Genomic DNA, 280,923 nt, shown 5'->3' on the forward strand with positions numbered 1-280,923 from the left:
TGCGTGATCTACTGAGCTTTGTCTCTGCTCCGTGGCGGCAGCATGGAGTGCTCGTAATGCTGCTTTTAAATCGCTGCACTGCTTTAGCAATGCCTCTACCTGTTTCTCTGTCTCTTCTCTTACCAGGATTGCACGTTGTGTGTCCTGGTAGGCCTTGTCGTACTGGGTCTGGAAGCTGCTCAGATGCGCCAGACAAGACTGGTGTGCCCTCTTGGCATCATCCACCTCTCTGTCCTTCGCTGCCAACTTCCATCTTAATTCTACATTCTCTTTCTCTATCTCACTAACATCGACTTTACTCATTCGATTCCTCTCATCCATCTCTTTGCGGAGCTTCCGGATGACCTCCTCTGTGCCTCGCAATTGTGCCAGACAGGACACGATTGCCATCGGCTTGCGAGCTTTCCCTAAGCTCTTCTTATGGATTTCGCTCAGGTTCTCCCACCAAGTATATCCTATACTCCCGGGACCTGTTTCCTCATTCACACAAAAGTCACTCCAAAGGGGCCATCCCTTCCCTTTGAGGTTCCTTCTAATCTCAACTTCCCAAACGGGACATTGTCCTACTCAGCTGGTCGCTGTGACCACGAATTCCTGCGGGTTCATAAGGCATTCCATTGCCTTCATTGCCATTTTTCCTATCTGAATGCTCTTTAAATTTGGAACAAGGGGTAATAAGGCGGTTCTGCAAACACGGATACGGCTTTCGCTAATTTCCAGAATACAAACACCCAACAGATTGTGTTGCGAAAAGCTATCAGGTTTACCTTATAACCCTGTTAGTACACATGCATTAACACACTTCCGAATTCTGGAGGATTGATCAGAACTGCTTGAACACTTGTGGTAATTTCTGTTCCCAATTGGATTCTAATTCAAATTTTTGGGTTCTCTCGGAGTCAAATCCCGTCAGAGTTCGCCAATAAATGTTGCTAATTGTGCTTTTACTTAATTGCTCTGTTTTAATAACCGTTAATCTAGAGTCGGCAGGTATCTTTATGATATCACCACGAGGTTCAAAGCCAAGTGCTGATCAATAACTCAATACACCAGTTAGTAAGTTTCAAATCAAACACATTTATTATACACATAGTCAATCACTACTCATGCATAAAACTCTACTTACTAGACTATCTCTAACACTAAAAGGCCTATATTTAGCTTTGGAAATGGCCCACCAGGTCAGGGGAACAATAGCCTTTCGTTCAATTCTGAGTCTGCAGGCGTCAAGCTGGTATGGACTAGTAGCTAGGAGCGCCTATCTCGTAGCGTGCGTTGACTGGAGACTTACTTGGTTGGTGCAGCTGCTAGGCAGGTCTCTCCTTGTTGAGAGTCATGGTCAAGAGTTGTTTCGAGCTGCTGAGAGACCCTGTCAAGAAGCTGTTAGGCCCGTCTCTCCACGAGATGCTGAGAGACCCTGCCAAGAAGCTGTTAGGCCGGTCTCTCCTCGCTGAGAACCAAGTGCCAAGAAGGACGAATTGAACTTGGGGACTCTGTTTTATAGTCCCCAGGGGTTTCGCGCCCTTTTGGGCGGACCCCGGACATGGTCCCAATCAATTGGACCAAGTCCCAATCGTTTGGATCGATTTCTCCAATACAGGAGCTGTTCACTGGTCGCTGGGAGGTTCCTATGTGTCCGTTGGCCTTCCTTTGTCCTAGCTCCCGTTGGCACCGGGGAGTCTGGTTTGGTCCCGATCGTTTCAATGTATCTAATTGTTCCTGGGGATTGCTCATTAATATGTAGATGGTTGCTGATTTCGGTTCTGTCTGGGTTTCTGCAAGTCTTAATACACAGGAAACCTTGCACCTGCTTGTTGCCCTGTGCGTGGCCACTTTTCCCTGCATTTTTTGCGGGCCTCCATTTTGGAATCGGGAAGTGGCCAACCCAGGTGGCTACAGAACATGGACGGTCTCCTCCATCCTTTGCTGAAGATTATCAACTGCCTCTCGCAACTCTGTCGGTGTCATTACATCTCCAGCATCATTTTGCCGTCGGCTTGGAGAAGCACCCATCTGATGTTTTTTTTTAACAAGAATCACCATGCACTTGCTGTTCCTGAAAACCGTACCTGTCGTGTCAAATAGGGCCTTTCTTTTCAACAGGGAAAACTTCATATTGGACGTCAACAAGAGCAAAACTTCACCCAGATTTGAGAAGGAACAAATACACAAGCTTCAAAAGTTTCCCTCCAAGCCTCTCCCTGCTGGATCTTTGCAAGCTTCAAAAGTTTCCCTCCAAGCCTCTCCCTGCTGGATCTTTGCACACAGTCTTGTCAAGGAACAACTGGTATTTTCCTCCTGCTCAGTATCCATTGTCATGTGAGAGTACCTTTAAGAAATGGGTGTTTATCAATTATGTCAGAGTGTGGGTGGAGCTAGGCTGCTTGTCAGCTTTTTACTTTCGTTTTAGGCGGTTTGCTGCAGTGTGTGTTTTAGTTTCGTTTTCAGAGCTGGATAGCTGCAGTCACAGCCAGAAGGTGTATGAATCTCTTTCTGTAATCTAAAGAATGTAAATCGATCCTGGTGATTTAAAACTAATAACAGTAATGACTTTAACCTGATGTGCTTCTGGTAAAAGGTGTTTTAAGTTTTATGGATGTTAAAAGGAAAGCTTAAAGGATTACTTAGTGTTGTAATCTTTGGTGGTTGTATTTGAATTAATGGTTACTAAGATGTTCACTACATTTTTAAAAGATTAACTTGAGTTCATAAAATAAACATTGTTTTGCTTTACAAAATACTTTTCCATTTCTGCTGTTCCACACCTGTAGAGTGGACCATGTGCTCCCCATATCACAATCTATTAAAAGTTGTGGGTCAGGTGAACTCTATGATACACTTTGGGGTTCTCTAAACCCTGGCCCATAACACCATGCAAGCCCGCAATATGTGCCACCATTTTGTTGCTGCAAATGAATATAGCTTTCCCCAACTTGGCGCTCTTGCGGAATATCTGGACCTGATGGATCACAGCAAAAGCCCTGCTGTTACCATGTACGGAGAATTTATTCTGAGTTGTTTTGTGCCCCACTTGGACCTGCCATCCTCGGACGAAAGGGGACAATGTCACGAACTCCCAGGAACCTGCTGTTAAGCAATAGTCACCAGACGTGCGATGATGCTCAATCTCTGCTCCCTGGCCACTGGCCGAGGGGGCAGCAAGTGGTGAGCTGCAGGTGCAGGCTCCCAAGCGTGTGCCAGCACCATGTGGCTTTCTGTTGAAAGGTTTTGCTGCCAAGGGGCGGAATGTGTTTCGGTTATGAGGAACTGAAGGGGAGCTTGGCAGACGATAAAGATCCCATTCCGAATTGAAAGGAGGAACAAGAATACCTGGCAAACCCTTCTCCTTTTCCCCTGACATTAATCTACACAAGATGTGTAAACATTGTCACAGGGCTGACTATGAGCTCAACAGGATACCGAATAATAAACAGATAGCAGCAACAGATTCAGAAGGACAAACTCTTTATTGTAAAGAACCTGAACTGTCATATAGTTCAGTTATAGAACCAAACTGTTTCTTTCCAGAAATCATGAGTAATTTTTTTTTTAAACGTGCAGTTTACAATTATTCATTCTTGAGATTTGGCATTGTTGCCAAGACACCGGCATTTATTGTTCATATACGATTGTTCTTGCCTTGAAGGTGGTGGTGAGCTGACACGTGACTTGTTCCTCACAGGCAGGAGGCTTGAACAGACTACGTATGAAATAGGAACAAAAGTGAGCCATTCAGTCATTGAGCCTGCTCCGCCATTCAATAAGATCCTGGCTGCTCCATTTATAATTTGAATTCCACTTTGAAAAAATGACGAATGAGCTACCAGTGCTACTTACGCTGCTTATAGGCAGTTCCTCAATTTCCTCATGTGAGAAACACTGAAATCATCACTGTGGTATTAACATAACTATGAGAATTGCAAGGGTTAATAAAGTGTTTTGAGTAGCCACGAGAGGCAGCTGCAGTTGCAAGTATCTAAGGCAATGATGCTAAACCTTGTGGGGGCGAGTGTGTGCAGGAGTTAGCGAGAGAGAGTCAGAAGTAAAAATAATGTGAGTGAGAGCAGATCATAGTTTATATCAATATTAAGATTAGCTGTAGATGAGTGTAGTTTAAATGTTAATAATCAACCGTGTATTCTTTAGGAGTATGTGTCGAATCCAAATTAGTAGTGTTAATAAATTTAAAACTTTGTTTATGTTAAAGCTATTTTGTGGTCTTTGTGAACACTACGCCAACCATTCTGAATTTAGCAATACAAAGAACACTACAATCTCATAGCGGTGTACAGCATGAAAACTGGCCCTTTGGCCCAACTTGTCCATGCTGGCCAGTTTTACCACTAAGCTAGTCCCAATTGCCCGCATTTGGCCAAATCCTTCTATGCCCATCTTACCCATAACTGTCTATAGAGGCACAGAGGTTCTTTGAAAGAATCAAAGTGTGGTTTACCCCGCCCCCCCCCCCCCCCCCCCCACCTCTGCACTCACTGCCAGCTGTGTTGGAGACTGCTCACTCTTACGCCCCTTTGCTTTGGATGATTTTGTCGGGTATTCTCTGGTCAGCTCGGGCCGTGAAGGCCCTGGCATGGTTGGAGTCACCTGCTGGCTCTCCTGTTACTGTGGCACAAGGGGCTGGTTTAGCACAGTGGGCTAAACAGCTGGCTTGTAATGCAGAACAAGGCCAGCAGCGCGGGTTCAATTCCTGTACTGGCCTCCCCGAACAGGCGACGGAATGTGGCGACTAGGGGCTTTTCACAGTAACTTAATTGAAGCCTACTTGTGACAATAAATTCTGATTCTTATTCTTATTATTCCAATGGCAGAAGGGCGGAGGAGAAGCTGTCCCCATTCGGCTCATCCAGTGAGGTGCCACCACCTCCCAATGGCGGCAGCAGCTACTTATCCACCACCTAGAGGACCATTTGGCCCTCTTTCCTTCCCTGACAGGTGGCAGAACCTAGATGTAACTCCAGACAACTCCCTATCCTCTCTCTCGCTCCGAGCCCCAAAGCTCAGAGATGAGGAGATTGTGTGCGTGTGTGTTTGTGTTTGGCCCTCCATGACCGTTCACAGTCTCTCCTTGGGGAAACCATGCATTCTGAAGCGCAGGTCATTATAGCACCTGTGGCCTGGATGGACTGCTCCAATTGCCATGGCAGTGTACACAACCCCTCTACAATCTCTATCATGTGTCCACGTACCCCGTAGGGAGTAATATCACAAAGGGGCAACACAGGTGGAGACGGTAGTCAAGAAGGCATACGGAATGCTTGCCTTCATTGGCCGGGGCATTGAGTATAAAAATTGGCCAGTCATGTTGCAGCTGTATAGAACCTTAGTTAGGCCACACCTGGAGTATAGTGTTCAATTCTGGTCGCCACACTACCAGAAGGATGTGGAGGCATTAGAGAGGGTGCAGAAGAGATTTACCAGGATGTTGCCTGGTATGGAGGGCATTAGCTATGAGAAGAGGATGAATAAACTGTTTGTTCTCACTGGAACGACGGAGGTTAAGGGGCGACCTGATAGAGGTCCACAAAATTATGAGAGGCGTAGACAGAGTGGATAGTCAGAGGCTTTTCCCCAGGCTAGAGGGGTCAATAACTAGGGGGCATAGATTTAAGGTGCGAGGGGCAAGGTTTAGAGGAGATGTCGAGGCAAGCTTGTTTACTCTGGAGGGTGCCTGGAACTCGCTGCCAGAGGGGGTGGTGGAAGCAGGGACGATAGTGATAGCTTAAGGGGCATCTTGACAAATACATGAATAGGATCGGAATCGAGGGACACGGACCTCAGAAGTGTAGAAGATTTTAGTTTAGACAGGCAGCATGTTTGGGGCAGGCTTGGAGGGCCGAAGGGCCTGTTCCTGTGCCATACTTTTCTTCTTTTTTATAATGGGTTAATGTTAATGTTACTGAGGCCATGATGATGTTAATGATGTAATTGTGATGTCAGGGGTCAGATGACCAAGAAGCTCACTGAGATTTTGGTAGCTTATGTGCTGAAAAACATCTCCTTATCATTAGGATCCCAGACCAAACCCCAACAGTGACTAGGATACATGACACAATAACCCTTAACTGCTATCTTTACTTCTACTCAAACAACAAAACCATCTCTGATCCCAATCCACTTTTAGATACGGCTGGCACTCAGGAATACTCCACTTTGAGAAAGAGAATTCACTTTAAAGAAAGACCTGACCCTGTCAGAACCATGCAGAAACTCTGGTTGTATTTCTTCCGAAGCTGCTTCAGATTGTTTCCGCTCCCCTTCCAGCCACACAACCAACTGACCTGCTTGGGAAGAAACTGCTGGACTTGTCTACAGACAGATCTTCAACTGAACTGTATTAAGAGCAGATGCTTGACTTCTGTTCATATCCCAAACTAAAGCCAAGCTGCTTTTCTGCAAAATACGTGGTCCTCTAGCTCCTCCCATTAATTACATCATCTTACCAAGCTGAAACATCTGGGTGGGATTCTCCATCCCGCCTTACCCGTTTTGTGGTGCGATGCATCCCTGCAGTCAGCGGGATCCTCCATCCCGGCAGCTGGCCAATGGGATTTCCCATTGAGGGCATCCCCACACCATCGGAAAATCTGTGGGGTCTGTGTGCACTGCCGGCGAGGTGGAGGATCCCGCTGACGGAGAATCCGGCCCAATGTCTCCAACTATCTGTTCCCCAGGAAATCCTCTTAATCCAAACAAAAATCCATTAGCCTGCTGTACCTGTGCACTCACTTTCAGCAGCTGATGCACGAGGCCACCAAGGTCTTGCTGAGTAACCACCTCTCCATTTACACCCATTCAAATAATAATCTGCCTTCCTTTTTTTTGCTACTGAATCAGATAACCTCACACTTATCCACATTATACTGCAGCTGCCGTGCATATGGCCACTCATTCGGCCTGTCTAAATCCTGCTGAAACTGATCTCTGCATCCTCCTCACAGCTCACCCTCCCACCCAACTTTGTATCATCTGAAAATTTGGAGATAATGTGTTTAGTTCCCTTGCCCAAATCATGAATATATAATGTGAACAGTTGGGGTCCTAGCACAGATCACTGCGGTACCCCAGTAGTCACTGCCTGCCAATCAGAAAAAGACCTACTTATTCCAATGTTTTGCCGCCTGTCTGCTAATCAGCTTTTCTATCCATCTCCCGACACCATCCGCAATCCCATGCAGATTTTCTGTCTTTTGCCTCCCTCCCTTCTTGAATAGAAGGGTTATATTCGCTACTTTGCAGTCTGATGGAACCTTTCCAGAATCTAACGACTTCCAGAATGTGCTACTCTAATAAACTTTCTTGAAAACATTTCTATGAAATCCTCATCCAGGCTGCTACTTCCAATCTGATTTTTTTTCAGTTTATATATGTAGATTAAAATCACCTATGATTATTACCATTCCTTTATCACCAGCACCCAATATTTCTTCTTGTATACTTTGTCCTATATTGTGTTTACTGTTAGGGGGCCTGTAGATTACTCCCACCGGTGACTTCTTTCCCCAACTATTCCTCATCTCCACCCAAACCGATTGGATGTCCTGATCTCCTGAACCAAGGCCATCTCTAACTATTGCACCAATGCCATCCTTGATTAACAGCACTACCCCTCCACCCATACCAAGCTTCCTATTCTTCTTAAATGTCGTATACACCTCAATATTCAGGACCCAATCCTTGTTGTCCTGAAGCCACATCTCTCTAATGGCTATCAGATCATATTTATATACTTCAATGCGTGCAATCAATTAATTTACTTTATGACTGCCACACGCATTCAGATACAGAGCCTTTCGTTGCGGCTTTTTAAAAATCTTTGTAGCATCTAGTGGTGACCATTGGTTTAGTCCGGTATTTTTTCTCTTTCCCTTCCTCCCATATTCCTATTTTGCTCTCCTGTTTTGTAACTACCCCATGATTTGCAACATCTACCCAAGTTTGATTCCCCCACACCCCCTCTCCTCTTCTTCAGTATAAAGCCCTCTCCTTCCCTAGCTATGTAGCTCACTAGACCGCTGATCTCCACATGGTGTAGACTGTTCCAATGGTACAGCCCCCTACCTGTCCTGATGCCAGTGCCCAATGAACCAGAACCCACTTCTCCCACACCAGTCCACGCATTCATCTCTCTTTTTAATCTTTTTGTTTTATGCCAATTTACGCATGGTTCAAGTAATAATCTATTACCTATAAGATTCACCTGCTTAATTTGGTGCCTAGTTCCTCATACTGGCAATGTCGAACCTCTTTCTAGTTCTGGTGCCTTCATGGACCATGACAACCTGACCCTTCCCCCTCCCACTCCAGGTTCCTCTCCAGCCCTGAGCAATTGTCCCAAACCCTGGCACCAGGCAGGCAACACAGCCATCTGGTCTCTCACTCTTTACTGCACACTGTCCACTACTACCAGTCGGTTGAACTTTAACCTGGTGTTATAAGAATTCTTACCATTCTATTTGTTCTCCTTACTTGAATGGTTTCCTGTACCATGGTGCCATGTCTATCCTGCTCATCCAGCTTGCAGACCTCGCTCTCATCCATAAACATTACCACACCTGCAGGTGGGAGCTTGGTTTTATATGTGGATGACTATTTTGCTCGTAGTGAATCATTCAGACCCTTGCCTGGGAGGAAAAAACATTCGGGAGGTAAAAGCGTTCAAACAGAATTGACCGATTCTCCAATGAACAGCAGCAAATTCAGCCCTTTAATTCTTTGTCATAGAGTCACAGAGTTTTCCAGCACAGAAAGAGGCCCTTTGCCCCACAGGTGGAAGACGGAATGAATCAACCAGCTGGTGAGAAGCCCAGAGGCAAGAGGCCTCGTGATCCAATGAGTCTTCCTGAGAGTCCACCCCCAGGCTGCGTGCGACAGGGAGGAGGTCCTCATGTTGGCAGACATGAAAAGGAGACTTACCCAGACAAAAGCCACCTGAGACATGAAAAGGAGACCTCCTACGCAGACAAAAGTAACCTGAGTGGAGGTTGCAGCGAAGGTCAGCAGCCATGGGGTCATCCCAAGAATGTGGCTGCAGTGCGATGAAGGGCTCAAATGATCTCGAGAGCTCCCAGGGTGAGTGTGTAACCATTTTGAAAATGGGTCGAGATGGTGGAGTGTGGGGTGTAAAGTGGCTCGTAAGTGGGATTGTCTACAGCATTGCTAAATATAGAAGACAGCATGATGCATGTGTAATACTTGGTGCATTTAGGGGTGGGGCTGGGAAGGGCATTGAACTGCAGCAGTATTGTAGTCAAGGAGGAGTCTGGAGTGGTTTATTTTCAACTCTCCGTTAGGAAAGGTACAAACAAAGCAATAGTCCTAGTCCCAGCTGGGACCATTCGGAGATGCCGGCTCCTATATGGGCCAATTTTTATCTCGTCGAACTAACAAGCCCGCTGATGGGCCTCTGCCCTTAAGCAGAGGAGCTCATACTTCACGAGCCCTATGGGGATCAGTCGGGCATCCTCGTAGGTCTCGTGGGGGTTATAGCAGTTGGCAAGTAGCATTGATAAATGCTGACCACTTTTGGTATATAAGATGAGACTTTTTTCACCACCTCACCTTATTCTATGATTTATTAGACAGACCAGACTTGTATCAAAGTGGATTTTTGACCCTCACTCCCACCTTTTGAGTTAAGAGTTTAAATAAATCAATGCAAGCCCCATTCCTCACACCAAAATGCTCCCAGTCAAGTCACATCAATCCCACACAGCAACATTCAAAGTCATGGGCCAGGATTCTCCGAAATCCCGGCCAAGTGTTTACGCCGGTATCAAAACCGGTGCGAGCAACTCTGGTGCCAACGGGCCTCCAAGCCCAGTCATTCTCCCCTTCCTCGGGGACTAGAACAGCGCCGGAGTGCTGTGCGCTGCTCCAGCCGGCACGGGTTCGCGCATGCGCGCCACAGTCGTCCCCACCCCGCCCCCCGTGAAGGAGCGCGTCCGCCGATCAGTAGCCCCGATCGCGAGCCTGACCACCGGGGAGGCCCCCCCTCCAAAGTCGGAAGTCAGCCCGTTGAGCGCAGAGAATCCCTGCCGGGCCACTTTCAATGGTCCCCGACCGGCGCCGCGTCCGACGCGATTGGCGGCGATTCTCCGGTTACCCGAGAATTGACGGCCCAGCATCGGAGCGGCATGGTGGGATTCGTGCGCTCCTCAGCCGATTCTCCGATCCCGGCGCAGGCTCGGAGAATCCCGGCCATGATATATTCAGAAGAAAATAGTGGACAGAATCATCGAAAAAAATGTTGGGGACTGGCGGAAGGCGAAGGATGTGTTGTTACAACTAGAAAGATCAAACAAGCAAACTGTGGATCTAAAGCCAGGTGGACAAACATCGAACAGAAATTGGAAGAGCATGTGCTAGAAGAATGGTTTAATCAAAGCTGGGACAATCAGCAGACCAGAGAAACCCGAGACTCAGCCAGGGGAAGACTATGATATGGAGGACAAAAGGAACATCACTCCTATCCTCCCCTAATGAGCGGCGAACTTCCACTGACATGCAAGAATTTGAAAATCATTCAGCAAACTGTTGAAATTGTTCAGAGTCAGTGATTCATTAGTATACAGATTAATGTGCTAATATATGCTTGCACAGTTTTCTACAAGTTTAATTTATCAGTGTTAGTCTTGTATGATGATGAATTTTCTTTTTCATTAACAGATGTACTAATAAAAGAGATTTGAGTTGAATCCGCTTTTTTGGTCTGGCCTGGTCTTGCTAGATTACCATAATGCCTGACTCTGCTGGTCCCCCTTGCTGTGCACAGGGTCCCCAAGCAGCATGGGGAGAGAGAGAGTAGCAGCGCCAATGCCACAATAAATTAAATGAGGCAGGTGGAGCAAGATTCTTTTGTGCCCACTTTAATCTGAAGGGGCACGGTCAGGTTGTGAACCCTAATCTTTGTGCCCAAAAAAACAGACGCCCCAATTTCTAGCCCACAATCTCTTCAATCGCTTTTCGTTCCTCCAAACACCGGAAACAAATTCCATAGACTCTAGATTCTCTGGAAAGAAGCCTCTCCTGCTCTTCATTCTAAATGGGGCAGCACGGTAGCATTGTGGATAGCACAATCGCTTCACAGCTCCAGGGTCCCAGGTTCGATTCCAGCTTGGGTCACTGTCTGTGCGGAGTCTGCACATCCTCCCCGTGTGTGCGTGGGTTTCCTCCAGGTGCTCCTGTTTCCTCCCACAGTCCAAAGATGTGCAGGTTAGGTGGATTGGCCATGATAAACTGCCCTTAGTGTTGGGTGGGGTTGCTGGGTTATGGGGATAGGGTGGAAGTGTTAACCTTGGGTAGGGTGCTTGAGGCACTCTCAATTACGACACGAAAGTTAGGTCAGTAATCAAAGGCTTTAATAAGCAGTGAACAATGGCAGCCTCCATGAGAAGTGTGCTCGCAAAATGGAGTCTCATCTTAAGTACTGTTTCCCAGAGGGCGTAGCCAGAGGCGGAGTCCCCCAGGGTTCCAAGCCTTTTAAAGGGGCAATGTATTCCGATCATCACAAGCCTCTTAAAGGGGCAAGGTATTCCGATCATCACAGTGCTCTTACCAGGAGCCGGTGCAGACTCAATGGGCCGAATGGCCTCCTTCTGCACTGTAAATTCTATGTAAAAATCTATCTATGTAAATCTCTTCGATTTTTTTTTTATTTTATCTTGCATCTTGAGGGACTCGTACTGAAGCCCTCAACAAATGTAAACATTCTGCTTGATCCATCCCCAGAATTTCGAATCCTTCAATCTAAAGATGTGCAGGTTAGGAGGATTGGCTGTGCTAAATTACCCTGAGTGCCCAAAAGGGTTGGGTTGGGTTGCGGGATGGGGTGGTGGTGTGGGCTGAGTGGGGTGCTCTTTCCAAGGGCCGGTGCAGACTCGATGGGCCAAATGGCCTCCTTCTGCTCTGTAAATTCTATGATTCTATAATCATGTCACATGGTAATCTGTATTGTTAAAATGAAGAAAGCCACATTTTATTCACAAAGGGAAGTCTTGGGATTTTACCAGTAAGACCTTCTAGAATCTATATATTTATCTATTACAACTGTGAAAAGGAAAATCATTTTCAACAAGGGAAATGCATCACTCTGGGGGTTAACTCATGTAAACCAAGTTAAATAAACCGCCCACGTAACAGCTATACTCTTACCACATGTGCATGACTAGGCTGTGTGAATCAGTTGAAGCTTGAAGCTGGCTTCAAGCCAGTGCCACCTCCAGTGAGATCAGCCCTGCTTACAGCCCTCCATCTCATTTGCTGAAATTACTGGCACCAAAAATTTATTCCACAGCAGTGAATCTCTTCGATTGTTTTAACTTTGCCATTTGAATTCAGCCTAATCATTCGAATGATTCCATGGAAAGTCACGGCCAAAAACAGGGCTGCTTAACATAAAGAGAAGGCGTCACCACCTTTGCTTAAAGCAGCAGGAGAACGTGGAACAGATATTGTGCACAGTTTTTCCAGGGAAAATATGTAAGAGTAAAGAGAACAGACGCAAGTCTTAGAGCGGAAAGCCTGAAGTTATCTCCAAATCTAAATGCAGCATATGTTGTGGAACAGAGCTGTGAGCATCATATGCATTTGGTTACAAATTGATGAACTAAGCCTCCTTTTCTGGGGGTGAAATGAATACCCCCTTGTATTGGGAAGGAAGTGTGCGCATCACCCACCATATTGACCAAGGACAAAATATTGGGTGTGATCTAACAGGTACGCTGCGTCTGAAAGGCAGCTCGCCATGGCACAGCGTGGCCGACAGAAGCCAGCAGACCCTGCTCCCAGGGTCTACCCGGCTCACGACACCTCAAGATCGAACGCGATACATTGCATTGTAAATTCTGACCATTGTGGGCGGGGTCACTTTTTTAGCAAATCTGCATTTTAGAGGGAGACAACTAGTCTCACTTTAATGTGCAGAATCCCAAGGTACCTGAGGTGTGTGGCTCTATGATCTTTGCCTTAGAGACCTCGGGTGAGCACTGGCCTCCACAAATGGGGACCAGGTGGAATGGCACTCATGGGGGTCTTGCAGGGGATTGGAGGCCCCCAGGTGCATTCCCTGTGGGCAGGTTGGTCACCCTGGCAGTGCTACCTGGGTGCCAGCCTGACACTGCCAAACTGCCTGGGTGGTGCTGGCAGCTGCACTGCCAGGTTGGCACTGCCAACTTGGTCTGTGTTATGTGCTGCCAATCAGGCTGGGGTGGCCTGCACAGGTTTTGGGGTGGGTGGCTGTGGACCACCCCCCCCCCCCCCCCTTAGTGCGTTGGGGCTTGAGGGTGGTATGGTCGGAGGAGTGGAGCTCCTTGGAAAATGGGGTTATGCTGCGTATTCCCCGTTCAGTCCCCTTAGTCAATGTGAGTCGTGTTGAATGGCCTTGTGTGTCTCTGATGTGGAGATGCCGGCGTTGGACTGGGGTGAGCACAGTAAGAAGTCTTACAACACCAGGTTAAAGTCCAACAGGTTTGTTTCAAACACGAGCTTTCGGAGCACGGCTCCTTCTTCAGGTGAATGGAAAGGCTTGTTCCAGATAAACATTTCTGGAACAAGCCTTTCCATTCACCTGAAGAAGGAGCCGTGCTCCGAAAGCTCGTGTTTGAAACAAACCTGTTGGACTTTAACCTGGTGTTGTAAGACTTCTTACTTGTGTGTCTCAACACTGCAAGCACCAGGAAACACTTGGCTAAACATGCTCGCTATGGGACCCTTGTTCCTATATAGTTAAATCAGGCCCCTCGTGTCCTTTACCTTCATGTAAAACCCTTTATATGTTTTCACAGTAACGTCATTGCAATGTTAATGTCAGCCTACTTGTGACAATAAAGATTGTTATTAAATTAAGGGACCTATCGCTTGCTTTTAAGCCGTCTCTCTAATATTGATGATCCCTCAGACTGCTCTTCCCAACTCCACATTAAAGAAATTCATTGCCGTCACTCCCCACCCAATTCCAATCTTCCCTGGCCTATCCCTTGGCCCCCATCCCCAGGACTTGCTCACCTGGGAGCTGCTGCAAGGCTGGTATCAAACCAATATCTCACTTCCCTGCACTGGCTGGCTTTTCTTGGCCTCTCTGCCTTCTTTGAAATGAAGTCTGATTGATGGAGCCCCAGGCCTTGCCATTCAGTGCAGTGGGCCGTGAATTTCCAACCTTACCTTGAGCTTTTATTTACCTTTTTAATGTATCTTGAAGAGCTACAGAATTTTCAATCTTATCTGCGAAAGAAAATCAAAACCAGCTGTAACAGGAGCCCACTTAGCATCACCACCATGGCTGCAATGTAAACATGGAGTCCGGGTCTGACGTAACCTGAGGGAAAAGTGCAGTTATAGAATAAATGCGGCTGTAGAAATCTACACAACCATAGTTACAAATGAAATAAATTTAGGCAACTCAGTAAGCAAAGTGATAATGCTTGTATTCTACAGCTTGATTGGCTACTTTTGCAAATGTTGAAATCCACATTGATTCTCTGCTCATCACGTTGGAACCCTTTTTTCTCTGGACAGAGGTGAAGGCCGGTTCATTGAATGTTTTTATGGTCGAGCTAGGTAAATTCTATAATAATAATAACAATTTTTATTATTGTAAAAAGTCGGCTTTCATTATTACTGCAATGACGTTACTGTGATAATCCTCTTGTCGCTGCACTCTGACACCTGTTCTGTACACTTGAGGGAGAATTTAGAGTGTCCAATTCACCTAACAAGTACGTCTTTCGGGACTTGTGGGAGGAAAGCGGAGCACCCGGAGGAAACCCATGCAGTCACAGGGAGAACGTGCAGACTCCGCACAGACAGTGACCCAAGTCGGGAATCGAACCTGGGATCTTGGTGCCGTGAAGCAACAGTGCTAACCACTGTGCTACCGTGCCGCCTTAACCGACGAGGGAGGCCAAGGTTATCGGGCTTGGTGGAATGTGGAGCTGTGGCCACGATCAAAACAACCGTGATTCATCCTGAATGGCAGAGCAGGCTTAAAGGGCCGACGGCCTCAATTTGTATGCTCATATGATCGAGGAATAGAGGGAACTGGTGTCATTTGGACCTGTTCATATTGTGGTTCTAAAGCTCCGACATGGAGTGAAATAATATGCTCCAAAAACAAGGGTGCAATGCACATGCGCCAATTTATTATTGGACACGATGATGTGGGGTTGTGTTCCTCGGTAGTCTGGGATAATACGGATAGTGGACGAGTCTGGAATTTGGGATCCTGCCCATGCTATGCAAATTAAAGGGAATGGGCTGGTTGTGCTCATCAAAAAGGCAATCGACTGCCATAGTGCATTCAGAATGGGATGAAAAGCTTTCAGAGTGGGAGTGTTTTGTGACCACAGGAATTGTTCCAAAAAGTAAATCAATGGAAAATTGATAACAACATTTCTGATCTACAAACCTGTGACCTCCTGCAGAGTGGTATAGAACGTAGAACATAGAACAGTACAGCACAGAACAGGCCCTTCGGCCCTCGATGTTGTGCTGAGCTTTGTCCGAAACCAAGATCAAGCTATCTCACTCCCTGTCATTGTGGTGTGCTCCATGTGCCTATTCAATAACCGCTTGAAAGTTCCTAAAGTGTCCAACTCCGCTATCACAGCATGCAGTCCATTCCACATCCTAACCACTCTGAGTAAAGAACCTACCTCGGACATCCCTCCTATATCTCCCACCCCAAACCTTATAGTTATGCCCCCTTGTAAGAGCTACATCCACCTGAGGAAATAGTCTCTGAACATCCACTCTATCTATCCCCCTCATCATCTTATAAACCTCTATTAAGTCGCCTCTCATCCTCCTTCGCTCCAATGAGAATAGCCCTAGCTCCCTCAACCTTTCCTCATAAGACCTCCCCTCCAATCCAGGCAGCATCCTGGTAAATCTCCTTTGCACCCTTTCCAATGCTTCCACATCCTTCCTATAATGAGGTGACCAAAACTACACACGATACTCCAAATGTGGTCTCACCAGGGTCCTGTGCAGTTTCAGCATAACCCCACGACTCTTGTTACTGCATTGACCATGCCCTTGTGCTGCTAAAGAGGCAGCCATGGGGATAGTTGTCTCTGTGGGAGCCGCATCCTCCAGTGAGGATGAGGTGATGGAGAATCCCAACGTAGATGTTTGAATGCATTGGCTTTGATTGCATGGTTGGCTGTAACACAAGAGATGCCTTGATAAGGCATAGGTTTCTAGAGGTTCCGAGGACCTGGCCTCAAAGATTTGAGAACAGCATCTGTCCAAGTGTCAATTCATGAAGAATATGAGATTCACTTGCTTGTCCATGTAAGTCACATCTATGGATCCCAGTCTGCCTCAAGCTCTTTAATGGATGATGAGAAAGTTCCACAGCACGGTAGCCTTGTGGATAGCACAATTGCTTCACAGCTCCAGGGTCCCAGGTTCGATTCCGACTTGGGTCACTGTCTTTGTCGAGTCTGCACATCTTCCCTGTGTGTGCGTGGGTTTCCTCCGGGTGCTCCGGTTTCCTCCCACAGTCCAAAGATGTGCAGGTTAGGTGGATTGGCCATGATAAATTGCCCTTAGTGTCCAAAATTGCCCTAAGTGTTGGGTGGGGTTACTGGGTTATGGGGATAAGGTGGAGGTGTTGACCTTGGGTAGGGTGCTCTTTCCAAGAGCCGGTGCAGACATGATGGGTCGAATGGCCTCCTTCTGCACTGTAAATTCTATGATATCTGTGATATTGAGATAAGCTCTGAGGGACAATGTGGCCAGGGTTTATTTACACAATGCAGGTGAGAAATGTAATAATAATCATAATATATACACCAAGTGGTCCCACTTGGTGACTACTGTGGAGTATTCTTGTTTGAGTGCTCCGACACAGTACTCTCCCATTCACTTGCAGCAGTAAAGAGATGTAATGCACCCCTTCCTCTGGATGACCATGACAGTCCTCCTCTTCTATAGCCGATGCTTTGAGGGTTCCACCACATTAGAAGACTCCTGCTGTCTGACAGGAAGAGGTTCTGTTGCTGCGGCTCTAGGCAAGGTTGGTGCCAATGATGAATGGACGGAGGAGAATCTACCTCTGTCAGAAGTGCTCTGAGAGATGCCTCCACATACGGGGAGCTGCTGATCAACCTGCCACTAGGGCCATATGGGCCTTCCTGCGAGGTGGCGCAATGCCCTGATTCCCGGTTGCCCCTGTGAGGTGGCGCAGTGCCCTGGTTCCCTGTTGCCCTAGCTCTGGACTCAAACTCCGAGCCAGCGCTCTGGTGTACAGATCAGAGTGTGTACCAGCAATTGATCAGCAATACATTCAATTTCCTGTCAGACTGTCCATGGAAGAAGCTTGTCACCTCGAAGAGTGGGTGGTCGCAGTGCACAAGTGGACATCTCCACAGTCCTGGCCAGAGCATGCAACCTTTGGTATATCCAACAAATATCCACCTCGCGCTGGTGCGACAGCCAGAGAGAGGATGCAAAGATGCATCGCCCAAGGGCTCTTCACCATCCTCCGAGGAAAATGATAAGCCTGCCTCGAGATGTCCGCACTCCAAGGTGACTTCACCTGTGCCAAAGATAGAAATAACGGAGTTAGTGCTCTCTCCGAACCATTCGACTGAAGCACAGTCACAATGCTCAGCGACAGTCCAGATATATGAACCATGAGATATGAAATGATGAGAGTCGATGCAGAATTGCAGTTACATTAGAAGCTTCTGACTATGAGGATCCCCTGGGTTTTAGCATTGGTCAGATTTCCATGGTCCTGACATCTATCTATTCACCTCCCATTTTCCCTTTTTCCTCTTTATCCACATGTCTGACATTTACAATCTCACCAGACCCTCCCCTTTGCCAATTGGCAGTGAGGGTTCCAAAGAGGGCAGCAGGAGCTGCTCCTCAAAGGGGGTTGATTGTCATCAGGTCTGGCACATCCCTTCCAGCGCGGAGTCTCCCTGGCATTATGAGTAAACCTCCACTGAAAACTGAGGTAGTGGGTGCCTGGAACTTGCTGCCGGAGGAGGTGGTGGAAGCTGCCGGAGAATTTGGTGGAAGCAGGGACGATAGTGACGTTTTAGGGGCATCTTGACAAATACGTGAATAGGATGGGAATAGAGGGATACAGACCCCGGAAGTGCAGAAGATTTTAGTTTAGACGGGCAGCATGGTCGGCGCAGGCTTGGAGGGCCGAAGGGCCTGTTCCTGTGCTGTACTTGTCGTTGTTCTTTGTTCTTCTTTGACATTGCTATCACCATGACTGTTTTCTGGATGTCGTCCCACCCACGCATGACCTGCACATTACTTGGCAGAAAAAGTGCTGATCACCCTCTTCTCCTGCACAGGCTCTCTTCCCCCCCCCCCCCCCCCCCCCCCCCCGCCTTTACTAAGGTGAAGGGTACATACTGACATTGACACAGACAAAGGGCATCACTATCTTTGACCTCTGGTCAACCTCGCATGTCTACAGCCTTTGAGATGATAACCTGCAGCTTCCGAGCACAATAACCCACCAACTGAGAAGTTGCTCCCCTGGCCAATCTCAGGAAATGATTAAACCTGCAAGGTTGATTGCGCCACATTAGCCCAATGTTGCTGACCTCCTCTCAGGTGGCACATCTTTCTGAGGGATGCCTCCTCTTTCCATCAGCTGGAATTAGTCATTTCTGTCAACTGGACACAGCCCAGAAGAGGACACTCGGTAAGTCCCCATCAAATCGAGGGACTGCTTTGCCCCTTTTCCCCTTTTTCAGTGGCCTCCATCATCTATGGAGATAAAGATACAGCAAACAGACAACTCCTCGATGTTGAGATCTGGGACGTTTTGAAGGTTCAGTTAGACTGCCACCTTGACAAGCTTGGCACATTTCATAGTAAGAACATAGAACAGTACAGTACAGCACAATACAGGCTCTTTGGACCACTATATTATGCCAAACATTTATCCTAATCTAAGATCAACTTAACTTTCACCCCTTCAATTTACTGCTGTTCCATGTACTTGTCCACGAATCGCTTAAATGTCCCTAATGACTCTGACTCCACCACCTCCAGAGGCAGTGCATTCCACGCACCCACCACTCTGTGTAAAGAACCGACCTCTGACATCTCCCCTATCCTCCAATCACCTTAAAATTATGTCCCCTTGTGACAGCCATTTCCGCACTGGGGAAAAGTCTCTGGCTATCCACTCTATCCATGCCTCTCATCACCTTGTACACCTCTATAAAGTCATATCTCTGCCTTCTTTGCTCCAGTGAGAAAAGCCCTAGCTCCCTCAACCTTTCTTCATAAGACATGCCCTCCAGTCCAGGCAGCATCCTGGTAAATCTCCTCTGCACCCTCTCCAAAGCATCCACGTCCTTCCTATAATGAAGCGACCAGAACTGGACACAATATTCCAAGTGTGGTCTAACTAGAGTTTTATAAAGCTGCAGCAAAACCTCGCGGCTCAAACTCAATCCCCTTGTTAATGAAAGCCAACACACCATACGCCTTCTCAACAGCCCTATCAACCTGGGTGGCAGCTTTGAGGGATCTATGTAGGTGGACCCCAAGATCCCTCTGTTCCTCCACACTTCCAAGAATCCTGCCTTTAACCCTGTATTCAGCATTCAAATTCGAGCTTCCAAATTGAATCACTTCACATTTATCAAGGTTGAACTCCCATCTGCCACTTCTCAGCACAGCTCTGCATCCTGTCAATCTCCTGTTGTAACCTACAACAGCCCTTGACACTAACTGCAACTCCACTAACCTTTGTGTCATCGGCAAATTTATTAACCCACCCTTCCACTTCCAAGTCATTTTTTAAAAACCACAACGAGCAGAGGTCCCAGAACAGATCCCTGCGGGACACCACTGGTCTCCAACATCCAGGTGGAATACTTTCCATCCATTACCACTCGCTGTCTTCTTTCAGCCGGCCAATTCTGTATCCAGACAGCCAAATTTCCCTGTATCCAATGCCCCTAACTTTCTGAATTGAGCCTACAATGGGGAACCTTATCAAATGCCTTACTGAAATCCATATACACCACATCCACTGCCCAACATTCATCAATGTGTCTTGTCACATCCTCAAAGAATTCAATGAAGCTTGTGAGGCATGACAAAGCCATGCTGACTATCTTTAATCAAACTATGTTTTTCTAAATAATAATAAATCCTATCTCTCAGGATCCTTTCCAATATTTTGCTCACCACAGACGTAAGACTGACTGGTCTGTAATTCCCAGGGATTTCCCTATTCCCTTTCTTGAACAGGGGAACAACATTCGCCTCCATCCAATCATCTGGTACTACTCCAGCGGAGAGTGAGGACGCAAAGATCATCGGCAACGGCTCAGCAATGTCCTCCCTCGCTTCCCGTAGTAACCTTGGGTATATCCCGTCAGGCTCAGGGGACTTATCTATCCTGATGCTTCTCAAAATTTCCAGCACATCCTCCTTCTTAATTGCAACCTGTTCGAGCTTATTAACCTGGTTCACGCTGATCTCACAAGCAAGAAGGTCCTTGTCTCTAGTTAATACTGAAGCAAAATATTCATTTAGGGCCTCCCCTACCTCCTCAGACTCTAGGCAAAAGTTCCCTCCACTATCCCTGATCAGCCCTACTCTCACTTGGATCATCCTCTTATTTCTCACATGTAGAACGCCTTGGGGTTTTCCCGAATCTTTTCCGCAAGGGCTTTTTCATGCCCCCTTCTAGCTCTCCTATGTCCACTTTTGAGTTCCTTCCTGGCTACCTTGTAACCCTCTAGAGCCGTGCCAGATCCTTGCTTCCTCAACCTTAAGTAAGCTTCCTTCTTCCTCTTGACTAGCAGCTCCACTTCTCTTTCTTCCAAGGCTCCTTCATCTTAACATTCCTTCCTTGTCTCAGTGGGACTAAACTATCCGGCACTCTCAGCAAGTGCTCCTTAAACAACCCCCACATTACTGTTGTGCATTTCCCCGAGAACATCTGTTCCCAATTTATGCTCCTCATCTCCTGTCTAATAGCAGTATAATTTCCCCTCCCCCAATTAAATACCTTCCCATACTGTCTGTTCCTAACCCTCTCCATGACAAGATCAAGGTAAAGGTCAAGGAGTTGGGGGTCACTGTCAACAAAATATTCTCCCACTGAAAATTCTGGGCCAGGATTCTCCGTGCCGCAATTGCGCTTGGTGCGGGGCGGAGAATGGGCGTCAGATCGCGTGCGGTTGACTCGGCGCCAGTCAGGGGCCATTGAAAGAGGCCCGATTCTCCGCCGGCAACTGGCCGAATTCACACCGCCGTGGTTCACTTATGGTTCCACCCGGCAAGAGCTCGGAGTGGCGGCTGCGGACTCAGTTCGCAGCAGCCCTGTTGGGGGGCGGGGGGGGATCCATCACCGTGGGGGGCCTCTATGGGGCCACCAATCGGCGGGCATGCGCGATCTGGCAGGGGCCTATATTGTCGGTGCCGGTCCATCGAGTGGATCGGCCATGCTGATCGGGCCGCCGCCGCACACCGGCCGGAACTGCAGCCAGAGCTGCGAGGAGCACTCCGGGGCCCTGCTCGCCCCCTACAAAATGGAGAATCATTCTGGACGGTCTCCAGGAAAGTCCAGCGCGATTTGAACCCGCTTTTTCGTGGATGTGGAGACATAGACCCATAATCAGAGAATTCCGCCCCTGACACCTGGCCTGGTTCGTTGCCAAGCACCAAATCCAATATGATCTCCCCCCTAGTCAGCCTATCTACATATTTTATTCTCCGGAATTCGGCGGGTGGGCCCTACCGGCGCTAAAGAGTGGCGTGAACCATTCTGGCATCTGGCCACCCAGAAGGTGCGGGTTTGCCGCCACTCCAGCTGGCGCTGGCAGGGCTGGCGCTGCACCAATTGGCGCCGAAGGGCCTCCGCCGGCCGGCACAAGTTGACGCATGCACAGGAGCGCCAGCATGTTCTGGCATGATCCCAGCGCATGCGCAAGGTGGTTCTTCTCCACGCCGGCAATGGTGGACCGTTAAAGCGGCCGACGCGGATGGAAAGAGTGCCCCCACGGCACAGGCCCGCCCTCAGGTCAATGGGTCCCGATCGCAGGCCAGGCCACTGTGAGGACTCCGCAGGCCGCTCGCAGATCCAGGTCACGCCGGTAAGGACCTTTGTTTGATTTACGCCGGCGGGACTGGCCGAAAACAGGCGGCCACTCGGCCCATCGCAAAGCGGAGAATCGCCAGAGGGGCCACTGCCAATGGCCCCCGCCGAAAAACCGGCACTGGAGAATCCGGCAGCCAGTGGTGGGGCGGGATTCACGCCGCCCTCTGGAAAATCTCCGGCCCAGCGGGGGGGGTCGGAGAATCCCACCCATTGAATCAGGAATCCTTCCTGGACGCACCGACAAAATCTGCTCCATCCAAATCATTTGCACGAAGGACGTTGCAGTCAATATTAGGGAAGTTGGAGTCACCCATGACAACAACTCCTTGTTACTTCTGCACCTTTCCAAGATCTGCCGCCCAATGTGTTCCTCCATCTCTCTCTGCTGCTATTGGGGGATCTATAGAAAACTCCCAATAAAGTGACTGCTCCTTTCTTGTTTCTGACTTCCACCCATACTGACTCAGTAGACAAACCCTCCTCGACTACCTCCTTTTCTGCAGCTGTGATGCACTCCCTAATTAACAGTGTCACTCCCCTACCTCCCTCCCTATTCTTCTTAAAACATCTAAACCCCGGAACATATAACAACCAATCCTGCCCCTGTGAAATCTATGTCTCCGTAAAGACCACAACGTCACAGTTCCAAGTACTGACCCATGCTCTAAGTTCATCTCCCTTATTTCTGACACTGCTTGCATTGAAACAGACACACTTTAACCCATCTCACTGCGTGCAACTTTGCCCTATTAACTGTCTGTCCTTCCTCACAGACTTGCTGTATACTATTTCTGCCCGTTAAACAGCTACCCTATCCTCTGAAGGTACCATACCCAGACGATATCCCAATGATCTACATACCTGAAGCCTTCCCTCCTGCACTAGCCATGTAGTCACATGTTCAGCTGCACTCGCTCTCTGTTCCTCGCTTCACTAGCATGTGGCACCGATAGCAATCCTGAGATTACTACTCCTGCTTGTCCTGCTCTTTAGCTTCATACATAACTCCCTAAAATCACTTTTAGATCCTCATCTCTTTTCTTAGCCATACCGTTGGTGCCTATGTGCACCACGACTTCTGGTTGCTCCCCCTTAAGAATCCTGTAGAATCGATCCGAGACATCCCTGATCGTGGCATCTGGGAGGCAACATACCTTCCGGGAGTACTCTTTCATGACCACAGAATCTTCTATCCGTTCCCCTAACCATTGAGTCTCCATCACGATTGCCTTTATATTCTTCCCCTTCCCTTCTGAGCCACAGAGCCAGTCCCCATACCGGAGACCTAGTTGCAAAGGCCTTCCCCTGATAGGTCGCCCGCCCCCCAGCAGCATCCAACATGGTACAGTTGTTTTGGAGGGGAATGGCCACAGCGGATGACTGCACTGTCTGCCCATTCCCTTCCCTTCCCCTGACTGTAACCCAGCTACTCTTGTCCTGGACCTTGCATGTGGCTACCTCCCTGAAGCACTCTGTCACCCCCTCTGCTTCCCGAAGTTCATCCAGCTCCAGTTCCTGAACGCGGTCTCCGAGGAGCTGGGGTTGGGTGCACTTCCCGTAGTTATCGTCACTGGGGACACTAGTAGTGTCCCTTACCTCCCACATGCTACAGGAGCAGCATGTAATTGCCCTAACTTTCATCCCCTCTGATCTGAATTCCCAAACAGATTTCAAAGGAAAAAAACATAAAGATTAAACACCCGTTAGGCCCTTAACAAAAAATATACTGCTGCTACTCTCCCAAGTGAACCCTCTAAAATTGGTGATTCTGCTGAATGATACAAATTTAGCTTGTCCCCTGAAAAAAACAACTCTTGCCTTACAGAATGTAGCGAGATTCTGCCCTGTGAACCAGTTGGAACTCCGCCCTCTGACTCTGCTCCCAGTCAGCTATACTCTTTTTGTAAACTCCTGGATCCCCTCATGCTCTTTGAGGTGAAGTTAAAACTCACCACTATTCTTAGAATTCTCCCTATACCAAAAAAAGGTTGATATTCTAAATGGTGAACAGGGATTCTCACTCCCTGACTCCAGTGCAGGCTTCTGTGAGTGCTATTCAGGTCAAACTATCTTTTCAAGTTATCCCCCGGTATAACCCATACCTTCACCGAAGAATTCTACCTACCTACCCCTTAATAGCATCGATGTCCTGGGTCCTGCGTTATTAAGGAAGTGAAGTAAGCTAATAACCACTTTTTCAGGTTAAGTTATTTTTATTATTATATTTTTTCTTTTAAAAGCTGCAAACACTTTCTTTACAGAAAGGAAAAAAGATCTTGCTTCTGTCTGCTTCAGGCCCACCTTGGCAATCGATCTTCTTAAAATCTGATCATCTTGAGTTGTATTCGCTGGTGAACTCGGTTGCTGTGTCCTGTTCTTCCCATGCACCGAGCTGTGAGAGCTGGCTCTGCTAGCTATCTCTAAGCTGACTCTGACTTCTGTTTAAATTCTAGTCTTCCTTAGATGTATAACTGTTTAAACTCGGCTGCTTGCCTTGTCTTTCCCATGACCGAGCTCTCTCTCTCTCTCTCTCTCTCTCTCTGAGTTCTCCTCCCCTTCTCTCCTGTTGCTGTTGCTGTTTTGTTGCTGTTCTGCTTCTGCTCCCTGGGTTTATATTCTCTTTCTGAGAGTTATTAAGTTTTAACGACTTTTGTAAATGGGCTTGTTTCACTTTGATAGTTTAAAAGTATCTTTGATGTAAACATCTTACTACAACTAATTATTCATTTTGGGCATATCGTCTCCTCTCAGATCTGATTAAACAATGCTTTGGTTTCAATAGGTGTTACTTTTAATTCTGTGATTTCAAATCGTTTAATTTTCCAATTGTCCCCAGCTCATAACTTTGCCTTTGATTTTGACTTACATGATGTTTCTCGTAGACAGGTCGTCTCCAATTTTCTTTAATTGTTTGATGTTCATAGAATTTTACACTTTGAATTTGACACCAAATTTGACTGAGTATCTTCCATCCTTTCCAGCTGTTTACTAAGAGAGTTTATTTCAATTAAGGTGTGAAACTTTGCTTTTAGCGGTATGCTAAAATTTAACTTGGTTATGACTTGAAAGACTTGCCTGTTTTAAACATTCGTCACTTAATGCAATTGAAACTCTCATCCATGCTTTTTCAGATGCTTCCTGAGATAGTTACATTCCATGAAGGTGTGAGCCATTGTTTTAGCTTACCACATGAGACTGGTGTGTTTGATTAGCCTGCTTGTGAGCAAGAATCTGCATTTTACAACCCTACTCTTTGAAGCTGCTATGAAACTTTTGTGGGATCTTTCCCTGTACCCTCTCAAACCAGATATTGCCAGACTTCCATGTTTCAAATGACACATTTTTCTGTATTTTCAAGAACAGAGGAAATATAGGAAATGAAAGGAGCACCTCGCCCCCTCCTTACCAAACTCCCTCAGTCACTGAAATCCCATTTTAGCACTCTAATACACCCCAAAGTCAGCATGCCAGTGCAAAGTTAGCACTGTAAGATGGCTCACTGTTATTCTGTCTGACTCTAGCCTCTGAAAACTGGCGCATGTTGAACTCCCACTTTAGCACTCTAATGCAGCCCAAAGTGAGCACTCCGGTGAAAAACTTTACGCTTTTAAAAAGTGAACATTGGCCTTCAGGGCCTGTAGATAATACTTCCAAAATGACGTTGATTTGGCCTCTGAAAGTTGGTTCAAGGTGAACTCTCACTTTAGCACTCTAGTGCAGCCCAAAGTCAGCACTCCAGTGAAAAACTTTACGCTTTAAAAAGTGAACATTGGCCTTCAGGGCCTCTAAATATTACTTTCAAAATGACGTTGATCTGTGAACAGTTGATCCATTTGCTGGGTCACCTGACACTGCCCCATGCCAGGTGTCCCTTTTAAATTGCTGACCTTCTGGATCATGGCCAATACATTCCCATGCCAATGATCCCGCCCTCCAGCTCTGATTGATTGGGCAGGATTCCCTCGGACTGCGGCTCTTAACCCACTCGGCAATTGCAACTGGCCCAATTGATGCATTATTCGGTGTCTTTGACTTGTGGGCTCGGAAGATGAAATGCCGGTGGTGTCCGAATGTGGGACCCACCCGCCTGGGTCCAGATGTGGTGCCTGTCCACTGTGTCCGGACATGTTATTCAGCCCATTGTGCTTTGGAATCGTTGAAAGTACTTCAGATGGATGATCTGAAGCCAGATCAGAAAGTGTGAATTTAGTCAGTAATCCCTCCTCTGACAGCATGAGTTCTCTCTCAGCACACATTGTCTAATTGAAGAGGCTCTACATTGCAGTGTAACACATTCATTTGATTTGAAGTACAAAGCCGTCAGTTAATCAGCTCCTTCATTCTGGAGTTGTGTTCACTCAATTATACATCATTCATTGCACAAGAAGTTAGAATGACTCTCAAGGGTTCCATGTAAAGGACCATTAAGGATCATATGAATAGACTCTAGTGTACTTGTATTAATGGTGTCCTTAATTTTCCCTTAACATCAGCCTTTACAGTGTCATCGGGCTTCTGGTGTAAATTAATGAATACTTTTTAATTGATATTATTTTGGGCAATCATTTTATTCTTTATTTAAATCAGCATTGAATTCTAACTTTCTATTTTACCCTCCTAAAGGGCTTTGGAGCTTTATCCATCAGTACTCTTGTTTCTTTAACTTGGCTCAGTTGAGGAAGCTGCTCAATGTAAAATCGGTCAGCTGTTTATTTTAGCATTGCTCCAGCACTTGGGCACATAACTAAGTCTGTCAGCTCCGGAATGGAGAGGGTCAGAGGTGCTGTCCTATCCATGGATCAGGACCTGCCTGTCCATTCCTGTGGCTCAATTGGTTGCTTCAGATCAAAAGACAGTGCTGGAAGAGGAGTTCACCCACTATCCTGGTCAACATTGCTCCCAAAATAAAAACCATTGATAAATTTGCATTACGTTAGTTCTATTCATCACATGTAAAGTTCAACATTATTTTATTTGTGTGATTTTTCTTTAATTTTGATAGTTTATCCAATTGCAGTTTATGGCATCTTGCTATATGCACAATGACTGCTGTATTTTTCTCCAGATAAGCCACTTGTGAAGAAAGATTTGTGGCGTATGAACAATATGGACTATCTGGTGTGCGCGAAGGTATACACCGAGAATTTGGATTCAGTAGGTGTAACCGACGTCTCAGACCTGAAACATTGGCCTCGATCTTCCGAAAGGGAACAAAGTCTGCGAGTGAACGCGTTTACCGTGTGTTTCCCGCCACTCACAGCGCCGAGAAACACATGACTATTCAATACGTCTCACTTTCAATACGGAGTCTGAACAGGAACTCGCGGCCAATCTAGCACCTACCCCCATTTTTTGCAATGAAGACCTCCACGCACCGGAACTCCTCGTTGTAGTGAACCTCCCAAAACAAACCCTGACCTCCCCATCCATTGCAGCCTGTGAAGCTTGAGGCTGCTCACAGCCAAAGGGAGTTAAAATGGCCTTCATCATTGAACCAAGAGCAGGGCTCTGTCCTGGGAGTGTTTGGTAGGACAGACAGGCAGCAGCTGTAGTTGCCCCGTTATGGATCTCCGCAATATTTAAATGTGGCATGAGGACATCACAGACAAAAAGCCCCTCACCACCACCTCAACACCCCCTCTTAGCCCAAGGGCAAACCTTGGCCTGAAACGTTTCAGCCCCCCAGCCACGCCCAACCCCTCCCCTAGTGCCCTTCAACTGCATGCCAGAAAATGTAAGTAGCTGCTCACCTCAGTTCCCCTCAGCAGCCATTGTGCCAGCTTCCTATTTTAAAATAGTAACACTAAACAACGCCAGTGTGATTTCTCACTGGGGAGCCAGTCAATTCCTGGGAGATCGTTACATTCGACTTCAATCTCACCAGTGAGATAGAAATTAATGCAAATTGAAGTTCTATTTGGGCGAGATCCATAACTTGCCATCGGGAGCGATCTGGTTAGATAGCTAACTGATTGTGGATGGGCGCGAATCTCAATTTTGGCCTTTCCCGCTATTCAACCGGTGGTTAAATCTTGCCATCGTCATTTTTTGGGGGAAAATCACACCGGTTGGGCCGGATTCTTCCACCCTGCCACCCTGCCCACCGCAAGATCACCACGGGCGGGACACAGACTATGTAAAGATCCATTGACCTCGGGCGGGATTTTCCCATCGAAAGACGGGCGAGGCCGGAGAAACCCACCCGTTGTCTTTGTCTTGGTGTCAATCTATGATGACACTTCTGTGAAGTGCTCTGGATTGTTTTGCTCTGTTAACGGTGCTATATAAATGCAAGTTGTTATTGAATCAGAAGGAGGAGGTTGAAATTGAATGAACTACAGGAGAAATGATAGCCTGGGGATGTCTGCCAGCGCGTCTGTTACTTCTGTGCCGGACATTGTCTGTTGTGGCTGGAGAGGGGGATTGAAGAGTGGCTGTCTGGCACGGATAAATAGTGTTGGCCCAAGGCCAAATTATACTTTCATCTTCCAGCTGGCCCTTTTCTGCCATCTGGTCATTTCTTTTATCCTCTGCTTTTTCCACACCCTTCCTGTCTGCTTGTCCACAAGCACCCTGGTCAGCAGTGAGTGTTTCCCGTGTGTCAACTCCAATCCCAGTTAACTTGAAGTCTCACTTTGCAGTCTTCCTTGTATCGCAGAAGCGGTGACCTATTCTTCTCTTGCCAAGTCTTTGGGTATGCTGCAGTCATCAATTCAGCTCACATGACCCAGCCAATGGAGCCGCCAATGACTCCAAGGAAAATAGCACCACTGTATGCTGTCTTGCCAGAAGGTGTCCAATATTCGCCTGCGGCATTTTGGGGGGGGGGGGGGGGGGGGGGGGTGCTTTTCCTTCCTTTCATAAGTTCCCCACTTGCGTAAAGGAGGGTGCAGCGAACACAAGGCTGGCACACACAGAGCTTTGTATTTTTGGTTACTTTGCTGTTGGGCTACATATGACTTCTCAAACTTTGACATGACAGCTGCAGCCTTGGCAATCGAATTTCAGCACCAAGGGACAGGTTTCTGATAATCAGTGATCGAAGCGGTTGAAGACAACCTTATTCTGCAGGTTATTTTGATGGAAGGTGGAATCTCCGTATCCTGGCCCATGACATTGATCTTCCTGACGCTGGTGGTCATTCCAAACTCCTTACAGGCCTGCGAGAGCTGGTCTACAAGCTGTGGCAACTGAACTTTAGAATGGGATGGCAATGCAGAGTCATCAGCAAACAGCAACTCACCAACTGGGACATCACACACTTTGACCTTGTGGGGGGGGGGGGGGGGGGGGGGGGGGGAAAAGAGGGTCTTGCAAAGTTGAACCACTTGCTGTCAGTACTGGCATGCAATGGTGTGGGTCAGCCTCTCCATTTTCCTATACCGTCAGATGTACCTCTAAAAATTAGCCTCTCCATCACCACCTTTCAATGTTCAAGATATTTGAATTAGAGACCTTTAAGGAGAAAATAGAGGGGGCTGACTGGAGAGGCAAGAGACCTGAGGCCAACCTGTGATCACTATTAACCCACTTTTTCCCTACATTCCTTGATACATTTGGTTAACAAAAATTTATCAACCCCAGACTTAAAATTGACATTTGACTCAGAATTAACTGCCATTTGTGGAAGACGTTTTTTTTTTTAATTCATTTTTTACAAGATGTGGGCTTCGCTGGCTCGGACAGCGTTTGTTGCCCATCCCTAATTGCCCTTGAGAAGGTGGCGGTGAGCCACTGCCTTGAACCGCTGCAGTCCATGTGGTGTAGGTACACCCACTGTGCTGTTAGGGGAGGGAGTTCCATGATTTTGACCCAGTGACCGTGAAGGAGAGGCTATTTATATTTTCAAGTCAGGATGAATGAGTTGGGAGGGGAACTTCCAGGTGGTGGTGTTCCCAGGTATCAGTTGCTTTTGTCCCTCCTAGATGATAGCGGTTATGGGTTTGGAAGGTGCTGCCTAAGGAGTTTACCTTGTTGAGTTCCTGCAGTGCATCCTGTAGGTGGTACAAACTGCTGCTACTGGTGGTGGAGGGAATGAATGTTTTTGGAAGGGGTGCCAATCAAACGGACTGCTTTGCCCTGGATGGTGTTGAGCTTCTCGAGTGGTGTTGGAGTTGCACTCATCCAGTGAACCTTTGCTTTACCTCCTCCATAGCAAGTATATTTGTTTGGTATGGAGAGCAAAACTGCATACGTATTCCTGGTGTTTTTTTTCATTCCTTCATGGGATGTGGGCGTTGCTGAAAAGGCCAACACACTTTCCCATCCCTAATTGCCCTTGCATTTCAGAGGGCAGTTAAGAGTCAACCACTTTTCTGTGGGTCTAGGGTCATATGTAGGCTAGACCAGGTAAGGATGGCAGATTTCCTTCCCTAAGGGGCATTAGTGATGCGTTTTTATGACAATCGATCGTAGTTTCATGGTCACCATGACTGAGACCAGCTTCATATTCCTGAGTTGGTGACTGAATTCTGATTCCACCATCTGTCATCATGGAATTTGGACAAGTTCTGTATTCGGGTCACATGACCTCTCACCACCAACTGCCGTGGGCCTAAGCTCGCCTCTTTGGTTAGCCTGTCAATCATCGGGGCACTCATCAATAATGTTAGCCTCAAAACCCACGATCCTCTATTCTCCAGAAACTGCTCTCTCCACAGTGCGGGTAACCACCAGCCAGAATATGCTTGTGCCAGGCTTATATTGTGGTCCTGCTAGTTTTGAATCCATCTGGAACAAAATGATAGAAATTGCACCTATAGTTTTTCCCGTGGACTGCTTGAATGTCTGACTCTGGGAAACTCCAGAACAATCTGTGAGGTTTGGCAACTCCAGGTTTGTGCTGTGTTTGCTAATATCTACCAAACCGGCAACTGGAAACGCTAGCCTACTGCCCCAGTTGGTGTTCATAGTTAATTGATCAGTATTCCTTCTCCCTCATTTGCTATTCAATGATCTTTGATGCAAAATGTAACTTGTATGAGTGATTAGATAATGTAGTGGAGTGGGTAACCTCCCTGTCTCTGAGCCAGAATCTCTCAGTTCGAGTCCCACCCCAAGGCTTGATGGGCAAAGAAGGTGCGTTTATCATGCAGCAAAACAGGTTGCATGTCTCAACCTGCAAATCCTTCCAAACGCACCAACATCTGGCAGTAAGCGTGGGAGAGACCTGGCCAGCCACTCTTGATGTGAAGAGGCGCTCCTCAAGCCATAAGCCCCTGGCGACAGACTAGCAAACTGATGCTATGGGAACAAACAAAAGTTCTGTGTCCTCTGTACGGGCTTGGTAGCTGGATCCCCTGGTGTCTCTGGTGATTGCCGGCTGGGTCAGTACCTGGTGACAGTAACAGTGAGTAGACTCTTCTATGCCTGGAGTTCCCTCAGAATCAGAGAGCGGTTTTGGCAGGCCCGCGGTGGGGGTGGAGCCATTGAGTGTGGGGCAGACAACAGGCGGACACTTTTCAGATCAGCACGGAAGGAGATGGAGAGGATGGTGAGATTTCAGTGTGCCTGTTTGTCTCCACAATATTTTACTTATGTTTGATGCCAATGAAATGAAGAATCACCTGAACTGGAGCTGTCATGAGTTCTGCATTACCTTTAAAGTTTGCACATGCAAATGGACACTTCAAAGTCATATTTAAGTGGCAACTGTTTGGAAAACCTCACCCCTTCAAACATTCAGCATCTTCAGGACAGAGTGAAAATTGGCAGGAAAAGAAATGGGCTACCTATTCTTCCAATTGAAAACTATGACTAGGAATACTTGCAAGTCAGTTTATCAGTATGCCACATGATATTGTCATGCCTTGAGTGATCACTGAACAAACGAGCCAAAGAGCTTTCACCATTGCAAATGGACAATTTCAGAAACCTCCAGTACCCACAGAAGATATTTGGAATGGGGGATGGTTTGATGACAATTCTGCCTGTAGCATTACTTGACATTTGGGGCGTGATTCTTCGGCCGCACCCTGGCGACCGGAAATTCCCGCCCGAGATCAATCGACCTTTTACGTGGTCTGCATCCCACCCGTGACAATCTTGCGGTGGGCAGGGCGGAAGAATCCAGCCCTCAGATTTATTGTCACATGTACTGAGGTACAGTGAAAAGTATTGTTCTGCATACAATCCAGGCAGATTGTTCCATACATTAAAAATATAGGACATATGATAGAATCACAATGTAAATACATAGACATCAGGTGAAGCATATGGAGCGTAGTACTACAACAGTGGAGAAAATGCTTAGAAAGATCAGTTCAGCCTCTAAGAGGGCCATTCAAGAGTCTGGTAACGACGGGAAAGAAACTGTTTTTCAATCTGTTCGTGAGTGTTCTCAGACTTTTGTATCTTCTGCCCGATGGAAGAGGTTGGAAAAGAGAATAACCCGGGCGGGAGGGGTCTTTGATTATGCTGCCTGCTTTCCCAAGGCAACTGGAAGCTTAGACAGCGTCAATGGATGGGAGGCAGGTCTGTGTGATGGGTGGGCTGTATTCACGACTCTCTGTAGTTTCCTACGGTCTTGGGCCGTGCGGTTGTCATGCCAGGCTGTGATGCAGCCAGATAGGATGCTTTCTATGGTGCATCCTATAAAAATTGGTAATTTTGTTGGACTGGAGAGGGAACTAAAGGGCCCGATAGCATACTATCCTCCACTTCCCACACACCATCTGAGTAGTTGAAGCTTCATGTTGGGTGATTGGAATGGTCGCCTTAAATGCATAACTGGCCCAACCATCCTGTATCTCGACAAAGCACGCATGAAGTTCACAGGTGAGGCTGCAAAAATCAGACAACTTAAATGAGAATCAAAACGATTGCAATGTACAGAAAAAGCCATCGGTCAACGATAAAAAAAAAAGTTAACACAGATGGACATCAGGTAGGTGATATGCTGACAGGCACATGAGATACAGACAGGCAGCTAATGAGCACAGGGAACAGGACATAACCAATCAGCAGGCAGAGTGAGGTGGGAGGTGATTTCCCACTATAAAAGGCACGAGGCACTCTCACTCCGCCTCTTTTCACAAGAGACATCTACAGAGCGAGTCCAGTGAACATATCACGTAACGCATACAGCACGTGGAGAAGAGCTAGTCTGGTTCAGTCTACATAGAGAAATCACAGCTAGGTTAGCAGAGTGTCAAGCACACAGAGAACTGTGCTAACTGTGTGACAGGTTCAATAAATCAAGTTGAACAAAACTCAAGGTCTGGAGTCTACTTGAGTTATAGCTGCATCCAGTTGCAGCCCGTGTGATCTCAACATGCCTAACATGACAGGTATCCTTCAATGTGACTGTGGTTATCATTGTAAAAAAACATTGTGGCTAAGAAAGTAAAGTCAGAATTGTTGACTTTTCAATTGACACAAGTTTACGGTATGTATAGATGTTTTCTTGTTGTACCAGTCCTTGGGCAACAGCCCCGTAATGTAAATGGGTTGGATTCCAGATTGTATACAACCTCAGACAGAGCAGAAAGGTTCCAGGATATTAAGAAAATATCATCACGTCTCTCAAACACCCGCGGTGTTACACAGGCAATGAATGACTTCTGAAATGTGGTCATTCTGAATGTAGGCAAATGCATCAGCCAATTTTTAAACAGCAATGGGATTAATTATTTGGTTTTGGTTGAAGAAGAAACATTGGCCAAGACAGCATGAAAATGATCACGGGATCTTCACAGCCACCCGAGCTGGCAGACAGGGCCCAGGCTTCACATCACATCCAAAAGACAACACTCCTTTAGTACTTCACTGGAGTATCATTTTAGATTGCGTTCAAGTCCCTGGAATGAAACTTGAACCAAAGGCGAGTGTTAACAAATAAGCCAAGTTTGAAGTTTTGACACTTTAGCGTTCAAAATAAACCTCAGCGTGAACATCTTATTTGTTCACTTTTTTTGTTTGTTTATTGCCATTCAACATTTCTCCAAAAAGAGATGGATTTATTTCCATCAACCTTTGTGTCTAAATGTTCACAAGAACAGATATAAGCAATGGGAGATGGGGAGTAAGTTCCCTCTACGCTATAGGTCAAATCTCTATCAGTTAAAGCTCCAAATTCCCCAGTTAAATAGCCTCGGGACTCAAAACAGACGAGACACAGAGCACCACGAAGCAGTAAATGTAAACAGGAGATCGATGGCGCTACAGACAGACGTCTGCAGTCAGGCACTGAAGGTTCCCCTAACTCAGGTATGTGAATGGAGTCACTGTCGTAGAAGGTTTTGAAATATTGGATTTTCTTTATATGGGCAATGAGAGATCTCAGTGTCCCATTTTCTCAGGGTATTTATGCTATGATCATATTGGGATGTATTTTGTGGCTTTCTTCCAAATTGTGCCTTGGATTCCATTGATGGGTGCAGGTCCGCAACTTTCGCTCGGCAGGAATTCTGCCTAGAATTGATTCCAGGGGATGGCCTGATGCTGGTCTTGCCGACTACCTGACTGGCTTATGGTAAGGTGGGCATTCCCAAAAGACACTGCAGGTCTCCCACTGGCTCTCCAGCTGGCAGGCAAGACCCCCCTGATGCCTTCATAAGATTCTTCGGCAACTCCTTGCTCGGCTGATTGAAAACTATTCCCAATGCCTTGCTTTCTCCACATATCTTCCTGGTAGATTTGTCTGCTTTCCCTTAGTATTGGCAACAGTCTCCATCCCAATCACTGCATTAATTCTTCCCAAATGCTCTCATTAATCTTTCTTTGTCTTTGCTCTTCTGGAATCTTGCACTAATTGAGATGTCTACTAGATACAATGAAAATAGCATTGATTTTTATTTGGATTGATGGTTGATAAAACAACCCGTTTCTTTTGGTCTGCTGTAAACTTTGAAAAATCATCTAAATGCTCCCCTTCAGAAACTATTTGGTGCCAAAGCAGCATCAAAATAATTGATCCTCCTGGTGCTGGGACAAGGGCATTGTGGCTGCATCAGTTTGTAGCAGTCTTACCTTTGATTGAGATGCTCGCACGTTCAACCTCAACACAGATTTGGATGTATGGGGTGGGATTCTCCCCTACCCGGTGGGGCGGGGGGTCCAGGCGTAGCGGAGTGGCACCAACCACTCCGGCATCGGGCCTCCCCAAAGGTGCGGAATTCTCCGCACCTTTAGGTGCCAAGCCCTCGCATTGAGGGGCTAGGCCCATGCCGGAGCGGTTGGCACCACACCGACTGGCGCCCAAACCGGCTCCAGCAGCCTTTGATGCCCGCCGCCGGGGCTGGCCGAAAGGCCTTCGCTGGTTCGCGCATGTGCCGGTGCGTCAGCTGCCGCTGACGTCACCACCGGCGCATGCGGGCTGGGGGATTCTCTTCCGCCACCGCCATGGTGGAGGTCGGGGCGACGGCGGAAGAAAAAGAGTGCCCTCACAACACCGGCCCGCCCACCGATCGGTGTGCCCCGATCGCGGGCCTGGCCACCGTGGGGGCACCCCCCCCCCCCCCACCGGGGTCCGATCGCCCCGCGCCCCCCCCCCCCCCCAGGACCCCGGGGGCCCGCTCGTGCCGCCGATCCCGCCGCCACTAGAGGTGGTTCAAACCACGGCGGCGGGAGAGGCCTCTCAGCGGCGGGACTTCGGCCCATCGCGGGCCGGAGAATCGTCGCAGGGGGATCGGCGGGTGGTGTTTCCCGCCCCCGCCAATTCCCGAGTGGCGAAGAATTTCTGCCATGGCGGGGGTGGGAATTTCGGCGGCCCCGGTCGATTCTCCGACCCTGCGGGGGGTCGGAGAATTTCGCCCATGGTCTCGGCTAGGCTCTTGCAGCCATGAAGGAGTACTGCAGTGAATGGGGGCCATATTTTGAAGGAGCTGCTCTGGTTGAATCACGTCTGCTTGTTCAAATAGATTTTTAAGGCTTATAATGGGGCAAAAGTACTGTGGGGGGGGGGGGTATATCACAGCGGTTAGCACTGTTACTTCACAGCGCCAGGGTCCCAGGTTCGATTCCCGGCTTGGGTCGTTGTCTGTGCGGAGTCTGCACCTTCTGCCTGCGTCTGCGTAGGTTTCATCTGGTTTCCTCCCACAAGTCCCAAAAGACGTGCTGTTAGGTAATTTGGACATTCTGAATTCTCCCTCTCTGTAGGGGAGATAAAAATAGGACAGAGGTAGGTTCTTTACTCAGAGAGTAGTAAGGGCGTGGAATGCCCTGCCTGCAACAGTAGTGGACTCACCAACATTAAGGGCATTTAAATAGTCATTGGATTAACAGCCTCCCCGGACAGGCGCCGGGATGTGGCGACTAGGGGATTTTCATAGTAACTTCATTGCAGTGTTAATGTAAGCCTACTAGTGACCATGAAGATTCTTCTTCTTATGATTATCTTGTTTTCTGTTGATTATCTTGTTTTCTGTTGAGCTGGACAGTGAAAGTTACTGTTGAATTCACGATAAGTAGAACACGCTGACAATAGAAATTACCAGGGCCGGCTCAAGGTACCGGCAACTCGGGCAGTCGCCCGGGACGCCATGTGCTCGGGGGCGCCATCAGTACTGATGTTGTAAGATTCTAAGGACGATCTGCGCATTTGCAACATGTTGCCTCCACTTGATGGCAGCTATGCATGCTCAGTAGCTGCCCATGCGCAGCCCGGAGTCACGTGGGGTGCTCCTTCAGCCCCGGCTCCGCCCCCTGTGCGGCCGCCATGTTGATTGGCCTCGGCCGCCTGCCGGTCTGGTTCAGCCGCTGGCGGCTGCTCGGTGTCTGTGTGAGGCAGTGGCTGCACGGAGGGTCCTCGGCAGGAGGAGGGCCGCCGAGGGGAGCAGGAAAAGGCTATCCGCAGCGGGGAAAGGTGATGGAGCGCAGCGCTGGAGGCCTTTAAAATTGGCACTTGTAAGGGCGCCGAAGTTCAGCTTGCCCGGGGCGCCAGCAACCCTAGGGCCGCTGCTGGAAATTACGAACCAGGTTTATTTCTAATACTCCTCCTCCACTCCCCAAAGGTCTCTCCCCCCCCCCCCCCCCCCCCCCCCCCCCCCCCCCCCCCCCCACCCACCCAGCACCTAGGCAGGGGTTTTTATACAGCTGGGGCTCCTTGTACAGGGGAAACCCTACCCCCTTAAAGGGAAAATCCCGCATCCCATAAAGGGAAAATTCATCTTCCAGGGAGATCATGGGAAATCATATTGTCCTGCTCCCTGGACCTCCATTGGGGTTACAACAGTTAGAAAGTTCAATGCAAACAATATTGAATGTTCTTCAATAATTTAGAAGTTTAGGGGATTTGGCCCAATGAGATTAAGTTGAGCAGTCAGTAATTATATCACAGTCTGTGGAAGAAATTGTTCTGGCGAAACAAATGCCTGCATGTAAAATCTCTAGAATGTTACAGCGAAGAATGAGTCCTTTCAGCCCCTCATGCTTGAATGCTATCCAGTTAATTCCATTCCCATGCCCATTCCTTGCAATCCTGTACATTTTCCCCATTAGTTACTTACCCTGAAGTTATCTCCCTGTGAAGTAGAAGAGGAGTCAAACATTAATTGTGTTTCTCACTTCACCGATGCTGCCAGACCTGAGTTTTTCCAGCATTTTCTTTATTATTTTAAGTAGTTCTTCATATTTTCTGATCATCTCATGAAAATATGATGCAGCTCCATCTGAATATGGAGGTATTTTGGAGATTATATACATTTTTAAAAAAGTTATGCTATCAATTTTTAAAATTGGCCGTTGGAAAAACAGTGATTGGCTAAGATTGAAATACATTTACATATAGGCAACTGGTTTAAATAAGCTCACATCATTCAACATGAAACATGGTTAAAATTAACATTTCTGATCAGAGCGAATCTTTTAAGACCAGCACAGTCTGCTTTATTTAATTCTAAATTCTAAAGTTCTCAAGGTAACTGTAATTTGGATCGCATTTCCTCAAAATTTACCAAGGGACAGTAATATAAGAACTAGGAGCAGGAGTAGGCCATCTGGCCATTCGAGCCTGCTCTGCCATTCAATGAGATCATGGCTGATCTTTTGTGGACTCAGCTCCACTTTGCCGCCCGAACACCATAACCCTTTATTCTTCAAAAAACTATCTCTCTTTATCTTGAAAACATTTAATGAAGGAGCCTCAACTGCTTCACTGGGCAGGGAATTCCATAGATTCACAACCCTTTGGGTGAAGAAGTTCCTCCTAAACTCAGTCCTAAATCTACTTCCCCTTATTTTGAGGCTATGCCCCCTAGTTCTGCTTTCACCCACCAGTGGAAACAACCTCCCCGCATTTATCCTATCTATTTACTTCATAATTTTATATGTTTCTATACGATCCCCTCCTGCATCCTTCTGAATTCCAACGAGTACAGTCCCAGTCTACTCAACCTCTCCTCTTAATCAAACCCCCTCAACTCTGCGATTAACCTAGTGAATCTCCTCCGCACACCCTCCAGCACCAGTACGTCCTTTCTCAGTTAAGGAGACCAAAACTGAACACACTACTCCAGATGTGGCCTCACAACCACCTTATACAGTTGCAGCATAACCTTCCTAGTCTTATACTCCATCCTTCTAGCAATGAAGGACAAAACTCCATTTGCCGCCTTAATCACCTGTTGCACCTGTAAACCAATTTTTTGTGACTCGCGCACTAGGACACCCAAGTCCCTCTGCACAGCAGCATGTTTTAATATTTTATCATTTAAATCATAATCCCTTTTGCTGTTATTCCTACCAAAATGGATAACCTCACATTTGTCAACGTTGTATTCCATCTGCCAGATGCTAGCCCATTCACTTAACCTATCCAAATCCCTCTTCAGACTTCCAGTATCCTCTGCACTTTTTGCTTTACCACTCATCTTAGTGTCGTCTGCAAACTTGGACACATTGCACTTGGTCCCCAACTCCAAATCATCTATGTAAATTGTGCACAATTGTGGGCCCAACACTGATCCCTGAGGGACACCACTAGCTACTGATTGCCAACCAGAGAAACACCCACTAATCCCCACGCTTTGCTTTCTATTAATTAATAAATCCTCTATCCATGCTACTACTATACCTTTAACACCATGCAACCTTTTATGTGGCACCTTGTTAAAAGCTTTCTGGAAATCTAGATATACCATATCCATTGGCTCCCCATTATCTACCGCACTGGTAATGTCCTCAAACAATTCCACTAAAGTAGTTAGGCATGACCTGCCCTTTATGAATCCATGCTGCGTATGTCCAATGGGTCAATTTCCATTCAGATGCCTCGCTATTTCTTCCTTGATGATAGATTCCAGCATCTTCCCTACTACCGAAGTTAAGCTAATTGGCCTATAATTACCCGCTTTCTGCCTACCTCCTTTTTTAAACAGTGGTGTCACGTTTGCTATTTTCCAATCCACCGGGACCACCCCAGAGTCTAGTGAATTTTGGTGCATTTGCAATTTCCCTAGCCATCTCTTTTAGTATCCTGAAATGCATTCCATTGGGGCCAAGAGACTTGTCTACCTTTCGCCCCATTAGCTTGTCCATCACTACCTCCCTTAGTGATAACAATCATCTCAAGGTCCTCTTTACAAAGAGTCATCTGGACTCGAAACATTAGCTCTTTTCTCTCCCTACGGATGCTTTCAGACCTGCTGAGATTTTCCAGCATTTTCTCTTTCGTCTCAAGGTCCTCACCTGTCATAGCCTCATTTCTATCAGTCACTGGTATGTTATTTGTGTCTTCCACTGTGAAGACTGACCCAAAAAGCCTGTTCAGTTCCTCAGCCATTTCCTTATCTCCCATTATTAAATCTCCCTTGTCATCCTGTTCTGTGCTGTACTGTTCTATGTTCTATCCTCTAAATGACCAATATTTACCTTAGCCACTCTTTTTTGTTTTATATATTTGTAGAAACTTTTACTGTCTGTTTTTATATTCTGAGCACGTTTACTCTCATAATCTATCTTACTCTTCTTTATAGCTTTTTTAGTAGCTTTCTGTTGCCCCCTAAAGATTTCCCAGTCCTTTAGTCTCCCACCAATCTTTGCAACTTTGTATGCTTTTTCCTTCCATTTGATACACTCCCTTATTTCCTTAGATATCCGTGGCCGGTTTTCCCTCTTTCTACCGTCCTTCCTTTTTGTTGGTATAACCTTTCGCTGAGCACTCTGAAAAATTGCTTGGAAGGTTCTCCACTGTTTCACCATAAAGACTTGCTCCCAGTATACCTTAGCCAGCTCTTCTCTCATTCCATTGTAATCTCCTTTGTTGAAGCACAAAACACTTGATTTTACCTTCTCACCCTCCATCTGTATTTTAAATTCCACCATATTATGATCACTTCTTCCAAAAGGATCCCAAACTGTGAGATCATTGATGGAACTATCAATTCACCAGACACGTGTTTCCAATGTGAATCTAGGCTTTAATCAACTTACTTCAGAGCCAGCCTGTTAATGAACTCGTAGTGAACTCGGGTTGTCTTTGGACAAGGGTATTTATACAGCTGCACTAGGGGGAGGAGTCGTGGGCAGAGCCAAGGGTGGAGCCCAGTACAAGTTCCTGAGTGCTCCCAGCACTACTCCCCCTAGTGGTAGGATAGCGCTACTGTGCTTACAAAGACAGTGTGAATTAACATATAAACATCTATATTACATTCACCACCTGCAAAAAAATCAAGTCCGGTGGGGGTGGTGGTCTAGTCTATAAAGTCAGTCTGTCTGGTGGTCGAATTGTCAGCTGGGATCTGCGGAGCACCGGGGTTGCAGCCTCTTGCGGTGGCTGGATGGGTGTAGTGTGCTGGGGTACGATGGCGGACTCCAGGGAGGGTTGTATCCGAGCTTCATACTCTCCTGGTTCGACTTGGAGCTTTCTAGACCGGAGGGTCAGTAGGACGGTCTTCCAGACCGTCGCGTTCTCCCTTTCCACCTGCCCGTTCCCCCTGGGGTTGTAGCTGGTAGTCCAGCTCGAGGCAATGCCCTTGTCGAGCAGGTACTGACACAGCTCGTCGCTCAAGGACGAACCCCGGTCGCTGTGCACCGGGTCCATTGGGAGAAGATTTCTTTAGCCTCTGCATCCTGCGGGTTGAGTTCCAGGCTTGAGGGCCGATTCCATAATCGATCTTTACTGTTCTTAAGTCGATTAAATTGATGGAACCATCAATTCACCAGACACGTGTTTCCGATGTGAATCTAGGCTTTAATCGACTTACTTCAGAGCCAGCCTGTTACCTGTCGATGAACTCCTCCACAAGGCTGCCTTGACTGACCTGGTTAAACCAATCGACATGCAGGTTAAAATCCCCCATGATAACTGCTCTACCATTTCTACATGCATCAGTTATTTCTTTGTTTATTGACCGCCCCACCGTAATGTTACTATTTGGTGGTCCACAGTGACTTTTTCGCCTTACTATTCCTGATTTCCACCCAAATGGATTCAACCTTCTCCTCCATACCACCGATGTCATCCCTCACTACTGCCCGGATGTGAAGTGTCTGCATCTTGCTCTATAGACCTGCCAATCAATTTTGTGTGCTCCCCATGACAGGCTGTTACCTGATTGGATCCGAGAGTCTTAACAAGCTCCCATATAGGGGTGGCACGGTGGCGCAGTTGTTAAGACTGCTGCCTCACGGCGACGAGGACCCGGGTTTGAAATCGGCCCTGGGCCACAGTCCGTGTGGATTTTGCACATTCTCCCGTGTGTGCATGGGTCTTACCCCATAACCCAAAGATGTGCAGGGTGGGTGGATTGGCCACGCTAAACTGCCCCTTAATTGGGGGAAAAAAAGAATTGGGTACTCTAAATTTATTTACTTTTTTTTTAAATAAGATCCCATATGCTTGACTGACAGCTCTGAAAGGAAATGAATGAAACAATTTTTGTTACAGTAATTAAAGGGAGTGACAAGTTAGATTATTATGACTTGGGTTATTTTTGTACAAGTGCTTTTAAATCAAAACAATTAACATTATGATATGGGAGTTTAATTTTCTACTTTTTTCATGCACCTATTATATACATTTCCCTCCCGGTCCTAGATTGTTTTGCACATGTTTTTAATCCTCATTCTACATCCATATCTGTGGCTGACTGTCAAGTAGTGCAAGAACCTGCTTAGACTTGACTGCATTGGCCTCTGCTCTTTCTGGGTCGGTCGTGCCTCAGTCGTGCCTCAGTCGTGCCTCAGTTGTCTCTGGGCCAAAAGATTCAGGGTTCAAGCCCACCTCCAGGAATTGGGCACAAAAATTAAGGTTACAGTGCTGAGGAAATGCTGCACTGTCAGAGGTGCTGGCTTTCTGATAAGATGTTAAACCAAGGCCTCAAGCAGGTGAGCTGTTCTGATGTCCTGGCCAATATTTCTCCCTTTATCTCTTTTTTGTGATATTGTTTGTTATTATACATTGCTGTTTGTGGGATCTGGCTGTGCACAGATTGGCTGCTGCGTTTCCTACATTACTACAATGGCTGTTCTTCAAAAATGCTACATTGGCTGGAAAATGCTTCTGACACATCAGTGTCATAGTTATTGGGTGCAGTTTTATGACCAAACTGCACCCGAAAAGCAGCTCACCACGGCACAGCACGGCCAATAGAAGCCGGAAACTCCGCTACCGGGATCTACCCGGCTCACAGCGCCTCACGAGATCTAGTGCAATTGCACGAGACGTTGCGATGTAAAATCTCACCCATTGTGGGCGGGGTCACTTTTTTAGCAAATCTGCGTATGAAAGCGAGACCGCTAATCTCACTTTAATGTGCAGATTCCCGAGGAACCCGAGGCGAGGGATCTCCCTCCTTCATCTCTAAGACCTTAGGCGAGTGCCGTTCAGTACCAGTCTCCACAAACGGGGACCAGATGAGTCGGCACTTGTGGGGGTCGCCCTGGGGATCGGAGGCCCCAGGTGCATGCCCTTTGGGCAGGGTGGCAGCCTGGAACCCTGGCAATTCCACCTGGGTGCCAACCTGACACTGTCATACTGACAACGCGCACTCCCACAGTGCTTTGGGGCTTGGGAGGAGGGGGGGGGGTGTATGGTCGCTTCCGATCTTCCGCTACACTCAGAGTTCCAGTGAGTGGCTGCACAATCCCGTTGAAGCCCTCTATCTAACGTGAGTTATTTTTATAGCGTTGTGTTTCTCAGTGCTGCAAGTGCCATCAAGCACCAATTTACTCTAATCCCGTTATCCAGCACTTGGTCTGTAGCCTTGTATGCTCCGGCATTTCAAGTGCTCATCTAAATGCTTCTTAAATATTGAGGGTTCCCATCTCTACCACCCTTTTCAGGCAGCAAGTTCCAGACTCCCACCACCTCTGGGTGAAAAAGCTTTCCCTCCCGTCCCCTCTAAACCTCCAGTCCATTATCTGAAATCTATGCCCCCTGGTTGTTGACCCCTCCGCTAAGGGGAAAAGTTCCTTCCTATTCTGGTTGCGAAGGGTGCTATACAAATGCTGTCTGCGGTCAACTGGTCCACTGGCATATCTGAAGAATGACCACTCTGCAGAAGCTGGTCACACGCATTGAACTGCACCCCACTGCGGATTGATGGCTTCAGACGAGGAGGGAACCTGCTATGACACAGTTATGTGAAAAATACACTAATTCCAACACCTTTCTGCCCACCACTGAAATGACACGGAGGAGGAGTTTATTGGGAAATCAGCACGGTCCACCAGAGCGCAGACTGTGGAGTCTCTTCATAACCACTCCTACACTGGGTCACCAAATCAAGGTACCAACATACCAATCGTTTCCCCAGAAGGGAAGGGAGAGAAAGTCAAATGGGTGACCATTATTAAGTAGATTCTTACTGAATGGCCCATAGTGACGGAAGGCCAATGAAGGTCAAGGGGAATAAAATACGTTTTATAAGAGTGCAGCTCTCCGTTGGCAATCTACACCCATGTTGGAAAACCACTAGAGGGGGTGAGTGAGAATGAAACAAGAGTTCTATGGCCTTCATGTAGTTTGTATTTTCATTTAAGGAGAGCTCAAAGAACTCAGTAAAGGTACTGCCATCCATACATTACTCTGACAGTGTGGGGCTCAAATAACTCAGATGGCGAAGTGAGGAATTGGCTCAAACTGTGTAGTGCAAAAAGATGGCGAAGTGAGGAATTGGCTCAAACTGTGTAGTGCAAAGTTTGTTTTTTGAGTTTATGTATTTCTTGTGTCATTGGCTGGTTATTCATTTATTTCACTCCCTCCCTTCTGGAGAACCTTGTGGAGTATTAGAGGGTTTTGATGTCTGTTACGTTGCCCACACTTTCATTATTCCCGCATGAGCCCAGCTGCCAATAGCTGGAAGATTATTCAACTGTGGCAGGAATCGCAGCTGAACATGATCCTTCATTCCATGTGCGCACATTTCAGTAAAGCAGGCCTCCTTACCAACTTGTGTCCACTTTCTATACCTCAGTTGTAGTGCTCTCTGCAGAGATCAGAATGGTCCTGGGATCCGATTCAAAATCTTCCAAATCCATGTGGCTCTATTTCTCACTGGGCCTTCAGGGAGGCCTGAATGATCGAACAGAATTCACTGTCTGCATGAAGGTTAATGTCTCGCCAAATGGAATTTGATTCTGAGTGGAACGGGAGTACTAGAATCAGAGCCACTATTGGTGGGCCACTGAATTTGAAGTATGCATTTTTGATTGAGCCCAAGGATCAAGTTAGACAGGGAAGGGAAGATCTCGGAAAGAAACATGCACAATAAGGAAAGGGAGAAAAGAAGGATATTTACCTGGTTTTGGTAAATGAGTGATCAGTCCGAATCCCTACTTCAAAAACGATGCTCAAGGAGTTAGAAATAGACATAGAACATACAGTGCAGAAGGAGGCCACTCGGCCCATCGAGTCTGCACCGACCCATTTAAGTTGATTAACAGCATCGCTGAAAGGCAGCGACTCTGATAATCTAACCGTCCCTCATCACTGGACGAGGTGTCATTGTAGATCATGCATCCAAAGCTAGGGTGAGTTTTGAACTCCCCGACCTTCTGGATCTAGCATAGTGGTAATACAACTGAGCTAAGCTGACTTGGGCATTATCAGGCAGTCCGGTTGTGGAAATAAATGGGAAACTTCATCATCCTTGGGCCAAAACCTATTCATAAACGGAGCAGTTTAATCAAAGAACCATCACAGCTTGATTCAGCTGTGTGAATGTGCCAGTAATACTTCAATTAGGGTTAATATAAATGATTGTTATCTGGAAATTGGAAGTGCCCTCGCTTCACAAAGACAGTGTACATGAAGGTCAGTGCCTTGTACCATTGTGAATTCTGCCGTAGTCAGCACTTTGGGCCATATCCCACAAGGTGCAATGGTTAATTTTTTAGTTGGCACACTTGCCAAGAGCACACACTGCCTTATTATTTCCGAGGTATTTTGAATATTTTCCCAAATCTGAACCATTTAAGCCTCACTGTTTATTCAGTGTCTGGACACTAAGGTGGCAAATTGGCACAAGAGATCTACTGAAAATAAAACAAAAGTTGGACAAGAGACTTTGAATCCGTTAACTATGAAGTCATTTCTCATAACTTACACAGCAGCCATGGATAAAAAGGTTCTCGAATTTCTACCCGTTTCCTTCGGCGACTATTTAAACTTATTTTCTTGCCTGGTACATCTGTGAAGTTTTGCTTCTGTGGCACTTGAGAGGAATTTCTTTTTTTTTAAATCCGTGTATCTCCTAACGAGCCTCAGGCATTTTGTTTTCAGCCTGTGGGCTAGAGGAAAGGTTGATCTGTGATCTGTACTTTTCCAAGCTCCCTTTCAGCACTGATCCCTTGTTCACCAAAAGGTGTGGTTCATATGAGGTGAGCTTACGTCCCTAGCTCGTTCCATTGACGTAGCACTTCATTCCTGTTCCCTATTCCAGCCAGCAAGCTGGCTCCGAGTTGAAACTCAGTCAGTCAGGGTGGGTCTTTGAGTGCCAGCAATGTGTACTAATGAAGGCCACGTCCCCATACTCGATCACTAACTTAACTAAGACGGCATAAAATATGCGGTCATGATTTGTACTCATCCAGGAGAGGAACATTGACGTCTGTGTTGGGATAACAGGGTGGGGAGGGAAAATAGTGTCCAATTTTGGACATTGGGGTTGGGACTTAAACTTGAGCCCAACAGGGGTTCAGCTCATATTGAATTACTATAGGATGGCCAGCCAGTTGTTAATAATAATAATCGCTTATTGTCACAAGTAGGCTTCAATGAAGTTACTGTGAAAAGCCCCTAGTCGCCACATTCCGGCGCCTGTTCGGGGAGGCCATACGGGAATTGAACCGGTGCTGCTGGCCTTGTTCTGCATTAAAAGCCAGCTGATTAGCCCACTGTGCTAAACCAGCCCAGTTTTAAGGACCTTTCTTTAATCTGTCATTGGTCGAAACTTCTTCCCAAAATAGGGGAACTGGTGGGAAGTAATGGAAATTTTGATGATTCAGCGACTGCTTGCCCAGGAGAATTTGTGGAGGGAAAATATTTTTTTTAAAAATAAATAAATTTAGAGTACCCAATTATTTATTTTTTCCAATTAAGGGGTAACTTAGCGTGGCCAATCCACCTAACCTACACACCTTTGGGTTATGGGGGTGAAACTGACGCAGACACTGGGAGAATGCGCAAACTTCCACATGGACAGTGACCAAGGGCCAGGATTCGAACCCAGGTCCTCAGCGGTGTGGTCCTGGTGCTAACCACTGTGCCACATGCCGACCTGTGTAGGTAAAAGATGGTGATGCCTGGGGGGGGAGAGAGACGGTGGCGCAGTGGTTAGCACTGTTCTTCACAGCGCCAGGGGTCCAGGTTTGATTCCCAGCTTGGTCACCGTCTGTGCGGAGTCTGCACGTTCTCCCCGTGTCTCTGTGGGTTCCTCTGGCTGCTCCAGTTTCCTCCCACAAGTCCCGAAAGAAATGCTGTTAGGTGAATTGGACATACTGAATTCTCCCTCCATGTACCCGAATTGGCGCTGGAGTGTGGCGACTAGGGGCTTTTCACGGTAACTTCATTGTAGTGTCAACGTAACCTTACTTGTGATAATAATAAATATTATTATTATTATTATTATTCTGTGACAGGGAGGCTCATGTTTGCTTTGTGTGGTGAGGAGGAGCAGGAGTTACTAAATGTAATTTGCCTGGTCTTCAAGCTACGTTGTTGAGGCAACTCCTGGCTCCTCATTTCCTTTGTAAGGTGACATTGGGATCACCTTGAGGCAATATGACCCCAATTTGCAGGCGTTTGAGTTTCAGATGAGTGTTTCATGTACCTGAAAAGTGAGGCATGTTAAAAGTTGAACAGAAGAGGAAGTAGCTATCTCGCCCATTCCATTTTAACCACTACCCGGTAAACTAGGCCTCTATTTAGGCCTCAAAATTGGACAGAATGTCCATCTTTTGAGGCAGGTGTGGGGAAAATGCCCTGATTTGGGCAACCTCCAGGGGTTGGGGGCGGGGGACTGGGGGCTGAGAGGGAGGGATGACAATGGCTTCAGAGACGTGATCGGCATTGCCTGGTGATGAATGTAGCTGGCAGTCAGGCCAGCTGACCCAGGGAACACTTGTAGGCCCAATTTAAGGAAGCCGACTTTTCATGACTCGGGGCCCTCCCCTGAGAGGCACCCAGGAAATCTCTCGTTGTGACGGGAAGGAAGTTGTGAAGGGAAGGTGAGGTAGCCTGGGTGAAGATTTCATTGCACTGTCATGTGACGACACGTTTTCCAATTTAGGCCAGCCGGTCATCGTTACTGCAAGAGGTGGCCCGTGAAGAGCTTCAATTTGCCAAATGCAGATGTATAAGGGGTGTGCGCAGAGCTGGCATCCACTGTTAGTAAAGATCCACCGCACCCTGCCATCTGGATGCCAACATCTTTGCAGCTGCTACAGTTCACGACACTACACAGCAAGAAAAATGAGTGTGGCACCTTATATTGGTACCAGGACCTCGCACACAGTCACGTGTCCAGCCATGCACCATTCCGTCTGTCACATTTTCAACTGTGGGCAGTCAAAAATCCCTCGCTCATAGCTGTGACGTTAGCATACTGTTTTTGCAGGCATGTGACTCCCAGGGGGATATTCCAGCAGGGTTCTTTTAAGTTGCAGGTAATGTCATAATATCCACTCATGTATATAATGAGATGCAGACAGGCAGTGATTGACACACAGGATGACCAATGAGCACACAACACAGAACAACCAATCACCAGATAGGACACTGCCACTATAAAGCCCACAGGGCATTAAGACTCACTCTCAGGACCCAGCTACTGAGACAGTCAGAGTGCACAAGCTAGTGAGTACTATCACCATGCGGTAACTAGTAAGTCTGGTCAAGCCAGTAAGAGGTCATCAGTTGGATTAGTAGAGTGTCAACCCACAGCTGAACATGTACAGCAGTTCATAATTAAATAAAACAGTGTTGGATCATCTCCGGTGTTAGACGTTTGTTTCTAGCTTCACTGCATCCAGTTGCAGTCAACATCGAACCAACCTGCCCAACACATCAGGTAACACCCTTATATTCTGGGGTGCTCACATACACACGAAGCGCAGACTCACCCCAACTACGTAAGTATGTGGCCAGGACCTGTAGTTCAGTTGTTGCAAAGCGAAAATCACCTGTTCTCTCATATCTGTTATAAATGGCCCGGCTGATTTGTCAATGTCTTGTGTGTGCTTTATACCCTGCCCCCTTTCACACATCCACTAATATTGGAAAAGCTGAAGACAGGGAGGATGTACTCTGGTTCTGGGAGCGCCTGCCATTTTGTACCCTCCACAGAATCATCCCTAATTCTGTGAAAATCCAGCCCATTGTGGCCCTGTCTCACCAACAGACCCTACTGCACCAGTGTGATGATCATCATCTCCCGCACTATCCTTGTTAATTAATGTTGCATCCGGAAAGGTTTGTGCAGAAAGCCCTTGGCCACTCTGCCTGGCTTTTTGTCTTGGTGTTTGCAGAATCTTACACATACTAAAACATTTTTTTGACAACAGTTCCTGTATGTGAGTCACTTATTGGTGTTACCGTTGCTGTACGATTGCAGTCTTTTTTCCTTTCTCTCTTCTTTTCTGTCTTGCCTTGACCTGAAGGTGTCTCTTTATCCAATTAATTATCAGTTTTGTTATAGGTTGAGCCTGCCTCCCAAGACAGGCACAGGAAGCTAATATTCGAACATTACAGCGCAGTATAGGCCCTTTGGCCCTAGATGATGCGCCGACCTGTGAAGCCAATCTAAAGCCCATCTACGCTATTCCCTTAACATCCATATGTTTATCCAATGACTATTTAAATGCCCTTAATGTTGGCGAGTCCACTACTGTTGCAGGCAGGGCATTCCACGCCCCTACTACTCTGAGTAAAGAACCTACCTCTGACATCTGTCCTATATCTATCTCCCCCCAATTTAAAGCTATGTCCCCTCGTGCTAGCCATCACCATCTGAGGAAAAAGGCTTTCACTGTCTACCCTAGCTAATCCGCTGATCATCTTGATGTACCATCAATTGGACTCGAGACGCGATGAAGATCCAAACTGTGGCTTTAATCAGCTAGTTGTTAGCCCGGTGGTCGACTACAGAGAAAGGCCGACTGCCGGGAACTCTGGGTACTTATACCCCGCCTCGGAGGCGGGGTCTACTTGCCTCTCGACCAATTGTTGAGCAGTCACATGACAAGTCCCAGTCAATCGGACGAGAGGCACATGACCAGCCAGAGCCAATGGGAAACCCATGCTCTGCACCAATGACAGTGCTCACATTCATACCACCACACTTGTATGCTTCAATTAAGTCACCTCTTAACCTTCTTCTCTCTAACGAAAACAGCCTCAAGTCCCTTAGCCTTTCCTCATAAGATCTTCCCTCCGTAATAATAAAAGGCTCCAGGGAGGAAAGATGGAAAAAAAATACTAAAATAAATACTGCAACATAAATATGAAAAGAAAACATTAATTGAGCTCTGCCATATTGAAAATGGATTGTGTGACATTGAGAGTGTATTTCATTATTAGATTTGTCATACTGGGCATGATTTAATGGAAATTCCTAAGTGTAATTTTGGGCGTATTTGGCAGGGTGTTTCGTGACGGCTGCGTTGGCGAGATCACATCCGTATTTAATGGTTGTTCATGTCAGACAAAATAATCCTTCCCTCTCACTGATCACACATCCATTGTCTCACAGGATCTCCATCTGATGGGGCCGGACCATCTGAAGTCGCTCCCCACATTGCCACCCAAGAGACCACCTTGAGCTCTGAGGAGACCACCATTGAAGAATCACCAGTTATAATAAGAATAATCTTTATTATTGTCACAAGTAGGCTTCCATTAACACTGCAATGAAATTGCCGTGAAAATTCCCGATTTGCCACATTCCAGCGTCTGTTCGGGTAAAGCTGGGGAGGCACTTTCCCTGTGTTTTTGTGGGTCTCACCCCCAAACACAGAAAGATAGGCGAATTGGCCAGGCTAAATGACCCCTTAATTGAGGGAGAAAAAAGGTTTGGGTACTCTTAAATTTATAAAAAATAAACATTTTTATAAAAAAAAGCTGGGGAGGGCAGAAAACCTTCAAAGATTTCCCCGCCCCCTGAAAATGTGAAAATATATATATATATATTTTTTTTTTTTTAATTTCCCCGCCCCCTTCGTAAATTTTGCTGGGATCTGATTTTCAGTGGAACCCCAACGTGGCTCTTGAGCCTTCACCTCGAGCTTCTTGGAAATCACGGAGGTTGGAAGATGGGAGCAAAGGGCAGACTAAAAATACAGAACAGGCAATGAGAGCTCAGGGTCAAGTTACTCACCCTCAAGCCCAGGGTTTTCTTTTAGCTTCTCTTCAAATTCCTCGAGGGCCATCACACAGCCGTTATGGATGAGTTCACCCAATCGCTGGAGGTCTGCAATGGACTTGTCTACCAGCTCTGCATCACGAGCAATACCCTCGAGCCGTCGCAATCTTCCTCGCCTTCCATCAGTGCAGAGAGGCACACCTCATTAGTGGACAGGATTCTGGGTGCAATCTGGTGAGCACCACACAGTTTCTGATGCACAGCAGGTGGAGGCAAGGAACACCCAAGTGATTCGGCTGTCAGAGGTCTGCCCAATCCCAGGACTCAGCTGAGCCCCAGTCAGATGCTCAGCCTCTGGACCAGGCTATCCGAAGTCTGATGCAGATGATAGGACACAGCCATGAGATTCATGGGGGGATGTCAGCCACATTGCAGTGAGAGCATAACTGATTGGAGAAGTCCCAAAGACTATGGGCACTGGAGATGGCGCCAACAATGCACGGCACTGAGGCCAACGCAGCTAGTGTGGCAAACACAGTGGAAAACCAGGAACACAATGTCAGCGTATTAAGTGGTGGTGCCCAAGGCATGGCTCAGTCTGCTATGGCCATGGCTGAGGCCTTTGCCATCATGTCCCAGTTGCTGAGGGAATGGACATTGTCAGGGAGGAGGACGCACTGGAGGCCAACCCGGAGCCTGCCATCAAGGAGACCACGTGGTCTCCATTTCTTCCGAATCCATCCCCCCCACCCCCCTCCCCACCCCTCCTGACACTGGCCAAGGGCAGCAGGCAGACCAGGGAGGCACAGCGATGCCAGTGACACTGGTAAATCGGCCGGGGCCCCATGGCCCCAGAGGATGTCTGCCAAGGGCATCAAAGACCACAGGGTGCGGAAAGCAGCAAGCTGCCACCATCTCTGGACACACCTAGATGTAGCAGCAGATCACGAAAGATCAAGGAGAGGATCATTGAATGGGCACTGGGTGGGGGGTGAGGGGGAGGGGGAGCACTATCTGTAGCTAGTGGGGGGGGGGGGGGAATGGAAATGTCAAAAGTTCACAATTAAAACTTGTCACACCTGATACATGTGAAGCCTTGTCATGTTAATCTTCACTGCGGGCCCGCCTGCACCCCCACCTCCTGTTGCCCTCTGCTTCCCAAGCCCCACTTCCTGTTGCCCTCTGCTTCCCAAGCCGCCCCCCCCCCCCCCCCCCCCCGCAGACTCCATTCAGAGGATGGATGTGAGCGTGACGTCAGCAGAAAGACAGGAGTCACACTTTGGCATAAATTCAGGTGTAGCAGAGCTTACCTCACAGCAAGTGATCGTCACTCTCTTGCCTTGTACAGTGACCCACTGACAGTGCTGACACAGGCCCATCCACCTGGAGTGATGTCACACAGACCCTTGGGCGGTGGAACAGGGTAGTCGGAGAAGCGGTGTGGGAGGGTCAGGGAACGCGGGGTGGGGGAGGAAAGAGGGAATGCCGGGGGGGGGGGGGGTGTGGAAGGATGTATTGGGAGGAGAAGGGTTGAATTGATGGACATAGCCTCATTCTGTGAGAATTAGGGCCTCCCTGGTCATCCGGACATTCTGGACTCTTGCCGCTGTCTGTCCTCCATCCTCCAGCTCCTCCTGCAGGTCCTCCGCAGATTTGTCCTGCATCCCCTCCTGGTACGACGCCTCCTCCGCATGTCCCTCCTCCTCCTGTTCCTCCTCCAGCATGGTGCCCCACTGCTGTACAAAGTTGTGGAGGGCACAGCAGACCTTTGGTGGGGGGTGTATTGCAGGGTGTACTGCAGTGCACCACCAGTCCAGGCATTGGAACACATTTTGAGCAGTCTGATGCACTGCTCAATAACAGAGCAGGGGTGGCAACAAGGGGGTTGTTATATCGGGTCTTAGGCTCAGTCTCTGGCCTCCACACTGGTATCATCAGCCAGGACCTCAGCGGGTGCCTCTTATCCCCCAAGAGCCAAACCTTCATCCTGAGGTGGTCCTCAAAGATACAGGGGAGTGTCCCAGGAGGGTGTCCCAGGAGGTAGCTGTCACCCATGCTTCCTGGGTAGCGAGCATCCATGTGCAATGGTCATACACAGGTTGAACATTCAGGGAGTGGAGCCCTTTCCTGTGAATGAAGAGCACTCCTTGATGCCCCAGTGCACACAAGGTGACATGCGTGCCATCAGTTACCCCCCGGACTTGGGGTATTCTGGTGATGGTAGATAATCCTGCAGCCCAGGCATCTTGGTGGGGCTGGTCCAGCTCAATCTTGATAAAATCTGATGCCGAGCCATACAAGGCATCCACGATGCCATGGATGCACTTGTGAGCTGTAGCTTTGAAAAATGCCACAAGTCCCCGCTGGAGCCCAGGAATGATCTAGTTGCATAGAGGTACAGGGCTGCCGTAACCTTCATGGTCACAGGGAGCAGGTGTCCTCCTCCATGGGATGCCAGGTCCGCAGGGACGTGGAACAGGTGCCACAGTATCCCTTTGTTGAGATGGAGTCTCCTCCGGCGCATGCTGTCGGTCATCTCCTTGAAAGGCCAATGACGCTTGTACACCTTGAGCCTTCGCTGACCTCTCCCTCTGAGCTCCTCCTCTGCCTAATGGACGGCTGGGTCTTCAGGGTGTACAGCAGCCCCCTGGATATGGGTTGCCGCCTCCAGCCTGTGCTGACACTGTTGCCTTCTCTGGTGTCTGGCCGCCTGGGCTGCCACCAGTACCACAAGGGCAGTCTCTGCAGGACTGACATAACCAGCCATATTGTTAAGATCTATAAGGAATCAGTCAGGACTTCCACCCCGGGACCCTCAGATCCCCGAAGCCTCCCCCACCCTTGCGTGTCCCACCTTCACTGAGTGCAATCCACCAAGCCAATTGTGCTGGAAAACCTCACTCTGCACACTCGCTCTCGGCCACAGCTGGATCCCCTTGACCCCAGACCTCTTGAGGGAACATTAGGGAGACCCTGCTCAGGTGCCCTCCCCTGATCCACACACTCACCCTTTGATCCTCAGGATACCCCAGTGCTGAAGCTCAGCTCCTGAGTGTTTGACTGTTGGCTGCTGCCTCCTATGATGCTGATGCTTCCAGAGGTCAGGCAAACTGTTCAGGCTTCAAAGTCTGATTGAAATGCGATGCAATAATCACCGTCTGATACGTAACACGTGGACCCACGAGAAACCACTTGAGAGCTGGAATTGTTTGGTAGGACAGACAGGCAGCGCCTACAGTTCCTCTGTTATGGATATCCCCAATATTTAGAGATGGCTTAAAAATCTCACAATGGAAAAGCCCCTTGTAGTGATATGCATCACCGTATATACATAAGGGGGTTAATGTAAATACACTACAACTAAGTAAACAATAGAGGGAGCACCAGAGATGTCATGATATGCAAACATGCAGCTAATGAACACTTAGAATAGGACACAACCAATGAGCAGTCAAGACACCCAGAGGTGGCATTACCATAAGGGGGCACTTCACATATAAAAGGACAGGGCACATATGCTCTGTCTCTTTCCACAGACAGACATCTAGAGAGTACATCAGGGTTGATCAACACCATCACACCCAGCACGTGGCTTCGAGCAGGCTGGTAAAGATAGACTGGGTTACTACAGTTAGATCAGCAGAGAGTCAAACTCATTTAAGAACTGTGTTAATAGTTCAATAAACAAGTTGAACTCAATTCATAGTCTGGAGCTTTCTTTGTCAAAGCATACAACAAGGAGCAGCTTATGCTACATGACGCAGCATAACACAGCACCCCTCATCTCTTTTCACCCCTCCCCACCCTCCTGACCAAGCTCAGCCCCCCCGAAGGGTCCCCTTATCACCCCGAGCACCGGGCTAGCTGCATGCCTGAAAATGGAAATGGCTACTCGCCTCCTCACTTCGCCTCAGCAGCCATTGCACCAGCTTCACATTTTTCAAAAGGAGTACTAAATGCCGCCTGGGTGATTTCTCGCGGGGAGCCGGTTAGGTTAATTCCCAGGAGGCCGTAGCGTTCAACTTCAATCTCTCTAATGGGACGGAAATTGATGCAACTGAGGGTAAACGATATGCTTGTTGCCATATTTGGGCGTGATCCGGAACTCCCCATTGGGGCGGGCCACTTAGACGGATCACGCCCGGTGCCAAACTCGATTTGGCCTTTCCCATTATTTAACTAAATGAAAATGAAAATCTCTTATTGTCACGAGTAGGCTTCAATGAAGTTACTGTGAAAAGCCCCTAGTCGCCACATTCTGGCACCTGTTCGGGGAGGCTGGTACGGAAATTGAACCGTGCTACTGGCCTGCCTTGGTCTGCTTTAAAAGCCAGCGATTTAGTCCAGTGTGCTAAACCAGCCCCAGATCCACAGCGGGTGCAATGCGGTGGTTACATCACGCCCATCGTATTCTGCTCCCTTGCCATGAAGGGGTAGGAAGGTGACATATTATTAAAACAAATTAAAATGTGCCAGATGATGGTTTGGGGATTCATGCCTTTCCTTTCCGTGGAACTTTGAGCCTCTCACGGGTCTAAGGTGATCTGAGGTGAACCTTTTTAGGACTTGCTGTGCTGCTGCTCTGCATTTTCTATGCAGTTAGCAGCCCATAGCTGACTCTTGTGTCTCGGAGCTGCACTGTTCGAATACTAATGCACCTTGCATAATGCATTCATATGACACTGCCCTCCCTGCCATTTTAGCAGAAGTTTTATCTTGGGGCTTATAGCTGTGTTAAGAAAACAATTGCTGCAAATATGCAAAACGTTTAGTGCACTAATATTTGCACAGCGTAACTTGAATTCCCGGATCTCTGCCTGTTGCTCTTGCTCGTTTCGCTCAGTTCCACGGAGAGCATCCTTTGCAGTATCACCCCAGTTCGGATGAAGCATCCTACAAACATCAAGGTCGCCTACCGATCCATCCCAACCGCATTTCGGAAAATCAGACCACAAGACGGTGCTCCTTCCCCCGGCTTACAAACAGAAACTTACATGGGAGAATCTGGTTAAGAAGGTCATGCAATGCCAATCTAAGCAAGTATGCCACCACCATCAGAGACTTCATCAGTAAATGTGTAGAAGATTATGTGCCAAAGAAGGTAGTACGTGTGTTCCCTAACCGGAAACCATGGTTTAAACGGGAGACTCACTCCCTACTGAAGGCCAGGTCTGAGGCGTTCAAGGCAGGCGACCTTGACTTATACAAGAAATCTGGGAACGACCGCAGCAAATCCATCAGGGATGCCCCGAGACAATACCAGCCTAAGCTAGAGGCACAGACTAACAACATGTACTCTCGTCGTTTGTGTCAAGGCTCAAACAACAAAACAGGCTACAAAGCAAAGTCAAGTAGAATCTCCAGCAACAGCCCACCCCGCCCTAATTAACTCTATGCGTTCTATGCTTGTTTCGAGTAGGAAACCAACAAACCATTGTCAACTGCCTCAGCAGCCTCGGAAACACTCACAGCCTCTGAAGTCAGATCGGCCTTCTTGAAAGTGAACTCTCGGAAAGCAACGGGTCCTGAGTCTCTGGTCAACCATGTGGACCAACTGGCAGGTGTGTTCGCGGACATCTTCAACCTCTCCCTACTCCATTTCGAGGTTCCCACCTGCTTCAAGAAGACCACCATCCTAGCGATGCCAAAGAAGAACCGTCCGGTGGGCTTGTGGGGACCAGGGGCTTTTCACAGTAACTTCATTGCGTGTTAATGTGAGCCTACTTGTGACAATAATAAAGATTATTTTTATCATATCTCCCATTGCCTTGGGAAAGCAGGACAGCATAATCAAAGACCCTTCTCACCTGGATTATTCTCTCTTCCATCAGGCAGGAGATACAGAAGTCTGAGAACACGCACAAATAGATTCAAAAACAGCTTCTTCCCCGCTGTTACCAGACTCCTGAATGACCCTCTGATGACTGAACTGATCTCTCCACCCATCTTGTCTACTGAGTAGTACTACACTCCGTATACTTCACCCGATGCCTACGTATTTACATTGTGTATCTATTGTATGTCCTGTGTTTTTCATGTATGTGACGATCTGCCTGGATTGTATGCAGAACAATACTTTTCACTGTACCTCTGTACATGTGACAATGAATCTAAATCAAATCAACATACAGCATTAAAACGTCCCGTCTTGTTTTTTTTTTAATTTAAAGTAACCAATAATTTTTCTTTTCAATTAAGGGGCAATTTAGCGTGGCCAATCCACCAAACCAGCACAACTTTGGGTTGTGAGGCTGGAACCCATGCGGACATGGGGAGAATGTGCAAGCTCCACACGGACAGTGACCCAGAACGTCCCATCTTGTTTAGATCCTGGCTTAACTGCTGCGTGCTTCTAGCATTTTCCGTATTTAATTCGATTTCCCATTGCTTTCTTTCCTTAGACTGGATCGCTCCGATTACACCCAGACAGATCATGCCTCAGATGTGGCCACTTTATTATGGAGTTGTATTCTCTCAAATCAATCACATGCATTATCCCAAAAGACTTGCACAACAGAGCACTTTTAGGGAGCAATGCTTTACAATCAAATGCGATCTGAATATGCATGTATTTAATTACAATCCAAAAAGAAGACATTTTAAAAGCCCTTTTTAAGCTATTTGAACTACAGCAGTTACTTTATTCTCTTAAAAATAGCCGTAAGTATATGATTTAAGAAAAACATTACAAATGTTTATTTTCTACCTCAAAACACAGAACCTGAAATAATTTTGAATGCAATCTTGTGGTGAAATCAGCTGGTTCATGCCCCACAGAACCCACAGGATTGAATTAAGGACTAATGTTTATCCTGCACTGTGACGTTTGTGGTTGAATGCTCGATAAATAGACCACCCATTTGGTTTTGATTCAGAGTTAGTTTCTGAGATGGTCATTCAATAATTTGGGGATGTCAGAACTGTACAAATTTTACCCCCATCAATTGTTTTTTTTAAGTTGTGGCCGCAGAACAGCTGTTTTTACATTCATGCGTGTTAAAGCACGTACTCCCATTTTTCACTCTCTCATTTTTGAGCACGTTGCAGTTACACATGAGGGCACCCATTTTCAAGAAGAACTTGCATTTATGTAGCACCTTTCACAACCTCAGGATGTGGCAAAGTAGTTTCCAACCAAGTCGAGTTGTGTTGTAAGTTTGTTTAGCCCAGAGGTGTGAGAATTACTGAGACGTTGGTACGTCCGAACAATAACTGGTTTATTATATACAACTGAACTATGTACAACTATCCGTGATTAGATGTTACATTGCTGAAGTCATGAATATTCTCCCCCCTCGACTCCTGAGCAAGCCCAGAATTCCCTTACTCCATTATGGGAGGTGCTTTACACACAGTCTTACACGCTTACGAACCAAATTACAAGTTGGTGTTGTAATGTAGGTAACCCGTGTATGCAGGAACAGCAATGAGACAGATATTCTGCGTTTTCATGATGTTGATTGATAAACAGGTATTGGCCAGAATTCCTCTACTTAGCAATAGCTTTCGGTGACCAAGGCTACACGCCTCAAGTTGGACTTTGAAATTTACAGAGCCTGCTGTCCAACAGGAGACAACAGAAGTGATGGAGAGAAAGTCCAGAATGTTGACTCTAAGCTGAACCGAGACCCATAGTACACTCAAAAAGTCATTTCCCTGCTTTAAGTGTTACTGTAGGGCTGAAGTGTGGGATTTTCTGGTCCCTCCCACCCTGGGACCAGAAATTCATGCCCAAGGTCAATGGATCTTTGCCTTCTCTGTTGTGTTTATTCTGCCACTCGCAATGATTCTCATGGCAGGCAGGACCAGAAATCTAGGCCTAGGTAATGTTTCATGAGTTACTCCACCAGACTGTCTCCTGTTGCCTGATGGTGAAAGTCTCATAAGTGAACAAGTAATCTGTGAGTAGAGACTTGCAGCATTAGGGTTTAAGTTGTATCCCCTCCCTAAAAAGGTACACCCCTACTCTTTCTGTCAAACTGGGCCTCGAGACTTTTACCGCCACTTGATGAGACTTTGGTTTAACCTTGGTACCTCCAACAGTACAGTTCTCCCTCAATATTGCTTTGGATGCCAACTCCGACATTCCTCCAATTTCTAACCAGAACCGAGAGCTTCTCCGCTGTCGTGAAAATGGTGGACAAGCCCAGAATTCGCAATTCCAATCCCTAAACTTGGCACTTCCGGTGGAGGCACAACACGTTTTGTGCATGTGAGGCTCACTTGAGGCAGTGAGTGCTGCTGTTCGAGGAGTGTTGGTCCCCCTGTGGGATTAGCTTTAAACTTGCCTTCACAGTCCCAGAATTGGCACAGACACAAGATCAATTGCCTTGCCCTAAGCCAAGGGAGTAGGAGGGTGGGGCTCATGGACTCTCAGAGCAATTTATTGTGTCTCTACTGACTCTGACACCCAGGTGTCAGGAAGAACTTGTGCTTGCGAAAGGCGTGTTGTGTTTTGTGCCAATGAAAACAAGAGGAGCATGGCACCCACTCACGTAGAAGCCAGAGGGAGGCCAGCAGATCAGGAGGAAGAGACTGCTGTCCATGCACAAAAAAGAGTTGTGTTAGGATAGCAGACCCAGACCCCAATATTTGTTAGCATACCGGGCGAGAACCCACAACATTTTTTATTAAAATTGTGAGGAATGGATACTTCACCCCAGGAGCGATGACTCTGGCTAATAGGTATCTTTTTATGTTAAAACAAACTTTATTTTAACACTACATTAACATCAAAGAAATAGCTTTACAATTGTCAGTCAAACAGTTCTTAAACAAAAAGAAAAACTGAAACTTACTTTCTACATCTGCTACTAATTCCAATTAAGCAACTCAATATAGTTCAAATGTCGCTTATAAAGTTGTTAAACAGATTTCTTGCTTAGCTGTGTAGCGACATTTGGAGAGAGAGGCACTTTCAGGAGCAGATCCAGTGAACTTCTGCTCAACCTAGCAGCAATTGGCAAAAGGGTTGTTCAACTTAAACTGCCAAACTACAGACCTGGCTCCTCCCATTGATTACATCATCACTATCCCATTAAGATGTCACTCAACCTGCTAAGCTAGAACTGAATAAAACCCCTCAAATAATTTCTTCTCCAGGGAATCTCCAGCAATCATAACAATATATCCCATTAGCCCTTTATCTGTAACCAAATAAGTGGTTGGAATCAATCATGACCACACCTTTTACAATTTTTAAATTCCTGTTTGCCGACACACTGCCTATGTGTATCTAAACCAGGATTCTTTAATAACATTACTGTAACCAATATGAAGTATAATATAAAACAATTTCTACATTCATCACAGTTGGAGAGGCGGGACACCTGGCAAAGGTCTACAGACCTATAAATCTTATCTGAATATGATGTAGCAATGCCGAAAATGATGAGGTTAAGCCATGAAATGGTGACAGGCATTTGCTGTGCGGTCGAGGAACAACTTGAGCCACACTCCATCAACCCCCTTGCCCTGCCTAATGACTGAAAAGGTAACTATGTGGGGGGGGGGGGGGGGGTTCGTTAATTCCAAACATTCCAACAAAGTGTCTATGACTCAAAACATTAGGCAAAATTAACCAGCTGTTCACGCCGGTGGAATATTCCGGTCCCACCAACGGCGCATGGGTTTCCCGGGGACGAGGGGTGCAGTTAACGGGAAATCCCGTTCACAACAGTGGAACCAGAAAATCCCGCTGGCGGGCTGCCTCCACCACCGGAAACCACGTGGCGGGTTGTTCAGTAAATCCCACCCGTTAACTCTGTTACTCCGATTCTGGCAGACCTCCTGAGATTTTCCAGCCTCATCCTGTTTCTTGTTTCACATTCTAGCATTGACAATGTTTTGTTTACATTCATTTCCACATTGCTTTGGGGTCTCAGACACAGAGACACGGCCTTTGCCCAATCAGCAGGCTCCTCTCGGGTGCCGGTTGTTACTGGTCACCCCTTTGCCATAAGTCCCCCGCCGAACTCTGCATTTGGACACCTTTGTCAAGCGGAAGTCCATCCAGTCCATTAACATCCAGGCAGTGATAGGATGGCACGGTGGCGTACTGGTTAGCACTTCTGTCTCACGGAGCCAAGGACCAGGGTTCGATCCCATCCCCAGGTCACTGGCGAGGTGGAGTTTGCACATTCTCCCTTTGTCTGCGCGGGTCTCACCCCCACAACCCAAAAAGACGTGCAGAATAGGCGGATTGGCCACACTAAATTGTCCCTGAATTGGAATTCTTTTAAAAAAACATCCAGGTGGTTTGTGGCCTGATGCACGATCAATGATGACTAAGGCGCGGTTGTAGTCCTTCAATGAAGTTGCTGTGAAAAGCCCCTGCTTTAAAAGCCAGCGATTTAGCCGAGTGAGCTAAATCGCTGGCTTTTAAAGCAGGCCAGCAGCACGGTTCGATTCCCGTACCAGCCTCCTCGGACAGGCGCCGGAATGTGGCGACTAGGGGCTTTTCACAGTAACTTCATTGAAGCCTACTCGTGACAATAAGCGATTTTCATTTCATTTCAAAGGGACGGGAAGCCTTTATCAGGTGCGCTTTCTCTGGCCGGTAGAAGTGCGGCTTGCACTCCGCGCAGATTTGGCAATTCCTGTTGGCTGTCCTGACCTCCTCGATGAGGTAGGGCAGGTTGCGGGTCTTGACAAAATGGAAGAAGCGAGTGACCCCCGGGTGGCAGAGGTCCTCGTGGAGGGCTCGGAGGCAGTCCACTTGTGCGTTGGCACATGTGCCGCGGGACAGGGCACCAGGAGGCTCGTTTAGCTTCCTGGGACGATACAAGATCTCATAGTTATAGGTGGAGAGTTCGATCCTCCACCGCAAGATCGTATTGTTTTTTTATCTTGCCCCGCTGTGCATTATCGAACATGAAGGCGACCGACCGTTGGTCAGTGAGGAGAGTGAATCTCCTGCCGGCCAGGTAATGCCTCCAATGTCGCACAGCTTCTACTATGGCCTGGGCCTCCTTTTCGACTGAGGAGTGGCAGATTTCAGAAGCATGGAGGGTATGTGAGAAGAAATCCACGGGTCTGCCCGCGTGGTTGAGGGTGGCCGCCAGAGCTGCGTCGCTCTCGACCTGGAAGGGGAGGGACTCGTCGATGGCGTGCATCGTGGCCTTTGCAATGTCTGGTTTAATGCGGTTGAAGGACTGGCGAGCCTCTATAAACAGGGGAAAAACTATGCATTGGATCAGAGGACGGGCCTTGTCTGCATAGTTGGGGACCCACTGGGCGTAGTAAGAAAAAAACCCTAGGCAGCGCTTCAGGCCCTTGGAGCAGTGAGGGAGTGGGAACTCCATAAGGGGGCGCATGCGTTCAGGGTCAGGGCCTATAACTCCATTTCACACTACATAGCCGAGGATGGCTAGGCAGTTGGTGCTAAACACGCATTTATCCTTGTTATACGTAAGGTTAAGAATTTTCGCGGTCTGGAGGAATTTTCAGAGGTTGGTGTCGTGGTCCTGCTGGTCGTGGCCGCAGATGGTGACATTATCGAGATACGAGAATGTTGCCCGTAAACCGTATCGGTCAACCATTCGGTCCATCTCTCGCTGGAAGACTGAGACCCCGTTACTGACACCGAAGGGAACCCTTAAAAAGTGGTAGAGCCGCCCATCTGTCTCGAAGGCAGTGTACTTGCGGTCACTCGTGAGGATGAGGAGCTGGTGGTAGGCGGACTTAAGGTCCACCGTGGAGAAGACCTTGTATTGCGCAATCCTGTTTACCAGGTCGGATATGCGGGGGAGAGGGTACGCGTCCAGCTGCGTAAACCTGTTGATGGTCTGACTGTAGTCGATGATCATCCTATCCTTCTCCCCGGTCTTTACAACCACTACTTGAGCTCTCCAGAGACTGTTGCTAGCTTCAATGACTCCTTCCCTCAGTAGCCCTTGGACCTCTGACCTAATAAAGATCCGAACCTGGACACTGTACCATATGCTCCTGGTGGCGACGGGTTTGCAATCCGGGGTGAGGTTCGCAAACAGGGAAGGTGGATCGACCTTGAGGGTCACGAGGCTGCAGACAGTGAGAGGGGGTATAGGGCCGCCGAATTTGAATGTTCGACATTGGAGGTTGCGCTGGAAGTCTAACCCTGGGAGTGTGGCTGCGCAGAGGTGTGGGGAAGGACGTAGAGTGGGTAATTTTTAAACTCCCTTCCCTGGACCGTGAGGTTTGCTACACAGAACCCCTTTATCTCTACTGAGTGGGAAATGGAGGCCAGGGAGATTTATTGATTAACAGGGTGGACGGGGAGAGAACAGCGCCTTACCGTGTCGGGGTGTATGAAGCTCTCCGTGCTCCCAGAGTCGATTAAGCAGGACGTCTCGTGTCCGTTGATTAGCACCGTTGTAGCAGTTGAGAGTGTTCGAGGCCGAGACTAGTCCAGGGTCACCGAGGCTAATCGTGGCAGCAGCTGGGTGTTCTCGTTAGGCGGTGTGTGGTCATCTGCACTGAGGACCTGGGAGTACATCCAAGATGGTGGCGCCCACTGGTCGCACGTGGCTGTGGGTGCACAAAATGGCGGCGCCCATCCATCACACGCGGCGTCAGTGGAACAAGATGGCGGCAGCCGGAGGCCACACGTGACCCTGGAGGAGGAAGATGGCAGCGCTCACTAGCCGCACGGCTGCAGAGGGATTCCACGCTGCCCAGGGGGCTGCCGCGTGGTTGGGGGCATAGGCGCGGGCGTTTCGGGAGGCCACATCAAGGGAGCCGGCAAGGGCCCGTGCCTCCTTGAGGCCTAGAGTTTCTTTCTCCAGCAAACGCTGGCGGATTTGAGAGGACATCATACCCACAATGAAAGCGTCCCGAATCAACAGTTCAATGTGGTCGTTTGCTGAAACTTGCGAGCAGCTGCAGTTTCTCCCCAACACTAGGAGCGCTCGGTAGAATTCTTCCAGTGACTCACCAGGAATTTGTCTCCTCGTCGCTAGTAGATGCTGGGCATAGACCTGATTTACAGGGCAAATGTAATGTCCTTTCAGCAACTCCATCGCGGTATCGAAGTATTCCGCGTCCTCGATGTGGGTGTAGACTTCTGGGCTCATTCTCGAGTGCAGGATCTGCAGTTTCTGTTCTCTTGTGGGTGTGTTTTCTGCCATTCCGAGGTAGCCGTTGAAGCACGCTAGCCAGTGCTTGAAAGTCACCGCCGAGTTTACTGCGTGGGGGCTGAGTTGCAAACACTCCGGCTTGATTCGGAGCTCCATTCTTTAAATCTAGCTTATTAAATTGATGCACAATCAATGACTACTAAGGCGAGGTTGTAGTCTAACTGAAGGCTTTAATAAGCTAGATGTTTCCCCCATCAGCTCAGGTACAGAAAGGAAGCTGCTGGGGCGGCACGGGCTCTTATACCCCGCCTTGCAGGGCGGAGCTACCATACAGTCCCGACCAATGGAAAGCATACATTATCTACCAATGGTGTTCTAGCATTACTAGGTACCGTAATACATCTACACAGACTACCACATGGCCACAACAAGGTTTTCCTTCGTGTGTGTAAGGTTACCTGGCAGCTGTCATGCCTCCTTCACACTAAGGAGTTCCCAATTCCCTCCTCTATTTCAACCAGCAATGCAAATCTATGGTTGGCTTTTAGAGGATGGGGGCTCTGAAAAATATTGACATAAAATACCTAATGCATAATTCAAATGTTTGCGTAGCTCATCCACCAAGTCTTTATTCGTAAAAGAAGCCTTATTCCCAGCGAAACATAACATAAATTTGAAAATGATGAAATCACAGGACTAACCAAAACATGCACTGGGTACAATAACAGGATAGAAATCCATGCAAATTGGCAAATAGATAAAGGTCCCTCATCACTTGAAGTGTGTTGATAACAAATGGAAATTATAAAATTCACACCTTTGTTACTAAATTAAATAAAAGGAGAAAAATGATAACATAAAAAGGATAGGCAAGTGATAATCAATTGTCCAACAAATCTGTAAAATTTGTCTCCTTAAAACATTAATGGTCTTGAGACTTTACCGACTAATTTCTCAAAGTGATCTATCTGTAAAATAATAATCTCTTTGGAGAATTATTCCGTTCTTCCCGTTTACCTGAGGGGACCGGGCGCAAAACTGAAGAATTTCACATTCTGGCCACCAATCAGGATTTGATTTTCAGTCAAATTTTGATATTTCTTGACCACCTCCTCCCAGGCCTTAACCAACGAGTTAATGTTATCCTCAAAGCTAACTGTAACGTCAACTGCCGCTTTGTTGCCTTTACAAAAGATTATATTGGATTTGAATATTGATCCGTAATCAGTTCTGACGTAGCTCCAAATGAGATGTGGACTCATGTTTAACTGCTTTGCATGGTGGTGCAGTGGTTAGCACTACTGCCCCACGCACCGAGAACCCAGGTTCGATCCCGGAACCCAGGCCATTGTCCATGTTGGGTTTGCACATTCTCCCCGTGTCTGCGTGGGTCTCACCCCCGCAGCCCAAAGGTGTGCAGGGTAGATAGGTGGATTGGCCACGCTAAATTACCCTAAAACAAAAGTGTTTTGTCTTTGAGGTGATTCGAGGATTTTATTATGCGGAGGGACCCTTTTGTATTTTTAATGTGTGAACAGCTACTGGAGATGTGGGAGGTGGTCTCATTCAATGGATTGCCGGTCCTGCATTTCATAATGTTTCCAGGTGTACCGAACAACTGAAAATACTCAGTTAGATAGGCATTGCTCCTGAGTAAAAGGACCTGGATAAAAATGGACTGTTTAAAATAGTTAAACCACAGTCGGTGATTAAAGATGTTGGGCGGAATCCTCCAGCTGTTGCGATTCATTATTCCCGTTGGCAGCGTTCCCCGCCCGTGGTTTTCTCAGCGGCATGGGGCAGTTTCAATAAGAAATCCCATTGACAAGCGGCAGGAAGACAGAATCGCACCGCCAGCGAACGCCGCACCACCGAAGGGGACACTGCTGGGGAATCGGAAAGTCCAGCCCACAATCATTGCAAAATAAGAATCGCCAATGCCCTGATCGTTAAGTGCAGTCCACCTCTTACAATCTTATTCACAGCCATCAGGATACGCTTTGTGGACCGTTGGGTGTTCCTTGGGCATGAGGCCCGACTTACAACTCAACCTGATGTATTAGCTGAAACATTTTTAATTATATTGAGGTTGTGAATCTGACTCATTAACTGAACAAAGTCCACATCAATATTTTATACAGGAGGCCTTGATTATCTCGTGTAGATGTCATGAATGATTTCATTTCCCTATTTTTGCAGTGGGAATTTATATTTATAATAATAATCTTTTATTATTGTCACAAGTAGGCTTACAGTAAGACCATAAGACATAGGAGCAGAATTGGCCCACTCGGCCCATCGAGTCTGCTCCGCCATTCAATCATGGCTGATATTTTCTCATCCCCATTCTACTGCCTTCTCCACATAACCCCTGATCCCCTTATTAATCAAGAACCTATCTATCTCTGTCTTAAAGACACTCAGTGAATTGGCCTCCACAGCTTTCTGCAGCAAAGAGTTCCACAGATTCACCACCCTCTGGCTGAAGAAATTTCTCCTCATCTCTGTTTTAAAGGATCGTCCCTTTTAGTCTGATATGGTGTCCTCTGGTTGTAGTTTTTCCTACAAATGGAAACATCCTCTCCACTTCCACTCTATCCAGGCCTCGCAGTATCTTGTAAGTTACAATAAGATCCCCTCTCACCCTTCTAAACACTGCAATGAAGTTACTGCGAAAATACCCTAGTCGCCACATTCCGACGCATGCTCGGATAGACAGAGGGAGAATTCAGAATGTGCCAATTCATCTAACAGCACGACCTTCGGGACTTGTGGGAGGAAACCGGAGCACCCGGAGGAAACCCACGCAGACACTGAAAACGTTCAGATTCTACACAGACAGTGACCCTAGCCGGGAATTAAATCCGGGTCCCTGACACTGTGAAGCAACAGTCTAATTCCTGTTCCTATGGATGTCCCTTTGTAATTTTTCAGTTTAATGAAAATTCACACAAACCTGTGAGTTTTTCTAGTACAGATGTGAGCAATGCAACCAAATCCATGGAAATAACGTCATCACACAGTTTGGATCTGCAATGTTTACAGCTCACCGTGAACATGCTGGACTAAATTGGACAGCTCTTTTATAATACTGGCACAGGCATTATGAGTTGAACGGTGCCTGTCTCTGCTGGGAGATTCTGATATGTACTTGGCAAAACAGCCCTGATCTTTGGTCTTTGTTGAGTTAGGAAACCAGTAAAGACCTTTTGATCAAGAAGCCATTCTTCAATTAAGAGGTGAATTTTTTGTTGACCGTGGTTATGTTATTTAAGTTTTAGGCATTTGTCCAAAGTGTCCCTAATTTAAGGAAAGGTAAGTGACTAATTCAGGTCCCAAAACTGTTTTATGTGTAATATATCGCTGGACACTAGATTAGGGAGGATTATGGTTACAGCAAATTCACCTGTGAGGTCTCGTCTGCAGTCAAAGATGGAAATAACGGGTGGGATTCTCCGAGCTTCCGTGCCGAAATCGCGATCGGTGCGGGGGCAGAGAATGCCGGAATCGGGTCCGACGCCGAGACGCGATTCTCCAGTGACCGTTGCGCATGCGTGGTCGGCGTGGCGCCAGTCAGGGGCTCCTGTGGCTATTGTCCGCGGTTGACCAGGAGAGTTCCCGCCGAGTTCCGCTGGCGTGGTGCCCATATGGTGTCACCTGGCGGGAGCCTGGCGTTGCGGCTCCTGGGGCCATCCTGGTTGGTGGGGGGGGGGGGGGCTCCACGATGGCCAGGCCCACAACCAGGGGCAACTGATCGGCGGACGCGCACATTCAAAGGGGTGGGGGGGCCTTATCTTCTATGCTGGGACACTGTAGGGCCATGTTGCGTGGGAGCCGGTGTATCCGTGGCCGGAAGTGCTGGGGCCCGTATCGGCAGCCGGAGCTGCGTGAAGCACTCCAGCACCGTGCTGGCCTCCTGTGGGTTGCAGAACCACTGCGCCAAGAGGCGACGCCAGCGCGAAACACTCTGGTGTTTACGCTGGCATCAACACTTTGCCGCGATTTTGGAGAGTCACAGCCCACATTTCTATAGCAACTTATGTATTTGAAATAAGGATTTTATAGCTAATTGATTATTTTAGAAGCACGATTGGAGCTATTTTGGCAACTGTAGCAGCCAGTTTTCTCACAGCCTCACAAACAGAAAATGTTTTAAGTGAAGTGAGGGAAGTCTGTTGGCCAATGGGAGAACTTCTTGTTCTTCAATTAGAGCCCTGGAATGCATCCTGACTCTGCAAACGGAACACCACAATTTGCATTTGTATATCAATGCCTTTGTAGGTAACTGATCTTTGAAATGGGGGATGTGCAAGGGAGGGTGTGCAAAGATCTCAGACGGTTGTAGGGCTGGAGGAGCTTACTGAGCTTGGGGAGAGTGAGGACAGGGGTAGATTTGGAAATAAGGCTGCAAATTTGAAATTCAAGTTGCGACACAAACTGGGAGCCAATGTAAGTCAGCGAGGACAGGTTTGATGGGCGAGATGGGATTTGGGACAGGTTATCCATCTTCAGGTTAACATTCTTTCTCTTGGTTCAAACACAACAAATTGGCACTAGGAAAAAAGGTACCAGAGATGATAGATAATCAGCTGAGGGCCCCATATACCTGTACCAGTCATAATCCTGAGGAGAAGAGTGTGAGGAAAGAGGGAATGTTGCCTCTTACTTAAGTTGGAATTGGGTTTTAATTGTTTAATAGACTGCACCAATATATAAAGGGGATACAAGTGGCACTGTGGTGTTATTGAAGTGCTGAACACAATAAACTTGGAGTCGAAGACATCAAGACCTGCTTTCTAGTTATTATAGAGTTACCATCGGAGCTTAACAAAGAGAGCGGGACTGAGAAAAGGCAATTTCTTCTCCTTAAAATTACAAATCAAAACAAAGGTTAAAAAAAGGCCAGTTCTCTTACAGTTTTGTTTTACTGTCTTCCTGTCTCAGGTAGATTCTGGCTTTAATTAAGGTTTGGAGCTTGATGGCAAAGCGAATATTTCTTTGAAACAAATTGTGAAGTTATGCTTTCCACCATTTAAAAAAATATTATGATTACTACGATTTCTGGGAATCTAGATCTGGACCGGGCTGAATGCTGTATTGTCCCTTTCAAAGTGGCATTTGGTAACCAACTATACTAGAACAAACATAAAATCAAGCAGTATGTCCCAACTGTTGGACACCGTTCATGTTTTGAGGTTAGTGCTGCTGCTGTTCTGTTGGAAATTTTACTGAAACTAGATTCAAGGTTTCAATTTCCTAATGATGCAATGAGACCGATAAATTTGAATGGCTTTGCATTTCCTACTTTTAATGTACTGATTCATCCTTGCTCCACATGATTATTTACTGATTTAACTTTTTCAGTCCTATCTTTTTGTAATAAACCACACCAGGATTAATAAATGTAAGGGGTTCATAGAATCCCGACAGTGCAGAAGGAGGCCATTTGGCCCATCAGGTCTGCACTGGCCCTTGGAAAGAGCACCACCCTACTTAAGCCTACAACTCCACCCTAACCTGTAAGACAGTAACCCCTCCTAACCTTTTTGACACTAAGAGGCAATTTAGCACGGCCAATCCACCTAACCTGCACATAGAACATAGAACATAGAACAGTACAGCACAGAACAGGCCCTTCGGCCCTCGATGTTGTGCCGAGCAATGATCACCCTACTTAAACCCACGTAACCCGTATACCCGTAACCCAACAATCCCCCCATTAACCTTACACTACGGGCAATTTAGCATGGCCAATCCACCTAACCCGCACATCTTTGGACTGTGGGAGGAAACCGGAGCACCCGGAGGAAAACCACTCAGACACGGGGAGAACGTGCAAACTCCGCACAGACAGTCACTGGAAGCTGGAATTGAACCCGGAACACTGGAGCTGTGAGGCAGCAATGCTAACCACTGCCACTGTCCTGCCATGCCGGGTTAATGAATTAACCCGTGCCCAGTTAATGAATCTCATTGCAGTAGGAGGTACAGAATTTGCACAAGTTTGCTGTTGACCTGTTTTGCAATTTACCTGTGCCTCACCCAAGTGGTCACTCCTCCCATTTTAGTTTAGATGCATGAACGTCATGAGGGCATTCAACCACATGAGGAATCGTAATTCAGCTTGATATTTTCATTCAACACAGTCCTGGGGTTGAGAGGAGGCAGTGTTGACGCTGTTGTGGTATTTTCACTAGACTAGTCATTCAGAGACCCGAGGTAATGCTCTGCAGACCCAGGTTCGAATCCCACCATAGCAGATGGTAGTATTTGAATTCAATAAAAATCTGGAATTAAAAGCCCAATGTTGGCCGTCCAACCATTGCTGATTGTCGTCATAATCCATCTGGTTCATTAATGTCTTTGGGAAGGGAATCTGTCATCCTTACCTGGTCTGGCCTAGAGCAATGTGGTTGAGTCTCAAAATACCCTCTGAAATACAAACAAAGAACAGTACAGTACAGGAACAGCCCTCCGGCCCTCCACACCTTTGTGTCCTATCTAGACCAACCACCTGTCTTCTTCTATACCGCGTCTGTTCATGTGCCTATCCAGATAAGTCTTAAAGGTCGCTAACATATCTGCCTCAACCACCTCACTTGGCAGTGCATTCCAGGCCACCCTCTGTGTAGTAAAAAAAAAAACTCCTCCCACACATCTCCACTGAACCCCCCCCCCCCCTCACCTTGAACTTGTGCCCACTTGTAATTGTCATTTCTGCCCTGGGAAATTACCTCCAACTGTTCACCCTATCTATACCCCTAATAATTTAATAAACTTCTATCATGACTCAGTTCAAGGGCAATCAGGGATGGACAATAAATGCTGGCCTAGCCAGTGGTGCCTGCGTCCCATGGTTACATTGAGTTTACCCCGGCATGAGTTTCCTTGCTATTACACACTCTGCTTTCCTTAGAGTTGACTCTCCTTTTTTTCCTCTTTTGTTTGAGTAGCGGGTCATCCCCTAACCTGTGCCATGTGCTCAGGTCTAGTTCTGTTCAGTTCTTGCTTTACCTCCCCAGGTTGCTTATCGACTTGGTGAGGCATCACCCTCACTCTTTCGGGGCCGATTTGGAAACTATTCTGTTCCGCAGTTAAATTTACCATACAGTGGGTCAACAAAATCAATCACCGGCTTTCTGGCCAGGACCCTTGGCTTTGTGGGGGTTGGAGGTCGGGGCGCTTCTCCAAACATGTTTCATCTCCTCCGGAACCTAAATGCCCTCAGGTGGAGGCTCAACTTCAATTATACGCCCTGTTGGGGTTTTCAACTCGGGGAGGCACTTTCCTCACTGAGTCTGGGGGTATTTGAGAATGCCCTGGATCCGCCTCGAAATTCAGAAAGTTGGGTTTGAATAGCCAGACCTCCTGCTGACCCAGCAGGGGTACAGCCTCCATCCTGTTCAAAGTGTTCTGCCTGGGGTGTGACCTTCCTGTGTTCCTGGTCTGTCCTGTGTCTTTGGGGGATATCTTCACTCGCAGCGGGTTGGCCTAGCTTCGGCTACCGTGCCCTGTGGCTTTTCAGCTAAGCAGGGCATCAGCATCGCTCTTCCCTGCCCTATTTCGATATTTCCCTGTTGCCCATTTGATGGAACCATCAATTCTACGGACACGTGCTTGTAGGATTAGAATAGCGGTTTTAATGTACTTACAACAGAGCCAGCCTGTTAGCCGTTGAACTTTCGGTGAACTGGCTGGCTGACTCTGTGGCATGGATCTTTATACAGCAGCTCCAGGGGGAGGAATTCTGGGCGGAGCCAAGGGGGAGCCCAGTACAAACTCTCGAGTACACCCAGAGCTACTCCCCCTGGTGGTCAGGTAGTGCAACTGCACTTACAATATTGATACATGTATATACTTGGAACAGAGTGACATTGGTAACTATAATACCGTGTGAATCTCATTCACCATACCATTTATATTCACCATGAAGCCATTTGAACACAACACCGGGTCATTAGCACCCTCTGCTGTCATGTGAGTTTGCGTTCCCCTAACCTCTTCCACCTCTCCTGGAACATCACTTCCTCCAAGTGGATGTTCAGCTCCTGCCATATTCTCTTGTGGCTTTTCAACCTGATGAGGCATTCCCATCACTATCCACTTCTCTGCTTGGGGAATCCCCTCAGTTCCATTTTTAGACCTGCCATGAAACTTTCTATCAAACAGATCATTGGCCCAATCCTATCCTTTTTATGCCCTGCCTTGGTCCCTTTCAGTAACTCTGCATCTAACGTCTGCAGCAAGGCAGAGAGCTGGAGAGTGTATAAAGACCCCAGAGGGAGCAACAGAACCAGTGACGGTTGGAGCTAAGGGCCAGCTTAACACCTTGTTGAGCTTGGCACCTCTCACTTTCCCTTTACTTGTCTCACATTTCCCCTGGTCCCTATTTAAATCTGCCAAAAAAAATGTATCTACCAACTCAACTTAAGAGGCCATTCTCTTTTCCTGGTTTATGTTCCACTGGTCTCGGCTGGACATCCAGTCACTGCACAGAAATAACCTTTGCCTTAGTAAATTCCAGAAGCCGTTCCTCAACTCCAAAGCTCACGAGCTCTCTGTTGCCTTCTCTGGGGTCCCTAAACATACAAGACTCTTGGCCCTGCTGCAGACTTTAGTTGCGTATTCCCAGCCTATTTGTCTGCAAGTAGCTCCTGTCTATCTACTCCAACACCTACTGGTCTGTGTTCCCTTCAGATCTCTGAACCATGCTGGATTTCTGGTATTCCTACAGACCTTGGCTGGCTTCCTCCAGCCCTTTGTAGCTTCTGTTGACTTGAGTAATTTTTTCTGACTACTTGGGAGTATTATGTTACAGAATGTCTTGAGTGCCTCTCATCGCCCAGTCCAGTTTATGCATGCGTTTTTTGAAAGCTGTCCATGTGGAGTTTGCATATTCTCCCTGCGTTTGCGTGGGTTTCGCCCCCACAACCCAAAGATGTGCAGGGTAGGTGGACTGGCCACGATAAATTCCCCTTAATTGGAACAAAATGAATTGGGCACTCGATAATAAAGATGAGGGGCAGGATTCTCTGTCTCGCAAGCCGGTCAACGGGATTTCCCATTGTGGGCAGTCCCGCCGTCGGGAAATCCCCGGGCCGCCGCCACAATGGAGCATCCCTACCGTGGAGAATCCAGCCCGAGGTATTTGAAGTTTTAGGGGGCATAAAGGTGCGTAAATCCCCAGGGCCTGATGAGATTTATTACAGGCTGCAATGGGAGGCAAGGGAAGAGATTATTGGGGCCCTGACGGAGATATTTAAATCTTCGCTGGCCACAGATGAAGGGCCAGGTGGCTGGAGGATAGCTATTGTGGTACCTTTATTCAATGGGCAGCACAGTAGTGCAGTGTTTAGCACTGTTGCTTCACGGCCCCAGGTTCCCAGGTTCGATTCACAGCTTGGAACACGGTCTGTGTGGAGTCTGCACGTTCTCCACACGTCTGCGTGGGTTTTCCTCCGGGTGCTCCAGTTTCCTCCCACAGTCCAAAGATGTGCAGGTTAGGTGAATTGGCCATGCAAAATTGCCCTTGGTGTCCAAAAAGGTTAGGTGGGGTTACTGGGTCGAGGGGTTAGGGTGGAAGTAGTGGACTTGGATAGGGTGCTCTTTCCAGGGGCCGGCGCAGACTCGATGTGCAAAATGGCCCCCTTCTGCACTGAGAATTCTATGATTCTAAGAAGAGATTCACCAGAATGTTTCCTGGATTGGAAAGTTTAAGCTATGAGGAGAGACCGGATCAGCTGGGATTGTTGTCCCTGAAGCAGAGGAGGCTGAGGGAGGATCTGATCGAGGTTTACAAAATTACGAGAGGCATAGACAGGGGAGATCGTAAGAATCTTTTCCTCATGGCAGAGGTGTCCGAAACCAGTGGGTATAGATTTAAGGTGAGGAGTAAGTAGGTTAGAGGGTATCTGAGGAAACACATTTTCACCGAGAGGTTGGTGGAAACCTGGAACGTGCTGCCTGAGGGGGTGGTGGAGACAGGTTCTCTTGCAATATTTAAGAAAATTCTGGACGAGCACGTAAATTGCCAAGGCGTAGTAGGCTATGGACCAAGTGCTGGTGAATGGGATTAGTATGGAATGGTATTTGATGGCCACATATACATGGTGGGCCGAAGGGCCTGTTTCTGTGCTGTATGCCTCTATGAAAGGGTAATGGAAGTTTGGAGCTCTCGTCTATAAATGATTCTGAAATTGAGAATCTCGACTTTTGTTAACCAAAGATATTGAGGGATATGAGGTAGAACATGGAACATACAGTGCAGAAGGAGGCCATTCAGCCCATCGCGTCTGCACCGACCTGTTTAAGCCCTCACTTCCACCCCATCCCCGCAACCCAATAACCCCTCCTATCCTTTTTGGTCACTGAGGGCAATTTATCATGGCCAATCCACCTAACCTGCACGTCTTTGGACTGTGGGAGGAAACCGGAGCACCCGGAGGAAACCCACGCAGACACTGGGAGAACGTGCAGACTCCACACAGACAGTGACCCAGCGGGGAATCGAACCTGGAACCCTGGTGCTGTGAAGCCACAGTGCTAGCCACTTGTGGACCCATGCTGCAGGTATCTGAAGTTATGTCACACATCAGCCATGATCTCCTCAAATGGCAAAACAAGTTCCAGGAGACACTCCTGTTCTAATAATTGGTGGCCACTCTTTCGTTAGCCTGCCCATTCCTTTCAATAGTACCTCTCTCAATCACTATTCCTGTCTTTAAAAACCTTCTCGAAACTCTGCATCTTGATCATTCCCTCCACCCTACCGTTCTGTTTTCTTCCTCATTCCCACTCTCCACCCAATACTATTCCCCATCCGAAATCCATTGAGACACCTTTCTCTCAATGAGGACCACTGTATTGATGCAGGTCCTTTTATGGTGGCTCTGTGATGTGTCAATATGAAAGCATCTGAAATGCATATTTACGTGTATTACACACATTGGTGCCGCAATGCTGGTGTCACTATCTCTGTCCATTATCAAGAACAAGGGGCGGTATTCTCTGATAATCGGCGCGATCGCCAGAACCCGGCGCCAAAAACGGGACGGATCACTCCGGCGTTGGGCCCCCCCCAAAGGGTGCAAATTCTCCGGCCCGGAATGGGCTAATAGCGTGACGCCATTCGCGACGGCGTCACCTGTCACGAATGCGCCGAGTTATTGGCGCCACGCGGCGTCACAGCACAAAAGACGCCGCACCCACCCCCCACCCCGGAGAGCCGTCAAGATGGCCGCCCGCCGCGCAGCTCCAAGGTTCCAGCAACGTGACATCGAGGCGTTCCTGGACGCAGTGGAGCAGAGGAGGGAGGCCCTGTACCCCGGACACGGCCGCAGGTTGCCCCACGCCTCAGCCGGCGCCTGTGGAGGGAGATGGCAGAGGCCGTCAGCACTGTGGCAGTAACAACAAGGACAAGCGGCCAGTGCCACAAGGTCAATTACCTTGTCAGGGCAGCCAGGGTGAGTACCCCAACCCCCCCCCCCCCTCCGATGTGCGGCACAGTTCAGGTGCAACTGACATGACTGCACCCACCCATGCAGCCTGCAGTGGCAGGATGTGCTGCGCACCTCTGCCAATATACCCTCAACCACTGGCCTGCATGTATACCCCTGCCACCCACCCGCCCGCTCCCCACAGGAGAAGCGCGCACACAACAGGGAGCGTGAGAAGACCTGAGGGAGCCCAGCTGATGAGTGACCACTCACCGTTAATGACGATGAGGGCCCTGGAACTGGCAGGCGGACCCGAGGACCGGGAGATGCAGATGTAGAGGTCTGGGACGCACCACCAAGTGAGTTCCCCCATATCCCCCTTTTCCCCCATATCCCCCTTTTCCCCCATATCCCCCTTTTCCCCCCATATCCCCCTTTTCCCCCCATAATCCCCCTTTTTCCCCCATATCCCCCTTTCCCCCCTTTTCCCCCATATCCCCCCCTTTTCCCCCATATCCCCCTTTCCCCCCCATATCCCCCTTTCCCCCATATCCCCCTTTCCCCCCATATCCCCCTTCCCCCCCCATATCCCCCTTCCCCCCCCCTATCCCCCTTCCCCCCCCATATCCCCCTTCCCCCCCCCATATCCCCCTTCCCCCCCCCCATATCCCCCTTCCCCCCCTTCCCCCCCCCCCCATATCCCCCTTCCCCCCCCATATCCCCCTTCCCCCCATATCCCCCTTCCCCCCCATATCCCCCTTCCCCCCCATTCCCCCCATATCCCCCTTTTCCCCCCATATCCCCCTTTCCCCCCCTTTTCCCCCATATCCCCCCCTTTTCCCCCATATCCCCCTTTCCCCCCCATATCCCCCTTTCCCCCATATCCCCCTTTCCCCCCATATCCCCCTTCCCCCCCCCCATATCCCCCTTCCCCCCCCCCCATATCCCCCTTCCCCCCCCATATCCCCCTTCCCCCCCCCCTTCCCCCCCCATATCCCCCTTCCCCCCCCATATCCCCCTTCCCCCCCATATCCCCCTTCCCCCCCATATCCCCCTTCCCCCCCATATCCCCCTTCCCCCCCCCATATCCCCCTTCCCCCCCATATCCCCCTTCCCCCCCATATCCCCCTTCCCCCCCCCATATCCCCCTTCCCCCCCCCATATCCCCCTTCCCCCCCCATATCCCCCTTCCCCCCCATATCCCCCTTCCCCCCCCCCATATCCCCCTTCCCCCCCCATATCCCCCTTCCCCCCCCCCATATCCCCCTTCCCCCCCCATATCCCCCTTCCCCCCCCATATCCCCCTTCCCCCTTCCCCCCCATATCCCCCTTCCACCCCATATCCCCCTTCCCCCCATATCCCCCTCCCCCCATACCCCCCTCATATCCCCCCTCCCCCCATATCCCCCTCATATCCCCCTTCCCCCCCATATCCCCCCCATATCCCCCTACCCCCCTCCCCCCCATATCCCCCCCATCCTCCCCATATCCCCCCCATCCCCCCCATATCCCCCTACCCCCATATCCCCCTCCCCCCATATCCCCCCCATATCCCCCCCATATCCCCCTACCCCCCTCCCCCCCATATCCCCCCCATCCTCCCCATATCCCCCCCATCCTCCCCATATCCCCCCCATCCCCCCCATATCCCCCTACCCCCATATCCCCCTCCCCCCATATATCCCCCCATCCCCCCCATATCCCCCCCATCCCCCCCATATCCCCCTACCCCCCTCCCCCCATATCCCCCTACCCCCCTCCCCCCATATCCCCCCCATCCCCCCCATATCCCCCTTTCTCCACCCCCCTCCCCCCCATATCCCCCCCATCCCCCCCATCCCCCCCATATCCCCCCCCCCATCTCCCCCATATCCCCCCCATCCCCCCCATATCCCCCTACCCCCTCCCCCATATCCCCCTACCCCCTCCCCCATATCCCCCTACCCCCCTCCCCCCATATCCCCCTACCCCCCCTCCCCCAACCCCCTCCCCCCATATCCCCCTACCCCCCTCCCCCATATCCCCCCCATCCCCCCCATATCCCCCCCATCTCCCCCTACCCCCATACCCCCCTACCCCCCTCCCCCCTATCCCCCTATCCCCCTCCTCCCTCCCCCCCCTCCCCCCCCTCCCCCCCTCCCCCCCCATATCCCCCTTTCCCCCCCTCCCCCCATATCCCCCTTCCCCCATATCCCCCTTTCCCCCCCATATCCCCCTTTCCCCCCCATATCCCCCTTTCCCCCCCATATCCCCCTTTCCCCCCCATATCCCCCTTTCCCCCCCATATCCCCCTTTCCCCCCCCATATCCCCCTTTCCCCCCCATATCCCCTTTCCCCCCCATATCCCCCATTCCCCCCCCCATATCCCCCCCATATCCCCCCCCCATATCCCCCCCCATATCCCCCCCCATATCCCCCCCCCCATATCCCCCCCATATCCCCCCCATATCCCCCCCCATATCCCCCCCCCATATCCCCCCCCATTATCTTTCCCCCCCCTTATCTTTCCCCCCCTTATCTTTTCCCCCCCCTTATCTTTCCCCCCCCTTATCTTTTCCCCCCCCTTATCTTTCCCCCCCTTATCTTTCCCCCCCCCTTATCTTTCCCCCCCCTTATCTTTCCCCCCCCATATCTTTCCCCCCCCCTTATCTTCCCCCCCCTTATCTTTCCCCCCCCCTTATCTTTCCCCCCCTTATCTTTCCCCCCCCCTTATCTTTCCCCCCCCCCTTATCTTTTCCCCCCCCTTATCTTTCCCCCCCTTATCTTTTCCCCCCCCTTATCTTTTCCCCCCCCTTATCTTTCCCCCCCCCCTTATCTTTCCCCCCCCCTTATCTTTCTCCCCCCCCCCCCCCCCTTATCCCCGATCACCGCCTGCGTGTCTAACCATGCTGCTGTACTGTATATTGCAGGACCGAACGTCGAGGCACCCATCCCACGGATGGCAGCCGCCCCCAGGACGATCCAGGGCGGCCACAATACGGGGAGCGGCCTGGCCCCTCCAGCATACGACACCCCCAGGGCGGCCATGAGACAGGAACAGACCCGGAACACCAAGGAGACGACATCCCGTCTCGTGCGACTGCAGCGACGCAGGCGGGCGACACCCAGCGGCGAGGGGGGCAGCCACAGGCCCCCGTCGCAGTGGAGCCGGGTCACCTCCACCCCGGACGCTGACGCACGCGATGCTGACACACGCGACGGGTGGACAGGAACCGCCACCCCAGGGGACCATGGATTCTGGGTCGGACGAGGAGCACGACACAACGCCACTGCTATCTCCAACACCCTCCACCATCGCAAAAACACTCACCTCGGTTGGGCACTTTAGCGATGAGGCTTCTGGTACACTCACTGGTGTGCACAACACAGCCGTACCGGTACAGCAGGTGGAGGTAGGAGCAGCCGAGGGGCTGGGAGGTCAGAGGGCATCCTGGCCCAAGCCACCATCTGCCGCACAGACGGGTCCCGGGTTTCTGTAGTTACCACACCCACCCATAGACCCGATGCAGTCACGGAACCAGGGACGATCGAAGGGGGTGACGGCCGGCTTGCGGTGGCTGCAGACGCAGGTGGACTTCTCAGGAACTGGGAGTGGTGCAAGTCATGCATGCCACCTAGGCTGAAACCGCAAGGGTGGTGTCTGCGGTGGAGGCAATGGGGGTGACGGTGTCAGACATGGGGAGCAGTATGCAAGTCCTGGGGCTTTCCCTGCAGGCGGCCCGGCCTAGATGGGCCAGCCTGTGGCTCGGGCGACATGGCTGCCCTCTCACAGGAAGCCATGCGCCAGTGCCAGTGGCAGATGGCAGAGGCGCTCAACGCCGTGGCCCAGTCTCAGCAGGCCATCGCTGAGGGCATCAGCACCATTGCCCAGGTGCTGGCCGGCGTCGCCCAGACACAGACAGGGATGGTCAACTCCCTGAGCTCCATGGCTGCAAACTTGCAGAACCTTGTTGATAGGAGGGTGGGCCTCCAAGACTGGCAGCGCCAGGTGTTGGGGGCGCGTCGGATGGTCGGTCTGTTTGCATCCCCGACCCATGTAGAGGCCTGGGGGCCATCGGGTACCCTGAGGGAGGAGGAGATGCTGAGGCTGGTTCCGGGTCCCCCTGTAGGGGAGGTCCCGGAACACCTGGGCACCTTGGACCATCAGAACTGGTTGACGCTGTTATATAGGTGTTTTAATTTACGCCAATGTAACCCGTGGCCGTGTCGGCGGGACTTCGGCCCATCTGGCAGGGAGAATTCGGGCAGTCCCAGGGCCCATAGCGTCACGCCGGTCCCCGCCATTCTCCGAGGCGGGTGGCGCAATTCACGGCGGGGCAATTTTTGGGGGGGTCGGAGAATTCGGAGGTCGGCGGAGAAGGGATTCTCTCCGACCCCGGCGATTCTCTGACCCGGCGGGGGGGGGGCCGGAGAATCCCGCCAAAGAAGTTTACTGGTGGTTCTCTGATAGTGGCATATAATTTAGTCAAAGGCTAATCAATAAAAGGTATGCTTTCACTACTGGAGTCTTTCCTGCTCTATTATGAACGGAACATCAATCATGAAGAATCTCAATCGTAGTAAATGGGCATAATGTGTGCACTAGGGTGACGCTGAACTCGCTTCATTGTACAAGTTCCCCCAAGGATGAGTCCCCATCCTCCTCTACCGACATGATATATTTCAAAGATACGTGGGTTTGTTTCCACATTTATGTTGACAACACTCGGCTCTACCTCTCCAACACTCTTTGACTGTACGGTAATGTAATGAGCAGGGCTGTACAGTAATGGAATAAGCAGGTTGAAGTTGGACATGTCTCGCGCTTTGCCCAATGACGGCCTTGGGAGTTGTGCTGACTCACTGCCTGCCTGGCCTGATGGTCTCCTCAGCTCTCTGGCCCTGGGTCAGAAATTGCTGCTGTATTTAACACTTTTTAGGTTGCCTGCCAACCTTCCTCAGCCCTGGCCTAAGGGTTGAGAGTTGCCCCGCTGCTTCCCTCAACGACTGCCGGCCAGCACCTACCTCTTTGCTAGGCCCTCACAGGCTCACAACCCTGAGACAAGCCCGGTGACCTCGCTGCTGGTTAAAGGCAGCCTGCCTGGCTATCTGGCCACCTCAGCTCTAGGCCAGGAATATGGCTGTTGTTTTCTTTCAAATAATTTTCAGAGATCCTCGTTACTGCTCTCTCACTCCCTCCAAAAGTCACCATCACCTCTTAACAATCTTCTCCAGGGAGACTCGACAAATTACAGCCCAATGTTGCTCTGCATCGTTTGCTGGTAGTGTCATTATATGCAGGCATGCAGATAATGATATACAGACAGGCACAGATAGGCTGCTAATGAACATAGAGAACTGGACATGACCAATGAGCAGTCAGGACACTCGGGTGGTATCTCACTATAAAAGGCACGAGGAACACACACTCCGCCTCTTTCCACTGATGAACATCTACAGAGTGAGTCAGGGTGTACGTACAGTATATCACCTCCAGCACGTGGCTAAGAGTTAGGCTGGTTCAGTCAGATAGAGTAACCACACTTAGGTTAGCAGAGAGTCGAACTCATATAGAGAACTGTGCTAACTGGTTCAAAAATCAGATTGAACTAACTTTAAGGTCTGGAGTATCTTTTGGTTAAAGCTGCACCCAGTTGCAGCCTGTATTATCCCAGAGTACATAACACATCAGATAGGTGGATCAAATTCAGAGCCATCTGGCTTTAATTGGCGTCGCCAAAGCTACCGCCCAGCACAAGAGTTCCCCATTCGCCACGGCCCTGTGCATAGGCACAATGTGTTTCATTTTATGTCTGCCTCTGATGGGTGTCCTAAAACTTCCCCTCTGTTGTTGGGCTACTGAAGCTCACGCTACTAAAACTATGGGAAGACCAAAGCCACTGTGTCGGGCAGCCAGCACAGACTCCAGACTGAGTCACTCCCTCTCCCCAACCATTGTATGAGGTTCGGTCAGTTTGTTGTTAATCTTGAACTCCTGTTGACGGTCTTCAGCTAGATTGGGTTAACATGCTGATATCTCCAGCAGAGTCTCTTCCACATTAATTGTACCATGAGAGAGAGAGATATGCTGGACACACAGAGGGAGATACCCCAGGCCAAGCTCACTCATCTCCTCGCAAATGCAAACAGTACAGTGAGAAACTCATTTTTTTTTAAAAAACTGGATCACTACTTTTGAAAGAGAAATTTATCCATTGACTTCAGCTGAGTAAGTAACGATGGACTAATGCCAAGTTTCCTCCGGGTGCTCCGGCTTCCTCCCACAGTCAGAAGATGTGCAGGTTTGGTGGATTGGCTTTGCTAAATTGCCCCTTAGTGTCCAAAAAGGTTGGGTGGGGTTACAGGGTTACAGAGATAGTGATGGTGTGGGCTTGGATAGAGTGCTCTTTCCAAGGGCCGGTGCAGACTCAATGGGCCGAATGGCCTCCTTCTGCACTGTAAATTCTATGATTACGACCCCAGGCTAAACCCCAACAGTGACTAGGATACTGGGCCAAAACGCCAATATTTTAGTTTATTTGTTAGACTTTACGAAAAGAATAATTCGCTTCAGGAGTGATTGCGTGACAAAATAGGATACTTTAAAACAAAACTTTATTAGGAATACAATATTAAACTTTTAACTTCACACCTAAAAAGAACAGCTTGCAAAAAGCCCTTAAACCCACTCAACTTCCCATTAAGCAACAGGAAAAGAAACATACAGCTCTCAATCTATTTTAAAATCAGTACAGTATACAGTAATGTTTGCTTTATAAAACTGTTTTGGTTCCTTTTAGAATCCGTTCAGATTCTGCCCGGATGTCTTTGTAATAAGTCCACAAAGGCAGAAGTCCCTTCACCAAAATCCCTTTTATTAACAAAAGCAACAGCAGTACAACCAGGTGCATTCAGCTTACTGTCTGCACTGGAAGTGCAGAGGATCTGACACTCCCGGTTATATACAAAGAAGAGGTTCCCTGATTGGGCCACTAATCAGTGAACTCTTATTCCAATTGGCCAATCTCAAAGGCCTGGTTAAGTCATTACACCCCTCTCTTCCCCCACCATCCCAGAGTCCTCGTGACTCATGGGTCTCTTCCTTTGTTTCTGCGCCGAGTCCAGATCCTCCACTTCGGCCTCCGACGTAGGGGGGTATATCGGCTAGGCACCTGTCTACTCTGATCAAAGCACATGAGGGGCGGTTCGCCCTCTTCCTCCGGAAGCAGGGGGACATTCGCAGCTTCATCCATGGTGTCCATATCCGAGTCCGATGTCCTCACCAGTGGTGCCAGAGGGGCGTGAATAGTCTGTCGGGCCAAATTCACAAGCCTATGCTAATCGTCTCAATCTTGTTAAAAAATTAGTGACTGACTCCCCCGTGTCTTGGAATGCTGAGTAAAACCGGTACCTTCGCAGGATTAGAGATGGCTGAGGGTCATTGTACTCTTTTACTAAGTCCGTCAAATTTCGTTTCCGGCGCCTCCAGATAATACGCATAATGGCAAAAGCTGCCAGCCCACACGCCGTCAGCAGAATGACCTGTTGCTTTTCATCCGGACTATATAATTCGCTCTGAAAAAGTACTTCACCACCTGTTCTACGTATTGAGCCCAGTCTTCCACTGCACGGTCAAAAGAATCCAACTTCCCAAATGAAGGCATTTTGCCGGCCAGTGGCTTAGCCACAATATATGGCGGCTGATAGTGAGCAGGTTCCTTTGGGTCATTCTTTTTTCCTCGTTGCCACTGTAATAAGTCCACGGAGGCAAAAGTCCCTTCACCAGAATCCCTTTTATTAACAAAACCAACAGCAGTACGACCATGTGCATTAAGCTTGCTGTCCACACTGAGAGTGCAGTGGATCTGACAATCCCTGTTATATACAAAGAAGAGGTTCCCTCATTGGCCCACTGATCAGGGAACTCTTATTCCAATTGGCCACTCTCAAAGTCCTGGTCTAAGTCATTACAGTCTTCAAAAAGTGGGTTAATCTGCCGTGTTCCAGCTTCTTCCCTGTCCAAAGACAAGACTGCTTTGTTTTACATATTATTACTCTTTAAAACTATCCTATGGTGAGAGAATTGTACACTCTGGGTCAGGCAGATCGGAATTCAGCTCCTCTCTCACCCCAAAGCCTTCTCCAAAACTAGCTGCGTCTCTGCCTTGCTTGGCTCCACTCAGCAATGACCTTGTCTCCCCAAGCTAAAAAAACAAATGATCTCTGCAGGCTGCAAAAGCACATTAACTCCCCAGGAAATGCTCCAGTCATCCCAACATTCCTTCGGTCAATTTCACCTTCTGGTTCCGGGAAGCTCTCGGGCCTTTGCAAAACAAAACTGTTTTCTAAATCATGTCCACTGCAGACAAACACACTACAACATGGCTTTTAACCCTTCTATTGTCCCTGTGTTTAGAAGTCCACATTCCTAATATCAGAGAATCATAGAATTTACAGTGCAGAAGGAGGCCATGTGGCCCATTGAGTCTGCACCGGCCCTTGGAAAGAGCACCTCACCTAAGCCCACATCTATCCCCGTAAACCAGTAACCCCACCTAACCTAAAGGCAATTTAGCATGGCCAGTCCACCTAACCTGCACATCTTTGGACTGTGGGAGGAAACCGGAACACCCGGAGGAAACCCTTGCAGACACGGGGAGAACGTGCAGACTCTGGGTGGGGGGGGGGGGGGGGGGAGGAGGAAACCGGAACACCCGGAGGAAACCCTCGCAGACACGGGGAGAACGTGCAGACTCTGGGTGGGGGGGGGGGGGGGGATTAAAAAGTGAACCAAGCCGGGAATCAAACCTGCGACCCTGGCGCTGTGAAGCCACAGTGCTAACCACTGTGCTACCGTGCTGCCTCCATTCGTAACACCAAGTTCAGTGAAACAATTGACCTTTGTTGTATGTTTACATAGTCCAGGCTTAATTTGAAAATTCCATCTGATTTGCTTTTATTTGTGCCATTTACAAAAACTCTTATTTAATACGAAGTGATAAAATTTGGCTCGATGGACACGAGTAGAAATTTGATAGCGGCGGGGCCAGTCTTTTGAAGGGTAGAAATGCATGCTAATTTTGCAGGAGGTGGCCTACATCCAACCTGGTCCCAATGCCCACCCCCAGAGTCTGCAAGGCAAGGCAATGGCCCCTAGAAGAAAACAATTTGCAATGGGAATGCCATCTCATCCAGGATAATACAGATGTGGTCCCAAAAAAGGACTATGACTATATTCTACCCCACACAGTTTCAAAATTACATTGCTAAAATTCCTATGTTATTGCATCTGTTATTACTGAAAGGTGACCCAGCTCCCTCACACCATTGCACTCTTTAAATTTTCCCACACAGCTGCACCTCGCTGATGGTAACATGGTTTCCTCAGATTACTGGGCTCAATGCCTCCTTGGGCATGGTTTGCCAACGGCAGAGCACACAAGCTCAGCGACACAATGATACCAAATAAAGTAATGACTTTGGTCATGTAAACAGGTACGAACACTAAAATATTATCACCCAAAAATATCCTGCCCCCATGGTGTTCCTGAGAACCAAAGATTAATTTGTGGGCTTTTGTGGTAAATGATCAAATCTTGCTTTAACGGTCAACTTTCTCCGAGTATCAAATTTCAGCCAATCCAGTCGCATTCACTCAAAGCCGTTGTGTAGGGTTTCTGATCCAAGTATAACATTCGAGCTCAAAATTCCTAATTTCAGCATGGAATGTTCTCTCGAGATCTAATTTTAATGCCCAAAACTCCATTCACTGCCAAATCTCTTCTGGAGACAGTAACACATTTTCTTCAGCTATTTATTAAGAAACCCCGCTGGAAGAAGAGCTAAGACTCATTCCTCTGTACTCCTACTCTGTGCAGGTAAATAGGGAACTTGGGATTTGATGACAACACGTTGTTGGGGTGTAGAGCTTGTAAACTTGCATTTATAGAGCCTCGTAACAATCCAGGATGTCCAAAGGTGCTTTTGTTTAGAAAGGTTGCAAAGCACAACCTCCAGCTGTCTCAAAGAACCTGACAGCCAAGTCAAGTGAAGTGTAGTCACTGTTGTAATGTTGCAAGCATAGCAGCCAATGTGAGCACAGCAAGCTCCCACAGCAGCAATGTGATAAAGACCACATAATTGGCGACGGTGATGTGAACTTAATTTAAAATGTTCTGCTTGGCTCACCCATCCTGCCTCCAGGGGGTCTGCACCTTTGGTGGCTCTGCACAATCCCACTGGCAGGAAGGGCTGGAAAATCCCAAAGTGTTTTGCAGGGCCACCCCCTAAGGTGATATGCCCAAAACTTGGCATTAACTGTCAATTTTCCTCACACAACAGCATTGGCAACTGACACAGTTGCCAATGCTGTTGTGTGAGGAAAATTGAAGGTTGCTAAGGTTAGAAGCCCTTCTAGGGAAGAGTAGAGGGTTGGGGGGGAGGGGAACATTTAATTATGCAGCTGGTCTGTTGTCCTTAGACTGAGAGACCAACATTGAATCACCATATTGTAAGGATCCTTCTGTTAATCCCAACTGTTCTTTGTTTTTCTTTTTAATTTCTGTTCTATTTCAATTTTTTGTACCTGTACAACTTGGTCACATGAACCTGCCTCCCATCCATTGACTCCATCTACACCTCCCGCTGCCGGGAGAAAGCAGGCGGCATAATCAAAGATCCCTCCCATCCAGCTTGCTCACTCTTCCAACTTCTTCCGTTGGGCAGGAGATCCAAAGGTCTGAGGGCACGCACAAACAGGCTCAAAAACAGCTTCTTCCCCACTGTTACCAGACTCCTAAATGACCCTCTTATGGACTGACCTCATTAATATTACACCCCGTATACTTCAGCCGATGCCGGTGTTTATGTAGTTACATTGTGTACCTTGTGTTGCCCTATTATGTATTTTCTTTTCTTTTCATTTTCTTAATGATCTGTTTGAGCTGCTCGCAGAAAAATATTTTTCACTGTACCTCGGTCCATGTGACAATAAACAAAATCCAATCTAATTAATGGGAGCTATGCCTTTAAGATGAACTGCACCTTTAATTTTAGAATAGGGAACCCCGGGGTGGCGCAGTGGTTAGCATTGCTGCCTCACGGCGCCGAGGTCCCAGGTTCAATCCTGGCTCTGGGTCACTGGCCATGTGGAGTTTGCACATTCTCCCCGTGTTTGCGTGGGTTTCACCCCCGCAACCCAAAGATGTGCAGGGTAGGTGGATTGGTCACGCTAAAATTGCCCCTTTAATTGGGAAATAAAATTAATTGGGTACTCTAAATTTAAAAAACAATAGGAAACCCCAGCAGGTTGTGCAGTTTGGTATGACATGGCATTGATGGGCCTGGCTTTCGGCCATTCAACTGTTTCAGATTGCCCGGGCTTAACTGATAACCTATGCTGATTGGTGCTGACCATTCTGGAATGTTCTGCAAAGACAGGAAGAGGATCAGTATTATTTTGAATTCTGAGCTGAAGGAGGCTCTTTGAGTTCACTCTCCCTGAAAGGGTAACCCTCCCTCAAACAGCTTGGTTGGAGACTACTGTTTTCCTCCTCAGTAAGGGCGAGAGGAACATTCAGTCAGACGGAGAGACCAAGTAAGAGAAAAAACCCAAGACTGAGAACTGGTGTTTATGGGGAATCAACGAAAATCTGAATGAAATCCAGACTAGCTGCCTTCTGAAGGTGAGGGTCAGATGGTTAAAACCCTTTTAGAATCCTTGGTTTGGGGAACTCGTGCTCTGTATCTCAAAAAGGCGGAGTTGATAAATTCTGGTGGTGGCTTGGAAACAAATAAGAAGTAATACAGGCCGGAGGCTGTCTTTAGAGTGAAGGCCCAGGTTAATAAAAGTGTAAGTGACTCCCCAGAGGAAATGCTACATCCTGGGGGTTCTGATTGAATACGTCTGCCAGAAGATCCTTGTTGGCAATCCAATCGCAATTACAATCAGTCTGCACCCTGGGAGGACAACCTACTACTGAAACATCCGAAGCAAGGACACAACACCTTCCATTTCATATTAATCCTCTTATATTTTCTACCCTTCCCCTCCCTGTGTGTGTCTGTCTTGTGTATGATTGGGTAGCGAGTGGGACGGTAAAAGGGAGGAGTAATAGATTAGTAGATTATAAAGTGTTCCATTTCTTATCTCTGTTTTTGCTGCCCATCGTGCACCCCAGCAGAATTTGTCACCACACTTCCCCCGAATCATCTAACCCCCACCAAACTTGTGTTTCAGTACAGTTCAATAAGCTCCAGTTACCATCTGGTGTTCCGCTCAATTGTCCAAATCTGGGTCAAAGACGTCCCCCGTTTACAGCAGGGTCCCGGAGCACATTCTGAACATATTTACAGTTTCTGCTTCGAGAAACCTTGGAGAAGCAGAGTCAGAGTTTTAAGGAGGAGATTACAGAGCCTAGGACCTAGATGGTTGAAGGCAGTGTCGCCGCCACTGTTAGGATCAAGGGAAGGAGGAATGCATAAGAGACTAGGGGCGGGATTTTCCCGTACCCGGCGGGGCGGAGGGTCCCGGCGGGATGGAGTGGTGTAAACCACTCCGGCATCAGCCCGTCCCAATTGTGCGGAATCCTCCGCACCTTCAGGGGCTAGGCCGGCGCCGGAGTGGTTTGCGCCCCACCGGCCGGAGTGGTTTGCACCCCACCGGCTGGCGTGGAAGGCTTTTGGTGCCGCGCCAGCCAGGGCCAAAGGGACTCTGCCGGCCGGCGTGGGTCCGCGCATGCGCGGGAGTGTCAGTGGCTGCTGACGTCATCCCTGCGCATGCGCGGGGGGAGGGGGGTTCACCTACATCTCGGCCATCGTGGAAGCTGACACAGCCGCGCGTAGGAAAAGAGTGCCCCCATGGCACAGGCCCACCCACGGATTGGTGGGCCCCGATCGCGGGCCAGGCCACCGCCAGGTCCCATCGGTAAGGGACCTAGTCTGATCTACGCCGGTGGGACTAGCAAAGAACCAGCGGGTCTTCAGCCCTTCGCGGGCCGGAGAATCGCCGGGGGGGGGGGGGGCGCTGTGAGCGGCCGCCGACCAGCGCGGCGTGATTCCCGCCCCTGCCGAATCTCCAGCGCCGGAGAATTTGGCGGACGGCGGGGGGGGGGGGGGGGGGGGGGGGGGGGGGAGGATTCCGCCCCCAACCCGGCGGGGGGTCGGAGAATCCCGCCCTAGAGTTGGAGGATGGCTAAATTTGCAGAGGGATGTAGGGCTGGCAGAAGCTGCAGAGATAGGGACGGATGAAGTCTCGGAGAGGTTGGAACATGAGGATGAGAGTTAAACAGCCAAGCGATTATATTTAAAAATAAATGCATAGCTTTCAATTAAAATTTGCACTGATATCATAGTGTTCTTGTTTACATTTATATATTGTCCTTATTCATTCAAGCATGTGGGTTTTGCTAGGTTTGCATTTATTGCCCATCCCTAATTGCCCTTTTGAAGGTGGTGGTGTGCTGCTGTCTTAACAGCTGCAGTCCATGTCGTGTAGGTATACCCACAGTGCAGACAGTTCCAGGACTTGAACCCAGATACAGTGAAGGAATGTCCTTCTAGATGGTAATGGTCGTGGGTTTTTAGAAGGTATCTAAGGTGAGTTCCTGCCATGCATCTTGCAGATGATGCCACACTGCTGCGTGGTGGTGGTGGAGAGAGTGAACGGGATGCCAATCAAGCGGGCTGCTTTGTCAAGCTTGTTGAGCGGTGTTGGAGCTGCACTCATCCAGGCAAGCCTTTCATTTCGACAGGCAGTGACTACTATGTCGGCCATGAATCGCAGAGCCATTGAACCATACAGCAGAGGGAGGCCTTTCAGCCCATCGACCCTTTTTCCAACTCAATGAACTGCATGTCTGGTTTGCCCCACTTGCTCTTTCCCTACAATATGTTTCAAGTATATAGCCAATTCCCATTTGAAATGCTATTATTGAGTGTGTTTACATTACCCTTTGGAGCAATGTATTCCAGATCACAACACCTCACTGAATAAAATATAAATTCCCATCTCCCCTTCTGCTTCTTCTGCCAATTACTTAAAATCTGGGCCTTCTTTGCTGCTGACTTTCCTGCCAATGAAAGCAGTTGTTCTTTATTTGCACTATCAGAACTCTTCAGAGTAGATTTATTATTTTTGTGATTTGTGGTTGCCAAGATAAAGAAAGCCATGGCAAAGCAGTGGGAAACTTTGTTGTACTCTAAGCACCCATAGTTAGCGCAAATAGCGCCCAGTTTGGCTTGAACCTGGTCTCATTCATGGTCAAGCTCTTCATTTTCTAACCTGGATTAACCACAATCTCAGAAGCGGTTGTCCTGCATTGTGAATTTATCTGTTTGCTCTCGTCAACTTGCCCTCGTCAACAAGGGCAGCACGGTAGCATAGTGGTTAGCATAAATGCTTCACAGCTCCAGGGTCCCAAGTTCGATTCCCGACTGGGTCACTGTCTGTGCGGAGTCTGCACATCCTCCCCGTGTGTGCGTGGGTTTCCTCCGGGTGCTCCGGTTTCCTCCCACAGTCCAAAGATGTGCGGGTTAGGTGGATTGGCCATGCTAAATTGCCCTTAGTGTCCTAAAAAGTAAGGTTAAGGGGGAGTTGTTGGGTTACGGGTATAGGGTGGATACGTGAGTTTGAGTGGGGTGATCATTGCTCGGCACAACATCGAGGGCCGAAGGGCCTGTTCTGTGCTGTACTGTTCTATTCTATAACTTGCGTCCTCTGAAGAAGATGAATAATTTTGGACCGTATTGTACACCATGTCTATTCGCAACTTCATTTGGAGCTGCCCATTCTTGCTTTTCATAAACTGATGGATAATCATGGTTTGAAATGAAATGAAAATCGCTTATTATCACGAGTAGGCTTCAATGAAGTTGGAACGCTGGTCAGGCATATTCCTGGCCTCTTGACCCACACTCCTGCCACTGGACATCGGACATGTTCATGCTTGCGTTGCAGTACTTTCCTATGGAAAAGCAAATAGTTTATCCATTATCCAATTTGGAGGATTTAATTTTTTTTAATTTGTCAAATTAAGGGCAAATTAGCGTGGCCAATCCACCTACCCTGCACATCTTTGAGTTGTAGGGGTGAGACCCACACAAACACTTGGAGAATGCAAACTCTACATGGTCAGTGACCCAGGGCCGGGATCAAACCTGGGTCCTCGACGCCGTGAGGCAGCAGTGCAAACCACTGTGCCACTGTGCCGCCCCTAGTTTGGACGATTCAACCCAACAACCATCTTTCCCCATATCTAATCCTTTTATTATAAGTGAGCATTATCTGGTCAAAGATTTTCTTTGAATCCCGGCTCTGGGTCACTGTCTGTGTGGAGTTTGCACATTCTCCCCATGTTTGCGTCGGTTTCGCCCCGACAACCCAAAGATATGTTAGGTAAGTGGAATGGCCACGCTAAATTGCCCCTTAATTAGAAAAACATGAATTGGGTACTCTATATTTATATTTAAAAAAGATTCTTTGAAAGTCATCATTTCTAATTGCTTCCACAGTTTTTCTTTTCAGCCTGGGATGCTTTTAATATTGTTCTGGTGGTGGGATTATTATTCTGGAGGTTTCAGTGATAATCCTGATGAATTTGACCAGCCTAATTGTGTTCTTTGTTCTTTAGAGGGATACGACACTAGGAAGTGCTGAAGGTTTAGCCAAGGGTGGTATCATGACTGGTACAGGCTTGGAGGGCCGAATGGCCCGTTCCTGTGCTGCATTGTTCTTTGTTCTAATCCGGCTTGATTCAGTACGGACTGCAGGGCTTCAAGCCCACCACCACATTGAGAAGGGTAATTAGGGGTGGGCTGGTTTAGCTCACTGGGCTAAATCGCTGGCTTTTAAAGCAGACCAAGCAGGCCAGCAGCACGGTTCAATTCCTGTACCAGCCTCCCCGGACAGGCGCCGGAATGTGGCGACTTGGGGCTTTTCACAGTAACTTCAGTGAAGCCTACTCGTGACAATAAGCGATTTTCATTTTCACTTTTCAATAAATGCAGGCCTATCCAGCAAAGTGTTTATCAGTCAAACATTCTAGTAGACTCTCGGGAAACTTCGCTCTGCAGAATCAGCTCTGCATGTACATTGTCCTGTTGGGTCTCAGCTCATAACTGGCGCAAACAGTTTGAGCTCTCCACCTACATTTCTAAACAGCAATAATTACCGGCTGGGAAAACTGGAATGGTACATTATTAGGTGGAATTAAATTTTCCAGAGTCTGAAACATGATCGCACGTCTGAAGGAAGCGTGGATTTGCACATCTAACTGTAAATGCAAGTTTAAATCATTACTCCCTGCAACTACTAGAGGTTATCTAAGGATAGATCATGAAAGTCTGTTCAAAATGTGCAACCCTGTTTGTTTGTTTCACATTACTTGTGATGCACGTGAACTGTCAGACAAAATTATTTGAGAAAACTAATTAAAAGGCTTTTCAAGCTGAACCCGAGCATCAAAGTTGATGTCAATAGGTTCCCCATTTAGACACATTCACTGACCCTTCAACACTAGGCATACTAGGGCCAGTAGTCTACTGGACAATGATGTTTAATCAATAAAGAAAAAGGCTGTCCACCTTCCAGAAGAACAGCTGCAAAACACGCGTCACTTGACACAGTAGTGGATGCCAAGAGTGGAAGGGAAACAATGATAATTTAATCGCTTTGTTGTTATTGATATTTAATGCTTTTACCTTTAATGCTGCCAGGTTATCCTTCAGGCAAGAGTTCAAAGATCTGGGATGGGATTCTCCGACCCCCCGCCGGGCCGGATAATCGGCGGGGGGCAGCGTGAATCCTGCCCCCGCCGGCTTCTCCAGCGCCAGGGTTTTGGTGGGGGCGGGAATCGCATCGCGCCGGTCGGCGGCCGCTGGGAGCAGCCCCCCCACGGCGATTCTCCGGCCTGCAATGGGCTGAACGGCTGCCCATTTTAGGCCAGTCTGCCGGCGTAAATTAGACCCGGTACTTACCGGCAGGACCTGGCTCTGCGGGCGGACTCCGAAGTCCTGCTGGGAAGATTTGGCCCAGGGGGGTGCCCCAATGGAGGCCTGGCCCACCGATCCACGGGCGGGCCTCACTGTGGGGGCATTCTTTCCCTCCGCACCGGCTGCTGTGGACCTCCGCCATGGCCGGTGCGGAGACTAACCCCCCCGCGCATGCGCTGGGGTGACGCCAGCACATGCTGACGCTCCCGCACATGCACCAACTCGAGCCGGAGGATTCCGCACCTTCTAGGCGGTCCGACACCGGAGTCATTCACGCCACTCCTCGGCACCGGGATCGCCCCTCACCTGCAGACATCTATATGGCAGCTGCCAAATACTATTCCATTTTCAACTGGCAGTGCTGATCACCAACTTTATTCATTTTTAAAATAGGGTTAATGCTTTGTTTCAGAAAGCCGAAATAGAAATTTGTGCAAACAGACTTGGTGCCCAAACAGTAACGTCACTCAGTGTAACTTGTATAATTTTTATTAGTGTCACAAGTAGGCTTACATTAACACTGCAGTGAAGTTACTGTGAAAAAGGAGGGCCAGTTTCAAAAATAGCTAATAAATCATCAATAATCACAGCCCTGTAAGCCAGATAAGGCATTGCTCATGTCTGTAATTATCCAATAATGCCATGTTTAATTTTTCTTTTCAAATTTCCTTTTTGGGATCGCTAGGACTGGTTCTCCTAATTCACAAAGAAACTTTGGACACCCTCTGCCCATGTTTCACCCCCTTCTTCCCACACCACCAGCCCCCCTGGTGACTAACTGACTAGGCAGCAGGAGTTTTGTTTCCTTGGCCCTCCAATAGCGGCCACCACCAGCCACATCATTCCCAACAGGTCCACAGTTTGCTGATGACCCAACTCGGCTACAAAACCCAACATTTGGTGAATATAGGCGTTAACCGTGACAAAAGGGTTGCAATGCATTCATTTTATGGATGCTGTAGGATTAATAGTGTTATATGTGCCAAAACCACCCTATTCTTCGGTTGTGTCAAGAGTCTGCACTCTTAACTGGAAATGAGGCCCAGTGGTTTAGCCCAAGCCTTATACTGGCGTTGCCATGGGAACTGCACCACACTTTGCTCCAGGCTTTAAATCAGTTGTTCAACTTTTGGCAAAATACTGGCTTCTCTTCTAAGAAACTAAACAATATATTGGAAAGGAAATAGGTTGGTCAATCTCCAACAGCTGGTGTCAATCTCTGCTACTGTCCTACACTCCAGGGTTGGGAGGGGGGAATGGGGAGAAGTTTAAAGTTCACATCAAGTGTTCAGAATTATTGCAGGGAAGGAGAAATTCTTTCATCTGTTCAATGTCTCTGGTGTTATATCATTAAATAAATGTAACAGATGGGGGAATATTCAAACGAGATAGAGAAAGTGGAATGGGTTATGGGAGAGTTGGCATCACATGAAGGTTATTTACTTCCCCTTATTATGCACTCACAAGCACAGATATACTTACTGAACTTGATAAAATCTCACTGCATCATGTTTAGTTTCAATGCAGTTAACTTTGAATTTGCAAAATTGCGCGGTGTGAATTTCTGACTCCAGGGCCTAATATAGTGAGACTTCCTGACTCTGGATTCCAGCTACATTTACACTATAGTTTCAGCATCCATGTGAAGTGAAACGATTTCTCATTGGTGGTACAGTTGTCATAAAAAGATGTCAACTGTGCCCACAACTTAACCAGCATTTGGAAGGAGCCCCGAGCAGTAAATGATGGTGAATATAGTGGGATGGGCAGCATGCTCAAAGTACCCACAATTCACACCGACAACAAAATGCAATTAATTGCAGAATAAACATCAGAGCCGTAGATAAGGGAATTGTACCAAAACAAAAGGCTGCTTTTCTTCGCTTGCTTCAGGTTAATTGATGAACTTTCCAACTTTTGGTGATCTTAGTACATGGAAGCTAACTCCTTGGCATTACTACTAATGTCAATTCCAGCCCTACACACCCTAGAGTCGTGAATCCTGCTCCGACACCGGCTGCCGAATTCTCCGGCACCGGTTTTTTGGCGGGGACGGGGAACATGTCGTGCCGGTCGGGGTCCGTTGGCAGTAGCATCCCCACCCGGTGTTTCTCCAGGCCCCGTTTTCGGCCGGTCCTGCCGGTGTGAAATACAGAAGGTCCACACCGGTGGGACCTGGCTTTGAGGGCGGCCTGCGGAGACCTGGGGGTGGGGGGTCACGGGGGGATCCGGCCCCGCGGGTGCCCCCACGGTGGTTTGGCCTGCGATGGAGGCCCACCAATCTGCGGGCGGGCCTGTGGGGGCCACTCTTTCCCTCCGCCGGCCTCTGTAAAGCTCCGCCATGGCCGGTGCGGAGAAGAAACCCTCTGCGCATGCGCCACAACACGCTGGCTCTCCTGCGCATGTGCCAACTCGTGCCAGCTGGCAGAGGCCATTGGGTGCTGGTTGGCATGGCGCCAACCACTCCAGCGCCGGCCTAGCCCCCGGAAGTGCAGAGGATTCCGCAACTTCCGGGCGGCCCGATGCTGGAGTGGTTCACGCCGCTCTTTGGTGCCGGTACGGCCCCCCCGCCAGTTGGGGGAGAATCCCAGCAAAGAGTCTTTGCTTCAGCTGGTGGTTCTTTGGCACACCTTTTCCACAACCCACTTGCTGATTAAAGTCTCTGGGTTACAGGCAGCAATGGTCTCCTTTGCAGAGTCAGTCATTCATTCAGGGTCCCTGAACATTGCCTCCAGCCCCTCAAGACCAGGAGCCTGCACCTGCCCCAAAGCAGGAAAACCAAAGCAGGTCGAGGTTTTCTCGGTCTTGGCTCTCCAGAGGACATCAACCACGGTCATCACAGACAACAGGATGTAACAGTCAGCAAGCTACCTGCACCTCTGCTGTGGATGTTGAGGAAGCACCAAGACATAATAGTAGGGTTAGGAAAATTAAAAAGATTTAGGGGCTCTGGTCTGTGCGGTGTGCTTCCATTTCAACTCAATGTGTGTTGCTTCACCAGATCATTCTCCATATCACTGTGCCCCCATGTAATGTGAAGTGCGCTTGTTCACATGCTTTGCTTTGCAGGATTATATTCTTTAGCTGAGTCTTTTATGCAATTGATCGTGCATCACCCTGGCTTTGTAACTCAGAAAAATGAATTTTTAAAAATCCATTTCTGAACTTCTCGTCATATTTTCTGCTCCCGCCAATCATGCTGCCCGTTGTGAAATGGTGCGGAAAATCTAGCCCCTTGTTTCTATTTGTTATTTACATTGGGATGGTGGAGTGACACAGTGGTTAGCACTGCTGCCTCATAGCGCTAGGTACCCGGGTTCAATTCCAGCATTGGATGACTGCCTGTGTGGAGTCTGCACTTTTCCCCCGTGTCTGGGTTTCCTCCCACAGTCCAAAGATGTGCAGGTTAGGTTATGGGGATAGGACAGGATGAATGGAGGAGCTCTTTCGAAGGGTTGGTGCAGACTCAATGGACCGAATGGCCTCCTTCTGTACTGTAGGGATTCTACGATTCTATGATGTTGCCATTAGGTGATATCCATAAACCTATTGGCTGAAAACGGTTTATAAATTAAATTTTTATTTTCATATTTTTAAACTTTTGGAAAGAAACTATTTGCAGTAGATGAAGAGAATTGGGGTGAGGTCCATGATAACTAAGTGGTCTGCAGTAGGAGCTTTCTCATGTTCCATTCTCTCAAGTTCTTCTCACCTAAGATCCTTTACCATTCTACTATATAGGAAATGCGTACCCTCCACCACTCAAAACACAATTGTTCAGGAGGAAGAGTAAGAACGTCCCCGTACTCTTTCCTTCTTTCAGAAGATGTGCACCAGACGTCCTATATTCTTATGTCAAAAGCAACTGATGAAACCAAGCAAATGGTTCAAATCCCACCAAGGTAGATGGTGAAATTTGAAATCAGTAAAAATCTGAAATTAAAAGTCATGAACCCATTGTCAATTGTTGTAAAAACCCACCTGGTTCATTAATGTCCTTTAGGGAAGGAAATGTCGTCCTTACCTGGTCTGGCCTACATGTGACCCCAGATCCACAGCAATGTGGTTGACTCTCAGATGTCCTCGGGGATGGGCAATAACACCCACATTCCATAGACGAAACTGGAAGGTATACAACTCCTGACACAAGAATACGTATTCTCGCAGTTTTTTTTGTGTCACGAGCTAACCATCCAGTCTATTATCTATCGGAGTCTAAAATGAAAGCCTTTCCTTTCTAAAAAAGCTATAAAGAAGAGTAAGATAGAGTATGAGAGTAAACTTGCTCAGAATATAAAAACAGACAGTAAAAGTTTTTACAAATATATAAGACAAAAAAGAGTGGCTAAGGTAAATATTGGTCCTTTAGAGGATGAGAAGGGAGTTTTAATAATGGGAAATGAGGAAATGGCTGAGGAACTGAACAGGTTTTTTGGGTCGGTCTTCACAGTGGAAGACACAAATAACATGCCAGCGACTGATAGAAATCAGGCTATGACAGGTGAGGACCTTGAGAGGATTGTTATCACTAAGGAGGGAGTGATGGGCAAGCTAATGGGGCTAAAGGTAGACAAGTCTCCTGGCCCTGATGGAATGCATCCCAGAGTGCTAAAAGAGATGGCTAGGGAAATTGCAGATGCACTAGTGATAATTTACCGAAATTCACTAGACTCTGGGGTGGTCCCGGTGGATTGGAAATTAGCAAACGTGACGCCACTGTTTAAAAAAGGAGGTAGGCAGAAAGCAGGAAATTATAGGCCAATTAGCTTAACTTCGGTAGTAGGGAAGATGCTGGAATCTATCACCAAGGAAGAAATTGCGAGGCATCTGGATAGAAATTGTCCCATTGGGCAGACGCAGCATGGATTCGTAAAGGGCAGGTCATGCCTAACTAATTTAGTAGAATTTTTTGAGGACATTACCAGTGCAATAGATAACGGGGAGCCGATGGATGTGGTATATCTGGATTTCCAGAAAGCCTTTTACAAGGTGCCACACAAAAGGTTGCTGCATAAGATAAAGATGCATGGCATTAAGGGTAAAGTAGTAGCATGGATAGAGGATTGGTTAATTAATAGAACGCAAAGAGTTGGGATAAATGGGTGTTTCTCTGGTTGGCAATCAGTAGCTAGTGGTGTCCCTCAGGGATCCGTGTTGGGCCCACAATTGTTCACAATTTACATAGATGATTTGGAGTTGGGGACCAAGGGCAATGTGTCCAAGTTTGCAGATGACACTAAGATGAGTGGTAAAGCGAAAAGTGCAGAGGATACTGGAAGTCTGCAGAGGGATTTGGATAGGTTAAGTGAATGGGCTAGGGTCTGGCAGATGGAATACAATGTTGACAAATGTGAGGTTATCCATTTTGGTAGGAATAACAGCAAACGGGATTATTATTTAAACGATAAAATATTAAAGCATGCCGCTGTTCAGAGAGACTTGGGTGTGCTAGTGCATGAGTCACAGAAGGTTGGTTTACAAGTGCAACAGGTGATTAAGAAGGCAAATGGAATTTTGTCCTTCATTGCTAGAGGGATGGAGTTTAAGACTAGGGAGGTTGTGTTGCAATTGTATAAGGTGTTAGTGCGGCCACACCTGGAGTAGTGTGTTCAGTTTTGGTCTCCTTACTTGAGAAAGGACGTACTGGCGCTGGAGGGTGTGCAGAGGAGATTCACTAGGTTAATCCCAGAGCTGAAGGGGCTGGATTATGAGGAGAGGTTGAGCAGACTGGGACTGTACTCGTTGGAATTTAGAAGGATGAGGGGGGATCTTATAGAAACATTTAAAATTATGAAGGGAATAGATAGGATAGATGCGGGCAGGTTGTTTCCACTGGCGGGTGACAGCAGAACTAGGGGGCATAGCCTCAAAATAAGGGGAAGTAGATTTAGGACTGAGTTCAGGAGGAACTTCTTCACCCAAAGGGTTGTGAATCTATGGAATTCCTTGCCCAGTGAAGCAGTTGAGGCTCCTTCATTACATGTTTTTAAGGTAAAGATAGATAGTTTTTTGAAGAATAAAGGGATTAAGGGTTATGGTGTTCGGGCCGGAAAGTGGAGCTGAGTCCACAAAGGATCAGCCATGATCTAATTGAATGGCGGAGCAGGCTCGAGGGGCCAGATGGCCTACTCCTGCTCCATGTTCTTATGTTCTTATGTTCTTATGTTCTTTCAACAAAATCGTCTTCCATAGAATCCCTGCAGTGCAGAAGGAGGCCATTCAGCCCATTGAGTCTGCACCAACCATCCAACAGAACACCTACCCAGACCCACCCTATCCCCGTAACCCCACCTAATGGGCTGTGAGAGAAAACCAGAGCACCCGGAGGAATCACACGACGACCCCGATAATGCTGGGCATGGATGCGGGTGAGATGGGAAAATTTAGCAAGCCGTTATAACTGAGCAGCTCTCCAAATTTTACCATCCCGTCCACGACGATGCCCACCATTGAGGGGGGGGGAAGAATCCCAGTCATTTTATCCTGTTTATATTTCATTGACAGTTATAGGATCATAGGGAATCAGTGGGAACCGCGACCCAGGTGCAAATCATGGTGAGAACCTGGAATCTCTATTCTCGCCGCCAAGATCGCGCTTTTCGGTTCCCCATGTAATGAGAATCCCAGGTCAGGAACCTCATTTGAATATATTAGCAAATTATTAGCGAGCCCTCACTCCCGGGATTTCTCCTCTCACTGATATTCATCGGTCGTGACGACAAGCCAGTGTAATTTACAACAGCTGTGTAAAAGCAAGAAACTGGTGGCCTCACCTTCAACGTGGATATGGGAGGTGAGAGGATGTGGGTGACCTGGCAATCTGGGGGCAGGGGGGTTGGAGCGGGAGGTTCAGTCTCAAACTCTGGGGGGGGGAAGGGGTTACTCACAAGCCTCAATGCCACTTCATGGCTGCAAACCTCGAGATTTAAAGGGATTTGGCGGCTGGTTTGCAGGCATCGCTTTTCATGCTCTCCTTGCTGAGCTTGTGGCGATATCACCGCTGAGGCAATGACCTCCCAGAGTGCCAGCTGGGAAGTCGTGGGAGCAGATAAATCCACGGGCTCAGCGCAGGGGGCAATGTGAGGTCCAGGAGTCGGGTCCTGTGAGATGGCAGTCTACATGGGCAGAGTGGGGGACTCTTACAAGGGGTGGTTCCCAGCCTCATGAGGGCTGAAGGCCGTCACACAGGGGATGACGGGTGCAGTCAGAATGAAGCCCAGTACTCAGCTGCACTTTGAAGCCTGAGGGTATGAGGTGCTGGTAGTTCAAGGCCGCTGGTTATGAAGGCCAGGTCATCAGGGATTGTGTCTGGATGGCTGGCCATTCAAGTTGGAAGGCTCATTTAATCCACAGCCTATGAGAGGCAGGGCAATGAGGGTCCCATCAAAGGATGAAATTGACTGAAAATCTCAGTCTTCACAAGAATCAGGTGGACCTCATTTGCCATAAGGAGAAGCCAGATGCCTAATTAGCTCCTTGACCCTTCCTTTATGAGTTAATTGTGCCAATTTACATGGAATTTACAGTGCAGAAGGAGGCCATTCAGCCATCGGGTCTGTACTGGCCGTTGGAAAGAGCACCCTACTTAAACCCATGCCTCCACCCTATCCCCGTAACCCCACCTAACTGTTTGTACACTAAGGGACAATTTAGCATGGCCAGCCCACCTAACCTGCACCTATTTGGACTGTGGGAGGAAACTGGAACACCCGAATGAAACCCACGCAGGCATAGGGAGAAAGTGCAAAAACTCCACACAGTCACCTGAGGCCAGGATTGAACCCGGGTGGAGCTGTGAGTGAGCTGTGCTAACCATTGTGCCACCATGCTGCCCAATCGATCCAGGATTGCAGTGCACGTGTGTACCACTGATTGGCACCCAATTTGAAACCTCCAATGAATACTCATGCTGTTCTTCTGGGACCAAAACTGCACTGGGTTGTTGTTGAGGTTCTGAATCTCCCGCTTAGGGAGGGCAGTCAGGCGCTGGTGTGCCTTCACACCCAGGTCGTGACCTTCTGCTTTCAGACCCTGCAGCGCTACCTCTATGTTGAGCCCCCTCGCGAATGGTGTGCCCTGGTGATTGTATTTCTTCCACCAGGTGCTGAGCCTGAACAGTGACGTGCAACTCCTGTTCATAGACCTGACAGGTCTTTGTCACTCCTTCCAGGCGTCGCCCATATTTTATCAAGGCCAACTCAAAGTTTGGAACATGATCGCCTCGCGCCACAGCCCTCCTCCGTCTGGGGTAGCTGCTGTCGAGAGGGAGCTGCTGCTCAGGAATCCACACCTCTGCCAATACCATTTCCGCTGGCTGGCAGAGGAAAGAACCATTGATATAACAAAGACTTTTTTTTAAAAACGCAACAAGTGGTTACAATTCTGAAAGGGCGGTGGAGGCAGATTCAATTGTGGCTTTCAAAAGGGGATTAAAGAAGCACCTGATTTGCAGGGCTGAAGGATTTGCAGGGCAATGGGAAATTTATGAAATATGTTTTATATCTTACACTGACTTGAGAATCCAGACTGCCCAAACAGCGAAGGGTCCGACTGTGTTTTAAATATTATCATTCCATTTGGTTACATCGTATTTGACGCCTGCAAGCTGACATTCGGCACTGACTTATCGTCAGACAGTGGAAAGCTTACTGATACAGAACATACTGTGAGCACATTAAAGTGGACTCTTGTGACTCATTTTCTGGCAGGACATCTTTGTGTGTCTTAGCTCTACGCTGGTGATATGATTAAGTAATGTTTAAACGCAGGTGACTAAGGCATTCGATCACATTTTCTGTCCTGTGTGGTATTGATACCATTTGGGAGCCTATTTCCTCCTCGCACTCCACAGTGGAAGCATTGTATCCCCTTCCCGTACCCAGTATCCCATTGCCAACTGACAGAAATCTGCCTGTGACGAGAGGCTGATGGTAACTTTTCTCCTCAAAGGAAGGAGAAACGAGACTGTCCCATCTTGTAGTGCTCCATCTGGTGCCTTGGATTAACACTGCCACATTCTGCCCTGCGAGAGAGAAGATGAGAGTCCAAATAAGCAACAAAATAACCTGCATTTTTTTTTTCACGACTCTTTGAAACATCTTGAACTGATCTGTGTGGCGCATTGCTGTGGATCAACAACAACTTATCTTTTCATAGTGCCTTTAGCATAATGAAACATCCCCGAGGCGCTTCACAAGAGCATTATAAAACAAAGTATGACCCCAAGCCACAAAAGTGGGTATTGTACATAGTTAGCAATGCGACCTCCAACCACCTGATGGCATCAGACATCGGTCACGGGACGTGAGACACTCGCGTGTTGGTAGGAAGGCGTACAAGAGGGCAGTCGCACATATAGTTCCAGGAGAGTTCATGGAACTGAAATAGTAACCTAGACTGGAAAGCATTTTGTTTGTTATCTTTCCATGTGTTAATCAATAAAGCATAATTCTAGTTAAGTCACCAGATGTTCTCTGTGCATCATTGAAATGGCAACACAACACTGGTCAGAGGGTGAAAGGTTTGGTCAAAGAGAGGCTTTAAGAAGTGAAGTGTGGCAGAGAGGTGAAGAGATATAGTGAAGGTTGTTCCGGAGCTGGAGGCCCAGGTAGCTGAAGATGGAGTTATTAAAACTGGGATACTCAAGAGGTCCGAATTAGAGAAGGTATCCCAGAGGGTTATGTGTCTGGAGGAGATTGAAGAGTCCTTTTCCATTCTACAGTAACATTTGTGTTCTGCATTTGAAACCGTTTGCTTCGAGCGTTGCAGTAAGTTCCTCTTAGTACTGTGCAACATCTAAGTGTCAGCCGGTTAGATATGGCTCGTTCTTTGAACAAAGAAAATAGTCATGATGTGGAGATGCCGGCGTTGGACTGGGGTGAGCACAGTAAGAAGTCTTACAACGCCAGGTTAACATCCAACAGATTTGTTTCAAATCACCTTTCAAAGAAAATAGTGATCTGTACTGTTCTAGAAATGTTGCTTTCCATGCGCCTTCTATGGGGTGCTTTGATACATTTTGAAATGAAAGTGGCGATATAAATAGAAGTTGTTGCTTAGAAGCTTGCAATTTAAAATTCGTACTTTAATGCTGTTACAATCAATGCCCACACAGCATCATAGAACCAATCTAGAAATGATCCAAGAATGACTCGGTTTAGCTCAGTGGGCTAGACAGCTGGTTTGTAATGCTGAACAAGGCCAGCAGCGCGGGTTCAATTCCCGTAATGGCTTAACTGAACAGGCGCCGGAATGTGGCAACTAGGGGCTTTTCACAGTAACTTTGTACTTATGACAATAAAGATTATTATTATATTATTATAATTCAATGATTGCTATCAGAACACAACACGTTTTACAATCTTTGTGTCATCAAAACAAGCACAACAGGAGTCAACAGAGTATATTTCAATACAGTTAGCAGTGATAACCAAACAAATTATAACCCCAAACAGACAGCATAAGCTGGCAGCAACTCCCCAGCGTTATTTCTAAGGTGCAGAAAAAATAAATAAAAATTATACCTGACAAATATAGGACAGCATGCCAGCAAGTCAAAGGAAATTCAGAACCAAGGTGTTAAAATGCAGTAAAGACTAAATAAAATAATGTTTCTTGCCCACTTAACCTGCTTGATCATATTTATAACAATAATATAATCATCTTTATTGTCACAAGTAGGCTTACATTAACAAGGCAATGAAGTTACTGTGAAAATCCCCGCATTACGACACTCCGGCGTCTGATCATGTACAGGGAGGGAGAATTCAGAATGTCCAAATTATCGAACAGCATATCTTTCGGGACTTGTGGGAGGAAACCAGAGTGCCCAGAGAAAACCCACGCAGACACAGGGAGAGCCTGCAGACTCCTCACAGACATTGACCCAAGCCGGCAATCGAACCTGGGATCCTGGAGCTGCAAAGCAGCAGTGCCAACCACTATGCTACCATGCTGCAAAACCTCTAGATCTCCACTTGAGCTGCCGTATTCTCTTTCCCTTGTTTGTCTTTTGAGGTGAAGATGACCATGTTCATCATCCGGGAGTGTTAGGTAAGGTTTCATTAATGGTCACTGCTATATCTGATGTGCGCACTGAAGATTTTGGATAAACAGGACAGGGTACTGCAGACAATTGAGTTTTGGATGAGTTGCTGGGTCTGGATAGTCTCTCGCTGCACTTTCCCTCTACCTTTGATGCGCACTAACTTTCGAAGGAGGCTGCGCTATTGTTCATCCGATTGCACCAGTTGCAGCAATCCAGGGGCAATCTTCTCCCAGGACTCACAAGTCAACGTCAAAACTCTTAAGCAAAACCTTCATATTATCTTCGTAGCTCTTTCTCTGACCACCATGAGAGTGCACCCATGATTCAAACTCTACATGTGACAATTTGCTTTGGGAAGCATGTGTCAAGCATGTCGGCACAACCTCTGTGCCTGGTATTTTGTCCTTCCACCTTGTCTTCAGAAACTTCTGAAAGAAGCTCAAGTGGTTGAGATTCTTGGTGCTGGTACACAACCTAAGACTTGCATGTGTAGAGCAGAGTAGGAAAGACTATGTTCTATAATCTTTCAATTAAATAGGCAGAGTTATTCCTCTTCCCAGACTGATGTCTAAAGTCTGGCAAAGGCTAAACTTGCATTGGGTAATTCATATGTCTCATTATCAATATAGACAGACAGTTCATGTGCAGCTGAGATAAGTGAACCTGGCCATCGACTGAAAGCCTTGATTATAAGACTCTCCTGCAGCAGGTTGGCACTTTATTTCCATTTTTGTCATTTGTTTAAAAATTCCTTTATGGGATGTGGGCATCACTGGTTGGGCCAGCATTTATTGCCCATCCCTAATTGCCCTTCAGAAGGTGGTGATGCCTTTTTAAACCGCTGCAGTCCTTCAGGTGTAGGTACACCCACTGCGCTGATAGGAAGGGAGTTCCAGGATGTTTCCCCAGCGACAGTGAAGGAACAGCGATATATTTCCAAGGCGAGTGACTTTGAGGGGAACCTCTAGGTGGTGGGGTTCCCAGGTGTCTGCTGCTCTTATCCTTCTAGATGGTACTGGTCACGGGTTAGGAAGGTGTTGTCTAAGTTACTGCAGTGCATCTTGTAGATGGTACACACGGCTGCCACTGTTCGTCGGTGGTGGAGGGTTTGAATGTTTGTGGAAGGGGAAGAAATTAAGCGGACTGCTTTGTCGTGGATGTGGAAGGAGGGGCGATCAAGCGGACTGCTTTGTCCTGGATGGTGTCGAGCTTCTTGAGTGTTGTTGGAGTTGCACTCATCCAGGCAAGTGGAGAGTATTCCATTAAACTCCTGTCTTGTGCCTTGTAGGTGGTGGTCAGGTTTTTGAGGGGGGGGGGTTTCAGGAGGTGAGTTACTCGCCATATCATTCCGAGCCTTGACCTGCCCTGGTAGCCATAGTATTAATATGGCTAGTCTAGTTCGGCTTCTGATCAATGATAACACCCAGGATGTTGATTGTGGGGGTTCAGCGATGGTAATGCCATTGAATGTCAAAGGACAGTGATTAGATCCTCTTGTAGGAGATGGTCATTGTCTGGCACTTGTGTGGCACGAATGTAACTTGTCAGCCCAAGCCTGGATATTTTCCCGCTCTTTCTGCATTTTGACACGGACAGCTTCATTTTCTGAGGAGTCGCGAATGGTGCTGAACATTGTGCTGTCATCCGCAAACATCCCCACTTCTGACCTTATGAAGGAAGGGAGGTCATTGATGAAGCAGCCAAAGATGGTTGGGCCTAGGACATTATCCTGAGGAACTCCTGCAGTGATGTCCTGGAGCTGAGATGATTGACATCCAACCACTCCAACCATCTTCGTTGGCCGTACTGATGCAGTTCTGTATTGGCCGTACTGATGGAGTTCTGTATTGGCCGTACTGATGGTGTCTGTATTGGCCGTACTGATGGTGTCTGTATTGGCCGTACTGATGGTGTTCTGTATTGGCCGTACTGATGGAGTTCTGTATTGGCCGTACTGATGGTGCCTGCATTGGCCGTACTGATGGAGTTCTGTATTGGCCGTACTGATGGCGTTCTGTATTGGCCGTACTGATGGAGTTCTGTATTGGCCGTACTGATGGTGTCTGTATTGGCCGTACTGATGGTGTTCTGTATTGGCCGTACTGATGGAGTTCTGTATTGGCCGTACTGATGGTGCCTGCATTGGCCGTACTGATGGAGTTCTGTATTGGCCGTACTGATGGCGTTCTGTATTGGCCGTACTGATGGAGTTCTGTATTGGCCGTACTGATGGTGTCTGTATTGGCCGTACTGATGGTGTTCTGTATTGGCCGTACTGATGGTGTTCTGTATTGGCTGTACTGATGGTGTCTGCATTGGCCGTACTGATGGTGTCTGCATTGGCCGTACTGATGGAGTTCTGTATTGGCCGTACTGATGGAGTTCTGTATTGGCCGTACTGATGGAGTTCTGTATTGGCCGTACTGATGGAGTTCTGTATTGGCCGTACTGATGGAGTTCTGTATTGGCCGTACTGATGGTGTCTGTATTGGCCGTACTGATGGTGTCTGTATTGGCCGTACTGATGGTGTTCTGTATTGGCCGTACTGATGGTGTTCTGTATTGGCCGTACTGATGGTGTTCTGTATTGGCTGTACTGATGGTGTCTGCATTGGCCGTACTGATGGAGTTCTGTATTGGCCGTATTGATGGAGTTCTGTATTGGCCGCACTGATGGTGTTCTGTATTGGCCGTACTGATGGAGTTCTGTATTGGCCGCACTGATGGTGTCTGCATTGGCCGTACTGATGTTGTTCTGTATTAGCTGTACTGATGGAGTTCTGTATTGGCCGTACTGATGGTGTCTGCATTGGCCGTACTGATGGAGTTCTGTATTGGCCGTATTGATGGAGTTCTGTATTGGCCGCACTGATGGTGTCTGTATTGGCCGCACTGATGGTGTCTGCATTGGCCGTACTGATGCAGTTCTGTATTGGCTGTACTAATGGAGTTCTGTATTGGCCGTACTGATGGTGTCTGTATTGGCCGCACTGATGGTGTCTGCATTGGCCGTACTGATGGAGTTCTGTATTGGCTGTACTGATGGTGTTCTGTATTGGCCGTACTGATGGAGTTCTGTATTGGCCGTACTGATGGAGTTCTGTATTGGCTGTACTGATGGTGTCTGTATTGGCCGTACTGATGGAGTTCTGTATTGGCCGTACTGATGGTGTTCTGTATTGGCTGTACTGATGGTGTCTGTATTGGCCGTACTGATGGAGTTCTGTATTGGCCGTACTGATGGAGTTCTGTATTGGCCGTACTGATGGTGTTCTGTATTGGCTGTACTGATGGTGTCTGTATTGGCCGTACTGATGGTGTTCTGTATTGGCCGTACTGATGGTGTCTGTATTGGCCGTACTGATGGAGTTCTGTATTGGCTGTACTGATGGAGTTCTGTATTGGCCGTACTGATGGTGTTCTGTATTGGCCGTACTGATGCAGTTTTGTATTGGCATACTGATGGAGTTCTGTATTGGCCGTACTGATGGTGTTCTGTATTGGCCGTACTGATGGTGTTCTGTATTGGCTGTACTGATGGTGTCTGTATTGGCCGTACTGATGGAGTTCTGTATTGGCTGTACTGATGGAGTTCTGTATTGGCCGTACTGATGGTGTTCTGTATTGGCCGTACTGATGCAGTTTTGTATTGGCATACTGATGGAGTTCTGTATTGGCCGTACTGATGGTGTTCTGTATTGGCAGTACTGATGGAGTTCTGTATTGGCCGTACTGATGGTGTCTGCATTGGCCGTACTGATGGTGTTCTGTATTGGCCGTACTGATGGTGTTCTGTATTGGCCGTACTGATGGTGTCTGCATTGGCCGTATTGATGGAGTTCTGTATTGGCCGTACTGATGGTGTTCTGTATTGGCCGTACTGATGGTGTTCTGTATTGGCCGTATTGATGGAGTTCTGTATTGGCCGTACTGATGGTGTTCTGTATTGGCCGTGCTGATGGTGTCTGTATTGGCCGTACTGATGCAGTTTTGTATTGGCCGTATTGATGGTGTTCTGTATTGGCAGTACTGATGCAGTTCTGTATTGGCCGTACTGATGGTGTTCTGTATTGGCCGTACTGATGGTGTTCTGTATTGGCCGTACTGATGGTGTCTGCATTGGCCGTACTGATGGAGTTCTGTATTGGCCGTACTGATGGTGTCTGTATTGGCCGTACTGATGGTGTCTGCATTGGCCGTACTGATGGTGTTCTGTATTGGCCGTACTGATGGTGTCTGCATTGGCCGTACTGATGGCGTTCTGTATTGGCCGTACTGATGGAGTTCTGTATTGGCCGTACTGATGGTGTTCTGTATTGGCCGTACTGATGGAGTTCTGTATTGGCCGTACTGATGGTGTTCTGTATTGGCCGTACTGATGGAGTTCTGTATTGGCCGTACTGATGCAGTTTTGTATTGGCCGTATTGATGGTGTTCTGTATTGGCCGTACTGATGGTGTTCTGTATTGGCAGTACTGATGCAGTTCTGTATTGGCCGTACTGATGGTGTTCTGTATTGGCCGTACTGATGGAGTTCTGTATTGGCCGTACTGATGGTGTTCTGTATTGGCTGTACTGATGGCGTTCTGTATTGGCTGTACTGATGCAGTTTTGTATTGGCCGTACTGATGGTGTCTGTATTGGCCGTACTGATGGAGTTCTGTATTGGCCGTACTGATGCAGTTCTGTATTGGCCGTACTAATGGAGTTCTGTATTGGCCGTACTGATGGTGTTCTGTATTGGCCGTGCTGATGGCGTTCTGTATTGGCTGTACTGATGCAGTTTTGTATTGGCCGTACTGATGCAGTTTTGTATTGGCCATACTGATGGTGTTCTACATTGGCTGAGGCACTGTCGATGGGTCAGATGGAATTTTAAATTCCCTGCGGCAATATTTAGACTGAGAAAGGATTTTTTATGCCAACTTTCTCTCACTCAACCAAACCCACCAATAGTCATTTATCTCCTCACTGTGAGATCTTACTGTGCCGACAAGTGTTTTGGCTTCACGTCAATTGTGGAAGACCTGCAAACCAGTTAATTGTGCTTTAATCGCTTTGAAATGTTTCCTAGCTGTGATAGGATGCTTTTTCGATCCAGGCTTCTTTCTTTTCTCTCAAATTTATTTTGCATAAATCCGGTCAAATTCGATACCAAATCACTAAGATAGGTGATGGAGCAGGCCAGGTTTCCCAATCAATGATCTTTCAACACTGCTGCTGCTCGCCTGTTTGAAATAAATGGGTTACCCGTCAATTATTAGAATGCTGATTTAATATAAGGCTGACTGTCTAAACACATTTGGGTGAAGGCCTCAATGACCATCTGGGAGAAGTGTGCGTCATGCTGTGTGACTGTGCTGGAATTAGTTCCTGCTGCCACAGGTAGAACAGGGCCTGTATTTAACAACACCACAGCATTTTCCTTTTTGGAGAAGAACTCTGGTTTTCCAGTAACTCTGTTAACAGAAAGCTCTCTGTGCACTGTTCCATTCAGGAATGTATAGAACTTTTGACATTATCAAATGGGATTTATTTTACCGTAAGACATAGGAGCAGAATTAGGCCACTCGGCCCATCAAGTCTGCTCCGCCATTCAATCATGGCTGATATTTTTCTCATTCCCATTCTTCTGCCATCTCCCCATAACCCCTGATTCCCTTATTAATCAATAGCCTATCTCTGTCTTAAAGACACTCAGTGATTTGGCCTCCACAGCCTTCTGCAGCAAAGAGTTCCACACATTCACCACCCTCTGGCTGAAGAAATGCCTCCTCATCTCTGTTTTAAAGGGTTGTCCCTTTAGTCTGAGATTGTGACCTCTGCTTCTAGTTTTTCCCACAAGTGGAAACATCCTCTCCACGTCCACTCTACCCAGGCCTCGCAGTATCCTGTACGTTTCAATAAGATACCCCTTCATCCCTCTAAATTTCAACAAGTGCAAACCCAGAGTCCTCGACCATTCCTCATATGACAAGCTCTTCATTCCAGGGATCAGTCTTCTGAACCTCCACTGGACCCTTTCCAAGGCCAGCACATCCTTCTTTAGATACGGGGCCCAAAACTGCTCACAATACTCCAAATGGGTTCTGACCAGAGCCTTATACAGCCTCAGAAGTACATCCCTGCTCTTGTACTCTAGCCCTCTCGGTGTGGATGTTAACATTGCATTTGCCTTCCTAACTGCCGACTGAACCTGCACGTTAACCTTAAGAGAATCGTGAACAAGGACTTCCAAGTCCCTTTGTGCTTCTGATTTCCTAAGCATCTCCCCGTTTAGAAAATAGTCTATGCCTCCATTCTGATTTCCTAAGCATCTCCCCGTTTCGAAAATAGTCTATGCCTCCATTTCTCCTTCCAAAGTGCATAACCTCACACTTTTTCACACTGTATTCCATCTGCCATTTCTTTGCCCACTCTCCTCGCCTGTCCAAATCCTTCTGCAGCCCGCCTGCTTCCTCAATACTACCTGCCCCTCTACAGATCTTTGTATCATCTGCAAACTGAGCAAACGTGCTTTCAGTTCCTTTTTCCAGATCATTTATGTATATTGTGAAAAGTTGTGGTTCCAGCACCGACCACTAGTCACCGGCTGCCATTCTGAAAAAGGCCCCTTTATCTCCACTCTCTGCCTTCTGCCAGTCAGCCAATCCTCTATCCATTCTAGGATCTTACCCTTAACATCATGGGCTCTTAATTTATTTAACAGTCTCCTATGCGGCATCTTGTCAAAAGCCTTCTGGAAATCTAAATGAATCACATCCACTGGTTCTCCTTTGTCTAACTTCCATTTTACTTCCTCAAAGAATTCTAACAGATTTGTCAGACTGACCTCCCCTTGATAAAGTCATGTTGACTCAGTCCTATTTTACCATGCACTTCCAAGTACTCCGCAATTTCATCTTTAATAATGGACTCTAAAATCTTACCAATGACTGAAGTCAGGCTAACTGGCCTATGATTTCCCATCTTCTGCTTCCCTCCCTTCTTAACCACCGGTGTTAAATTAGCCACTTTCCAGTCCTCTGGGACCCTTCCTGCCTCCATTGATTCCTGAAAGATCGCCACCAATGGCTCACCAATCTCGTCAACTATCTCATTTAGAATTCTGGGGTGTAGTCCATCCGGTTCAGGTGAATTATCCACCTTCAGACCTTACAGTTTCCCCAGAACCTTCTGCTTAGTAATGGCCACTGCACTCACCTCTGCCCCCTGATTCTCCTGGAGTTCTGGCATCCCACTGGTGTCTTCCACCGTAAAGACTGATGTAAAGTTACTATTCAGTTTCTCTGCCATTTCTTTGTTTCCTATTATTACAACCCTAGAGGTCCTGCTTTTTAAGCTTACTGCCTAACTCCCTGAACTCCTTCTGCAGGACCACATCACTCTTCCTGCCTATGTTGTGAATACCTATGTGTACTCCAATCTCTGGCTGTTCACCCTCCCCTGTAGCCATCTGGAATGGCCACTTATAACCAGGAACAGAGAAGGTAGCAAAGCATAGCGGGAAAAATGGACAATGCGAGATTCAGGCCGGCTCAGAGCCTGAAATGTATATTTGCGAGTGAGGAATCCAAACGGTATCGAAATCCCAACCGATTAGCATTTGATGGCCCATCTCCAGCAAAGGAATGGTACTTGAGCGACCGGTACAGTCCCTGACATTTCGGCGCCACTCCCTGTGCTAGGGAAGCATAAACAACAGGGTCAATGACCGCTTGGGACACGCTCAGTCATGAAGGCACCCGGCCATTTATTGGTTCGAATCGAACATAGTGATCAGGGATCACCCAATTAGTGGGGTCCAAACTGAAGGACCGCCCAAAAAAGCACACAAATCCCAAGCATAAGAAGAGAGTCCACCATGTGGTCGGCCTCTTTAGGACCTGGCACTCCGACAACATCCATCTCCAATCGCAGCACCACCACAAACAAGTTCACGTTCAACGGCCGGTACCAGATGGATGAGGCCAGCTGAGCAGCAGTTACTTCTACAGACCCAATAGATACAGATCCGAACAACGGCCACTGGTCCTCTGACCTAAGCCGGGTGCCTGACGTTAAGTACAGGTTGTCACAGTCGTAGTTGTAGTTTAACTAGTAGTGTTTATGTTGCATGATTAATTGTGTGTGTAAATAAAGTACCCTTGACCTTGAACTAGCTAACTGGTGTTTGGCTCTTTGATCGATAGCCGGTTGAACCTTGTGGTGTTATCATTTGATACCTGGCGACTCTGAGCATTAGAATATTGATATCCAAAGGAAGGAGGGCAACCTCACTGCCATATTTACAGTAGGTAAAAAAGGCAATACCCCCTTCAGGATATCCTGTGTTCGTTCAAAGACATCCTTGATCCTGGCACCAGGAGGCAACACACCATCCTGGAATCTCTTTCATGTCCACAGAAGTGCCTATCTGTGCCCTTTACTATAGAGACCCCTATAACTATCGCTCTGCTGCACTTTGCCGTCCCCTGCTGAGCAACAGAGTCAGTTGTGGTGCCACTGTTCTGGCTACTGTTGTTTTGCCCTGATAGGCTATCCCTATTATGCATTTAATGAAGGATCTTTGTGTGTGTAATACGCTAAGGAAAATATTGTACCAAATGAATGGAATGGTGCATCGATTTTCAGGTGTGTTTTATTCCAAATTTCTCTCCGGAGGGTACTGCCTGTTGCTGGAATACAGGTCAGTCATGACCTCATTGAATGGCGGAACAAACCCGATGGGCTGAATGGCCTACTTCTGCTCCTATGTCTTTATGGTTTAGGTCCCACAGCTAACCAGCCCGCTAACCAACGCCTTGCTAAGTGGGCATGAAACCTTTCCGCTTCGCAGACTATTTGACACTATCGGGCTTTGCTGTTAAGTCCAGTTGTGTCCTGACCTAAAGCCTATATCTGTGTGTAGCGATCTGAATTATTTTGCTCTTCCCCCCCCTCCCCCCCACCAAATCTGGTGACTTAAGAGTGCGTTTACACTATCCCTCAAAATGGTTTGACTGCGATTGGCTGCCTCCAAACATATCACGGCCATTGGCAGTACCTCTGTGCTGTGCCATCAGGTGAGTATTCATACAAAGGCTGTCAACTCTCTGTATCCATTACCGACTGGAAAGTGGGAGAATTCCAGGTTAGTCACTGATTTATATTGTGGGTTTATATCCACAAGCACCAATAGCTACTTTCAAAGCTTATTTGGTTTGCAGCCTTCAAACCATCAGAGATAGTGGGAGACGATCATGCAACTTGCTCAAGATAGTTTCAAATCCCAGAATTAAAAAGGCAATCCTTGTTTTGTTTTTTTGTAGCTCACAATGGCACCATTTATTGGGATCAAACAAGTATTAAAATTGCAATTTAAATTAAAATGAAGGTAACCAGCATGAAGCAAATTCTGTAGAGTAGTAATGAGTTAATGAAATGTCATTCTCCTGTCATCACAGAGAGAGCCATGATGTGGAGATGCCGGCGTTGGACTGGGGTGAGCACAGTAAGAAGTCTTACAACACCAGGTTAAAGTCCAACAGGTTTGTTTCAAACACGAGCTTTCGGAGCACGGCTCCTTCTTCAGGTGAATCTGAAGAAGGAGCCGTGCTCCGAAAGCTCGTGTTTGAAACAAACCTGTTGGACTTTAACCTGGTGTTGTAAGACTTCTTACTGTGATCACAGAGAGAAGCAACGGTTGACGAAACATATCCTGTGATTCAAGCTCTAACCCGTTTTTGTTTCGGAACACTCTTGGGGATAGTTCCAGGGTAATTGGGAGCCCCCCAGTATCTCACCTAAGTGACCATTTCTCTTGTGCGGGTTTAGGTAATGAATATCAGTAGGCTGCATTGGGCGATGCAACTTCATGACCAAGATCATCGCAGACCCCACTTGCACTTTAAACAGGGGGGGGGTGCCTGTTCTTTCCCCTTGTGGCAGATTCTAGGATCAGAGGGTGTAATCTCAGAGTAAGGGGTTTAGAGACACAGATGAAGAGGAATTTCTTCTCTGAGAGTGTAGTGAATCTGTGGAATTCTTCACCACAGAGGGATGTGGAGGCCGGGTCATTAAGTATGTTCAAGGCTGAGATAGACAGATTTTTAATCAGTAAGGGAATTGAGGGTTATGGGGATTGTGGTGATATGATCTGCATACTTGTCTGCCATTGGGCCAGAACATCGGCTTACCATTGGCCCTGGTCGGTCATGTGCCTCTCGACCGATTGGCCGAGAGGCTGAGTTAACCACGCCTCTATTAACGAGGTATAAATGCTCAGACGCCTGACGATCGTCCCTTTCCACTGTAGACGATCGCAGAGCTGTGTTCTAGTCAATTAAAGCCAGACTTTGGTAAATCACTCACCTCGCGTACAATCGATGGTACATCAGGGATAAGGTGGGAAAGTGGAGTTGAGGATTATCATATCAGATCAGTCATGATATTGAATCGGAGAGTTGAATGGCCTACTTCTCCTACGTCTTATGGTCTCTTATTGCCCTTGATATTGCCCTTGATATTTCTGCTCTGATCCAATTAGAAGGTTCCAAGAGAACTTGTGGCATCACACCATATATCAACTTGATTTTATGTAAAAAGTTTTACTCTATTCCAGCTTCCAATGGCTACTGCGTACAGGATTAAGCCTTTAAATATCTGATTATAACCACACAAGACCTATGGGGTTGGAGCAATCGGTCTCCCCATGAGTCTTGCCGAATATGAGCTTCCCCACTAAGGGGGCAGGAGATCGAGATCATTCATGATTAAGATCTGTATAAAATCGGCCAGCTATGGAAGCGACAGAGCAGAACCGGCTGGGATCTGATGCATATTGTAAATATAATTGTTTTGCAATAAAGCAAGTTTTCTTTTTACTCACTCGGTTCGGACTCGGTTGTGGCCCACTAAATTTCCAAGTTATTTTGAACCAATATTAAATTAGGCTTGGCTCCAGTTATTAAACTCCTTCTGTCCGTGTTGCAGGAAAATACTTATTTTGAGGCTGTGCTATTTCCCAAAGCGATGTTCCCAGTGAGCAAAAGAGGCTGATGCAAAGATTATTGCTTTTTACTGGGGGGGAAAAAAATTACTCAAAGAATGGAAAGACTATGGTTGTCTAAAATTTCCAATTCGCAATTCCCCCCCCCACCCCCACCAACCTTTTTTTGGGGAAATTACCCAGAGGGATTTATGTTTCATGCTAACCACCCTTTCTCCCCCCCCCCCCCCCCCCCCCCCCCCCGCCCTCACTTAATTCTTATAACAACTCCTCAAAGTTTTATGGTTGAAAATAAATTAATAATTTTTCATCATTTTTGGATGAAAATCGATGGACTCATGTTGTACATCCACCATATGGGCTGTAGCGGTTCAGGGAGAAAGCCCAGCAGCGACAAGGGGCTGGCAACAAATGCCGCCAGTGAATAAACAACATAAAAGTAAGAGTTATTAATGCTGGGCTGCTCTGTTCCACGCATTACTGCACTCCACAAATGAAGCCTTTGGGGACATCTGTAAAAGACGCTAAACAAATACAAAATCTTTGATCTCGAGAGAATTTGGCAATTAAGTCAATGCTGAATTAGTTGGCAGCTTTTTGGCGTAGGCCCACTAATTGTTGGATGTTGGATTGAGATTTTCAGATATGTTAATAGCCACAATTTTTTTCTTTCTGTTTTGAACAGTAGTGTTGGGTCACTATTAATACTTGGGAGCTAATGCTGCAATGGAGGGTGCTCCATATTAATGATGCAGACGCTCAAGTCCTGGAATGTTTCCCAAGAGGCCCCAAAGGTGATATATATATTATAGGGGCAGAACGGTGGCATAGCACTGCTGCCTATGGCGCTGAGGACCCGGGTTTGAATCCCGGCTCTGGGTCACTGTCCGTGTGGAGTTTGCACATTCTCCCCGTGTCTGCATGGGTTTCACTCCCACAACCCAAAGATGTGCAGGATAAGTAGATTGGCCACGCTAAAATTGCCCCTTAATTGGAAAAAGTAATTGGATACTCTAAATTTATATTTTAAGAAATCAACAATGGTTTAGTGGTCACCATTAGACTTTTCATTTCAGATTTTTATTGGATTCAAATGTTACCATCTGCCATTGTAGGATTTGAGCTTGGGTCCCTGGGGTATTATCCTGACTCTCTGGATTACCCGACCATTGGCAATACCACTACACTACCTCCTTCCTGTAAATTGCTCCTCTATTACCTGACATTCCAACCTCCAGCTACATCTAGCCATTACCAACCCCTAGTCTTGTTATTGGGTACTCAAAAGTTGTTAAGGACTGAATCAGATGTCTTTAGATAGTGGATAACAAAGCCAAACTGATTAGATCCATTCCTAACTAATGGACATACTAGTACAGTGTAGCGTTCCTAACTTTTCCCCAGTTTGGGATCTGCTAATTTGATATTAACAAAGGATTGACCCTGAAACATCCATCTTGTAAGAGTTTTGACTCTAACGCTGGTTGTCAATACCAATTCCAAGATCTCCTCAGGATGTGGGACATTAGCATGTTAAGAACAAAGGTTTGGGGAAAGAAGGCATGTAATAAAAAGGGTTTTGAAAAGCAGTCATTTGAAAAATTAAAATACTGTAATAAACTTGATTTCCTTTGAAATCAGCCCACACAGCGCAACAAAAGGGATGCAGTGGGTTTATAAATAGCTTAGTCACAATTTGCTTGGATTTTTTTTTAGCTGGTCTTTATGTACCGGATTTTCAGTCCAGGATCTGCAGTTAAAGACGATGTAACAAATAAAAAATCAATTCTCCAATCAGCAGAGGCAGGTTTAGCAAAGGAAAGAATTGCCCTCTTTGATAATCTGTCTGACACCTCATGGTGTAGCTTTTCTTGCCTCAGGCAAATTAATTTGAATAATACAAGAAAAGCTTAATAACATCAAATTGAATTAGATCAACCTTCTGGTCCTTTCTCTGCCAACCCCACCTCACCTCATCACTTTCAATCTCAGTAAACCCATATTCAACCCATGGTTTTCCCTTTGCTGTGGAGCTGTCTATCTCTTCTTCTGCCTTTTCCATAGTTCGATTTAGACGATCCTTGAATAGTAAACACCCTCCAAACCTAGTGATTAGCATTTTTAAACTCCTAACCACAATGTTGTTTTGGGCAGTGCCACATAGTTGGTCTGGGACCTAACTCCATGGAACACCAGAAGGAACTGGCATAGGTGGGTAACAGTAAAACGATTCCCTGGTATGGTGAGAGATTTTAAAACAATTCTTTGCATGTTTATGCTCCAATACCTGAAGGGGCTTGATCCATATGGCTGAGTGACTGGAGAAATTGTGGCATTCCTACCTGAAAAGGAGGTAATCCTTAAGTTCTGCTCCAGCTTTCTAACCATGTGAAATGAATTGAAAATCGCTTATTGTCACAAAAGCCCCTCGTCGCCACAAAAGCGTGTTCGGGGAGGCTGGTACGGAATTGAACCTGCGCTGCTGGCCTGCCATGGTCTGCTTTAAAAGCCAGCTATTTGGCCCTGTGCTAAACCAGCCCCGATCCAAAATTCCTGACATTAGTTCTTGCACTAGCTTGTACTTATATGTCATTGTCCGTGTGTTACGACTTGTTGCTTCCTTGATTTATCTTCTTCAGACCATTTATTTTCTTTTTTTATCTCCAAGAAATCCTCTCTAACAAATGGGTTCCACACCTCAAGTTTTGATGTATGAACCTTTTCTCTCTCTGATGTTGACTAAGGTTCTCTGCATTTTTCGTCCTTGGTTCAGACTGTCACCATTGTTTTTACTTCTTGTATTTCTCCGCCAATGCCACTTGAGAGCGATATTTGAGAGAGCAGTTGTAGCCCCCAGCCGGACCTCTTTAACACAATCTAATTATCAAGGGATGGCAGCATCATAATAGCCTAGTCTTTTTGGGCTCATATTTAAACTTTAACATGCCCGAACATTAGTCACAATAACTGGCACTGTTGCTGTTTAGTCGAGGTTTAGCTTAAAAAATGCACATGGTCAAGAGATATTCAGTACTGAACGATCTAATGGAGCTTACGCTATTTAAATGATTAAGTTTTCACATCCATTACCAAACGTGGAAACCTTGTCCAGGTTTTACCTTCTTTTGAGGGATTAAAATATAAACACACAGGGCATTTTAATACTATTATTTTATTACTCCTTTATGTACCATGGTATCTTTCTGCTGTTGTCATACTGTGCTAATTCTTTCTCGAATCCTCTTGGAGTTAGGCTGTAAGTGAACCACAATCTTGTGGAAAGGCAGAATAGGTTAAAGGGATTAATAGCCTCCTTCTGCTCTTATGTTGCCAGCCTGCTCTTGTACTCTGATCTCCACAGATTCACTACTGGACCCTACCTTAGGAAGCTGGAGCTGATTTCAGTTCAATTGAGCAGGGTGGGAGGAGGTCCCATAATGATGTGCCTTGACAAGCACCAACGGTTGACGCCTTCATGGCGAAATAGTCTGCTGCCACTAGACAAATGGCCACTAACCAACCTCTCCTATGTCGTTCCCTTTCTTTGTTATCTGTTATACCTCTGTTCAGCTTCCAGTCAATCGAATCTACCAACCTGTAAACCACTGGCTCATCGTCAAATTCTCATGAAATAGCCATTCATTCATTTAGCCTCAAGACACCCCCCCCCCCCCCCCCCCCCCAAAATCAACCCTTACAAATAAAGCCCTTGGCTTTGCCCCTCCCCTCTCATCTCCTGCTGGTTCTCCAGACCTGGACTCCACTTGCATCTGTTCTGATCTCCAGAATCATAGAATCATAGAAGTTACAGCGCAGAAGGGGGTCATTCAGCCCATCGGCTCTGCACCAGCCCTTAGAAAGAGCACCCCACTTAAGCCCCACGCCTCCACCCTATCCCCTTTATCCCCATAACCCAGTAACCCCACCTAACCTTTTTGGACACTAAGGGCAATTTAGAATGGCCAATCCGCCTAACTGTGGGAGGAAACCAAAGCACCCAGAGGAAACCCACGCAGACACGGGGAGAACATACAGACAGTGACCCAAGCTGGGAATCGAACCTGAGACCCTGGAGCTGTGAAGCAACTGTGCGAACCACAATGCTACAGTATGCTCCCGTGCTGCTCCACGGTCAGCATAGACACAGGTCATTTTGCCTTCCATCCAAAGAGGGACTCCGTTTTATTGTTTCTGGACACTCTGCAACAAAGTTTTGTTCATTATATCCTTCCAACATGTAACCATTTTGCCTCTCGTTAAAATAAATAGGGGACTCCCAATTTGCATACCTGGAATCACTCAATTGCGATAACTGACATTATAACACTTTCTCCATTTGTCTCTACTTTCTAATTGACTTTCCATTAATCCAAAAGCTCCATACGTCATATCCCGACTTCCCAGAACCAAACTCTTAGTTTCATCATTATGGTGTTCGGCACAGACCCTGGCGTCAAGTCTCCAAATTTTTGACTTGCTCTTAGAACATAGAACATAGAACAGTACAGCACAGAACAGGCCCTTCGGCCCTCGATGTTGTGCCGAGCAATGATCACCCTACTTAAACCCACGTAACCCGTATCCCAACAATCCCCCCATTAACCTTACACTACGGGCAATTTAGAATGGCCAATCCACCTAACCCACACATCTTTGGACTGTGGGAGGAAACCGGAGCACCCGGAGGAAACCCACGCACACACGGGGAGGACGTGCAGACTCCACACAGACAGTGACCCAGCCGGGAATCGAACCTGGGACCCTGGAGCTGTGAAGCATTGATGCTAACCACCATGCTACCGTGAGGCCCCGTCTTCTTGACGATGATCTCTTTGAAAATTCCCCTTGTTGATGGGACGAAGCTCAGCTGTGAGGCCTCCTGCAGTCGAATAACATGTCAACAATACCATGCCCAGGTTTGCATAAAGAATGGCCACCTTGGTGAAATCAGCGGAGGCCAGCGCGGTGTCTTTGGAACCGCACTCCGGGTTGAATTAAAGTTGAGTAGACATGAGGAGAATCGTCAAGTGTTGGCTTTAGGGGGTTGGGTGAGATTCATTCTCTCCAGGGTACAGATAGTGAAATTTGTTTTGGGCATTGATACAAAATGGGAGATGGTGAATGCTCCAACCCCTACATGCTTAATCCCTGCTAGTTTAGTTGTAGAATAACCTGTACCACTGGGCCATTCACCAAATTCAGGTAGACTTGTACAGAAGGGATGACCTAGACAATGGTGTTCCACTTAATCCTCAACAGTTGGCTGGAGATGGAGGAAGCAGGAGGCCTCAAAGTTGAAGCACGCCCGAAACACCAAATTCAGTCTTATGAAGGCTTAAGTTTTTTTTTATTGGAGATCTCTCAGCTGGAAATATCAAGTGTATAGCCCAACAAGTCTAACGGTAAATCCTGATTCCAATAGGCAGGCTTAATAACTCATCAGGCTCATTAGTTATATGAGCTGTCTTCACCCTCTAGTTTGCTTTTCTTCTCCGTTGTATCCGCTGCGTTCATTCCACAGTTAATGGGTCAAAGGGAATATTCCATAGATTGGATTGTTTTAATGTCATAGATGGAGAGAAATTTCAAATGACATATTCGGGAGAAGTCATGCACCAGAGCCAAATGTCTAATTGGACACTTGCTGGTATTAATGAGAGTGGCAGTGGTACAGACTGCCTGCATATACCGGAGCCCTGCTTTCGTAAATTGTGGCTCTATGCTTCATGGGTTTAGAACATTACACGTCAATATGAGTGATGTCTTCGAGCAAGGAATTTCAGCTGAAAAGCAAAAAGAAAATTCACCTCCAGGCGCAAGTGACGCACGCTAAGCCATCAAAATGTTGCATTTGTCCTTGCAAGTTCTCCCTCTGAGCCCCCCTCTGCTTGCACAGCCCTCTTTTCCTTTCTGCCCCTTTCTTCTATCACTTAATTTCCCTCGCTCAGTTTCTACCGCCCTCTTTTCCTCATTTTCACCCTTACTTAATCAGAACTTGCAGAACTCGGTGTCCGATCTGCCGCCCGTTCTTACGGAAGCAACTGACACTTGCTAATTGTTTGCAGTTGTCCCACTATTCTATTTCAAAGATTGAAAAGCTGAGATGCGAAGTAATTGCTTTCTAAGGGCCAGTAAATCTTTGCTGAGAATCTTCCCGGCCTGTAATTATCCTGAGTTATTGCACTTTCCCCTCTGCTGCTCACAAACAATGAATTCTGTTGTGAAGTCATCAAAGAATATGGTCCCATTCCTTTGAATTGAGTGGAGGAGGGGTTTACGGAAAGAGGAAGATCACTTTAAATAAAGTCTTAAGTCAATTCCTAAAGCCACTTCAATATTCAATGATAGTGTCCCTTCCCAGCGCTCTGAAGTCCATCATGTCCTAATGTTCCACCTCCCCGCCCCTTCTCCTCCACATGTGCAATATGCCCCACCTCCAGTTTCTCATCTCCAGCTTAGTGACAGCTGTCAACCTCTGGACTGTGGCCTCAGACCCACAGAGGCGGATCCACAAATTTGGTCATCTCCCAGCACCAGGGAGATACCCGCAAGCTGGCAGGAGGAGCTGTGACTGAACTCTCGAGTTCTCCCCATTCCGTGGCGACTGACCTGACTTGGAGAAGTCTGCTCCAGCTCCCTCTCCGCTCCTCACAAGGATCCTGTCTATCTGGGCAAGGATAATTGACCAAGGCAACAACAGGACAAGCAAAAGGGAACACACACGGCAAAAAAAGAAGGGACGTGTAAAGAAACACCAGCATCCAATATTTAAAAACAAAGTTAGTGTCTCGGCAAGGTGTATGGTACTTTCCACATTCCGAACAACTGCACTGAATTGTACAAGGTAATCGGCATGGGAGCGGGAAAGGGGGGTTTAAAAAAAACTGAGCAATTTCCTAATGTTTAGTGAACTGCACTTTTTTTTCAAATCAGTAGTTAGTTCAAATGTTGGCTGCTGGCGGAGCATTAAGTGCGCTTCTGTCTCGGATATAGAGGGGAGAAAAGCCAAGGAGTCTCTTTTCCCAGGTGGAGAAATGCTATGCAACATATTGTAACAAAACCAGGCTTCGCTATTCTTGTCCTGGGAAACTTGAAATACTCATCTGGCATAACTTCAGGACATTGGAAGGCAATTGTTAAAAGAGATTAACTGTCTCGGTGCGGGCGAGGAGTGCTATTTCTTTCAAGGTGCGTGTTTTAATGCTCTAAATGAAGCAGGGGGGAAAGGGGATATTGCCTCAATAGTTTGATAACGTTGGCTGGTGACCTGGCGTTCCAGTGTAAATTATGAAGGCATAGTCGAGTCAGTGTTTGCTCTGGTGTTGAGTAAGGAAAGGCACTTGAATGTCTGCCCTTGGACAGATGTTCAAATATTGCAGGATGAAATAGTACAGCATGCGGCTGTTTGATATGCCAATGGATAATTTTAGCTCGGGCTGTTGAATTTCCATGAATCAAGGTGAAAGAAAAGCAGAAGTTGAAACACTATTTTTTTCTCCTCGAGTACCACAAGAAAATAAATGTACAAGGCAAAAAATGTACTAACCTTTGGTTATTGTTAGTTTCCTATCTATTTCTTTTTTTTTAAATGGGGCTGAGTTTCACCATTTTATGTGTGAATCGTTTAATGCTTCAGCTAAATCATCATCTCCTGACACTTCTTTAGAATATTACCCATTCCTCCCTCCACCACACAGCAGCTAGTGCGGAGCAAGGCAGCCACGAGAAGACGCCAGGTTTCCCTCTATAAACACTGGCTCCCATAGACCTCCAACAAGTCCCAGGGCAAGCAACAAAAGCAGTTTTCATGAAACCAGGAAAACGAATGTCAAAGAAAAAGAGGACTGTTTTTTTTTAAATCAGTCCAATGCAGAAACGGAAATCTTAAGTTTACTTTTTTTTTTAATTAATCATTCCTTTTTCTTGCACACCCCCTTGCTACACAGTCTGTGCCTCTTTGCGAACTAACATTGAAGAACCTAAAGGAACTTTTTGTTGGCTGGATGGATCGTCATACAGAGGGGTTTCTGTCACAGATTCAGCTCACGCTAGAGCATTGGCCAGTCAGATCAGCTCCATTTGTATCAACGGTTGAGAGTAATGGAAAGAAAATGAAGCATGCGAAGGATGTCGAGGTTAAATAGCCATACTGTAACAGGGCGAGTGTGTTAAATTGAAAGGCCAATGCCTCCCGCTGGGGTATGGATACCACCGGTGACCAGTGTCCTTTCTCCTCCAGTAGCCCACTGAAGTAGCCGCTCCTCACCAATCAGCCGGACACCTGAGCGTTGGCAACCTTTTCTAATGCATTCGAGCCGAACTTGGCCATTTCTTCACCCACCTTGCACCTTCAGAAAGGATCACGGGACACATGAGCAAGGGTACAGAATGGCACATGCACGCACACTCGCACCCTCTCTATCTCTCTCAGAATCTCTCTCACACTCGCTTTCTCTCTGAAACACACTCACACACACACTCACGCTCACTCAGACTCACTCACTCACTCAGACTCACTCACTCACACACTGTATGTCTCTCTCTGACACATTCACACACATACTCACACACACACTTTCTCTCTAAAACACTCACTCTCACTCAGACTCTCAGACTCACTCAGTGTGTGTGTCTCTAACACTCATTCATTCACACACTCACTCACTCACTCACACGCACACTCACTTTCTCTCTAAAACTCTCTCTCACTCTCTCTCTCTCAGACTCACTCTCACTCTCTCTAACACTCACACACACTCAGGCACACTCACTCACTCATTCTCATGCACACACTCACACACACACACACACACTCTCTCATGCACACTCACTCACACACTCACACTCATGCTCGCGCTCTCTCTCTCTCTCACACACATACACACACTCACAGATGCCAGTTTTAGACTCTGGGCTTGATTCTCTGATTCTGGAGCTATGCCCCCATGCCAGCGTCTGAACGGTGGCGTTTTACAACAGAACAAATAGTGTAAAACAGCCACCCATTCCCCGTTTTGCTGGGGGCTAGCATTCCGGCAGCATAGAGCCCCCGGCTCTAGCTGCTGATATGGCCCGGAGATTTGCCAGGTCCGTGGCCACGCATGCGCACGGCGGCGGCCTGCAGCAGCTCACAGACCCGGCCGCGAAATAGTGCCCTCCTTTTGGCCAGCTCGCGCACCCTGGACCCACCCCCCCCCCCCCCTCTGCCTCCCCCCCCCCCCTCGCAACAGTGCCTCCAGACCCTAATAAAGTCCCCCACCCCCGCACGCGGATGGGCCCTACCCCGACTCTGGCGGCGATGGACTAAGTCCGCAGCTGCAAGGGCAGCACGGTGGCCTAGTGGTTAGCACAACTGCCTCACGGCGCTGAGGTCCCAGGTTCGATCCCGGCTCTGGGTCACTGACCGTGTGGAGTTTGCACATTCTCCCCGTGTCTGCGTGGGTTTCGCCCCCACAACCCAAAAATGTGCAGAGTAGGTGGATTGGCCACGCCAAATTGCCCCTTAATTGGAAAAAATAATTGGCTAATCTAAATTTAAAAAAAAAAAGTCCGCAGCTGCCACACCGAGTTCCTGATGGATGAGACCACATGTGACTGATGGCGTGGGGAACTCGGCCAGTCACGGCGGAGCATCGACGGGCGGGCCTCAGGCAATGTCCTGAGGTTGTCGCTACGTGGCGCGGCGTACTCTCAGAGTACGCTGCTTTGGAGGGGGCGGAGCTTTGCGAAAGCGACGCCACCCCCGATTTGGTCGGGAACTGTGATTGTCCGGCCAATCGCCGAACACTATTTCGGCGTCGGCGACAGGAGAATCCAGCCCAGTAGCTCCGGGGTTCTGTTGTAATTCATTGCTCATTGACTGAGAAAAGGCGGAATCTGGAGCCACTCTTCCCTTGATATAGGTTTATTCACAAAACCAAGAGAACACAGCTACAGACTCTCTTTTCCTCCCTTGCCCTGCTCTATAAAGGGAGACATTACAGACTTAAGAATAATGCCCTACCCTTTCTCGGGCCACAGTTGCTCTAGAGCATGTACTGCATTGTGACAGAGCTGCAACATCAACAGTTCTGAGGACAATGGTACCCTAACTGAGATCAATGGACTCAACACAGACCAAGACTGGTAACTATGATCTCCTGCCTGTGTGGCTCAACAAGACTCTTGGTGAATCACGGGCAAGTTGTAATTTGAGGTTTCAGTGTAAAGGTGATCACGGCCTCCAAAATAATTTGTCAGGCATAAAGTACAAGATTATTTCAATAGTTAACCTGATGAGAAATATATTGCTTCCATTTTCCTTCATAAAGATGTCTTTGTTTTCTACTTGGCTGGTCCCATTTTATTGGGAAAATTGTGGATCCTATTAAATAATTTTCAAACATTATTATATAATAGCAGTGATATAGTTCCAGATATTCAGCATTTAATTCCCGCTGCTAACGCATTGCCTTGGATCTTTGCTTATATATGATCACAGCTTCATCAGAACAGGGCATAAAAATGCCACTTCAACATGTGGTACCAGAGGACACCACCAGCATTAGTTGCTTTAAATGAAAATGAAAAATGAAATGAAAATCGCTTATTGTCACGAGTAGGCTTCAAATGAAGTTACTGTGAAAATCCCCTAGTCACCACATTCCGGCGCCTGTTCGGGGAGGCTGTTACGGGAAATGTCCTTGCCAGAATGTTTTATTTGCATCAATATATACTTGGAGCAGCATCGGTTGCATTTTCACAATTTGTTCAGTGTGGATCCTATTTATTTAACTGTCTTTGTGATTGGAATGGGGAATATTCTAGCCCACCCCCCGCCCCAATAATATATATTTTTTTTTTAATGTTTTTTTTATTGAGTTTTCATATTTTATATATGACAAATTACAAGTTATTAGAGAGAGAAAAAAAAAAAAAGGAAAACACAAAATTTTAACATGAATATTTACAGGTAAGCATCTTCATAACAATAATTGTGGCCGCCCCCTTTAGCCAGCATACATATTTTACATTCCCCAATATGGCCGAGGCACATGTTTATAGGCATTTATTTATAGTTGGTTTTGGGCCTTGGCTTGCCATCAAACCCCCATACCGAGCCCGTAGCCCCCCCCCCCCTCCCTCCCTCCCTCCCCCCGGCTACCTTCCCCCGATTCCCGTCCATTTTCCCCTGGTTCTTGGCCACCCGACTATTCTTCCTCCTGTACGTTGGCCACAAACAGGTCCCGGAACAGTTGCATGAATGGCTCCCACGTTCTGTGGAAGCCGTCGTCCGACCCTCGGATGGCGAATTTGATTTTCTCCATTTGGAGAGATTCCGAGAGGTCGGACAGCCAGTCTGCAGCTCTGGGTGGTGCTGCTGACCGCCAGCCAAACAGGATTCTACGGCGGGCAATCAGGGAGGCAAAGGCAAGGGCGTCCGCCCTCCTCCCCAGGAATAGATCTGGCTGGTCTGAAACCCCGAAGACCGGCACTATCGGGCATGGCTCCACCCTCACCCCCACCACTTTGGACATAGCCTCGAAGAAGGCTGTCCAGTACTCCACAAGTCTGGGGCAAGACCAGAACATGTGGGCGTGGTTGGCCGGGCCTCTCTGGCACCGCTCACATTTGTCCTCCACCTCCGGGAAGAACCTACTCATACGGTTTCTCGTTAAGTGGGCTCTATGTACCACTTTTAGTTGCGTCAGGCTGAGCCTTGCGCACGTGGAGGTGGAGTTGACCCTATGCAGTGCTTCGCTCCAGAGTCCCCACCCTATCTCCATCCCCAGGTCGTCCTCCCATTTCCTTCTTGTTGCGTCCAGTACGGTGTCGTCCCTATCTACCAGTCGGTCATACATGTCACTACAGTTCCCTTTCTGTAGGATACTTGCGCCAATAATATTTTATTGACAATTTGAGGAAATTCACTTGACGTCTCGAAACATGTCACTCCATAAGATGGACACAACATGTCTGGGTGGTGGCGAGCGGGAGGCCAAGTGATGGAAGTTCCGAGAACATGTCACATCAGAGTTACTAGCCCCCTGGTGGACACTGACCTCAGACTTTAAGCAAAACACCTTCACAAGTGTCCCATGTGGAGAAGGTGCACTGCGGGAATTACTGAAAATGGATCATTGACTGATGCTAGACAACAGTGAAAAATTGCATTTATAAGTCACCATTAACATAGTATAGAACGGCAGATAACAGAACCGCGTTCAAACAAACTCTGACTCCGAACCGCATAACTAGGTATTGAGATGCTTGGTCAATGCTGTAGTTTTATGAAGTGTTTTAAAGGAGAAAAGAGAGAATTAGGGAGGGACTCCAAAGCTTAATGCCTAGTCAACTGAACGTATGGTCGCCAATACCAAGGTGTTGCCCACATCTTTCTGGACTTTTTTTGCGGAAGTTTTGCATTCCTACTATTGTACACTCCATGGTGTTAATCTACCATTTCTTCAATGGTGGCACAATTAACTGATTTTCCCACCCTCCCCCGCCCCCTCCAATTCCACATGTATAGGCCAGGGTTGCACATGAGCCCAGAGAGAGAGAGTTGGCAGCGACATAAACTATGGTGGGCATTGCAGCTTTGCTCCATTCTATACTCCCCTAATATACAACCAGCAGTGGCCCCCTCGATAGTGATCATGTGCCTTGCATAATTTTGTTTCCCTTCACTGAATCATAACTGAAGCCAACAACAAAAACTTGCATTTGTGTTGCCCTCAAGGGTGGAACTTTCAAGCCATTTGCTCTGGAGGGATTCACCAGTCTTGCCGACGTCACACCCCCGCCGTGGGTCTCCCAGTGGTGAGGGGTGCATTCAATTGGAAAACCCCTTGATAATGGCAGGCCCGGAAGACCCCGCCGCTGGACAATGACAGGCCGCCTCCACTACCACCAAACATGGCAGGGGCTGGTTTAGCACAGGGCTAAATAGCTGGCTTTTAAAGCAGACCAAGGCAGGTCAGCAATGCGGGTTCAATTCCTGTACCAGGTTCCCCGAACAGGCGTCGGAATGTGGCGACTAGGGGCTTTTCACAGTAGCTTCATATGAAGCCTACTTGTGACAATAAGCAATTTTTATTTCATTTTTCATGTGGCAGAATACACAGAAAATCCCGCCCTATGGATTTAAAATGTCCTGTGAATTTAGAAATTACTGAGAACAGATAGGGATACACAAATCAACAGCATTTTCTATTTTTTGCCATTAGTTTAAACTTCACTTCCTGCCTAATATTCAGCAGTGGTGGAGGACAATGATCCAGCAGCAGATGTTGGCTTCATGATCTGTCCCAAGTTAAATTTCACCCGACAGTGGAGCAACAGGACCACCTGGCCACAGGAACCTGCTTCTCCTGTCCAGAATATATTGGATGAGGCCAGAAGCAGGCCTACTTCTCGACCGATGGTCAATGGCGCGGTCGATTTACCGAGACTGCATCACGTCAAAGACACTTCGTCAAAAACACTATCAAAAATTTTGCCTGTCAATCAATTATTGACACCTACACATTTTTCTCAAAGGTTGGATTTTCCCCTCATTTCCTGTATCCTTATTGCATTGTAATGACTCGACACGTGTCATGTCTTCCTCAAACTCATTCCTTAGCAGTACTTCAGAACAGTGTAATGATATCTTATCTACTCCAGTCTTTCCTTGCCGCTAAACATGTTTAAAACCCTTGGGGTCACCTAATCAATTCTATTTGATTAACCTTGCCTTCCCTCCTGCTCTTTCAAACTCTGCAGTGGCTTGCTCTAGATCCGTTGGCCTTTCACTCACGTCAACGTGTTTTTAAAAAAAATAAATAAATCCTGCGGCCTTTACAATGTTGTGTAAGATCATTTATATAATAAACACAATTCAATAAAAGGCACGAGCAGGCAAGGCAATCCACTATCTTCCTTACTGGTATTTGTATGTGATGTTAACTGACAAGGTGGTGGCATTCATTGCTCACCGAGGGTGGATTAACACTCTGCAGAGCCGATGTTGAATGTGTTGCTCTTGGTGTTGTAGGCCCAAGGCTTGGGGCGGGATTCTCCGTCCCGCCTGCCCCGTTTTCCTGCTCGGCGCGCCCTCACCTGCAGCTGGATTCTCCGTCCCCGCAGCCGGCCATTGAGGGTTTCCCATTCTGGGCCACCCCACATCGTCGGGGAATGCACAGGCATGGGTGCGTTGCTGGTGGGGCGAAGGATCCCGCCCACGGAGAATCCCGCAGTTGATGTTGCTCAGTTTCAGAGCAGCTTTTCTTGGGTAACTGCTTTCTTTCAAATTTTCAGGAAAGATCTTCTGGTGTAACCAGAGCCGGATAATGTTAATCTGTATGCTTATATCCAGCTTCAGATTCATGGCTGTGAGTTTGTCTCACCCTCTTCCTAATCTGAAAATGAAATGAAATGAAAATCCCTTCTTGTCACGAGTAGGCTTCAATGAAGTTACTGTGAAAAGCCCCTAGTCGCCACATTCCGGCGCCTGTTCGGGGAGTCTGGTACGGGAAATGAACCGTGCCGCTGGCCTGCCTTGGTCTGCCTTAAAAGCCAGCGATTTAGTGTTTCCTTTCTCTGTGAACTGTCACACCCAGCTATTTCACGCAATTCTATAATCCCATTGTCTACTGTATTATGTTCTCATAAACTTATTGTCATCTTCCAGAGTATGGCTGTTTTCTTTTTTCATTCATTCTGTTGCTCTGTCTCAGATAATTTTGATTTTCCGCAGATCTTTTCCCAGTAATTGGGTTTTCCACAAGGTTTGCTGTTTGGTCCAAATGCAGGACATTTCCTCCTGCCCCTGCATGAACTGATAATCATGCACAATTCTTGCTCATCCTTTTCGCTGTCTGGTGTGCAGTCTTTTGTTGCTGCTACACTGCATCAACCCACCCCCCCCCCCCCCCCCCCGACTTTCCCCTGGGTAGTCATCATCTTCATCTGCCCACTGGTGGCTTCATATGCTCAGTCAGTGTCTGCAGCCTACGAGATTGTGAACGTGTCCTTTCCAATCAAACCTTTTTGTGTTTCAGTGTGGAGAACTCCAGATGAGCTGATCTATCATCCTTCCATCTGTTTCCTTCAATTTACATTTTCTGGCTGCATTCTTCAATCTTACTCAGCAGGTATCACTGGTTCCTACCTCAAGCTTTGAAACCCATATTGCTAGACCTGCTGATTTGTCTTTGGCTGTGATGAATTGTTTCAAACGTTTTGTCTGGGTTTTTACCAGCATCTTCGCTCATCTCCCAGCTATTAAACTGCCCTTTCCCATCGGCCCACAAAAGAAGGATGTAGCGGATCCTTTCCTCCTTGGCTAATGAATGTGAGTCTGCACATTTGAGCTTTGCATGGCTCTGCAGCATAATTACCCTCCAAATTCAGAGTGGATTGTCGCTATGCTTTCATTCCTATGATGGTTCATACAGACCCATTTCGCTGCTGAACATGGATGCAAAAATACTCGCAAAGGTCCTGGCCAAAAGGCTGGAGGGCTGCGTACCAGAGTTGGTCGCAGAGGACCAAACGGGCTTTGTCAAGATTAGGCAGCTCACATCGAACATCAGGCGGGAGAGAACACCAGCGGTGATCGTCTCCCTGGACGCATAAAAGGCCTTTGACAAAGTCGAATGGAGCTACCTCCTCGAGGTACTGGAACGGTTTGGGCTAGGAGCGGGATTCACCGCCTGGGTGAGGCTCCTGTACAACGCTCCTAAAGCGAATGACTGAAGTAAAACCACCAGCTGTGAATACTTGCAGCTACAGAGAGGAACAAGACAGGGCTGCCCCCTGTCCCCACTCTTGTTCGCGCTAGCGATCGAACCCCTGGCGATAGCCCTGCGGGACGCAAAAAGCTGGAAGAAAATCAGAGGAGGAGACAGAGAGCACAGAGTCTTACTCTATGAGGATGACCTGCTCCTCTATGTCTCAAAGCTACAGGAGGGACTGAAGGCAAACTTAACCTGGGCAAAAGCGAGACATTCCCAGTGAACCCAAAAGGGGGAGGGACAGAGCTGAAGGGACTCCTGTTCAAAATGGCCCAGAACAGATTCCGTTACCTGGGGATCCAAATAGCCAGAGACTGGACACAGATCCACAAGTGGAACCTGACCAGCCTGGTGGAGGAAGTAAGAAAGGACCTTCAACGGTGGGGCTCACTCCCTCTCTCCCTGGCGGGAAGAGTGCAGACGATCAAGATGAACGTACTGCCAAGGTTCTTCTTCCTGTTTAGATCCATCCCGATTTTCATCCCCAAGGCCTTTTTCCAAAACATAGACAAGCTAAACATGGTGTTTGTGTGGTGCAGGGGGGCAAGAACCCGAGAATTCCCAAACCGACACTGCAAAGAGGGAAAGTCAGATGGGGCCTGGCTCTACCGAACCTGCAATACTACCACTGGGCAGCAACGGCAGATAAAGAACCTGACACAGATTGTGTCCAAATGGAGGAGTCATCCTGTAAAGGAACAACCCTCCGGGCCCTGGCCACAGCAACACTCCCATCCTCCTCTACAAGGTACACAACGAGCCCAGCAATAGCGGCCACGCTGAAAACGTGGATCCAGTTGAGACAACACTTCGGGATAACCAAAATGTGCCTTATGGCCCCCATCTGCGGCAATCACAGTTTCCCCCCAGCCATGCTAGATACCACCTTCAAAAGATGGAGGCGGGATGGGGGCACACTGACCGTCGGGGACTTCTACGTAGGGTGTAGACTGGCGACACTGGACGAACTGACGAGGAAGTGGAAACTAGCAAGAGGACAGGAATTGAGACACCTTCAAATAAAGCACTTCCTCCGCAAAGACACAGTAGGGTACCCCACGGCCCCAGAAAGCACACTACTAGAGGACCTGATAGGCACAAGCAGCGACAAGGGAGGCTATGCAGGAAAATATACAGACAGCTACTGGACAGAGCCCGAACACCAGGGGCCGGGACCAGACAAAAATGAGAGGACGAACTGGGGATAGAGGTAGGGTGGGGACTCTGGAGCGAAGCACTGAACAGGGTGAACTCCACCTCCTCCTGCGCAAGGCTAAGACTAATGCAGCTCAAAGTGGTGCACAGAGCGCACCTGACCAGAACCCGAATGAGCAGGTTCTTCCCGGAGGTGGAGGACAAATGTGAATGGTGGCCCGGCCAACCACACCCACATGTTTTGGGCTTGCCCCAAGCTGGCTGAGTTCTGGACAGCCTTCTCCGAGGCAATGTCCAAGGTTGTGGGGGTGAGGGTGAAGACATGCCCAATAGTTGCAATCTTCAGGGTACCTGAGCAGCCAGAGCTACACATGGGGAAGGGGGCCAACGCCCTTGCTTTCGTTTCCCTAATCGCACGCTGGAGAATCCTGCTCGGCTGGCGATCGGCAACACCACCCAAAGCTGCAGACTGGCTCGCTGACTTCTCGGAATTTATCCACCTGGAGAAGATTAAATACGCCATCCGAGGATCAGAGGAAGGCTTCCTGGATACTTGGGGGCAGTTCATCAGCCTGTTCCAAAACCTGTTCGAGGCCAGCAACAAGGGGTAAGCCAGGGGAGAAAAAAATATGAAAATGGTGAAACCACAAGAGAAGAGGAAGAGTGCTGAAACCAATGGGGGGGGGGGGGGGGGGGGGGGGGGGGGGCGCGGGGGAAGGATGTGAGGTTATCATAGACCCATCCAGAGGGCAGCAAAATGTACGCATAGTTAGTCAAATGAAGGACAAAACAAACCTCTGTGTAAAATAAAGCAAATTAGCGTGGGCAAGGAAAATGTAATGTATATAAGTAACAACTGTTTATAAATATGAGAAAAGGCAATAAAAAGATTTCCAAAAAAAAAAAATTCCTATGATGGTGACCATTTCATTTTTGCATTATTTGCTTGTTTTTTTTTCTCTCCCTCCCTCCCTCCTTTTCTCTCTCTCTCTCTCTCTCTCTCTCTAATCCAGTTTGATTTTTTTTTTCTGTCTAATTCAGCATTAAATCAGTTTAAAGATTTTGAGATTATACTTACAGACACCTGTTGCCACCATGTTATGTTTTCCAGTTCTCAGACTTTGGACTCAATCAAGTTTTGGAGTCTCATCAAGTTTTGGAGTCTCATTAAGTGTTTTTTTTATTGGAGTTCTTCATGTGGTTGGTGTGCGATACGTGACTGCAATGTAGCCGTAAATGTGTCGCCCCGGATGTACATTCTCGTAACAACTACTTCCTAACTTTTTACGAATAATACAACATTTAGTACTGGTGGTAAATGAACATAAAATGCTTCTCAAGGCAGAATATTGCTCCCAGTACAGTCTTTGCCGGGAGAACTAGCCAGGCCATGCTTTGGGCTGGCTTTTATATGAGTTGAGAACCAGCCTCAGGTGGGTGGCCTCCATCCCCTACCTGGGAAACCTGTACTCCACAAGTTCCAAGGGGAGATCAATGGTGGTTTTCCCCTTGGTCCTCATGGGGATTATGATACCCCGGCACCCCTACTTCCCAAGGCTGAAAGTCCCCCTTCAGCCACCAAGGACGGTGGGGCTATGTTTCTACCTCTGGCGGCTCTGAATTGGGTAGAGTGTATCTGTGTGCCGCTTGGCGTTTCCTGGTCGACTGTCGAAGAGTCACTGCTGGTATCTCTGTTTCGGACAAGCCTTCATCCGGCGGTAAAGACTCCTCTGCGTTCATCTCGGATCCGGAGTCGTCATCCTGTCAGACTAGGCACTGTGACCCAGGTGGCTGGGTCCCCAGGCTGTGGGGTGGTGCCAGGTGTGGCGGATGCACCTCTACTGCCAGGTGAATGTCCGGGCGTACGGGTTTTCGCTTCTACAGGTGGTCCAATTGCTTCCTGTGGACTTTCCCTTGAACTCGGACTTTAGCATGGGTGGCACAGTAGCACAGTGGTTAGCTCTGTTGCTTCACAGCGCCAGGGTCCCAGGTTCGATTCCCGGCTTGGGTCACTGTCTGTGCGGAGTCTGCAAGTTCTCCCTGCGTCTGCGTGGGTTTCCTCCGGGTGCTCCGGTTTCCTCCCACAAGTCCCGAAGTCGTGCTGGTTGGTGAATTGAACAGTCTGAATTCTCCCTCTGTGTACCCAAACAGGCGCCGGAATGTGGGGACCAGGGGCTTTTCACAGTAACTTCATTGCAGTGTTAATGTAAGCCTACTTGTGACAAAGATCAATAATTAATTACCAAACTGGATCCGCCTGTTCGAGCACTGCTCCTGGGAGCCACAACATTCTACGGCCAAAGTTGCAAACATAGACCGTAACCCTGACACAAAATGTCCTCCCTCCCAAATTGTGGCGCCTCTTCTGTGATGCCTGCTGCACTGCTTCTTTCCCACCAAGACTTTAAAATATCAGACTCAGCCAAGGCCTGAGCCTTTGGCCCATCAACAGCTCCACAGGGGTGACTCCAGTCGTCACATGTGTTGTTGTGCGACAACTGAAAAGGAAAATGCCAGCCGCATATCCATGGACCCAGTGGATTTCTCCTTTACCCCTCTTTTTGAAGGTCTGGACCACTCTTTCTGCTGAACTATTGGAAGAGGGATGTGCAGCGCGCATCAAATGTGTTGAATACGTTTCCTCTTTACAAACACAACATATTCCTTGCCAGTGAACAGAGTCCCGTTATCCATCACCAGGACCTCGGGGATCTCATGGGTTCTCAAAGAGCCCCAAAGATTACTGCTCTAGCGCGGAACACACACTTGCTCCTCTTCAGCCGGGCGCCTACATGGGAAAACCTTCAGAGCACTGCCTACAGGTTTTCTGTGTGTTCTTTTTCCGTGTATCCCATAATGAGCAAGTCGGCCAGATAGATGACCACCTTCAGTAGACCTTGCAAGATGTTCTCCATCACCCGTTGAAAAATTGCCAAAGCCAACAAAGCCCCGACTGGGAGGGTGGGTGTACTCAAACAATCCCCGATGGAGTGTTGATGGTTGCGAACATTCTGTACTCCAGGTTGAGCTCCAGCTGCAAATAAGCATGGCTCATGAAAGAGCATCCTCCAGCCAATCTGGTTAGCAAATCCTCTACCCGGGTAATCGGGTAAAGGTCCAAATGCAGAGTCCTGTTCACAGTGAGCTTGAAATCGCCGCAGAGGTGATGGTTTTATTGGGCTTCATTACTGGCGCCACAAGCGTGGCCCATTCCGCAAACTGGACCGGGCTATGACCCCCAGATCCCGCAGGTGCTGAAGTTCTGCATCCACCTTCATAAGCAGCGCTTCTGGAACAGGCCAAGCCCTGAAATATCGGGATTGAGCAGCAACATCCACAGAGCTATTGGTTTTGTCCCCCTTTTGTCCTGCCCAGATGCACCTGGAACACCTATGGGTATTTACCCAACACATCAAATAGATCGCCGGTGCCTATATGAAAGACATGTTGCCAGTTGAAACAGAGGACTCTTCACCAGCCTCGTCCCAACAAATCCCAACAAATCTGGCCCCAGTCCCAGCATCACAATATAGGAGGACTGATTGATGTCCGTACGTTACTGGGGTGACGGTGGTCCCCATGATTTTCAATGGTTCCTCGGTGTAGGTCGCCTATCAGGCTGTGGTATTGCACAATGTCAGCGGCATGATCCCTGCACGAAGCTGCTGAAATGTGCGGAGGTTCACAACAGAGACGGCAGCAACAATGTCCATTTCTATAGTCGGTGGATGACCATTTACCTGCGATGGGATCAATACTGGTGCAATTTTCAGAGCCGTGACACGGTGTAACTGCATTTAACAGTCCTCCTCCACTGGTATCCATGTGCAAGGTTCTGGTTCACGATGACCTTGGTGGTTGGTTCAGGCTGCGTTCTCTGCAATGATATTGGTAGTCATGACCATCAGAAGTCCGCTGGTCACATAGTTGGCAATGCAGCCAGTTCTCCTCTTCATCCTCGGGAGAGGAATCCCATCGATAAGCATTAGCATCCCAAAATTCGAACTCTGCTGCGGACTTGTCGCGGAGGCTTACGGAGGAGGACTGGCCAGTCTGGCAGCGTCACGTGATGCAGAGGGAGTTCGAAAGGAAGGGCATGCCTAACTATGAATAGTGTAATCCATGGACCCCTGCAGTTCCTGCACGTCCTTCTCCCCATGTTCTCGAGATATGGAAAGTTAAATGGCCCATTTCAAACCAAGGGTGCTTTCCGCTCACAGCTTCCTGTGCGGCCGTATTGTTGATGACACACATGAGCCGGTTCCTCAACATCACGAAGACGGACGGCCTGAACTTACGGTGTTCAGCCAGATGTCACAGGCCCGTCAAGAAATCTGAGTGGTTGTCATATTAAAACAATACCATCGCATAATTATAGAAGGCTTTGGGTTATAGTGGTCCGAATCCAAAGCGACCGGCTCATCAAAAGATTTGGAGTCCACTGCAGCCGGGTAAGTCAGACTCTTAATGATCCTAAATGTCTGAGGCATGCAGGAAGTGAGGATGAGGACTTTCTGCCGGTCTTCCTCCAAAATCTCGTTTGCTTGGAAAAAAGTCCTTCATGCGTATTGGTTCCAGTCTGACAGACCTGCGTCAAAAGCTTCCAACTTTCCGAATAACGGCATTAAATTGCAATGATGTTATGTCCCACACAGCGAACCTCCGGAGACTAGGTGGATCTACGAGTGAGTCCAGAGTTTCCTTTAATCCTTGTCGCCAGTTTAGTAACTCTGGAAGCTGGCGACAAATGAACAAACTATTTACAATGTATTGCTCAAGGCAGGATATCACTCCTAGTGGAGTCTCTTGTGGGAGAACTAACCACACCGGGACCTGCTTTGGGATGGCTTTTATCATAGTTCATAGCGATGTGGGTGACCTCTGCCCCTATTTGGGAAGCACATACACCAGGAGTCCCATGGGGAGATCAATCATGGGTTCCCCCTGGACCCCGTGGGGTGGGGGGGGGGGGGGGGTGTATGACACAAATTAACAAATAATGTCATGATTAATGTATGATCTGTAGGAGGAATATTTAACACTTAAAAACAGGCAGATAACGGAATAACATATTTTGCAAAATACAGGGAGACAACACTATATATACAAAAGAATGGTTATCAGGGCATGGAGGTGTTGGTTCACGGATGAAAAGCTTGGCTAGATTAGAAACCACCTTGTTCCTGAGATGTGGCTTGATATTTACCACCACAACTCAATCTGCAAAACTTCATGACCAAACAAGTATTAAACTCTTGAATGACCTCAGGTTCGATTCCCGGCTGGGTCACTGTCTGTGCGGAGTCTGCACGTCCTCCCCGTGTGTGCGTGGGTTTCCTCCGGGTGCTCCGGTTTCCTCCCACAGTCCAAAGATGTGCGGGTTAGGTGGATTGGCCATGCTAAATTGCCCGTAGTGTCCTAAAAAGTAAGGTTAGGGGGGGGGGGGGGGGGGGGTTGTTGGGTTACGGGTATAGGGTGGATACGTGGGGGTTTGAGTAGGGTGATCATTGCTCGGCACAACATCGAGGGCCGAAGGGCCTGTTCTGTGCTGTACTGTTCTGTGTTCTATGTTCTATGTTATTTGCAAATGACAAAGTAGATTTTCAGTCCTTGAAGAGACTGAACATTTAAACACTGCTTCACCTTGGCAGCTAAATAATGATAACAACATGGGTTAACAACTTACTGTGAGCAATGACACAGAAAACCAGTTAGTGTGTGTGTGTGTGTGTGTGTGTTTGTCCAGGTGATTAAATACATCATTACCGATGTGGGAAATCAGCTAGTAATGCATAAATTAATGTTTAAATATTCGATAACACCTGGGAAGGGAAGGCTAAGACTTCCCTTCATAAAGTGTTTAACAATATCGGAAATCAGTAGGACAATTTCTTCAGTTAAATCCAGCAAAAGTGTTACAGTTTGAGGATTGACATAACCCCAAGGGCAAAGGTCAAACCCAGAGGTGCTACTTGTACCAGAACACACATGGCATTGTCCTTTATTCTTTGCAATACACAGAATCATAGAATTTACAGTGCAGAAGGAGGACATTCGGCCCATTGAGTCTGCACCAGCCCTTGGAAAGAGCAACCCGCCCACACCTCCACACCTCCACCCCATCCCAGTAACCCCACTTAATCTTATTGGATACTAAGGGCAATTTAGCATGCCCAATCCACCTAACCCGCACGACTTTGGACTGAGGGAGAAAACTGGAGCACCCAGAGGAAACCCACGCAGACATGGGGAGAACGTATAGACTCCACACAGACAGTGACCGAAGCCGGGAATCGAACCTGGGACCCTGGAACTTTGAAGCAACTGTGCTAACCACTATGTTACCGTGCTGCCCAGCATTAAAAATTAATTCCTAATCCCATTTTACGTGTTAATGGGTCTATCATAAGGATGTTGGATGGGTGATTCCTGTGATTACAGGACAGTGACTTGGAATTGCAGTGACGTAAAGATTCATTTAATGCGGTGCAAGTTTGTATGTCTCCTGGAGAAATTGTCCAGTGGAGTGGTGAACCATACGGTGTAAGCAGACTCCAATTCAATCCCTTATCAGTGCTGAGTTCATTGATCTTAGCTGGGGCAATGAAAGCAATAAAATGACCTGAGCAATTCCGGGGTTTGGAGTGGAAAGTTCAGTCATTAGCATCCTGCTGCTAATCACAGGTAAGAACAATTTCAGTTTTGGATGTATGATGTGCCTTACTGACAAAGCGGGCCTTATGCTGTACATCATCTGGCAAATTTAAAAGTTTTCAAAAATATACATATTTTTTAATATTGCAACATGGTTGGAAGAGGCTGCATCTATTGGTCTTTCGCATCTCTGAAGAATTTGCAGGAATTTACAAAAATGTGAAATCTATCATCATAACATTTGATTCGAGCTATCCGGGTAAAAAGTGACACATGACTCCCTCCCCAAACAGAATGAGTTTTCAGGGAGGAGCCCGGCCTTTGAGAGACGACTCAAATGTCACCTTGACACCTTGACTCCAGTAGGAGGTATCACTGTTGGCTTTGAATCAGAATGCAGATTGATATGCTCATTTTGCTAATGCAGGGCTGCCACAGTATCCTCAGATGAGAAGCTGAACATAGGCTCTATCTGACTGCTTTTGGGCCAACAAGTTGATGTGAAAGACTCCATGTCGGTATTTAAAGAAGATAGGCGGGGGGGGGGGGGGGGGAGCTGGCTCGCATTACCACCTCAGCAAAAAACTGAGAATTCACTTTTGCTTGTGGGTTGCTGTTGTGCGACATTTCTGTCACATTTGCTGCCCTCACAAAAAAATGATTCATAGCGTATGACGTACTAAGATGTCCTAGAACTTCTGTTCCCGGAGTGGCTACACCCGGGCAAAAGATATTGTGGGGAACATGTCCCCCGCCACCCACCCCCCCCCTACCGTCCCCCCAGATAATTATTCAATTCCCTTTTGAAAGCCATGATTGAAACTCTCAGACAGTGCTTTCCAGACGCTAACTTATTCACTGAGTAAAAACACTCCTCCTTGTGTGCGTCTCTGGTCTTTTTTCTCTTCGCATTAAATTGGTGGCCCCTGGTTCTCAGCCCTGCCGTTACTTTAGTTTTATTCTCTGGGAATTCAGTGGACACCAACAGCACAATTCTAATTTAAACTCCTTTGGAGAAACGTTTATTTACATAATAGTGGTAGTTATTTTTATTGCAAAGAACTTGCAGCACAGAAACAGGTCATTTGTTCCAACTGTTCCACCTCAGTATTTATACTCCACACAAACTTCCTCCCGTCCTAATCATATACCCCAACGAACATATCTTTTGATTCCTTTCCCCCTTGGGCACTATATAATTTAATATTGACTCAGCTACTAAATATGGTAGCAATTTCATTCTCTGGATTTTTTTTCTGAATTTCTCACCAATTCATCAGTGACTATAAGCTCCACGGGCAGCGTGGTAGCACAGTCGTTAGCACTGTTGCTTCACAGCGCCAGGGTCCCGGGTTGGATTCCCACTTGGGTCACTGTGCAGAGTCTGCACGTTGTCCCGTGTCTGCGTGGGTTTCCTCCGGGTGCTCCGGTCTCCTCCCACAAGTCCCGAAAGATGTGCTTGTGAGGTGAATTGGACATTCTGAATTCTCGCTCCACGTACCCAAACAGGCGCCTGAATGTGGTGACTAGGGGATTTTCACTGTAACTTCATTGCAGTGTTAATGTAAACCTACTTGTGACAGTAATAAAGATTGTTATTATTAGTTTTGAATTCCTCACTAGAAGAGACACCTTTTCGACAAACTTTATTCTTAAACTTTCAACCTTAATCTGGGTCAGTTGTTTCCTTAAAATTGGAAACTCACTTATGTTGAAAGAGTTATGTAATCAATTTCAATGTGTTAGAACAATCTTGGCAGCTTCCTCTGATGGCTTAGTGCACTGCCCAATGCGGAATTGAGAAATACAGGCTGGACGTGCCCCAGGGTCAGGGTCCCTTGTTTCTGCTGATCTTACTGTGGATGGTGATAAGGATCCTACAATTTATCCCTATCCTATCCCTCTGCAGGGAGGGGAATTATCAGCCATGTTCCTGCTCTTTGCTCATGATCCAGTGACTCCTGTTCAAAAAAAAGTCTGTCTGCACAAACCATGATCTGGGAGTGGATTAGTCTTGTCCGTGATGTCCTTCGTGGTAAAATGGTGCACAGACATTGTTTTGGGTAAGGAGTGAGCGAGGTTCTCGAGGGTTTCTGCAAAACACTATCCCAGTAGTAATCAGCACTATTAAGAGAGAGAAGGTGTTAATTGGTACCATCTTGATCACTTCAACTTATTTTACTGTGTTACTGTGTCATGTTAAGATGGTTTATTAAAAAGCGTGCAGCCTTTGTTAAAAGGGATTCTGTTTTACAAAAATTATTTTGATCCACTGATTTGATTTTTGCCTAAATGAGTTGAATTTTAGCTGATTCTCAATCAGCCCCAGTTTGGAACTGTTGGTGACGCACCGGCTCACTAACACTGCTTGTGGAAAAGGCAAATGTGCAGATGTTGTGAGGGGAGAGACAGTTTGGTTACATGTGTCTGTAAATGTAATTTAGCAGTTAGGACACATGGGTGTAGCACAGTCAGAGTAAGTGAAATTACACCAATGTGTGTGCAGTCACACTAAGGAGACAAACTGAAGGCTGAGTAATGGATACTTAACAGGTTGTCAAACGCTTGCCTGGAATTATCTGACACATTGAAAGGAGAACAGTATTCAGCTGGTACTGGCTTAGAAAAGGAATGTCAGCTCTTACTGTGGAACAGGGGCACGAAAGGATGCTTGCTCCTAATGACACAGGACGTTCTTTCACTCGGTTTGTGTCTTACGTCAGCGGAATACAATTTAAAATTGAGTTTCAGAAGGACGTGTAGTCAGGTGGCCCCGGGTCACTGTCTGTGTGGACTTTGCACATTTTACCCGTGTCTGGGTGGGTCTCACCCCCACAACCCAAAGATGTGCAGGGTAGGTGGATTGGCCACGCTAAATTGCCCCTTGATTGGAAAAATTAAAATAAAATTTAAAAATAAAATGAAAGAAACGAAGGATGTGTAGTTGCATTGCCAGGAAGCAGAAAGACAATTAATTCTGTTACCTCACCCCAATCTGCCCTCTCCATTCCTTGGAATTGCAACACATTTCCCATAAATTATAAACACAGGATTTTGTCTCGGTAACTTTTCTGAAGTTTCCAATCCATTTCCAGTGAAGTTACAATGGAGGAGCGGGTGAGTTTCTGAGGAAATGCCCAGCCAAATTTCCCGTGGAGATTATTTTTTTTAAGAACATTCATTGACAGTTCATTGGAGTGTCAGTCAAGACTATGTACTCAAGTTTTGTGTTGGGTTCAAACCTTTGAAATCTAAGATTGTGATCCATTTCTTTGGAAAATATTTTCCTTCTCCCATATTTCTTCTCTAATACTATTCTATCCATCCTTTAGATGAGCGATTTTAGACTCCATTTACGTTCTTGGATGGATGTTCAAGATCCCATGGAACACTATTTTAAAAAGAACAATGGAGTTTTCTAAAGTGTCCTGGCCAATATTTATCCCTATATTAACATCATTAAAACAGATTATCAGGGGCGGAATTCTCTGACCCCCCCCCAACCCCCCCCCCCCCCCCCCCCCCCCCCCCCGCAGGGTCGGAAAATCGCCCGGGGCCGGCGTAAATCCCACCCCCGCCATGGTCGGAATTCTCCGCCACCCGGGAATCGGCGGGAGGGGGATTCACGCCGCACCGATTTGCGAGCCCCCTGCGGCGATTCTCCAGCCAGCGATGGGCCGAAGTCTGGCCGCTGACAGGCCTCTCCCGCCGACGTGGTTTCAACCACCTCTAGTGGCGGTGGGATTGGCGGCGCAAGCGGACCCCCGAGATCCTGGGGGGTGCGCGGGGCGATCGGACCCCGGGGGGGTGCCCCCATGGTGGCCTGGCCCGCGATCGGGGCCCACCGATCAGCGGGCGGGCCAGTGCCGTGGGGGCACTCTTTTTCTACCGCCACGGCCTCCACCATGGTGGAGGCGGAAGAGACCCCCCCCCTTCCGTGCATGCGCCGGTGGTGACGTCAGCAGTCGCTGACGCACCGGCGCATGCGCGAACCGCCGAAGGCCTTTCGGCCAGCCCCGACACCGGCCGGCCAGCGTCAAAGGCCGTTGCCGTTGGTTTTGGCGCCAGTCGGCATGGCGCCAACCACTCCGGCGCAGGCTTAGCCCCTAAAGCTGCGGAGAATTCCACACCTTTGGGGAGGCCCGACGCCGGAGTGGTTGGCGCCACTCCGCTACGCCGGGACCCCCCGCCCCTCCAGGTAGGGAAGAATCCCGCCCCTGGTCATTATCACAGTGCCGTTTGTGGGCTCTTGCTGTGTGCAATGTTTCCTACATTGCAACATTGACTACACTTCAAAAAGCACTTTATTAGTTGTTAGGAATGTCCTGATGTAAGGGAAGCATGGTGACACAGTAGTTAGCACTGCTGTCTGCAGCGCTGAGGACCCGGGTTCGATCCCGGCCCCGGGTCACTTTCTGTGGGGAGTTTGCACATTCTCCCCATGTCTGCGTGGGTCTCACCCCCACAACCCAAAGATGTGCAGGATAGGTGGATTGGCCACACTAAATTGCCCCTTAATTGGAAAAAAAAATAATTGGGTCCTCTTAAAAAAAAATTTTTTTAAATAAATAAAGGAATGTCCTGAGGTCTTAAAGGAACTACAGCTCTTTTATTACAGTGGCATAACTGGTGCAAAATGCATGGCGAGATCTACCGGCTGCTTTGTGCCTGAACAGTAGCGTGGCGCAGCTGTTAGATGCCAGAAGAATCCACTTCCGGGATCTACTCAGTTTGCCATGCCGCTCGAGATCTAACGCAATTTTTAAATGGCGTCCCAATCTCTTCTTGCACTGAGGAGTTTCGACAAGCAGAAATCCTCAATGCAAAAAACGGACTAAGTGGCCGCCTCGGCCGTGTGTTCCCCGCTGAGGCCCCGCCCTGGTCCACCCGAATGGCCGTCGATAGCGTGGTGTTTCCTGGTTTCCCCGAGCACCAGGCATCCCCCGGCTAATCAAGCACATCATTCGGGAAGATTGCACCCGCAATATGTTAAACACAACGTTTACAATCACTTATTCTTTCTTTGCCTCTGCCATTGCCTTCCTCGTGGTTTCAACCCTGGAATTACCAGCTGCGAGTTGTTGTCTGAGGCCTCTTGTTTCCAAACGTTTCCAGCACTATGTCACAAGGTGTGACTACTGCATAAAATACCAGACACCTCTTTGGATGCTCATTGCGATGTGTCACACTTCAATTATGCTCAACAAGGAAACTAATAATGCCACAATGGGGAGGGTTCAAATATTGCGATCCTCGCGTATTCTTATTATCTGGAATCATATGATGAGGCTTTACGGCCCTGTCACAGTGGGGACAAGATTGGAAAATGCGGAGAACCATTCAAACATCCATTGACTTCGGCAGGGCAAGTCCTGCCAGCGGGAGAAGTTGTAAAATTCCACCCATAGAATGTAGAGGGAAGCCATTCAGCCCATCATTCCTGTGCAAGCTCTTTGATTGAGCTATCAAATTGGTCCTATTCCCCTTCCCATTTCCCGTAGTCCCCCCTTTCCTTTTATTTTTAAGATATTAGTCCAATTTCCTTCTGAAAGTGTTGAATCCAAAATGTAAAGTAAAGATAGAAATATGATCATGGACAAAGGTTCTATGGAGCTGTACAAACCCAAAAATTCCACTTCCGTCCTTAATCTCAATCAGAGGAGTAGTCAGAGGCACCTGATAAGGAGGGGGGGGGGGAAATTCAGCCCGAGCTCCTGCCTCTATTTGCTATTCAACCGCACATCCCCCGCCCAAAGAAAAACCTGCCGCATGATGAACAGTTGGCATCAAATAACCTGCAGCACACTCTCCACGATCAAGCTGGCACCTCGATCACGCTGGCAGAGTGGCAACTTGAACAAGATACTGGGAAGCTGTCGGGGGTGACTGTGAGTGCCTTCAGAAAAAGATGGAGCAAAGATAAAAGAGCAGAATATCCTTTGGATATCTGCAGCTGAAAAGAAGCAAAATTGACCCTGAGAATGTGGCATTTTTGCAGGACAGTCTACTGATGGTCATTGATTTTTTTGGGGGGGCTAAATCATCCAATTGTTTGAATTGAGCAACATCAGTAATGCAGAAAAGTGGGTCAAAAATGAAAAATGCTGGAAATACTCAGTAGGCCTGGCAGCATCTGTGGAGAGAGAAACTGTTCTGATGAAAAGTCACTTGATCTGAAAGTTTGGGCTCTGTTTATCTCTCCCCTTCATACTGCTGGACATGCTTAGTATTTTCAGAATTTTCTTTTTCTTTTATAGATTTCAGGCTTAATTCCATTGACAAGGGCAGCACAGTAGCATTGTTGATAGCACAATCGCTTCACAGCTCCAGAGTCTCAGGTTCGATTCCGGCTTGGGTCACTGTCTGTGCGGAGTCTGCACATCCTCCCCGTGTGTGCGTGGGTTTCCTCCGGGTGCTCCGGTTTCCTCCCACAGTCCAAAGATGTGCAGGTTAGGTGGATTGGCCATGATAAATTGCCCTTAGTGTCCCTTAGTGTTGGGTGGGGTTATTGGGTTATGGGGATAGGGTGGAGGTGTTAACCTTGGGTAGGGTGCTCTTTCCAAGAGCCGGTGCAGACTCGATGGGCCGAATGGCCTCCTTCTGCACTGTAAATTCTATGACTGCAATTGCCAGATGACTCAAAGTAGAAATGAAGAACGTAGCAGCAAGATATCAGCTTAATATCCTTTTAACCCAAAGACCAAATTACAAAGGAAGAACATTGAAACAGGTATTATGGGTTCTGGAGCAATTAGATATGTTTCTGGAGATGAAGAATTAACAGATTTGGGGAGAAGCTTGGATTGAGGGATTGAGGCCTCAACTTCGAGAGCGAAGTGTAGATAGGTGTCTGGCATGAAAAGTGTTAATATGGAACTGAGTACTGCACCATTCACAGTATGAAGTGAAGGAACACCGAATCCGAGTCTAGAGGGCAGCCTGGGCCTGGACAGAGACATGTGTATAAACCAGCATGGAGACAGCTCCTAGGTAGCACAGTGGTTAGTACTGTTGCTTCACAGCACCAGGGGCCCGGGTTCGATTCCCGGCTTGGGTCACTGTCTGTGCAGAGTCTGCACATTCTCCCTGTGTCTGTGTGGGTTTCCTCCGGGAGCTCCAGGTTCGTCCCTCAAGTTCCGAAAGACGTGCTTGTTAGGTGAATTGGACATTCTGAATTCTCCCTCAGTGTACCCGAACAGGCGCCGGAGTGTGGTGACAAGGGGATTTTTACAGTAATTTTATTGCAGTGTTAATGTAAGCCTACTTGTGGAAATAGAGATTATTATTATAATGTACATAGAACATAGAACATAGAACAGTACAGCACAGAACAGGCCCTTCGGCCCTCGATGTGCCGAGCAATGATCACCCTACTTAAACCCACATAACCCGTATACCCGTAACCCAACAATCTCCCCATTAACCTTACACTACGGGCAATTTAGCATGGCCAATCTACCTAACCCGCACATCTTTGGACTGTGGGAGGAAACCGGAGCACCCGGAGGAAACCCACACACACACGGGGAGGACGTGCAGACTCCACACAGACAGTGACCCAGCCGGGAATCAAACCTGGGACCCTGGAACTGTGAAGCATTGATGCTAACCACCATGCTACCGTGAGGCCCTAACATAGTTACTGATAGTTAATGAACAATGTTATGAATTGCACACAACGGCCGAGACTTTTCAGCCCTTCCCACTGCCAGGATCTACCCCTCACCCTGCAGTGGGTTGCTTGGCAGGCCATCCCTTGCTACCAGGAAACCTGCCACCGGGGTTGGGGGGGGAGGAAAGAGTATGGAAAGTACCAGCTTTTCCTGTTTCAATCTTATTATTATATTCAATATTATTATGCCAATCAAATTAATTCTAGGACAGTGATTTTAAACCTGCTGCATGGTGTAATTATCACTATTTTAAACATAAAAACGCGGATAGTATAGAATTTCAGCAACGCTTCTCTTGATGCCCCATTGGTGGAAAAGTGATAGAATTGGGAAATCAGGAGGACCCTGTCGAAATTCCAGGTGAAGATGACTTTATGGCTTTGTGTCAACTATCCAGTATCGCACAGTGACCTTTCTGAAGTGTGAACATAGGTGCATCCTGATAAAGTTATTTGTTGAGAGGCTGTTTCAAAAATTGGCATCTCGAATCCTCAAATGATGGAAAATGTTTATGCAGACAGACGAAGCAAAAGCCCATTTCTTGTGAGCTTCTCTGAATGGAACCTTTTTGTGTTTAGTTGAGAGCAATCCCTACACCTGTAACCCCATGCAATGCATCATGGCAGTCAACATAAAGAACTTAGGAATTTGGAGCAGGAGTATGTCTTGCAGCCCATCAAGCCTGCTACGTCGTTGCACATTCCCACCCTATCCCATATCCCTTTAGTAACCAGAAATCGCTGAGGTAAAGAATTCTACAGAGTCCCAATCCTCTGAATTTCCATTTATTCTTTCATGGGAGGGGAACATCGCTAGCAAAGTCAACAATTGTTCCCCATTCATAATTGCTCTCGAACTGAGGGTCATGAACCCCATTGCTGTGGATCTGCAGTCACATGTGCGTTACACCAGGTAAGAATGGCAGATTTCCTCCCCGAAAGAACATTAGTTTACCAGATGCGTTTTTATGACACTCCAGTCATGGTCACCATTACTGAGACTAATTTTTCAATTCCAGGTTATTAATCGATTAGTAACAACATTAACCTGGGCCTTTGGATTAGTGGTCCAGTGACATACTCACTGTGACACCATGTCCCCTCTGAATGAAAAAGGTTTCACCTCGTCTCAATCCTAAACAGCAGATCCCTTATCCGTGACCCTCGGTTCGAGATCTGGCAGCCGGAGTAAAGTCTTTTCACATCAATTGCTCCGAAAATATTTGATTCACTTTGTGAGCTCAGCTCTGATTTTCCGGAACTCCAGTGAATGTCACAGAATGGTTACAGCACAGCAGGAGGCCATTCGGGCCGTCATGGCTGCCCTGGTTCCCTGAATCAGCAATTCTCCCAGCGCCATCCTCCATCTCCTCCTTTTCAGATAATGACCCAAGCTGCTCTCGAACGCCCTGATGGAACCCTCCTCCACCACACTTCCAGGCAACGGGTTCCAGATCCCAACACACGCTATGTCAAAAGACCTTTCATATCACCGTTGCTGCTTTATGTCAATTTCAACTCAATTCCTCCTTGCAGGCAAACCCCCTCATTCCCAGGAATTAAATCTATATCCATGGCATTGTGTTAGCAGGGAGTGGATGTTTTGAAATATCTGGATTTTTAAAAATCCATTCTGGGGGTGTGGACTGGAACTGGAATCATATCATGTTGAGTCAGCACCATGAGGTTAGGGCACAGTGAACTCATTAGATTGTTCCAAAAAAAATGACGGCCTTTATAGTCACTTTTACCAACCTTTTATTGAAGAGTTTAATTGTTTAAACTGTCATAGTGGGTGTTGGGCTCATGTTCCCTACAGAATTAATCCAGTAACATAACTATTACAATAACTAACCATGCAACCCCGCAGTTCCAAATCAGTGTGGGGCCAAAGACCCGAAATTGATTTTTCTTCTCATTAAAATGGCCTTACTCAGTTCATTTGAGGTTCTTGGTGAATTATTATATACATCAAAGCAAGTATTGTGACAAAGTTGGCAGGCTGTTTGACCATGGAATACATCAGTTATGCATGATCATGTCTTGAACACACACGCCTTCCAGGAGGAGTACCCAGATAAGGATCAAGGACTAATTTTCCCACCCCACCTCTCCCTTCCAAGCACTGAGCATAATGCACTACACCTGCATCTGTGCATGTGATCAGCTAACTCAACATAGAACAATGCAAATCATTTGTGTGTGTGTGTGTGTGTCTGAAATTCAGAACCATTCCATACACCATTCATTAGGTAAGCAGTGTACAGCAGCAAATAGAAATGAAGAGGCACTGCATGTTTAAAACATAGTTAAAGGCAGATTAGCTCCAGTCAACCCAGTTTAGATGCACAGAAAAGGAATGGACCTTTATTTTTATTATCCATTTATGGAGTGTAGGCATTTCTGGAAAGGCAGCATTTATTGTCCATTCCTCTTAAATGACCAGTTCGAAGACAGTTAAGAGTCAGCCACATTGCATTGGCCTAGGTGTGACAATATCATAAATGTAAGAACTGCAAGGTTAATGAAACGTCCAAATCAACCACTAGGGGAGCTAGATATACAAGTATACAAGACATTGATGCTAAGCCTGGAGGGGGAGGGGGGGGAGAGAAGTGAAGGAGCTAGCTAGAGTACAGACTGAAAGAAAGGTAGTGTGAGTGAGAGCAGATCATAGTTAATGTAAAGTGTAGAGATTAATAGTAGATGAGTGTAGATTATATGTTAATTATCAACTGTATTATAAATGAGTAAGTGTGAAATTCAATTAAGTTGTGTTAATACATTTATAGGCTTGTTCAATTTAAAAGCTATTTGTAGTCTTTGTGAACACTACGCCAACCATCCTGAATTTAGCAATACAAAGAACACCACACTAGGGTCATACATTGGCCAGAGCAGGTAAGGACAGCAGATCAACTTCATTGCCTCAAGGCATTAGTGAATCAGATCAATCTTTTTATAACAATGCACCAGTTACATGGTAACCATTACAGATGCAACATTTTTTATTCCAGTTTTATTTAATTAACTAAATTTAAATTCTCCAGAAGCCATGGTGGGAATTGAACTCGTGTCTCCTGGTCATTTGTCCAGGCCTCAGGGCTGTGAGTCCAGTAACGTAACAACTACCTTACTGTTCCTTAACAAATTAACATCAATGAATAACCTTGTGTGGCAAAGGTTTGCATTTTTGTGTGGAACTTTATCTCAAGTGTGCCAAATCACTTAACGGGCAATGAATGACTCTGAAATGAAACAGTTATTTGTTGTCCTGTAGGTAAAATGGGCAGTCATCTTGTACTTGTGAAGAGCCCTAGCAGGAGACAAAGTAAAACTCCCCGTCAACACTTAAGGGTTCTCAATCTCTTCCAACATTGACAGGGTATTGATAGAACTCCAAGATGTCCAAGATGTCAATCATACTGCTTATTGTCCTCATCTCTAAACTAAAATAAAAATTTGAACAACAAATTACATTTTATGTAGCTTTGCAAGGACATTAGAAAACAAAAAAGGGGGAAAGTGAGGCAGAGAGGTCGAGGGAGGATAATTCAGGACTTGGGGCCCAATCGACTGAAAGCCGGGTCACTGATGGTGCAGCGACATAGAAGATTGATGACATAAGGCAAGGACTGAGAGAGCATGAAATCGTCATTAATTCGTGAATGCACAGGAGAATGCGTCACTCCCATCAAATCATAGAATCCCTACGCTACAGAAAGAAGCCATCTGGCCCAACCAGTCTGCATTGATCCTGCGAAAGACCATCCGAAATAAGCCCGTAACTCCACCTAATCTTTTGGACACTTGGGGGCAATTTAGCTTGGCCAATCCACCTGACCTGCACATCGTTGGACTGTGGGAGGAAACCGGAGCACCCGGAGGAAACCCACACAGGGAGAAAGTGCAAATTCCACACAGTCACCCGAGGTCGGAATGGAACCCAGATCTCTGGTGCTGTGAGGCAACAACGCTAACCAATGTGCTACCGTGTACTAAGTGTCCTCTTGCAGCTTTAATGAAAATGTAAGGTATGGAATTCTTTTGTGTTCAGGCCGACGTCATCTTCAGCTCTTCCTTTTTCTTTGCAAAAACATACTCTATTCGTAAAAGATTTGAAAGAACATGACGAACATTTCAAAGTGGCCCTCCACAAGGTGCAGTAATATTCAGGTTTTCGACGTGGATCATGGGACAGTCCAAAGAACAATCCAAACATTTCAAAATGGTCATTCCACATGGTGCAAAAGTGATTAATGTTGTCTACATGGATCAAATTGCACTCTTGAAGTGCTCTTCCTCAACATATGCTTGTTCTCAAGTCCTTCACTTGTGCAGACAAAGATGTAACCTTTACTCTAGCTCCACCTCAATGAGGTTGTGGTCAGGGTTAGGGTTAGGTTAATTGTGAATGCCAACCTGGGCCCCACTATGGTCTACAGAGCAGACATGCTCCAATCCACTGCATTGCCTCATTGAGGCCACTAATTTAGAAAGTTCATAATATTTGAAATAAAAGTGGAAGCTCTAATCATGTGCTACCTTCAGGCTTAAGATACAATGTGCAGGGGTACAGGGACGAGTAAGGGGAATGGCACTAAGTCATGATGCTCATTTGGAGAACCAGACCAGACACATTGGGTGGAACTTCGAGCACACATTCGCTGTCAGAGAGAAAGGCATTGCGGGCACAAAGTACATCGAGAATCAGGAAACGTGATTCCTGCCTGCAGGGCTGCTTTATCCGATTTTCCAGGCCCCTCGCCAATGGCGTAAAGAGAATCCTGAAGGCCAGGAACATTGTTTAAATAATTATAAAATCATTTAACGAGCGCCTCTATCAGTGACTATCCCCCCCCCGGCTGTCCAAGTTGGAAGGCTCGTTTCCAAGTTGGAAGGTTCGTTTAATTCACAGCCTTTAAGAACTGGGGGAGTGAGAGTGCTATCTAAGGATGAACTTGACATTTTAATTTTAGTCTTCAAATGCATCAGGTGCGCCTCACCTGCCACAAGGACAAGCCTGACGCCTAATCATCCCTGACCAGTCCTGGATGACACAATTGTGCAAATTTATTCAGCGTTGCTATTATTGTGTACGCCACAGGTTGGTGCCCAATTTTTAACGCGTTAATCAAAATAGTTGAAAATGTAGTCCTCAAGCACTGAGCTCCAAGACTCATACTCACATTTACGTAAGAGAGGTGACAGAGGGGGGGAACATAGACCGTGAAGGCTCTCAAGGGTCAAATGGCTTCATTCAGGTGGGGTTGAGAGAGGCAACTGTGGGGAAGTGGCTATTTGTGACAGGGGAGGGAGTGAGGGTCAGTGAAAAGGTAATCACATAGGGGGATGCTCATGAGTGGATGTCCAAGATCCTGAGAGGGCTGTGGGTCAGGGCATTGTCAGGCCCCCCCATCACTGGCATTGATGTTCCCTTCCTTTCAGTTATTGATTCTGAAGAGTCATGGAGCCAGTCGAGCTGGCAATTCTTTTGATTGTGATCGACCAGCAGCAACGACATTGCTGTGCCTCTGTACATGGCCAGGAATAGCACCCTGCAGAGGAGGGGCAGGCAGGGCCTTTGCTCTGGGAGGGGCAACAGATGGTGGGGAACTACCGACCACGGGTGTTCCGAAGTAGAATTTCCAGCCCCCAGATGTCAGGGGCCCAGTGCTGGTGAATACTACAGCTGTCCCACGAGATAGTGAACCACATGTACTGGGAGGTCATCCATTGTCTGTGGCCCTGCAAGTTACTGTCACTTTGAACTTCAATGTCATCAGTTTGTTTCAAGGCTACTCAGGTGACCTGTGCGGCATCTCTCAATCTGCCACACACAAGTGCATAAGGGAGGTCACAGATGTGCTATTTGCGAGGGCCCACATGTTCAGAAGTTTGGATCGGGACCAGATGAGCCAGGTTGCCAGGGCCATGGGCTTTCCCACATAGTAGGCATGCCCTATGTGCAGGGTGACATGGGACGCCATTTTTGAACCACAAGGGATAAAACCCACTCAATGTCCAGCTCGTCTGTGATTACGAGATGCACATCATGCAGGTATGTACCTGTTTCCCATGGAATGCCCATGATAATTATATCTTGTGGCACTCGCAAATCCCAGCCTTTTTTTTTAGAGAGAGCGGTGGCTGTTGGGATGGCTCCTTGGGGACAAAGGGTAACCACTCAGGAGGTGGCTGATGACACCTGTGCAGCGGCCCCAAACACCCACTGAGACTCGCTATAACAAGGCTCGTGCATCAAGGTATGCACTGGCCGAACAGGCGATTGGACTGCTCAAGGCATGGTTTCGATCCCTGGACCAGTTGGGAGGAGCCCCAAGTGGGTGGCCCGCATCATTGTGGTCTGCTGTACTCTGCACGACCTGGCATTGGAGTGGGGAGAGCAGCTGGAGCTGGAGGAGCTCCACAATTCCCGGATGAGGGTGATGGCGAGGAGGGCAGCACGGGCAACACACAGAGAAGAAGGAGGAAGACCCTGGGGCAATGGTCAGGGTCTGCATGGGGAACAGGGCTGCGAATTCCCTTACAGCCTCTCTGTTTGGGAATGACCAGGACTAGGGTATGAAGATCTCCCAACATGGGGGAGGGGGGGGGGGCGGAGAGAGGGGTTCTCACTTCTTCTCACTACTCTGGGGCCTGAGGGAGCTCATCAACATGGTCACTTTATTCATGGGCAGGACACAGCAGGAGATTGATGATTTGCAGTAAGGTCGGAGCGATGCCCATCTTAACCTCCGAGAAATGTCTTGAGTCCTGCCTGACAAGGCGCTGAACGCAACCTGCCACTAAACGGGGTAGCCTGGAGGCTCTAAGAGGCAGAATAACAAGTCTCAGCAGTTCCTCCGAGGTCAGGGGTCCCAGTGTATCTTGCCAGGTGGCAGTAGGCGTGCCAGGGTACCACCCTGGCCACCTCTTGCCGATATGAACAGACTCTCACATTTTCACCCAATGACATCCTCATACCTCAAGATTGCTGGCACACAAGAGAGGCCTGAGCTTTGGTGTGTGGGGGAGGGAACCTTCCATGAATGGGGTGGGGTGGGGGGATATGGTTGGGAGGGCTGGCACCAGGAGTGACACAGCCTTACTGCATTATCAGTGTGGGAGTCGAGCGAGACATGACTGATGCACAGGGAGGAAGCGTTGGGTTTGCATGGGAGAATGCAGAGCACAGCACCATGATGTGACAGTGCAGAGGCTCTTTATGGGTGATCAAAGTGATTTTTAATGCTAGCTAGTTATTACAATCATGTCATTTCTCTAATAGTGCCTAGGTTCACCCTGCCCACTAGTTGCCTATAGTTTTTTACTCTTCCACACCCTCCACTATGTCTAGGTGTATCCTCAGGATCCACAGTTAAGGTTGAAGTGGTCGGCTGCCAGAAGCAAGTGCTGGGGAGGTGTTTCAAAGGAGCGCCCACTGATTACAGAGATTAGGTTTTCCCAAGGCTTGCTAATCAGAGGGAAGACTCGACAAGCATGGAGTGAATCATGTGGAGAAAAACAATTTTGTTAAAGGGACTGAATATATACAGCAAGATTTCCCGCCATTGTCACCGACCGGATTCTTCCCGGTTTTCTCACCATAACCATCACGTTTTTAAAATATGGTAAGATTCCGGCCGATGGGCCAAATGGCCTCCTTCTGCACCATAGCAATTCTGTGAAGTGATGCCAGGAACCTATGCCTGACGAGCTATCCCAAGAGAATAATTCTGCGCAAAAGATTTCCCCAGATTCTCCGGAGGTTCTGATTAAACTGGGATATCGCAGTTTAGTTCATATCTATAGGAGCAAAGCCATTCAACCGTTGAACTCAACTCGATGGCATTGTCTGAGTGGTGGTGGAATATTAATTCTTGTACAGAAAGTGCTGGAAATGTTTATCTGGTCTGGCAGCATCTGTGGAGAGTGAAATCAGCGACACCGCTGTACCCGGCGCGGACCCAGGGCAAACGGGCTAAATGACTAATTTAAAACTGGCTAAACTAGCCTAATGGGTCACTTAAATACCCGACTCTAGATTAAACGGGTGCCCGAGACTCAACAGCCGTGCCCGCGAGACCCTGCCAGGGCACAGTTTAGTACAGGTTCACACAAATTTGGACCAGGCGTAATGGCACCTCTTTGGGGGGGGGGGGGGGGGGGGGGAGAGTCTCGTAGCCATTGGAGACCACCGGGTGCTTGGGGACAGGGCAGGGTGGTACCCTGGCACTCCTACTGGCACCTGGGCACATTGGCTCTGCTGGCTTGGCACCCTGGCAGTGCCACCCAGGCACTGGGGAGAAAGGGGTGAGGGGGGTTCCCAGGGGCCTCGCCAATGTTGGTGGATGAGGAGGGGGGGTAAGGAAGCGGGGGGGGGCCTGAATGAGGAGGGTAGATCGGGGCTGCTATTGAAATGGAATGAAATGAAAATCGCTTATTGTCACGAGTATGCTTCAATGAAGTTACTGTGAAAAGCCCCTAGTCGCCACTTTCCGGCGCCTGTTCGGGGAGGCTGTTGCGGGAATCGAACCGTGCTGCTGGCCTGCCTTGGTCTGCTTTCAAAGCCCGCGATTTAGCCCAGTGTGCTAAACAGCCCAAATGGCCCCCCCCCCCCATCTGCGAGCAACTGTTTCTGGAATTCTCTCTAAGCACGGCATTGGCAGGTAGAACCTCCCTGAGGACTCGGATTGCAACAGAGTCCCAATAGATAGTGTACTGTTTCTCGGCTCTGCAAGCACCAGGAAACACCCAACTAAACGCACGCCTCACACGACTTTGTTGCAATTTGGTTAGATCGCACGCTCTAGCTCATATTCTCACTGGTTTTCTTCCTTTTGTGGTAGACCTTTAATAAGGAGATGGGGAGTTCACACCGAGGAAACAAAGAAACATACAAACGATATGTTCACTAACCGATAGATCCCTACAGGGTCCCTGTTCTGATCGGTGACTTACTGGCTGACCTTTTATACATTGCTTAATTGAGATACCCCACCCCTACCAGGGGAACACTCACTCTGCAAGGAGCACAGGGAAGGAAAGCATTCCAACCCCATAGGTTCTGTGCGGGATATTCCACCCTCACAATCATGTGATGTTGCCACATGTATCCATTGCCTCCATATCTGATGCTCCCATTCTGCAGCGAAGGGTTCCTTGATACTCTAGGATTATAATAATCTTTATAATTGTCAAAAGTAGGCTTACATTAACACTGCAATGAAGTTACTGTGAAAATCCCCTAGTCGCCACAAGCCTGTCCGGGTACACTGAGGGAGAATTCAGAATGTCCAATTCACATAACGAGCACGTCTTTCTGAACTTGTGGGAGGAAATGAGTACCCAGAGGAAATCCATGCAGACACAGGAAGAACGTGCAGACTCCGCACCCTCAGTGACCCAAGCAGGAATCGAACCTGGGACCCTGGTGCAGTAAAGCAACAGTGCTAACCACTGTGCTACCGTACTGTAGCTAGCCTTGCAATGCATTTGGTTTAAGCGATTTAACAATCAAAGTGCAATTAGTCAATTATTTTGTCCCTGAATTGTACAGTGAATTTCACCTGCATTAAGGCACATTAATCTCATCATTCTAAAAACATAACATTGTTAGGACTATAAAAGATTTTTGCGGTCTCCGGGAATTCCAGATATATTTTTTAAAATCCCCCACTCTAATCTCTGGCGTTGGTATATCATTCACTAAGAGTACTCCGTGTAGAAAGTATTTCTCCAGTAGATGGCTTTTTGTCCAGTAGAAATATTCCAAATTCCTCAACCTTCTGTCTCTCGAGCACCCAGTACTGATTAGATTCTGTTCTCTGGTACCCTTTCCAATTGCTTAATCTTACTTTCAAATTTTGGTCATTATTGAAGCTGGATCTTTACATGGACGTTGACAGAAATCTGGAACCCCCCCACCCCTCCCAAACGCTATGGTTGCTGAAGCTTTCAAATTGGAGATGGAGAGGAGGAGATGGATAGATTTTTTTATTAAGTAAAGGATCTAGTGGGCAAACTACGGCCCGCGGGCCACATGCGGCCCGCGGGCCACATGCGGCCCGCCAAAGGTCTTTATGCGGCCCACCAAGTCATTAAAAAAAACCAAAACATTTTTAAAAAAAATTTTTTGAGGTTAATGGGGGGGGGGGGGGGGCTGTTGGGTTACTTACTGGTATAGGGTGGATACGTTGACTTGAGTAGGGTGATCATTGCTCGGCACAACGTCGAGGGCCGAAGGGCCTGTTCTGTGCTGTACTGTTCTATGTTCTATATGAGGCGCCCAGAATCATAACCGGGTGAAGTAATTATTTTACTTAATATACTATGCGGCCCCTTAAAATTGTGAATTTCTGAATGTGGCCCTTGCACGGAAAAGTTTGCTCACCCCTGATCTAGGATAAAGGCTGACAAATGAGGTTGAGTTACAGACTGTCCATGATCTAATTGAAAGGTGGGATGTGCCTTAAGGGCTCAAGGTGTTACTCCCGTTCTTGTCTTCCTAAATCCAAGGTGTGTCTCCTTCTGTTTCTTGAATCTGAGCCCTATCCATTACCGAAAAACTTTATCAATCAAGTAGTTACGATGCTTCAATTTTAGAAAAAACTATTTCATGGGATGTGAGTCATCCTGAAAAATTGGGGGTTTCGCCCAATGAGGAATAATTCTGTTTGATGAGGGCAGATATTTTTTTTGGGGGGGGGGGGGGGAAGAGAACAAAGGCTGTTTATTACCTGATCATTTTCATTGGGACTTATTTACTGTATTGGCAAACAGATAGAAAAATGAGTGAGATACATTTTTCTTTAATGTAAACAGTTAAGCAACCCAGAAGAGCTAATTAATTTCTGTCATCCAATTGATGCAAGAGGATGTTTGTGCGTTCAAAACTTTAAGTTGGGTTCTTGCAAAATTAGAACACTATCTCATTAACTGAAGAAAAAAATGCACTTAACATCAAATGAATTTAAAATTTTGCTTGGAGGAAATAACAGGCACGATTCAACGGTTACGCTTCACCCGAAAAGCAGCACAGTGTGGCAATAAAAGTCGGGAGATCCCGCTCCCGCGATCTTCCCAACTCACAACGCCTTGTGAGATCTAACGTGATCTCACAAGACATTACGATGTAAATCCCACCCATTGTGGGCAGAACACTTTTTAGCAAATCTGCATATTTGACCAAGGCAGCTGGTCTCACTTTAATGTGCAGATTCCTGAGTTACCCAAGGTGCGGGATCAATCTCCTTCATCTCAGAGACCTCTGGTGAGGGCTGTTCAGCAATGGTCTCCACAAATGGGGACCAGACGGAATGGAACTTGGGGTCTCCCAGGGGATCAGTAGCCCCCAGGTGCATCTCCTTTGGGCAGGGTGGTATCCTGGCATTTCTGGTGCCACCTTGGCACACTGTCAAGGTGCCCAGGTGGCACTGCCAGGTGCCAAACTGGCATTTTTCTGTGTGCTGGTGATTGGGCTGGAGGTGCCCTGTGTGGGTGTTGGGGGAGCCAGTGACCCTCCCATTGGAACTTGGGGGATGGGGTCAGGGGTCACAATGGAGGCCTCAGAGATCGCTGCACTGAGGAGCTCTGGCGAGCAGAGCCCCTCAGCGCACAAAACGCGGCTATGTGTGGTCTCAGTCGTGTGTTCCCCGCTTTGGCCCCTTATCTAACAGGGGTGGAGTTTTATAACCATGTGTCTCTCAGCACTGCGAGTGCTGGCAAACACGTGGCTAAACAAGCTCGCTGTGGGACTCTGTTCCCTTTTAAGAACATAAGAACTAGGAGCAGGAGTAAGCCATCTGGCCCCTCGAGCCTGCTCCGCCATTCAATGAGATCATGGCTGATCTTTTGGGGACTCGGCTCCACTTTCCGGCCCGAACACCATAACCCTAAATCCCTTTATTCTTCAAAAAACTATCTATCCTTACCTTAAAAACATTTAATGAAGGAGCCTCAACTGCTTCACTGGGCAAGGAATTCCATAGATTCACAACCCTTTGGGTGAAGAAGTTCCTCCTAAACTCAGTCCTAAATCTATTTCCCCTTATTTTGAATTATTTCATTGAATCGTGCCCACTGATTCTATTAGATTGATTGTAAAAGTTGTGTAATATTTCAGGAAGCGTTTAACAACTGTTGTACATTTCCCGTTTCTGAACATTCGGGGCATGATAAAAGGTAATGACCTTTCAGTCCATCCTGCCAGTCACCCAATTGCAATACCCTCATACTGGCCACCCCACCTGAACACATCTGATCCTCTGGGAGAGGTAAAAACCCAGGCAGATTTGGAGAGGAAAAGGAAGTCTGGGAAAATCCTCTCTGATACCTCCAGCTGATCAAAACTAGTGCAGGAGATCAGTCTGGCCAAGGATTCAATTCACTTTTCTGACCCATCCTGAAACAGATCCAACTCTCGCTTGAAGGAATTCCAGGAATTGCCATTCACCAGATTGGAAAGAAAGCACCACTCATCTGAAAAACATCGCCCGACATATCCCCGAGCTCTACAAAGCAAAAAGCCCCAGATTCTATTTCTGTGTTAGCCCACAACAGCGTTGGGGGTTCTCGAACGTGCCTGAGTGGCCTTTGGGTCGGGCGGGGAGCCAGAGGGGGCGGGGGTGGGGAGGATCGAATTCTGCCAACAATCCTGCCCATGACGACCACTCAGAGACACCTGCTGGATGGGGAGCGTGGACGAGGACAGGGTACTGGAGACAGACCTGCATGGATAAATAGCCCATGGGCACTCACCATGCCTCACCACATTCTGATGAGGTGGGGAGAAAATTGGCCAAAAGGATAAAGGCAACTTTACAGGCGCTGATTTCGGAAGGTGAGGCATCAGTGAGTCACTATTAGATTTTACAAGGTTGAATGAATGGTACTGTTTCCTTATTCCCTGTTAAATGACATCCATTTACCATTAAACTCTTACTTTATGCTTCTGGCAGGAGCTTTGAACAATAAACAAATTGCATAAAGGACCAGTATTTAAAATTAGGCCAAAACTGAATAAGGAATCAGTTGAATTTTTCACCTAAAACAGCTGGAAAAACACACAGTACACAGAAGTATTTATTTCGATTCCCGCCATGCCAAGCATTCACTCCACCAACCTGAGACTCCTCTGCTGCCTCGCTGCCCCGTGTCTGTACTTCAGGGCACCAAGGAACGGAAACTGTGCTGACAGTAGCTCCATCAAATATTTATTTTACAATCGGGACTGCCATGGTTGTGCTGCTGAGGCTCCGTATATAAGGACTTCTTATGTGGATGCAAGATTCTAAAGGGAGGTGCAAGTTCACTTTAGGTACTTTGTTCCACTCAACAGTCATAGTGCTGCACTGTTTTTAGCGACCTATGGAGACTGTAATGAACCTAATCTGTGGGACTATGGGAGTCTCTGCCTTGTGGGCCTCGAGCCTGCAGCCATAGGGTGAAGGAACCCAAGTGTGAATATTTTTCTTTTAACCCTCGACTGCCAATGGCTCAGTTGGGCGATCCACTTCCCACTGAAATGGTGTCAGCCCGTGGCTTATTTGGTAGCCCTCATGTCTCCGAAGAGGGAATCTGACGGTCCCGCCGATAGTTATCGTAGAATGTACAGTGCAGAAGGAGGCCATTCGGCCCATCGAGTGTACATCGGCCCCTGAGAGAGCGCCCTACCTCAGCCCACGCCGCCATCCTATCCCCGTAACCCGGCAACCCCACCCAACGTTTGGTCTACGGGGCAATTTAGCGTGACCAATCCACCGTACCTGCACATCTTTGGACTGTGGGTGGAAACCGGAGCACCCGGAGGAATCCCACGCACACACGGGGAGCAGACAGACTCCGCACAGACAGTGACCCAAGCCAGGAATTGAACCTGGGACCCTGGCACTGTGAAGCCACAGTGCTAACTACTGTGCTACCATGCCGCCCCTTTTGGAGGGCAAAGGAACTTAGTTTGGCGAGAGGCCAAAAATCAATTTCCCGATGGTGGAATGAACTTTTGCAATTAAATTCTTGGGACTAAAAGGAGGGTTAAAGGCAGGTGAGATTCCCGGGAAGCCCTGTTGCATGCATTTGCATGTCATATTTTCTTATTAAAGGGCCAGCTCTCCAGAGTTTTAAAAAAACCCTCCAAGTTAAGTTCTCCGCCAGCAAGAATTTAGAACTTTAACATTCACAACCGTATGTGAATGGCATGCACCGGCAAATCAGTAGGTGTCTTTCCTGATTAATGGTGAGTTGCTGCTGTGTGACATTCTTTGTGGAGTGTCTGTCAATGCCAGACTTTGCTCGAGACCGGATGGTGGAAGTGCAGGTTGTGTGGAGGATGACCAAGAGAGTGAGGAAGGGTTAATGGGGAACGTTGGAGCAGTGGGTGGACAAAGGTGGAAGAGATCATGCAGGCTGTCCACATGCACTTTAAATATGGCCACTGGGCTTTCAACCCCATGAGATAGTGGTGGGAATAGCGAACCACTCCCTGCCCCCACAGCACAAATCAGTGAGCTTCTTTCAGTCCAAATATGTGCAAGTTAGGTGGATTGGCCATGCTAAGAATTGCTCCTTGAGGTGGAGTGCAGGAATAGGGCAGGAGATTGGCCTTGGGTCGGGTGGTCTTTCGAAGAGTCGGTGCAGTCTCGATGGGCCAAATGACTTCCTTCTGCACTGTAGGGTTTCTATGATTCTGTGAATGCTCTTAAGTAGTTGGACCATGCCATATCACTTGTCCCTCTTGGAAAAATTGTGTTCAGAAAAACACCTTTGATCACTAGCCCATCAAGCAGTGGTCCTCATAAAGTCCTCTGAGCCCTGAGGGAAAAGGAGATAGATTGAATAAGATTGGATTTTTTTATTGTCACGTGTACCGTGGTACAGTGAAAAGTATTTTTCTGCGAGCAGCTCCACAGATCATTAAGTACATGGAAAGAAAATAAAAGAAAAGAAAATACATAATAGGGCAACACAAGGTACTCAATAAACACGGGCATCGGGTGAAGCATACAGGGGTGTAGTGTTAATCAGGTCAGTCCATAGGAAGGTCATTTAGGAGTCTGCTAACAGCGGGGAAGAAGCTGTTTCTGAGTCTGTTCGTGCGTGTTCCCAGACTTTTGTATTTCCTGCCCGATGGAAGAAGTTGGAAGAGTGAGTAAGCCGGGTGGGCGGGGTCTTTGATTATGCTCCCCGCTTTCCCCAGGCAGCGGGAGGCTTAGACAGTTAACGGATGGGAGGCGGGTTTGTGTGATGGACTGGGCTGTGTTCACGACTCTCTGAAGTTTCTTGCTGTCTTGGGCCGAGCGGTTGTCATGCCAGGCTGTGATGCAGCCCGATAGGATGCTTTCAATGGTGTGACTATAAAAATTGGTCAGAGTACCAGATGGTAGATCATGTTGCATGGTTCCCTGAGCAGACTGCCGCAGTCATTTGACAGAACTTTCAAACAAGCACCAAAAGCTAAGTTGGCTGGTGGTGAGAAGGGCCCTCCCCGTCAGATCCTTCATACATGTCCAAAATCGCTGCGCCACTGCACACTGCCCACAATGTGGCTGTGGGGGGCGGGGGGCGGGGGGGGTGAGATGGTCGCCCACCTCCTTCTGGCATATGCCCTTGCAATGGCAATCTGGAGGGAGTGGTATTTGTTCAGGTTCATCCCGAGCAACTCCGTGCTCCATGGGCTGTTCCCAGGCACGCACACCGAGATGAACATAGCTGTTGATGGAGGATCATCAACTTTTTGAAAGAATCTCTTTGGCCTGCCCGAAACCTGTTGTTCTTCGAGTGCAAAGAATTGTCCTCGATTGAGTGTTGTCGACATTCCATGATCCAGGACTATGTGCTGAGGGAGGATTCAAGGTTGGGGCAGGAGCCACCAAGGCGCAATGGGGAAAGGCCGCGGTGTAAGGCCTTTCAGCCAATGTACACTGAGGGGCTGGTAACCCTGTAAAACCCTTGGGACTGTGTGCTAATCCTAACTGTATGTAACCGTATTGGAGCACCTCAGAGTACCACATGGTTGATTATATAGTTTAAGCAGAATTGTACTTTCTGTAACAAAAATATTGAAATGTTTGCAATGTTCTCATTACTGAAGTGAAGCACCTCAGAGCGAATCTTAATCTTTGGAGAAAGTGTGAATATCATTGCCTCTCTTGTTCTAACAATTTGAAATGTTTTGTGGCGTCTCTTTGAGATATTTTGTGAATAAAGTATATTTTGGCAAAAAGACAATCCCCTGCCATTTATTTCAATGAAGAACGGGGAACTTCTCCATGAAGCTGTTTCAAATATTTACCTTGCAACTGGCATCACCAAAGCTTATTATCTGCTCATTACCTTAGTCCTGTTTGTGAGAGCTTGCTGTGTGCAAATTGGTTGTAAAAATTCCAAAATTAGAATAGTACTTTGAAACTACTTCATGGAATGTAAAGAGCTTTGCCCTCAAAAGGTGCAGTAAATGCAAGTCTTCTCTTTTCAGTGCGGAACTGGAATTGGATTGAACAGGATAGTCTCAGAGTCGATTCTGATTCAGCGTCGTGCTGCGTGCTTTCGGTCAAAGTGACGGGAGGTGGGGTGGCACGGTGGCACAGTGGTTATCACTGCTGTCCCAGAGTGCCAGGGTCCCAGGTTCAATTTCAGCCTCGGGTGACTGCCTGTGTGGAGTTTGCACTTTCTCCCCGTGTCTGCATGGTTTTCCTCTGGGTGCTCCGGTTTCCTCCCACAGTCAAATTTTTTGGAGGTTAGCTGGATTGGCCATGCTGAATTGTCCCTTAGTGACCAAAAGGTTAGGAGGGGTTGCTGGGTTACAGGGATAGGGCGAGGGTGTGGGCCTAGGTAGGATGCTCTTTCCAAGGGTCGGTGCAGACTCGTTGGGCCGAATGGCCTCCTTCTGCACTGCAGGGATTCTATGATTCTATCAGTGCGAATGCTACACTTGGCCCTGATGCTCCTCGGTTAGGGAAAAAGAAAGATTTGCATTTTACCCAGAGCTTTTTCCGATCAAGGGATCAATATTGGATCATTCTCCTGCTCTTCAAAATAGTGTCATGGGATCTTTTACATCCAGCAGAGTAGGCAGGTTGGAGCCCCGTTTTATTGTCTCATTTGAAAGAGCTCCCATAGTGCAACACTTCATTTGTGATGGAGAGCGAGGCCAACAGCGTGGGTTCAAGTCCCGTACCGGCTGAGGTTATTCATGAAGGCTCCACCTTCTCAAACCTGCCCTTCACCTCCGGTGCAGTGTTCCTCAGGTTAAATCACCACCAGTCAGCTCTTCCACCTCAAAGGGGAAAGCAGGCTATGGTCATCTGGGATTATGGTGACTACTTTATTCCGTTGAAGCAAAGCTTTGATATTTGTGTTCAAGCCCCGGGCTGGGATTTGAACCCAGAGCCTTGTGAGCCAAAGGTATGACTACTGCTAGGATCTTGCTCCTGGCTGGAGCATGAACAAGTGGTGAGTGCATACTGGTTTGGGCAAAGCAGTAACTCTCACAGGATTGAAAAGTCTGTTGAGCCTCATCAGCAAGTATTGGCAAGTCATCACTGAACCCAAAGCACCCCCCCCCCCCCCACCCCCATATTAGCACCCACACAAGTGGCAACGTAGACAGGAATCGCACGACAATGATAGCCTTGAGAATGTTGGTTGAGCTGCTCCACTCGCTTGGATGGTGGGGCCATGGTGTTTCCAACGCCCCAATGGCCACCTTGGCTGGTGATCATCGAATCACTGAAAAATAACACAACTTCCTTCGTGGCAACTGAGTCCAGCTAACTCAGTACAAACAGGAATTTGAATCATGGAGCTTCTATGTCATCTAGTACCACACCAAGTGGTGACGTCACGCAGAAAGTACCAATGGTAACTCTGTGTCCAATGCAGCTCCAACTCTTGAAGTAAACTGAAGCGATGGCCAACATAAATAGCAAGCCCAGAGACCAGCACATTTCAGTTACTTTACAAGGTATCAGAACAAGGAATTCCAATTTTTTGGAGTGTTTTTTGAGCATATTGTTGCATTGGCAAGGTTTACACTGGTTTGTAGCCAGTCAGGGCGATTGACTCTGAATATGTGCCTAATTCATCCAGAAGCCAGAATTGGTACTTACTGACATTCTTTGATCCCTAATTACGGGGTAGTGAATATGTGCCTAATTCATTCAGAAGCCAGAATTGGTACTTACTGACATTCTTTGATCCCTAATTACGGGGTAGTGATTCAGTCAAGCATTGTCAATTTGCAGCAATGAAAAATGAAAATCGCTTATTGTCACAAGTAGGCTTCAATGAAGTTACTGTGAAAGCCCCTAGTCGCCACCTTCCGGCGCCTGTCCGGGGAGGCTGGTACGGGAATCGAACCGTGCTGCTGGTCTGCTTTAAAAGCCAGCAATTTAGCTCAGTGAGCTAAACCAGCCCCTGCAAACTGAAAACAATTTATCACCAGGAATAAAATCCAAAGGGCGATATTTGAGTGATATTTCAAAGTTTGCTATCTCATGATATTTATGAGGGGCATAGACAGAGTGGATAGTCAGAGGCTTTTCCCCAGGGTAGAGGGGTCAATTACTAGGGGGCATAGGTTTAAGGTGCGAGGGGCAAGGTTTAGAGGAGATGTGCGAGGCAAGTGTTTTTTACACAGAGGGTAGTGGGTGCCTGGAACTCGCTGCCGGAGGAGGTGGTGAAAGCAGGGACGATAGTGACATTTAAGGGGCATTTGGACAAATACATGAATAGGATGGGAATAGAGGGATACGGACCCAGGAAGTGTAAAAGATTTTAGTTTAGATCGGCACGGGCTTAGAGAGCCTTAGAGGGCCTGTTCCTGTGCTGTACTTTTCTTTGTTCTTTGTTCTTTGTAACTGTGACAACATGTGACAACAAGTCATTATTTTCATCTTTCGCTGGGCACGGACATCACAGTAAGCAAGGCAACAAATTGCATTTATCTGGAACCTTTAACAGAGCACAATATCCAAGGGTACTTTCCAGGAACGTTATGCAACAACATTGTACACCAAGCCACATAAGGACATATTAGGATAGATGACCACAAGAGAGAGATTTTGATAGTGAATTTCAGGGTTTGGGCCTGACAGCTAACCGCCAACAGTGGAGCCACAAACATAAATGGAACACACAGATTCTCACCGGCTTGGAGGAGATTACACAGATTAGGAGGAATTTCTTCAGCCAGAGGGTGGTGAATCTGTGGAACTCTTTGCCGCAGAAGGCTGTGGAGGCCAAATCACGTTGTGTCTTTAAGACAGCGATGGATAGGTTTTTGGTCAATAAGGGGATCAGGGGTTATGGGGAGAAGGCAGGAGAATGGGGATGTGAAAAATATCAGTCATGATTGAATAACGGAGCAGACTCGATGGGCCGAGTGGCCTAATTCTGCACCTATGTCTTATGGTCTTATGGGAGGTGCAAAGCGAAAGGTGATTCTGAAAACGAGGCTGAGGATTTAAAAATATTTATCTCAATTTTTCTTTTTCGTTTTTTTCTGAATTTAGAGTACCCAATTGTTTTTTTCCAATTAAGGGACAATTTAGTGTGGCCAATCCACCTACCCTGCACATCTTCTGGGGTTGTGGGGGTGAGACCCATGCAGACAATCGGGCAGGGATTGAACTGGCGTCCTCGGCTCTGGCAGATAACAGTGCTAACCACTGCACCGCCGTGCTGCCCAAGGATTTTAAAATTGAGGCAAAATCCAGAATAGCCTGCTTCTTAATTGGTTCCATTACTTATTGCTCCAAGAAACAATCTCCAAAATCTCCCTTGAGGCTACCTTTGTCAATTTTATTAATCCATTCTATATGCAGATTAAAATCACCCATTATATAGCACCTATATAATTTCTCACGACAGCACTGTCCATCCTCCTGAAATACTGAGCACCTTTGGATATTCAAGTCCCAGACCCGTACTCCATGTAACCATGTCTCAGTAATCCCCACCAAATCACACCCCTTTGTCTCTATTTGCACTGTTAATGCATTGATTTTATCCTGAATGATTCGTGAATTCAGATCGAAAGCCTTTAAGTTGGGCCGAGAGGCCGTAACAAAAAACCCAAGTCCAGCCGGGGGCCTTCTAATCTGCTCTTAGCCGGCGGGGCCTTGGCGTGGAAGAGGCCGGGGACGGCCTGTGGGGGTTAGGGGCGGTCCGACCCGGGGGTGGGGGCCTCCGTTGTGTCCTGGCCCGCAATCGGGGCCCACCGATCGCCTCTCGGGCTGGGGGCCTCCTTTCATCCGCGCTGGCCCCTGTAGCCCTACGCCATGTTGCATTGGGGTGGCGTGGAGAAGGGAGCCACTGCGCGTGTTAGTGCCGGTATCACTGCGCATGCGCGGACCCCGTGGCGCCCAGTTGACGGCGGGATCAGCAACTGGAGCGGCGTGGGCCACTCCAGTGCCGTGCTGGCCCCCTGTAGGGGCCAGAATTGCTCATCCTGAAGCCATGTTGACGCCGTCGGGAAACGCGACGGCATTCCCGACGGCGTCAACACTTAGCCTCAGGATCAGAGAATCCTGCCCTTTAGGTTACAGGCAAAATCAATGGTTGTGCTCAGAATTCACGGTGGGCAAAATTCCTTGTTAAGGTTTGCCAAAAGGTTGTCACAAGTAAAAAATGGGGGTTCAATTCCATCGTTGGTTGGCTCAAGTACCTCTGGACTCCACTTCCACAGTAGGATGCAGGGTTACACCATCAACACTGAATCACTGAATGGTGCAAGGATCGTTTTAAAGATTAGTAATTTTCCAGAGAAAACAGCCGGAGCGAGAATATATCCTGGGATAAATAGGGTAAGTATTTCACAGGGAACTCTTTCAGGATCTGTGAGGATGTTTGTTCCCCCAGGTATGTCTGGCTCCCTACAAACTACAAAGCAAAGTCTAACAATTTCCAGAAGAATTTCAATAACGCCTTTCACAGCAGGGGAAATGTCTCTCTTTTGGAACAATTTGGATCATAGAAAGGGGAAGAAAGGAGCCTTGTTATTCCTGAGACCCATGACCAATTCAACTGGGCTGCATCCCTCCAGATATGTCCTCAAAATCTCAGGTGCGAGCTGGCAGTGGGTGGAGGTTCAGTCTCGAACCAAATTCCGACCGAGGGTAGGTGAACTACATTCTTTTGAATGGTAGAGGCAGCTTAAGAGGCTGCAGACTTGTGAAAGCAACCCCTGTTTGATTAGGTGAATCAGCTCTGTTTGCCCACAGTGTGTAGAGAAGGGTGACATTCTTCACTTCCATGTCCACGCGAACCTGCAATATAAAAAATTGGCTGTGCACCTAGTTCCCGTGTGAAGTGCTACACATTGCCGAAAAAGGCAAAAATGGAGGCTGTCCAGTTGCGAGCGTGTGGTTTGGTTTCTCAGATTCTACTTCATATTTTAATTTTAGAGCCTGATCTATTTATCTCTTTACTTCCTATTCATTTTACATATTAGCCAGCACATTTCACTCCTCTGCAGTTAGCCACAAGCAGTTGCTCTTTGTGTAAGTATTAAGCAGACTTGGGAATGGATTCTTTGTTTCAGGGACTATGTCCCCACGCCATCCTAAAAACTGTGGTCTTTTACGCCCGAAAAACTGGCGTCAAAAGACCACAGATTCACAGCCCTGCAGGGGCTAGCAAGGACTCGTCTTGAAGCTCGCAGCTCCAGCTGCAGATACGGCCCCCTGCACGTCCGGGTCAGAGGCCACGCATGGGGCATGGCGGCTGCCTCCAGCGGCTGCGCCGTCCTCCATGGCGAACTCAGACCGCAGACCTGGACCGCGGAAATAGTGCCCCCAATCGGCCGCCCACCCGGCCTGGACAGCCCGCACAATAAAGGCCCAGTTCTGTACGAGGCCCGCCCTGCTCTCTGATCAGCCCATCCCCAATCATTGTCCGCAGCCACCTCACGAGATTCCCGAATGGCTGGGACCATATTAGAAATACACCGATGATGGCAGCACAATGGTGTTGTGGATAGCACTGGAGACTGCGGCGCTGAGGACCCGGGTTCGAATCCCGGCCCAGGGTCACTGACCGTGTGGAGTTTGCACATTCTCCCCCGTGTCTGCGTGGGTTTCACCCCACAACCCGAAAGATGTGCAGGTTAGGTAGATTGGTCATGCTAAATTGCCCCTTAATTAGAACAAAAAAAATAATAATTGGGTACTATAAATGTAAAATATAAATAAATAAAAGAAATACACCATCGGGACTTCGGCTGGTTGGGGCGGAGAATAGCGGGGCAGGCCTCAAGCAATGGCTGCAGTTTGTTGATACGCGGCGCGGCGTACTCCCCGAGTACACTGCTTTTCTGGGGCTGGAGAATAGAGGTATCGTCGGCAGTCCCGATTCCATGCATGAAACTGGATTCTCTGTCCCGGCTCCGGACGCGATTCCAGCGTTAGGTTGCAGAGAATCCAGCCCTTGACCTTCAGGGCGAGATTCTCTCGCCTCCACATGGGGTTTTTCCTAGAGTTGGGAGGTGGCGCATCGTTGGCTCCCGGTGGGATCGTCTGGTCACACTGCTGTCAATAGATTTTCCATTGAATCCACCCCACACCACTGGGAAAACCACGGAGGGGGTGTGCCATCAGCGGCAATGGAGGATTCTGCCGCCATTAATGGCCCAAGAATTCCAGCCTTGAGTTTTGACCTGCTTTTCTCCCCTTGCTTTGTTTTTAGCCAGTCCTTTGGAAAGAGCTTGGCTCCCATCTATTTTACAAATGTCCTAAACTCACACATTTAGTGGGTATGAGATTAATATCAGGTTATATTCTGCATTTTGGCTGTGTAATCAGTAGGGATTCATCAATGACCTAATAGTTAAGGGTCCTCCAGGGAAGAGTGATCATAGCATGATCGAATTTCAAATCCAATTTCAGGGTGAGAAACTGGAGTCCCACACCAGCATTCTGGAGTTAAACAAAGGCGGCATGGTGGTTAGCACTGCTGCCTCACCGTGCCAGAGACCTGGGTTCAAATCCGACCTTGGGTGACAGTTTGTATCGAGTCTTCACATTCCTGTCGTTTCTGCGTGGGTTTCCTTCAAGTGCTCCAGTTTTCTCCCACAGTCCAAAGATGTGCAGGTTAGGTGCATTGGCCATGCTAAATTGCCCCTTAACATCCAAAGATGTGTAGGTTAGGTTACAGGGTTGCGGGATTGAGGGAGAGATGGCGTGGAGGAGTGAGCCGAGACAGAGTGCTCTTTCAGAGGGTCGGTGCCGATTCAATGGTCTGAATGGTGTCCAGCACTGTCGGGATTCTATGAATTGCACAGGCATGAGGACAGATCTGGTCTGGGCAGGAAAACGAAAAGGTAGGACAGTTGAAGAGCAGTGGCAGTTGTTTAAGGAGATATTCCATTCCTCCCAACTAATATGTATTTCAGAGAGGAGGAAAGAATGTAAGTGTGTGTGTGGTGGGGGAGGGGGGGCGGGGGTGGAAGATCCATTGTTAAGCAAGAAAGTTGAAGATAACATAAAGATAAAAGCTAAGGCATAGCATAATGCAAAGGCCAGGGGCAGGATGGAAGATTGGGAAAAGTTTAAAGATCAAGTCAAAAATTAATTAAAAGAGCAAAGGAAAATTATGAAATAAAATGAGTGCCAAATATAAAAAAGGATAACGAAAGCTTCTATAAGTACATGAAAGGGAAGAGAATAGCTAAAGTGAATGTTGGTCCCTTGGAGGTTGAGACAAGAGAGTTAATACAGGGAGGAAACATAGAAATACTAAATCAATATTTTGCCGCAGTTTTCATAGTGCAAGATATGATTGCCATCCCAGTAATAACAGGTAGTGCAGAGGTAATAGAAAGGGAGGAATTTAGAACAAATCATCATCAATAAAGAAAAAAATACTGAAAAAACTATTGGGATTGAAACCTGACACGTCTCCAGAGCCTGAAGTCATGGAAAGGAAATTGCTTATTGTCACAAGTAGGCTTCAAATGAAGTTACTGTGAAAAGCCCCTAGTCGCCACATTCCGGCGCCTGTTTGGGGAGGCTGGTACGGGATGGCTTGCATCCAATGGTCTTATAGGAAATGGAGCTAGTGGATCCATTTGTCATAATATTCCAAATACCCGTGATGTGGGAAAGGTTCCAACGCATTTGGAAAATGTTATTGCAACAAGCTTATTCCAAAAGGGAAGAAGGCAGAAAGTAGGAAACTATAGACCTGTTAGTTTAACATCTGTCACTGGGAAATTGTTAGAATCCATAATTCAGGAAGTAATAAAACAGGACACTAGGAAAGTCAAAACGTAATCCATCAGAGTCAGCATGGTTTTATGGAGGGTAAATTATTTTTGCCTACTTTGCTAGATTCTTTGAAGATGTAACAAGCCAAGTGGATAACGGGGATCCTATAGATGCAGTATATCTGGACTTCTGGAAGGCATTTGATAAGGTGCTGCATAAACGTTTAATCCACAATTATGATCACGTGGGGTTAGGGGTAATTTATTAGCTTGGATTGAAGACTGGCAACAGACAGAAGGCAGAGAGTCAGGATGAATGGGTCTTCTTCTGGTTGGCAAGATGTAACTAGTGGGGTGCCACAGGGTTTGGTCCTCAAATATTTATAATCGATATTAATGACTTGGATGCAGGGACAGAAGGTACTATATTCAAATGTGTAGATGGCACTAAAATAGGGAGGATAGTAAGTTGCAATGAGGAAATAAGAAATTTAGAAATGGATGTGGATAGGTTAGGGGAGTGGATCAAGACTTGGCAGATGGAGTGTAACATGGATAAGTGTGAGATTATCCATTTTGGACAGAAAAATTGAAAGATGGAGAGAAACAACAGAGTGCTTCAGAGCAGATGGATTTGGGCGTCTTTGTACATGAATCGCAGAAAACCAGCATGCAGATACAGCAAGTGGTAAGGAAGGCAAATGGAATCTTAGCATTTATGGCTAAAGGAATAGAGCATAAAAATAGGGAAGTATTGCTGCATTGGTGAGACCACACCTGGGGTGCTGTGTACAGTTTTGTGGAGGGATGTAGTTGCATTGGGGGCAGTTCAGAGGATGTTCACTTGATGGATTGCAGAGGTGATGTTACATCACCCTGGGCTAGTGCACAGTCAATTCCAGCCCTACGTGCCCCGGAGTCACAACACAAGTGAATTAATTAATGATTCTTATAAAAATACCCAAAGTCTTTGGCCTTTGGCCACACAATGATCACAGTCACCAGGTTTGTAAATTAAAACACGATTATTGTTTATTTACAACAAGAACTTTCATGGAAATATACAGCAAATGCGACTGATTAATGATCAGATAATACCCAATACTCACTTTAACTTACGCCCACTCTCTACACACAAGACAGACAAACACAAGAGGAGTGGAAAGGGGTAAAAATCATAAGTGGAGGGAAGAGTCCAGATAATGGTTTTAGCACACTTTTCCTCACAGCATGTTTGCAGATTAAAGTCTTTGGTTTGCAGCCTGCAATGGTCTTCTTTGCAGATTCATTCACCCAGGTTTTCTGCAGTTTAGAAATACATTACTCACAACCTTGCTTCACATCAAACTTCGCTTTCAGTTAATGGCTTGTCTTCAGGTCTCTGTCGTCTCAGGAGCTCAGCCCCCACAGGCTTTCTAGAGAGAGAGCGAGTGAGCCAGCCCTCACAGTAGCCTTCTGGAGATAATAGCTAGATCCCTTCACTGTGCGGCCAGAACCAAAACTGAAACCAAAACCGCGACCTTGGGAGTCTGAAAAACATTCCAGTGGAATAATATCCAATCGCCAGCTGTTACCTGGCAGCTCCCTGGGCCCATTGATTGGCCACCAGCCAAATCAATCAAACCAAGTCCCAACCCATCTCTCTGCCGCTGATGCCGTCCAGTCTGTTTACACAAGCACAGCCTTTATGATACTTCCTGCTTGAATTAAAGATTCAGGCTTCTTGCCTTAAAGTGAGATGTCCATTAATCACCCATGAATCAGGAAGGACCCTTACAATGATGAGTTTGTCTTTTGAAGAGAGATTGAGCAGCTTAGGCCTCCACTCCACAAGGGAAGATCTAATTGAGGTATACAAGATAATAAAAGAGACTGACAAAGTTGATGTTGAGCGGATGTTTCCTCTTCTGGGGTAATCTAGAATGAGAGATCATAGTTTTAGGGTAAGGGATAGCAGATTTAAAACAGAAATGAGGAGAAATTAATTCTCACAAAGGATCGTGAATCTGTGGAATTCTTTACCCCAGAGTGCAGGGGATGTTGGGACATTGAATAAAGTTAAGGAGGAGATGGACAGATTTTTAATCAGTAACGGGTTGAAGGGTTATGTAGAACGGGCAAGAAAGTGGAGTTGAGGCCGAGATGAGATCAGCCGTGATCGTATTGAATGGTGGAGCAGGCTCGAGGGGCTGAATTGCCCAATCCTGCTACCAGCTCTCATGTTTTAATTATATGCCACACAACGCTGGTTAATACATGCTCAGGCTACACTGGGAAGTACAACTGAGGCAGTTTGGCCAAATGGGGAACCACAGCGACAGAGGGAGGGGAGACAAGTATGTGCAAATATGTATCGTGATCTTTGTTGTTTCTGTTTTCTTTTTTGCTCTTTGGTTTACCTTCTTTTGTAAATTTAAATTTCTCCTTGGTTCTTTTTCTTTCACTTGGTATTATGCGCATTTTTTCAACCTGTAGCATCACCTACAAACTGAAATGAGTAACAGATAATGTGGAAATCAACAAAAACATGTTTTAAAAATGATACATCGCACAGCCTCCCCTTCCCAATATGATTATCAGAACGTTGGTGCTTAACGATCATAAGGACGAGAAACGTTAACACTGTTTTTCTCTCCACAAATGCTACCAGGCCTGCTAAGTGGCTGCCATATTTCCCTTACTGCCTTGTAGGTACTGAGAGGGATATAATTACACAGACAACCATCAGGTGCCCTTGTCTCAATGGTAACTTCTCATGTGCATTGTAGTATTCAATCGTTCTGTGTTTGATTATGTGAGTCTGGTAACTGATTTATGCTCACTGTGCTTGATTGGTTAAGCCTGGGTGTGGACTCAGAGCAAAGAAAACAGACCCCACAGGAACATTTAGAAGCTGAGCTGTATGCATGAGTGCAGACATTTTGTGATGCAGAGATAATTAAAAATTCTATAAATAAACCTGTTACACACTTAGAAACTAGTGTCACCCCTGCATTGCTCTGAGATACATAAAATATACAACAAATATGCTTGTTCGGTAAACTGCAGCAGGGTATTTTGAGGAAAGAGGGTGTCACAGCTCTGTCTCAATCCCAAGACTATGCGCAAGCCCTGTCCACCTGGGTCATAGCAGTGAGCAAAAGCCCCTTTCTATCCTAGAGACACTTAAATTAAATCAATAAGAGCCCCTCGATTCTACCCCAGCAATAATTTGTTAACTCAACAGCAATTTTTTCACTAGACTCTGGAATTTTCAAAGCAAGGTGACTTGATTCTGAGCTGGCAATTCTATTAATAGCTCCAACAAATGGAGATTACTGCTGACCAATGAGCATGAAAAATTCTGATTTCTCTTCCAAAGCTACTTCACTTTATTGTTTCTCTCTACCTTCAGGATTCTCCTTTAAACTTAATCCTACATAAACTAGTTTTTTAAATAAATTTAAGAGTACCCAATTATTTTTTTCCAATTAAGGGGCAAATGAGCGTGGCCAATCCGCCTACCCTGCACATCTTTGGGTTGTGGGGGTGAGACCTATGCAGACACAGGGAGAAAGTGCAAACTCCACACGGACAGTGACCTAGGGCCGGGATCGTACCCGGGTCCTCAGTGCTGTGAGGCAGCAGTGCTAACCACTGAGCCACCATGCCACCCTCTACATAAACTATGATCTCTTAAATCCCAGTTGCTGCTCAGTGTCCACATTTTCTCCTTGTTAAAGGCTTAAAATGCTCGATCATGAAAATAAATAAATCTCTATTATTGTACAAAGTGTTGACGTTGATAGGAAAGCATCATAGTCACAGCCCATAGTCACAGGTTGAGGCTCTCTCACACCGGAAAACACCCTAGATAATTCCTCGGGCCATCAGAGACCTCCTCCTTTGACATTCACAAGTTTTCTTCTACAGAAATTATGCTAACTAGTTTTAACTTTTTCCATTTTAGGTAAATTATGACCACTCTACTTTTAGTGTTTGTATGTTTGCGAGTGATCGCAGCGGCTATTTCCATCGAAATTTCTGGTAAGGAATTTTTCAAGATAAGTTTGTGATTATATATTACTATGTCAATTGTCAGATTTTTGTCTTGACTCAGTTTGTAACATACTCCCCCCCCCCCCCCCCCCCCCCCCCCGGCAACATGTTTGAATAGCTTATTGATGCTCATTGGTCACAAGTGTGGGATCACACAAGACTGTCAATGCAAGAGGATTGTGGGTCTCAAAAGCAATCAGTCTCCTGGAGATGTATCAAATTTCATCCTTGATCAGTTAATGTCAGCAAGGAAATTAGTGTCACAAAAGAAGATGGTTGTGGTTATTGGAGATCAGTCATCTCAGTCTCGGGACATAACTGCAGGAGTTCCTCAGAGTGTTAACTTCTGCCCAATCAACTTCAGATGCTTCATCAATGACCTTTCTTCCAACATAAGGTCAGGTGTGAAGATGTTCGCTGATGATTGCACTAGGTTCAGCACCATTTGAGATTCCTCAGATACTGAAGCAGTCCACTTGCAAATGCAGCAAGATCTGGACAATGTCCTGGCTTGGGCTGACAAGTGGCAAGTAACATTCACGCCACACAAGTGCCAGGCAACGACTATCTCCAATAAGTGAGAAGAAAACGGTCACCCTTAACATTCAATGGCATTACCATTACTGAATGCCCTAATATCAACATCCTGGGGTTACCATTGGCCAGAAACTGAACTGGACTAGATATAAACATTGTGGCTACAAGGGCAGGTCAGAGTCTAGGAATCCTGCTGAGTAATTCACAACCTGACCCCCTAAAGCCTGTGCACCATCTGCAAGGCACAGGTCAGAAGTGGATGGAATATCCCCACTTGCCTGGATGAGTGCAGCTCCAACAACACTCAAGAAACTCAACACCATCCAGGACAAAGCAGCCCACTTGATTGGCATCCCTTCCACAAAAATTCACTCCCTTTACCACTGACGCACAGTAGCGACAGTAACTACACAATGCACATGAAACTCACCAAGCCTCCTTAGGCAACACCTTCCAAATCTATGACCACTACCATCTAGTAGACAAGGGCAGCAGTCATATGGAAACACCACCACCTGGAAGTTCCCTTCCAAGTCACTCACAATCCTGACTTGGAAATGTATCGCCACTCCTTCGCTGTCACTGGGTCAAAATCATGGAACTTCCTTCCTAACAGCACAGTGGGTGTGCCTACATCACATGGACGGCAGCAGTTCAAGAAGGCAACTCACCACCATCTTCTCAAAAGCAATTAGGGATGGGCAACAAATGCTGGCGTAGCCAGTGAAGCCCACATCCCATAAAAATTATTTTTAAGTAAAGCAGCTTTGAGCCACCATTCAGATTTAACTGATTCTTTAATGTCCATCTGTGCATCAGATTTTCACATTCCCTGGCTGGAGTGTAGCTTGGATCTGCAAGCTTCATGGCATTCTAAGTAGGAGATTATCTCAGGCTAATGGAAGTTTATGAAATTATTAGGGGTATAGTTGGAGGCTTTTTTCCCAGGGCGGAATTGAAAATTACAAAGGGGCACAGGTTCAAGGTGAGGGGGGGATAGGTTCAGTGGAGATGTGCGGGGGGAGTTTTTTTTACACAGAGGGTGGTGGTGGCCTGGAATGCACTGCCAAGTGAGGTGGTTGAGGCAGATACTTTGGCGACCTTTTAAGACTTATCTGGATAGGCACGTGAATAGACGGGTTATAGAAGGATACAGGCAGTTGCTCTAGATAGGACACGTGGTCAGTGCAGGCTTGGAGGGCCGAAGGGCCTGTTCCTGTGCTGTATTGTTCATTTCTTTAGTATCAGCAGCATGATGACACCCTGAGTAACTTGATATTTCTGTGGCCAGTCATTGAAAAATTTGTAACATTACTGGTGTAAGGAGATGCCATTTTTTCCTGTATAATAGATAACACTAAGGCACTGAGCGTGAAGATTGCCGCGCAGTCGCCAGTGAAGGCTGTTCTTGCAAGCTCTGTGACTATCCCCTGCTACTTCATCAACACCACACCACTCTCACCGGACACTCCCTTAGCAACCCTGTTGGCCCCAAGAATCAAATGGACCAAAATCGCCGAAGGAGGGAAAGAGACCGTCATCGTGGTTGCCACTTCTGGAAAAGTTAAGATCAGCCACGAGTACCAAGGTCGAGTCATGCTTCCAAGCTACCATGAAATCCCAAGTGACGCCACCTTGGAGTTGGATAAACTACAATCAAGTGATTCAGGAATGTACCGCTGTGAGGTGATGCATGGTATTGAGGACAGCCAGGATGTTATCGAGCTGGTTGTCAAAGGTAAATATTATTCTTTATTTTATTACTGTTTCCCTTCGCTGTTTTTGGGAGAGTTATTTTTTACATAGTAGACAGGAATAGATTTATCTTTCCTTTTACCAATGGAGTTACATTGACCTATTCCAATACCCACCAGATTGACTCCAAATGCTCTCCCAAGAGAGGTGGTCCTTCCTCTGCCAATTAGATTTGTTGTAGCATTATTGAGTCTTTTACGATGGTCGACGTCACATTGGGAGTACATTTCCTTCAAGTCCACTCTCCTGACATGGGTGTGCAAAACAAAGGAAAAATGTGAAAGATCAGATGGGGAGGCTAAATTCCAGCCCTTACACAAGCTGGCCAAAATAAAGAGTTGACAGCATTTGATCAGTAGAAACAGTGGCAAAGAGGAGAATGTAATGGCAAAGTCTTGTGTCATCTACAGCTACCCCTGATTACAATGAGCCACCTCGACTTTCATTTCACTCGCAGGGTCTGCTCAATCGAAACGCAACAGACTGGGCTCTGGGCAATGTTCCAACGAGCAATTTACAGCCCACTATCAATACTGGAAGTTAACACTAGAGGGCATTTGTTACCTGCATTTTCTTTTCTGATTCCAGGTATTGTCTTCCATTACCGTGCGATTTCCAGCAGGTACACCCTCAACTTCTACAAAGCCCAGCAGGCTTGTATTGACAACACTGCCACCATCGCAACCCCAGGGCAACTGCAGGCAGCTTATGATGATGGATTTGATCAGTGTGATGCTGGATGGTTAGCCGATCAAACAGTAAGGTCTGGACCAATTCTACTTTTTGCCCACCAATGTGGGTGGGATACCATTTTGGGACCATGGGGTGTGAGGTCTTATATTTAACAAGATAATACAGTCAGTATTCCCAGGTCTCACTGACTCCATAAACTGCAGTGAGGCCCCACGAGTAGCACAGGAATTGCACAAATTACCCTAATATTTATTTGAATTATTTTGTAGAATTAATGTTGTGTAGAAATTATTTTACACTTCAGCATATAAGAGATGATCTAACATATGCCAGAACACCTGATTCCTATTTTCTCCTCTGCCGGAGAGAAAATGACCAATATTCAGGCTGATGCTATCGATAGCAATTGCTTTAATAGACAGCATGGTAGCATTGTGGATAGCACAATCGCTTCACAGCTCCAGGGTCCCAGGTTCGATTCCGGCTTGGGTCACTGTCTGTGCGAGTCTGCACATCCTCCCCGTGTGTGCGTGGGTTTCCTCCGGGTGCTCCAGTTTCCTCCCACAGTCCAAAGATGTGCAAGTTAGGTGGATTGGACATGATAAATTGCCCTTAGTGTCCAAAATTTCCCTTCGTGTTGGATGGGGTTACTGGGTTATGGGGATAGGGTGGAGGTGTTAACCTTGGGTAGGGTGCTCTTTCCAGGAGCTGGTGCAGACTCGATGGGTCGAATGTCCTCCTTCTGCACTGTAAATTCTATGATCTATGATCTATGATCTATGACCTCACTAAAATAGCCTTTCCACTTGAGCCCAGATGGTGAATCTTGGCAAACAATTCAACCGTGACGGGTCATCACAGCTGAGTATGATTCCAACCCCACTACATATCAGCGTAAGTGGACTTTCTAGCAGGGATCACTAGATGGTGATTGAGAGCAGTAACTATGACTGACCTCCTGCCACCCCCTTCAACTCTGTTTTCCATCAAAACGTTGGTTATCTCAGCACAAGTTGGAAATCAAATATGAAACCTTCCTGGCCTATATGCCGGGTGGGGCAATTGCCGTTGAGTGACCCAAGATCTGTTAGGATCCTGGATGAGAACCCAACTATTTGCAATTCGTAAAACTGTGAGAAAAGGTTACTGGGCCACAGGAGTGATAACACTGACCAACAGGTATTTTCTTATGTTTAATTTAAACACAGAATTAACCACATTAGCAACAAAGAAATAGCTTTACAATTACAACAGTTCTGAAGAAAAAGGAGAAATTTTAAGTTAATTCATAAACCTGCCACTCTATTCCAATTAAGCAAAACAATTTAGTTCAAATACCACTCATGAATAAATTTAACAACCAGGTTTTTATTTACTTTCTTTCTCTGTGCAGGATCTTTGGAAGGACTAAAATTGAAACACCTCTGGCCAAATTAAAATTGTAGGAAGAACTCACTTGTTCAGACAAACCTGGCTCCTCCCCTTAATTATATCATCTGTACCCAAAGCATAAGCCATTTCTTCTGTCTCCTCTCACAAGATGTGCCATGACTGTTTAGCCAGGATCAAACAGACTACCTTTCATAAATTATCTACATTCCAGTTGTCCTTTAAATGTAAATGGTATTCCATCCGTTAACTAGCTGCAAACAATTAAATGGTTCTCAAATCTACCAACAGAACATTTCACCTGCAACATCAATGATTGTTTCACTTTTACGACACTTAATCACAGTTTTAGCAGGCATACTGTCTGTATGCATACTGTCTGTATGCATCTTAACCCAGATTTTAATAGAATTGCTGCAATAAGATGTGACAATTTCTTAAATTCATCACAGATCTAAGAGCATGTACATTTTCAGTGTGTGAAAGCACCACTGATATTATTTGCATAGATATTTCATGCTAAAACTCAATTCACCTTTTGCACATTTCACTAGGCTTCTCAGTAACAGCATATCAGCATCTTAGCAATTGTTCCCTTTGGCTGTTAAGTCAATTGAATTGTTAATGACAAGGAATAAGCATTGGATCAAGAATATAAATAGAGAGTTTGGGTGCCTTATCGACCTCCCCACACCCCCCCCCCCCCCCACCCCCTTAAATGCTTTGATGTTTTAAGTTTCATTTGTGATTTGTTTTTTTGCTTGAGGCAGTGTCCCTTAAAACTGGTTTAGCACAGGGCTAAATAGCTGGCTTTTAAAGCAGACCAACGCAGGCCAGCAGCACGGGTTCAATTCCCGTACCAGCCTCTGGAATGTGGCGACTGGCGGCTTTTCACACTAACTTCATTTGAAGCCTACTTGTGACAATAAGTGATTTTCATTTTCAGTTTATCTGATTTATTTTAATTGGTTATCTGTTTTACCCCAAAATAGGAGTATAAATAGAGACATCTGCAACAGTTGGGGGGGGGGGGGGGGGGGGGCACCATATACATTTTGTAACCCTACTGAGCTGTTTGAAGAATAAACTTGCTGAAGGTAAAGGACAAGCTTCTGTATCATTCTTCCACCATATACTATTCTTGGAGTTAACACAGCAAACAGTCTTGTCAACTGGCATCCAGTGTTAATGGAGAGAGCCACTAAAATGGCGTCTGCCTGATACAATAAAGGTATCAGGGTTTTGTTTTTCATTTCTGCAGTCTTGGTTCAAAACCAGACATGGCTAATTCCATTTACAGCCTGACTGTATGACTTCTGTGTGAAACGGAATTAGACAGTCTCTAGGTGAACTAGCAGTCCAGGTAATCCCCTTTTAAATGCATCACAAATTCAATATTTACTGTGGTTGGTGATGGTCTATCCCACAGGTTGGCTGTGTGATCTTTATGCATGTCCAAAACATAAAACGAGCCAGAAGATTGAGGATGTTGGTCTGGGCCCAGGCAGTTCCTGTTTTGAATTTCTACAGTCCATCCCAATATTTGTAGTGAACAAAAAAAAGACACTGCTAACATTATTCCTGATAAATGCTTCCGGAATTCTAATCCTAGGTATCCAATTCACAAGCCACGAGTGGGATGCTATGGTAATTTGGATGAATACCCAGGCGTCAGATCGTATGGTGTTCGAGATACAAATGAAACCTATGATGTTTATTGTTTTGCAAAAGAATTACAAGGTAAGGAATGTGTTTCCCGGAGAAACCCAGATTGGGGTCCACAATGCAGGATGCACAAGGTTGAAAAGAATATGAGAGAACACAATCTCAACATGGCCAAATGATGCTCAAGTTTAGTCTCCTCCAATGATTCCTCAATGCCAAATTCAATGTGGATCAATAACTAACGTGCACCATGTTAATGAAGTTGACCCCACAAAGCCAGAAGGGTTGGAACAATTGGAGTGCCAGGTGATAACAGATCATCTGACATTCGTTTTGTTAGAATGTATGTAGAACAGGTTTGGAGGCAGCGTTTCATTACCAGTACATATGTTCATATTAATACATAGTATATGTAATATGAAATAAAAGCAAAGTACTTTAAACTCTCAGCCAGTCTGGCAGCATTGTGGAAAGAGAAACACCGTTGAATGTGCCTTGTGGTGTTCTTTGTGATTCTTATTATCAGGATCGATGTCGGAGTGTTCACGAAGACCACAGAAGCTAAGTTCAATAACAAAGCTAACATTTATTACACTACTTATAAAAGCTTCAGCACTTATTCCTATAGCAAGCAATAATCTAGCGATCTACACTCTACTAACAGTAGTCTCTACACTCTATCTATAACTGAACTCTGCCCTCTCTAGACCTCTCTTCTGCACTCTCTCCAGCCCTCTTCCAGAAGTCTGAGGGTCAGTGCTTTATATAGTTCTGTATCTAGCTCCATCTGGTGGTCAATTATGATTATACATTAACCCTTTATATTCTAGACATTCTAAAAGTCACATGCCTCTTCAGAACTAATTATTGTAGTCACACATTAGTAACTGCAAGCCGACAGGTTCTTCTCAAGAGCAATTAGGGATGGACAATAAAGTCGGGCCTTTCAGTAATGAACGAATTAAACAAAAGATCATAGTTGAGGTCTTAAATATAGACCTCCTAAATCTTTTAAATCTTCTAAATGGGCAGCCGGTAAAACTTGTGTGTGGGATACTACAGTCAGGATCAGCAAAGTTTAAAGGAAATAAACTGGGACATTTTGAAGGGCAATGGATAAGTGCTGGCCATCTAAAAGGATTCATGGTCATTGCATTTTCTAAATAAATATTGATAGAAGGAGATGAATAAGGGGATGGGCAAACATTATGGACCACTCCTTCTCCAATGTAACCAGAAGGGAGAACAGTGCGTTTCTCTTCAATAGTGAAGAGGAATCTATTTAGCATTGCAGCTTGGTGGAAGAGCAAACTAATATTATCCTGCGTGTTGAATATACACATGGGACATTATAACTCCAATGTGTCTCCTTTCCAATCCTCTCATCACGGGGAGGAAAAGCAGCATTATGAGCAAGGTTGTGTTATATTTAACATGTTAGTGTTGGACACTTTTCAATACCTAGTTGCATGGTTAGGTTTAACAGTCCGATTATGCCATAACCAATTACAACCATACTTGGTAGCAATTCAATATTGTTGATTAACCCCACTTTTCAGATTCAGAAGACACTAGTTTCGCATCAGGTAGTAAAAAATAAAGGGGCAGCACAGTGGCGCAGTGCGTTAGCCCTGTTGCCTCCACAGTGCCGAGGTCCCAGGTTCGATCCTAGCTCTGGGTCACTGTCCGTGTGGAGTTTGCACATTCTCCCCGTGTTTGTGTGGGTTTCGCCCCCACAACCCAAAGATGTGCAGGTTAGGTGGATTGGCCACGCTAAATTACCCCTTAATTGGAAAAAATGAATTGGGTACCCTAAATTTATTTTTTTATAAAGGTATTAAAGAATATGGGCAGTCGGGGAAACATTTTCACCCCATGGATATTAGAAAAGGACATGGGTTTAAGAGGAAGTTAGATGTTATTCTGAACAGGGAAAAGATTGAAAACAAGTAAGCTGGGTTGATCCATGTGAAAAGATTAGGGTTTTGGGGCTAATGAATTTCCCTGCTCTGCTACCATTTTTCAGGTGTAAGCTTTGTAGGAGTGTTTCCAAGGCCTTAGTATTGAGCCAGCTTTTACATGGAGTACCTCCCTCTTAGTTATGGCTCAGCTTAATACGCAGTTCTGCAGACACATCAACCTGGTTAAGATGGCTTTATTAGTCCAAGCTTGGTTCATGTACACGAGAGAAAGATCTGGATTAATGCCAAGATCAATCTGGCTAAAACTGATTAAAAAAACACCAATTATAGGATTTCCCAAAAACCAATCGTCCACCCCAGTTGGACTTGATCCAATCCTTGGAGCTGTCACTTCTATGTTATCCAGTAAAATTTACTTTAAGCTAAATGATGATTTGTGATCGCTCATGATTTAACCCCATCCTATCACCTGTTGTTCACCAGGATCTTGTGTCCGTTATAAAGTTGTTTTTCCTGACATTCCCACCCTATGTGTCACAGTCAGTTCCTGTCCACCTCATTCTTCATCCAGGGGCAGGATGCCAAAGTTGGTTTCCTCTTCACACCATGGATTGTCCAGGACAGATATTGGGGGCACCGATAAGAACTGTTTACTGAGTTGACTGTTATTTGCTGACCTCACAATCCTGTTTGTCTCAAAAACACGGGCAGGTTCGCTAGCTTAAATCCCATCATGCATTGTGGCCACTGCTTGCAGCAAGAGTTGAAATGCTGCTGCACTGTCCTTAATGGTTAATAATGATTACTGGGTATAATTTCTATGATTAATCTCAATCCTTAATAAACTAACTTGTGCAGAACTATTCTAGTGTTGTCCGAGCTATTCAGTTTTAAGGGGTCTCATCTCTGGACACCCCCTTCAACCTTATTGTGGAATGACTGTTCAAATTTGAAATGGGCTTGCTTCATTCAATTGATCAAATTCTTGTTGGTAGGTAACGTCTTCTACATAACTACCACTGGAAGATATGCGTTTAAGGAAGCAATGGAAGCTTGCTATGACAAAGGTGCCCAATTAGCCACCACCGGGCAATTGTACATAGCATGGAAAGATGGCATGGATCAGTGCAATACTGGCTGGCTTGCTGATGCCAGTGTCAGATACCCAATCTCAAAGCGACGACCCAACTGTGGTGGCAACCTACTAGGTGTAAGAACTGTGTACCGGTACCCCAACCAAACTTGTTACCCTGATCCTAGCACTCGACATGATGCCTACTGCTTCAGTGGTAAGCCATTAAGAATTCCAGTTTGCTTGGACTTATAAATGTTGGTTATTATTTTTGCAATGAGGGGGTTCTGAAGCTGATAAAAATGGATTGTTAATTCTGATGAAGAGTTCAAATTCTGAGGGCTACAAGTTTTTTTTTTACGTAGCAGAAGCAAGAGAGGAAACCAACAGAAATTGTTTAACCCAAAGACATAGAAACATAGAAAATTGGAACAAGAGTAGACCATTTGGCCCTTCAAGCCCGTTCCACCATAAATAGGAGTAGGAATAGGCCACTCGGCCCTTCAAGCGTGCTCCATCATTCACTATGACCATGGAAGGTGGCCATGAGTATCAATAGGCCGAGAAGGTAATTGAAGCAGATGAATCTGGAGAGAGAAGATCTTGAGATGTCTGGTGGATATGATAGGCTTGGCGGGCTTAACTTTATTATTCAATGGCTAAAGCTCACTTCAATTAAAAAGAAAGTTTCCTTAGTTCTCTTTATTAGCACAGACCACAATATAGAAAAGTGTTTTAATCACTTTTGTAAAACTGTAATTTGAACACTGAGATGATAACTCTTTAGGAAGAGTTTTGAAATTAATTTTGATACCATTTCACTTCAGGGTTTGAACCCAGACCTAAACAAAGACAGGCTTGTGCGTGCACTCTTGTTGCATCCCATCAGCACTAGAGCTAAATGATAGTATAGACAGCTGCCTTAGCAGCTGTAGCGCTCACCTCCCACACCCATTTTCACATGCAAGGGACACAATGACTGTTTCAAAACTTGTGCACTAAACTGGTGAGTGACGACTTAGTTCTATAGTGGGCTTGTAGCCATCAATAAGCAAGATCAAAAATATTCCAGTGCAGCCAGAAGAAATAGGGATGCTTTGTTTGGCTCCACAGCACAGCTAATGGCAAACCCCAGGCCTCCCAGTTGACTCTGTGCACACCACCTATTATGGAACCAAAAATGAGCCAGATGCAATTTCTGCACCTAATAGGTAATGCTAACAATCCCCTACTGATAATGAGCTTGAATGGATTGTGATAGAGATACGAATATACTTGCTTAGCCTAAGCATCAGGCTCTACTTTTTATAATCATGCAGCCTCTTGGATTAAGAGGATGTTTTGACAAATAATTCAATTGAAATGAAATGAAATGAAAATCGCTTATTGTCACGAGTAGGCTTCAACGAAGTTACTGTGAAAAGCCCCTAGTCGCCACATTCCGGCGCCTGTCCAGGGAGGCTGGTACGGGAATCGAACCGTGCTGCTGGCCTGCTTGGTCTGCTTTAAAAGCCAGCGATTTAGCCTGGTGAGCTAAACCAGCCCCTATTTGATGTTACTCTATGCAAAGTGAAGTAGGACAGGGGTCCTCCCAAAAGTGTTCCCTTTGCTAGTAATCTCTTCTTTTTCAACAGCAAGTACTGATATAGAAGCATTCACGGAGACACCATTAACCTACCCAGCCACGGAGCCAGAAGAGTTATTTACTGATGAAGGAAGTGCCTTTACTGTTCAAACTATTACTGAAAGGGTAGAGCAGTTCTTCACAAAAGTCAGCGTAGAGGAAGAAGCAAAGGCTGACATTATCACACTTGGTCCTTTTACTCCAGTAACTCTTCCATTCACTGAGGAAGCCCCTGGGGTGACCGGATTTCCAGAGGTTCTCACCCCAGAGACTGGCAGCATTCCAACTTCTGAGGAACCTGTTCTGCCCATTAGCCAGGAAATGCTTACTCACAAAATTACGGACCTACCTGAAAACATAACAGTTAGTGAAGAATTGACCACCTCTGGAATCGTATCGGCAGTTACTGCAGCCATCTCCCAAACAGGAGTCACGGTTTCCGCGATCGCAACTGTTGAGGTGTCTGTACCTGGCGAAGAAGGGACAGCGACTGCGAGGCTTGAGGAAGTCACGGCAGCTCCACAGGAGACTCCCGCCACCATTGAGGAGGTTATTACTGCTGTAACAGCAGCTCCTGTTGTCCTTGCGACGATGCCTGAGGAGCTAACAACAGCTCCACAAGAAACAGGTACCCCGGGCACAGAGGCCATCACCCAAATATCGACTGAAGAGGAAGGAAGTGCAACGATAGAACCAATATTTCCCGTCAGCCCAATCACCCCAACTGGTAAGTGAATATAGTTACCGCAGTAAGTATACAAGAACAAATTTGCCATTGGATGGTGTATTTGATGGGGGACAATAGGTAGTAGAAGAGGGTATGTTAACCTACTGGCAATGGTAATGGACTGGTAACCCACAGGTTGAGTTTGTGTCCTGCAGGGACAAGTTAGGGAATTGAGTTCAATAAATCTGGTTATTTGCAGTTTGCATGAGGAGAAACTTAATAGGTTAATTAAAGTCATTCAGGGAACAAAAGCTTCCACCTTTACTTGACCGACACACGTGACTCCAGTCCCACATAAGGTGGTTTCTCGGGACAAGCTCTTTGCTTTTGAGCAGCAAGGAACTGGCAATAACTATTGGCTTGCCATTGCCACACACATGTCAAGAAGTTTTTTTAATCTTCCTGATTAAACGTGCAAAGCCACAGTCGAATGAGTTACCCTGGAACACAACTTTTTCATTTGTAGGAATATATCTATTTCAATATTTTAGAATCTTCTGTTAGAACCAAAGACAATGCTTGATGTGACTACTTAATTGGGAATGAGAGGTCACTATGTCTATCAACTGACTACGTGATGATAAAGCCTGATATAGATATGCAAGAGGAAATTATAATGACCCAAAAGAGAAATTTAAAAATGCCTGGAGGTTGGTCCGGTGGTTTGATGCTTTTTTGGGTATTTTAGTACATGGGATTGGGCAAAATCAATAATGTAGAAATGGACCTGATCCTTCTTAAGTCAAGTCTCTAATGCAATTTAATTCTACAAATCAAGAAAAATATTATCCAACAAAGAGGTTTCTTTGAAGCAATTAGTATTTGTTCAATTCCAGGATGTTCAATATCATGGTCTTTTGTAATTGAAACAACATTCAGCAAAACATTCTTTACATTTCTGCCCTGGGAGTCAGGTATCATGGATGTACGATAAAAGGGCCGCTTACAAAGGGAACCAGAGTTCATCTGCTCTTTATACTACTAAACTACGTATTCTCCGCTCCCGGTAAAAATCGGGATGGCCGTCGTGAAATCGGCTGAGGTTCACGACGGCCTCGGGGCCCGCTCCCCGCACCTAATTCACCCCCACCCGGAGGGCTAGGAGCGGGCCTCCGTCATCCGCGCATGCGTGGGTTGCCGGTTCCAACCCGCCATGTGCGGATGACTTCATCGCGCAGACGCCGCGAACCGCGGGGTTGCCGTCTTTCTCCTCAGCTGCCCGGCAAGACGTGGCGGCTTGATCTTGCCAGGCGGCGGAGGGGAAAGAGTGCGTCCGTTTTGGATGCTGGCCCGACGATCGGTGGGCACCGATCGCGGGCCTGTCCCCTCCCGAGCACAGTCATGGTGATCCCGTGCCAATCGAGCCCCTAGATGCCCCAAATGGGCATCTGGTGCCCGTTTCACAAATGCAGCGACCAAGTGTAGTTGCTGCCGTGTTGAAACGGGCGTGAAGGGCCGGCTGCTTGGCCCATCGGGCTCAGAGAATCACCGTTCGCCGTGAGAAACGGCGGGCGGCGATTTTTCCGAGCGGCAGGGGAGGGGAGAGAATCGCTGGGGGCGCCAGGGAGGCGTGAAAAACGTCGGGAGGCCCTCCCACGATTCTCCCACGCCACGTGGGGAGCAGAGAATTCCGCCCATTATATGGTGATGGGGTAATGGTGTGATAGTGCGGTTGCACCCATTGTGGCTAGCATTGTGGATAGCACAATTGCTTCACAGCTCCAGGGTTCCAGGTTCGATTCCGGCTTGGGTCACTGTCTGTGCAGAGTCTGCACATCCTCCCCGTGTGTGCATGGGTTTCCTCCGGGTGCTCCGGTTTCCTCCCACAGTCCAAAGATGTGCAGGTTAGGTGGATTGGCCATGGTAAATTGTCCTTAGTGTCCAAAATTGCCCTTAGTGTTGGGTGGGGTTACTGGGTTATGGGGATAGGGTGGAGGTGTTGACCTTGGGTAGGATGCTCTTCCAAGAGCCGGTGTAGACTCGATGGGCCGAATGGCCTCCTTCTGCATTGCAAATTCTATGATTGTATGTAGCATGTTATATTTGACTCGACTCAATCACCTGCCTTTGTGTTGCTCAACAGGGATTGTTTTCCATTACCGTGCTATTTCAAGCAGATACACTCTCAACTTCACTGAGGCCCAAATTTCCTGCTTAGAAAATAGTGCCGTCATCGCCACCCCTCAGCAGCTTCAAGCAGCCTATGAACAAGGGTACAATCAGTGCGATGCCGGCTGGCTTTCTGACCAGACTGTCAGGTAAAAGACACACTAAATCCCTTTGCTCCAAGCAATATGTTGTCAACAAATTGTCTAAAACACAGAAAATGACCCACCAGGTCCCTGCTGGTCATGCACCCCTCCTCCATCTACCCCAATCAGCATCTCCTTTGATTTCTTGTCCCTCGTATGCTTATCCGCATCCCTCTTAAAAGGTCCTACACTATTCATGTCAACGACTCTCTGAGAGTGGGTCCAATAATCTAACTACTCACCGGGTAAGGATGCTTCTCCTGAATTCCCTAATAGATTTATCAGTGACTACCTTACATTTATGTAAGGGGTGGCACAGTGTCACAGTGGTTAGCACTGCTGCCTCTCAGCGCCAGAGACCTGGGTTCGATTCTTTTTTTTTAATTTAGAATATCCAATTCATTTTTTCTAATTAAGGGGCAATTTAACGTGGCCAATCTACCTAACCTGCACATCTTTGGGTTGTGGGGGTGAAACCCACGCAGACACGGGGAGAATGTGCAAACTCCTCACAGACAGTGACCCAGGGCCGGGATTCGAACCCGGGTCCTCAGCGCCGTAGGCAGCAATGCTAACCACTGTGCCACCGTGCCGCCCCCTGGGTTCGATTCTGACCTTGGGTGACTATCTGTCTGGAGTTTACTCCTTCGCCCCGTGTTAGTGTTGGTGGGTGCTCCAGTTTCTCCCCCCCCCCCCCCCCCCCCCCCCCCCCCACCCACCCAGTCCAAAGATTTGGGCAGCATGGTAGCATTGTGGTTAGCACAATTGCTTCACAGCTCCAGGGTACCAGGTTCGATTCCCGGCTTGGGTCACTGTCTGAGCGGAGTCTGCACGCTCTCCCCATGTGTGTGTGTGTGGGTTTCCTCCGGGTACTCCGGTTTCCTCCCACAGTCCAAAGATTCTGGCCTCACCCATCAATGGAAAGATCTGCAAAGTATAACCTACAAAGTGAACACCATTTAATGAATTTCCCTTCACCATTAGTTTAATGGTGATATTAGTTCATGTGCTAGTTCAGCCATTAAACAGCAGATAAATAATATCAAATATTTACAATTATTTTCAACAGGAGGAGGCCATTCAGCTCCTTGGATTGGCTCCTTTCTTTAATTAAATAATTAACTTAATAATGGAACTCTCTCCCTAATAGCATAGTGGGTGTATCTACACCTCAAGGACTGCAGTGGTTCAAGAAGGCAACTCACCACCACCTCCTGAAGGGCAACTAGACATGGGCAAACCAGCTGGCCTAACCGGAGACGCCCACATCCCGTAAATTAATTTTTAAAAAGTTATTCCTAGTGTCTTGGTCAGTATTTATCCTTCAACCAACATGACTTCAAAGAAATAGACAATCTGGTCATTATCAGATTTGTGGGAGCTTGCAGTGCACAAATTGGCTGCCACATTTGTACATTCGATGGTGGTGACACCAAAATAAAGTATGTAATTGGCTATAAAGTACTTTGCGACGTCCTGGGGCTGTGAAAGGCACCATATCAACACAAATTCTAAGATGCTGATCAAAAGGTAAAATCTGTCTTTCCGCAGTTCCTTGAAATTTCTGCAGTTCAAATAGCTACTTCACTGTGAATGGTCGTTGTACAGTGCGGCTGCCATCTATTCATCTCCCCACATGTCCCACCAGCAACTCACTTATACTGTGTCAGGCAATTGATTTCCCTGTCAGATTGCAGATGGGGGAGGGGGATCTAATTCTACATGCATCATAATTCCATAAGGCAGAGGAGCCGACATAGGCCACTCGGCCCATCGAGTCTGCTCTACCATTCAATCATGGCTAATATTTTTCCCATCCCCATTCTCCTGCCTTCTCCCATAACCCCGATCCCCTTATTAATCAAGAACCTATCTATCTCTGTCTTAAAGATACTCAGTGATTTGGCCTCCACAGCCTTCTGCGGCAAAGAGTTCCACAGTTTCACCACACTCTGGCTGAAGAAATTCCTCCTCATCTCTGTTATAAAGGATCGTCCCTTTAGTCTGAGATTGTGTCCTCTGGCTTTAGTTTTTCCTGCAAGTGGAAACATCTTCTCCACGTCCACTCTATCCAGGCCTCGCAGTATCCTGTATGTTTCAATAAGATCCCCCCTCATCCTTCTAAACTCCGAGTGCAGACCCAGAGTCCTCAACCATTCTTCATGCCGTTCCTCGTATGATAAGCTCTTCATTCCAGGGATCATTCTTGTCAACCTTCGCTGGACCCTTCCCTAGGCCAGCACATCCTTCCTTGGATACGGGGCCCAAAACTTCTCTCAATACTCCAAATGGGGTCTGACCAGAACCTTATACAGCCTCAGGAAAAATTTTGGTTTTGGTTAAAAAAACAACAAATCTGAGGGCGGCACAGTGGTTAGCACTGCAGCCTCACAGCGCTGAGGACCCAGGTTGGAACCAGGCCCCGGGTCACTGTCCGTGTGGAAGTTGCACATTCTCCCCATGTCTGCGTGGGTCTCACCCCCACAACCCAAAAATGTGCAGGGTAGGTGGATTGGCCGCGCTAAATTGCCCCTCAATTAAAAATAAAAGCAACAAATTTAGGGAAATAGGCATAAAGTATATTTTGATATTTTAACGTCTCCCAGTTATCTTCCTTCCCCACAGATATGGGCCGGAATTGCCCAACCATTCATGCCAGCGGGATCCTCTGTGCCCACTGATGGCACACTCCTGCAGTGTGGGGTGGATTCGATGAGAAATGCCATCGTCAGCGACGGGACTGGCGAACGGCATACCATCTCCCGCCACCGAGAAACACACAGCGGGTGATCAGAGAATCCCGCCCATTGACTTATATTGTGGGGTAGTGTTTACGACAGCAAGGTGTACTGGAGCAAATCACTCAAGCGGCCATTCCTAATGACGAGTCAATCCCTAAGTCCCGAGGGCGGTGGGGATCGATTTACCTCCGTTGGCCGGTTTATGGTGCAGAGTGAGGCCAACAGGTTCAATTCCAGTACCAGCTGAGGTTATTCATGAAGGCCCACCTTCTCAACCTTGCCCTTCGCCTGAGGTGTGGTGATCCTCAGGTTAAATCACCGCCAGTCAGCTCTCCCCCTCAAAGGGGAAAGCAGCCTCTGGGCCATTCTCTCACCCACAATAGCAATTTTGCCCCGGGATTGGAGGCAAAATTTAAAGGACACAGAAAATTAATTTTTATATATTTCATATCTGAAATTTCTTTTTGAATAGGTACCCAATAGTGAACCCGAGAGAACGCTGTTTTGGTGACAAAGATGGCTTCCCTGGTGTAAGAAGTTACGGTGTCCGCAAACCCGAGGAAACATATGATGTTTACTGCTACATTGACGGTCTCAATGGTACGGTATCGGAATATGGTCAGGCACCATAGCTTTGTGTCTAAGTCTCTTTACCTCTCGAATTCTCTCTTTAAGCCACTCTTTCAGATCCATCTCTTCTTGCCCTCAGGCCTCAAATTGATTCATGCTCCTATGAAGCGCCTGGTGACTCTTTACCACTTTAATGATATTAAGTAAATGCAAGTTGCTCTGGAGCTAAATTGTGCGGCGACATTTGGTGAAGTCCGATTCAGGGTCGGAAATTTCTAATCCTTCACGCCGGTGGGACCTCCCGATCCCGCCGATGTGAACTGAGATTTCAATGGCTCGCCGGGCCCTCCATGGGTAAATCTGTGGTGTTAGGCCCTGGTGGGGGGGTCTGGAAATGTCCGTCCATCCATTCCGTCAGCTTCATGGTATTTTAGAACATAGAACAGTACAGCACAGAACAGGCCCTTCGGCCCTCAATGTTGTGCTGAGCCATGATCACCCTACCCAAACCCACATATCCACCCTATACCCGTAACCCAACAACCCCCCCCTTAACCTTACATTTATTAGGACACTACGGGCAATTTAGCATGGCCAATCCACCTAACCCGCACATCTTTGGACTGTGGGAGGAAACCCACGCACACAGGGGGAGGACGTGCAGACTCCACACAGACAGTGACCCAGCCGGGAATCGAACCTGGGACCCTGGAGCTGTGAAGCATTTATGCTAACCACCATGCTACCCTGATTTGGTGGCATATACAGTCAGTTTAGAATGCAAAAAGAGTTGGTTTCAACTCACTAAGGGTGTAAAGAGGCGAAGAGTATTATAGGATGACACATTTAGAATTTAAGGGGAAACTTAATGGGGTTATGGTCATAATTTTATCACTAATATATAGAGACAAGAAAAGTGGGGTGTTGGCTAGTGATGAGAAGCCGGCAGGAAGTAACATTGTATCTTCAACGGCTGCAAAGGGTTAATAAAAACAGACAGCACTGGAAAAGCTCCACATGTGTGGCAGGGTAAGTTTATAGAGAAACAAAGTTAAGATTTTAAGTCTATCTAACTGATGTACCATCAATTCAACTCAAGACACAATTAGGATCTGAACTGTGGCTTTAATCAGCTAGTTGTTAGCCATGTGGTCGACTACAGAGAAAGGCTGACCACCGGGAGCTCTGGGTACTTATACCGCGCCTCAGAGGCGGGGCCTACTTGCCTCTCGACCAATTGGAGAGCAGTCACATGACTAGTCCCAACCAATCGGACGAGAGACACATGACCAGCCAGAGCCAATGGGAAGCCAGTGCTCTGCACCAATGGCAGTGCTCATATCCATACCACCACACTAACGCTTCTTCGGAGTTGAAGCGAGGTTGAGATATGATGGGTTTTATGCTGTTGGGAAAGGGGGCAGGATCAGCTGGAGTAAAAGGGAAGGTCAGGGATAGGTTAGATGGTGGAGGAAATTAAACGACAAAGATATCATGAAACAAAAGACAAAAAGAATGGGTTTGCCAGCGAGACCGGTCCAACACTGGCCACAGGCTTTCTGGTGAGGGAGGGTGCGGACAACAGGAAACCCTGTATACAGCGGCAGGATGGGAAGATCCAGCTGCATGCCAATGCCGGGCCGCCTCTATTGTCGCAAAACACAATGCGGGGGGGGGGGCAGGAAAATCCCACCCAATGGTAATGGCAGTAGTAAAGGACCAAAAGGCTCAGAGTAGCGTTAAGAGCAGCTGCCTGAAAGAAAATCATGAGGACACGATGCAGATTGGCACTGAGGGTGAGAAAAATACAAAATGGAGGACAGAGTTCATGGTCTGAAGTTGTTGAACTCCATGTTGAGGCGGGAAGGCTGACTTCCTGTTCGTCTGTATTTATATCTCTCCCGTGCTCCCTCTAGTGTTTGCTCAGTTGTATTGCATCTACACAGATATACAATCACCACATACAAAGCTCAATCGGGCAATGGGATGTGGTTCTTCAGCTTGCGTAAGGACAGAAATGTTAACAGGAGGGCAAGATGGTGAACCGAAATGGCATAGCATTAAGTTGTCTTTCTCACCACCCAGGGAACTGATCATTGTAACCTCGTACCAGAGGCCAGAATGCTGGAGCTGTGAAATGGTTGGGCCAGAGTTGGCACCTAGGTAACTTGGAAGTTCCAATGGGGGTCATTTAAAGATAAATAATTGGGATAAGCAACAGCGCTGTGACTTTTTATTACAAAGTTCCAACATTTAAAATATTCTCCACGAAGAAGTGAATGAAACAGATGAAGTTGATCGGAAACCACAGTTTATGGGACAATATCACGATTTTCCACATTTAATCTGTGCAATCCTATATTGAAAAATGATGCTTCAAATCTTTACGCCTGCTATTGATAAATGTGTAACAATTTTCAAAGACTAGAAAAAGCGTCCGTGCATTGCACGCAAAATATGACATCCCAAAGCTTGCTTTACTGTGTTTACTTCTGTTCCCTTACAGGGAAGGTATTCCATGCAACTGTAGCAGACGGGTTTACCTATGATGAAGCAGTTGACTATTGCCTCAGCCACAATGCTAAGATGGCCAGCACCGGCCAGATGTATGCAGCCTGGAAACAGGGCATGGACGAGTGTCGGGCAGGTTGGCTATCAGATGGCAGCGTTAGATACCCTATCCAAAACCCCAGGTCATCCTGTGGTAGGGGGCGAGCTGGAGTGAGGACAGTGTACCTGCACTTGGATCAGACTGGATACCCTGATCCCGAGTCACGCTTCGACGTTTATTGCTTTAGAGGTGAGCAAGAAATGATACATATTCCTTTTTTTTAGATTTCCCACAATACAAAACTAGCGAGGCGATGCAGATGGTCTCTACATTTGGACCTCCCTTGGGAAAATTGAATGAATGTTCCCCCACACTGCTGGCTCTGATGATCCAACACAAGATTAGTTCACAGTCTAAACCCAAGCACAGAGTCCCTAAAGTGTAGAAGGAAGCAATTCGGCCTATCATATGTGCACCGACCCTCCGAAAGAGCGCTCTTCCTAGGCTCAGTCCCTGTAACCCCCACCTAAGCTTTGGACACTAAGGGGCAATTTAGCGTGGCCAATCCAGCTAACCTGGACATCTTTGGACTGTGGGAAGAAACCAGAGCACCCGGATGAAACCCACGCAGACATGGGGAGTAAGTGTAAACGCCTCACAGACAGTCACCCGAGGTCGAAATCAAACCCGGATCCCTGGCGCTGTGCAGCAGCAGTGCTAACCACTGTGTCACGTGGCGCCCTGATCACGTTTGATTTTCAATCCTGGGTCAGGGACCCAATACACGGATCATTTCCAAGTTCTGACACTATACGACTGACACAACGTTATTTTTAAATGGAAAACCATTATTTAGGCAAGATTGATACCCTATTAATGATGCTGGATGTGGCATGGAAGCGGGAACTGGTTCTAGTGGGGTGCCACAGGGTTTGGTCCTTGGGACCCAACTATCTACAATCTATATTAATGACTCGGAAGCAGGGATAGAAGAATGTACTATGAATAAATTTGCAGATGACACTAAAATGGTCGGAAGAGCAAGTTTCAATGAGGAAATAAGACATTTGCAAATGGATAGGTTAGATGAATGGGCCAAAAACAAGCGGAATTTAATGTGGAGAGGTGTGAGCTTATCCATTTGGTTGGAGGAATAAAAAGGCAGCTTATGATCAAAATGAAGAAAAACTTCAAAATGCTTCAGTGCATAAGGATCCGGGTGTTCTCGTGAATGAATTGTAAAAAGTTGGCATGCAGGTGCAGCTGGTATGAAGGAAGGCAAATGGAATTTTGGCATTTATTGCCAATGGAATAGAGTATAAATATAGGGCAGGTCTGAGGTGAGGAATCTTGTGGTGAGTAACTCATCTATTAATAGTAACTATTATTTAAAATATAATTTTATATGGGATGTGGGCTTTGGCTGCTGGGCCAGGATGGTCCCACCCATCACTAGTTGCCCTTCAGTAGGTGGTGGTGAGCTGCCTTCTTGAACCACTGCAGTCCATGTGGTGTGGGTACACTACCATGCTCTAAGAGGGGGAATTCCAGGATTTTGGTCCAGCAACAGTGAAGGAACGGCGATATACTTCTAAGTCAGGATGGTGAGTGAACTGGAGGGGAACCTCCAGATGGTGGTGTTCCCATGTGTCTGCTGCCCTTGTCCTTCTAGATGGTGGTGGCAGTGGGTGTTATCGGAGCGGTGTTTTCAGAACCCCAAAATGTATCATGGAGTTCAACCACCCTCTCCCTTTAATGTATTGTTGCTTTTGAAGCACACGGCTTGGTCTCCAGGTGTGGTATTACAATTATGGACACGTGGGGTTTTAAACACAAAACAATGTTTATTCCATGAATTCAATTTAACCTTTTTAAATAAACTTTGGATCCCTTAACACCCCTTACTTCAAAGATAACCCCGAAAATAATACAACACTAAATAATCCCTCAAAATGTTCCTTCAAACCTCCAAAAGACTTAACACCTTTCAACAGAAACACATCCGGTTAAATACATTACTATTATGAGTTTAAATCACCCAAATGATTTTGAGATAGTCTTTCATGGCAGAGACCACAGCAAAGCCAGCTCCCTGCAAAACTCAGACACACCCAAGCTCTTTTCTCAAAACTGGCTTTCTCCTTTCAAAACAGCTCACTGCAAACCAGCCAGGCACTTTTCAGCTGTTTTCTCAAACTGAAACCAAAACACAGCAAAATGGCTGAGCTAAAAACCCAGCTCCACCCACACTCTGACATCACTTCAGTAATATGAGCTGCTTCATTTCTTAAAGGTACATTTCTTAAACATCCATTTCTTAAAGGTGCTCTCACATGACAGTGGGTATGGAAGGTGCTGCCTAAAAGGAGCCTTGGTGAGTGCCTGCAGTGGATCTTGAAGATGGTACACATGGCTGCTACTGTGCGTCGGTGGTGGAGGGAGGGGATATCTATGGAAGGGGTGCCAATAAAGTGTACTGTTTTGTCCTTGATGGTATGGAACCTCTTGAGTGTTGTTGGAGCTGCACTCATCCAGACAAGTGGGGAGTATTCCATCACACTCCTAACCTGTACCCTGTAGGTGGCAGGCAGACCTCAGAGAGCCAGTAGATGAGTTACTCACCACAAGATTACTCCCCTCTGACCTGCCATTGTATCCACAGTATTAATATGGCTAGTCCAGTTCAGTTTCTTGTCAATGGTAAGCCCCAGGATGTTGATAATGGGGGATTCAGTGATGGTAATACCATTAAATTTCATGGGGCGATGGTTAGGTTCTCTCTGATTAGAGATGGTCATTGCCTGACATTTTATGTGGCTTGAATGTTACTTGCCACTTGTCAGCCCAAGCCTGGATATTGTCCAGATCTTGTTGCATTTGCACATGGTCTCCTTCAGTACCTGAGGAGTGACGAATGACACTGAAAATTGTGCAATCATCAGCGAACGTCCCAACAGCTGACTTATGTTGGAAGGAAGGTCATTGATGAAGCAGCTTAGAATGTTGGGGCTAGGACACCACCATGAGGAGCTCCTGCAGTGATGCCCCGGGAGTGAGATGACAAACCTCCACTTTCTTGCCTTTTGCTCGTTCCCACATGGTTACAATTAAAAGTAAGCACAAACAGGGGTCACGTCCAATCCCCCGGTGGGAGAAATTTTTCAGTGATGAAACTCGCCAACAATGCAGGTGGTACAGGAGACTGAGAAAGAGTCTCCAGGAGAAACAAGAAAGCTCACCGTCACAGATAAATTTCACTTGTAAATAAGTAACACAACATTGGTTTCCCTTCATTCATGATCATCATTATTTGATGAGTCCAGCTTAGTCAGAGGTGAGGGGCTGCATTCTCCGCACCCCGACGCCGAAATCGCGGCCGGCGCCGGGGTGGAGAATCCAATTTGACACGGAAATAGGGACTGGTGACGGTTCACCGATTCTCCTGGTTATGAAAAGCGGCATCACCGGTGAGTACACCGTGCCGCCGGGGGCCGTTGCCAGAGGCCCTCTCCGACATTCTCCGCCCCTGATCGGCCGAAGTCCCGACGGCGTGGAACTAACCTGGTCCAGCCAGTTGGGATATTCGTGTGGCGGCTGCGGACCCAGTCCATGGCTGCCCTGGTCGGGGGCGGGCGGATGGGAGGCCAGGGGGGGGGGGCCTTGTAGGTAGCCGGGGAATGATTGTGCGGTGTTTGAGGGTCGGGCGCGCGGCAGATTCGGGGGGTCTCCATTGTGGGTCTACCTCCGCAGTGTTTGTCCGCCATGGAGCACGGTGTGGCCTCTGACCCGGAAGTGCAGGGGCCCGTATCTGCAGCAAAAGCTGTGAGATTTACTCCGGGTCCCTGCTAGCCCCCCTGAAGGGCTGTGAATTCGTGCCCCTTTAATCCAGGATTCTCAGGAGTAAAATTCCACTGTTTTGATGCCGGCGTGGGAACATGGTCCCAAAAACGGAGAATCCAGCCCTTAGGGTGGGATTTTCCGGCCCCATCTGCCAGGTGGATCTTCCGGTGAATGGCTTGCCAGATCCACAGGTGCAGTGAGGCTGGAATATCCTGGCCTAAATGTGCAGGCACACCTGATGGTCGCCGTGCATTGATGATTACAGGGATGTTCGGGATATTTCTTTATTGTGGAAGAAATAATGTTCTGCTTTTGCATTCAATCTTTATTGAATGTTCATATTAGCGTCCAGCACTGTGCTCGCCACTCTGTGGGACATGGCTGAACTTGCAAGCTCAGTTGGACCTCGCATCTCTGCATTGTGATGGCCATTGCCCCAGATTACTCTCAGTCGAGGTAATTGAAATGTTGTAGATGAGCTCAATGTCCTGTAAGGACTCTGCAGCCAATATCCTGAGATGTACCCTCATGCGGGCAGCACTGACCGCACCCTTTGAACCTCCCCCCCCCCCCCCCCCCCCCCCATTTTCTTGCCTTAACCGACTGTTCCCAGTATCCCCAGTACAGCAGCTTTTTCCCACTTCACTTCTCCAGGGCCCCAACCCCATCCTCTGTCCACATTTGAATCCCACTTCGACCGAGGCCCTTTGGCCCATCATATCGGCAGCGACGCATGAAAGGCACCTGACCTGCCCACCTCATCCCATCTGCCAGCACTTGGTCCATAGTCTTGAATGTTATGACATGCCAAGTGTTCGTCCAGGTACTTTTAAAGAATGTGAGGCAACTCTCCTTTACTACCCTCCCAGGCAGTGCATTCTAGACTATCGCCACCCTGTGGGTAAAAAAGGTTTTTCTTCAAATCCCCCCTATTCCCGTACCAGCCTCCCCGAACAAACGCCGAAATGTGGCAACTAGGGTCTTTTCACAGTAACTTCATTGAAGCCTACTTGTGACAATAAGTGATTATTATTATTATTATTCATCCTGCCCCTCACCTTGAACTTCTGTCCCCTCGTAACTGACCTTTCCACTAAGGGGAACAGCTACTCCCTATCCACCCTGTCCATGACTCTCAATCTTGTGCACCTCGATTAGGTCACCCATCAGTCTTCTCTGCTCCAGAGAATACAACCCAAGCCTATCCAACCTCTCTTGATAACTTAAATGTTCCATCCTAGGCAACATTCTCGTGAAACACCTCTGCACCCCCTCCAGTGCAATCATGCATATAATGTGGTGACCAGAATTGCACACTGTACTCCAGCTGTGGCCTCACCAGTGTTCTGTACAACTCCAACATGACCTCCCTGCTTTTGTAATATAAGCCCCGATTGATAAAGGCAAGTGTCCCATATGCCACCACCCTATTAACCTGCCCTTCTGCATTCAGTGATCTATGGACAAAGACTTCCTCGGAACTTCCCAGTGTCAGGCCATTCATTGAATACTTCCTTGTCAAATTACTCCTTCAAAGTGTATCACCTCACATTTTTCAGGGTCAAATTCCATCTGCCACTTTTCTGCCCATTTGACCATCCCGTCTATATCTTCCTGTAACCCAACACACTCAACCCCACTGTTAACCACCCGGCCAATCTTTGTGCTATCCACAAACTTACTGATCCTACCCCCCACATAGTCATCCAAGTCATTTAGATAAATGACAAACAATAGGGGGCCCAGCACAGATCCCTGTGGTCCGCCACTGAACACTGGCTTCCAGTCACTAAAGCAACCATCTATCATCACTCTCCATCTCCTACCGCGAAGCCAATTTTGAATCCACCTTATCAAATCGCCCTGTATCCCATGTGCATTTGCCTTCTTTGTAAGTCTCCCATGTGGAACATTGTCAAAGGCATTGCTGAAATCCATGTAAACTACATCAACTACACTACCCTCATCTACACAACTGGTCACATGCTCAAAAAATTCAATCAAATTCGTTGGGCATCACCTCCCTCTGACAAAGGGATACTGACTAGCCCTGATCAAATCTCCAAGTGGAGATCGATTCTCTCCTTGAGGACTTTCTCCAATAGTTTCCCTACCACTGATGTGAGACTCACTGGCCTGTAGTTCCCTGGCTTATGTCTACAACTTTTCTTAAAAAGTGGAACACATTAGCTGTTCTCTAGTCCTCTGGCACCTCTCCGAGGCCAGAGAGGAATTCAAAATTTGGGTCAGAGCTCCTACAATCTTCTCCCTCACCTCCCACAGCACCCTGGGACATTTTTAAGCCTGCCAACACCTCCAATACCTTGTTACTCCTATGACAATTTGCTCAAGAATCTCCCTCACCACTGACTCCAAAAATGGCCACCAACGGGCTTGGCCCAGTTGAACGCGCAAAATACTTGACATTGCATCAAAAAAGGCGACCCAGAAACTAACAAGGCTAAAACATGTGCATATCACTCGGCACCACACGCACCGATCCTGCACCCCCGATAAGAAACCACTCAAACCCCCCCCCCCCTCGACCCCCCAGTCAGGTGCGCTTTGTGCACAACATTGTTCTGGATCAGGCTTAACCTCGCACATGAGGAGGTGAAGTTGACCCTGTGAAGAGCCTCATTCCACACTTACCCCTCCTAAAAACCAAACTCAGCTCACCCTCTCACTTGCTCTTTACCTCCTCCAGCGATGCCTGCTCCTTCGGCAACATCTGCCCATGGTCATCCAATGTCTTACCCTCCCCCAACTCGGCCAAGGACACGACCCTGTCCAGAAGCAAAAGCGATGGTACCAGGGGAAATGAAGGAAGCTCTTTGCCCAAAAACCTCGCACCTGAAAGTACCTGAGTATATTCCCTCTGGGAAGCTGGAACTTCTCTAACAATTCATCTAAACTGGTGAACCTATCCTCCAGAAGCATGTCTCTAAACCTCTACAACCCTTCCCTCTCCAACCCTTCCCTCTCCCATGCCCTAAACAATGAATCTAAGCCAGACAAGACAAACCTATTGTTTTTGCAATTTGGAGCCAACGGTGCCATGAGGCCCAGTTTTAAAATGCTGCCTATACTGATTCCAGATCCTCAAAGTGGCTATCACCACCGGGCTAGAAGAGATTCTAGCAGGGGGAAATGGGAGTGGCGCTGTAGCTAAGACCCTCCGGCTCAACCAAATGCACAAAAAAGGGAATAAATGAGGGAATGGTATTCAGCCAAAGTTTGTGATTTTAAATAAATGCGCCAGGAATTTCCATTGGCAGTCTCCCAATCTTCACATATAATTTTGGTGGAAGAATGCTTTAAGCACCCATTTCCACAATTTTACTGTAAGAAGTCTTACAACACCAGGTTAAAGTCCAACAGGTTTGTTTCAAACACGAGCTTTCGGAGCACGGCTCCTTCTTCAGGTGAATGGAAAGGCTTGTTCCAGAAATGTTTATATAGACACAGTCAGAGATGCCCCGGAATGCGAGCACCTGCAGCAATCAAATCATCAAAGATGCAGAGAGAGAGGTAACTCCAGGTTAAAGAGGTGTGAATTGTCCCAAGCCAGTTCAGTCGGTAGGCCTCTGCAAGTCCAGGCTTGTTGGTGGGGGCCGAATGTAATGCGACATGAATCCCTCCCAAGCCAGTTCAGTCGGTAGGCCTCTGCAAGTCCAGGCTTGTTGGTGGGGGCCGAATGTAATGCGACATGAATCCCTCCCAAGCCAGTTCAGTCGGTAGGCCTCTGCAAGTCCAGGCTTGTTGGTGGGGGCCGAATGTAATGCGACATGAATCCCTCCCAAGCCAGTTCAGTCGGTAGGCCTCTGCAAGTCCAGGCTTGTTGGTGGGGGCCGAATGTAATGCGACATGAATCCCTACAATTTACTGACATTGCAGTGTGAGATTGTGAAAAGCCCATGGCATTTCTCCGCCACAGTCTCAATCCAATGGAAAATTATTGGGACATTGCGCTCATTGTCAATTCCCGAGGGGTACTTTGCACAGTCACGTTAAATGCACTTTGTGACAGACTGCTCTCCCCTTCCCTAGTTGAGTGCAGCTCCAACAACACCATCCAGGACAAAGCAGCCCCGCTTGATTGGCACCCCATCCACGACCTTAAACATTCAATCCCTCAACCACCAATGCACAGTGGCAGCAGTGTGCACCATCAACACGATGCACTGCAGCAACTCGCCAAGGCTCCTTTGAATCCAAACCTACAACCTCTAACACTGAGAAGGACAAGGGCAGCAGATACATGGAGACATCACCACCTGCAAGTTCCCGCTCCAAGTCACACACCATTGTGACTTGGGACTATATCGCCGTTCCTTCACTGTTGCTGGGTTAAAATCCTGGAACTCCCATCCTAACAGCACAGTTGATGTACCTACACCACATGGACAGCAGCAGTTCAAAAACGCAACTCACCGTCACATTCATGAGGGCAATAAATGCTAGCCTACCAGTGATGCTCACATCGACAAAAGAATTTAAAACATTTCTTAGTATTTATTGTTCTTTTTCAACATTTTTGTTTTTTAGAAACCATCGTTCCCATGATTACTGAAGAGCCAGAGGTTGAGAAACTAACAGTACCTGTGATTCTAGTTGAGAGAGTGTCACCAACCCCTGATATTGAGCTTGATGTAACAAAGACAGTGAGGCCAGAAGAAGCTGAAAAGGACAGGACTGAGACCTTATTTGTGGACACTACAGGGCAGCCCAACGTTACATCTGGTTTGATTGAAGAGACTATAGCAACGCACGTGGCACCAGTGCTGGAGATATTGCCATCTGAACGGACAGTATCTTTGGTTTCTGAGCCTACCACTGAAGCCATCCCAGATAAATATCTCACAACGGCTGAGAAATTCTTTGCGACAGTCACCCCCACACTTGAACCCGGTAAGTACCAGAGTTAGTTATTTGGAAGTAATGAACAGGAAGCTCAAATAAAGGTTCAAGGCCAATTTCACCACCGAACCATCGTCATTCGGGGAGGCGGATGAACCTCAATGATGGAGTATTAAAGCCAGATAGCTAATGCTGCATATTCGAGGAACCTCCATCAGTCTAGAAGGTGCTGAATTCTATCACATTAAGGGTGTTGGCGGAAAGCTTTCTGAGCTCTTGTCTAAGAGACAATTCTTCAATGAGCTTACAGAATTTTTTTTTTATTTGTTCATGGGCGTCACAGGCTGTGCCTCATTTATTGCCCTTCAGGGGGCAGTGAAGAGTCAACTCCATTGCTGTGGGTCTGGGGTCGGTCAACCAGGTACAAATCGAAAATTTCCTTCCCTAAAGGACATCAGTGAACCAGATGGGTTTTTACTACAATCAACAATTGGCATCATTAGATTTTTAATTCCAGATTTTTTTATCAAATTCAGATTTCACCACCTGCAGTGGCAGGATTTGAACCTGGGTCCCCAGAGGATCAATCTGGGTCTCTGTTTTACTAGTCCAGTGACAATACCTCTACGCCACTGCCTCCCCGAATGATGATGGTTCGGTGGTGAAATTGGCCTTGGGACTTTTTTTTGAGTACCAGTCAGAACAATAGGATGTCCGCTTTATAAAATGCCAATAACTTCAATTGACTTCAAAAGATAATCCAGTATTGTCTGTCATGGGGGTGGATTAACTCGCATCCATTTGCCACCTAGCTTCCGAGATCCACTGGGTATCAGGAGGTCTGTTGGGGAGGGGAGCATCATAGAACATACAGTGCAGAAGGAGGCCATTCGGCCCATCGGGTCTGCACCAACCCACTTAAGCCCTCACTTCCACCCAATCCCTGTAACCCAATAATCCCTCATAACCTTTTTGGCCACTATAGGCAATTTATCATGGCCAATTCACCTAATCTGCATGTTTTTGGACTGTGGGAGGAAACCGGAGCACCCGGAGGAAACCCACGCAGACACGGGGAGAACGTGCAGACTCCGCATAGACAGTGATCCAGCGGGGAATGTCACAAAGTTCTGTCAGAGGTTTTGTGTTGTAAATACCCACTGAGACTTATTTTTAGTTTGATGATTCAGAACATTTAGACAATCTATTCCATGTTCCATTTAACATGCACAATCGCTGAATGTTAATGCGCATGAACATTCATTCAGAATGAAAGTTGAAGGTCATGTCCAGAAAAAGTAGTGCTTGAACAGAATGTGCAGTATCTTCAAAGTTTTATTTTGATAAAGTTACTTCATCAAAGAGGTCAAGAACAAGGGTACACAACTTCAGATATGAACCCTCTGGTGTATTTTCAAACATAGGAGGATCTGGTGCTCTGTGTGTAGTGTAAGCTTCTTGCCATTTTTCCCCAAAGAATTAAAAGATGTGTTTGTATTTTCTCTCAGGGTTTGCAGACGCAACGCCTCTGCCAGAAATTGATACAAGTGCCGAACCTTCTGAAGAACCTTTTGTTAGTGGAGTACCTTCTGGAGACCATTTTGTTGGCAAAGAATCTTCTGGAGAAACTATTGGTAGTGGGGAACCTTCTGGAGAACCTGTTTCTAGTGGGGAACCTTCTGGAGAACCTGTTTCTAGTGGGGAACCTTCTGGAGAACCTGTTGTAAGTGGAGAACCTTCTGGGGAAACCGTTAGTAGTGGGGAACCTTCTGGAGAACCTGTTGTAAGTGGAGAACCTTCTGGAGAACCTGTTGTAAGTGGAGAACCTTCTGGTGAACCTGTCATTAGTGGCGAACATTCTGGAGAACCCTTTGTTAGTGGAGAACCTTCTGGAGAAACCGTTGCTAGTGGAGAAACCTCTGGAGAACTTTCTGTTAGTGGAGAACCTTCTGGAGAAGCTGTTACCAGTGGGGAACCTTCTGGAGAAGCTGTTACCAGTGGGGAACCTTCTGGAGAAGCTGTTACCAGTGGAGAACCTTCTGGAGAACCTGTTACCAGTGGGGAACCTTCTGGAGAAGCTGTTACCAGTGGGGAACCTTCTGGAGAAGCTGTTACCAGTGGGGAACCTTCTGGAGAAGCTGTTACCAGTGGAGAACCTTCTGGAGAACCTGTTACCAGTGGGGAACCTTCTGGAGAAGCTGTTGCCAGTGGAGAACCTTCTGGAGAACCTGTTGCCAGTGGAGAACCTTCTGGAGAATATGTTACCAGTGGAGAACCTTCTGGAGAACCTGTTTCCAGTTGGGAACCTTCTGGAGAACCTGTAACTAGTGGAGAACCTTCTGGAGAACCTGTAACTAGTGGAGAACCTTCTGGAGAACCTGATACCAGTGGAGAACCTTCTGGAGAACCTGTTACCAGTGGGGAACCTTCTGGAGAACCTGTTACCAGTGGGGAACCTTCTGGAGAACCTATTACCAGTGGGGAACCTTCTGGAGAAGCTGTTGCCAGTGGGGAACCTTCTGGAGAACCTATTACCAGCGGGGAACCTTCTGCAGAAGTTGTTACCAGTGGAGAACCTTCTGGAGAACCTGTTACTAGTGGGGAACCTTATGGAGAACCTGTTACTAGTGGGGAACCTTCTGGAGAACCTTTTACTAGTGGGGAGCCTTCTGGAGAACCTGTTACCAGTGGGGAGCCTTCTGGAGAACCTGTTTTCAGTGGAGAACTTCCTGGAGTATCTGTTTCCAGTGGAGAACCTTCTGGAGAACCTGTTTCAAGTGAAGAACCTTCTGGGGAACCTGTTACCAGTGGAGAACCTTCTGGAGAACCTGTTTTCAGTGGAGAACTTCCTGGAGTATCTGTTTCCAGTGGAGAACCTTCTGGAGAACCTGTTTCCAGTGGAGAACCTGTCTCCAGTGGAGAAGCTTCTGGAGAAACTGTTTCCAGTGGAGAAGCTTCTGGAGAACCTGTTTCCAGTGGAGAAGCTTCTGGAGAACCTGATGCCAGTGGATTACCATCTGGAATACCAAAGATCAGTGTGGAATCATCTGAAATACAGGTAATCCTGATTGCTCCAGAAGATAAAGAATATCCAACAATTCCATCTATTTTTGTAGAAGCAGGTGAAGGACCCATTGAGGAGCAAATTTCAGGGGTTCCAATTTCTAGTGGGGATGTGGAAGACACTGGAAAACCCTACGACAGTAGTGGAGAGCCCTCTGGAGCTCCTGATGGTAGTGGGGAACCATTTGGATTGCCCCAAATTGTTATTGCAACTTCCAGAATTATTGACACAAGTAAGGAATCTTCTGGCATTCCTGAAGGTAGTGGAGAACTTTCTGGAGAACTTTCAGAAGTTGCCGAAGAACCTTCAGGAGTTCATGAAGTTAGCGGCGATCTTTCAGGATTGCTTCAAATTAGCAAAGAACTGTCTGGTGCTCCTGACGTTAGTGGTGAACTTCCTGCAACACTTTTACCCATAATTCCTAATGTTTCTGGAGACTTTTCATTACCTGACGTGGTAGTGAGCACTGGACCGACGCATCTTGAGATAACCCGGCTGGAAACAAAAGTGCCCGAGGAATCTGAACTTGAAGGTGATGAGATTTCTTCAGTGTCCATAGACAATGCAGCATCCAGCCAAACAGAAGTGTCAATTGAGCCCAAGAGTACAGGGGGGCTAACGGTGACATCCGCTGCCCCAGTCATACTCACAACTGTTCCACCTCAAATCTCGCCAGACGTCGTGACAATTGTGGCTGAACCGGTGATAGCAGAAGGTACTAAATGTTTTGATTCAAATTATTTTAGAGTAGGTTCCGTAGCCACTGCAATTGTGTAATTTATTAGTGGATGACGTATGGTGATTCTCACGGTAAGTCAGATGAAATGCTCTTTTACAATGACGGGAGCCTTATGCCACCCAATTTGCTGCTCTGTTCATTTTACTCCATGACCCGTTACTCATTCAAGGAATGCTGGGCCTGCATTTCTGATCCTTTCCTAATCGCCCGTCAGCCAAGTGGCTTGCCAGGCTATCTCCGAGTCAATGGTATGGCACGGTAGCACAGTGGTTAGGACTGTTGCTTCACAGCGTCAGGGTCCTAGGTTCGATTCTCGGCCTGGGTGACTGTCTGTGCGGAGTCTGCATCTTCTCCCTGTATTGGCGTGGGGTTCCTCCGGGTATTCCGGTTTCCTCCCACAGTCCAAAAATGTGCAGGTTAGGTGGATTGGCCATGATGAATTGCCCTTAATGTCCAAAATGGCTCGGTGGGGTTACAGGGTCAGGGTGGAGGTGTGGGCTTAAGTAGGGAGCTCTTTCCAAGGGCCGGTGCAGACTCGATGGGTCAAATGGCCTCCTTCTTCACTGTAAATTCTGTAGAAACCACATTGCTGTGAATCTGGAGTCACAAGGAGGCAAGACCAGATAATGATAAAGCAGATTTCCGTCCCTGATAAGCATTAGTGGACCAGATGAGTTTTATGACAATTGACAATGGCTTCAGGATCATCACTAGACACTGAATTCTAATTTCACCATCTGCCATTGCGGGATTCGAACCTGGGTTCCTGGAACATTGTCCTGGGTCTCTGGATTATTAGTCTAGTGACAATGCCACCTGCTCTGCAAAATGGTCATATGTTTACAATAACCTGAGCTTTTAAGGCCATAAGATCTGCTCTAAGTAAATCCGATTGCTGTAAGGGCAGCACAGTGGTTAGCACTGCTGCCTCACAGCACCAGCGACACGGGTTCAATTCCAGGCTTGGGGTGACTGTGCGGAGTTTGCACATTCTCCCCGTGTCTGCATATCAGGTTTCATCCTGGTGCTCTGCTTCCCTCCCACAATCCAACATTGTGGAGGTTAGGTGGATTGGCCATGCTAAATTGCCCTTTAATGTCCAAAAGCTTAGGTGGGGGTTACTGGATTGTGGGGATAGGGTGGGCCCAATGGCCTCCTCCTGAACTGTATGAATTCTTTGGTTTGCTTTGAAATGCCGCTCCAGGCCAGACAGAGTTTCATTGCTATTTTCTGAGGCCAGGTACTCTAATATCTGTTAATCTATCGCATATGTTTTCAGTTATCTTCACTTGATTTTTCCTACCACCTGCCAGTTATGCAATGGGATTCCTGCCATGAAAGGTCATGAACTCTATTACCATACTTTTAAATGTCATCAGCAGGCCGCCCCGTTGTATCATCCACCCCCACCCCACCCTCCCCCCACCCCACGTGATGTCATCTCGGCTGAGCTTTACAACAACTTTTTATTAATGGGGACCTGATGATCGGAACCTATCGGGGGCACACAGGTAAGCACAGCCCCTGGGGGGGGGGGAGAGAGAGGTGGAGGATTGTGAGGGTCATGCCCTGCCACTATCCGGCACTGCCCCCTTGCACTGCCAGGGAACTCTATCTGCGGGGGTGGGGGGGTAGTGTTGGGAAGGTTCAGAGATGGTGGGGGGGGGTTCCCCGGGGCGGGTAGAACAAAGAAAATTACAGCACAGGAAACAGGCCCTTCGGCCCTCCCAGCCTGCGCCGATCCAGATCCTTTATCTAAACCTGTCTCCTATTTTCCAAGGTCTACTTCCCTCTGTTCCCGCCCATTCATATACCTGTCTAGATGCTTCTTAAATGATGCTATCGTGCCCGCCTCTACCACCTCCGCTGGTAAAGCGTTCCAGGCACCCACCACCCTCTGCGTAAAAAACTTTCCACGCACATCTCCCTTAAACTTTCCCCCTCTCACTTTGAAATCGTGACCCCTTGTAACTGACACCCCCACTCTTGGGAAAAGCTTGTTGCTATCCACCCTGTCCATACCTCTCATAATTTTGTAGACCTCAATCAGGTCCCCCCTCAACCTCCGTCTTTCCAACGAAAACAATCCTAATCTACTCAACCTTTCTTCATAGCTAGCACCCTCCATACCAGGCAACATCCTGGTGAACCTCCTCTGCACCCTCTCCAAGGCATCCACATCCTTCTGGTAATGTGGCGACCAGAACTGCACGCAGTATTCCAAATGTGGCCGAACCAAAGTCCTATAAAACTGTAACATGACCTGCCAACTCTTGTACTCAATACCCCGTCCGATGAAGGGTCCTGTGTCTGTGGGAGATGTTGGGGGGAGGGGGTATTTCCATGTGGTATTTGTTTGTATACTCTTTTCAGGTCGGGGCACCCTTTAGAAACAATTCCCGATCTGTCGGGGGCCAAGGTTGCTGGTGGAGTGGGCTCTGAATGAGCTCCGCCCACACCCCCAGCATAATGCCGTGGGACGTGCCCCTTCCATACTTCTTCAGTGATAATGCCCTGGGATAGCTTAAATTAGTTCACAACTCTCGACCCACCCCCTTTCAGATTAATTGGTTTTGAAGGTGTTGATAACCTGCCCATCCCTTTAAAAATCAGGCATCCAAATCTTTTCAAGCTCTTAACAAACGTTTGAACTGTCGAAGTTGGAGGGGGAGCAGGGTCCCTGTCCTGTGCTCGGAGGCCTGCACAAAACTAATTTGCATCCTGTTAATGGTATGCAGATGAAGGCCCCTCCCCACCCACCAATGTCGGATTCTCTGCATTGGCCGCAGGAAATCACGTTCGGGACAATGCGGTGTGCAGGTGTCAGGACTCGTCTGAACCATCTCCCGCGCAACCTCGGAGTCTACTCAGCAACCCTGGGCTCCAGAACATCACAGCAGTGGGTGGGGGGGAAGGTGACCATGGACAGGTGGAACTTCCGGATTCGGTGTCCTGGAGGGCGGGTCTATCTTCAAGCCTCAAAGTTCCTGAAAACCCACCTTCATTCTCAGGAGGTCCATCCACTCCGAGTGCTCCTGGAGGTCGACCTTCATTTTCGGAAGGTTCACCTCCTTCCTTCAATCATGGCTCAGTGATGTTGGACGCCATTTCAATGTAGCACCCGGACACGACGGGCAGACAACTCGCCATCAGGCCTGCTCCACACAGGATATAGCGCAAAACGCCCGGGTGTCTAATTAATGAGGCAGACGGCGGACAGTTTTGTGCGTTTCCTGCCGGCCGCCACAGTGGGAAACATTGCTTTTTCCTGCCCCACCTCAGGACATAGTCCCAAAATGGGACAAATCTGATCAGACAGAAATTGAAACTTTTTTTAATTCTTTCATGGAATATGGGTGTCTTTGGCTAGGCCAGCACCTATTGTCCATCCCTAACTGCCCTCGAGAAGCTGAATTAGCTCGAGTTTGAGCACCACATTATTTGGGGAAAAAGGGGGGATGCCTTTAAAAACTGAAATTGGGCCCATAACAAGCTTCACTGGCCACCCTGATGAATTTTCCTCGTGGGGTCCATTTTAATCACAGGAGGTTTTCCTGCCCCCAGGAGGCTGACGTGTGGCCTCCCCCATGATTAATTGGCCCTGCCGGCTTTGTCTCGTGCCACAATGGGCTGCATTAAATCCAGGGCTATATCCTTAACTGCCCTGCAAAGCGGCAGAGTAAGTTTCTCAGTCATCTCATGCCAGTGATGCGAACATCCTGACAATGAACTTTAAGAATTGACATTGTGTGGGGTCTCGGGTTCGATCCCGGCCCCGGGTCGCTGCCCATGTGGAGTTTGCACATTCTCTCCATGCCTGCGTTGGTCTCACCCCCACAACCCAAAAAGATGGGCAGACTTGGTGGATTGGCCACACTAAGTTGCCCCTTAAGTGGAAAAAACAATAATTGGGTTATCTAAATTTATTTTTAAAAATAATTAATATTATGTATATTTTCTGGACTGTTTCCATACCCAAGGCCAAAGCCAGTTGTGCTATTTGTTTCCATGTGGCTTTGTTTTTTTTTTTGTTTTTTTTAAATGGCAATTCAAAGCAGGCCAAGGGATTGAATGTACGTTTTTGCACAATCAGTGAGAATTACATCTTAGTGATGTAACAGACTATGAGTATTAGTCAGTCTATTCTGTCATCGGTCCAACACCTGGGCCTCGCTTAGATCGGTTCAGGTTTTGCAGTGCTGGCCGCTGTGTTTCAAAAGGGTAGAGGCATTGGAGAGGGTGCTAACAGGCTTTACAAGGATGGCACCAGAATTGTCAGGGTATATATGAAATTAAATGAATGAAAATCGCTTATTGTCACGAGTAGGCTTCAATGACGTTACTGTGAAAAGCCCCTAGTCGCCACATTCCGGCGCCTGTTCGGGGAGGCTGGTACGGGAATTGAACCGTGCTGCTGGCCTGCCTTGGACTGTTTTCAAAGTCAGCGATTTAGCCCAGTGTGCTAATCCAGCTCAGGAGAGGATCGACAGGCTAGGATCTTTTCAATTCAAAGAAGAAAGGCCAAGGAGATGACCTAATGGGACTTTTTGTTCACGTGGATACAGAAGAATCCATCGAATCCCTACAATGCAGAAGGAGGCCATTCAGCCCATCGAGTCTGCACCGACTCTCTGAAAGAGCACCCTATCTAGGCCCATTTCCCCTGCCCTATTCCCCTAACCTGCACATCTTTGGACTGTGGGAGGAAACCGGAGCACCCGGAGGAAACTCACTGGGGCTGAGATGCAGCTGTGCTAACCACTGTGCCACCGCGCCGTCCCTTGTGGGGAAGAGCAACTAGAGGCCATCGATACAAAATAGTCCCCACGAAATTCAATCGGGAATTCTGAAAGAACTTGTTTGAGCGATGAGAGTGGGGAACTCGTGCTCACAGGTAGCAGGTGAAGTGAATAGTATAGATACATTTAAGGGGAAGCTACGCACATGAAATGAAAATCGCTTATTGTCACAAGTAGGCTTCAATGAAGTTACTGTGAAAAGCCCCTAGTCGCCACATTCCGGCGCCTGTCCGGGGAGGCTGTTACGGGAATCGAACCGTGCTGCTGACCAGCCTTGGTCTTCTTTCAAAGCCAGCGACTTAGCCCAGTGTGCTAAACAGCCCCAGTGTGCTAAACATATTTGAGGGAGAGGGGAATAGAAAGTTACAGTGGTAGATTTAAATGAGAAGATGGGAGGAGGTGTGCGTGCAGCATGAAGTCTGGCATGGACTGGTTGTCCTGTTTCTTTGCCGTATATCCTATGTAACCCCACGTAATCTACATTCCAGAGGAAAAGGGCAGCAGATGAAGGCCTCCAATTTGAAGCTGAAATGCTTTGCACTGACTGCAAATGATGAATAGTGAAATGAAGAATATTCCAAAGAGTGCATGGCTATCAGTGAGAAAGTACCACTGTGATTTTTTTTTTAAATGTTTCATAAACCAATTTGGGGCAGAAGGTTGATTAAATCGTCTTCACTAGATTTGTTTTTTGATAATTTCGTAGGATATGGGTGTCACTGGCCGGCCAGCATTTATTGCCCATCCCTAATTGCCCTTGAGGGGGGGGGGTTGTGATCTGGAGTCACAAGTAGGCCAGAGCAGGTAAAGACCCAGTATATTTCCTTCCCTAAAGAGGCAGTGGGCCAGGTAGGATTTTAGCAAAAATGAAGGTAATTCCAGGATTTTTTTTACAATTAAAATGAAACGTCACCATCTGCCCTGGTAGGTTTTGAACCCAGGACATTATCCAGGGTCTCGGGATTACCAGCCCAGATTGCTATGGATTGTCTGTTTAAATCGTGCGCACTCAAGGATCTTGTCACAGGTGTGTTTTAACTGGACTAATTCCTAGTCCTTCGGATGCCTAGTTATTACCTGTGTCACACATTGAGTAACTGCATCACTCTGTGATTTTACTGGTCTTTTCGCAGTTGTCCCTGGTCCGTGTCAAGGCAATCGCTGTGGCAGTGGAACATGTGTACTGAGGGATGGCAGCTTTGCTTGTGAATGCCCAGCTGGATTCACGGGAGAGCACTGTGAGATAGGTACGTGAGTCAATTGTTATCTTGTGCAGCCAAGCTAGCAGTCTCTCCAACATAATGAAGGATGGTTCTTCAATGATTGGGTCATCGTTATCTTTAGATTTCGCCGCATTCTTCCCAAATATGGTGTCGTGTTCAGAATTGCAACTACAGCACAGGAATAATAATGATCGTATAATAATTATTATTCTTATGATAAGATTAATAGTTTCAGAAGACTGACTTTGGAGAGACTAAAATCCCCGGCCAACCGGCAGCCACCCACCGGGGGAACCACCCAGGGCCACATCCAAGGCAGCCACCAGAGAGGGCAGTGCCAGCCAATGGTGCGTCTGGCAGCAGGGACGGGCGCCAGGACCGGGGGCACCGACGGGGCTGTATACCGACGGGGCAGCGGTGTGGGGGTGGGTGGGGGGAAAGGGACGTGTGTGGGCAGGAGCCGCAGTGCCAACCAGGGCCACCATGTAGCCCATGGTACCTGGATGGGCACGGGAGTATGCGCCATGCTAATATGTTGACCTTTCACCCCCTGCAGAAAATGGCTTTGAGACACTAACCTGCGATGCTGGTTGCTGTGGTGATGGCCTGTGTGATACCCTGTGGCCTTGTGAGCGGGGTCGGCTGAGAGAGGAGGGTGAAGCTGCAGCAGAGAAGCTGGCTGCAGAGGGGCAGGTGGCAGGCGCTCAGGCTGGAGGGCCGGCCACCCAACAGCCCGAGGAGAAGGAGGCACCACATGAGGCCTTGTGTGTACCGGCACCGCATGTCGTTCGAGGACTTGCCGGATCAGGCATGCAGATGGAGACTGTGGATTAGCAGAGGGACTGAGACACATCTGCCAGGTGATGGCACACCTGGCACCGCAGGGGTATGGAGGAGGACACCCGCTCCCTATGACTGTTAAAGTGACGGTTACCGTGAACCTTTATGCGACAGAGTCGTTCCAGTAGCCGAGTGGGGCCTGTCCGGGATCTCGCATGCCTCGACACACAGGAGCATCCATACCATCACGGACGCCCTATATGCACACGCGGACCAGTACATACAGGACAATGTGGACCGTGCCCACCAGGATGCCCGGACATGTTTGAGGGGCACCCCACTGGCTGCAGGGTTGGCTCCTGGGCGACAGGGGTTACCCGCTGTGGCCGATGCTGATGACGCTATCCGGAGGCCATTGAACGTCGTGGAGACCCGCTACAACGACGCCCACACAGCGACCAGGAGTGTGGTCGAGCAGTGCTTCGGCATCCTGAAGATGCGCTTCAGGTTCCTGGACCATTCTAGAGGGGCCTCCAGTACGAGGCTGGGAGGATCCGCCACATCATGGTGGCCTGCTGAGTCCTCCACAATATAGCACAGCAGAGGGGTGATGTGCTGGAGGATGAGGAGCAAAGGGCAGGCCTCGTCCGATGAGGCGAATGCAGGGGAGGGGGACGAGGAGCAGAACATGGGGCCCAGGCAGACAGGGGAGGCTGCACAATGCCATCACCAGGGCCAGTGCGCATGAGACGCCCTCGTTGCCTCATTCACCGACTAGGGGGGCGGGGGGGTTGCTGGCCTGGGACACGGACATCACCATCCCAGACCCACACCCCCTCACCTCCCACACCACCAAACCGTCCACATGCACACCCCCTCCATGGGATGGAGAATGATGACAACCCGCTCTGCGATGAGCTCCGGCGCGCCACATCGTATGATAATGCCTGACGCATGCGCACCTGGGTGATCCCTGCATGCAATCTGGCTAGTCCATCACATGGTCCCGTTGAATCCCTGGGGTAGGGTGCTGGGAACGGTCGGGGCGGTTGGGGGAGGGGAGTATGGTCCATCCATGGGCCTGCACTGGTCCCCCAACCCCCACTCTTCCTGGCCAGTTTTCAATGGTCTTAATGGTAGAGAAATGCATACAGTCTGAGCCCTAGCCCCTATAACACAACTGTGGCCTGTGCCCACGCCAACTTACCTGGTGTCTATCTTTCTGGCCTTCTGTGTCTATCTACCACTACACCTAGATGGTTCCCCAGAAGGTGTAGCAGGAGTGGTGGTGACCTGCTCTGACTCCTGCCCTGCGACGAGGGTCCCCGTTGGCGCACGTCTCCTGGGCAACCTGGCCTGGATGGGCCCGGTTGCTGCCCGGGCGGCATGGTGCCACCTTATTGTGCCCCCTGCCCACCAGATGCAATGCACCAGGGACAGGACGGGAGGTGTCTGAGGTGCTGAGGTGTTCCGGCACCTCCCCTGCGAGGATCACCGGCATTGGGCCCCAGCATCATCTCCTCCCTCGGGGTGCCCGATGGTCCCCAGGCTACTCCATGGGATGGAGGTGCGAGTGGAGTCATCCCCTGAGGCCCCCCCAACCTCCTGCCGCTGCCAGTCCTGGAGGTTCGTTCTGCTCTCAACCAGAGTCTGCACGTTCGCGGCCATGGAGCACAGGGAGTGGACTATCTCCGTCTGGGACTGCGCAACATCACGACTGTGTCACCACCCTGAGGGTCTGTGCCACATCAGCTAGTGACTGGGCCACCTCTCTCTGGGTGGGGGCCACCTCTCTCTGGGTGAGGGCCACCTCCCTCTGGGACTGGGCCACCCCGACCATTGTCTGCGCCACTCTGGCCAGCGCCTGGGCAATGCCACCGACATTCTCAGCCATGGCCTGCTGTGAGTGGGCCATGCTGAGGAGCTCAGCTGCACTGTCCATGTGGCTCTGGCACATGGCTGCCTGTGAGAAGGCAGCCCTGCCCTGAGCGTTGGCCCCCGCATGCACAGAATGCCCCAGGCTTTGGACAGTCTGACCCATACCTTACACCGTCGCCCTCATTGCCTCCACTGCAGAGGCCACTGTGCAGTGTCGGCCTGGGTGGCACGCATGACTGGCATCACCCTCTGCTCCTGCATGCGGATGGATTCCTCCACCTGCGCCTGCAGGTGCTGGATGCTGCTATCATCCCCACTTGTAGTCCCTGGGTCTCTGACTGCATCTGCATTGCGACTGGGACTGGATGTTCCAGGAGCCCGGGACCCGTCTGGAAGGCAGCTGGTTTCCGGGGCTGGCCTGCCCTCCGACCATCCGGACCCTTGGCTGCTCCGCCTCCACCTGCTGTACCGCATGCAATGTGTGGTGCGCACCAGATAGTGTCCCAGGAGTCTCTTCACTAATGTGCCCAAACAAGGTTTTTGATTTGATTTGATTTAATTTATTATTGTCACATGTATTAGTGAAAAGTATTGTTTCTTGCATGCTGTGCAAACAATGCATACCGTACATAGGGAAGGAAGGAGAGACTGCAGAGAAAAGATCAACTTAATACGAGATAGGTCCATTCAACAGTCTGATGGCAGTAGGGAAGAAGCTGTTCTTGAGCCGGTTGGTACGTGACCTCAAACTTTGGTATCTTTTACCTGATGGAAGAAGGCGGAAGAGAGTCTGTCCGGGGTGCGTGGGGTCCTTAATTATGCTGTCTGCCTTTCTGAGGCAGCAGGAATTGTAGACAGAGTCGATGGATGGGAGGCTGGTTTGCGTGATGGATTGGGCTACATTCACGATCTTTTGAAATTTCTTGCGGTCTTGGGCAGAGCAGGCTCCATACCAAGCTGTGATACAACCAGAAAGAATGCTTTCTATGGTGCATCTGTCGAAGTTGGTGAGGGTCATAGCTGACATGCCAAATTTCCTTAGTCTTCTGAGAAAGTACAGTCGTTGGTGGGCTTTCTTAACTAACTATAGTGTCGGCATGGGGGGACCAGGACAGCTTGTTGGTGATCTGGACACCTAAAAACGTGAAGCTCTCGACCCTTTCTACTTCGTTCCCAATGATGTAGACAGGGGCATGTTCCCCACTACGCTTCCTGAAGTCGATGACAATCTCCTTCGTTTTGTTGACATTGAGGGAGAGATTATTGTCGTTGCACCAGTTCACCAGATTCTCTGTCTCATTCCTGTACTCTGTCTCGTCATTGTTTGAAATCCAACCCACTACTGTGGTGTCATCAGCAAATTTGAAAATAGAGTTGATGGGGAATAGGTGTACAAGGAGCATAGTAGAGGGCTGAGGACACAGCCTTGTGGGGCACCGGTGCTGAGGATGATCGTGGAGGAGGTGTTGTTGCCTATCTTTACTGATTGTGGTCTGTGGGTTAGAAAGTTCAGGATCCAGTCGCAGAGCGAGGAGCCGAGGCCCAGGCCATGGAGTTTGGAGATGAGTTTCGTAGGAATGATGGTGTTGAAGGCTGAGCTGTAGTCGATAGATAGGAGTCTGACATAGGTGTCTTTGTTATCTAGGTAATCCAGGGTAGAGTGCAGGGCCATGGAGATGGCGTCTGCTGTGGGCCTGTTGCAGCGGTAGGCGAACTATAGTGGATCAAGACAATCCGGGAGGCTGGAGTTGATTTGTATCATGACTAACCTTTCAAAGCACTTCATAATGATGGATGTCAGGGCCACTGGACGATAGTCATTAAGGCACGCTGCTTGGTTTTTCTTTGGTACAGGGATGTTGCTCGTCTTCTTGAAGCAGATAGGGACCTCAGATTGGTGTAAAGAGAGGTTGAAGATGTCTGTGAATACCCCCGCCAGCTGCTTCACGCAAGACCTGAGTGCCCATCCAGGTACCCCATCTGGGCCAGTGGCCTTCCATGGGTTGACCTTCGAGAAGGCTGCTCTGACGTCTGCAGTGGTGACCTCAGATACAAGTTCATCCGAGGCTTCTGGGGTGGAGGGCTCGCCCTCGCTGACCTCTTGCTCAAAGCGGGCATAGAATCCGTTGAGCTAATCAGGGAGGGGTGCATTGGAACCGGTGATTTTACATGCCTTCATCTTGTAGCCCGTTATGTCTTGCAGACCTTGCCATAGTTGGTGGGGGTCCGTGTGGCTAGCCTGGGACTCGAGCTTGGTCCGGTACTGTCTTTTGGCATCTTTGATGGATCTCCTTAAATCATATCTGGCTTTCTTGTACAGGTCAGGGTCGCCTGACTTGAATGCCTCAGACCTAGCAGTGGATATCCCTGTTCATCCAGGGCTTCCGGTTGGGAAACACGCGGATTTGTTTCGTTGGCACAGAGTCTTCTACACACTTACTAATGAAGTCAGTTACTGTAGTGGCGTACTCGTTCAGGCTGGTCGCAGAGTTTTTAAATACTGACCAGTCCAGTGACTCTAAGCAGTCCCGTAGGAGATCATCCGATTCCTCAGACCAACAATGCACGACTTTCTTTGACGGATTCTCCCGCTTAGGCCAGGAGCAGGAGCACAGCCTTGTGGTCAGATTTGCCAAAGACCTCTAACAGATTTGTCAGACATGACCTCCCCTTGACGAAGCCGTACTGACTCAGTCCTATTTTATCATGCACTTCCAAGTACTCCGCGATCTCATCTTTAATAATGGACTCTAAAATCTTACCAATGACCGAAGTCAGGCTAACCGGCCTATAATTTCCCGTCTTCTACCTCCCTCCCTTCTTAAACAGGGCTGGCGCTACTCTCCTTCCAGCCATCTTGTTGACTGGGACGATGTGTGTGGGGGGAATGGATCGTTTAGGTGCAGCTGCGGCATGAGAACCTCATGTACGGCAATCACAGATCCGGCGAGTCCGACGCCATTTTGCGTGGAATCGGTTGCATTCCACGTGGCGATGGTGCTAGCCCATTTAGAGTTGCTGAATCGGTGCAGCTGTGGCGCCATTTTTCCTGTCATAAAACACCACTGTTTCCACGCCGGCGTCGGCACTTAGTCTCAGAAACGGAGAATCCAGCCCATGATCTCAAACTGTGACAGTATGACAGGGATAAACCGTTTCAAACAAGTAAACTGACATTAGTCCTTCCATAAACGGTGAGAAAAGTAATGGGACAAGAACCTAGAGATCATGGGCGGGATTCTCCGACTCCCCGCCGGGTCGGAGAATCGCCGGGGGCTGGCGTCAATCCCGCCCTTGCCGTGTCCCGAATTCTCCGGCACCGGCGATTCGGCGGGGGCGGGAATCGCTCCACGCTGGTCGGCGGGCCCTCCCCCCCCGGGCCCTCCCCCCCCCCCCCCCCCCCGCCCGCGATGGGCCGAAGTCCCGCTGCTGTCAAGCCCCTCCCGCCGGCGTGGATCAAACCACCTACCTTACCGGCGGGAGCAGGTGGTGCAGGCGGGCTCCAGGGTGCGGGGGGGGGGGGGGGGCGCAGGGCTATCTGGCCCCGGGGGGTGCCCCCACGGTGGCCTGGCCTGTGATCGGGGCCCACCGATCGGCAGGCTTGTGCCGTGTGGGCACTCTTTTCCTTCCGCCTTCGCCATAGTCTTCACCATGGCGGAGGCGGAAGTGACCCCCTCCCATGCACATGCGCGGCGATGACATCAGCAGCCGATGATGCTCTGGCGCATGCGCGGACTTCCGCCGGCCAGCGAAGTCCCTTCGGCACCAGCTGGCATGGCGCCAAAGGCCTTCCACGCCAGCCGGCTGAGCGCCAACAACTCCGGCGCAGGCCTAGCCCCTCAATGTTAGGGCTTGGTTCCTAAAGGTGCGGAGGCTTCCGCACCTTTGGGGCGGCCCGACACCGGAGTGGTTCACGCCACCCCATCCCACCGGGACCCCCCGCCCCGCCGGGTAGGGGAGAATCCCGGCCCATATTTAAAGAGCAATTTGATTTTTGTGTTTTCCTGGATCTGTGAGGGGCGGAATGGCCCCCTGTCTGCTATTTATTTTGCAAATGGAGTGACATTCGTTCCAACCTCAACTACTGTGAAAAGTTACTGTCCGTTCCTCTCTTGACCACAAGATGGTGGTGCAGTACAATCAACGATCATTCAACAGCAAGGAACTCCAGTTTGTTGTGATGTTTGCCAACATTTGGTAGCTATTCGAGATTCCATGCAGAGGGAATGCCCACACCCCGCCTTGAAAGTATTGACATATTCCTGAGTATTGACATATTCCTGAGTATTTACATATTCCTGGGGAATCATGGATTTCAAATACCAGCACATTCCTAGGGACCCATATAATTTCCGCCATAACCTGGGTACCCTCTGCAATTATCAAAACACTGCAAATACTGACACACCCGTCCTTTAAGTAAAACGAGACTGAGCTTCCACTTCACTGCAGGACATGGCTTTTCTTTCCAAAAGTACATAGCAACAGGACTTGTGGACCAATAAATAAATAAAGATGACGCAGTGGGCATTGTCCCTGCCTCCTAGCCTGAAGCTCCGGGTTCGAGACCCGCCCCAGGACTCGTGACCAAGAAGGATGGTGCAATCATCACCCGGCCAGACAGGTTGAATATCAACCTGCAAAATCCTTCCGACACGCCAATGGCTGGCGTTAAGTGTGGGAGAGGCTCCCGTTCTGCTATGTTTGATGTGGAGTGACAGCCCTCCAGCTATAAGACTCTGGTGACGGACCAGTGACCGGTTCCAGCGAACACCTCGCTCTGGGGTCAGGCGAAAGTCTGCTCTGTGCGCCATTGGTGTGGGAACAGAAGCAGCAAAAAATAAATAAACGCTGAAAACATAATTAGAGTAGAGAATTCTTGAGGCACTATGTTTGCATTGTGTACTGCACACACTGGTCTCAGGTGAGACCCTGACCCCAATTTCTAAACCCTTGGTTCAGTTCTGAACTTTTCCCTGTGTTACAAATATAGAATGGGGGAGCAGGACAGGAGGAAGTAATATGATTGTTGGCAATTAAAAATGAAAATATGGTAAATATGCCAATCATTCTTTTTGTGTTTGTACATTTCTGTTGATCGCTGTTCTGAGGGGACCTTTTTAACTGATGTGTCTCAGAATACGTCACATTTGGCTCAATTGGTTTCTCTGTGGATGGATTTAAAGGGACGGTGTTTTCATCAATACATGTTTGCCACATTTTACCGTTGCACTCTCCCCGTGGCTTTAAGTGTAAATGAGGAATGAGTTAATTGTGCAGTTCAATGAAATACATGTCCTATTCACATCATCAACCCAGCTTCAGGAGGTATTACTGCCACAGGATTCTAAAGCTATGGGAAGGCCCCATTCTCATTACAAGGTCAACTCCGCAGCATCGGTGCGAACTTTGGGTGCTGCTCTTTCTTCTCTCCCTTCATCTGCCTCCATTGCCTCAGATGATGATCTCAGAGAGACCAATAGGTGAATACAAATCAACTGCCCTGTGGTGAGGGTGAGAGAACAGGTGCTCTGTCTGTCAGCCGAGAAATAACATTGCAAATGCTGTTTCTTCTTTATCAGTCACAGTACAGCATTAGTGGTCATTTGGTTTCCAGTGTCACTTCTGTACACATTGATGAAGTTTCAGCGAGTCCCTGCAGTCAAATAATGAAGACAGTGCGCCCAGAATCCATTGTAGCCAATCCCATGCGTGAGCAGATTGATCTATTTCTGTGGCAGAAACATTCTATCGCACTAGCCAGCCATGAGCCATCAGGCCCTGCACAATTGAGGCACGGTTTATTCCAGTGGATTTATGGGCAGCACGGTAGCTCAGTGGTTAGTAATGTTGCTTCATAGCGCCAGGGTCCTGGGTTCAATTCCCGCTTGAGTCACTGCCTGTGCGGAATCTGCTCGTTCTCCCCGTGTCTGCGTGGATTTCCTCCCGGTGCTCCGGTTTCCTCCCACAAGTCCCGGAAGACGTGCTTGTTAGGTGAATTGGACATTCTGAATTCTCCCTCTGTGTACCCGAACAGGCGCTGGAACAGGCATTCTGGCGACTAGAGGCTTTTCACAGTGACTTCATTGCAGTGCTAATGTAAGCCTACTTGTGACGCTAATAAAGATTATTATTATTAGTTTTCGGTCATTGTGTGCAGTTCGTAACATTGTTCAGTAACTATGTACATTATTATAATAATATTAAGCTTTATTGTCACAAGTAGGCTTACATTAACACTTCAACAAAGTGAAAAGCCCCTAGTCACCACACTCCGCCACCTGTTCGGGTACACTCAGGGAGAATTCAGAATGTCCAATTCACCTGACAAGCATTTGATAAGTAATTTTATTCCCATGAAGAATTGGAAGGTCCATTTCAACATTCCTGCGCCATCCTGCAGCCGAATGTGGACCGTTGGGAACTGGGTATCTCAGGTGACGTGATTGAGGTTCCAAGGGTTCAATTCCCAGTTGAGTTTTGCAAGTAAGTTACAAGTATGCCCGGTGCTGATTCAACAGGACCTTCTCATTCTTGCCAGTGCCACTAAAGATGCAGCAGCAGCAGGTCCAAAAATGATGCAAGCTTCCCCCGCAATGAGGTTAGGAATGCAGTGGAATGGTTATCCCAGCATCGGCTAAGCAAAAGAAAAAAATGTGGCTGGAAAATTCTCACATCGGCAATTTATTTCCGTGGTATTTGGAAGTTGTTCATAAAATCTAAGATGGAAGTCAATCAAATGGAGAACAGTTTAGAAATGCATGCAAGATATGGGACTGGATTCTCCGGTCTTCCAGCTGCATGTTTCCTGGCGGTGTGCCGTTCGCTGGGAAATCCCAGCTGGGAGCATAGAATCCCGCTGCTTGCCAATGGGATCTCCCATTGAAGCCACCCCATGCCGCTGAGAAATCCGCAAGCGGGGCCATGCTGCCAGCGGGAATAGTGAATCCAACAGACGGACAATTCCAGCCACTTTATCCTAGCTTTTGTGGTACCGATGCTCACTGGTAGGCCTTGCATTGTGCTGCCGTTCCAGTTGAATTATTCTGCAGTGATCCATCCAAAGCTCAGCAAAAAGAATGCTGCAAATTGATATGCCAACCCACCTGTCAGTAGATCAAAGCATTGATCAAACAATTTGCATCAAAGACCTTCTATCAGCTGGGCTCTACCATGACCTGGATACCAGGAATTTAAGTAACTTTGGAATGTCTTTGGGTTACCTGAAGGACGCAAATGAGCAACAGGATTGATCCGTCAGCTGTTAACATTGGGATCGCGCATTTGACAATTTCTTGTTTGGCGTGACGCGCTGAATTGCCTCCCTCTGGGCTGCTGCAACTTTTCAATGATTCTATAATTTTGTGAGGACACAAAAAAGCCAACCATCGTTTTCCATTTCGATGAGGCAATGCAATAATGTAATTTGTGTGCAAATTGATTGCTGTGTTTCCAACATTACGGCAGCGTCTGCATTTCAAACGTAAATAGTCCTTTGGTAGTAGAGAACTTGAGTTTTGCAGAAAAAAGACACAACCAGTCGAAGTTTTTCATCTTGCAATCATCAGGGCAGTTCACAAGAATACCAACAGTAAAGGGAATAACAACTTATACCGCATGAAAATAGAGTGCTGATTGGTTGCCAAGTGGACTCTGATTAGTAGATGCATTAAATATTGGTTAAGTATGTATTAAACATTTTTTAGCACTTCTCTTTGTTCAGCAATATTTCAAAAGTACTTATTGGCTTTAAAAGGCTTTGGGACATCCTGCAGACGGGAAAGGTCCTATATGAATGCGACTCTTTCTTTCTTTTGCCAAACCTTGTTTTGTGAAGGTGAGGACATTTTAATGCGTGCCAGCTTAGAAGAGGACAGTCAAATGAGTCTGGTTGAAGATTGGAGCTATAACCCTGTTCAGGCTGTTTTCAAATAAAACCAGGGTCGCTCACTTTGCTATTTGTTTCTTAGCTTTTCCGTACGAAAATGTCGACATTTTTGCACCTCCAGTTGGCTTACAGGATGAGAAACAAACGTTTTGACGAAGATGAGACTGCAGTCTCAGACTGTGATTGTTACGCAATACCTTTAGGCTTAGGGTTCAATGCTGCCTTCACCATAATGTAACATGGTGAGTAGAACTCCACTGTAACACAACCAAAAGTGTGTTGCAAGTAGAGCAGCTTGACTCTTGCCGAGTGCTATTAATGAAGAAGAACATATTGTTGTGACCTATTTGAAAATAGCTGTTTTACCACATCACCCAACCCGGCTGCCTTGGTCTCAATGCATCTTTTCAAAACCTTTGTGTCCAATCTTGAAAGCTGACCTATAGTATGTTTTTGATGTGAATTGGTATCAAATAAATGTTGCTATGCTACAGGCTAAAATCAGCTGCTGCATATTTCACCCCCCAGTGCCATCAGCCTTAAACCCCGGGTACAGTAATTGCCATTTTGATTGCCAAATATGCTCTTGTCCCAATTCTCCTCTTTTTCTAAACTCTCTTGCAAAACTGTAACAGTCTGCTCTTTGTACGTACTAATGCAAGGGGAACACTCGTACACTTTTACTGTCAGCCTCCATCTTGGACCATGTCTAATGGCCCTGCTGAAGAGATGCATGCTGGGTATATAGCTTCAAAGGATTTGGGCAAGGCTAGAGCTATAAGTTATTTAGTTCTCAGGTGAGATGGTGCAATGAGGAAGATAATCATAGACAGATGACTAATCCAAATTACTTTCAACATTTTCCCCTCCGACGAAAAGTATTTTGCCTTCGCTCCTGCCAGCCTGATTTTGGGAAAGGGGTCAATTCTGGATGTACCAGCTGATAGCTTTCTCTCAATGAATTTGGGCAGTTATTGCCAGCATGTTATTTCAGAGTTGTCTGAAGAGGCTCATCGGGCCTTGTTCTAAAGATCAGACCATTCAAAAAGACTTCATTGTAAAAGCGTTTTCCATTAAACTGTTGAATGATGTGAAGAAGACACCAGTTTAGACCTAAAGTGCTGAATTAGCACACAAATTAAAACCATGAGGAATGATAATTGCTTGAATTGTTCACCTGGTCAGCATAGTTCGTGAAATTTGCATCGTCACCACCAAAATTGATCAGGGTAGGTTTTTGCCCCTTAAGTCAGTGGTGGACTTGCAATAATGGCTAGAAATTGAGCATAGTCTGATCGTGTGCTGCTAATCAGTAACTGGTTTCCAACATCTTATTCAATTCACTGTTTATATGAAAAATATTCAAAATCTTTTATAGAGGCAGAAGGAATTTAAAAGGCCTTTATGAGTCTGTTTAGCCTCACATTATTCAAGATTCAGCAGAAGTTCTGGATCCGTGTCAGATTAAGAGAGTGAAAGCTTCTCTTCTGCAATGGCCCCTCGTACAAACTGACCATTGACAATCCCCTCCAGAGAGACCACTGTTGGCTCAGGTGGGAAATGGATGATGTCATACGGGTACTGTGGGGGACGGTCCTCTACAACTGGTGATGATGAGGCACCATTGAGGAGGATTTACTCTACGGATGGGAGGGTGGGATTTCCCTCCCTTTACCCCATCCCTCCTCCCCATGAGGTATTTACCAGCGGCAGAGGCAACTCACCAATGGCCGCCAGTGGAACCTCCCAGTCCAGCCACAATCAATGTCTATTTGTATTGCTTGTGGGCCATGCCACCAGGAGGAGGGAGGGGGGGGGGGGGGGGGGGCTGTTGCCTTCGGCGGATGTGGAAGATCCCACCAGTGGGAAGTGCTGGAAAATCCGGCCCTACATCTATCAAAGTTATAGCTGGTAAATGTATACTTGATGCTAACGCTGTTTACTCAAAACTGAGATTCATGCAGCAAGGGGGGAGGCCATTTGGTCCATTGGGCCAGTGCTGGCCCTTCTACCAGCGAGCTACCAATGAGTCCCCCACACACAAGTTCCATTCCCCATCACATCGTTTACCTTGATCAGCTCCAAATGCTGAAGCCTGTTTTGAAGAAGAAATCTGGCCAGTTTCCCGGACGGAAGAACCAGTAAAACCTGGGAAATTACTGGAATGGGTCTGAACTGGCCCCCGTGTGCCTTAAAATAGAAGCCCAGTTCAGACCAGTGCCAGTCGTTTCCACGCTTTACTGAGTTTTCCACCCGGGTTAAAAGTTCGAAGATCCTGACGCTAGCTATTCCAGTAAAATCCGATTGGAAACTAGATTGTTCTGAATTGATCTCAGACCAAGCTGACTGTCATGTGAGCAGAAAGAAATCTAAGCGGAAGTCAGCTTGCCAGTTAAAATTAATTCAAGGTAGGAAATATCGCGGAGAAGGACAGGAACCCCATTTTTTTTCTCAGTTGGGTTTGTCGGCAAGACTTTCCACCTCTGATCACTTGGCATCAGCAGTCACAGGCGGGTCCGCACACCCATTTGCCAAGAAAAACCAGGCACGGTGAAAGCGTGTAGGCATGGCTGGGAGAGAGAGGGTGAGATGAGAACAATTTTGAGGAACCGTTCGCCAGAGCAAAGGAAGGTCCACAGAGGAAATTAGTTAGACATGAAAGCGATGGCCGCCCTGTTCCGAGGTCAAAAGGTTGCCTCAAGCAGCTGGCAGTTCTTTGCTTCCATTTGCTCGGCATATCTCTCAACCAAACACCTCAGCAAATGGACGCCTCCAGGATAAGTGCAGAGTGGAACCCTCTTTCTTCCCCTCCCCCACCCTGTCGGACAATTCCCTGCTTGAAATCCTAACGGCAGAACTTGATTTCTTGCAGACATTGACGAATGCCACTCGAGCCCTTGTCTGAATGGAGCTACATGTATCGATGGCATCGACTCTTTCAAATGCTTGTGCCTACCCAGCTATGGAGGGGACCTCTGTGAAGTTGGTACGAGAAAGTGGCTTCAGCTAATTTTACTAACAGCTTACAAAGACTGGCTCCATTCTGGGGTGGGCAACTTGTTCTGGGTTTGACTTTCATTGTATTTTTTATCCTCACTAACCTTCTCCTTTATTCTTAGGGATTCATTGGTGATTTTCTTTTCCTGATAGTTTGTACAGAACTGTGGTAATATTTACTGCTCTCGGAGGATCAAGTGGCACTATTTATTGTGTGGGCCTAATCCACTCCATACCGTCAAGGTGCAGCCCTGACAAAAAAAGATAGCCCAATAATTGAGTCATTTCGCAATGAAACTTTACTCTAACCAACTGGGAAGCTTCAGTCTAATAATTGTCACCCAAGGTACAAATTTGCAAAATGCGGGACGCCTCACAGTGAGACATCTGGGCAAAGCAAGGATTGCTCAACTCTTCAGTGAGTCACCCGACATTTGAGGTTAATTAGCAAAGAGGTTTTGTTTGACCCCCCCCCCCCCCCCCCCCCCCCCCCCCCCCCCCCCCCCCCCACTCCGCTTTCCCAATTCGTGTCTGAGCTAAATTGTGGCATTCTGGGCCAGAATTCCGTAAATCTGGTCTAACAGGTGACTTCTTAAAAATTCGAACTACACTGATGACCTCTGAGGAAATCAGTTATTCGCCATTATGACCGACATCTCCGCTCCACTTGATTCTGTACTTAATTTGCCCCCTTCTCTTCTGAATATGCTGAACCATGGGGCCCCGTTGGTCTGTGGTCTCAAATGGCCGTTTTTTTTCCTATTCTGCCCAGGGGCACCCCAGCCAATTTTAACACCCATCGTCCTCACTGGGGTCCAAGATGAGATCAACATGGACAGCATAAAACGGCCAATCAACCCTGGAACCTTTGCATTCTTTGTGGCTTAATATTAGACTCCATGTGCAGATACCACTAAGGCATAGGGAAGCTACTGTGCGATCCTGATCCACCAAACAAAAGCTTCTTTGCTCCTCTTTACAGAACAAAGCCACAGATGGCGCAATATGTATGCACAAGAGCATTGGATTTTCTATTGGACACCCAGATAATTATCTTTCAATAGGACCAGTAACACTGCGGCATGGTAGCACTGTGGTTAGCACTGTCGCTTCACAGCGCCTGGGTCCCAGGTTTGATTCCCGGCTTGGGCCACTATCTGTGCAGAGTCTGCACGTTCTCCCTGTGTCTGCTTGAGTGTCCTCCGGGTGCTCCGGTTTCCTCCCACAAGTCCCGATAGACGCGCTGTTAGGTAATTTGGACATTCTGAATTCTCCCTCTGTGTACCCGAACAGGCGCCAGAATGTGGCGACTCTAGGGGCTTTTCACAGTAACTTCATTGTAGTGTAAATGTAAGCCTACTGTGACAGTAAAGATTATTATTATAACAATCTACCTTAAAGATGGCTAAGGTTGCTAATGACATATTGTCTAATATTCCATTGGTCTTTAAATTCAGAATGATTATTTCTCATCATCGCTTCAATATCTAAGACAGATTCATCTTTCTCTACAAATAAAGTGAAAGCTTAAATGGTCATTGTGATTATGTTATTCAGACATTCCTGCAGTAAAACTGGTTGAAATACAGGGAATGTGGGTATGAGGTAACCACTGATTGACGGCTATGATCCCATTCCTGTTTGTTTCAATTATATGAAAGGGCTGGTTTCCTCATTCAATTCATCAGTGCTTAAGTTTGGAAAGGGCGTCATGTGGCGCAGTGGTTAGCACTGGGACTATGGTGCTAAGGACCCGGGTTCGAATCCTGGCCCTGGGTCACTGTCCGTGTGGAGTTTGCACATTCTCCCCGTGTCTGCATGGGTTTCACCCCCACAACCCAAAGATGTGCAGGTTAGGTGGATTGGCCATGCTAAATTGCCCCTTAATTGGAAATAAAACCTAATAATTGGGTACTCTAAATTTATTTTTAAAAAGTTTTGGTTCAGGGTTAATAAATAGAAGTGGTGCTCCTCTGCACAGCTGGCCAGTCATTAGCTTGTCAGTTACCCTGTTAGATAGCATACGCACATTGAAAATCTCATCTCCAAACCAATAAAACTTGGGGAAGAAAATAGCGTGAATGTTAATGAAGGCTTCGCTGGGATTTAGTGGCTCCAGCGATGTACATTTGCTAGATTACCACAAAGACAAGTTGGGATCATCTAGGGCAGCGTCTGGGTGTGGCATTTGGTCTCTGTAACTTGTGCTCGAGAGATAAAATGTTCCCACCAATGCTACTTATTTGTAACCAGTGGTCCAATATTGGAGTATGTTTTATATGAAAGCTTGATGACCCCTCAGTCAAATAGCCTACAAACGCTTGCATAATGAAGAATGACAAACTGAGTGTCATGGATCAGTGGCTTTGGCAGGGCAAGGATAGATAAGACAATAGAAATGATCCAATAGATGTCAGTGTGATAGTTGCACTCATTGCATCTTCATTGTCATTCTTAACGTTCCACTCTTTCTATATACAAAATAATGACTTGTAAGATGGGATGTCCTGCTGGCAATGCCTCTTCAATGCGACTCTGAGTTTATGTACACAAAATGTAAGATTGAATCCTTGTTTTCCCCTTAATTTAACAAACTGAGCCCTTGCTGAAAGCTACAACAACCAGGAATCCCATTGGTTAAGAAGCTCTGTTGTCTGGTTACACACGTGAATATTTTAAGGAGCGAGGGGCAAGGTTTAGAGGAGATGTACGAGACAAGTTTTTGACACAGAGGGTAGTGGGTGCCTGGAACTCGCTGCCGGAAGAGGTGGTGGAAGCAGGGACGATAATGACATTTAAGGGGCGGGATACGGACCCAGGAAGTGTAGAAGATTTTAGTTTAGACGGGCAGCGTGGTCGGCACAGGCTTGGAGGGCCGAAGGGCCTGTTCTTGTGCTGTAATTTTCTTTATTCTTTATTCTTTATAAAGGCCATTTTTGCAGTCAACAAACCTACAATGAGGAATGGTGATACAAGTTGGGATCTTAAATTCTCCTTTCCCCCCCTCTTCAGTGCCAACAATACAACTTGGTTCCTTCTTGAACTTCCTATAATCTGTGTTGTGAGCAAACTATTGGGATCACCTAAATCTTGACAAAACTACTCAAATGTCAAACCTTTGTAACAGTTTACTCACTTCCTTTCTCATATTCTGTGTAGAATCACTTGGCAAAATTTTCACCATGATCCAATGGCGTTAACACTGTTTCACCATCGTTAATGTTATTTTAAGACCTGTAATTGTGCCTTCTCCTCCAGCACAGAGCAAGATAATGCTTTTGGTTTCTGGGCAAAGAAATGCTGGGCATTCTTGCGATGCAGGTAGCAGCAGATTTGTGACATTCCCCTCTTTGTCACTTTCTGTGTACTGCCTCCCTCTGTTTAGGGCAACAAGCCAAACTGCTTCTTGTGAATCGTCCCAGCTGTGAATTGCCACTACGCTACTGCAAAGGTGTAAAGTTACCATTTGATTCTGAATACAATACGAGACACACTTATCCCAACTGTGACAAGAATCTTGACGAGCAGGGGTTGTCTTCCAATGCCCACTTTGCCAACAGTAGTATGGTGTTTATAAACATTAGGCTTCAACAACTCCTCTGTTCAACAATCTAGTTCTTACTGCCAGAAACTCCAACATACCCAGTCAGTCATAATTGACACTTCAAGATTCCATTCTCTGCCAGCCCCTGATGCTATCCACCTGTTGCCACTTTTCTGTTCAGGACATCTATTCAGGGTGGCACAGTGGTTAGCACTGCTGACTCACAGCACCAGGGACCCGGGTTCAATTTTGGTCTTGGGTAATTGTGTGAAGTTTGCACGTTCTCCCCGTGTCTGCGTGGGTTTCTCGGGGTGTTCCAGTTTCCTCCCACAGTGAAAAGATGTGCAGGTTAGTTTAAGTGCTAATTGCTCCTTATTGTCCAAAGATGTCCTGGCTAGGTGGGGTCGCAGGGATGGGGCGGAGGAATTGGCCTAGTTGGAGTTCTCGTTCAGAGGGTCGAAGCAGATTCGAATGGCCGAATGGCCTCCTTCTGCACTATAGGGATTCTATGGAAATGCACCATCCCACCAATTCATTATTAGTCTCTCACATGGTCTAAATGGCAAGTGTTACCCAAACAAAGCATTAGTGCAACCATTATATTAAAATATGTCAAGTAGAGGCAATCGTGCTGGAGTGCTGAAAAAACAATGATTAATCCCTCTCTTTTAAAAATTCTTTTAAATTTTGAACCGGAGCCATGTCAAGGTGAAAATTCTGCCTCTAGTCTTAACAATCCTGCAAATGTGTCTTAAGTTTTTGTCAATTTACAGTAAGTTAACTGAGAATTCCTTCTAAGTTTGATTTCTCTCAGTTTTGCAATAGGTTCCATCACTGTTATCTTCTTTCGGTACATGGCTTGTTATGTTCTGGGTTGGGGATTGGCTTGTGTACTGACTGTAACACTTACTCATAATTATCTGGGCAATATCTAGACAGCATTGAAGCATTAAAAGCCTGCGTTGCTTCTGCTAGTTTTTCTAGCAGGAGTTGTGATTATCATGGTGGGAACAAACTCAATCTTCCACAATTCAAAGGAGTGAATGAAAATTCACCAAACCTCAAATTAACATAACATAAATCATGGTCTCCAGCTAGGAAATGGAATGACCCAGTGTCAAACTTAACAGTCATGTGGACACTACCAGAAACGAGACTTTGCAGAAAACGATGTCCATTAATATACACAGCGGTTTTTAACTTTTTTCAGTGTTTGTGGGGTTTGAGGTGATTTACTTTGGAGATCGTACATGCCTTATTCAATTAATTCCAATTGTGCTTATGACTACAAGGTACAAAACCAAATTTCTATACGGCTATGTTCCAGAGAGGTGTTGAGTTCCAGAAACAAACTATTGTAATGCAATCTCTAATGGTCCAAATTTCTTTCCTGTAGATGTGGAACAGTGCGAAGATGGTTGGGCTAAGTTTCAGGGTCACTGCTACAAGCACTTTGTTGACCGACAGACATGGGAATCCGCAGAGCATCAATGCAGGGAACACAAAGCTCACTTGGCCAGCATTATCACTCCAGAGGAACAAGAGTTTGTTGACAGTGAGTGTTTGAGGCAACACATTTTTTACTTCAAATTCCATTTATGTCACTTCACCTTTTGATGACAGCACTCTTTATCCGAGGTCATCCATGGGCATCCTTGGCCTTTCACCTCTGACCTCATTTGGAAGCTCACATCTACCATGCTTCCAAGAAGCTCAGGATCCACCTTAATGTAGATCACTCAATCACGTAAATAATTCCCTATATAGGAAAACAAAGGACTTTAAATCTTCTCCCACATGAATACAGGCTGTTCAAATAGATTTACATTCTTGGACACAACATAAGGAAGCAAATACACTCATCTCTTGGTGTTCAATCCTTCTCTGTCAATTTTGTCTCCAATTTTATCAATATTATGATGGTCAGTGTTCTTCCCGGTAAGTATGGCCTGCTTGAAAGGAATTGGTGTCTTGGATCTATACCCTGACAAATCTTTCCGCCATTGTGTTTTCTTCACCTCATGTCTGCGTCCATTGTACACTAAACAGTGGGGATTGACTGTTAGACAAAGAACAATACATCACAGGAAGAGGCCCTTCAGCCCTCTAAGCCTGTATTGGTCACAATACCAACCTTTGCCAAAACCCTCAGCACTTCCTTGTGCCGTATCCCTCTACACCCATCCTATCCATCTGTCTGTCAAGATGCCTTTTGAATGCTGTTAATGTATCTGCCTCCACAACCTCCCCTGGCAACGCGTTCCAGGCACTCACCACCCTCTGCATACAAAACCTGCCTCGCACATCTCCTCTAAACTTTGCCCCATGGACCTTAAACCTATGCCCCCTGGTGACCGCCCCCTCCACCCTGGGAAAGAGTGCCTGCCCATCCACTCTATCCATGCCCCTCATAATCTTGTAGACCTCTATCAGGTCGCCCATCAACCTCCGTCTTTCTAATGAAAACAGTCCGAGTCTGTCAACAGACTCATTGGCTGGATTCCCCATTGGGAGTCCGCCCCTGTACCGCTGCAAGCGAGGACAGAGAATTTGGTGCTCAGACAGATCTCCCGTTCACTGCAATGGGATCGGCGAAATCTGTTGCCACGAATAGATGGACGGAAAATCCCAGCCATTATCATTGCATTATGTGGCTACTAGGATGGTAGAAAGGTCAACAGTTCAGTTCAAGGGGCTGGTTTAGCACAGGGCCAAAGAGCTGGCTTTTAAAGCAGACCAAGGCAGGCCAGCAGCACAGTTCAATTCCCATACCAGCCACCCTGAACAGGCGCCAGAATGTGGTGACTAGGGGCTTTTCACAGTAACTTCATTTGAAGCCTACTTGAGACAATAAGCGATTTTTATTTTCATTTCATTTCAAGGGCAAATTAGGGATGGGCAACAAGTGCTGGCCTTGCCAGTAAAGCCCACGTTCCATGAAAGAATAAACAAAAGTAAACTCGAGTTTACTGGCCATGTTCTCACATCCAGCTATTCCTATATCGCTCCTCTCCCTTTCCCATTTCCAATTCCAATTCTTTATTCTTTCATGGGACTTGTCCAATGTCCAAATGCTCTACACAACAAACTCTTCCACCTTCCTGCGTTGAACTCGAGACTCATTGGCTGGGGCTGGTTTAGCTCACAGCTAAATCGCTGGCTTTTAAAGCAGACCAAGCAGGCCAGCAGCACGGTTCGATTCCCGTACCAGCCTCCCCGGACAGGCGCCGGAATGTGGCGACTAGGGGCTTTTCACAGTAACTTCATTGAAGCCTACTCGTGACAATAAGCGATTTTCATTGCACTGTTGCCTCTTTTTCACTGTTTTTCTCAACTCCTCAAATGTTGGAACTCATCATATTCCCTCTGGCTCCCCTTTGCGCTGTAACCTATGGGCTTTTAAAATTTAGCACATTATCTCTTCTACCCGCCTACTCTTTGAGCTTTTTGTGATGCCCTGCTAAATGGACCTGACCCTTCCACAGATCTTTCAGTCCAAAAATAATCCAAGAGCGACTATAGCTGTGTTAGGGTTAAAATTCTGCCTCCCTAAAACTGTTGTGTCAGTGCACGTTTGTTTAACAATGGAAGTCAATCCACAATTCCACTTCTGCCAATCCAATCTCTGAAATTGATGTTGTTGCCACCTCTGTGCCCAGATCATGCCCAGGATTATCAATGGATCGGACTTAACGACAAGACAATAGAGGGGGATTTCCATTGGTCCGATGCCAGCCCACTGGTGAGTTTTGCCCCAATCCCCCTGTTCCTTTTGTTGTGATCACCGTTTTATTTTTCAAAAGCGAATGTAGTTTACCTGAAAATGGTGCAGGAGGAAAACGAAGCCGGGCATAATGGTGGCGCATTGGTTAGCGCTGCTGCCTCACGGTGCCGAGGTCCCGGGTTCGGTCCCGGGTTCGATCCCAGCCCCGAGTCACTGTCCGTGTTTGCACATTCTCCCCGTGTCTGCATGGGCTTCGCCCCCACAACCCAAAGATTTGCAGGGTAGGTGGATTGGCCTCAATAAATTGCCCCTTAATTAGAAAAAAATGAATTGGGTGCACTAAATTTATTTTTAATAAAGGAGAACATGAAGCCCTGTCAGTGAAATCAATGAGGAATAAATAACAAGAATTTATGCTGGACAATTAAAAATCAATTATTTGTTTAATGACCAACTCCATGGAAGATCAGTGGGGGGGATGAATCAGAAGGAACGGATACTTTAACCATTATCATTACCCCGTTCTCCAGCACTCCTTTTCAGAACAGTCTTGGAACATTGGGTGCCGAGCATTTATCAATCCGTCTTCCCTATGGAATACAGTTTTGTTTGCCTTCATGGAGGTTCTAAGGGAATGGTTTTCATTGATATGAGAAATTAGCCATGTTATCTGATATTATCGCTGTCACTGGACAATTGAGTACAGTCTTGTTGCTGCTATTTCTTTCCAATCATGAAAATGATGAATGTTCGAAGGAAGATCGACATATGGTGTTGTGACTTCAAACCACTCCATGGTCTAATTTCCTCATCCATCACTTGATCTTCTGAAGTCAGCTGGCACTGGAGAGACCTTGAAATTGGTTTGAAATCACTTTCCCCACATGGCAGCCCCTCCCCACCCCCACTCTCCCCACCACAATGTGTAAAGGAGGCGCTCCCCATAATTGATATCACCAGAGCAGCCTGGTGGAGGAACCCTACACAAAGGCATCTAGGCTGACAAGCAAATTGAAGCGTTCAAAATGTTCACCTTTTCGGATGCTCACCCGCCAATGGGTTTTTTCAGCGGGGGTGATGGGGTGCACGGAAAATTCCTCAGATGGGCTTCCCACTGGGTTCCAGCCCACCGTGACCTCTCTGCAATTTAACGCTGGGGCGGGCGAAATCTTGATGTGCCACCTGCACTTGCCCAGTTCAGGCCCTTGACTGGCCAGTTATTGACCAGTTAAACTCCGTTTCCTGCCCAGCCTCGATGGTGAGGCTGGCATGAGGAGTTCCTGGGTTTGTAGGAAGCCAGAAAATAATTGGGTTCAGCCCTCGGGTGGACAGGGAGGGGGCATCTCCCTCAGAAGGACCCTTTTAATTTCAGGAAGCCCCCCTTGCGTTCTGATATCCGCAGCCCCCCCCCCCCCCCCCCCGTCCCGCCGTCCTCTTTCCCCCAACACCCCAATCCCCCATTGGCCAATCAGGTTAGCTCGCAGCTCTCAAAGGCCGGTCTCCTTTCCAAGTGAAGAACAGAAGTCTGTCTGCAGCCAGTTAATGTTCGTTGGAGCGTGAAATATCTGCTGGACTGGCAGTATCGTCGGGGATAAACCACCGCCATCCCAATAAGTCCTGGCCCATGTTGTCGTCATCTTTTAGATTTCCAACAATTGTGAATTTGTTTTCTTCCCTGGACCGCAGTGCATAAAAATGTGTTGTTGGGTTAATAGTTTTCAAGATGGGATGTATTTTATTTCCTTTCTCCTCTCAAATAGTTGTACGAGAATTGGCGACCCAATCAACCCGACAGTTTCTTCAACAGTGGCGAAGATTGTGTTGTCATGATATGGCATGAAAGCGGTCAGTGGAATGATGTCCCGTGTAATTACCATCTGCCTTACACGTGCAAGAAGGGGACAGGTAAGCTTGACACCCTTTCCACAAACATTCACTCCATCCACCACCAACGCACAGTCGCAGCCATGCGTACCATCTACTGGATTCACTGCAGGAATTCACCAAGGCTCCTTAAGCAGCACCTTCCAAACCCATGGCCACTACCATCTAGAAGGACAAGGCCAGCAGATACCTGGGAACACTGCCTTCTCGAAGTTTCCCTCCAAGTCACTCACCATCCTGACTTGGAATATATATCACCGTTCCTTCACTGTCACTGGGTCAAATCCCTGGAACTCCTTCCCTAACAGCACAGTGGGTGTACCTACGCCACATGGACTGCAGCCGTTCAAGAAGGCAGCTCACCACCACCTTCTCAAGGGATTTTTTTAAATGATGCACAAGAAATAGGAGCAGGGGCTGGCCAATTGGCACCTCAAGCCTGCTCCATTATTCAACAAGATCCTGGCTGATTTGATTGTGGTCCCTGGTCATGTGAAGCGACAGTGCTAACCACTCTGCTACCATGCCTGCACAGACCTGAGAGTAAAATAATACTCGGCTATCGTTAATGTTATCCGACCTGCGATTCCAGGGCAAAATGAGCCTGGGGTTCACCATAAGTCGGCAGCACGGTAGCATGGTGGTTAGCATAAATGCTTCACAGCTCCAGGGTCCCAGGTTCGGTTCCCGGCTGGGTCACTGTCTGTGCGGAGTCTGCACGTCAACCCCGTGTGTGCGTGGGTTTCCTCCGAGTGCTCCGGTTTCCTCCCACAGTCCAAAGATGTGCGGGTTAGGTGGATTGGCCATGCTAAATTGCCCGTAGTGTCCTAAAAAGTAAGGTTAAGGGGGGTGGGGTTGTTGGGTTACGGGTATAGGGTGGATACGTGGGTTTGAGTAGGGTGATCATTGCTCGGCGCAACATCGAGGGCCGAAGGGCCTGTTCTGTGCTGTACTGTTCTATAACTTCCACGGTTCATGAACTGTAATAAAGCCTGTTGAATTAGGAGTAGGGGATAAATATGGGAATGGCCACATTTAATAATGCAAACACTTGGATTGTGATGGGTCAGGTAGACCTGATCCCCTTTCTCATTCTCCATGTTATTTTTGAAATTATAAGAGGGAAATTAAGTATGGAAAAATTCCGTCACTTTTCAGAAACCCCACACTTGACTCAGGTCAGAATTTAATGCCCTCCACAAGGTGCGCTTGGTGGAAGGAGGGAGGCATTTAGTCAGACGGGTGGGTAACAGGTGGACAGTTTGTCGCTTTCCCACCTCTTATCCAATTGAATCTGGAGTGTGAAGGTTTATGGGCAACAATTAATGTCCTTATAAGGGCCCCATCCCATTGCTTCTGGAATTCGGCCAGTGGTAGATGGAGGGCCCACCATGCAGGAATCCCGAAAAGCAAACCCGGCCATAGTTGCTCAAAGACACTCAGTGCCTGCTTGAGGGACCAGGCTTCAAGTGTAGGGAGTTGGCACTGTGAGCCAACTCCCTGTCCTTGTTGCTAACCACCATCCCACAATCATTCCCTGTGGCCTGGGCCCCTCTGAGCACCTGGGCCTCAAGTGTCTGAATTGCCAACAGCTGCCACCATTCCCTCAAGGGTGATGCTAATCAATAGACAGTTTCTTGGGGGGAGGGGGGGATGATTTCTGCCCTGGGGTCCCTGATCCCAGGGAGGGCTTGCCACTGCCCAGTTAAGCACCATTGGCACTTAGTTCAGCAGGCCTTCCTGTGCTGAGACAATGTAGGGCTCTCGCTGGCTCTCCGGCCAGTGGGTAAGACCCCTGATGCCTCCATTAATTACCGCCCAGAGTCTCACTCAACGGGGGCACAGATCAAAGACATAATTGCAACTCATACACAACTCCCTCACCTTTTGAATCAGCTTCTTAGGGTGATTAGCAAGCACAGAACCATACCCCATCACAAAGACAAAAGTTGGAAGTGGTACTTGAAAATAAAGTAGAAATTAAATAAATGTATGAATCTCTAATAGGTCAGGCAATTTCATGTTCAAAGATGACCAGATTCTCTAAATGAAATGTTTACATAGTACTTTATCCGAGGCGGCACATTGGCACTGCTGCCTCACAGCGCCAGGGAGCTGGGTTCCATTCGGCCTTGGATGACTGTGTGGAGTTTGCACATTCTCCCCGCATCTGCTTGGGTTTCCTCCTGATGCTCCAGTTTCCTCCCAAATAGGTTCAGGTGGGCTGGATTGGACATGATCAATATTACGGTGATAGGACGGGGGAGTGGCCCTATGTTTGCTGCAGACTCGATGGGTCGAATGGCCTCCTTCTGCACTTTCGGGATTCTGTGTATGGATGTCTACTTTTCTTTAGATCCCACATCTGGAGTGCGTCACATGTATTGAATTACTTCAGAACTCAAAAATCACTGTCAGCTAGGTTGGCACAACAGCCATTCTGCAGTCAGCGAGGCCCTGCCATCAGCAGTGAGATGATTGATCAATTGATCACCGTTCTTTTTGCGGTATTAATGAGGGAGGAATGTTTACCGGGACACCAGACAGCTCCTTACTCTTCTTTAAATAGAGGCTTGGGATTTTTAATATCCAGCTGGGTCAAACTCTCTACCAGTGGATGTTACTTTGACAATACAAGCTGTCCCTCAGGAATGCACGGACAGTATTCGCAGAGGCAAGAGTGATACCAACTAAGTTATGTTGGACTAAGATTACCCAAATTCCAGTAGAGTATCAACCACTTGTGTTGTTCCAAATGACATTTTACTTTCTCTTCCTTTCTTCAGTTGCTTGTGGTCAACCTCCTGTAGTAGACAATGCCAAAACCTTTGGCAAAAAGAGGGAACGTTTTGAAATTAACTCCTTGGTGCGTTATCAGTGTAAAAATGGCTACTTACAGCGCCATTTTCCCAACATCAAGTGTAAGCCAGATGGGCATTGGGAGCAGCCAAGGATAATGTGCATAGACAGTAAGTAGAAACTCATGCTGGTCTTTTTTTGTCAAATGTAGTTTCTCCTTCCCTCCCCGCGCGCCTTCAATTTTTTCTGGTTGCACGACTACAAGAAATCTGACAAACCCACTGCTGGAAAAATATTAAGGTCATGTCTGTCACATGAATTGAACATTTTTGTCAAAGGTTTGGCTTGAACTTGGTCTCGTTGATTCTATCATGGTAGGAAGAGGTTAAAATCAAAAGTAAATCTCAGACGTTGCAGCCGAGTTTAAGCCGAGCCATTGTTATAACAGTTACTCAGTGGTTTTTGCCGAGTTTCCTTGAGGAAGGAGGCATATCAATCAATTCAAATTCAAGCCTGCTTTCTGATTTCCAGCTGTTTGAATTTAACAATTGGCTAAACCCTACTAACCGTACAAGATTAAAGATCCACTATGTAAATAAAAATTACAACATAGTTTGAGCACAGAGTTGGAAATAATTATTTCCTGCTGGATGAAAGGTTAGCAAAGTTTGGCATTGCTGTTAAAAAAAAGTTCCGTTGGTTGTTTTGCCCAAAATATTTAATTGATATTAAAGCAAAATACTGCGGATGCTGGAAATTTGAAATGAAAACAGACAATGCTGGATAAACTCAGCAGGTCTGGTAGCATCTGTGGATTGAGAAACAGAGTCAGTGTTTCGAATCCATATGACTCTTCAACAGAACACCCCCTTTGTCTTATGCCCATGACATCATTGTCCATCTCTCCTTAGCTCCAACCTACCTGTCACTGACCTTCCAATCTGCCCTTTCCAACTATATCACTAGTTACATTTCTATTCCTCTTCAGGTCTGTAGAGTGGTCATTTGGGCTGGAAGCGTTAACTCTACGCACAGTTCACCGACTGCGTTGCGCCCAGAGCGGATCCGGACGCAGCGGGTGAATGGCGCAAGAGCCCCAAATCGGGCTCTGCACTGGGCGCCGGGCCGATTGCAAATTACCCAACTCGCTCCGCCCGGCGTGATCTGGATCGCCCCTTCGCTGGGCCAGATCCAGATCAGCATATTTAAACGAGCCATGAGCTCGTCAGTGCAGAAAATGAGGTAGGTGAGGACTCGCCGGGGCGTTCCTCAACGGGGCCCAAAGTTCCGGTTGATAGAGGAGTCGTTCTCGGCTCCAAGAAATACCGCACTATACGAGCCGACAACGCGATTCTGTTTTTTTGCGCGTTAAATCAGGTCCAAAAGCTTTAAAAATATACCTATTTGTGGCCAAAGATGTGCAGGTTAGGTGGATTGGCCATGATAAAAGCACAGGGTTATGAGGATAGGGCGGAGCAGTGGGCCTAGGTTGAGTGTCCTTTCGGAGGGTCGGTACACTCAATGGGCCAAATGGCATCCTGCCGCACTGTCAGGATTCTAAGGCCTCCTGCTTCAAATAAAGCATAATTTTAAAATCCTCCTTGAAGGCCTGCAAGCGAACACAATTAGCACAAGTTTAGAAATGGTGAATAGTCCGATCTGATAAAACGGCCAATTTTGTCGGCATGGCCAGCCACCGTGATGTTTTTCAACTAACGCAAAGGATCACACAGACTCCATTTGTTCCAGGCACAATCGTGCTTGAAATGATTCTTTTGATTTTGGCTGAGCTTAGGCAAATTGCACTCGAGCAGAAATTCCTGCCCAGCACCAAATATACAATTCGGGGGATAAAGCTTAAAGGACAAATCATAACGGATGCTGTACTTGTGTGGCACGAATGAAATCCTTACGAAAATCTTGACTGAAATATCTATTTCCTTTTACAGCTGCCACGTATAACCGCAGGCCTCTGAAGAGGGTTGATACAAGTAGGCCGCATCCTCAATCTGAATCGAATGCTTCACACGGCTCTTACCCTTAAGTGAATATTAAAGGATATAATTCTATTCCAGAACATTTATAATAAGAATAATTTTATCAGCTAAGAGAGTTGTCTTCCCAGCCAATATATAAAACAACAAAGCAGCCCGAGATCCAATGTCTTTTTTTTTTCTCGATTTCAAACCCGGCGTTATCACTTAGGTCGAGCCGTTCAGCCTGTCACCGTGTGTTTGGGAAGAGATCCCGAAGATTTTATTCTCGGACGACTATACTTCGTGAGGAATATCACATTGACTTAACATAAACAGCACCAGGAAAGATGCGGCAACATAGTTTAAAATGATGTTGGCATCTGTAACGCAAACAGAATCAATCACAAATGCAAAACAGTCACAGATTATTTTAAAATTGAGTGGGGAGGGAGAAATAAGGGTTTATTTTCTGTGAACTCAAAAGCAATAGAACAACAGTCCAGATGCTATTCAACTGGGACCATGCAGTGCATGGTGTATTGGGTGTCTTTTATATATTGAGGTGCAGAATAGAAATTGGAGTGCTGACGCTCTATCAGATGCACATTCTCCAAATAGGGAGAGCTTGCTGCATGATAATCCTGAGGTGCATAACTGTTGAATTCGAAAGCGAGCAAAAAAAAAATGGATCTGATTATTTTTAAAAAGAAATGTGTGGGGGGGAAATTACTTTGACAAAATATCTCCTTGAACATGTAAAATAAAATATGAACTGTTATGTTTTACCCTGAGTAAAAGAAAGACGTAACAGCTTTAAGAATATTTCAGACGAGTGTGAGTGCGTGGGTATGTGTGTGTGTGTGTGAGAGAGTGCTCGTTTTAAGTAAACTGTGAATGTTTGAGAGATCAATTGTGTGCACAGGTAGCAGGAAGGAAGCTTTGCTATTGTTAAATTTTAGTTAAATATTAAGCGAGGACTGGAATATGTAAACATATGTTAAAAGTTTGTGAAAACCGATGATATAATTGACATTCTTTTCCTGCATTATACAGTATAAATTTCTTCCGAGTCTTAAACTCACATAGAATTTATTGGGTTTTAAAAGGAAATAGCCTCCGATGCCAGCTGTGAAATTGTGGGCTTCCCCCTCCTTTTTTTTTGGAAAGAAAGCTATCATCTTTCCTTTAAGCTACAGAACATTTATTGTGATCGTTGTTTGGTTAGACACTGCCCTCCTATTTCTTGCATCTGTTTGTGAATCCCAGCCCGGGCTAATGGGATAAATGGCTCCATTCCCTGCCAGACTCCGGAATGCCTTGAACAAAATGAGTTTGGGAAGTGTCGACGCAGTTCCCTGTCATCGTGGGCTCCATGATATCAAAACGATCCCTAATTTTCCAATCTGAGAGAGGTCATGAAATAGCTGATATCAGAAACGGACAAATGCAGTCTTGAGCTAAGGAGACAAATGCTGGGGCAGTGTAGAAACAACCAGCTGTGCTGCACCTGACCTTGGCACTGGCACAGAATGCATGAAATAGGAAAAATTCCAAATCACTGCACTGATGTCCCCGTTCCCAAACAACACACACCAATGTCGAGTAAATGGACCATAATATGTATGTAAGGCTCACAGTGAAGCTTCCTCCTTACATTGTTAGTCCTGAATGTAATCTCTGTACCACTCTGAATGTCAGTTTAGCATTAACTGATTGCTTACAAGATTTGTTTTAATGTTACAACTAAAGCATCAGCGCTAAATGGTTTAGCTTCAAACCAGTGCTAACTGCAGAGTCAGTGATTCTCTCCCCCCCCCCCCCCCCCCCCCCCCCACTCTCTGCAGCAAAGAGGGGTTTACTCCAGTTTGTGATATTGAGCTGTCACTCCAGATTTATTGCACAATTTCATAGTGTGGGTGTGGAACTCCAATCCCTTTGTGCTGACCCCCCCCCCCCCCCCCCCCCCCCAACTTGTACTGGAGATGCAGCCCAAGAAGTCAGTGGGGGAAAGTTAATCCCCGTTCACATTATAGTCGGACCCACAGCTGATTTCTGATCTGGAAGCCCCGTGATGCTGTGCTCAGTTGCTGGATCAACTTGACACCAACAGCAGAAAAGTCTCTCTTCACTAGTACCGACAAGCCCAGTTTAAAATTGGATATATAATGAGGAACAAAGGCTAGTCAGTGCCCATTCCTGATTGAATTAACATGTTTAGGAGGGGAGAGGAAGATGTAAAAATAAATTAATCAATTGTTCCACTCATGGGGCGATGGCCATTTATTATCCTGCCGTTTTGCTTTTCTAGGTTTTCTTGAAACCAAAGTATCTGCATCCTGTAAAACCCTTCAACCCCTCATCCATCTCCAATTTTACCTCTAATGTTTTAAATATACTTTACTTTCCCACAATACTGAGTGTAACACTCCTTTTCAATCTTAGTCCAGTCCCATCTTGTGACGTCTCTGACATCACCACAAACACTGGATAACATAACCCAGAGGAACAGTAGTTAGAGTCTATTCTGGTGATTACAGAGGCTGGCAACACATTGGCAAAGCCTCACCAGCAATGCTATCCTGCAATATATCTGACCCATCGTTTAAGCTGTCAGCAGGCTGCAGTCAGGTGTACTCCTGGATAATGCTCCAAATAGAGAGAGATTTTCTCTTGCCAGTATTTCATTCATATAAGGCCTACCCACTTAAAGGAGCGTTCAACATCAATCATTGTTCTATGATGTGAACATGTATATTCTTAAATCGGAATCATTCATGTTCTCAACTGCCCTCCACTGCTCACCCACCAGCAGTGTGGGTTAGGTAGATGTATTAACTGTGTTACCATATAATAAAACCCTAATCTAACCTTGTGATATGGAAATCCATCGGTTCATTTAGCACCTTCAGTTTCGCGGTAAGGAGGGAGCTGTACTCAAACAATCCTATGGCTATTTATTAAAGATTTATTACACCAATTACAAATTCATAAAAATTGCTTTCATCGCGAGTTGCATCGTTTCTTCGACAAATGCTGAGAGAGAAATGGGTTAGTGCAGATTATTATAAATTGTTTTTGTAAACTCTAAGCAAGCCGGGATTAAGCGCTTCAAAATCTTTGTAGTTGGAGCATTGTATTTGCTGGTAAGAGGAAACTGATTGTACCCCGTGCATGAGAGGATTTGTACCAAACTCTGTATCTGTTTTTGCCATTTTGTAATGTTTTTTTTAAAAGCGTAAGCCCAGAAATGTAGGTGTTAAATTGAGCACAGCTATGTATTAATATGAGGAAACCAATCTATTTCTGCATAAATTGAATTGTATACAATAAACTGTATCCCGTGTTACCCCTGCTCTCAACTAAACCAGTGACTTCACAAAATTATTGGAGCTTGGCTGGGGGGGAGAAAGAGAGAGAGCGAATTTTATTGGGAGTATGTTATGAGTGTCTCAACACATGGCTTAAACAGTGAAAAATGGTGTGTGTGTGGGACTAAATCCAATCTGGCACAGAGATGGAAGTTCTGAGTGCTGCTTACCTGCACTGTGTGTTAATTTAAACTTTGTGACACTGCTAACCCCTCTAGTATTTGCATCACTGTGTTGGAGCATGGTAGCACAGTGGTTAGCATTGTTGCTTCACAGCGCCAGGGTCACTGGTTCGATTCCCGCTTGGGTCACTGTCTGTGCAGAATCCACACATTCGCCCCGTGTGTGCGTGGGTTTCCTCCGGGTGCTCCAGTTTCCTCCCATGAGTTAGAAAGATGTGCTTATAGGGTGAATTGGGTATTCTGAATTCTCCCTCAGTGTACCTGAACAGGTGCCGGAGTGTGGCGACTAGGGGATTTTCACAGTAGCTTCAATGCAGTGTTAATGTAAGCCTACTTGTGATACTAATAAAGATTACTAATAATGCGGAGACAAAGAACCGGGGGGGGGGGGGGGGGTTCATGCTGAAAAGAACTAGCTATGTGTGACTGTGAATCTCTGAATTATTTCATTTTTTATATCCTCAATGAATTTAAAATTTTGTGCATATGAACATGAATTTAAAGTTAATAAATCTTCACAGGTTGTTAGTCACTTGACTTTCAAAACAAACCGTTTGTTTCAACCAGTGATTGCACTTAATAACTAAAAATATTTCAATAGCTAAATATTTATCATCAGGAGTTGGAGAAGTTTTTTTAAACCAGAAACCATAAGAAATAAAAGAAAATATAGGCCAATAGATTCAATAGAATCATGGTTGATTTCGACCTCAACTCCATTTTCTCACCATATTTGACTTAAAAGTGGCCTTCTATCATTAAGATTAGTCACGTTTTCAATAAAGCCATGTGGACACTTAAGGATGTTGATCAGGTGTCGCATGCAGGATTAGTCTTTCTGAAAAAGCTTAAGTTCAGGTTACCTGAGAATGGCGTGCAACGGCAAACTGTTGCGATGGAACATTCTTCCATAATTTCGCAAAACAATTTTGGAAAGTCGCAATCCAGTTCTGAGGGAACAGGTTCACACCACATTATTGGCTATCTCATTCCGAGCAGGCACAAGGGAATGAACATGGTGAGTGCTCAAGTGGTTGAGATTGGCATCTATTGGGCAAACAAGGGGCATTCCTCTTATCTCTGGCTACACCGAATGGTGGACATGTTTGATGCTGATGCTAGCTGTAAAAAAAAGGCATGTTTGGTTCCTAAATATCATTTGGCAATACTTCCATCCCAATATGGACAAAAGCACCTCAAAGTAGCTGTGCAATTCATATAGATGCAGTTCCAGCTTCATCTGTTCTAATACGAACCGTCTCTCAAGTTGCTTTGTATTGTCGTTCTGTAACACAGGCAATCAGGAAACTATAGAAACGTATAGCTTGGGTTATGTTCTAAAGTTTATTGGGCTGCCTGTGTTAACAGCAGAGGTTATCTAAACCCCTTGAAAAAGAACCATTGTTTGATCCTTCGAGTTGCCAATGGGTGCATCTCCATTGCACCACAATGGTGAAAAGTAATTTTATTCATTCGTGGGATGTGCACCTTGTTGGCTAAACCAGCATTTATTGCCCATCCCCAATTGCCCTTGAGAAATTGGTTCAAAAGCTAGTGTGTTCCCAAACAATACTCCCTCTCTGTTGAAGTTTATTTTTAAGATTTGACTTGAACAAGACAAAACAACATTGACTAAATCAAAAAACAGGAAATACTGGACAATCTCAGCAGGCCTGACAGCATCTTTGGAGAGAGAAGGGAGCTGACTTTTCGAGTCTGCATGACTCTTTGTCAAAGCTAGAGAGATGTAGGAATTCTAATGTTTAATTGCACAACAAAGTTCTGCTTCAATACTGCTGGGGTAATACATTACTTCCTCACTATCCACTGCAAGTCACTACATGAATAATATGCTTTATGATTTACTGATCAATCTCCTGCTCGGGTGTTTTACCACTTCCTGTCGTTCTATGTACCAATAAATATTGTCAGTCTCATACACATTGAGCTGAATTTTAAAGGGCAGGAGAGTGGTGAGAGGTCTTTTTAAAAAAAAAAGACTATTCCTGCACAGTTAACAAGCTGGAGAGGGGGGGGGGGGGGGGGGGGGGGGGGGCCTTAGCGTGGTGCTTGTGAGACACTCCCCTCCCCCGGGAAATCTAGACCCGCCCTCGAGAGCTGCCAACCAATCAACTTGACTAGCAGCTGAGTAGCCCCAGCAGCGACCACTACTGGGACTGTGTAGGAGTTTCGAGAGGGAGGACAACATGGATACCAGGCTAGAGTGCGTTTGTGCTTTTTGGTCAGGGAGGGGTCAGAACCCCAAGGTGGGTGAGGGATGAGGCCTGGGGGGGGATTAGGTTTTGGAGTCCGCCCGATCTGACTTTACTTCCCTTTCGATTATGCTAGATGTGTCCAAACTATATTCCAAATGTTCCCAAACAACTTTGGCCTAATTGTGTTTTATTTCCTATCGACTAGTTTGTTCTGTTTAAAAGTTTGATCAGCCTAGGCAAAACCTGTTATTTGTTTTTATAAATTTAGAGTACCCAATTCATTTTTTCCAATTAAGGGACAATTTAGCATGGCCAATCCACCTATCCTGCACGTCTTCTGGATTGCGGGGGCGAAACCCACCCAAACACGGGGAGAATGTGCAAACTCCACACGGACCGTGACCCAGAGCCAGGATCGAACCTGGGACCTCGGTACCGTGAGGCTGCAGTGCTAACCACTGAGCAACCGTGTTGCCCAGAAAAACCTGTTATTAATGTTATTTCTTCATTAACATAATCAGAATGCCAGAATTCTATTGTGCACACCGAAGCAGATGCCAAGAAGAAAATACTGGACAATCCTGATTTGTACTTCATTCTTTAACTTATTAGAATTAGTCACTAGGGCAGGACACTGATACACCATAGGGACTAAGATGTGATCCCGAAGAGACAGCTTCGGAGATTTCTTACTCAATATCTTCTCTATAAAACATGCTTCTCTCAAGGCAGTCTGCAAATAGATTGTTCAAGCAAAATCATGGTGATTATTATGCCTTGCAAGTATTTCCCAGTGTACAAAGGGTAAAGTCGCATGGGATTTGGGGTGTGCTAGCCACATGGATAAAAGCTTGGCAACATGAGACCGAAAGTAGCAGTCAGAATGGAGATCTGTAACTAGTGGTGTTCCACAGGGATCAGTGCTGGGACCACTGTTGTTTGCAATATATATAAATGATCTGGAGGAAAATGTAAGTTGTTTGATTAGCAAGTTTGCAGATGACACTAAGATAGGTGCAGTTGTAGATAGTGAAAGGGATTGTCAGAGAATACAGCAGAATATAGATAGATTGGAGTTGGGCAGAGAAATGGCAGATTGAGTTCAATCCAGACAAATGCAAGGTGATGCATTTTGGAAGATCAATTTCAGGTGTGAATTATACAGCAAATGGTATTAGGTGCACCTTAGGTGCACTGACATACAGAGGGATCTGGGCGATCAGGTCCATAGTTCCGTGAAACTGGCAATGCAGGAGGATAAGGTTGTCAGGAAGGCATATGGCATGCTTACCTCATCGACCGTGGCATTGAGTACAAGAGTTGGCAGGTCATGTTACAGTTGTATAAAATTTAGTTAGGCCACATTTGGAATATTGCGTGCAGTTCTGGTCGCCACACTACCAGAAGGACGTGGAGAGTGCAAAGATGGTTTACCAGGATGTTACCTGGTCTGGAGAGTGTCAGCTATGAGGACAGGTTGAATACACTCGGATTGTTTTCTTTGGAAAGAAGGAGGCTGAGGGGAGACCTGATAGAGGTCTGCAGCATTATGAGAGGTATCGAACAGGGTGAAGAATCAGAAGCTTTTTCCCAGGGTGGAAGACAAGGAGGCACTGAGAGGGGGAACGTTTAGGAGAGATGTGCAGGGATAATTTTTTCACGCAGAGATTGGTGGGTGCCTGATTGATTGAGTGATTTATTGTCACATGTACCGAAGTACGGTGAAAAGTATTTTTCTGCAGCCAAGGGAACGTATACAGTACGGACACTGTAGACAATAAAGAATAATCGACAAAGTACATCAACAACATCGACAAATAGTGATTGGTTACAGCGCGGAACAAGGACCATACAAAGAAAATATATGAGTAAGAGCAGCATAGGGCATTGTGAATAGTGTTCTTACAGGGAACAGATCAGTCCGAGGGAGAGTTATTGAGGAGTCTAGTAGCTGTGGGGGAGAAGCTGTTCCTATGTCTGGATGTGCGGGTCTTCAGACTTCTGTATCTTGTGCCTGATAGAAGGGTCCAGAAGAGGGCAAAGGCTGGGTGGGAAGGGCATCTGACAATGCTGTCTGCCTTCCTGAATCAGAATTAATGGGAGGGTGGCAAGCTTGTGTGATGCGTTGGGCTGTGTACACCACACTCTGCAGTTTCTTGTGATCTTGGGTCGAGCAGTTGTCTTCCAAGCTGTGATGCAGCTGGATAGGATGCTTTCTATGGCACATCTGTAGAAGTTTGTGAGGTGGTAGAGGCAGGCACCATAGCAATGCTTAAGATGTATCTTGATGGGCAGCACGGTGGCGCAGTGGGTAGCATTGCAGCCTACGGCGCTGAGGACCTGGGATCGAATCCCGGCCCTGGGTCACTGTCCGTGTGGAGTTTGCACGTTCTCACCGTGTCTGCGTGGGTTTCACCCCCACAACCCAAAGATGTGCAGGATAGGTAGATTGGCCACTCTAAATTGCCCCTTAATTGGAAAAAATAATTGGGTACTCTAAATTTTTTTTTAAAAGATGTATCTTGATAAGACACATGAACGGGCGGGGAATGGAGGTATACAGATTATTTCGGCAATAAGCTGGAGGTATAAATGAGGAATCTGGATCGGCACAGTCTTGGTGGGTCGAAGGGCCGTTTCCCTATGCTGTAATGTTCTTTGTTCTCTTTGTGCTTTGTCAGTGGGTTGACAGAGATGTCAAATGGGGAGATGGAGAATACAAACATTCACTATAAGATATATCAATTAATCACATAATAATAATAGCTTATTGTCACAAGTAGGCTGTTGTGTTCTGCTTCTTCATGTAGCAAAAGGTGCTTCCTTGATGTATGCTCCAACAAAGGAAGGTTCAGACTTGGAGATAGGTTTAACGCACTTATTGAACAGTTAACAATTCTCCTACTTGAGTTTGACTCTCCTGCTAATCTTGCTATAGTAACTCAGTCTAAATAACCAGTCTGCTCTAAGCCATGCGGTGGGTGTGATGCTTCTGATCTGCCCCTGTCCTTCTCTCTAAGTGTTGCCTGTGTACAGAGAAAGAGCATGTGTGCCCGTCCTTTTATATGGGTAGCCCCCTTGTGGTAGTATCACCTCTGGGTGTCTTGACTGCCCATTGGCCGTGTCCTATTCTATGTGTTCATTAGCTGTATGTCTGCAAGTCATGATGTCTCTGGTGCTCCCTCTAGTATTTACTTAGTCTTAGTGTATTTACATTAACCCCTTGTGTACTTACAGTGATACATATCACCACATAGGCCTCAATGAAGTTACTGTGAAAAGCCCCTAGTCACCACATTCAGGCGCCTGTTCGGGGATTGAACCCACGCTATTGGCCTTGTCCTACATTACAAGCCAGCTGTTTAGCCCACTGTGCTAAACCAGCCCCAGATGTATTAATGTCCTCAGTCACACAATCGTGTCTTTAATTGTAAGTTATTGTTCACAATGGAATGAGATAAGGCAGAGACTCCAGGTCCAAATTTGGTCTTGTCCACCTGGCATCCTATAGGTTACATCCTTAATCCATCCTGGACATTGATACCTTTTCAATGGAGTGGAGTTTGCTTGATCAAAGGCATTTTTCTATTTTAATTATTTAATTGGTTCCAGGAGAGCAATGCCTGTGCATTTTTGTCCCATTATTTACATTCTGGTTTGGAATAGCCCATCCTCCATCAGTAGACAGAAATAAGCACTTGCGATTGACTTATTATATTTTTATCACCAATAGTGGCTCACTTATCCTTGAAGCATCATAGAATTTCATAGAATTTACAATGCAGAAGGAGGCCATTCGGCCCATCGAGTCTGCACCGGCTCTTGGAAAGAGCACCCACCCAAGGTCAACACCTCCACCCTATCCCCATAACCCAGCAACCTCACCCAACACTAAGGGCCATTTTGGACACCAAGGACAATTTATCATGGCCAATCCACCTAACCTGCACATCTTTTGGATTGGTCATTGACCAATCACCGTGTGGGCAGCACGGTAGCATGGTGGTTAGCATAAATGCTTCACAGCTCCAGGGTCCCAGGTTCGATTCCCGGCTGGGTCACTGTCTGTGCGGAGTCTGCACGTCCTCCCCGTGTGTGCGTGGGTTTCCTCCGGGTGCTCCGATTTCCTCCCACAGTCCAAAGGTGTGCGGGTTAGGTGGATTGGCCAGGCTAAATTGCCCTTAGTGTCCTAAAAATAAGGTTAATGGGGGTTGTTGGGTTACTGGTATAGGGTGGATACGTGGGCTTGAGTAGGGTGATCATTGCTCGGCACAACATCGAGGGCCGAAGGTCCTGTTCTGTGCTGTAATGTTCTATGTTCTATGTTCTAATCAGTGATTCTACGATGCTATTGGGATAAAAGAGCTGGGTGCAGCAATGTCCCACAGCCGTACAGATTTTTAAAAAGAGCTTGTAGATCCATCAGTAAATAATCAAGGGTGGTGCTCATGAATATTCTTCATTACTCTTGAAGTCTTCAGAGGGCAGGTACATTTCTACAAAACACATGTATTGGCTCGCTCTGTTGCTCAGTGTAGGTGGATGTTAGCACTCCAGTTTTTATTATAGACCTCACCTCCATTGTATCGCACTTCAATAAAATTATTTTGCTCTTTGTGGTTTCGTAAATCCAGCATCATTTGAATTGCCCAATTGACATAGGAAAGCCTGTTTGTGAATGATGGACTTTTGGACATTAGATGACATTTCTGGGCTGATGCAGAAAATTATTTTGTGTGTCTAACATGCAATAGTCTTTCCATAGTCTAATGCCACCCTGAAATTGATAAACCATATGGCCTTCTCATTAAACTAGACACCACAGTGGTCCACTGACAGCTTTCTCCTTCAAGGAGACGTTTACATGGTTTATGTACATAAATATGAGCAAAGTTAAATTGAATCTACATCCCACCCACTCTGCTTAACATCATTGTTTCACTACCAAAGCCAATGTGACAATGACATCCAATACAATGGGGAGAAATGGACCATTTAACACCAAGGAATTAAATGTGTCCTCTATATCTGGGCTGGGCTGGGACTTCTAGCCATAAAGGCCATGATGGTGCATGTGCCCCTAAAGCAAATTGATACTTCTGAATGTTTAAACTGGCATAAAACCAAACTGGTTTAAATGAAAACTGTTCGGGAATCAGAGCAGGTAATAACGCAGCTTTAGGGCAGCACGGTGGCACAATGATTAGCATTGCTACCTACGGCACTGAGGACCCGGGTTCGAATCCCAGCCCTGGGTCACTGTCCGTGTGGAGTTTGCACGTTCTCCCCGTGTCTGCGTGGGTTTCGCCCCCACAACCCAAAGATGTGCAGGGTAGGTGGATTGGCCACGCTAAATTGCCCCTTAATTGGAAAAAATAATTGGGTACTCTTAAAAAAAAATTTTAATAAATAAAAATAACGCAGCTTTCCTTTCTCCCAGAGAATCGTGACACTGGCGAGGAATCATCATATAGGAAATAGTTCTCAAGAAATTTGAACGACAGTAGGTGTAAAATGTTTTTGAATTATCTAACAGCTCTTTTTTAGCCTGGGCAAATAAAATGGCTGCTCAGTTAACTCCAACTTTACTTTTAACTTCCCTCGATTGAACTCTAGGTGCCAAGGTCTTAGTCCATTTCAAAGGGTGTGAGCTAGCGAAAAAGAAACACCGGCGCTATCGAACCACACTGTTTATTTTCGGGCCTCAGCAGTGAATACCCCACCCAGGCCACTCTCAGTCACGTTTCCTGCAATGAGGATTTCCACTCGTCAGTGCAGGAAGAGATTAGGGCGTCATTTTTGAATGGAGCCCCGATCTCGTGACCCCCCCAATGTGACCCACGGAACCCCTCCTCCCTCCAACGCTCCAACTCACCTGTTCGAGGGGCCTCATAGAATCTACAGTGCAGAAGAAGGCCATTCAACCCATCAAGTCTGCACTGGCCCTTGCAAAGAGCACCCTATCTAAGCCCACACCTCCACCCTATCCCCGTAACCCAGGAACACCTTCCACAATTTTTAGACACTCAGGAAAATTTAGCATGGCCAATCCACCGACCCTGCACACCTTTGGACTGTGGGAGCCCCCAGCGGAAACCCACGCAGACACAGGGAGGATGTGCAAACTCCGCACAGACAGTGACCCAAGCCGGAAATCGAACCTGGGACCCTGGAGCTGTGAAGCAACTGTACTAACCACTGTGCTACCGTGCCCCCGACAGTTACCGGGCCCCCGCCCATCAAAATGGAAAAGGCACCCCCAGGCCTGATCCCTGCCATGGGCAAAATGCCACCTGGCACCTTGGCATTGCAGCCTGGCATCCTAACAGTGCCCCTGCCAGCCTGGCAATGCAACCTGGGCACCATGGCCGTGCCAGACTGGCACCCAGATGGCATGTCAGAGTGCCAGGCTGGCAATGCCAAGGTGCCCAGGGGCATCAGCAGTACCAAGGTGCCACCCTGTCCAGATACCAATCACCTGAGGACCTCTGATCACCTTTGAGACACCCCAAATGGCGTTCAGCCTGGTCCTCATTTGTGAGGACCAGTGTTAAAGGGCGCCTGGCTGGGGGTCTCCTTGGCAAGGCCAGTAGATCCCGAGCGTTGGTTAAGCCTGGCATCCGCATAGTTAAGTGAGCTATTGTGGGCGAGATCCAGATTGCAACATCCCGTGAGATCTAACGAGGGCGGCACGCTGGCACAGTGGTTAGCACTGCTGCTTCACGGCACCGAAGACCCGGCCCCGAGTCACTGTCCATCTGGAGTTTGCACATTCTCCTCATGCCTGCGTGGGTCTCACCCCCCTCCCCCTCCCCCCCCCCCCCCCCCCCCCCCCCCCCCCCCCCCCCCCCCCCCCCCGAACCCAAAGATGTGCTGAGTAGATGGATTGGGCACGTTAAATTGCCCCTTAATTGGAAAAATAAAATTGTAATCTCTCGTTGCAAATCCTGGAAGAGGCCGCTCGCGGAATATATCAGCCGTGTCCCGTCCCGATTCCACTGGAATGTGGCCGGTATATCGCACCCAAAGTCTTTAACTGGACAACGGAGCATAACTGTCACTAATGTCTCAACCAGCAAATGTGGGGATTATTTCATTGTCCTGAGGAATCAGTCCGCTGTGGGGGAATTGGATTTTGAAATAAGCCGGGAATGCTGGAGATATTCAGTAAGTCAGGCAGCATTGATGGAGAGAAAAACAGAATGAACATTTCAGGTGGTTGAACTTTCATCAGAAATGGATAGGATTCTGTTGCACAGAGGTGTTGGAAGATATAAAGAGGATAAGACAGTTGCATGCCAACAGAGCAGACATCAGAATGCGTACTTCAATAAATTGTTTGGGGGATGTGTTGACCTGTGCAATTTAATAGTGATGCTCTCATTTTTAAATCCAAATTAAGAAGCGCATAGAGAAAAGATACAATTGATCCTAAGACATACTTTTCTATTGAACAATAAAATTGATTATGACTATTAGAAAATAATAGATCACAGGAAGACATGGAAAAATGGAACATTATTCATCCAATCAAACGCATTCCTTCAACATTCCATGTACAACCTAGTTTACCACCCAATTAGTCTCTGCAAGGGAGGTTTTGCATAAATACTCCCAGATCCTCACAAATAATCAAGCAAGGCTCCAGAACACTTATTCATTCATCCATCCTCACATCTCCACGATTTGACATTTGGCCTTCAAATTACTAGACGACGTTTGACTATCCAACAGAGCCCCAGCAGCAAGTCTTTCAGAGTTTTCAATCTCAATCTAATTCCTGGGCCTCCAGTCCTCCTTCCCAAATCTTTATCAGCTCTTTAATGAAAGAACTTGTCAAGAAAGAAATCCACCATTAATGTATCTGTGAGTCAGGACGGCACGGTGGCGCAGTGGTTAGCACTGCTGCCTCACGGCGCTGAGGACCCGGGTTCGATCCCGGCCCTGGGTCACTGTCCGTGTGGAGTTTGCACATTCTCCCCGTGTCTGCGGGGGTCTCACCCCCACAACCCAAAGATGTGCAGGGTAGGTGAATTGGTCACGCTAAATTGCCCCCTGATTAGGGGAAAAAAATTGGATACTCTGGGCGGAATTCTCCGCTCTCGGGAAAAATCGGGAAGGCCGTCGTGAACTCGGCCGCGTTTCACGACGGCCTCAAGGGCCGCTCCTCTCACCATATTCACCCCCACCTGGGGGGCTAGGAGCGGCGCTCCGTTATTCTCGGCACGCCGAGAATGACGCGACGGCAGCGCCTATGTGACGTCAGCCGCGCATGCGCAGGTTTGCCGGCTCCAAACCGCGCATGCGTGGCTGACGTCACGACGGCCGACGGTTCAAACCCGCGCATGCGCAGTGGCCGTCTTCCTCTCCACTGCCCCGCAAGACGTGGGGGCTTGATCCTGCGGGGCGGCAGAGGATAAAGAGAGCGTCGCTTTGAGACGCCAGCCCGACCATCGGTGGGCACCGATCGCAGGCCAGTCCCCTCCAGAGCACGGCCGTGGTGCTCACTCCCCTCTCCGCCCCCCACAAACTTCAAACGGGCCTTTGGCGCCCATGTTCACGATGGCAGCAACCAGGTGTGAAACAGTCATGAAACAGTCGTGAACGGCAGGAGATTGTTCCGAATGGGGGGGTGGGAGAATCGCGGGGGGCGCCAGGGGGCATGAAATGAGTCGCCCGGCCCTCCCGCGATTCTCCCACCCGGCGTGGGGAGCGGAGAATGCCGCCCACAAAATTTATCTTTTTTAAAAATAATATTTCTGTGTGTCTGACCCACATCCACTCACAATGGGAAAAAATATTCCTTCAATCTCTTGCTTCTTTGGGAACATTCAGAGTCAAGAGAGTTTTAAAGCACAAAAAGAGGCCCTTCGGCCCATTATGTCTTTGCCCGCCATCAAGCATCTCTCCATGTAATGTAATTTTCCAACACTTGGTCTGTAGCCATGTACGCTGTGGTGTTTCAAGTGCTCATCTAAAATGCTTCTTAAATGTTGTGGGGGTTCCCACCTCTACCACCCATTCAGGCAGTGAATTCCAGATTCCCACCACCTTCTGCGTGAAAACGTTTTTCCTCAAATCCCCTCTAGATCTCCCGTCCATAACCTTAAATCTATTCCCCCTGATTGTTGACCTCTCTACTAAGGGCAAAAAGTTCCTTCCTATCCACCCAATCTATGTCCCTCATGATATTGTATCCCTCGATCAGGACCCTCCCCAGCATTCTCTGCTCTCAGGAAAACAACCCCAGCCTAACCAGCCTCTCTTCATAGCTGAAACGCTCCAGCCCAGGCAACATCCTGGTGAATCTCCTCTGCACCCTTCCTAGTGCAATCACATCCTTCCTATAGTGTGGCATCCAGAACTCCCCGCAGTACTCTAGCTGTGGCCTAATGAGCATTTTAGAAACTTCTCTGCTCTTAAATTCTATGCCTCGGCTAATGAAGGCAAGTATCACATCTAACATTTAGTCAGCACCCTCCAGTTTTCTGGTCTCAGGGCATGCTAAATACTTTGGTTCCACACACATCATTTTTCCTCTACGTGATTCATGGTTCATCATCTCTACCGAAAATAAATTTGTCTTTCAACATATCAACATACTGAGTATGTGGCTGGTGTCAGAGCAGTATAAAAATCTTGCTTCTGCTAGATGTGTTTTAATTCTGATGATGTTCTATGTGGATCATTTATTAATAAAGGAGACTCTACAGCAGTGGTGAACTCATTCCTATCTCCATCCCAATAATTGAAAAGTCTCTGAGCTAGTTCGAGTGTACCTCTGCTGAGGAATACCTTAACAGAGTCACCAATCAGATAAGGAAGGACCTCCTCAGAAGCTTTCACACCATTTATTTTCCTGTGATATCCTTCTCCTCCTGAAGACACATGACTCATTGCAGTATTGCAGGAGAATCTTCCCTACTCTGCCTCTACATGAGCTGTAATGTCATCAGACGGTTCAATTGTCACACGTCACAGCCCACTCACAGCCTCACCCAATATTCAAATGATTTCCCACACAAGCTTGTTGGATAGTGCACAGGATTGGGAAAATAAAGGGCGGGATTCTCTCAGCCCTGGGCCGGGCCGGAGAATCCCTGTGACCGGCGCAAATTGCGCCACACCGGGACGCGATTCTCTGCAGAGTGGAGAATCAATGCCATTAGCGGCGGCGTGGATGGCATGGCGCCCATCGGGGACTGCTCTACTGGGCCCCCCCACCGGCCATTCTCAGCCCAGGATGGGTTGAACGGCCGTCGTAAAAAAACCCGAGTCCCGCGGGCGCCGTTCACACCTGCTCTCAGCCGGCGGGAACTCGGTGTGGAAGGGTCGGGGGTCAGCCTGAGGGGAGGGGTGTGTCCGACCCTGGGGGGGTGCCTCCGATGTGGCCTGGCCCACGATCGGGGCTCACCAATCGGCAGGCCAGCCTCTCTGGCTGGGGGCCTCCTTTCTTCTGCGTCGGCCCTTGTAGCCCTGCACCATGTTGCGTCGGGGCCGGCACGTTGAAGAGAACCACTGCGCATGCGCGGACCCCGCGGCGCTCAGCTCACGCCAGGATCAGCAGCTGGTGCAGCATGAACCACTCCAGTGCCATGCTGGCCCCCTGTAGGGACCAGAATTGCTGACCCTGAGGCCGTGTTGACACTGTCGAGAAATGCAACGGCGTCACACTTAGCCTCAGGGTCACAGAATTCCGCCCAAGGTGTGTGCTTTTTTTGTCATTCCCGAGCTCAGGTTGATTGAGGTCAGTTGACGCACCTCAACTATCACGCAACTTGAGATGGACCTACCGAGCACAGATGAGGCTCTGAAATGGGATTTTTAGGGTTCAAGATATATTTGAGTCTCCAGGGTTTACTCACTTCTGCTGCATTCAAATGGAGAGCTGGATGAACTATGTGTTACCGTGGGTTTAGGTGATTCCCAGTATACAACACATCACAGGGTATATTATATGATCGAATATTATGTGAGAAAATGGCTGTACCAGGTGTGGTAAAAATGATAAGTGAATAAACACATGCTCATTTAGATTCTTTGTATAGAATTGTATGGTTGAGGGGCGGCACGGTGGCACAGTGGTTAGCAGTGCTGCCTCACGGAACCGATGTCACGGGTTCGATCCCAGCCCTGGGTCACTGTGGGTTTCACCCCCACAACCCAAAGATGTGCAGGTTGGGTGCATTGGCCACGCTAAATTGCCCCTTAATTGGAAAAAAATATTTGGGTACTCTAAATTTTAAAAGACGAATTGTATGGTTGGATTCGGAAATTTGAACCGTGTTCTACTGTTATCATAAGCCAATCTAATGTTGGCAGAATAATAGGTTTCATGTGTTAAATGTGTAGATAAAATGCTCAAATTTTAAAAACACATATATATATAAATTTAATTTCAATTTCATCCTTTTGTTTGGAAAATTCAACAATAATAATAACCTTTTATTGGCACAAGTATGAGGTTACCGTGAAAAGCCCCTAGTCGCCACATTATGGTGCCTGTTCGTGTAAGCTGGTACAGGAATTGAACCCGCGCTGCTGGCCTTGTTCTGCATTACAAAGCAGCTGTCTAGCCCACTTACCTAAACCAGCCACAATTATTTTGCTTGGTTAAGGTAATTTTACAAAAGCTGCTGCATTGTATTCAATGCAGGCCAGTTATAGGAAATATCCATGTTTGAAGACAGTACATATTGTTGTAGCATCTTTATTGTGAGCTCTGCTTTATCATAGATACATAGAAGATAGGAGCAGGAGGAAGCCTTTTGGCGCTTCGAGCCTGCTCTGCCATTCATCACGATCATGGCTGATCATCCAACTCATGCTGTATATGTATTGCACACTTTAGTTTGCTTGTATGATGTATATCCTGCCTGTAATCACCTTCATAAACTGATTCCTGGGATCTGCTTGTAAATGCTGCAGTTGACATTTTGTACTATTTACTTTGCCCAAGACTCTTTATCAACCTCAAGGTTACTGATCTTTGTTCCAGCCTGCCTCTTCAAATCAATAAATATTTCGCAACATGCCTTTTCCCATTACAACAGAAGCAATAATCGATTAACAAAATAGTGGGGGTCAAGTCCATAAAAAACTATCACACCAAGGCATACAAGGCTATGAGCCAAGTGCTGGAAAATGAGATCAGAATAGAATCATAGAATTTACAGTGCAGAGGGAGGCCATTCGGCCCATCGAGTCTGAACCGGCCCTTGGAAAGAGCACCCTACTTAAGCCCACGCTTCCACCCAATTCACATAACCCAGTAACACCATCTAATTATTTGGTCACTATGGTGCAATTTAGCATAGCCAATCTACCTAACCTGCACATCTTTGGACAATTAGGTGGTTGTTATCAAAAGAACCTCCACTCTATCATTGACGTCCAGATGCATTACATTTCACATCTCCCTCTCTGGTAGCCTTCATAAATTGGCAGTAACCAATTGCCAATCCACGCACAATCTTTTTGATTTATTCAAGGGATGTGGGCGTCGCTGGCTAGGCAAGCATTTATTGGCCAATCCTAATTGCCCTTGGAAAGATGATGATGAGCTGCCTTCTTGAAACACTGCAGTCCATGTGGTGTAAGTACAATCATAGCGTTGTTATAGAGAGAATTCCAGGGTTTTTACCCAGTGAAGTGAAAGAACAGCGATACATTTCCAAGCCAGGATGGTGAGTGACTTGGAGGGGAACTTCCAGCTGGTAGTGTTCCCATGAGTCTGTTGACCTTCTAGATGGCAGTGGTTGTGTGTTTGGAAGGTGCTCTATAAGGAGCCTTGGTGAGTTCCCGCAGTACATCTTGTAGATGGTACACACTGCTGCTACTGTGCGTCTGTGGAAAAGGAAGTGGTGTAAGGAGTGAATGTTTGTGGATATGTGCCAACCAAGTGGACTGCTTTGTCCTGGATGGTGTCAAGCTTCTTTAGTGTTATTGGAGCTGCACTCATCCAGGCAAGTGGAGACTATTCCATCACTCTCCTGACTTGTAAACTGTAGATTGTGGACAGGCTTTGGGGAGTCAGAAGTGAGTTACTACAACAGGATTCCGAGCCTCTGATCTGCTCTTGTAGCCACACTATTTGTATAATCTAGTCCAATTCAGTCTCTGGTCAATGGTAACCCACAGGATGTTCATCAAGGGGATTCAGCGATGGTAATGCCATTGAATGCCAAAGGACAATGGTTAGATTCTCTCTTGTTGCGTAAATGTTACTTGCCACTTGTCAGCCCAAACCTGGATATTGTCCACGTCTTGCTGCATTTGCACGTAGACTTGTATTAGTATCTGAATGGTATTGAACAAACAGTAATGGTCAGCAAACATCCTCACTTCTGACCTTTTGATGGGATGAAGGTCATTGATGAAGCAGCTGAAGGTGATTCGGCCTAAAATGCTACCCTGAGGAACTCTTGCAGCAATGTCCTGGGACTGAGATGATTGACCTCCAACAACCGCAACCATCTTCATTTGTGCTAGGAATGGCTCCAACCAGCAGAGAGTGCACCTCTCAATTCCCATTGACTCCAGTTTTGCTGGGGCTCCTTGATGCCATACTCGATCAAATGATGCCTTGATGTCAAGGGTAGTCACTTCTAGAGTTCAGCTCTTTTGCCCATATTTGAACCAAGGCTGTAATTAAGTCAGGAGTTCAGTGGGCCTGGTGGAACCCAAACTGAGCTTCAGTGAGGTTATTGCTCAGCAAGTGCCACTAAATACCACTAATGGAGGCATATTTCCATTAGGGGCTTTTCACAGTAACTTCATTGAAGCCTACTCGTGACAATAAGCGATTTTCATTTCATTTTTCATATTTACCACCAAACATGATATCTGTCTTCACACCTTATCTTCATTTTACCAAAACTGGCTTTAATGGTTGCGGGGCATTGGGCTGCATCAGTTGTCCAGATATTTATGAGGAAAAGGGGCATTAAAAATGAGGACTGGTGCCCTGCCTGATCATTGATTACAGCTGGAGCTCCTACCTTCCTAGGCTAAGAACCACAACAGTGACCATCCAAGCTCAAACCACTTGAGGTAGGCCTTGACATTTGTGTGATAGTTTAATGGGTGATAGTGAGTCAGCAATTCCTTTTTATTCTGCCAAATTTTACTTTCATTTACATAATCAGATGTCAAATAGGTTGTTGACTCACTATCATCTGTTCACGTAACATCAAGACCTACCCCATATCTCAGGGAAAGAGTAACAGCCAGCAAAGACACTTTATTTTAATTATCGAGGTTTAAATATAAAATAAGGTTCATGATAGCATAATTGGATGGCATTGATCTTGAGGTCCAAGGCTTCCCATTATTCTAACACAGGAACAGACATCATTGGTACGACTGACTAGTAAATAACTTGTGAATCAATGTGATGGTAGGGAGGAGTGAAATTCAGTCTGGTCAGCTTACCTCCTTAAAGAATATCTGTCAGGCAACAATTGATTTCCAATGAGTACAGCAAGGGACATGGACAGGTGCCCCACGTTTACACTGTGAGAAGATGAACAGGCGCCGGAGTGTGACAACTGGGGGATTTTCACAATAACTTCAATGCAGCGTTAATGTAAGCCTGACTTGTGACAATAATAAAGGTTATTATTATTATGAATGGTTCCAGCACAAAGACCAGATGTCGGAAGTTCATTTAAAGTGGAACATTTTTCTCGGGGTGAGTAAAGGCATCTGCTGTCCAGAACAAGCCAAACCTGAACCACTGGAGTCATTATTGTTTTGTCCCTTGACCTCAATATTAAAGGGAAAACTAAATTCAGCCACAAGTTCACATTTCACCAATCAAATAAATTAGTTCAATATGGTGAAAGTAACAGTTGACACTCCAGAGAATCATCCACTGTAACCTCAAATCCAACAGGCACTCAGCCCCAATCAAGTCAATACTCACAAATATCTGTGTTTAGTGAAAACTATTTCATCTTTGTTAAATAAATCACTCGAGACATCAGTTCCAGTTGAGTAAAATTGTTTTCAAATATATTAGCAATCCAATTTCAATTGCTGCTTTTTACACACTTTGCGAGTGAAAAAATCATAACGAAAGTGCAACCTTGCGATACATTATAATTTAGAAAATGGTTCACCTTGGCCATGATATGCATTTAGATCAATGCTTTTATTTTATGTTAATGCACTTTTGGGGCGGAATTCTCCCGTACCCGGCGGGGCGGGGGTTCCCAGCGGGACGGAGTGGCGTGAACCACTCTGGCGTCAGCCCACCCCAAAGGTGGAGCTAGGCCGGCGCCGGAGTGGTTTGTGCCCCACCGGCTGGCATGGAAGGCCTTTGGCGCCACGCCATCCGGGGCCAAAGGGACTCCGCCGGCTGGCGCAAGTCCGCGCATGCGCGGGAGCGTCAGCGGCTGCTGATGTTATTTCCGCGCATGCGTGGGGTCACCTAGGTGTCGGCCATCGCGGAGGCTGACATGGCCGACGCGTAGGAAAAGAGTGCCCTCACGGCACAGGCCCGCCCGCGGATCGGTGGGCCCCGATCGTGGGCCAGGCCACCGTGGGGGCACCCACCAGATTACCCCGCGCCCCCCCCCAGGACCCCGGAGCCCACCCACGCCGCCAGGTCCCACCGGTAAGGGACCTAGTCTGATCCACGCTGGCGGGACCGGCAAAAAACCAGCGGGACTTTGGCCCATCGCGGGCAGGAGAATTCGGGCAGCCCTGGGGCCCATTGAGTCGCGCTGGTCCCTGCCATTCTCCGAGGCGGGCGGCGCGATTCACGCCTCGCCGACTTTTGGAGGGCCGGAGAATTCGGAGGGTGGCGGGGGCAGGATTCACACCGACCCCCAGCGATTCTCCGACCTGGCAGGGGGTCGGAGAATCCTGCCCTTGGTCGATCACAGCGGCTTGGTTTTCAATGCGGTCAAGACCAATGGGATAGAAGTTCCCTCTCTCTGTTGACAATAAGGTCCCCACTTCCTATGTGAAATAAATGTGAGGTAATATCTACCTATTTAGTTCCCCAGGAGCATAGTCCCATTAGAATAAAACTGCTCCTTTAACATTTAATTCTCTCTTGGAGAGGCCAAAAACGCACAGGATAAAAGTAGATCCATCAGGAATCCAAAACGCATCTTTATTTATGAGAGCATTGGGCAGCAAGGTAGCACAAGTGGATTGCACTGTGGCTTCACAGCGCCAGGGTCCCAGGTTCGATTCTCCGCTGGGTCACTGTCTGTGCGGAGTCTGCATGTTCTCCCCGTATCTGCGTGGGTTTCCTCCCACTGTCGAAAGACGTGCAGGTTAGGTGGATTGGCCTTGGTAAATTGACCAAAAAGGTTAGGATTGGGTTACGGGGATAGGGTGGAAGTGAGGGCTTAAGTGGGTCGGTGCAGATTCAATTGGCCGTATAGTCTCCTTCTGCACTGTATGTTCTATGTTCTATGCATAAGACTAACAAACGGGGATGAGAACATTATCTCTACCAACCTTCAGTGGTAGGGGTAATTACTCAAATCTACTTGCATATCAGATTGAATTAGGTGTTCCAGTCATAAATGTATTTTTTGTCTATTTTTTGTTATAATAAAAAGACTAACAAATAAAATAACTGCGTGACCTTACCCAAAGTCATCCTTCTCTGTGCAATACAGAAATAAAATTTCATCACCTGATATATGTGTCAACAACTCATTATATAATCTTGCAACAAAGATTATTTTAATAAAATCTGTAAACTGAGGCAGATGTTTAGTACTAAAATATTTTGGCATATTTTTGTGACAGATTTCAGTTGTAGGCTTAGAACTCCAAACAAAGGCTCCCCAAAGGCTGTCCACTATCTACACGACACAAGTCAGGATGTAATGGAATACTCTTCCCTTGCCTGAATGAGTGCAGCTCCAAGAACACTCAAGTAGCCCAAGTCAACCGATGACAAAGCAGCCCCACCTGATTGGCACCCCGTTCACAAACATTCACCGATGCCCAGTAGCAGAAGTGTATACCATCTACGAGATGAAATAGCACCTTCAAAACCCATGACCACTACTATCTAGAAAGACAAAGGCAGCAGATACATGGTAAGACCATCAACAGCAAGTTCCCCTCCAAGGCACTTGGAAATGTATCGCCGTTCCTTCACCATCGCTGTGTCAAAATCTTGGAACTCCCTCCGTACCAGCACTGTGTACCTACACTACATGGACTGGAGCACTTCAAGAATGCAGCTCACTATTACCGTTTCAGGATGGCACGGTGACTCAATGGTTTGCACTGCTGCCTCATGGCGCCGAGAATCCGGGTGCTATCCAGGCCCGGGCCACTGTCCATGTGGAGTTTGCACATTCTCCCTGTGTCTGTGTGGGTCTCTCCCCCACGACCCAAAGATGTGCAGGGTAGGTGGACTGGCCATGCTAAATTGCCCGTTAATTAGAATTTTGTTTTAAAAAGAGCCATTACCTTCTGAATTGCAATAATAATAATAATCTTTATTAGCGTCACAAATAAGGTTACAGAAACACTGCAATGAAGTTACTGTGAAAATCCCTGAGTCGCCACACTCGGCGCATGTTCTTGGGCACTGAGGGAGAATTCAGAATTATCAATTCAATTAACAAGCATGTCTTTCAGGACTTGTGGGAGGAAGCCAGAGCACTTGGAGGAAACTCATGCAGACAGGGGGAGAACATGCAGACTCCGCACAGACAGTGGCCCAAGCCAGGAATCGAACCTTAGTCTCTGCCGCTGTGAAGCAACAGTGCTCACCACTGTGCTACAAATGCTGACCTAGTCAGCAAAGCCCATGTCCCATGAATGAATTTAAAAAAGGATATTAGATGGAACAATAAATTAAATGTTGGCCTTTACTTTAGGTATCAAATCGAGCCCATGCAGATAAGGTGATATTTTAAATAGAAAACTCAGTTTAGAGAGAAACAGGTCAAAGATACAATTATTCTTTTTATTTAATATAGTCTTCCCCGCACTCCTTAACTGCACGTCATACTTCCTTGATGCAATGCCACAAGCTTGCAAATGTTCTACATTTCGGGTTTAAAACTAAAACTGTACGGATATATCGGAGGTATCAACGGGCAAAATCAGGCACGCATTTTAAGAAGTTAATTATGCATGTATTTGTCAGAGTGGGAGGCAGCTCTCTACTAAACCAAATGTTTTTAACATAAGAACATAAGAACTAGGAGCAGGAGTAGGCCATCTGGCCCCTCGAGCCTCTCCACCATTCAATGAGATCATGGCTGATCTTTTGTGGACTCAGCTCCACTTTCTGGCCCGAACACCATAACCCTTAATCCCTTTATTCTTCAAAAAAAACTATCTATCTTTATCTTAAAAACATTCAATGAAGGAGCCTCTGCTGCTTCACTGGGCAAGGAATTCCGTAGATTCACAACCCTTTGGGTGAAGAAGTTCCTCCTAAACTCAGTCCTAAATCTACTTCCATCTAGAACCAGTAGAGACTTTATTCTTTTACTTCGTTTTAGTACTCTTATTGATGTCTGAGCTCTCAGCCAAGAATAGACAATGAAACACCAGAAATGCATTAGCCTGTTGAAACACCTGAACTCCAGAGAAAACATTGCTTGATTGACAGCTCTGGTTCACTGATTTCTTCTGTCAATTGCACCATGTTTATGCTCACAAGATATAGAGGTTTCAAATGCTTTCAGTTTCTACTATTGAAACTTTAAAGAGTCTGGATAATTCACACTTTTATTGGGCTGTAGTTAAAAACTATTTTTATGACTTCTTTTTTTTTTAAATGTCACATCTGCAGTCACTATAGGGATTATTGCTTCTATACAATGCGTAGTGGGTAAATGAGCATGCGAGTGTCATAGCTTGGCATAGGAGGTATGAGGTTGACCTCCTTCACTCACCTCACACAGATTAACATTCACAACACTCCTGAGGTGTCATGAAACATACACCCCTGTATGCTTAACACACTACACACTTCACACTTAAACATTTAACACCCTGTATGCTTCATCTGATGTTGGTGGTTATGTAGTTACATTGTGTACCTCGTGTTGCCCTATTATGTATTTTATTTTATTTCCTTTTCTTTTCATGTACTTAATGATCTGTTGAGCTGCTCGCAGAAAAATACTTTTCACTGTACCTCGGTACACGTGACAACAAACAAATCCAATCCAAAAATATTCATCTTTGAAATGCTGGCACATCTCCAGGTAAATTGCAGAGGACGAAGACACGTCTAGCCCAAGTCAGGGGTGCAGCATGTGGGCTATTGAACTGAACCAATCAGCACCCTTCAAAGGCACTCCTGAAAATCGAAACATCAGGAGTGGAGGCAGATATACAAGAATTGGCATTCGGCTGCCATTTTTAAAGGGCTCCCATGTCATCCGGGCTCGGCAAAAATCCAGGCCCCATGAAACTCAGATAATTGTGCAGATAATCTCATGTTTGGTGATAAATGCTAATGATACCTTTTTGAAGTGAGTTTATCATTCTGATATAGTAACCTTTTGATCACTGATATTCCTCAATAATATAACTGCAATAATGTTTTGAAATAAATCTAGAGTACCCTATTTTTTTCCAATTAAGGGGTAATTTAGCATGGCCAATCCACCTACATCTTTGGGTTATGTGGGTGAGACCCACGCAGACAGGGGAGAATGTGCAAACTCCACTCAGACAGTGACCCGGGGCTGGGATCGAACCCGGGTCCTCAGTGCCCTTAGAACTGCAACGATATTTGGTCCATTCCTGCATAGCCTACATTATTGGGGTTTACTGTCATAAGTGGCATGGTGGCACAGTGGTTAGCACTGGTGCCTCACAGCACCAGGGACCCGGGTTCAATTCCGACATTGGTTAACTGTCTGTGTGGGCTTTGCACTTTCTCCCCGTGTCTGCGTGGGTTTCGTCCGGGTGCTCCAGTTTCCTCCACATTCCAAACTGGCCTTAATTTGTAATCAATCTCACCTCTTTGGTATAAATAGATTCAGGCCATTTTTAAACCATTACAGCTTCTTTATTTGAAAGGCGTTTTGATTTAGACATGAATCCACAAGAACTTATTTTTACAAAGTACACTTCTCAGCAATGTTTATGTTTAAAAAACGGAGTATATAGCCAACAATGCAAACACCGTTGGGTTTTTATTTTTGGAAGGTAATTAGCCACAAGCTATCAGACATCAATGATAAGGTGAAAACTAGGCTTCCCATCAAGAGAAGAAGAAATATGACCTTAAACAAATTCAAATTTGTCCGAAGTTGCGGCAATTAAGGCATGCATTGTGCAGCAATTAAACAGAACATACTTGCATTGACTCAGTGTTATGAATTGGCTTTGCCTGCATCTTTTTGAAAATATATACAGTCTAAAAATATTTTATAGTAAATAGAGGTTAAAGTCAATATAAAAAACACACTTTTCCAATCTCAAAGTTTGTCTCTCTCAAAGTTGCGTTGCCAAGCTTATGCTGTTCACATAATTAAACACATTTTCTCATCAGGGAGAGCAATGAATGTCAGTAACGAGCAAGTCACAATATGTAGCCATGGTCTAAACCGTAAAAATGTATTTTAACACAATATAAATGCAACATCTTAGGACAACAGTACGTACTAACTATGAGGTAACAGACGAGTCAGGGCTGTGATTAGCTAAGATTCCAAATAAAAAGTAACATTAGCATGAGGAAGGCCTGGCTTTGATTGTCTATTTTGAATCTTTGACTGAATAATATGCTGCTGTCTTTTGCATTGAAGCAAAGAATATCGGGTAGGAAAGATCTCTGACCAGCTCCTGCATTGAAAATTGCAATTTGTGCATGTTTGGTGAGCCCTTCTACTGAAGCTGACTTCATTTTACAACTTAAACCTAGAGCGTGGCTTTCTCCCGAGACCAGCTAATACCTGGAAATCTAATGGCTTTGGCTCCATTTGTGCTTTAGTTGTGTCTGAGGGGTGATTTGGTTTACAGATAGCCACTTGCATTCGAGAGACGCGGCCTGGCCATAAGTCAACGCCAGAGGCATTCATAATACATTCTCTGGCCATTTTGCTGGCCACCTCCCCCTCACCTCATCAGGGCCTCAGTAAGAGTAACTGCTCAGTGTGTCTTGGACCTCTATTCACAGCTGGAATAGCCGCCAGAGTGGGCGTCAGCACTGTTCAATTTTCTTCTTGCTCTTCAGATAGAAAAGGGGATGGTATTTGGAGTCAGGATACCCCACACTCATGGCAAAGGTGAAACGGGAACACAGCCAGACACTATTACTGAAATCAGGAGTGTGAGGATTAATGGACGCAGACCATGTCCCACCACTCAAGGGTCATGTGTTCTATGGAGGAGCCCAAATGAGCAAGTCCACTACCTTGGGATTCTATTCCTTGACAGAAATTTAATGTCTTTTTATGTACCTTCTCCAATAAGTTTCACGTTCGAATAAAAGCGAAGGCTAACGGCCACTCCAATATCTCCTTTTGGAGCAAAAGGTTTGTTCGGTCAAAATACCAAATGTCAAAAGAACATCTGGCACCCCATAAGCAGTGGTTTAGCTGTCTTGGCAAAGTGTCCAATCCACTACTTGCCAGGCAGAACCCCAAGGGATGGTTGGTTCTCAACACGCATTCTACAGAGTCTGCCAGGAAAAGTGCAGAATGGCAAGGGATGGTCACCTGTAAATACACATGACCCTCATGCGCATCTTGATGTTAAAGCTGCAGAGGACCTCATTGCTCTGCCCATTCCTCCAGGTCACCCCAAGGGAAAGTAAATTGGAGATAAACGCAAAACAAGTAAAAATTCTCTTGATAAAATATATATTTAACAATTAAAGTTCCTGAATTTTGCAGGGGTGCAGTGTTTGACATAGATCTCTTAGTCACAGCAATGGTGGGGTATTAATTGAACCCTTACCATAGGAGCAATTGCAGCTATGCGATTGCAAGGTTTGTTTCCACATGGGCTTTTCTTAGGATTTTCCTGAATTAGATGACTCAATTTCAAGCCAATTTGTGTTTAACAATCGTCAGCTTACAGTTCTATGCCCCTAACCATGGGGAACTGGGTTGGAACTGCCCAAATTGATTTCATATACAAACGCAGCACCGGCAAAGGGCAACAACTTTCTTCCTATAGATTGAAAGACAAGTCACAAGAACCACAGTTTTCAGCATATCTGCATTATAGATGTCGGCTCGTCTCTGACTATCTGTGGAATGTTGTGGCATGGAACGGGTTAATCAAATCCAACTTAATTGTCGGTTTAGCATGTCCTGCTGGCCACTTACTTCCCCAATCAGCAGAAAAGTCTAGTCTAATGTCATCAGAATAATACATCAAGAGATGCAATGCTCTGGTACTCCACGGTACATTTCATAGATTTCATAGAATTTACAGTGCAGAAAGAGGCCATTCAGCCCATCGAGTCTGCACCAGCTCTTGGAAAGAGCGCCCTATCCAAGCCCACACCTCCACCCTATCTCCATAACCCAGTAACCCACGTAACACTAAGGGCAATTTAGCATGACCAATCCACCTAACCTACACATCTTTGGACTGTAGTAGGAAACCGGAGCACCCGGAGGAAACCCACGCAGACACAGGGAGAATGTGCAGACTCCGCACAGACAGTGACCCAAGCCGTTACAAAACACAAGCCCATTATAGCACCCAGTTATCTTTAAATGAATATTTGGTTTGGGATAAACATTCTGAATTGAATAAATACCATAAGAAGGGTTTATATTTTCAGATGGTAAGCATTTTCAAATCATTTTTTTAACACATATGTACATAATCCAGCCTGCGCATAACTTCACTCGGGTATTGTAGGAATAGAAAAATATGGGCAGGATTCTCCCAGCCCTGGGCCGGGCCGCCCCGACCCCACCATGCGCTTCTCTGCTCTACGCGGCCGGCCGGCCGATTCTCCGGCCCGAATGGGCCGAACAGCCATGAAAAGAAAAACCGGAGTCCCGCCGGCGCCATCCACACCAGCTCACAGTCGGCGAGAACTCTGCGTGCAAGGGTCAGGTGGGTGGCCTGTGGGGGGGCTCTGACCCCGGGGGAGGGGGGAGGGGGGGGCTCCGATGCGACGCCGTTTACGACGCCATGGACACTCCCGCGGGATGGGAGAATCTCGCCCCGGTTTCTGAAACTGCCTACTCCCCATTGGTGCTGGAAGAGGAGACCTCCCCACTTTCTGTTGGATAGCGGCAATCTAATTGGTCTCGGCGCCTTTGGGCGAGGGAATGGCAACACTGGTTTCTCTCCGGATCCTGATTCAGTGATTGCTGGAAAGTGCGTGAATGTATCTAGTGAAACTGCACAGCAATGTGAAGCCGAGCTTACGGCGTTATGGAATCACATTGGCTAAGGCAACCTCGACACCTGCCACTTGTCAATGGGATTTTCCATCAAAGTAATCCCACGCGGCCGGGAAATCCACGGCCGGGGGTGCGCGGCAGACGAAGAAAAATGATTCGCAACATGATAATGTTGCCTGGTTCAAATTAATAAAACATATTAAATATCCATAAAACTTTGAAAAATGCAAACGTTTCATAATTCCCCCAATTCCCTCCTCCCCGCCTACCCCACGATTTGGTAGATTGCTGCAGACATGTGCAGTCACTCTGAACATCATCTCTAATCATTAAAAAACTTTCCAATGCTTACTGGGGAACAAGCAAAATATAACTATTTGGTTTCTCTGTAGTTTAAAATACTCTCACTTCAAAGGTGAAATCAGACATTTTCTTTTCAGACATGAGGTAATAAAAGAATTGCAATGGAGAATAATTGAATTTAAAATGTTCCTCGACTCCCAAGATTGTAGTGAGGTGACCACTGCTCCTCTGGTGGCTCAGTCGGTAGATGCCCACACCGGGTGCACTATAGTGTTGACGGTGCCAGCTTTGATCGCTGACCTGTGATCCAAGTAAAGCAGGGTTAAGGAGTGTTACCACAAGCCATTGTGTCCCTGAACGAGGAGAATGTAAAGAACAGCCATCACCTTTACTCTTGGCTTAGGCCTGGTGGCTCCTACGGACACTGGATAAGGACAGGATTGGGCACAACTGTGCTCCAATGGTTGTACAGCTGGTCACTTAGGTAAGACACTGGAGGGACTCAGCTATTGGAGGGACTGGCCCCCTCCCGGGAGCTGACACCCTCAGGAGAAGGGCATTGAAAATAATACGCAACACATCTGCCTGAAGCCAAGTGCCCACCCACAAGACTGAGGTCTACCAGTGGTCCCAATCAAATCTATTCTCAAGCTGGACAAGTTTATACTACAATGACGTCCCAATATTTTATGGGCCTCAAACACAAATGAGATTGAAACCCAGGTCATCCCAATAAGTCTGAAGCTGATCCAACTGAAGATTAGAGATGGACTAGACAGGGCCCATCTGACAATGTGCATGTGATTGGGGATAAATACTCACCTCCACACACAATGTTCCTGTCCATACCTCTGTCAGCTGCTCTTCCCGTATTTACCTTCTTGTCACTTCATTACATGAATGTAGGAGAGTGCTGATCCTTGGTGGTCTACTTCAAGATGTGTAGTTTGATTATGGACTATGCCGGGATTCTCCATTCTGGAGCTCCCGTCAGTGGAGAATCGGAACTGGTCTCAGATGCCACTAGGGGCAGGGCCCAGGTGCGAGTCTCAATCCTTAACCATGCAAATACAAGTGGTTAGCACTGCTGCCTCATGGTGCCAAGGGCCCGGGTTTGATCCCCAGGTCACTGTCTGTGTGGAGTTTGCACATTTTCCTGGTGTCTGCGTGGGTCTCACCCCCACAACCCAAAGATGTGCAGGGTAGGTGGATTTGACATGCTAAATTGCCCCTTAATTGGAAAAATTTAAATTTAAATTAAAAAATTTTAAAACCTTGCAAAAAATGTCGGTGGAGACCTGCCGGATTCTGTCAGAATCCTAGTATCGGGCTGCCTTTTTGAGCGGGCGGATCCCGAGGTCCAGTGGCAGGCTCCCTCCCCCCACCCCCCCCCACCCCCCCCCACCCCCACCCCCCCCCACCCCCCCCCCCCCCCACCCCCCACCCCACCCCCCCCCACAATCCTAATCCTGCACCCCTACTGACAAGGAGGGGCAATGTTTCCCCCACCACCACCATTGGAATAACGGGTCGCTTCCCACCCCCAAAGCACGTGTGCATGAGGGTGACCCAATCACCCTCCTCCACCGACCCCCAATCAGAGACTCACATCAATCACCCCATCAGGTCCCTCACCCCGTCTGAAAGCTGAAGAGCAGTCCAGGCAGTAGAGTGAAAACTCATTGCATTTTCACTTACCCTTTCCTGCTGTCTGCTGCCTCAGACAAAAGTCTTTAAAGCAGAAACTGATACAAGTGTCAGAGGCTTCCTCAAAAGTCCAGAACAGGCTTCAAAACACACTGACAGCCTTTGAACTGCAAAATTCCCATTCAATTTCACTGAGACAAAACCTTTCATTAGCCTGTGATTGACAGTTTTATGAGTTAGGCACAGCTCTGTGGTAGATTGTTTAGTTATCTTTCCTTTCAGGTCTGAATGCATTTCTATTACCCTGCTTTGAGGCTAACCAAAATGTGTATAAACACTCTTGCTATGATTGACAGCTCCTTATCACGTCAAAAGGATATCACTGCGAAAAAGAAGAAGCAAGATAATTTAGCTGCTTTTGATGTGGTGAGGAGCTGTCAATCATAGCAAGGGTGTTTATAAACATTTGCAGGATACCGTCAGCAGTATTAACAGCCAGGAGCCTGTAAGTTGCAGCTGGGGGGGGGGGGGTTTAATGAATTAATGCAGCAATGGGGGTCTCCCCCTGATCATGAGGGTGACACCCCAAGTCCATGCACTTGCCACCAAGTCATTCCCGCTACTCCCTGAGCTCCAGGCATACAACCCCAAGGAAGCCCGAAAAGTCTCAGACGTTTACTTCCCTCCCTGCTCCCGCTCAACGGCCATCATTTGGGGATGGAACACACCGGAGGGGGCGGCATTCTGGCTTCAAGCCCGTCATCGGATTTAAATACATGGTGCCGCAGGCGTCGGGCCAGTAGTTCGCTGAGGCTGGCGGTGGAGCAGCGGAGCACTGGCACCCGTGTCAACCTGTTTTTCAGGTGACCCGCCATTCTCCAGCTGATCGGGAATCCTGATACCAGCAATTCGGGCAATGTAGAATCCACCCCTCTGTGATTACTCACCCTTATTTACTGCAGGAACTGGAAGTGAACTGCTTTTCCCACTAGAGGGCGCATCAATATGGATCTGGATGAAAAAGGGGACATTTGACTCTGACCCTTGTTATCTCAATGAGATGTCAAGTTGCCAACTGTGATTAGGTGTTTCAACGCATGACTTTCCCCCCACGCTCCCTGCCATACACAAATCTTTTGGCGCACTGCCTTCCTACGCCAAATGGAAAGCATAAAGGGTCACTACCCAATTGGATGACCATTGACTGACAGCTAAAAAGCCTTTTTCCCGATTTAAAAAAAAAATAAATTTTGAGTATCCAATTCATTTTTTCCAATTAAGGGGCAATTTAGCGTGGCCAATCTACCTACCCTGCACATCTTTGGGTTGCGGGGGCGAAACCCTCGCAAACGCGGGGAGAATGTGCAAACTCCACACAGACAGTGACCCAGAGCCAGGATCGAACCTGGGACCTCAGCACCGTGAGGCAGCAGGGCTAACCCACTGCGCCACCGTGCTGCCCTTTTTTTCCCTATTTTCAGTGTTTTTTATATTGGTTTAAACAAAAAACCTTCAAAGAAAATGACAAACAAACCTGACAATCTTTTGTGCTGTCCCAGTGATTCTCCAGGGTGGTATACACCGCGTCCTGGAGATTCATCTTCAAATCCTGGGGTATCCAGGCCAATCCTGGAGGGTTGGGGAGACTTTGAGTTAGCCTGTGGGAGGAGTTTTACAGCTCCGTCGCGGCAGGGGCTAGGCCATAAAATGTGGTGGGCGAACCATAAGATCCCTTCGGTGTAAAATTCCACCCTCTGCCTCTTGCTCCCTCAATAAAGAGAACTTTCCATCAGAAATAATATCCTAGATCATGATCATATATCATCCTCCCAATCTTTCTTTTAAGCTTTGGCATCACAAACTCATCTGCTTTTACCAACTGTGAATTCAAAATATAGAAGAAAATTTAATTTGCAAGACATTTACCACAAAGCAGTAAATATAAGGTGCCATATGAAGGTCAAAGTTTTTTTTACATTGCGTGCAGCTAAACGTAGACACCCAAGGACTGGATCTAGATTCCTCTGCGGCAGGTTTTCAAGATGGTGTGCAGATGATGTTACAGAGCTGTATGTTGGGACAATAACTATTCTGTAACTTGGTAGTTAAGCGTCAACGGTTGAACTGACACTCCAAAATGGGTGTTATGGTACGGATAGAATAATTGATCATAATCGAGAGGTCATATCTTGGGCATATCTGATATATCCTAAACTGACTACACTGCAATGGGCAAGGGCATATCTGATATATCCTAAACTGACTACACTGCAATGGGCAAATATCAGCCAACACATTGCCCAAAAATCCAACACAATATCTCACGCCAGGGGCCATTCCCTCCAAACAAGTTGGTTAGATTCCTGGTTGCAATGACTGTGATCACTGTCTGAACCATTCTGGACTCTTATATGAGGACACAGCAATGGGAAAAGGAACAAGGGGATCGGGGAACTGGGGAAGAGTCAGTCAGGGGAACAGCGATTCTGAATGGAAAAGTGACAATATGTATGACAATACGTCTCACGGTGTAGTAAGAAATGTTAGTCTCCCAAAGCTGCCTTAGTGAATTCTTACAGGCTGGATTTAATATTTTTGTTTAACAGAACCCCCCTGAAGTGCATGTGAGCAAATGTTCTATGAAATTTAAAAAGATAAATGTGTGTGGAAAAGTTCAAATTAATGCAAATTACGACAAAGTTTCCAAATAGGATTAGGGTCGAAACAGAACGATTATATTTGAACTGTTTTCTTAAATAATCTGATTTCACCTTTAAAGATGAGTATTGGCTCCATATAATGAGGGTGATTCAAGTGTAGGTCCTCCTGTGATCAACACAGACACACCCCTGGCCCTTAGCTCATCTTGAAGCAGTAGACCCCAAACTTTCCATTCTCCCTCCTGGGAAAGCCAAAAGAGCGAACCCCAGGCTCCGATGGGCCGCACTTGGGCCGCGGGAAGGCAATGGGGTAGCGAACGCTGCCATCGGCAACCCACCCGGCTTCGCAGCGATCGAACTTGAGGAACTTCCAGGCAGCATAGAGCTGGCCCACTTTGGCGATCTGGCCTCCATCGTCACGGCAAGCTTTTACAGCTTCATCAAAGTTGAACTTCATTGGATGGCGTAAGAAGTACAATTTACCTAGAAAAAAAAGTCACAGGGACATTGACAAAGAGATCGGAGTCAGTACAGGAAGCAAACAATCTGCCTCAGAATATCTAACAAAGCAAAGTGGTGCACGTGCACCTAGAGCTCCGACAGGGATTTCAACACCCTTAGTCAACATGCCAAAGACTGATTTGTCTTCGAAAGACTCACACTTTTAATATTTCTGTGCTCAGGACATCTTGAAGCACTTTACAGTCACTTAAGTGCTTTTCTAAAGTGTGGTCGCAGTCAATGTAGCTAATAGTGCTCAGGAAGATGCCACAAAGTCCAGATTGTGTGCTTTGTCAATGGTTGAACTTAATTTGTTTCTCCAATATGGGTGTTATGGTATAGAGAGAATAATAGATCATAATCGAGAGGTCATATTTTGGTCATACATCCTGCTTTGTAGGGCAGCACGGCGGCCTAGTGGTTAGCACAACCGCCTCACGGCGCTGAGGTCCCAGGTTCGATCCCGGCGCTGGGTCACTGTCCGTGTGGAGTTTGCACATTCTCCCCGTGTCTGCATGGGTTTCGCCCCCACAACCCAAAAAAAAAATGTGCAGAGTAGGTGGATTGGCCACGCTAAATTGCCCCTTAATTGGAAAAAATAATTGGGTAATCTAAATTTATAAAGAAAAAAAAAAACATCCTGCTTTGATATATCCTAAACTCACTGCACTGGGCAAACATGGGCAAGACTGTTGTCCAAACATCCAACACAATGGCCGGGATTCTCCCCTACCCGGCGGGGCGGGGGGTCCCGGCGGGACGGAGTGGCGTGAAACACTGCGGCATCGGGCCTCCCCAAAGGTACGGAATTCTCCGCACCTTTAGGGTCTAGGCCCGCGCCGGAGTGGCTCCCGCTCCGCCGGCTGGCGCGAACGGCCTTTGGCGCCCTGCCAACTTGAAGGATAAAGATTGGCAAAGACCCCGGAGGGGGGAGGGGGGTCTTCTCTGCTCTTCTTCAAAATGGTACCACAGGATCTTTTAAGTCCACCTGAGGGTTCAGGCGGTTCGTTACCTCATACAAAAGGCAGTACCTATGAGACTGCTGCACTCCGCCGATACTGCACTCTCATGTCAGCCAACGTCCTCTTCTCAGAAGGTTCGCCAACTTTGCCTCAGGACGTGGTGGTGTTGGGCGGGGGTCATTAAATATTTTTGAGGTGGAGGTTGATAGATTCTTGTTAGGCAATGGGGTGAAAGGTTATCGGGGATAGATGGGAATGTAGAACTCGAACACAAACAGCTCAGTCATGATCGTATCAAATTAGGTTTGAGGGACTCACACAGTACAGAAGAGGCCCTTCGGCCCATCGAGTCTGCACTGACAAAATAACAATTAAACTACACTAGTTCCACTTTCCAGTACTTGGTCCATAGCCCTAAATGTTATGACATTTCAAGTGCTCAGCCACATACTTTTTCAAGGTTGTGAGGTATCCCGCCTCTTCTGTCCCTCAGGCAGTGCACTCCAGACTCTCACCACCCTCTGGGTGAAAATGTGTTTCCCCAAATCCCCTCTAAATCTCCTGCCCCTCACGTTAAAATTATGCCCCCTCGCTTTGGACACTTCAACTAAGGGGAACAGCTTCTCCTTCCTATCCACCCTGTCCATGCCCCTCCTAATCAGGTCCCCTCCGTCTTCTCTGCTCGAATAAAAATAACCCAAGCCTATCTAGCCTCTCTTCACATTGCCCCATCCCAGGCAACATCCTGGTGAATCTTCTCTCCATCCTTGTTCAGGAGACGTGGGTGTCTCTGGTTGGACCAACATTTATTACCCAACTCTAAGTTGTTTTAAGTCGTATGGATGTTAAAAGGAAAGCTTAAACGATTACTTAGCATTGTATTCTTTGGGGGTTGTATTGGAATTAATGGTTGCTAAGATGTTCACTGTATGTTTTAAAAAGGTTAACTTGAATTCATAGAATAAACATTGTTTTGCTTTAAAAAATACTTTTCCATTTCTGCTGTACCTCACCTGTAGAGTAGGCCCGCATGCTCCCCATACCATAATCTATTAAACGTTGTGGGTCAGGCGAACTCCACGATACACTTTGAGGTTCTCTAAACCCTGGTCCATAACAGCCCCGAGTCGCCACATTCCGGCGCATGTTCGGGGAGGCTGGTACGGGAATTGAACCCTTGCTGCTGGCCTCGTTCTGCTTTACAAGCCAGCTGTTTAGCCCACTGTGCTAAACCAGCCTAACTTTCCACTCTACCTCCTGCAGGTTTTCAACTTCAGTTATTTTTGCACCTTGATAAAAGCCCATTGAGCTGTTCAGTGATCGCCATGCCAACACGACAGCTAACGCACGTGATTTTCTGCCTTGCTTCCTCTTTCTCCCAACCTCACGCAGTTTTGAACCCTGAGTGGATTCCCAGCCTCAGTGATGCCGATGGGAAGGGAACCACACACCTGAGAGCTTATCTCAGTCCACACTATTATCAACAGGAGGCGCACAAGAGTGACACAAGGCTGGAGGACAGACTCCCATCTCTAATTTCCCGTTCTTTTCTTCAGGAAGGCATTTACTCTCGGCTCCAAGCCAACCTCATGTGGCATATTTGTGGCTGGCAATCCACTGTGTACAGAACCACAGGCGCAAATTCCTATTCTCCCACCATTGTGCACTCCCACAGCTTGAAGTTCAATGTCGCCTCACCACAAACTCTCCGCTGTCCATACCTTTCAAAGTTGAGGCAAAGCAAAACACATCGTATCGGTGCAGGTTTTTGTGTCGTTGCCCGTAGGTCCGTACGCCCGCCGAGTTGCCTTTGCCACCGCATGGCCCTCGCGGCAAGGTGATGGGGTATTGGACTGACCCATCCATCAGCCAGCCAGCATTGCACCAGTCCAATCCATCCTCCCAGGCCTGGAAGAGCTGCTCAAAGGAGGCGATCATGGCATCCTGCTCCTCGCAGGCTTGCTTGGCATCATGGAAGTTCAGCTGGTACCGGCCATGATGTGGCTGGTAAGGGAAGACCACACCTGAAAGAGAAGGCATGAGAATCTGTTGAGTCTCCACAAAAACTGCTCGGCCCAAGATCGCAAGAAACTGCAGAGCGTGGTGAACTCAGCCCAATATGTCATACAAGCTTGCCACCTGCACATTAATTCTGTCTACACCTCCCGCTGCCTCAGGAAGGCAGACAGCATTGTCAGAGACCCCTCACACCCAGGCTTTGTCCTCTTCCAGGCCCTTCCATTAGGCAGAAGATACAGAAGTCTGAAGACCCGCACATCCAGACATAGGAACAGCTTCTTCCCCACAGCTACTCGACTCTTCAACGCCTTTCCCTCGGACTGATCTGTTCCCTGTAAGAACACTATTCTTATGCTGCTCTTGCTCATGTATTTGCTTTGTTTGGCCCCTTGTTCCGCACTGTAACCAATCACTGTTTGTCCCTGTACCATTTGTTAATGTACTCTGTTGATTATTCGTTTTTTATCTACTATATACGTACTGTGTACATTCCCTTGGCTGCAGAAAAATACCTTTCACTGCACTTCGGTACATGTGACAATAAATCAAATCAAATCAAATCAAATCAAAGGTGCTCAAAGAGCGATATCATCTATTCTATGCCACCTGGAATGTTAATTGGGTTTGAATGGTTGTTCGTAGCTCAGTTGGCAACCACACCATTTAGGATTCAATCTGGACCATCAAGATGAGGAAAATCAATCCCTGGTCTGTACTGCCTCAGCTGATCTTAGTTACGGCATCAATTGGGGCTACTGCAATTAGTTACAGCTCCTTCCTGTAATGAAGGGATCTGGAAAACCAACCAGGCTTTCACTGCTGACAACAATCCAGCTCATGTATACGCACAGGTCTGACTTGATTGTGAAACGCCCCTATATTCAATTAAGTGCCAACACTCAAAGTCTAAGTCCATATTTGGTGGATAGTCGTCTGAGTAACACACCTGTAGAACTATAGCTGATCCCTTCTTATGTCCCACTGACATACCCCCATCCAGAATACAGATGTTTAAGAACATAGGACTAGAACTAGACCATTCAGCCCCTCAAGCTGGTTCTACCGTTCCATTAAACCAGGGCTGACCTATATCTTAACTCCATTTCCTGGCCTTGGATCAATAGCCTGGATACATCTGCCCAACAAAAATCTATCAATCTCAGCTTTGATATTTTCAGTTGACCTAGCCTGAATAGATGTTCAGGGAGAAGCTCCAGACTTCCGCTGCCCTTTGTGTGAAGAAATACTTTGCCAATGTTGCTCTGAAATCGGCCACGGGGAGACGTTAAAAGGTCAGCCCTCGGATAACTCTCTTCCCAACTCGAGCTGTTAGCAGGCTGTGCCGTTCGCTCATGTCCACCCGTTTGCTCAGCGCGGGATTACCTCGTAACTCCAACTCAACAATACTGCTTTCGTCCTCCAGCCCGTCAATCACTTCACACTTGTATTTCCCATAATCCTCCAGCCTGACATCGGTGATGACCAGTGACGCCTCCCGCTCCTCATTCTGCTGCAGGTAAACGCGCCCCCGGAACTCCCCGAAACTGCGATGGCGCAATCCAATCGCCACAATGACGTCGCTCTCTTTGGAGAAGTCCATGTTGAGTTTGGACCATTTAACTCTGACCTTTCGAGTCATGTTCACCACTGGCTCATAACGGTAGTGGCAGGTCAGGGTCACATTCTCCCCTCGATACGCAAAAAGTCTGTCCTTTTGGGTTTCAATGTGGAGCTTGACGCTGTTATAATCTGGAACAAAGAACAAAAGCAAAAACTGCTGGTTGCTAATGTTCAGCCGACACATTTTACAATAACGAGACTGACATCTCTTACCAGATGTGCTATTGGGATAAAGAGACCTGGAAGATGCTGTGGTTTTCTCTCCTGGTCAATGATCAATTGTTAGTTGATCTCAATTGAGTAAAAGGTGATGATAGTGATCATCAGTTAGGAAGAGAGGGGGGAGGGGGGGAGAAGAGGGGGAGAGGGGGGGGGGAGAAGAGGGGGAGGGGGGGGGAGAAGATGGGGAGAGGGGGGGGAGAAGAGGGGGAGAGGGGGAGGGGAGGGGGCGCGGAGGGGGGAATGATCAGCCGGGATTGCTGCACCTGAACACAACCACAGGATGTGTCTCAAATGAGGGCAGAATTGGAACTTAGTTCAGTTGCCTTTCACAGGTGAACCCCTTCTGAACACTCAATATTGATGCCCACACATGGAAAACAAACACTTAAATGAGGCTCTGATTAGTGGTTAAGTGCCTGTGGAATGAGATCCCTCCCAAAATCACAGAAGGAGGCCACTTGGCCCATCGTATCTGTACCGGCAATGACTCAACATCTTCTGGAGAGAAGGGAGACACTTTGCTGGCTGTTGGAAATATCTAGAGATTCAATTAGCTGAAGATGAATAATCTAGTTAGTGAGGAAGGTTTAATTTTTTTTAATGTAAATTTGAAGTACCCAATTCATTTTTTTTCCAATTAAGGGGCAATTTAGTGTGGCCAATCCACCTCCTCTGTACATCTTTGGGTTGTGGGGGTGAGACCCACGTAGACATGGGGAGAATGTGCAAACTCCACAGAAGTAACGGGGACAGGAGGAGCGGTAACGGGGACAGGAGGAGCGGTAACGGGGACAGGAGGAGCGGTAACGGGGACAGGAGGAACGGTAACGGGGACAGGAGGAGCAGTAACGGGAACAGGAGGAACGGTAACGGGGACAGGAGGAACGGTAACGGGGACAGGAGGAACGGTAACGGGGACAGGAGGAACAGTAACGGGGACAGGAGGAGCCGGGGGCAGGAGGAACGGTAACGGGGACAGGAGGAGCGGTAACGGGGACAGGAGGAACGGTAACCGGGACAGGAGGAACGGTAACCGGGACAGGAGGAACGGTAACCGGGACAGGAGGAACGGTAACGGGGACAGGAGGAACGGTAACGGGACAGGAGGAGCCGGGGACAGGAGGAACGGTAACGGGACAGGAGGAACGGTAACGGGGACAGGAGGAGCCGGGGACAGGAGGAACGGTAACGGGGACAGGAGGAGCGGTAACGGGACAGGAGGAGCGGTAACGGGGACAGGAGGAACGGTAACGGGGACAGGAGGAACGGTAACGGGGACAGGAGGAACGGTAACGGGGACAGGAGGAGCCGGGGACAGGAGGAGCCGGGGACAGGAGGAACGGTAACGGGGACAGGAGGAACGGTAACGGGGACAGGAGGAACGGTAACAGGGACAGGAGAACGGTAACGGGGACAGGAGGAACGGTAACGGGGACAGGAGGCGGTAACGGGGACAGGAGAGCCGGGGACAGAGGAACGGTAACGGAGACAGGAGGAACGGTAACGGGGACAGGAGGAGCCGGGGACAGGAGGAACGGTAACGGGGACAGGAGGAACGGTAACGGGGACAAGATGAGTGGTAACGGGGACAGGAGGAGCCGGGGACAGGAGGAACGGTAACGGGGACAGGAGGAGCGGTAACGGGACAGGAGGAGCCGGGGACAGGAGGAGCGGTAACGGAGACAGGAGGAGCCGGGACAGGAGGAACGGTAACGGGACAGGAGGAACGGTAACGGGGACAGGAGGAACGGTAACGGGGACAGGAGGAACGGTAACGGGGACAGGAGGAACGGTAACGGGGACAGGAGGAGCCGGGGACAGGAGGAACGGTAACGGGGACAGGAGGAGCCGGGGACAGGAGGAACGGTAACGGGGACAGGAGGAGCCGGGACAGGAGGAACGGTAACGGAGACAGGAGGAACGGTAACGGGGACAGGAGGAGCCGGGGACAGGAGGAACGGTAATGGGGACAGGAGGAGCCGGGGACAGGAGGAACGGTAACGTGACAGGGGACAGTAACGGGGACAGGAGGAACGGTAACGGGACAGGAGGAACGACGGGGACAGGAAGAACGTAACGGGACATGAGAACGGTAACGGGGACAGAGGAACGGAACGGGGACAGGAGGAACGGGACGGAACGTACGGACAGCGGGACGGACAGGAGGACAGAACGGAACGGACAGGAGGAACGGTAACGGGGACCGGAGGAGCGTAACGGCAGGAGTAACGTAACGGGACAGGAGGAGCAGTAACGGGGACAGGAGGAGCCGGCGACAGGAGGAGCCGGGGACAGGAGGAACGGTAACGGGGACAGGAGGAACAGTAACGGGGACAGGAGGAACAGTAACGGGAACGGAGGAACGGTAACGGGGACAGGAGGAACGGTAACGGGGACAGGAGGAACGGTAACGGGGACAGGAGGAGCGGTAACGGGGACAGGAGGAGCCGGGGACAGGAGGAACGGTAACGGGGACAGGAGCCGGGGGCAGGAGGAGCGTTAACGGGGACAGGAGGAGCGGTAACGGGGACAGGAGGAGCGGTAACGGGGACGAGGAGCCGGACAGGAGAACGGTAACG

At 47.3% G+C, this 280,923-nt stretch overlaps 2 protein-coding genes across 4 annotated transcripts in view; one reads left to right on the forward strand and one right to left on the reverse strand.

The window, feature by feature from the left end:
• Positions 1-120,889: 120,889 nt before the first annotated feature.
• Positions 120,890-239,492, forward strand: LOC119974518 (aggrecan core protein-like). 3 transcript variants are annotated; one of them, XM_038813458.1, is made up of 19 exons: positions 120,891-121,189; positions 173,739-173,815; positions 175,716-176,102; positions 176,708-176,882; positions 179,814-179,941; positions 182,784-183,077; positions 184,495-185,211; positions 187,295-187,469; positions 190,677-190,804; positions 193,281-193,574; positions 201,714-202,076; positions 203,534-205,804; positions 211,761-211,874; positions 225,269-225,382; positions 230,334-230,492; positions 232,597-232,679; positions 234,422-234,566; positions 237,332-237,514; positions 239,294-239,492. In XM_038813458.1, the coding sequence occupies exons 2-19, from the start codon at positions 173,746-173,748 to the stop codon at positions 239,386-239,388; spliced, it is 5,895 nt and encodes a 1,964-aa protein (XP_038669386.1). In that variant the 5' UTR covers positions 120,891-121,189; positions 173,739-173,745; the 3' UTR covers positions 239,389-239,492. The 3 variants fall into 3 exon arrangements, with proteins under 3 accessions (XP_038669388.1, XP_038669386.1, XP_038669387.1); XM_038813459.1 differs by lacking the exon at positions 225,269-225,382; XM_038813460.1 differs by lacking the exons at positions 211,761-211,874; positions 225,269-225,382 and having other exon boundaries at positions 120,890-121,189.
• Positions 239,493-271,765: 32,273 nt separating this feature from the next.
• Positions 271,766-280,923, reverse strand: part of LOC119974815 (hyaluronan and proteoglycan link protein 3-like) — a 22,240-nt gene continuing 13,082 nt past the window's right edge. The window contains exons 3-5 of the mRNA XM_038814085.1: positions 277,886-278,251; positions 276,205-276,507; positions 271,766-273,503 (exon numbers count right to left, since the gene is read on the reverse strand). Of these exons, the coding sequence (XP_038670013.1) occupies positions 273,217-273,503; positions 276,205-276,507; positions 277,886-278,251 (956 nt within the window). The 3' untranslated portion in view covers positions 271,766-273,216. The remainder of the gene's footprint in view (positions 273,504-276,204; positions 276,508-277,885; positions 278,252-280,923) is intronic.

Source organism: Scyliorhinus canicula, chromosome 12 (assembly GCF_902713615.1).
Source record: "Scyliorhinus canicula chromosome 12, sScyCan1.1, whole genome shotgun sequence".
NCBI classification, from domain to species: domain Eukaryota; kingdom Metazoa; phylum Chordata; class Chondrichthyes; order Carcharhiniformes; family Scyliorhinidae; genus Scyliorhinus; species Scyliorhinus canicula.

Bases quoted from the DNA above. Each gene is read 5' to 3' on its own strand.
- LOC119974518 (XM_038813458.1), top strand. From the start codon at position 173,746: ATGACCACTCTACTTTTAGTGTTTGTATGTTTGCGAGTGATCGCAGCG. The intron at 187,470-190,676 runs GTAAAAGACACA...CTTTTTGAATAG, and splicing joins CTTTCTGACCAGACTGTCAG to GTACCCAATAGTGAACCCGA. The intron at 230,493-232,596 runs GTGAGTGTTTGA...CTCTGTGCCCAG, and splicing joins GGAACAAGAGTTTGTTGACA to ATCATGCCCAGGATTATCAA.